The sequence below is a fragment of the Canis lupus genome, chromosome 1 (assembly GCF_003254725.2).
Source record: "Canis lupus dingo isolate Sandy chromosome 1, ASM325472v2, whole genome shotgun sequence".
Classification (NCBI taxonomy): Eukaryota; Metazoa; Chordata; class Mammalia; order Carnivora; family Canidae; genus Canis; species Canis lupus.
In genome coordinates, this window is record NC_064243.1 from 15,008,606 (window position 1) to 15,296,963 (window position 288,358).

Here is a 288,358-nt window from a genome sequence, read left to right on the forward strand (position 1 = left end):
CAGTCAATTAAGCGTCTGCCTTCAGCTCAAGTCATGGTCTCAGGGTCCTGGGATCAAGCCCCATGTCAGGCTTTCTGCTCAGTGGGGAGTCTCCCTCTCCCTCTGGGCTCACTCTATCTCTCACTCTCTCTCAAATAAATAAGTAAAATCTTAAAAAAAAACCCAAAAAACAAAACACGATGCTCAGCCAGTCTCAGCCTCCTTAAAAAGCATAGAGTACTAATCATTCTCTCCTTCTTTGAGATTGCTAATGGTTACTGGTTGTGTCCCCTCAAAAGATAGGTGAAATCCTAACCCCTACTACCTATGAATGGGACCTTATTTCAACATAGGGTCTTTATAGGGGTAATCAAGTTGATTTGAGATCATTAGGTTGGGCCCTAAGCCACTATGACTGGTGTCCTTAGGAGAAAAGAGACAGAAACACACAGGGAGAAGGCTGTGAGGACGGAGGCAGAGATGGGAGCCAAGGAGGAGCACCATGGATTGCTGGCCACCACCAGGAGCAAGACGAGGCAAGGAAGGATTCTCTCCTACAGGCTTCGGAGAAAGCATGGCCCTGCTGAGCCTTTGGTTTTGAACTTCCAGCCTTCGGATCTGTGAAATGAGAAGTTTCTGTTGTCTGAAGCAGTTTATGGTATTTCGTTACTAGAAAATAAACATACTCATATGTATGTATAACTATTATAATCCTGTGGGGTCCTGGTTCTCTGTCTCCCTTCTGGGGATTTCTCTCTATTCTTCTGGCTTCTCTTCCTCCTCCAGGTGCCTAATGCAAAGTGTTGACTGGGATTTCATACTTCAGTTTTAATTATCTGTTTGCATATCTGGCTCTCTCGCTCATTTCTAAGCTTCAGCCCTCACTTCAACACATGTGAAATGAGTTTCAGACTTTAACTTCAGATCACGTCTAACATTTTTACTTTCCCTGGAACATAATCAGCCTGGATGTCCTATCACCCTCTTGAATTCATCACCTCTAAACTTAAACTAATTTTCAATGACCTCCTGCCCAGTCCCAGACCCTTCTCATTCACCCACCCACCTGACTGCCTCATCCGTCCCTAGCCCAGGCCCCCCTGGTCTAGTCACCCATATCTGGAATCCGGTAGAGTCCTGCTTTGAGCCTTCTCCTTAACCTTACCCAGGTGCCAAGTGGAGAGGAGAACTTTAAACAACTCTCATCAATGGAGTCAGCACCCACTAAAGTCTGTGTAACAAACCACACCTAACAACCCTTGCTTATTATACTTTTACCTGTCACCTTCCCATAACTTGCCTCCCCCACTCAGAACCCCTAAATCCTTTTCCTTGGTTTAGCCTAAGATGGTATATAGACCTCCACCATCTGGCTACCTACTGGGGTCTCATTGTGAGATCCTGGGCATACACATGCAATTAAATCTTTTTTTCTTGCTAATCTGTCTTTTATCAGTTTGATTCAAGGGCTTCAGCCAATGAACTTGAGATGGGTAGAGGGAAAAATAGTTTTTTCCCTCCCCCACCAAGCCTCCGAAAGCTGCTTGCTTCTTCCATCTCTCCATCTCACCCCTCTGTCTTGCACACCAGGCTGTCTGCAAGTGAAGGGGAGCCAGAGAGCAGCCGTGATTGCCTGACGGAGGGGCTGGAGCTGCGTGAGCAGGGATGTGAAGAGGCAGGCATCGTGCCCATCAGGAGGCCGGAGCTCTCCCACCCAGGCTTCCTGAGGAGTGAAAGAGAAAACAGTCAACCAGCCTGGGTGGTTTCCTTGAAGTGTAGCGCTCATCAATCTCTCCTGGGGCCAGAGCCAGGTTTGACAAACTGGAGGTTTGGGGTGGCCTGTCTGTTCTTTGGGGACAAGCTTGGGGAGCTGGAGAAATCAAATCAAGACCTTATGCCCTTTGCAGAGTTGCTTCTTCACAGCTCTGATACTATGCACTCAATCCCCGACTTAAAAATCTGATGATGTCACATTGAAAATGTTGCAATCATCTTCCTTGGATAGTGTCGTCAATGGAGGTGACTCATGTTAGTCTGTCACAGGGTCAATCAAAAGCCTCTTTGTCCCTATTTTTAAAGAAAAATGGGCATAATCTCAATGTACCTCCTACTTATTTCTTAGGGGAGTCTAATGGATCACTTTTTAAATGTAAACTGGATGCGTTTGTAGTAAGCACCACCTGTTTACCTATGTTCTTTGCTATGGCAAATAAATGGAACATCGCCACTGCTTTCTTTGTATATTTCAGAATGTTTCAGGTTTAATAGATTACTCACCCAGGGCTGTGTGTAGAGGTGCACTTGGCACAATTGTTTTGCAAATTCAGATGGGTTTGCTTCTGGACACAGGGAAATTTCCCAAGCTTTCTTTTTGCTTTGGATTGGGGAAACTATGTTCCTGAGCCTGGGCATAAAACCCCACTTGCCAAATAAAATCACAAACAGGCAAACAGATAAACACATTTTTTTTAAAGTTAAAAATGAAACAATAGGAAGGCCAGAAGCAATCAAATTTCAGTAATATTTTCAATAAATTAATGGCCTGTGTTCGTGGCAGCAGACACTTGGAAAAGATTGAGCTGACAGATGGGCATACATAAAGCCACAGGAAAACTGGGAAAGATGATAAATATTATCTGCAGGCCATTTCTTATTCCCCTTGTTAATTAGCCATTCTGCTCCTCTTAACAATAGGTAAGCTTATTTTTCTTTTTACTCGGAAATTCTTTCCTTTCATATTGTTTTCATTCAAATTTTCTCATAGTTCCCTCCTGTGGGTTTTTTTTTTTTTCCCTACCCCAAATCTACTTCAGATTTCAATCCTGTTTTCTCTTCCACATTTCCTGCAGTGAAGTTTTTGCAGGGGAGAAAGCAAGGACGTTTCCTTTACCTCCTGTCATCTCCCTAACAATTTTCTTGCTGTTAATGTCTAACAACTTCCAGCCCCAGGGAATACAAATTCCTTTCCTTTCCTATAAATTGTTGTGTGCTGTTCTCACTGCCCATCACTAAAAATACAACGCGGCCTTATAGATCTCTTCTCCTTCTCCTTGGCCCTTTTAGAAGAATTTTACAAATGAATTGGTTCTGCCCTGTATCTTTTAATGGCTTATGTTTTCTGATGTCCAGTGTGGGAGCCCAGCAGGGTCGTTTAGTTGAAAGAACATGGTCTTTGGAAACAGCCAGCCCTTGGTTCATATTCTCGCTGCTCATATTCAGGTTTTGTCTCTTATTAACCAGATGACCTTGGGTAAGTTCTTTAGGGCCTCTGAGCCAGTGTCTTCATTACAGTGATTCCTACCATCTGATTTGTTGATGAGTCTCGAGGAGATGTGATACATATATCACCCAGCACCTCCCTTCCCTTCTCTGATAGCAAGATGCCAGAGGGATATGGCCAGTCAAGCGATATCCTTTCTCTTCTTTTTATTTACAGCTCCCAGGGGGCTGTGGAGAGGACAACGGGATGATACTGGGCTCTCCATTCTGTGCTGCAGCTCAAGAGTGGTGGAAGGTCAAAGAGCTGTAATGAAACTCACTGAGAAATTGCCTAATTTGAATAATTCAGATCTCAGCCAATTGTCATCTCCTTAGAGAAGCCTTCACCAACCAGATGATCAAAAGTAATTCCCCTGGTCATTCTCTAATCATTATCCTGCTTTATCATCATTACGACACTCACCACTATCTAAAATTACTTGCTAATTTGTATGTTTCCTCGTTTATGTTTTGTCTGGTTCCTCCACTGAAATGTAAACTCTCTGACAGCTGGAAAGCTACTTATCTTATTTTCTGTTACAGCCTCATTGCTTAGAGCAGTGTTTGCCATAACTAGGACCCCAATAAATGTTTGTTACCTGAAGATCTCCCTAATGTTGGAAACTACCCCAGGACCCATCAATGAACGAATGCAGCAAAAGATTTCATTTTCACTGGGCTCAACTAATCTCACCTGGTTCGTGTATGTGTCTGCAGGTAGAGTGGGTGTGTGGGGGGGGGCGGTTTCTTTATTAGATTCTATTTCCTAGTTTAGCACAGTGATCTACCCAATAGTTTCACACGTCCTCAAGGAGAAGCTGTAGCAGTTAAAAAGTTTTGTTTAGTTCAAGAAACAATCCTTACTCCACCACTGATCATTACTCTCTTTAAAAACTCTTTCTTAGCTTGTCTTCTAGAACACTCTTCTCTTGCAACTCTTCACCTCCCTCACCAGCACCCCACTTCAATAGTCATAGTTGGTTCTTCATCCTCCAACCTTGAATGTCTTCATATCCATCAACATTCACTCTGTAGGTGATTTTTCTAGCCACATGACATCAAGTACCTTCCTATTTTGACAACCCTCACATGTTTATCTTCAGCCTAGACCTTTGAATTCCATACATACATCTCTAACTGCCCAGTGATATCTCCACTTGGATGTTGAAGTTGATTGCATCAATAGCCATACCCTTTGCCCATGAGACTTTACATTTTGTCTCACTAGAGAGGCAACGTTTATTCCCACAACCCCTGCTGATTCTGGACTTAGCTATGTCACTTGCTTTGCCAATAGGATGACGCAGAATTCATGGTGTGCACATTCTATGCCTACTCCTCAAGGTCTGTGTGTGTTTTCACTTATTGTTTCTTGTGGTTCTGCTGTTGCTATGAGAAGTACAAGACCAGGCTAGACCCTGTGGTCTCAGAGAAGGTAGGGGAGGGAAAAATTTTCCTCTACCTTTCTCTATTCTTTTGGCTGGTCTATTGATGAAATTGACATAAAGCAGATTAAAAGGAGAAAAACAAATTTACTTACTTGTATATGGAAGCCTCAGAAGAAATAGGAAGCCCAAGGACAAGTTAGGAAATTGAAGCTTGTATGTCATCCTGAGCTAAGGAATGAGTTAGGGGTCTAGGGGCTCCAAAGCTGAGGAGGGTGATTCACAGGACGATAAGAAAAGCAGCATTTGGTAGTTAGGTGTTTGCCCTATTGTACAGATCTATCTTACAGATAAAAAGTTATCTCTGGTAACAGCTCTCTTTCTTGGCCAGGGCCCCTACCTAAATTCTTTAAGTAGTTAAAGGAGAAGTAAAATTTTTCTTGGACCTGCTGGATCTTGGTTGCTGTCAGTTCAAAAATAATCCACATGCTAAAGCGGCATATATTGGGGTCATGTAATTTGCTCCCCCTTAAGGAGGATGAGAGACTTTAGAGCAGAGGTTCCCAGCTAAGGGGTCTCAGCTAAGCCAGACTAGAGCAGATCCCAAGTTTACTGATCAGTTGTTTATCCTCTTTTGTGAGTGTCTATTCTCATTTTTTGCCCTTTATAAAATTGTGTGATTTGTCCTCATATCTTTGAGCTGATCAGTTGTTTATCCTCTTTTGTGAGTGTCTATTCTCATTTTTTGCCCTTTATAAAATTGTGTGATTTGTCCTCATATCTTTGAGTTGTAAGAGTTCTTTATATGTTCTAGATACAAATACTTTGTTAGATAGATGTGTTGTGTATATTTTCTCCTATCCTGTGGCTTGCCATTTTGACTTATGAATACAAAAGGTTTTAATGTTGATGAAATCTGGTATATCAATTTTTTTTTTCTGGATTGTGCTTTTCCTGTGCTATGAGCTGTTGGGCTTTGAGGTGGCTTGGGATTTAGCACTATCTAACAGAGGCAGAACCCTAATGGGTATCTCAAAATGAATGTGTCCAAAACTGGAGTCCTGATTCTCACATTCTCACCGTCTCTCAAATTTGCTCCTCAGTTGTCCGATTCTCAGAAAATGTGATCCATTCTTCCAGCTGTCAGGCAAGAAACTGGAAGAATGCATCTTCCATTCTCTTCTCTTTATTCTTCTTTTATTCTTCTCTTTCTGTTGTACTCCACATGCAACTATTAGCAAATCCTATTGGAATCCCCCCACCTTTTTTAGATTTTATTTATTTATTCATGAGAGATACAGAGAGAGGCAGAGACACAGGCAGAGGGAGAAGCAGACTCCATGCAGAGAGCCTGATGCAGGACTCGATCCCGAGACTCCAGGATCACGCTCTGGGCTGAAGGCGGTGCTAAACCGCTGAGCCACCGGGGCTGCCTGAATCCCTTTCAAAATATATCCAGAATCTGACTGACCGTGTCTTACCATTTCTATCACTGTCACCCTGGTCCAAGTGGCCATGATTTGTGCCCTGTTTTTTGCAAGTGGCATCCTTGCTCTGCCCACCTCATTGTAATTTATTCTCAACACAGAAGCCAGAGTGATATTTTAAAAATGTTAAGACTGATCTTGTCTATCAACTGCCCAAAATCTTTACAAGGCTTCCTTGTCATTCAGAGTAAAACTCAAAATTCTTATAATAATTTAAAACACCTAGACTATCTTCCCCCCACATGTCCACTCTCTCTCTCTAATAACATTCACAACCACTCTTCCAGCTGTAATACTATTTTGGGTGTTCCCGTTCTTCTTGCTATTCCTTCAACTCTCTAAGCAAATCCCTGCCTCAGGGTCTTTGCATCTGCTGCCCTCTATAACAGCAGTACTTTCCCCCCACATATTTGTGCCAATAAATTCCTTCATTTCCCTCAGCTCTCTACTCAAATGTCTTTTAGGTTCTGGCATTGTGTACCTTTCTTCTTCTTCTTCTTTTTTTTTCCATAGCACTTCCTACTACCTGATTTATACATTTGTTTGATATTTGTTTTGTTTTTTCATCTCTTTTCCCTCTGTCTTGGCAAACTTTTAGAATATAAGCTGCATAAGGGATGTTATTTAGTTACTGTTGGATCATCAGGGTCTGAAAATTATAGGCAATTTAAGAATTTAGTGATAGAGTACAGCAAACTCTTTAATTTATGAATTTAAAAATTACATTATAGGAGGCATGTGGTTGGCTCAGTCAGTTAAGTGTCCAGCTCAGGTCATGGTCTCAGCACCCACATCAGGCTGTGCACTCAGTGCAGAGTCTGCTTGTCCCTCTCCTTCTGTTCCTCTCCTTGCATGTTCTCTCTCTCTCTCTCTCTCTCTCTCAAATAAATAAATAAATCTTATTTAAAATTTTAAAAATAAAAATCATATTGTGATTTTAGAAAAATAGAAAAATTCTGAATATTCTCTACACTTGGAGAATATATTTACAATGTTGATTTTCTCAAACAGTCTAAATACTCATCAATAGAGGACAACAGGCAAATGTTGGGTTAGGAATCAGCCATTCCAACTGTGTTTTGGAAGGCTTTGAAATAATGACATGAAAAATGCTTCTAAGTAAGTTTTTTTTAATAGAATGAAAAATGGTATATGTTATGGATGCCTGGGTGGCTCAGTGGTTGAGTGTCTGCCTTTGGCTCAGGTTGCGATCCCAGGGTCCTGGGATCCAGCCCCGCATTGGACTCCCTGGGGAGAGCCTGCTTCTCCCTCTGTCTATGTCTCTGCCTCTCCCTCTGTGTCTCTCATAAATAAATAAATAAATAAATAAATAAATAAATAAATAAATAAAATCTTTTAAAAAATCGTATATGTTATAGTAATAATGGAAGAAATAAGGCATAAAAAAAGGAGGGGGAAAAGTACATCATAATTTCAGAAAATGTAGTTCTTAGTAGTGGAATAATAAATTATAAGTTTATTTAAAAGTACTCTAGTCTATTTTCACTTCTGGTGGCAACTCTATCTTTGTTCTTCCGTTTAAAAAAGAATAATATGTTTTCTTCAAACTACAGAAGCCCCCTAATACCTAGATTATTGGTTCTGCTGCCCTCCATTTATTCATTTGCTGTTCACAACCACCTAAGCAGAGGGACCCCCTGGGGGATGAGCAGCATCCCTTGCAGACACAGGTGTTGCAGGCTGGCCTCAGAAGGAAGGCCTTCACCCTCTCAGTTGGGCAGCAGCAACTAAAACAAACACAGACTTCTTTATTCCACCCTAAATCCACCACCCTTCTCAGAGATATAGGAGAAAGTGCTAGGGGTGAATATGGGTTCTGAGCGATCTTTACTCCTGCTTTGTGGACATGATCTGAGATGAAATCCTCCTTCCATTTTCTGAATATGTTCACTGGCCATCCTGGGCTTCAGTGCAATATTCCTTTCCCAATTTCTTTGGCTCCCACCCCCATCCTCTGGGGGCGAACCAGCCCTGGGGAGTATATAAACTTGAAAACATGAGAATAAAAATAGCAATAAAATCTTAATTCATGTACAAAGGTAAATCAAATGTTTAAAACGTTGTCAAGAATCCTGTAATTTCAAAGCAGGTGGGCAGAATGAATATTGCAAAGCTTGTTTACACTATTATAACATGACTTGCCACTTTAGGTGACAAACAGATATACCAACCTGGCTTTGCAGCAACCTCTCAACCATGCTGGTTTTTTATGTGCAATGGAACTCCTACAAGTGAGTTGTTTTTGTTTTGTTTTGTTTTACTATTATGTTATTATTTTAGCATTCACTGTTATTATCATGTAAAATATTTTTACGACCCATAACAATGTCACTTAAGTATTCATAAAATAGCGATGAAAGTACTTGCACTGAAAAATGTGCCCCCAAATCAATAGCTTTTGAAGGGAAGTTATATGTGATAAGATGCCAAGAAGAAGGGCAAACAACCACAATGAAACATGGTGCAGTTAACGTGGGAGATGACATTCTGAAATATTAGATATAACGTTGGGAGCAGGAAAAGCGGGTTTAAAGCAAAAATCTGTTACAACTTGTAAATGTGCTCTGAGAACACATCTGTCTTATTTTATATTTATTCCTTTGAGAAAATCGTTCTTGAATTATGCAGGTTCGAATTACACAAGGTTTTCTGAGATGCATCCTTTGTATGAAATAAGACCTCCCTGCATTTTTATAACCAGAAATAATCCAACTTAAAAAAAAGTCAATGCTGCTTGCTGCTTAAATAAGCAAGTTCTAAGTTGTCTTTTTAATAGGAAAACTACATTTTTAAATTATATAATCTATCAGTTTGAATTGCATAGAAAATCCCCCATGTGCAAAAAGGTGTAAAGGAAATGTTTTTTCGGTGATAAGAATCAGGTAGTTAATATTTCCAAAGCATTTTGGAAATATTATGTTCAGACATATGAAGAGCTAAATTAATTTCCTTGAAATATTTAGGAGAATGCACAGTTATTAATCTAATTCAGCTTCTTGTTAGTGCAAAATTCACTGGAATATTGCAGTGTAATGGTCAGCTGTCGAGATGATTTATGCCTTTTATTATTTTTAAAAGGAGGAATGTTTTTGCATTTTTTTTTATTTCCATGTGATAACCTCAGCAGAATGAAATCCCATTTCTAGTTTCCACTGCACAAGAAAAACAGGTCTGGCTTTTCAAGTTCAGCCCTGTGATTTGTGTGTGTAGTTTCAATTTGTGATGTGTCAGCCAATGAACAGCTGATTTAATAACAGTTAAGAACCTCTACTACGTAGGAACAACTGAAGGGATGTTTCTTTGGATCAATAGGATTGCCTCCTTTTACCATAGAAATAAATCATTGTGCCACGTGGTTGCCAAAATGTGAGGGTTTTTTGGATCAATGACACAAACCTATGTTGTCTTTGGAGAGACTATGAAGTCTTAGTCCATCAATCAATTCAACTTTAATTAAATCTAATTTAATGGACTATTGCCTAGTGAAAAGAACATTTAAAAGGAAATCATAGTTAAAGCACACAAGGCTTTTCTCTTCCCACAATTGGTGAACCCTGTAAAAAGAAGGCGACATCTCACCCGAGCTGGTCTGTGGATGAATTTCCGAGAACGGCTCCTTTTTCCGATGTTCCTCGTCAATCCTTCTCTTTAATTTAGAAAAAAAGAAGCTGTGGGCTGTAGCCAGGGACCCAATTGATCTTTAATTAGACTTTCAATGTTTAAAAATAGAGGTCATCCAGAAACTTCCTCCTTTTCTGCAAGCTCTTTCATGCACCCACATCTTTTTTTTTAATTGTGGTAAACTATATAAATAACATAAAACTTGCCATTTTAAAGTATATTATTCAGTGGAATGAGTTCCATTCCCAAGGTCCTGCAACCACGGCCACTACCTGTTTTCTAAACTTTTTCATCAGAAACTCTGTGCCCATTATTATTTTTTTTAGGAAAATGTTTTTTTTTAAATTTTATTTATTTATTCATAGAGACAGAGAGAGAGAGAGGCAGAGACACAGGCAGAGGGAGAAGCAGGCATCATACAGAGAGCCTGACGTGGGACTCCATCCAGGGTCTCCAGGATCACGCCCTGGGCTGCAGGCGGCATTAAACCGCTGCACCACCGAGGCTGCCCCTCTGTGCACATTAAACAATAAATCCCTGTTCTCTCTTGCCCCAGCCCCTGGTAACCTCAGATCCATTTTCTGTCTCTATGGATTTGCCTATTCTAGGTATTTTTATTTAAGTGAAATCACACAATATTTGTCCTCTTATGACTGGGCATAACGTATTTTAGGTTCACCCAATGTTATAACACGTCTCAGGATTTTTCCTTCCTTTCTAGGCTGAATAGTGTTCCATCAAGTGTCTGTACCACATTTTGTTTATTCATTCATCTGTGGTTGGACGCTTGGATTCTTTGCATCTTTTGACTCTTTGCACAGTTGTATCTTCAGCTTGAGCGTGGCCTCCTAGGAGAAGCATTGCACGACTCTGGACAAAGGCAGAGCCTGCTGCCCCCAAGGACTTGCCGACCTTTCTAAACCTCCATTTTGGTGGGTTTCACACTGCCTTGTAATTGTATTGAAAAGTCCATCTTCCCCGGGGTGTGGAGAGCTCGTCACAGCACCCGTGTGTCCTGCTGTCCTCTGGTTTCGCCACCGAGTCCTATAGGGAGTGGATGTTCATCAGGGTGTGTTCCTCCCACAGGACGCATCCTCCTCACACATGGCAAATACAGACCAGTGGCCCATTCTGCTCCTCTTCCCCGTCATTCCACACCCCGAGCTTTGTTTGTTTGTTTGTTTGTTAGATTGACCGTGACAAACTCCTGGGGTTTTCAGAATTCAGAAGCAGAACTGATAAGGTGAATTTGTAAGAAGGGAAAGAAGAAGGGAAGGCGTTGAAGCTCCCGGGTATGCTGGTGGGAGGCTGAATCTTGACTCGAGGCCCCTGGAGGGCCTAGAGTCAGAACTGGACATGGATGGGACAAAAGGAACATGGCAGAGACAGTCCATTCTGCCACCCAGCAGTCCCACTCTCCCCCAACAGTGTACAATGGTGGGAGGCCATCCCCAGCCAGGGTCTGCGGCACCTGGCTCTCCTGGTTTCCAGGTGGGACCCCAGGACGAATTGTCACCTGTGGGATAGGAGTGGAAGCGAAGTATGTCACTTCCGCACAGACATGGGTGTCTTCTCCTCTCTCTCTCTCTGTCTCTCTCTCTCTCTCTCTGTTATACTGGCTTGAAACAAGAACCCTGCTGTCTAGAGGGCGACGGGCCTGCGCCATAGGGAGCCCGAGTCTCTAACTGGCCTGTGGGGATGGCTGCCCCCCAGACCCCAGGCCAACTGAACGGCAGTGAGAAGAAAGCTGACGTGTCAGGGTTTCCCCGTCACAGGAGCGAGTGTTACCTTAACCACAGAGACACTATGCACACCCACAAGTCCTGGCAAGCTGGGGACAGCAGGCCTTCCAGAAGGTTCAGCCTCCCCCCACACCAGAGGGAGCGCAGGGGGAGTCACACCCAGTGAGCTTCTGACCCCCTCCCGTGGGGCCTCGGGGCCCAGCCCTCAGCTGTCAGCCGCTTCCGAGACTCGAGGCTGCCCGGAGCCCCCAGCCCCATGCATCCAGAAACTTCCTCCTTTTCTGTAAGCTCTTTCATGCACCCACATCTTTTTTTTTTTTAATTGTGGTAAACTATATAAATAACATAAAACAGCTGATTTAATAACAGTTAAGAACCTCTACTTCCATGCAGGCCCGGCGGGGAGGGCCTGGGGCGCCCACTTCCCTGGCGCGGGCAGGCCTGCGAACATGGCGGGGTCCTGTCTCTCTTGAGGAGGCCCCGTTAGATGGCGGGCACGACAGGCCATCTCGCTGTAGCTCCCGGAGGGGAACTGGAGTCCGAGAGAGGTGCCTGGGCTGGCCTGGAAGGAGGAACAGCCACACGGCGAAGCCCATGGGGTCACCGGCCGAGCAACGGAGGAGGAGGGCCTCGAGGAGCAGGAGCCGCCCGGCTGGCCACTGGCAAGTAGGCTCGGGTCTCAGTCCCACAGGGGCAAGGAATGAGTTCTGCCCTCAGCCCGAGTGACCTTAGAAGACCGTCAGACCCCAGAGGAGAACAGCAGCCCGGCCAACACCCTGACCTCAGCTGGGGAGACCCTAAGCAGAGGACCTAGTCAGGCTGTTCCCGGATTCCCTATTTACCAAAACTGTGAGGTGATAAATTTGTGGTGTTTTCAGTTGAGGAGTTTGTGGAAATTTGTGACACACCAATACGAAACCCAAGATTGTGCCCTTTCTCTGTCCTATAGCCAATGACCAATGTGATCCATCTGGGAATCTAAGGCCTGGCTATCTTGGGCCGAGTTAGAATAATTCTAAAGGGATGATTAGCTCCAGAAGTCCCCATAAGATGGGCTGGGGCTCTGACTGGATGGGCTGGTGGAGGGGTTCTGACACCCAATTCCAGTGTGTGAGGGATTCCCCCCAAACCAACAGGTAATGCTCTGATACCAGCTGGGCACCCTACAACTTCACTCAGTTCTGACACTATCTCCTGGGAGATAGCATCAGATTCCACCGGTTAAGGGTTCAGTTCTACAAGCCTGTCCCCACCCCCTCCTTCAGATGCCAATCACAAGTCCAACCTGTTACCTGTGCTTCCAATTGACTAACTAGAGGTTCCCATACACCACCTTGGGTTTGATTAATTCACTAAAGGAGCTCACAGAACTCTGGAAACCCATTTACTCATCCGATCACCAGTTTATTATTAAAGACTATAACTCAGAAACAGCCAGATGGAAGAGATGCAGAGGGCAGGCATGGGGAAAGGGCCTGGAGCCTCTAGCCTCCCTCTGGGCACATGACTCTCATACTTCCGTGTAGTCACCAACATGGGAGCTTTCGGAACCTAACCCTTTGGGTTCTTATAGAAGCTTAATTAAAAGGCATGATTGATTCAATCTTTGACCGTAAGGGATCAATTCAACCTTCAGCCCCTCTTATCTCTCCAGAAATCAGGAGGAGGGACTGGAAGTTTCAACCTTCTGTCCATCTCTGGTTCCCTTGGCAACCAGTTCCCACCCCTTGGTGGTCCAAAGTCACCTCATTAACATAACAGAAGCACCTTTATTGCTTTCTTCACTCTGGAAATTGCAAGGGTTTTAGGAGCTCTGTGCCAGAAACAGGGACAAAGAACAAATATATATTTCTTATCACAATTTGTATCACATCTTGACTGGTCTTTCTGCCCAATCCTGCTTCTCCTGCTTCCCCATAGGGAGCAACACTGAGAGCCCTCCCTTATAAACCACCTGCACACAAATCTCCATGTTGGACTTTGCATCCTGTGAAACCAAGCAATGACACACGGTGGTATGACAGTAGAGATAGGGGCTGGCGTGGTCCAGAGGACTCAGCAGTGTTTGAACAAAGCTTCGAAGAATGTTAGGATATTTCCTCTCTGTTAGGCAGAGAGGAAAGTAAAGAGCATTTGAGACAGATGGAAGAGCTATGAGAAGACCCAGGGGCAACAAGAAGCCTGGGGCTATCATAAATAAATAAAAATTAAAAAAAAAAAAGAGATTCACTTGGGTAAACCAGCCTCTGCTCATAACAATGGAAATGTTTCTGGGAGACTTAAGGCTTAGTAGGAACAATGGAGTCTGATGGCCTCCTTTTTATGTGTAGGAGAATTTGGCAGCATTGAAGGATGGATGGGATAGTGTGGGCTGGAAGGGGTGAGACTACTTTTGTAGTTAGGGAAGATGAAAGGCTTGCTCCAACTGAAGTGTGGGGACACATTGGGGAACATGATCAGAGGGACTGGAGAGCCAGGTCAGCCTGAAGAGGCCTGCTAGCTCATGCTAAGGACATAGGACATTATCCTGTACCTCATACTAATGATTAATGGGATGAAATAATGTTGGGGTCCAGGAACGAATGGTCAAGATTTCCTGAGACATCTTCTGTGCAAAAAAAAAAAAAAAAAAGTGTTTTTATTAAAGCACGAGGACAGGACTCATGGGTGGAAAGAATTGCCCTGGGATTGTGACGAGTAACTGGTTATATACTTTCAAGTTGGGAGGGGGTCAGGAATAGTTTAAGTCTTTAAGAAATTTGGAAACAAGGCTTCCAGGACCTTGAGGGGCTAGCTGCTGGTGAGATATGGTCATCTACCACTAGTAAAACATTAGTGATGAGACCCTTCAGATGTAGATCAGTGGGCCCTATGTTTGGAGGATGATTGCCAACATATATCTTGGGGGATGGATAGAGACAAAAGGAAGTTTCCAAAGGGATTTTTTTATATGTTAAAGTAGACTTAGAGGATCCTGGAGTTCGGACTAATGTCAAGCTAAGATTGCCTTTTACCCCTAGCAAAGCATTAACATTGAGGCAACTGAGCCCCTGGAGGAAGGTCATCACTCTGCTTGTCCCAAGGACTTGTCAGTGAGCTGCAAGTTGTAAAGAAATTTAATTTTTTCTGCATTTCTTTTGCCTTCGTTCTCCACATCAATTAGTATCAATTTATTCACGTTTACCCAAGTATATTGGTTTCTAGGGCTGATGTAACACAGCATCACAGGCTGGATGGTTTGAACAACCAAAATACTTTTTTTCACAGTTCTGGGGCCAAAATTCTAAATTGAGGTGTTGGGAGGGTTGATGTCTTCTGAGGCTTCTCCCTGTGACTTGTAGATGGTGATCTTCTCTCTGTGTCTTCACATGGTCTCTCTGTGTGTTTGAGTCCAACTCTTTTCTCCTTATAAGGACAACAGTCATATTGGATTAGGGCCCATCCCAATAACCTTATTTTTAAAAATATTTTATTTATTTATTCATGAGAGACACACATACACACAGAGGCAGAGACATAGGCAAAGGGAGAAGCCGACTCCCTGCAAAGAGCCCAATGCGAAGAGCCAAAGGCAGATGCGCAACCACAGAATCACCCAGGCATCCCCCAATGACCTTATTTTTACTTAATCACCACCTTAAAGTCCTCATCTACAGTCAACATCTGCATATGAATTTTGGAAAGACACAATTCAGCCCATAATACCAGGAGGGTAGGCTTTTAGATTGTTGCAATCATGAAAATGCAAATCATGTAGGAGTTGGGGGATGGATTTGGTATATATTTCAGAATTATTTCTGTCTTCAACTCACATCTTTCATCAATGGCTGCAAAGGCATGACATGGGCTGAGCAGAGCATCAAGCTCCTAGGGGCACTGTAAGGAGACAGGCATTAGGGGGCAGCATACTGGGCAAGCGATGATGGGAAAAGTTTGGCTCAATCAGCTTTTGTGTAAGCTACTGATCCAGGTGGGTAGTGGAGCGGCAAGTCAAGTGTGTTCTCTACTCACCTTTCCTTCCTATAACTACTCATTATAGCTTCTTCTTCCTATGGTGGACTGTAGAAATGTCCATCTCAGCCCCAAGTCATTAACTGAACATTTGAAACATTAATAGGATCGAACATTAATTGAACATTTACATCTTGGAAAATATAAACTTTGGAAAACATCCATGGTGCGTTATTTTGTAAAGTTCAAATTTTGTAGGTTCACGGAGAACCCGGCCAACAATTCCAACCATTTTATTATAATAATAGATCAAATTTTATGTAAAAGTACAGTAAATGGTCAGGGCTCAGTTTTTGCTCTGTGACCCTGGACACAACGCCATAAAGCAGATTATTGCAGAAGACATGGTCAATCTTAAATGATTTGGAGGTTATATTCTTGTTCCAAAGAAATTATGGACCAAACTAAGAATATATAATACATGTAAAGCCACAATATCTATAAACCTTTGGTATAATCATATGAGTAGTAAAATTATACTAGAGGTCATAAAATACACATAAATGTACTCTATATTGATTATAAAATAGGTACAAATGTGTTCTAGAGCGCTTGTATATGTTTTACTAAAAATATAACTTTACCATATCATCAATTTGACTCATTTCTAATATGCTAACTATACTAAACCTATAATTAGCATTAAATTTGTTTAGCTTATAATTCTGAGGTGACTTTAAGTTGTGCTTTGAATAACCTATCTCTCGATAACACTGTTCAGGGCAGGTGGAACTGTCAGTTTTGTTTTTATTCCAACAGAGCTATCCCTTTGCAGTTAACCAAGGAAGTATTATATCCATGGTGACTCCCCAAAGTTGGATTGTTTTCACTGGAGCAATTTTATATATATAAAGACAGTCTCTATATGAATTTTGATTTTGAGATCAGCTGTTCAATCGAGTCCATTCCTGTTGTCCCTCTTTATTGCCTCTCTGACTTCCAACATCAAGTGTCATCCAAGTGTTATTTTTTCTTTTTGAACGCCCCAAAGCATACCTGCTCCCTATTTCTGAAACCTCCTTTCAATGTGTGTCTCATGGGGGTAGTGGATAAGGCACAGGGAGTCCTTTTCCCGCCTTGGAGCCTGAGGTTGGGAGAGCTCCCTCCCTGCCCTTTGACAACCAGTCTGAGGGATGGGACTCAGCCCTGGGGTCTCCATCCCCCTCTGCTTAACTGCTGGACATGGATGGTCTCACCTGGAAAGAAGTAGATCTCGTTTTCCCTTAGAAGTCCTGCACCTGGCACAGAGTGTCTGCTTACTCTCGTGCCCTTTGTGGAATGAATGGATTCTTCCTTCCATGGTCTACAACCAGAAAGTCAATTTCCTTAGCTATTGAATCTGGAGAGGTTCTAGAAGAGTGAGGTCTAAACAAGGAGCTCACAGATTAGAATTCCAGGGACACTGCCATATGTTCATTAGGTTGTTTCAGAGTTGAATCTTAGGCTCTACCACACTTGCAAAATTCATCAGAACTGGAATTATATAGAACAGGATACATTTATTAATTTACACCATGCCATTAGTGCAGCTGCCTGCAAATGGCATTCCCTTCTTAGGTATTTCCCAGGTAGCTAAATTCAGATCAGAACACCGCTGGGTGAATGTATAATTAGACTCCAAAGGGAGCTGTCAGTCCCTAAGGGATATTTCTAACAAGCTATGGTAAGCTTAACAGAAATACCGTTTTTTCTCTCTGGGGAGAAAGAATATTTCTGCTCAGCAGTTGTCTGAGAGAAGATAGTGCAGCAGCCAAAGCTTGATCTGGGGGCTTACAGTCTTCGTGTTATATGTGTTTAATTTTTTCAACGTTCTGCCCTCCCTGAATTTAGAAAGCTATACTGCTCACAGAAATATCCTCTCATGGTTATTTATTTATTTATTTATTTATTTATTTATTTATTTATTTATTTTAGATCATGGTAATTTTTACCTTAGTATGAATTCAGATCTGTTCATTGTCTTTCTAAGGCATTTTACATTTTGAAGCTCAGCTTAGAATATGGATGCCAAATGTTGCTTCCTGTAGAAGAAAATTCAAGGATCAGGGATCATGGGGTGGGGGTGTGTTTTGGTCAGAGGGCAGTTTGTAAGTGTCAACTCATGTAGGGAGTTGCCATTTTTGCTTTAAAGATCCAGGACTGTGCGGAGTTATGTTAACTGTTGGGTGCGTTTTCTGGAAGAAACTCTGACATTGTGCGTCAGCTATGTTTCTCTCTCTCTCTCTCTCTCTCTCTCTCTTTAAGATTTTAGTTATTTATTCGTGATAGACACACAGGGAGAGGCAGAGACACAGGCAGAGGGAGAAGCAGGATCCCTGCAGGGAGCCCGATGTGGGACTCAATCTGGGGTCTCCAGGATCACACCCCGGGCTAAAGGCAGAAGCTCAACTGCTGAGCCACCCGGGCACCCCAGCTATGTTCTTCTAAACTCAACGAGGACAGTCGCTCATTTTTGCCTCTTGGCTCTTCAAATTCCTAAGTACATTTCCACACTGGGCCTCTTTCCCCTCTCTAGAAAACTCTTTTGCCAAGTACCCATAGGGCTTTCTCACTTCTTTCAAATCTGTGCTCAGCATCTCCTCACCATCCATCTAAAATGGTGGCCCATCACTCTATAACCTTATCCTGCTTTCCTTTATTCATAGTAGTTATTATAGTCCTGCCAGTACAGTATACATTTAGTGATTTATTATCTATCTTTCTTGTGTGTTAGCTTTTCTTGTTGTTTACCTCTGATTCAGCCTGGCACATAGTAAGCTCTCAGCAAACAGGTGTTAAACAGGTGGATGAATTAATGAATGTATTAACCCCAGGCTTGGAGGTTATTTCTCCTGCATTATTTTGTCAGCTTGGTCCATTCTTTTCTTTGTTATTCTCTTCCCCCTTCCTTCTTATTTTTCTTCCTAAAGTAAGCCCTTCCTGGGTCATGGAAATCCTCTAGTGGAAAAGATTCCTTCTAGAATGATTTGGTCCGCTATTGTGGACCAACAGTGTTCTCTGTGAATTCTCGCTGTCCTCTTTTCCAGATGATGGTGATCTTTTCTGCTAGTGTGTTCTCCATATTTTAGGACCTGTCACTCTCCGTTTATTGATTATAGCATCAGTCTTCCCATCTGCCCTGAAGGATGACAATAGTGAACAGACTGAGCTCATAGAGATGACAGTTAGTGGCTTTGTCTCCTGCAGCCCCAATGTCTGGCACACTGAAGGCATTTAGTAAATATCTGTCGAATGAGTGGCTATGAGTGAATGATAGGACACTGGATTAGAAGGCATCTAGAGAAAAAAAAATAGAAGGCATCTAGATAAGGCACTTTAGGGGCAAAATGTGTGGAAAAGCCAAATGCCGAGCAAACTAACTTTTGTAATGTTATAGATAAGATTCATTTTCTTTCCCTAATGCAAGATCCTTTTTCTACTGCCCTTATTTAGACAGAAGGGGAAATGAGAACAAATGTACCAAATCATTGTTTTATATCTGATCATTAATTATCATTTATCCAAAAATACAAGCGTGGTAATTTAGTTTCAGGATTACTGTCATGATAGCTAATCAGGAAATGTATATATAATAATAATGTCACTTTCTCCCCCAAGTTTATTACTTTTAGAATAACTGCTGTACATTTATATGTTAAAAATTTTAGAAGATATCCAGTGGAACATTAACTCTCTCTCACCCTGTGTTGTAGTTTCTGGGTTACAACCCCTAGATAATTCCCAGTTTCCCAGTTTAGCATAGTTTGCATGCTATAAATAGTAGCATACAATACTCATTGTTCTTCATGTTTATATTTCTATTTAACATAGAATTTTGAGATAATTCCATTTTACTGCATGGAGAGCTGCCTCTGTCTTTATTTTTTTTTTAATTTTTATTTATTTATGATAGTCACACACAGAGAGAGAGGCAGAGACACAGGCAGAAGGAGAGGCAGAGACACAGGCAGAGGGAGAAGCAGGCTCCATGCACCGGGAGCCCGACGTGGGATTCGATCCCGGGTCTCCAGGATCGCGCCCTGGGCCAAAGGCAGGCGCTAAACCGCTGCGCCACCCAGGGATCCCTGCCTCTGTCTTTATCCTATTATCTGCATCCATGATAATTTAATCCTTTCTCCACTGATAAGTATTTGTTTCTAATTACTGCAATCACAAATAACATCATGTTGTATATGGGCAAATATAACTTTCGGGTAAAGTTCTACAAGGGGAATGGTTGGGGCAAAGAGTGAATGCGTTTGTAGTTTTTTTTTTTTTTTAAATCTTTATCTATTTATTTTAATCTACGATAGTCACACACACACACAGAGAGAGGCAGAGACACAGGCAGAGGGAGAAGCAGGCTCCATGCACCGGGAGCCCGACGTGGGACTCGATCCCGGGTCTCCAGGATCGCGCCCTGGGCCAAAGGCAGGCGCCAAACCACTGCGCCACCCAGGGATACCCTGTTTGTAGTTTTGACAGATAATGCCAAATTGTCTTTCTTGAAAGTTGTACCATTTCCACTCTTTCCTGTAATCCTGGTCTTTGTTGATTTGGTGATAAGTCTCATTATTGGTATGAGTGTTGCTATTCGTTTATATCTTCAAACAGTGCATTATTAAACTTTTTGATAACCTGCCAGTCTTTTAGGTGAGGAAACACCCTCACTGCCATTTTAATTTTCATTTCCCTCTCTCTGAGGGAGGCTGAACATCTTTCCAAAGGTTTAGGATTCATTGGTATTGGGGTACCTGGGTGGCCCAGTGGGTTCTGGCTCAGGTCATGATCTCAAAGTCCTGGAATTGAGCCCCTTGTTGGGCTCCGAGCTCAGTAGGGAGTCTCTTTGAGGATTCTCTCTCCCTCTGCCCCCTCCCCCCCTTTCTTTCTCTCTAAAATAAACACATCTTTTTTAGGGACACCTGGGTGGCACCATCAGTTAAGCATCTGCCTGTGGCTCAGGTCATGACCTGAGCCACAGGGTCCTGGGATGGGAGCCCTGCATCGGGGTCCCTGCTCTGTGGGGAGTCTGCTTCTGCTTCTGCCTCTGCCCCTGCTTGTTCTCTCTCTCTCTCTCTCTTTCTCAAATAAATAAAAGCCCCTGACATGGTCATTATTATTGCCGATGGTAGTTGACTTGGGTTAAGGCACTGGAAAAAATTGCATCAAATTAAACTTTAAGCACTTAAAGCAAATGTTGCTGTTTCTAAAAGTGAAGATGGATTTAGAAAGATACCTACAATAATATTTAGATTCTTCAAGCAATAACTGACAATTACACTTACTGCCAGGGCCTAAATGTTCAATTCATGCATATTGAAAACTTGAGGAGATCTGAGATGATCTAGTTCTACTCTCCCAGCTTACAAATAGAAAACTAAGGACAAGAAAACTTGGTCCTTTGGCTACAACTAACAGGAAGCCAGCCTGAGGCTGGCTTGAACAATTAAAAGAAAATATATTGGCATACTTGAAAACAAGTCCAGAGTCCATGTAGGTTTAGGGCCTAGCTGATCCACGAGCAGCTTTAGGGAGCCAGGTTATTTCCCACTGAAGGGTGGTTGTCAGTACCGATCTGGGGCTGCTGATTGCTTGTTCTCCTCCAATAGTAGAAAGAGAATGCTACTTCGGTAAAGCCTCTTAGAAGCATGAGGACAAACATTACTGGAAGTTGACAACAAACCTCTTCTTATAGCTCATTGGCCCTTGCCCAAAGTCACAGAATCACTTCTGAGCCAATCGTTGAAGAGGGACATCTCACCTTCAGTCCAGTCAGGACCACACCTGCAGCCGGGGTCAGGTCAGCCTCTAGTGAAGTGGGTGGGCTGATGGAGAGGGGCTGGGCACCCAAACAAAACCAGAAGTCCTGCTATGTGTAATATCGTGTAAAATAGCATTATTAAATGCCTTCATTGTTTTAATTTAGATAGCATTCAAAATAAAATGCTATACTTGAAACCTGTATCAGTCAGGGTTCTCCAGAGAAACAGAACCAATAGTATATATGAACATATGCCACATATACACACATACACAGAATGGTTTTTAAAAATTGGCTCCATTGTCATGGGGCCTGGCAAGTCTGAAATCTGTAGGGCAGACTGGAATGCCAGGTACACTGTTTTAGTTTGAAAAGCTAATGGGCTTTATTAAACAATTCAAGAATTGGGCAGCATCCTCTCTCCCAAGAAGACGGGAGCCTGAGAGAGGTCTTGAGGCAGGATTCCTTCTACAGTTAAACCTCAGTGTTTGTTCTCAAGACCTTCCCCTGATTGGAGGAGCCCACCCACATTACCAAGAACGATCCCCTTTACTCAAAGTCAACTGACTGTACATCTTAATTGCATCTACAAAATACCTTCACAGCAGCATCTAGACTAGTGTTTGCCCAAGCTACCATAGCTACATAAAATTGACGCATAAAATTAACCATCACATAATCTTTATTCTTCAATCTTATTTCCCTTAATGTTTCTAGTTTCAGATCTCCTTGGAGTGGGTGGTGTTGGTGCGAATTCAGAAACACAAACCTATGGAGAGTGTGACCACAATGAAACCACATGAATCATTGTTTTTCCTACTAACCCATAACATCCATAGAGATGTCTCCAGAAAGAGATGGACTTGGCCCAATTCTACGCTGTTCCACTTACACTCTAATTCAGAATTAATCCACGGTGTTCTGCTGTGGGGAGGGAACTGGCGAGAGACTTTCTTTCGTGTCCACAGGAACACCAAGGCAATCCAGGAAGCAGCAAGGTGCCAATGTTTGGCACCTAGGCTCAGCAAATAAAGGTTTAAAAAAAGTTAGGGTTTAACAATGGGCTCTACCTGAGTCAGCCTCTGGCTGCTAAGCCACTGATTCGATGATGATGATCCACTCATCTGACAGCACCTATCAATATATATAGTATGTTTGAGGCATGTGTCTTGATAAATATTCTGGAGCAAGTTATGGGCGTTTAGCTCAAACATCTCTCAGACTATTTTAGATCTACTTGGGGTGTTAGTATATGGTTATTAGATTGTTTTAAAACTTTTTCATAAGCTGACTTTTTTTTCTTTACGAAAAAGGATAATTTTGGTGTGCTGGTCATTTTTGTTTTTACGTGCTGTGATAGCTTTTGTTCATCTCAAAGTTTAGGAAAAGTTTAGGCTGTTTCTATCACAAAAATCACTCCAATCCAGCGGCCAATCCCAAATCATGGGATCAGTAACTCTTAGGAGGCAAAACCAAACAAAACAGTTCTTCATTAATGCCAAGGGGTAGTTGTTGTGGTTTTACAGATTTATTTATTTATTTGAAAGAGAGAGAGAGGGTGCAGGGCGGGTGGGGAGGGGCACACTCCACACTGAGCCTGCAGCAGACTGCAGGGCTGGATCCCAGGACCCTGAGATCATGACCTGAACCAAAATCAAGAGTCAGTTGTCAATCGTCTGAGCCACCCTGGAGCCCCTCTAAGGGGTGGTTTTGAATGAAAAACTCGTGACTGTCAGTGTTTCATCCTGCCTTATAATTAAAACTTTCTTCTAATTCCTTGAAGGCAAATAACACAGGGTGGTGGTGAGAATTGTTTACACGAGGGTGTGGCCAGAACAAAGGAACTTTGAGGAACAGCTATACCTTAGGGTCATTTAGGAATTCTTGCCTGGTGCAGAGCCAACCTGATTAGTTTCCTTTCTTCAGGTATTTTAACAATTAACTATGAAAACAAAAATAAATGAAAGATGACTGTTTTCCCTTTCTGGTCGTGTTTCAGATTTGGAAGCCCCTTGCTTTTCTCCTGTAGGCCCCCTTCGCATCACACGGGATGTCCCTGGGATGGGACTTGGCGTCCTGCTCTGCCAATTTGTTACCACCTTATTTTAAGCCGGGGACAGGGGAGACCTCTCTGTCAAGGTTAGAGAAACTGTTTCCACCTCTTGATGGATCTGTTTCTTTCCTGTAGACAGTCTCCCAATAGTGGGAGAATTTTCTAGGGATTATTGTCCTTAGAGGGCACATTGTTTTTGCACATCTATCCTGGCTCCTTTAAGACAGATCAAATGTTGGAAGTTGGGCAGAGAAGGGAGCAGCGGAGGAGGAGAGGCGCCCTCCTGTGTCTGAAAAGAAGCCTGTGCGGGGAGGAAACGTTCTCTCTGCACGTCTCCTTGCCCACCGCTGCAAACCACCTCTGCTGCTTTCCCACCTTGACCTTGCCTTTCCCAGAGGGAAGAATGATGTGCCTTGGGGAAGAAAAAGAAGAGCTAAGGACTTTTCTCTGTTTTCGCTTGTGGACACTGCCCCCTCTCTCCACTTCACCTTCTGCCCCCCAACTGGCTGAGCCAAACGCCGCCCCCCAACACCTCTCCTCCCCACCTCCGCCTTTGAGCCTTCTTGTCCCTGAAAGGTCTTGCATTTCATTTTGCCTCCCAGTGAAATACATGGTTCGTTAGTCTGCCTTCGCCACCACGCTGTATTTCCCAGACGACGTGGGGCACAGCCTTGCTGCACCTGTAGCCCACCTCGCGTATTCTATACGGTATGTGCTGAAAGTGGGTTCTTAGCGCACTGAGCGGCAAAAAGGGAATTTCTTGGTCATCTGGGAAGGCTTCTGTGTAATTGGCTGATTGCAATTTAGGACTGTTATGTGAGCCAGAAGCAGCAGGCTGATTTTAAATGTTGGTTCTATCGGCCTCTTCAATGGACTTAGATTTTACAAAATGTCCTAGCTCACATGGTTTCATTAGAAACACGAGTTTCATTTTTTAAAACAGCTGAGTGAATTAGACAGGGTGGCTGTTACTGTCCTTAGTGTTTAAATAAGGAAAATGTTCAGAAAGTGCAAGTGACTTGCCTAAGGTTGTCTGGACAGTCAATCGCAGCTTGCACCCTCTTCTTTTTGCCTTTTTTATTCCAGACCTCTGACATTCTCAAGTCACCTTTTTGGGATTCTTGCTAGCTGGGTAAGTAAATGATCTCTACATACTTGCCTGGGGTCTTTAGTGAGTTGGGATAGTTGGGGACCCATCGACTTGGGTCCAGTCCCCAGCTGGCTGGTGGCTTGCTGAGCATATGACATCTAGAAAGTCATTAACCTGTATCTACATCTCAGTTCCTTCATCCTGAAAATAAAGATGACAGTAGATGCCAGCTGCCACGAATGGTGTGAAGATTAATGAGATGATGCAGGGAAGCGCCCTGAGCTTCTGGGATGAAAGGCTTAGCAGAAACACAAAGTCTAATTATAACTTCTTAACAGTTTCAAAGGAGCCTCTGGGAAGGCTAGTTCTTGCTTCTAAATCTGGACAGGATGCTTGTCTGGGATGCATGCTTTTCTCGCTATGGAAGTCCCAGCCATCTCCTGCTTCTGGTGATCTTAACAGCTCTGCTCCAAGGGTAGTGCTTGGTGGACCCCCAGATCTCATTAACAGTAGAAGTTAGGCACCTGCAAAGGCACTGCCCTCATCTTCCAGGCTTGCAGGAAGCAACACGGGCAACCTATCTTGGCAGGCTAGGGGTCTCTTCTTTTTGGGGAATTTGGGCACAGTCCCTAATTTAAGGACTGGAATGTCACATGGATCAACAAGAATATAAGACATCTGCCGGGACCTCCCAGGACAGATTTTTCCTGTCTAGTAAGGGGAAGGTACAGAAAAACACCTGACCTAGCCCTGTCCTCAGCTTCCTGCCTTTGAACACAGTGTGAGATTTGCTCCTTGGAGCTTCTGTTGCTGTCTTATGACCTGCGGATTGCAGCAGTGTTGGCCCTGACACCACTGAGTCACCGAGGCAACACGGAGTTCTTGTTGGTGAGAAAAAGAAATTTTTGCTTAGGCCCCCATTAATATACTTTTCTGCTACTTGGAGACAAATGCTCTGAACTGATCCATAGCTGGCCCACTGTAGTGTGGGTCTGGTGCGGGCATAGTTGTGGGTCTCTGACCTGGAACATTACCCTACAGGTTTTGGAACACTGGGTTTTACACAGAAAAGCTTTGGCTTTGCTCATTTCTACCTCACTTTGACTTCTTTCCCCCTGCTACTGGTCAATCTATCCTGATTATAGGAATGAAATCAGGGCTAGCGCCAACTTCCAAACAATAAAAAAGTGAGTGTCGCCTTTGCTCTCCTTATTTATTTTCTTATTTGAGGGAGAGAGAGAGAGAGAGAGAGAGAAAGAGAAAGAGAGAGAGAGCTGGGAGGGGAGGTGAGTGTGGAGTGGGAAGAGCAGAGGGAGAGGGAGACAGAGAATCTTAAGCAGGCTCTATGCTCAGCACAGAGCTGGACTTGGGGCTCAATCTCACAACCCTGAGATCCTGACCTGAGCCGAAATAAAAAGTTGGATGCTTAATGGGCTGTGCCACCCAGGCACCCCTGCTGTCCGCATTTCTCAGCTTCCTCAGCCAGATATCCAGAGCCCCCAATGTCTCTGATATCCCTCTGCTTCTTACCCCCACCACTGTGTCCGTTGTGGTGCCCCTTCCCTGTGTGCAAATTCCCTTCTCTCATGTCCTACTTCTTCAAAGCCACGATTGGTCTTGGTTTCATGTGTCACCTTCGCAGGTGGCTCTGGCATTTTCACATAGTGGGGAAAATTCCAGGCACAGTTATGAAGGAGCCAGCTAGGGGTTGGCATCTTCTCACTGCCCTTTCCTGTTTTCTTCTGTCCTCTACTCATACACAACTTCAAGGGTCTAGTGTCTTCTTGCTGTTCAACAGGGCACCATTCTTAATTCTAAAGGACTCAGCATCTTATTTCTGAAATGGAGATAGCAATGTCACATCTGATCAGGGATCATGGATTCTATCGTCTCCTCTCTGCATCCTCTCTGGCTTTGTATTCCGTGCCGACCTGGGCACCACCAGAACCCTTTTCCCCCAGCTTTATAGAAATTACATCACCCCAGTGCCCTGATCAATGCTGCAATGGGAAAAGATGTCTTCATGAAGAGAGCTTGTCTCCTTCAGGTATCTTGCATTTTCCGAGAGGATCTGGGGGTGGAGGGGAATGATGGTGAGTTTGAGACCCATTCTGGAACCCAAAGTAGATAGTCAGCTACTTCACCTTGGTGACCAGTCGGGTCCCAAAATGGGTACAGGAACATCCATAGTTTACCTTTCACCTGATTTTCCCGTTTCAGATCTAAGTGTGGATCAGGGCACCAAGAATTTGCTAAGGCCTTTAGCATTTAGTGACTAGCAGTGGAAGGGAAATTAGAAGATGAACTGCTTGTCATAGAACCTCGAAAGTAAATATAGATTTCCTTGCCACCTCTGGGGAAGGGGGCCATTTCCCTGAGACCTGTAGTAAGCCAGCAGATACCTGGAGATGCTTGAGGGAGTGGTAAAGCATCCGAGCTCATTAAAACCTCTCCCAAATGCCACAAACTGGAAAGATTAATGGTGAAAGGGATGCTCTAAAGACCATTTGTTTGCCTGTAAGGGACATGGTTTCAAGTGGTAAAGTTGACTGGAGATTCTCTCAGGCATTAAGTGGTTTGGGGGGAAGACCTTCACTTGGCTTTCTCTGTGTGTGAGACAGAACTCTGTGTGTTGGTGGCATTTTAATACGATGAAACTCAGTCCTCACGAGATTGAAATGTGCTGGTTCTTCAGGTAATTAGGACTCCTTCCCAGCCAGAATGAGAAAATTGGCTTTACCTTAGGCTTGGAAAGAAAGTTGAGTGTATATGGAAGCCAGCAGATATCTTACCTGTGAGCCAACTCATGAATACAAATAACAAATGAATAAACAGAAATTCTGTTGAGGGATGAGGCATGAGTCCACTATCATTGATGAGTTGGCCATATGCACATGGAATCCCATTTTGTTCAGATTAGCTTTTGCTTTTGCCCCTTAAATCTCAGGTTTCTTGTTCTGCCCTTAGTGATTAATGATCTGTTACTTCAAGCACCCTAAGCCTGGCTCTGGTGATTGGCTGATCCTTAGCTTGACTCGGTATAATAATTGATGAAAATGGCATTAATGGACCATGGAATAGTTGGCACTATGTGTGGATGGACTGATTTAGATTGGCTACCAAAGTGATCCAGTTTATTGTTTGGTAATTGGCCATGAAGGGAGCCAACACTAACAGGCAGTAATTCAGTTGTCTTAAATCACTGTTTAGCATGAGATGAGAGGTGCAGTAAGGAGGGATATCCAATATTTGTTCTGTAATTTTCTAAACAAATATTTTGGACAGCCGAGTGCTGTGCTAGGTTCTGAGAAGGTCTTGGAGGAGGAGTAAAGGATGAACAAGACATTGTTTGACAGGGTTTATTTGGTAAAAGAAGGGTCTAGGCCTCATGTCCATTTTTACTCCACTCAGGAAGAGGCCTGAAAAGCATCACAGTTTAAAATACAGGTATGTGCAGAGCCATTGTGTAAAGACTCACCATAAAAATGCCAAGGAGACTGAGGAATGGTAGAAAGTATAGTTAAGGTCACTGTATTCATTTTCAAGTGCTGCCCTGACCAAGTGCCTATTAGTGGGTGGCAGAAAGCGTCCGGAATTTATTCTTTCACAGTTCTGGAGGCTAGAAGTTCATAATCAAGGTATTGGCAGGATTAGTTCCTTTTTGGGGGTTCAAAAGGAGTATCTGTTCTTGCTTCTCTTCTAGCATCTGGTGGTTGCCAGTAATCCTCGGTATTCCTTGTCTTATGGCTGTATGGTCACATGGTTATATTGCCTTTGTGTCTGTCCATTTCTGGGTGCTGTGCTGTTTTATACCTTTAGTCTTGAAAATGTGTACTGCTCGTTTTGAGGAAAAATGAAAGAAGGTGAAATGAAATGGTTAATGAAATCCATTCTTATTCATGGAAGAAAACAACAGGGAACATGCACTGTATTCTTGATCAGCCCTCATATGTCATCATTCTAGTTGTAGCAGGTATACCAGTTGGTTAGTTTCTCTTCTCAAGAGAAATGAACAACTTTGTGTTTTTTCTTTTTAATATTTTATTTATTTATTCGACAGAGAGAAAAAGAGAGAGCACAAGCAGGGAGAAGGGCAGAGGGACAGGGAGAAGCAGACTGCTGAGTAGGGCAGGAAGCCCAATGCGGGGCTGGATCCCAGGGCCCTGGGATCATGACCTAAGCTGAAGGCAGATGCTTAACCAACTGAGTCACCCAGGTTCCCCAACAATTTTTATTGTAGTAGTCAGGATAGGCTAATTTATACTGTACCGATAAGTAACTCTGAAATCTCAGTGGCTTAATACTACAAAAGATGATGTCCCTGTCATGGGACAGCTTTCATTTCTGTCTCTGGCTACAAGCCAGCCACCCAGGGACCTAAGCAGACAGAGGCTCCATCTTGACATAGACTTTAAAAATCACTGTAGCAGGGACAAGGAATGCAGCAAATCCTACATCGGCTGTTAAGGCTCCTGCGCGTGTTTCATTAGCTCACTGCAGTCCCATGGCCAGGTCTAACTATGAAAGGTGGAGAAGTGCAGACCTACTGTGTGTCTGCCGGGAGGAGAAGTAGAGTATATGTGAACCTCCTCTCCCACGTGGAGTTGCAGCTTCCTTTCTTTAGCTCTGCACTTACTACATATTGCCATCACCATTCCTTTCACTCTGGAGAGGGAGAACATACTCCCCCATGGTGCGGAACTTGAAACAAAGAACCGAGTATGCTGTTGAGCCAACTCTTAGGACACAGCCCTGGGTAATAATGCCATTTGTAAGCAACGACTTAAAAGCTGAAGGACAAAGGATTTGTAGTCATCCCTCGAATCGTCTTATGATTACTATTTAATAATTTAGGATCCCAAGTATGCTGGTTAATACAGAAGATACAAAAATAACCTATCTTCTCAAGCTTGCTATTTATCTAGTTTATCCATCTAGGCCTTATTGGAAAACTCGGCCAAGGAAGGTCAAGTAATACAATTAATGTGACCCTCATTTAGATGGTCATGTTTCTCCTGTGCTAACGTTTTTGAGCCTAGTCTCTATTTGGTTAGTGGGAGCCTGTAGGGACTTCTTCTATGCTGTGATTTCCTATTTCTGCGACCTGAAATTTTTTTGTAGGGGTTTCTTTTTTTCTCTTCGAGATAAAATGTGAGAGCCCCATCATTTTCTTTTCCCTCATAAGAAAAGTGTTTAGACAGGAGGGCAACAGACCAATGAAGGTGATGCTAAAGGATAGTCCCTAATCAAGTTCTTTTTTTTTTTTTTAAGATTTTATTTATTTATTCATGAGGGACACAGAGAGAAAGGCAGAGACAAAGGCAGAGGGAGAAGCAGGCTCCCCTCAGGGAGCCCTCTGTAGGACTTGATCCCAGGACCCCAGGATCACAACCTGAGCCAAGGGCAGTCGCTCAACTGCTGAGCCACCCAGGTGCCCCACCAAGTTCTTTTTTTAATTGAGCCTCATGTGTACCTGTGAACTCCAACAGTGAGGAGGACATGGAAATGAAAGGAGAAGAAACAAGCATGCAACTTCCCTTTCAAGAAAAAAAACTGTCTTTTGCCCCCCCGACCCCCAAACAGAGAAATTATACTAGAGCAATTTCCACTTGTGCTGTTGTACGTTTGCAGCAAACAACAGTTTTGAATAATGAACAGCCTCCACAGTAGGAGACTCTGCTACAGAGAGGCTCTCGATAATGGTATACTTAATAATTAGAAATATGAGCAGAACTTGACCTTCCAAGTTGGATGTATTATTATTCACTTTACCTGTTCACTGTCACAGTGGGTGCTGTCACAGAGACTGTGACTCAAAACCCCAATACAGACTTCTCTGCCAAGTCCCATAAATAATCTTTTTGCCCAATGTGCCTGAGGTGTACATGGCATATGCTTAGATCCATGTGGGAGTCTGGATGGGGTAAGTGGCTCTGAGTTTACGGAGAATTTGTACCCAGTTTGTAGGTACGGGACACATGGTAAATACGGCAGTGCGCCAGAGTCCTCCAGAAATAGCCTCCTGCTATTTCTCCTCCTTTGGGAGGAGATTAACCTGGGTTACATAAGGGCCCTGGTAATGAAGTCCTATCCAATGACATCTATTTTTAAAAAATTCTTACATCTGTAGTGAAATCATGCTTTCGGGAAAGAACACAACCCTGGAACTTCGAAAGCTTGATTGCTCAGTACTTCTCAGATGACTCATGTCAGCTGTCCTCACCCGGTTCCGCTGCCCAGGGTGAAGGCCAGCCTTTGGTTCTCCAGGCTCACGGTGTACAGGGATGTCAGTAATCAGCGGCAAAGGATGTGTGCAAAGCTTGTTATGTGTTATAGCTCCCAGAGGAGCCGACGGCATCAGCCTGCAAGGTGAACGTGTCCTACATGGCTTTGTCTCCTTTTCGGATTTGGGGGTCTGTACTTTGCTTATATTTCCACGTGTGAGAAACACTTTGTGTGAAAGCACCTGGCACAGTAGCTCGTCACCGTCAGTACTCAACCCTTGGCGGTTTCCTTCTTCCTCCTTGCTCCTAAACTCTGCAGCTGGGCAGCGGTGATGCCAGGCAGCCTGGAGGATGTTGGTGAGGACCCGTGTCCCTTCCCGGGGAGAATTAATATTCACCTTTGGGCAGTGTCCCTGCCTTAAGAATCTCATCTTGAGGGGCACCTGGGTGGCTTGATTGGTTAAGTGACTACCTTTGGCTCCAGTCCTGGTCCCCGGGTCCTGGGATCAAGCCCCGTGTCAGGCTCCCTGCTCAGAAGGGAGTCTGCTTCTCCCTCTCTCTCTGCCTGCTGCTCCCCCTGCTTGTGCTCTCTTGATCTCTCTTTTTGTCAAATAAATACACAGAATCTTAAAAAAAAAAAAAAAAAAAAAAAAAAGAATCTCTTCTTGCACTGACTATCCTATAGTCCAATGGTGGAAGTCCCAAGAAGTCACCGGCAAATGTAAACATTTGAGGTTGATGAGGCTACTCATTGGGGGTAAACCCAGGCCAGACTGTCCGTGCTACCAGTCAGGATGCGTGACTGTCACTACCTATGGGCCTGGCAGGGAAACACAGAGGACTGCATCAGTTCCTGGGGCGGCCACGGAACATCCAGTGTGAGGGACAGAAGGAAACCATGTGGCCTCTTTATTTTATTATTTTTTAAAAGGTTTTATTTATTCATGAGAGAGGCAGAGACATAGGTAGAGGAAGAAGCAGGCTCCCTGTGGGGACCCCAATGCAGGACTCAATCCCAGGATCCTGGGATCACAACCCGAACCAAAGGCAGACGCTCAACCACTGAGCCACCCAGGTGTCCCCATGTAGCCTCTTTAAAGGTAATTTTTTTTTTTTTCACTTTCCAGGACAGCTCTTCACCGACAGAGTCAAGCCAAGGGGGAATTCTTTGGTATTACACCACTCAGAACGTTGTCCTTTTACTGCGGTGCATGAGGACCAGTGGGCACTTAGTGCTGTTTCCAGCAAGCAATCTGCCTCTTTCCATTCTCTGCAACCTCTCTGCACCGCCCACATCAGTGGGGTCATATGAATGGAAGTGTCTCTTCTCAGCCATCTGGTGATTCATTCTTCCCTACCCCCTGCCTGGAGCTGTGAGAGCTGCTCACACGCTGCCAAGTCAGCTGAAGAGGGCTGCTGCCGCCTGGGGCCTGCCAGACAACGGGCATTCTCAGAGGCCTTCTCCATTCCCTCAGAACATGTGCAATGGCTCGGTTGAAATAAAAAAAAAAAAAATCCCACAAGACAAACACACAAATCAGTTTGTTAATTAATATGTAAACTGGTGTGTATGTGTCATAGATCCAGACAAAATGATGGGAGCACGTGAAGAATGCATGCTTAGTTATTTTTTATGTTAAAATATATCTTTTAAAATGTACTGCATGAGGTTTGCATTGGTTTTTCAGGGAAGTCATAATGAATTACCACAAAAGGGGCTGCTTAAAACAATAGGAGTTAATTCTCTTATCGTTCTGGAGGTTACAAGTATGAAATCTAGGGGTGAGCAGAGTTGGTACCTTCTGGAGGCTCTGAGGGGGAATTTGTGCCATGCTTCTCTCTTAGCTTTTGGTGGTTGCCAGCAATCCTTGATGCTTCTTCTTCTTCTTTTTTTTTTTTTTAAGATTTTATTTATTTATTCGAGAGAGAGAGAGAGAGAGAGAGAGAGGCGGAGACACAGGAGGAGGGAGAAGCAGGCTCCATGCAGGGAGCCCGACGTGGGACTCGACCCCGGGGTCTCCAGGATCGCGCCCCAGACCAAAGGCAGGCGCTAAACCGCTGAGCCACCCAGGGATCCCTCCTTGATGCTTCTTGAAGCATCTCTCCAACCTGTGCCTTGGTTGACACATAGTGCTCCCCTCTCTGCGTCTCCGTTTCTTTGTCTGACTTTCTCTTTCCTAAAGACAGTAGTCATTGGACTAGAGCCCACCCTAATCCAGGATAACCTCATCTTAACTTGATTACATCTGTAAACAAAGACCCTATTTCCAAATAAGGCCAGATTCATAAATAATGAGGGTTAGGGCTTGAACATATCTTTTGATAGACACAATTCAACTCATAACAAGAGTTAGAGACAGTGCAGTTAAAAGAAAAAAAAAGATAGCCTTTTAAAAATAGAGCTATTGGGGTGCCTAGGTAGCTTAGTGATTGAGCGTCTGCCTTTGGCTCAGGGCTTGATTCTGGGGTCCTGGGATTGAGTCCCACATCAGGCTCCTTGCAGGGAGCCTGCTTCTCCCTCTGTTTATGTCTCTGCCTCTCTCTCTGTGTCTCTCACGAATAAATAAATCTTTAAAAAAATAAAAATAATAAAAAGAGAGAGCTATTATAATTGGGTAAATGGAGCTGGAGCAATTGGATATCCATATGTGAAAAAAAAAAAAAGAGCCTCAATTCAAACCTGCTAATCTACAAAGATAAACTCAAAACGGATCATAGGCATTAAAACCTAAAACCATAAAACTCCAAAATAAAACATGAAAATCTTTGTGACCTTGGCTAAGCAAAGATTTCTTAGAGATGACACCTAAGGACAATCTATAAGAAAATAAATCGATGAATTGGGTTTTATTAAAATCAAAAACTCCTGCCCTTCAAAAGACATTGTTAAGAGAATTAAAAGACCAGCCAGACTGGGAGAAAATCTTTGCAAAGCATGTACCCGATAAAGGATGTCTATCTAGAAAATATAAGGAAATCTCAAAACTCAACAACGATGAAACAACTCAATCAAAAATGAGCAAATACATCTGGATACTAAAGAGGATATATGGATAGCAAACAGGGCATAAAAGATGTTCAACATTCTGAGTCACTGGAGTATCAGAAACTAGAAGCATGTGGGATACTGTAATAATCCTGCTGTACTGACTAAAATGATGAAGACTGACTATGCCAAGCGGTGGCGAGCATGGGGAGGAAATGGAACTCACACACTGCTCATGGGAACGTAAAATGGTAAAAAAACTTTGGAGAACAGTTTGGCAGTTAAACATCGCAAAATGTATACCCACTCTATGATTCTAGCCATTCCATTTCTATGTTTTTATCTACGAGAAGAAAATATATACGTCTGTACAAAGACTTATATGCATATATTCATAGCAGCTTAACTTGTAATGACCAAATCTGCAGACTATCTAAATGTCCATCAATCAACATGTGAATTGCTATGGATTGAACTGCATATCCCCCAAATTTATATGCTGAAAGCCCTAATGCGTAATGTGACTATATTCGGAGTAAAGAGATAATTAAGGTTAAAGGAGGTCATAAGGGTAGGGTGCTAATCTGATAGAATTAGTGTCTAGGAGAAGAGACCCCAGAGAGCTCACTTTCTTCCCTCCATGTGAGGGCACAGTGAGAAAACAGCCATTGGCAAACCAGGAGGAGGGTCCTCATCAGAACCTAGCCACGCTGGCACCCTGATTTTGTACTTCCAGCTTCCAGAACTGTGAACAAATTAATTTCTGTTGTTTAAGCCTCCCAGTTTATGGTATTTTGTTATAGCAGCCTGAGCAGACTGATGGATTATGAATGGATGAACAGGTTGTGGTATATCTATAGAGACTGCTGCTCAGCAACAAAAAGCAATGGACTACCGATACACACAGTGATGTGAATGAATCTTAATGTAATGCTGAGTGAAAGAATCCAGATCTCCCAGACACAAAAAAGTACACACTGTAGGGGCATCTGGATGGCTCAGTGGATGAGCATCTGTCTTCAGCTCAGGGCATGATTTTGGGGTCCTGGGATCAAGTCCCATATTGGGCTCCCTGCAGGGAGCCTGCTTCTCTCTGTCTCTGCCTCTTTCTCTGTGTCTCTCATGAATAAATAAATTAACTCTTTAAAAAAAGTACACACTGAATGATTTCATTTATATAAACTTCAGAAAATGCAAACTAATTCACAGAAGGCACAACAGTGGTTGATTAGAGTTGGTGGGGGGTTAGAGGCAGGTGTGGGAAGGATGTATTACAAAGGGATGTGAGGAGGTGACAGATATACTCACTTTCTTGATTGTGGTGATGGCTTCATGGGTATACATGTATCTTAGCAGTTATTAAATTATATACCTTAAATATGTGTTTATTGTATGTTATTATACTTCAATAAAAATATATGCTTGTTATATGTTGGATATTTTGCTAGCTGTTTTCATGGAATATTCACTTACTTCTGAGAGTATTGTGTGGTAGGGATACAAGTGAATTTCAGAGAAGAATAATATATCCATAGAACAAGAATGTAGTCTATAGAGAGGAGAAGAGAGAAAGGGAATGGTGAACGGAACCAAAAAAGATTCCTGGGATGGGGAGAGGTGGCAGGCAGAAAAAGGAGAAAGACAACATGGCTGTTCACATTTTCCAACAGTGAGCACGTTATTTCTTCTTGCAATGTAGCTCTGACACTCTTTCTGTTGAGAGGTGGAGTTTTTGTTTCCTCATTTTCAATATGGGGAGGCTTGTGGCTATTGTGGAGGTTACGTTATGTGACTTCTGGTGATAAAAGATGATTCAGTTTCTGCTTTTTCTTGTGACATTCACTCCTGGAGCTCAGCACCTGTGATGTGGGGAAGCCCAAACAGCCAAGAGGATGTCTTGTTGACAGCTGCCCCAGGTCTGGATAGCCAGCACCAACCCCCAGACATATAGAAAGGATAGATGACTCATCCCCAGCCTTTGGTCACCCCAGGTAAGGTCCTGGCTTCATGGAGCAGAGATGGTATCCTTGATGGATCCTTCCTGAATTCCCACCCACAGAATCTGTGAGCATGATAAAAATCGTTGTCTATTTGCACCACTAAGTTTGGAGGGTCTTTTTATGCAGCAGTAGTCACAAAACAGGTATTGGGGAGGAAGGGGAAGACATGGAAATAAAAAAAAAGAGAAGCTAGGATCTAGCCTTTCTGAAAAATTGGAAAGGATTCATAGATAGTTTTAATGGCTTTTGAGAGTTGATACTCCTGAGAAGTGGTCTAAGGCTTTCTGGGATGGGAAGTAACCCTTGTCATCATAAGTACCAGAAAGGTGGCCACAGTAGCAAATGTACTGGAGTGAAAGCCCCCTGACAATCCTTTCAAAACCCAAAGTGTAGCCAAACACATGGGGTAGGATTTGCAAGTTTCCTGCCTTGGGAATAAAGATTTTAGAAGAATTTTGTTTGGGGTTAATGTCATAGTTAATTTCATATACTATAAATTAGTATTCATAGTTTTTGCCAACATGAATCACAAGAGATAGGTATGTCTCATTAGTAGATCATTTTATTTTTATTTATTATTTTAAAAAAGATTTTATTTGAGAGAGAGAGAGCACAAGCTGAACAGGGAGCCTGATGCGGGACTTGATCCCAGGACCCTGGGATCACGACCTGAGTTGAAAGTTGGACACTTAACCAACTGAGCCACCCAGTTGCCCCCAGTAGATCATTTTAAAAGAGGATTCCTTAATCTAATTTTGTCCATTCCCTATTTCAGAACTTTGACCTTTATATTCAAACAAAAGCCTCTTAAATCCAGGTATTTATTCATAAAAATATTTGAAGTTCTTTAGCTCTATTATGGAGATAATAAATGGATTTGAGACTGAGTCCATCTGCAACAAGAACTACTTGTAAAATGTATCCTACAAGTTAAAAACTACAAGTTAATGTAATCCCACCACTATGAAGACTGTATCACGAATTCTGATGTCAAAGTCTCCATCACTAGTTCTCCATCACTAGTGAATTAGTAACAACCTGTAATCAATGTGCCTGCACTGATTTGGGCTTGTCTGAATTTTGTTTTCAGGATTTACGGATTCTTTCTTGTGTGAACCATCCCATCTTTGTCTTTGCCATCTGCCATGTTGGGATATTCTGCTTTTTTTTTTTTTTTTCCAGAAAACTCATGGATAATTTTTATCTGCTTGTGTTCTTGTTCCAGAATTGTTTCAGTCTTATTGATTTCTACTGATGTTCCTGTTTCTGCCCAACATGTAAATTATAGGCTAGCTCCTTTACCTGTTAACAAAGCAACGGCTGAATAATTTTACAGCTCTCTTGCCTAACCTGATCACATTCTGCATTCCATCTGGTGGCGATAATGTTTTCTTTTCACAGGGACCAGCATTTCTGGTAAACTGTCAGTGGAAAGGGAATTTTAAAACTCATTTGGAGTGAAGAGTGTCTTTCAGCTTAGAGTGTGAGCTGAAATGGATCTCTTATTCTGTGCTTCTCTCCACACTTCCTGTATCACACCATTAAACATCCTCCCAGAGACCAGAAGCTCTCTGGGAGATACTTTAATCGCTTCATGCCCAGTATCATGGGTACCACATTTGCAGGATGTGGGGCATGATAACCTCCTGTGGTTAGGATAACAGCTGTTCCCAGTTCTTAACACATGCAATACAAAGTGAAATAGTTGCAAAATTATCCTCAGGGCTAGTGACAGAAAGGAAAAATGTTATAGGGGTTAATTTACTCACATCCAATGTGTCGTAGAGGCTGGTTGCTCACATCCAATGTGTCGTAGAGGCTGGTTTGGACTCAAGTTGATGCTTTCTTTCTTTCTTTGCTAAGTTTACTTATTTTTATATCTATCACACCTTGCCCTCACAGAGGAGGTGTGCGAACTGCCTTTCATGGGAAGAAAGGATTGGTCTACTGAAGTTTGAAGATAAGAACTTGCTTGGCTGTTAGTGTATCATGTAATAGACCATAAAATACCACAGAGATTCTCAAAGTGTGACCCCTGGGCCAGCGGCATCAGCCCTAGAAACTTGTTAGAAATGCAAACTGCCGCAGTTCAACTGAATTAGAAACTCCAGGTGGGTAAGGCCCAGCAAGCTATTGTTCAACAAGTGTTCCAGGAGATTCTGACACCCACAAAAACTTGAGAATCATTTTGATAAACAAGACCCACAGAAAACTATTTTGTTCACAATCAATTGTGGGGTGAGGACAGATGAATAAAATTTGGTTCCAGCCTTCTGTGAGCCCATCCAGTGTGGTGAACTGTATGTATCCGGTATGTATTTGTATATATTTGCTTTGCCAATAGAACAGAGTTTAAAGTAGCATAGTGGCCTGTCTCCTTAGTGGCTACGTGGAGAACTCTCTCCCAAAATGAAAAATATGGGCAAAATTCACCATTATGTCATTGATATTATCAAACCATCCTTTACTCTCTTCGGAGATTGGGGGATGCAGAGTGTTCATGAAATCTTTTTTTTTTTTTTAGATTTTATTTATTTATTCATGACAGACACAGAGAGAGGCAGAGACACAGGCAGAGGGAGAAGCAGGCTCCATGCAGGGAGCCTGATGTGGGACTTGATCCCGGAACTCCAGGATCACCGCCTGGGCTGAAGGCAGGCGCTAAACCGCTGAGCCACCTGGGGATCCCATGTTCATGAAATCTTAATATTTGGAACCATAACGCTCCTGTGTCCCGTGACTGAAAAAGAGTGCACAGCGTCATACTTCTCTGCTGCTGCCTTGGCCTTATGAATCAGCTCCAGCCCCAGGAACCTGGAGGCTAGGTCAAGATCACAAGGCCATCTCTGTGGTCCGCAATTAAACAAATGTGCAATAGACTTTCCCTTCTATTTAACTTTTATTAAAAGAAGTGCTAGGGTACTGAGATGCAGTACATCATATTTATTACCAAAATTATTAACAAATATACAAAACTTATACATGTAATTTTCTTACATCCATTTATTCTCTATAATACTGATTTTTGTTCAAGTAGGTTATCTACAGTATGTAAACATCCCTTGGATTGACCTCACACAGATTAGGAAAGCCCTCTAACCCATGCTTTTATCAGATACTTCTTTTTATTTGGCTTTCATTTGTAGCATCTAATCTTCACATTTGGCACATGGAAGAGACATGTACAGTGCAAAAGAGGCAGATTCTTCCGGTTTCGTCGTGAACAATCCTGCAGGGGCGCCGTCAAGGAGCCGAGAGAGCGGAGCGCTCTGACCCGAGGGCCTTGGATTCGCTGCAACGCCAACGACTCCTGGTTCAGCCGTGACACTTGAGCACGAAGTCGATGCCTCTTCCTTCTCCCATCCCCCACCCACCCGTCATGCAAGGCCGATCCGCCTTAACCTGGTCTCAAAAGGGTCAAATACGAAATCCCGTCCATCACCGGACAAGCAGGTTAATTTCACCAAGTAACAAAAAAAAAAAAAAAAAAAAAAAAAATTTTTTTTTTCTTCTTCCCAGTGTTCTTTTGTGTGGGTTGGTTTTGTGCGGTCTGATGAGCCAGCAACGCTCTTTAAGTGGAGAATACAGTAAGATTAAAAAAAAAAAAAAAAAAAAAAAGGAGGAAAAAAGAAAAAGGATACGAGAGTCAGACTTTCCTTCAGCTGCCGCCTGTGTAAGGCCGGAGACGCTTCAGCGGCAAAGGGTCAGAGCGACAAAGGCCTCGGCGACTGGCAGGGGAAAGCCAAGCTCTCCAACACTGAGCCTTGGACTCCAAGCCCTTGAATACAGCGTCCCAGGGATGAAGAAGGAAAAAAAAAAAAAAAAAAAGAAAGAAAAGAAAAAGTAATTGTGGAGTTTCTGCCCCCCCCTTCCTGCGCTTCCTTTTGATAACTTAATGTGACCGAGTAAAGCTGATCCAGAGAGAGCCCTCTCCGCCGCTCACCCCTTCTCGCCCTCCAGCTCGGGACTGCCCACGGCGAGCGTCCCCGAGAGCGCCTAGGTTTGGACGCGCGCCCGCCTCCCGGCTTCCGTCACCACAGGGGCGCCGGCCCCTCCGACGCCCCGTAGAGCTCCGCCAGCTTCCGGAAGCGGGGCCCCCAGTCCGTGAGGAAGTCGAAGCTCTGCTCCGAGTCCGACGTGGCCGACTGCAGGGAGCTCAGCGACCCGGCCACCGAGCCGTCCCCCTCGAACATGTACGTCTGCAGGGAGTCGAAGGGCGGGGCCCACAGGTCCATGTCGGCCTCGTAGAGCTTGGCCAGCACGTAGCTGTGGACCGTGCTGTTGACGGCGCACGTCTGAGGCACGTAGCGGGAGAGGCTCTCAATCTCCGGCAGCATGTCCTGCCGCGTCTTGGGGGCGCCCCCGCCCTGCGCCTCCCGGGGGTTCCACATGGCCGCGATGTCGAAGGCCTCGGTGTCCTCCTCGCCGCCGCCCTCGTCGTCGTAGCGGACGATGTTCTCGTGGATGTTCTCTTCGTCGTCGATGATGTACGGCTGCTTCCGGTGCCGCCTCAGGGACAGAATGAGCAGCACCAGCACTGCGGGGGACAGAGAGGACGCGGCCTTGAGCCCCGAGCCCCGGCCGCGTGTGCCCTACCGGAAGTGGCCGTGACCAGCCTCAGGTGCGCGGGCAGGGGAGGGGCCGCCGCAGAGACCGCGTTGGGGTAGTTCCGACCGCGGGGCCCACGCCGTTCTCGCCCGCTCTGCCGGGTCAGCCTGAGGGTTGAGGCAGCTGGAGCCCCGTGTGTTTCCCCGGCTGCCTCGGTCGCAAGACGTCGCGGGCAAGGTCTCTCTGCGTCAGCCTGCCCCTCGGAGGTCGTGCGGGGGGGTGCGGGGGGGTGGGGGGAGCAGCCTCTCCCGGGTGAAATCTCATAATGAAGCCCAGAGCACCACGGCCTGCGCGCAGTGTGCTCTGAGGCGCTCAATGTCCCCTGACCATATTAGGGCAAGATTTCCTCATAACGTGGAAATCTTTTTTTGTTTGTTTGTTTAAAGATTTTATTTATTTATTTGTGAGAGACACAGAGAGAGGCAGAGATACAGGCAGAGGGAGAAGCAGGCTCCCTGCAAGGAGCCCGTGGGACTCGATCCCGGGACCCCTGGGACCTCGGGGTCATGACCTGAACCAAAGGCAGCCGCTTAAGCACTGAGCCACCCGGGTGCCCCTTTAATACGGAAATCTTACTATGTAGGTGGAATCCTGCTTTTTTTACATTGGTATCTCAGCAGGACTCCACTCTGTGCATATATAATCACTTGTTACTACCTATGCATCGAGGCTAAGTGTGAATCAAAGTCTTAGTCTGTTTATACCACCTTCAAAAAATTATCTAAGTGATTGCCGTTTTCCAATAAGCTCAGATTCCTCAGAAAGCCTTCCATTAGAGAGGTGGTTGTGACTCTCTGGACCCAAAGAGGTTTGTGGAAGGGAGGGAGCGAGCAGTGACATTTTATATGATTCATCATGTTATCAAAGAAGCACCACACTGTTAGATGTGCCCTTGCAGGTTTGGATAAAATTTTATCCCAACAAATGTGTGTTTTTTTTTTCCCCCCAGGATGTGTTCACTGGGGTTTAGAGGAGAGATAGAGATAATCCCATTGAACTGTTTATCTCTGTGACTGAAAATGTTTTCCAGGAAGTGTGTTGAGGTTTTAGCTGCAGAACTGCTATTGATTTTTTCCCCCTTCTCTGATGTGCTTTGTTACAGCTGGTGAAGGGTAACAACTTGACAACACAGCAGAATAAAACTGCAGTTTACCAAGGGGGAGAAAAATGGAGTGCAGTGGTAAGCCCAGTAAAATTATGAAGTGACTTAAATAATATGAATGTAGAACGTGCTTTTTGTAAATTGCAGTTAATGAGGTTGACGCCTAATATTTTTCCAAATAGCTTGGATGACAAAAGGCACACACAGGAAACAATTACATACTCTTTGTATATTTTCTGTGTGCCAAAATGTGATTCCTGGACTACAGGATTGTGGGATTTCAGAGAAGTGGACTAATAGGGCCCTAAGGAAGTGGGGGCTTAACCTGGGTGTAGGAGGCTGGGGCGTGATCTGGGTAGATACAGGCTGGATAAATGGGATTCTAAGTGAACGTGCTGTGTTTTTGGGGTTCAGGCAACAGTGACTAAACTCAAATATTTTTTAGGCACTATGCAAAACAACAGAGAAACGGTATTGAATATGACATGATTTTTGGTTCTAGAAACTTGTAATCTAAGGAGTTTATAGACACTGATGATTGATACAAGCCAGGCAGTGATAAGGGCTATCCTAGGGTTATAAGTGTTGCAAAGAGGATAGAGAGGCAGGGCTGGGTGGTTCTTCCTAGGGCACTAGAAGACCTTTACACAGATGGTATTGGAATGGTAGGGTGGTACTTAAGAAAATGCTAGGATGCAAAATTAGAAAAGTCCTTGGTTATCTTCTGGAAAGAATTCTGATGATAGAGAATTGGGCAGTTTATAAGACTGGTCCATCTTACATGTATCTTATAAATATCTTACATGTATCTTATAAGATACAAATACTTTATTTTTTTAGAGAATCTCATGTAAATAACAAGTATTGGATAATGCCCTGAGAATCAGAGTCTGGGAAACGTGGTCCTGTTTAAATGAAAGGCTTCTCTGAGAGAAGAGAATCAATTCTAGGGATGTTTGTTCTTTAGGTATTGCAGCCACAATGCATAGGGCCTATGAGATTTTCTAGGAACTAGATATATACTAGAGACATGAAAAAAACTCTGTAAAGTCAAAATTAGTATGTTTATCTAATTGTCCACAAAATGTAGTATTTTGTTGGGAAATCCACTGCAATTCAATCTGAACTCAGTTTTATGAATTATCTTTTATTTAGGATGTGCATTCTTAGAGATAAGAATGCCTAAAACTATGAAGATTTTGTATAAAGTTGCATATAAAGCTCTGCTCAGTTTAGTTTCTGAAAATTGTCTATTCATTCTGTACAATTCAAAAGATAAGACATAATGGGTTTGGGAGGCACCATATAAATTGCCCCTTGCACACCATTTCTAGCTTGAGAGCAGCTCTGAGCCAGTCTTTTTAAATCAATCTTTCTGTAATGATGGCTTTTTCTACTCTCTGTGGGCAAGGGTGAACTTATAATGTAGACATTTTCCAAAGATAGAAGTAGGGACTGCCAGGCTGGAACTTTCTCCTAGGAGCAAATTTCTTCAAAGGTCTCTTGTATTTTATTCTGTTCTGCGCTCAAGGACTCCCAATGCCATCGTATGGACACTCAGGGAATTGCAGGAAGGAGTTCTTTGTCAATGCAGATAGGGACCAGAAACCGGAACAACTCTGATCCAGGGATCTGAGGACTTAGAAAGGTTACTTATTTATATTGCTTCTCTTTCCATATAGCACTGAACTAAAACAGCAAAATCAAACCACATGTGGTATTTGTGAATGTTTTGTGAGAAGCATATTCCACAGACCTATCTAGAAATTCAGTCAAGTGCTGATATTTTGCACTGAGGACCTTTGTTTCTTGGGTCTGACTCAGTCTCTTGGTGTATAGGTAAACCTGGGATCAAGGGGTTTTGTGGATATCTGCATATTTATTCTAATTTTAATCCCCAGGGCTGTATTTTCCCTCATAGAACACTGGGATTTCTTTCCTGTTGAATAATACTACTATCTACTAAGTTTGCTTTTTTCTAAGCAAATTATATGTGCAGTGAATTAATTCAATTAGAAGAGTTGGGATGTATGTGCAGATATTTATGTGGTTTTGTTGTTTTTTTTTAACCGTCGAGTTCAAAACCAATTGCTAGAATAGCCTTATGTACAAGGGAAGTGGGTTGCTGCCTTGCTGTATGATTTGAGAGGAGGAATAAAGGATCCTCTCCCTCACTAGTGCTCTCCCACTAGCCTGTCATTGCATCTTTTAATGTCATCCCAGTGGCACACAACCCCGGGTGCTCACTGCTCCTTGTTGGATGGCCACAGTGCCTCAGAGGGGTGCTCATGCCCCCAGATAACTTATTCCCCCAGATAGCCATGAGGTTCATTCTGTTAACTTCTTTTAGGTCTTTGCTCAAAGGTCTCCTTATCTGGAAGGCCTTCCCTGACCACCTCGTTTATGATGACATCTACCCTTGTCTCCTGTTTCCTCAGAATACGCTGTCTTCCTTCTCTTCTCTGTAACACCATCCACCTCCAGAATTTGGCGGGGGGGAGCATTTAAGAGAAGAGCCTTACCACTCAGGTACAGGGATGTACAATGTAGGGTCTGCCTGCATTTCACTTCTGGCTCTGCCTCTGACATTTGGTCTTGGGCCTGTCGCTGTCTCTTTGTGATTTAACTACTATTTATCTGAAATGAAAGGGTTAAAAGAGGTGTTTATCATATCCTGCCCAAAATTGTCATGTGGATTCTGTGGTGTCAGAATGAACTTGACTTTGCTGTGAAGTAAGCTTTGTGAAGGCTGGGGCATGTCGATCTTATTAATCCCAGCACCTAGAGCAATACCTTGGCCCATAATAGATGCTTGATAAATATATTTGCTTTGATCTGGCCAAAGAGGCCATGAGTTCCTTGATGGAAAGAACTATAACTATTTTCAGTTTCCTTATCCTTTCCTAGCCTTACTCTGTCACTTTTTCAATAAGCATGGTGTAGAAAATGGGTCTGAACAGCTGTGCAGAATGGTAGCTAAGTAAACACTTGCGGGACCCCACAGAATAGAAAGGAGGCAGTTGCTCACCTAAGAGGACAAAGATGCAGGCCAGGATGGCGATGAGGGCACCCCTGCTCAAACTGACGGGGAGCATATAGGCCTCAGGACTGCAGGACAGGACTTGGCCATCGTCGTCACAGCTGCACACCTGGATGGTCAGCGTGCCTGTGCTACTCAGCACAGGCTGCCCGCTGTCTGCTATCAGGATGGGCAGGTAAAAGACGCTCTGCTCCTGCTGCCCGAAGCCAGACCTCCTGGTGAGAATCCGGGCGGTGTTATCTGGAGAAGACAAGGATTCCAGGGTTGAGAAAGGGGAGAGGAAAAGTGGGAGGGAAAAGAACGTGGAAGAATCAGCAAGTGAATTAATTTCTTGGATTGAGGAAAGCCAGAGGCCAGGCATAAGATGTGGGAAGGACAGAGAGGGAGCATCAGGCATTCCCTGGAGGCGGTTGGCTACAGCCGTCTCTGGTTTGTCTGGATCAGCGTTCAAATTCTGAAACCAGGATTTTTGCTGGCTTCTAGGCAAAACCCTGAGGCCTAGGAGAGAAACCCTTTCTGAGAGTGTATTTTACCCTTTGTGACATAAAGTGCCCAGGGCGAGCTGTTAGACTTCAGATCTAACCGAAATGTTCCTGTGAAAGCTTGATAGGAATGAACAATCACTGGCCACTTGTACTTCCCGATTGTTCCCCCTCAGCAGCTTTCCAAGGCCCTGGGGCTGCTTTGTACCTCCAGGAAAAGAATGCTGAGGAGCCCACTTATTGCTTATTTTTGCCACATTGGTTGGAATTCACTTTTTTTGCTCTTTTCTTTCATGCCTCTGAAACGCAGTCACCAACTCCTCCTGTGCTTTCTAAAGGATCTGCTCATTTAGCAGAAGCTTATTTGAAATCCCCTCATCACGTGATACACTGTTATTTCTCCCTACTTGGTGGTCTTAGGTTACACAGTTCATAAGAACTTGGTGAAAACCCATTACTGATCAGCAATACTAGTTTTTTTTCCCCTTCCAGTTTTAAAGGGGAATAGCAAAAATTATTTGATGGGTTTCCACAAAGGTGGTGTGTGTGTGGGTGCATATTTATATTTGCCTAGTGTAATGTTTTGGGATCTTTTATTTTTTTAAATCTGTGTTTTCAAGTTTCTTTGAGTGGGTTTGAATTATAAGTCATATATTTTTTGTGAAGTTCAGATCATTTTCAGGAGAGGGAAAGTTTGAGAGATGTGATAGAACGTGCGCGCAGTGACTCTCAAAGGTAATACCAACACAGAAGTTCCTCTGGATGTGTTTTACATTTCACAAGGAAGATCTAGAACTTGACAAAAACTTCTGACAGCCTACCCAAAATAAATGTTCTTAATTATTAATATTTCTGGTTCTCCTTCCCTTCTTGGACATATTAAAAGATCATTCTTTTGTACCTTCTTGAATTTTGGCATGTCTATATGATTTGCTTTTGATGATGAAAGATGAACAAAAGTGATTTGTGTCACTTCCAGGCAGAAGCATTGTAACAGCTGGTATGTGTTTCTCTGTGTTCTCTGGCCTTGGTGTGATACTGTATAAGAATACTTAAGAGGGAGAGCCAGGCAGCCTTGAACACTGAGCTACATGGACAGCTGTCCCTGTTGCTCACACCCACAGTTAGTTTTATGTGAGCAAGAAATTAATTTTAGTTGTGTTAAGCCACTGGAATTTTGGAGTCATTTGTTCAGCAGCATAGGCTAGTCTATTCTGATGAATACATGATCCCTTCATGAGCTCTTCCCCTTCTTGCCCTGCCTTTTCACAGTAGCAGTGATTGTTTACTGAGTGCTTATGTGCCAAGTACTTAGTCTTTATACCCAATTTAATTTTCACATTTGGTGAGATAGTGATAATCTGACACTATTACATGGGATGAGCTGAGGCCTAGAGAGAGGTTATAATTTGTTCAAAGTTACTAACTTAAAAAAAAAAGAAACAACAACAAAGTTACTAACTTAGCAGAGCTGAGATTTGAACTCTGGGCTGTCTCCAAATATACATTTCTTCCATTGTACTGTGTAACTGCCTATTTGGGTTTTGTGATATTAACTCTTGAAAATTTTCCAGCCAATGAAATCCCTTCCTGCTTTGATATAGGCCCCTTTCATCTTGTATTTGCTTCTCTGTGGAGGAAGATGGCAACTGGTTGTCAGTCTGAGGATTAAATTAATATTTCTACCTACTGTACAACCCACCTGCTTTTCTGTTTTTCCAGATTTAGTAGGTGAGTGCTGTTAATTCTGTTTCACAGTGTTAATTTTATTTTTCCAGAAACCAAGTCTTTCTCAAACACAAATCTGTTTTATTTTTCAGTTTAATCGAGGCTAGGTTTTAAGACTTCTAGAAAGCTTGACCAGAGCTGAATTTCACAAAAGTATTACATCATCATTTAATCAAGTACTAAACATCATGCTTTTTTTTTTTTTTTTTTAAACATCATGCTTGATCTCAGACTTCTTTACTTTAAGGTTAAAGAAAAAGAAAAAATATCAGAGCTTTGCCTTGCTGAGTTTAGTCTTAGAAGGGGTCTGGCCACTTGCAGAGTAACCACTTGCTGAGTTTTTGTTGAATATGATAAATAGGGGTTTAGTAACGATATGTGTTTCCAAGGAGACATAAAACACGTGTGTGTGTGTGTGTGTGTGTGTGGCTAAACAGGCCCCATCTTCCAGTCCTAGTTTTAATGCTTACTCACTTTCTGATCATGGGCCATTTGCTTTCTTATCTATCAAATGAGACCATGAATATCATAGTAATTAGTATTCTCGAAACCTTAGAGGATTCTTATAAATATCAAAGCAAAGTATGGGAAAATGTGTTTGAAATTGCAAAATGCTATATACATACAGTCCTTTTACTAATACTTTGGGGATTAAAAAAATAAAGGCTCTACTTTTTAGATAGTGCCTTGTTCTGTTCATAAAAGGATGTAATGTTTTGGGCACAGGAGTTGGGGTCCTGACAATAGATCCACCAAATCAGATGTTGGTCAGTTTTTTTTTTTTTTTTTTTAATGAGCCTCAGTAAAAGATACTTATGGGATAAATTGTTGTGAGGAGATTAAGAGTTCATTCTTTCTATTGAAGATGTGCTGACTTTCGTTTTGGAAAACCTTCCAAGAAATGAGTCATTTCTTTTTATAGTCCTCATGTTCCAGTGGCCCATCTTTTTAAAGCACTGGCTCCATGAATTGGTGTCCAAAGTCATATTTAAAAAATTTGCAACATCTTGCTACATATTGTTTCTGCGTTGATTCCGACAAATATTGGGGTGAAGGAATAGAGTGACACTTCATTGAAAATTTGAAGAAACAGTATAATGTATGATCCCCGCCTTGGTTTCCATTGTAAAACCAGTCCTGAGGGGGTTGAAACCACTTTTTGTAGGAAGGATTTCCCCTGTGAAGCAGATAAATGAATATTCGACATTTGATCCAATAAAAATATTGGGATGTGTAATTGTACTTCTGTTATGATTTATATTACCTTTCCATCTAGAATTATCAGAATGATTTTATGATAACTTGTAGAAGGTAAAAAGAAAGACTTGGAGGAATGTTTTCCATTTAAGAGAAAACAGGTTTAATAGTCTCAAGTTTTAATGGCAGGATATCGTGTGGGGTGGACTTAATACTTTAATTCTCAAATAATTGATGTTTGAGACTAAGACCAGGCAGGCCTAATCATGACTTTTTGTTACCCTTTTCTTAGGTCATTACACAGTGACAACTAATATTTTAGAATTGGAATAAAAATGTGGCTAGTAGAGTCCAGAGAAGTGATGACCTCTCTCCCCAAGGTCAGACAGCAGTAGCAGAGGTAGCAACAGAAGGGGTTCACTTGACCCATTTAAATGATTTTTTCTGATCTTTCTTTGAAAATCATCTGGTGAGAGAATGGAAGTCCCTCCTCCTCCCATCTGTGCCCAAGGAAGAGTGTGTTTGGTCTATAGATTTCTTAGCTGATCAGAATGCTTACTGGAAAAGAGGGTCTAGAATTCCATTCCAGTTAAGTTATAGTGGGGAGTGCTTTCTGGAATAGGGAATCCTACCTGTCTCTGTCTTTTAAAAATCATTCTAAAGTAATAAAGGTGTTTCAGTGCCAAAGCTACACTTTGTGATCCTGTTTGTTCTTTGCTGTCTTAGCCTTTGTCTCCCTTTTGTTCTGGGAGCTTTTCACTGTTATCCCCTTTGATGCTTGCTCAGAAATGTTCCTTCAGGTTTTTCTCTTTATCTAATTCAATTTCTGTCTCATTTTTCTGATTCTTCTCATAGTTACAGAACATACAGACATGGCTGTTGTCTGTGGGAATGAAGGAAGGCTTTTGCCTGTGTGCCTGGTGCAGTGTCTCACACAGAGCCAACTCTAAAACATTTTTCGGAATCCGAAGGGGACATTCTTTGTCTTTGATCTGTTGAAACAAAACTTGTAAAGATACTACAAATTAGCATTAATGTCTTTACTGCTACTAAAGAGCCTTTGATACAGTTTGCATGGTACAGTAACCAAAAGTATCCAGCTCAGGTGCAATAGGAAAGCATCGGTAGTCCTATCCACCTGATTACCTTGGTTGTCCCTAACAGTGAAGTTGGGGTTGTTAGCAGCCTCAGGAGCCAAGCTGTAGTGGAAGTGCTGACCGTTGTGTGGGTCATCTTGGTCCACTGCACTCACTGTCTGGATCAGCTGTGGGAGTGAAATGAATTCATGTGCATCAGAGTCAAAAGAAAAATCATCAGGGCCCAGTGAGACCCTAAACCCCGGAATCCCACAGTGTATTGTTTTTCCTAATGAGAAGGACATCCTGAGACTTACCTGGAAAGTATCTGTGCCATCACCCAACTCAGGCTTGAATTTGGTCTTCATTGTTGGGCCTGAGTATACTGATAGGTACGTGGTGAATTTTACCTGAGTATGGTCCAGGGCTAAGCATCAACATAACCAATTCTCACACCAATACCATTGTTAAGCAATCTAAATAGAAGACGGGCTAAAAGAACTATGGGATGCCACAGGGTCCTGCTTGTCTCCCAGTATTTCATTCTCCCACTTCACCTACTTAACCTCATCATTTGGGTTAATGTTTCAGGGTCTATTTGTTATCTTTGAGAAACCCCTATTTAAAAATGACCAATACGTAGAAGAGAAGTAGACACATCAATATCTGTGTCAGGTTAATGGAATACAGATGGAAGGGGATAGGTCACAGGGCTGTTGTTTTTTGTTGCCTGGAAGGAGCATTAGGAATGGTGTACAGCCCAAGACCTACAGTGGGAAATATGGAACAAACTAGAGTCAGAAGCAGAGCTTAGGGGGTGGTGAGGAGAACAAAAGAAAGGATGGCTTTCTTTGGAGGTCTTTGGCCCAAGCTTTGCCTTTTCCACAGTGCTGTTCAAAGTAGTAGTTTGCCATGAGGGTTATGAAGGCCACGATATAAAAGCTGTTGAAGGTGGACCTTGGTGGCTCGTGGGTGAAGTATCCCAACTGTTGATTTTGGCTCAGGTCATAGTGTTAGGGTTGTGAGATAGGAGCCCCGTTTTGGGCTCTGTGCTGAGTATGGAGCCTGCTTAAGATTCTCTCTCCTTTTCTGCCCCACCCCTGTGTGCGCATGTGCTATCTCAAAAAAAAAAAAAAAAAACTGCTAAAGAAAGTAGTGCAATATACACAATTGAAAAATTAGCTGGCCAGCTGGGAAGGATATGAAAAGAGTTGAGAGGGTGCTCACCTTCCTCTATATTTCCTCCTCTACCAACCAATAGCACAGACACCTCCTACCCCTCTTGGGCCTGACCCTGTAGACTTGACATTCCTGCTGTTAAAAGCAGGGTAGAACCCAGAACATCAAGGTTCAGTTGGAGGGCGGGTAGGCTAGCTTAGTTTTTATTTTTTCATTTGTAAATTAGGAGAGGTAATGCTACCCCTCAGTATACTGAACATTAAATAACAGAGAGGGAGGCTCTCAGTCAGGGAGTGTCTGGTGGTGGACACTGTTGTTGCTCAGATCCCCCTTCAGTAAAGGGCTTGATGCCTCAGCCTTTACTTGTCTCTTTGAGGACTGCCTCATTTGCTGAGAGTCACCTAGCCACATTTACCACATCCTTCCAGGGCAACCCACATCCAGTGACTGATGAAATAGTAAAAGGCCCAGGCATCCCATCTCAACTTGCAAAAACTCTAATTTGAGAACTCTCTGAAGTCACCCACGGCTTGTTAATGGGTCTGCGTCATAGCTGGACTGCTCATATTGCTTTGTCCTGCAAAAGTCCTCTTCTACAGGCATTGGGTCCCAAGGGCATTCCTCAATAAACATCTTATACCAGAACTCCACTTCTGGGTATGTCTTCTGGTGAGCCTAACTGGCACCTGGCCTCTGTTGAATCTAAAAGTTGGGAAAATGGAGTTGTATAAAGGAGAGGGGTTGATAGAACACTAAACATGAACTTGCCCCACAGCCTGGTGTCAGTACTGCTTACACATGAGGGCCACCTTACCACCCCACTACCCTATCCCTGCTGGGACAGATCTATACTTTCCATCTTGCCTACAGTGCCAGACACATAAAGACAAAACATATTTCTTGATGAATGTTATAAATAGGTGATAATGTATAAGTCGGCAAACATAGCTGGGGAAGTCATTTCGGAATATCTGACCTGTGAAATCATATACATATTGGTGAGGTGGGGGCTTGAGGCATAGGACTGGTCAGTTATAGGGCTTATAAAGAATGAGCACAGACACTGCCTTGCTGCCTTAGTTTCTGGGGTCTGAATTTTTTTGATGGCAAATTTGGTTGTTGGGAATACAGTGGCCTGCTTTCCTGCTGTCCACTCTCCTGGCAAGTCAGATTTTATTCTCAGTCCCATTTGCCATGCAATATTTTGCTCAACTGGTTTCATTGTGCCTTCAGCCATTGCTAGGATATGTCTTTTTTCTTTATGGGCCTCCTTCATGGCTTCTTGCTAGGAGGAGAGCACATATCCTGACTTGACAGACACACAGCTGACAACAGTATCTGACACATCTAACGCAAGGAGGCCTGATGCGTTATAAACCAGGTGTGCCTACTGAGCAGTGTGCTTTTGAAAATGTTTGAAACATGTCCCAGAGCCAAACTCAAGGGGTAGGGTTTTTAGTATCTTGGGCTAAAGATGATAAATATGACAGACTTGTGGCGCATGACCTGAACTTTAAGTCACAAACTGTGCTTCAAAGGACTGTCATTAGAAGATGTATTTAAAAAAAAAAAAAAAAAAAGAAGATGTATTTAGAGGGGTGTTTGGGTGGCTCAGTCAGTTGAGCGTTCAATTGGCTCTTGGGTTCCTGAGACTGAGTCCTGTGTTGGGTTCTGTGCTCAGTGCAGTCTGCTTGTCCCTTCCCCAACCAACCCCCCCGCCCACTCTGCTTGTGCCTGTCTCTTTCTCTCAAATGAATAAATAAAAAAGAAAGATGTATTTAGAAATACAGAACAGAAATGTAGAACAGGAGACGTGTGTTTGTGCTCCAAAAATAAGAGAGGTGATTAGGGGCACCTGGGTGGCTCAGTTGGTTGAGTGTCTGACTCTTGGTGTCGGCCCCAGTCATGATCTTGGGGTTGTGAGATTGAGCCCTGAGTTGGGCTTCTGGCTCGGCAGGGAGTCAGCTTGAGATGCTCTCTTTCCCTCTCCCTCTCTTCTCACTCATGCCTGTGTGCGTGCTCTCTCTCTCTAAATAATAAATAAAATCTTTTAAAAACGCAGGGTGCCTGGGTGCCTCAGTCTGTTAAATGTCTGTCTTTGGCTCAGATCATGATCCCCGGGTCCTGGCATATAGCCCTGCATTGGGCTCCCTGCTCAGCGGGGAGCCTGTTTCTCCCTCTCCCTGACCAACTGCCCCCTGCCCCCCACCTCATGTTCTCTCTCATCTCTCTCCTTTTCTCAAATAAAATAAAATAAAATAAAAACTTGAAAAAAATAAAATCTCCAAGAGAGGTAAAGTGCTATTGACCTGTCAGAATGCAACTTCTATTCTGAAGATGTTTAGGAAAGTAAGTGCTTCATTTCCTGGAGGAGAGGAAGTTTGATTAATGTGCTGCTTATCACCTTCTTTATCATGCAGATTAATAATTAGCTCTGTCATATATATTTGTTTTAATGAAGTCTTATAAAACACAATTTTATGTTATTCTTTATATAATAAATATGAAATTTTTTTCTAATATAAAAGAGAAATTATTGAAAGAAAGGTCCAAACACCCTCACTCAGAACTCAGCTACCATTGGGGTGCCTGGGTGGTTCTGTTGGTTAAACATCTGCCTTTGATCCCAGGATCCTGGGATTGAGCCTCACATTGCTCAGCAGGGAGTCTGCTCTCCACCACCCCCTGCTTGTGTTCTCTCTCACTCTCTTCACACTCAAATGAAAAAAAAAAAAAAAAAACCCTCAACTACCATAACACAGTGACTATTGCTGTTTTTATATCCTGCCCCCACCAGTCTTTGTTCACAAGTAGGCATAATTTTATATAACTGCAAGTATGTACATGTAGTTTTTATACCTTCTTTCTTATAATAACACAGATCATTTCTTACACAGTAAAGTCAGCATTGTAACTTTTATTAGCTATATAATGTTTTAGGTCTTCCTAGAAATTCAATAGATGTGGAAGTAGAATTGTCCCAGGCTTGCTGAAAAAATTTTTTAGGAGTGTTATAGACCATTGCACTGAGTTTCAAGAATCAGTAGATGAGATGATTTAGATCAGAATCATTATAGGACTTTTTTTTTTTCTTTCTGTGGCTGATGTGAATCACTACTTCTTTTGACCAAGTTAGCATGGTGAAGATGTGTTAATCTTTGCTGAGTACAGGATGCTAGTATAACGTTTGGTTGTATTAACTAGTCTCTTTGCAGCAAGATGTCATGTTCAGAGAAGTGAAAGCAAAATCTACCTGAATTACCAAAGCACGAGTCCTTGCGTTATAGATATACACTGCATAGACTCATAATTTCCAGATTAAACCTATCCTGACCCATTTGCCTTAGCACCAGAATCAATAGGACCACAGAGTATCCTTTGGGGGAAGAAATTAGGACTGTGAGGGGATCTGTTGGGTCATAGGTAGAGAAGAAAGCATCTTACAAAAGCAGGAGCAGAAACAAGACAAGGCTTATACTCTGATGTGTGGAAGAGTAGATACAGGGTAGGCAGCAGCCCAGAGTATGCATGGCCACTCCAGGCAGAGTTCTGAATGTTTCTCAGTTACACCACTTGGAATTTGATCAACCACATTATTCATTTACATTTAAGAGCATACTTGAAAACATGTACAGATATGTCTCTGCATATTATAGAACTGTGGTTGTTTCAAATTAGTAGAATATTTTTCCTTCAGATTCCTTTTCTATTAAAATTGACCTGATACGAGCAACATTAGGAAATGTGTTTTAATTGAGGAAGGAGTGAGTAAGTATTCTGGGTAACAAAGCATTCTGAGAATAGGATAAGCAGTCCTTAAACAAGTTACCTGTTGTCAGAAGTTAAGAAAAGGAGGTGGGAAGATATAAAAAATAAACATTCCCTACTGCAAGTATTTTTAGGTATTAGTGCTGAACTGAGGAAAAGAGAAGAGTTTTCTGATCTTCATGGTCCCTCACTCCCAGGACCCAGAGCACATATTCCTGCAGTTGGTACTGTAGATGTGTAGATAACTTCAGGTTAGCCTGTGAATGAAGCTACCACCAAAGCATTGTTGAGATTATAAAATGTAATGGGGGCTCCCCATGGTTGTCCTAACAAATAAACTGTTGCAACATGCCACACAAAAATCAGGGAGTCTTTCATGAACTGTTAGTTTCTGAAGTCTAAACTTCTTTGATGGCAAATTTGGTTATCTGTAGCAGTCATTTCTGAATGTTGGAGGTTAACCAATGTGTACACCTCCGGACTGCCTTACCTGCCCGGCTTTGGCATTTTCACACACAAAAGCTTCATAGAATCTGGGGAATTCTGGAGCATTGTCATTCACATCTAAGACTTTGATTGTGACGGAAACACTTCCAACCTGGGAAGGATTGTCTAAAGAGAACACAGAGAAAACCAAAGGTGAGGGTTCAGTGGTACAAGAAAGCGGTTCTTTGCTGGAATAGGTATTTACCTTGTCACTTTGGTTTTTTAAAGGAATGGATAAAGAACACAAAAATGGCAAGAGAAACGGGATGCATGTGCTGCCTGGTAAGAGTGCAGTCAAATAACACAAGGCGCATGTGCAGAATGAGGTGTGTGTCAGGGTGTGATGTCAGGAGGATGAGGCGAGTATGACTTGGGAGGGGGCAGGTATCACAAAATGCATCTTCAAAAGAGGTTTTGAATCTCTCACTTGGCTCACACTTCAGGTTCTGAAATTAAAGATAGGTCAGTTCTGTATTCTGGGCTTGAAAACAGCCCATTTCTAGTTGGATGCATACTGTGTGGCATTGCTTGGCTTTATTCCTGTGGAATAATCAGTTCTTTGAATTATATTTCAGAAGGTTTCAAGTTATTCACAGGAATACAGGTAACACTGCACATTTATTTTTGCCTAGGGACTAAGAAGATATTATGGGATCAGACACACACCCAGTCTTTATCTTTGGCTCAGGCAGAAGTTACTCATAGTCACTCATGGGGAAATGTGTCTTTTGGTCTGTCTTTTGTTTGGCATTGCCATACAAGGACAATTTCACAGCCCCTGGAGGGCCCCTCCTGTCCTTTTTTGTTTTGGCCACATCCCAAGAAGATAAAATAGAAATTGTAAGACACAGAAATTATTCCTAGTAAATAATTTTATAAAATCTCAGAATGCCTTATTCTTCTGATTTATTTTTTCTTTATATATCTTTTCTTTCCCAGAAATATCTATGCTCTCCTATGTTTTCCCCTTAAATATTTCTATTGCCTGGTTACCAAAGTGCTGACCTATTTAATTTTTTTCTGTTATGACTGTGGTACTTGTTTATGGAAGGAATAATGAAAATCCTCCAAAAATGTCAAGGTATATATGATCCCCAAACCTACCACCAGAGATATCAATTATATATGTACTATTTCATATATCCAAAAATATGGGACACACACACACACACACACACACACGCATTGCAATTAAGCAAAATTAAAAAGTTGGATTTAAAACTTTAATATTTTAGGGCAGTATCATCCTGTATCATTGAAATACACTTCGAAAACATGTATATTAATATCTGCTTGATAGTCTCATTTTATTGTATGGTTGTAACAATTTACTTAGGCAGATCCCTATTATTAGACATTTAGGTAATTCCCATTTTTCCCCCTATGTAAAAATTGCACTGCAGTAAACATTTTGATACATAGATCTTTGTTGACATCTATGATTATTTCCTTAAGATAGTTATTAGAAGCAGGGTTCTTGAGAAGAAGAGTATGAATAAATATATTGGAGAATCTTAATACAAAAGCTTAATTGCCCAGTTGCCCTCCTGAATGACTGTACATAGTTGTGCCAGTACATTGGGGTCTGCATTTCCCTGAACCCTTACCATCACTGTTATGAAAAACTGAATGTAGTAGTGAGTAATCTAATTTTTGTGCAGTTTATAATAAATATGTTATCTAGTTTTTAGTAGTTTTCCATTCTATTTTTAAGTTTATGTTCATAAATCTTTTTAGTGTAAGATGTCTCAAATTTTTGTATTCATGTTTGTGTGTATGCATGTGTGTGGTGAGGGTGATGTAAGTGCTTTCTTTCATCCAGCAATAATGTCCTATACAGAATGGGTCTCTCCCCCACATTTGACACTTTGGCATGCAGATTATTTAAGCTGAAGGCACTTGAGCCCCTGAGGGTTCAAGAGAAACTTCCGTCATTCCCTTAACCCACACAGAAGAATCTAGATTGTTTTTTTTCCCCTCCCCAAAATAAGAGTTATTAACAGGAAAATTTTATCTGAGTGGACTCATCTGTATGGTAGGGCAAACCTCTGATTTTTTTTTTAAGATTTTATTTATTTATTCATGAGACACAGAGAGAGAGAGAGAGAGAGAGAGAGAGAGAGAGGCAGAGACACAGGCAGAGACAGAAGCAGGCTCCATGCAGGGAGCCCGACGTGGGACTCGATCCCGGGTCTCTAGGATCATGCCCTGGGCTGAAGGTGGCACCAAGCCGCTGAGCCAACTGGGATGCCCCAAACCTCTGATTATCAAACATCTGCTCTTACTGTCCTGTGAAATGCATTTCTGCCCTTGGAAACTCCCAAACTCCTACCCCCTCCTTCATAGTTCAGCCTGACATGTATATCTCATTTTGCCTATCTTTGGAATTTTTATGTCCGTGTGAATTCCCCATATGTATGCATGTTAGATTTGCTTTTCTTTTGTTAATCTGTCTCATGTCAATTTGATTCTTAGTTCAGCTAGAAGGACCCTTGGAGGGGACAGGAGTTCTTGCTCCTTGACAATACTATTTGTGTATTCCCAATCTTATTAAAGATTGAAAACCTCTTATTTCTCAGGAATTGTCCCTTTCTTCATATAGAAGTCTAGCACCTTGATTTAAAGGTGCTATTTTTTGGTGCTGTTTTTGCAGTGTTTTTTTTTTTTTTTTTTAATCTCTAGCACAGAACTAGGTATATAGGAGTTGGTAAGTATTTGAACTAAATACATTCACTCACTTGCATAAACCATAATCTATGTTTCTTCCCATAAAGAATATAATAGCTCTAGAAACTTCCACAGTCTACAATGCTTATATTTTGTCACATGACAGAGACCAATTTATTGTGTTACTTACTCATTTCCATAGCAAGGACAGTGATATTATGCCAAGAAAACTCCTCCCGATCAAGGGGTCTTGCAGTCATCAGGGCACCTGTTGTAATGTCCACATAGAAGAATCTTCCAGGGTCACTGCTTCTGTCTATGGAATATCTGCAGAAACACAGATTAAGTACACTGTCTTATTTGAATAACTGTACCACGGCATATTACATGAGAGAACTGAGTGCATACTACGTGAAACATGGCTCAGCTTGTTCTGAGTTAAGGACACTTGGAAGACCACATTTGCTGTTTTATCATGTCCAGAAACAGTCCCCCAATAAAAACCCTCTAAAAAACACGAACACAAACTATTACTGCTTGAATTTCCTCATTCATAAAATGAAATAAAACGGTGCCAAATCCTTGGGGAAGTTTTAAACCAATTAAAGATGAATTCCAGCTGTTTACAGCTTAATACTGCCCTGAGGCTTTTGGGATATTCTGAATATCAACCCCTACATGTCTTAGTTCAAAACAACTTGTAGGGCAGCCCAGGTGGCTCAGCGGTTTAGCGCCGCCTTCAGCCCAGGGTGTGATCCTGGAGACCCGGGATCGAGTCCCACATCAGGCTCCCTGCTTGGAGCCTGCTTCTCCCTGTGCTTGTGTCTCTGCCTCTCTCTCTCTGTGTTTCTCTCATGAATAAATAAATAAAATCTTAAAAAAACAAAAACACGTATTTCTTTAAATTTTGAAATGTTAGATTGGAAATGGAAAAGGTATATAGTTCGGTGGTTCCGATCCCTGTAATTCATATCACCTATTGAGAAGGAAAGATTTCCATCGGGTTCTTTGTAAATGTGCTAATGACTGACCTGCTGGCAGACAATAATGGTATTTATTAGCTAAAGAGTCCTTTTATCCATGGAATATTTTTAGCAGGATGAACCAGGTTTGACTAGGTTGCTTAATGTAAATAAACTTGGAATTTATGAATTTATGGGGTACAGCTTGCTGGAAAATACCATGTGAGCCATGTAATTAATGGAGTATAAAAAGCAGATGTTCCATAACCAGAATGGCTCCTTTTTTTTGTTCAGGCGGTGTCCTTCACTGCTTGTATCTTTCATGTTCAGTATGGTCCAACATGCATCCTTACACAGGAAAAGAAGGATATTTACCTGATGGTTTTAGATCTCTCCAGGGACAGAATGCTTGCCTCATACTTTGCTGTTGTCTCTATCCTTTGAGTTATTATTTTTTTGGGCACTGGGTAAGAGCCAGAATTCCTGTTGAATCTAATTTGGCAGTCTAACTCTCTGTGTTCTCTCACCTGGTCCCCATTTTGGGAGATTCAGTAAGTGTGGAGGGAGATTCAGGCATCTGTATGTTTAAAATCCTCCATGGTATGTAGCCATGATTGAGAACCATTCTTGAGAATCTGTGTAGTTCTTAGTTGCCATTTGTGGAATACCAGATGTTTTATAGCTTCTTTTTAAAATTGTTATAAAATCTCTAAGAGGTAGATATTATCTCAGTGAGCAGAAAAGAAAACTAAGAGAAGTCACTTTTGTACAGTTAAACAGCTAATAATTTGCAGGGGTAACATATATGTTTATATACGTGCATATAAAACTACTATAACATATTGGGTTCAAAATTCTATTTAATGTTGTCAGGGATTGCAGCCTATATGTTGTTGAAACTAGGAAACTGCCATTTTGATGGGAGTACGAAGTTTCTTTAGTGCATTTTTTAAATTGCAGGTTATGAAATCAATATGGTAGGTTATGACTAGTGTTGAAAGAAAATGAAATGGAACATATGCATGCCAGACTGTCACATGCAGTAAGGGTAAATATTGATGGTACCACTTTTGTTTCAAATATGAACAAGTGAGACGCCTGGGTGGCTCAGCGGTTGAACATCTGCCTTTGGCCCAGGGAGTAATCCCAGGAACCAGGATCGAGTACCATATCGGGCTCCTTGCAGGGAGCCTGCTTCTCCCTTGGCCTGTGTCTCTGCCTCTCTCTTTCTGTGTCTCTCATGAATAAATAAAATCTTAAAAAAACCCCAAATATGAACAAGTTTGTAGGTATATATACATATATAAACACAGACACTTATGTAGTATATTCTTATGTGTGTATAATTTGGTAAAATGTTTTGTTCCAAATATGTTTTTTTTTTTTTCTGTAGGGATTCGAGTTGGCCTTTCAGAGAGGCGTTAAGGGAAAAGGTGACCAGTAAGGCCTGGAGAAGTGGAATCATCTCAGTTACAATTCTCCACGAGTTGGGAAATTTAAGGAAGAACAGTAGTGCCATTCTCTGCTTGTGACCCATTTTAATAAACACTTACTGTAGCCACACATTGCTCTGAATACTTTACATTATATTGGCTCATGTAACAGGGTAGGTTCCGTTATCTTGGTTTTATAGGTAAAGAGACTGAGTCCTGGATTGGTTATGTCATTTCCCAAGATTGGAATCAAGTCTAGGCAGGTTGGTTTCAAGTTCCTACTCCTAACTGCCACTCCATGCTGTTTTATTGCATATGGAACGAATGCAATTGTTGAAGGAAACAAAGCCTTATCTCTTCTTGAAATTGACTAAGCCATGATGACAAACCATTGACTTCTTAGTAAAGAACAAAATTAATTTAAAATTAATTGGAGCATTCTTTCCTAGGCATAATTAGTGATTTAGTTTTAAAGTTCACTGGCTATTTTAAAAGTTGAATTTATCTTTGGAAAAAAATACGGTCTTTTCTTTCAGCCAGCCATTCAGCCCAAGGAGCTATAATCCTGATGGCAGCTCTCCAAGCTGTAGGCATGGTGTGGAGGGGAGAGGCAGCCCCTAGCCTCTATGATGAAGCAGCTTTCTACACTCAGACATACAGTGCCATAGCACGTGTCGCAGATGGTATGGGAGGTGGGACTAACCAACAGAACCCATGACAGTACTGCCTGCTGACACACCGAGAGGAAACACTGCAAGCTTGCCTTAGAGAAGCCTTCCTGATCTCGTTGGAACCCCCTTCCAATTTCCCACATCAGAAGTTACTGAACTGAGGCAGTAGAGGCATTCGCTACTCTGAGTGGGACGCTGGGCCATTTTCAGGAGGCAGGAGAACAAATTAAAGGTGTAGATGCAGATGGAAAATGAGGAAATTGGGACATACTAGTGAATTATGTAGGTGGTTTTCCTTTCTCTAACCATAATACTCCCACCAATTATGGGCAGAATAGGTATAATATTCACATACAGAACTGCCTTCAGTGAACAAAAGCTAGTGTTTGTTGGGCTCCCTGCTTACTTGCTTGGCTGAGGACATACTCTGAATTTGTGAGCAATTTGAAGGTGGGGCGTCATCGGCAGGCTTTCTAAATCCACACACACATACTCTGGGAGGGCAGGCTGTTTCCATACCAGCAGAAGCCTATTTCAGGTGCCAAATGATTCCATTTCCTGCTTGCCAGAAGTGCCTTGGGCATTTATTAAAAATTTAGGAGATCCTAAATTGTTTAGGAGATACTAAACATGGTATTTTTCAGGTAATATGTAACTAAATCTGGAGATTTGGTTTTGGGATTTACTAGTAAATCATGACCAGTTTATATGCCTGAGCATGCCATAAAGTTTCTACAAAGGAGATTATGAAGGTCCTAATAATTTTTTTAAAAAGTTAAATGGCCTATCCATAACATTTTAACCTAAGGTGATATATTGATTTTAGGGCAGTTTAATATGTGTTTTCTTTTTAGGAATATAAATCTCATTTATTTCTAATAAAAATGCAGAAGATGAATTAGATAGCCAAGCAGCATATAACTTGCAAATTATTTTAAAAGAAAATAACTTTTATAGGAAAAATGAGGATAAAATGAGCAATTTGGGGAAAGATAACAGGACAGTAATTTCCAAATGGATTTATTAAATGATAGCCAGAGATTTGCCTTTTATGTGCTTTTCCCTCTGAGAATCCAGGACTCCTAATATATATCTGAGTCTAGGGACCATTCTTTATTCCTGTCAGACAGTACAGAGTCAGGACCCCTCTATCTTGGCAATATGAATTCTCCTTTGCAACCAAAAGGCAGAAGGAGAATTATCCCCAGTTCTGATAGGAGGGATTCTTTCCCCCTCTGTCTGAATGATTATCTTGTTCTCTCCAGGCCTGTGACTGTCACCCTGTTCTGGCCAGTTTCTCTCTCAGGCCTTAGAGTTCTGCCCCAGAGTAAGCCCAGGAGACCCTGCTCTCTACCTCTGGCCTATTCACTTGTGGATTCCTCCTGACTGGGATATATTGGAATAGAAAACTTCTCGATTGTGTGCCTCCCTGATGCAGGCCAACTGATGATTTTCAAAGGCCAGTCATCTGAAGCAGTATTTTCTGTTAGCCAGACAGGATTCTTTAATTTTGTGTGCCTCATTTTGCTCCATGGCAGGAGTGGATGTAGGCTTGTTGGTGTCTTGCTTTTATTTGTATGTCTGTCATGAGTTGATGACTTCAGTCTTGTATACTGCACATACACACTAGGGGTGTGTGTATGTGTGTATGTGTTTTCTGACTGCATTCAGTCTCTTTTGCTTGTCACTTAGCAGTGTAACTCCTAACAACTGTATTCCCAGTGCTTACCATGTGGTAATCCAGATTCAGAATCGGGAAAGAAGATGTAGAAGTATATACTGGATACTTGATTGACTGTTTTAGAAATGGACTCTAAGTTTTTCGAGCTTATGCCTGTTTTGTTTCTCTCCCTCCATAAAATTTTCCCCACAGTATCTTTTCCAACATGAACAGATGAACTAATTGATCAGAAGATATAAATATATTTTTCTTGGCTTCTGAAAATATGAATTTATAGAATCTGTTTCATTTATGTTACGGTTGTTTTGGGGATAATATGGTTTTACTAACTTCTTCCCTCCTATTATACATTTTAAAAGCTTAAGGTTGAAATATCATTTCTATAAAGTTGATGTAATTCATACTAGAAAGATTAGTTGACTTCTAAAAATCAAATATCAGAATTCAAACAAAATCATTTTAGCCATTTTAATGCCTGCAAATGTAAAATGTTTACTAGTTGGTTAGATGAAGCAGATTTTCCCCAGTAAAGTTATTCTCAGGAGAGAAGCATCCTTGTTAAACTGAAGAAGCATGTATTCATTAAATACAAAGTAGCGCTAGGTAAGGGAAGTATCCAATAGAAAAGGCATTTGATAAATTGGGGTGCATTTAAAATGTGTTATCTGTACTAAAGCCCCAGATCCATTTTTGCCATTTGGCTTTCAACAATTAATATGACAGATGGCCCCCAAACAGCCTTGGAATCCTGATCTTTTGTGTCAAGCTTCAGAGGTTTGGCAGTTGCTCTGGAAGGTTGAGGTGTCAACCTATCAGCGGTTTGCACTTTGGCTCCAGAGTTGATAGAAGGAAATAGCCATGGCTGTAAGAGCAGCTCTCCTCCCTGCCTTGTTGGGGAAGCATCTTGATTGGAATCTTTAACTACAAAACACCATTTGGAGAGATTATTATGTAGGCTTGAAATAGAAAGCTCTATCTAGCCATTCTACAAGGCACTGAAGCCATTGACAGCAGGAATAGTTTCTATGTTCTTTTGTAGTATATGGAAATATATATATATATATAGTAGAGAAATCAAAGGTTCATAGGAATTGAAAAAATGTGCAGTGATCACTTTTGTATTCATTAATAAGATTTGAAGGTGGTTCTGTTTTGTTTTAAGTAGACTTCATGCCCAAGTGTGGAGCCCATTGTGGGGCTTGAACTCACAATCCTGAGCTGAGACCAAGAGTTGGACGCTTAACTGACTGAGCCACCCAGGCGCCCCAGGATTTGACAGTTTTTAACTTTTTTGTGCTATGTGTCTGTATGTGCTTTATCGAATTGGGGATGTTTTGATCCTCCCATCCCTTCCCCCTCCTGGGATATTTGGCAATATGTGGGGACATTTTAAGTTGTTACAACTCAGGGAGTGCTACTGGCATTTAGTGGGTTGAGGCCAGAGATGCTGTTAAACATTGTACGATGCACAGGGCAGCCTGTCCCAACAAAGAATCCATCCTAGAATATCAATAGGGCTATGATTAAACGTAAGGTAGGGGTGTGTGTGTGCATGTGTGTGGTGTGTGTGTGTGTGTGTGTGTGTGTGTGTATGTGAGTATGCATGTGTTTTTTGCTGAACCAATTGGCAGTAAGTTGCAGACATGATACATTACTTCTAAATAACATGAAAAAGCCATAATATTTAAACAAGAAGAACTAAAAAGGAGAGTCTTCAGAGATGGAAGAAGCAAAGGGAAAAAGTGCTAGAAAATTAGATACCAGGGGAGGGAAGATTCTGAGGCATAAGAAAGGTGAAATCTATGGAAAAACCTGATTGAGTTGTTGGTCACATCTGGGTCCTTGGCAGAAATGATCTGTATGGTTGTTCCAATCGCTACATCCTCCGGAACCTCCACAAAATAAAAGCCTGGTTCAAAGATGGGGGGCTCATCCACATCTTCCACGCTGATGTGCACTGTTGTTGTGTCCTGAAATGGTCCTAGGTTCAGGAAACGCATCTCTAGGTGAGGATTGGCTCCTTCCACTTTTAAGGTGTAACTTTTCTTGCTTTCAAAGCTCAGGGGCTGAAAATTATTGTGACAGGAAAATTGATTAGCCATGAGCATATATATCAAGGTTCTAAAGGGTCACCAATATTGATGGCTGGAAGGTAGACTCCCAACTTCACTAAAATGGTGGGAAAGAGGCAAAGGGAAAAACAAGGAACTTTTCCTTTGTTCCATAGTTGGTCTTTTTTTTTTTTTTTTTTTAAGATTTTATGTATTTATTCATGAGAGACACAAAGAGAGAGAGGCAGAGTCATAGGCAGAAGGAAAAGCAGGCTCCCCATGGGTAGCCCGAATCGGGGCTCAATCCCAGGACCTGATCATGACCTGAGGACCAAAGGCAGACGCTCAACCACTGAGCCACCCAGGTGCCCCAATAGTTCTTGGTCTTAAGGTCATTTTCAACAAATGGAGTAAAGAAGGTAAGGAATGTGGCTGGATACTTGAGAGAGGATGAAGGCAGCCAGTGTACTGGTCAGGAAATCCCATTACTCTGGGCAAGCTCTGCTTTACCTACCTGTTCTTTAGTCAGCTTAATCCCCGTATCATTAAACTGCTTGTTTACCTGAAAAGATGTCATGAGTACTAAGAGCTTGAGTTCAGTTTCAGAATACCTATACAACTGAGGCCTAGTCTTTTCCATCTTCTTTAAAAATAATTCTTTGGTACAAAGGCAATAGTGATTTTTTTCAAGAAACTACCACAAGCACCTTAGAAGGGTTCTCAGAATAATGTGCTAGATTAGTGTTTGTGTATTAAGTTTACCAGAGACACTCTCCTTTAAAAACCTCTTAAAGACCTAATCCAGTGCCTCATTTTCAGTGAAGAGATTGAGACAGAAGGCTGAGAATGTTGGGTTAAGCAGACGTGGCTACATAGTGTCAGAGTAGAAATGCTCTAGATTTTTAAATTCCTCACTCAGAGGTCATCCACAAACCTTTAATTTTGTCTATAAAATTCGATGTTACACATACAAATTTTTTGGTTGTCCCCGCCCCCCCTTTTAAAAATTCTATTCCTACCTTAAGAGTGTTTTATGTCAAAGTAAATACATTTTAGGGTAGAAAGTGAACTTCAATGGTATCTCTTAAGACAATCCATTTATTATTTTTTTTAAACTGACAAAATTTCTAAGTGTTTTGAGCAATAATTACCTCAAAGCATCAACAGAAGGATCATAGAAAGTTAGTCCTTTAAGATAATTACAGTGGTTAGTGAAGCAGTTATTAAAGCTTAAAAGTCACACGTCCACTTGGCAGCAACTTAAAGTTTTCTAACTAAATATTCACTGGCGATTTTTTTCATAAAATATGCTGAATGTCAGCAAATTTTATGTTAGAGGCATGTGTCCATTTAATTAACCGCTTTGCTTTTGAGAAACAAGTAGAAGTTGCTTGCTTTTACTTCATTTTCAAATTCTAACAGAGTTTTTTGTGCTGTTGCTGTTTGGTTATTTGTTTGCATTAGGTACACCCTGCATTATATTCCTTGTTTCGTGGAGTCAGCCATTCCCATTGGAACTAAGCAGCCATTTTACCGACTTCCGTGTCTCCCTAGTTTTTAGTCAAAAGGCAAGGTTTTAGGGGCGCCTAGCTGGTTTAGTCTGTAGAGCATGTGACTCTTAATCTCAGGATTGTGAGTTTGAGCCCCACATAGGGTGTAGAGATTACTTACAAAAAATAAATTAAAAATTAATTGAAAAAAAAAAAAAGCAAGATCTTATTAATAGGGAAATCTGCCACCCAGATTATGATATGCTCGAAGTAATAGTTTCACTGATTTATACTTACTCTCTAAATCTAGACATTCATTGTTTCCTGGTAAATTATATTATGTTCTCTTTAAATTCTTTCTTAAATATGGGTAATCCAAAGTGGGCACTGTTGTTTATGTTAGGCTTGAGCTAGATAAAGTTTGGTTTCCCCTTAATTTTAAGTCATTTTTCTACTTTGGTGTAATTTTGTATTTGTTTTCTTTTTAAAATTAAGGTATAATTTACATACATTAAAATTCATCTTTTTTAGTATATATTTTGCAGGTTTTGACAGATTACATAGTCGTGTTTCCATCATGATGAGATATAGAACATTTCTATCACTGCCATTACCCTTTGCCTTGTGCCCCTTTGTGGTAAGGGGTAGCCAATCACTGACCTATGCTCTGTCCCTAGTATAAGAATGTCATTAGGGGGATCCCTGGGTGGCGCAGCAGTTTAGCGCCTGCCTTTGGCCCAGGGCGCGGTCCTGGAGACCCGGGATCGAGTCCCACGTCAGGCTCCTGGTGCATGGAGCCTGCTTCTCCCTCTGCCTGTGTCTCTTCCTCTCTCTCTCTCTCTCTCTCTCTCTCTCTCTCTCTGTGCGACTATCATAAAAACAAAACAAAAAACAAAACAAAACAAAAAGCAAAACAAAACAAAAAACATTAAAAAAAGAATGTCATTAGGGGGCAGCCCCGGTGGCCCAGCAGTTTAGCACTGCCTTAGGCCTGAGATGTGATCCTGGAGACCTAGGATTGAGTCCCACGTTGGGCTCCCTGCATGGAGCCTACTTCTCCCTCTGCCTGTGTCTCTGCCTCTCTCTCTTTCTGTGTCGTCATGAATAAATAAATAAAATCTTAAAAAAAAAAGGCATGTAAATGGAACCATTCAGTATATTTTTCGTATCTGGTTTCTTTCACCTGGCATGATGCATTTGAAATTCATCCATATTGTTTTGTGAATGAATAGTTCATTCCTTTTTATTGCCAAGTTCTGTTTATTTTATGGGTGTACCACAATTTATTTATCTGTTCTCTACTAGAGGTACATTTGAGTTGTTTCCAGTTTCTTATGGTTATGAATAAAGCTGCCATGAACATCTGTATACAGATTTTTGTGTGAACGTAGGTTTTTATTTAATTTGGGCAAAAATCTAGGAATGGGATTGCAGGATTGTATGATTAAGTATATTTTTAACTTTATAAGAAATTTCCAAACCAATTTTTAAAGTGGCTCTACCATGTTGCATTCCCACCAGCAATGTATGAAAGTTCTAGTTGCTCAATATCCTTGTCATTATTTGATTTCATCAGTTTTTCTGATTTTAGCCATCCTCGTGGGTATGAAGTGGTATCTCATTGGAGTTTGATTTGCATTTATGTATCTTCTTTAAGAGTTCATGTATTCTGTATTCAAATCCTTTATCAGACATATGTTTACAAATATTTTTTAACCAATCTGTAATGACTTAGTAGTGCTTTTGAAGAGAAACTCTTAATTTTGATGAAACCTTATCACTTTTTTTTTTTTAGGAAGGAAAGAACATTCCTTCTTTTTTTTTTTTTAAGATTTTATTTATTTATTAGAGACAGAGAGAGAGAAAGAGAGAGAGAGGCAGAGGGAGAAGCAGACTCCATGTAGGGAGCCTGACATGGGACTTGATCCCGGGACTCCAGGATCACGCTCTGGGCTGAAGGCGGTGCTAAACTGCTAAGCCACCAGGGCTGCCCTTATTTATCACTTTTTAAAAAAAAGATTTATTCATTTGAGGGAGAGAGAGTGAGAGTTCATGAGCAGGGAGGGAAGGGCAGAGGGAGAAGCAGACTTCCTGCTGAGCAGGAAGCCCAATGCAGGGCTCAATCCCAGGACACTAGGATCATGACCTGAGCCAAAGGCAGATGCCCAACTGACTGGGTCACCCATGTGCATTATTTATCACTTTCTTACTGGGATTTTGGTGTTGTATCTAAGAAATCTTTGCTTTATAAGGATCACAAAGATTTTCTTCCATGTTTCCTTCTAGGAATTGTATAGTTTTAGTTTATTACATTTAGGTAAGTATGTAATCCATTTTGAATGTGTTTTTGTGAGGTGTGAAATGGGTTTTTTTGCATATGGATATCCAGTTTTTCAACACTATTTGTTGAAGAGATAAAGTGAGTTTTTAATTATTAAACGTTTTTAAAAAATAAGTTACCTAGTGATGATTACTTAAGATTATTGTCTCCCTCACTTACATAATTTTATTATTTAAAATTGAAAGAATACATTGTCCTAAATACTCTAAGTGTTAAGTTGTTCAAATTGAAATTCGAGTTTAACTTTTTTCTCGTGAAATGTTTTTTTGTACTTACTTTTAACATCAAGAAATTGTTTCCATAGTCATAATAGTAAAGCCAAGAATAGTAATCTCAAAACCTAAGTTCCAAATTCCAGAAATTTCCCAAAATTAGAGCACATTATAACATATAACGAATATATTCTTGAAAATTGAGTCACAAAAAACTGTGGCACAAAATAGTAACACAGCTTCTTTAAGCAGAATTAATTATTCCTTCCTCTGTTCCCATAGCACTTTGTCATACTTACATTATGGTTCTTTTTATTCCGTTTTACAGATGTTTCATTGTTGGTCCCTTTCACCAAACTTAAGGGTAAAGGCTATGAATTAGATTTTTATTCCCCAGTGCCTACCAAGGATCTAAAACCCAAAAGGCAGCAAAAAAATGTTATATTGAGTAGTGTAAAAAAGTTTTTCAGTGCAGGTATTAATAGTACTTGTTGGGTGATAATATATACAGATTTTATGTTACAATATTCAGTGATTTTAAGGTGTGCATCTTTTCATATTTTGGAATTTTGGAAATCCGTTGCTTCTCCAATTAATTGATGGCATCTTAAAATTGCTTTAGGCCCACCAGGAAATAGGATGCATGCATTTCAGTTGAGTTCTGCACATTGTGGATACTACATGTGTTGAACTTCATTGCCTTTTAAAATGTCTTCAGAAAGATTGTACTATGATTTGACATTGAAACAAAAATTGTTGTGTGGGTAGAATGGCATGGAAACAACAGCAGGAAGTAAATCTGCTATTAGTGAAGCACATATGTCTGTGTCAACAAGAGCTTTTTCAAAAACTATAAACTAAGGAAGAAGAAGGCATTGTATCATTTAAATTGCAAGATTTTTTCTTCTTCTTTTTAAAAGTAGTATATAAAATAGTGATGTGATTTACATTTCACAGGCATCTTAGATTTGCTCTTTGTGGACTACCTAAGAGGGAAATGGACTCAAAACAATTGCTTGTTGTATCCTGGGAGATGAAAGACATGCTGAAGATTGGAGTATGGTGTAACAGCATGCTCATCTAGAATAAAGAGCAATTTGAAAAATATGTGTTTCAAGTTATCTTTCAAGCATTTAAGTTAAGAGACTGAAAATCAATTGATTGATTACTTAAAAGCCAAAAAGACCCAAGGTACTGGGTAGTAATCAGTGTGGTTTATGAAGACCCAATTCTATCAATTCAACTTAATTTTTCTTTTTGAAAAAGTATGTGCTTTTTAGATGAATAATAGGGCTTAGGGAAATAAATCAAAAGCCGAACTTCTGTTTCAATTTTATATGACATTATTAATGACAAAGTAGAAGATGGGTGTGGATCAGGCATCTGAGTGAATGTTGTTCCAAAAGTATAGACTGAGCAGTCAATAGCCTCTAAAGTATTTATTATATTTGACTTGTCTATCTCCCAACGTATTGACCTCTTTTTTAATTCCATTTTCTGTCACTTCCTAAATTCAGAAGAGAAATCCAAATGACCTTGGCAAAACTGATGTCTGTTTTGATTAAACATGGATATAGTTTTAGTAATAACAATGAAAGACAGCAGTGTATCTTAGGAGCTTAATCTTTCTTCACATAAGGGAGCTGGAGAAACAACACTTTGAGGTTCCTTTCAAATACAAAATTGTAATAGTTAATGTTTTTAAAAATAAATGGCTTGTAATAAGGTCTAAGCTATATTCTAATAATTTGACATAAATTAGTATTATTTAGAATTATGTTATTTTAAGATACAAGATAAAATTGAAAATATATTGAGAATCCCAAAAGCTCTTTTTCTGATTGCTTAATTGTTTTAAAGAAAATTTTTATGTTAAACAATAATTATCCTAAGCTTTGAGCAAATATTTACCTTATTCACAGTTATCAGTCATGATACGCAATGTATTATTAACTGCTTACTTGGGGCATATCATGCATAGGGGAATGTTCTCAATCCTATATACCAAATTGGTATTATTATTTCTAATCATCTTTTATATTTCTTTTTTTTATCTTTTATATTTCTAACATGTTATTAACTCTCAAGGAATGAGAATAAAATAAGAAACTGTAATATTTAAATTATATTCAGATGTACTTGATGATTGTGAAGTTAATATCAGCATTTTACACTGCTTTGAGGTCATTGTGTGCTGGTTATGAAGATTTCTTGTTGGTGAAATGCTGAATATATCTGTTCTTTTGCTGCATTTGTATATTGCTTAAGTGAATATAGGACAAATGTATGTGAACTCTTCCCTTCAAAAGCAGTGTTAATTAAGCTCTGTGGAACAGCATATAGTAGTTATTAAGCACATTAACTTGTGCCCCATTCTAAGTTATGACCGTTGCTTTCATCAAGATCATTGCACATTAACTTGTGCCCCATTCTAAGTTATGACCGTTGCTTTCGTCAAGATCGTTGGTGATCTTCATGTTCCTAAAGTCTGTGTCAGTTTTCAGGGTTCTTACATGAGCTTCAGCAGCATTTGTCTTCCCTTCTCCTGGAGATGGTTTTTCATGCCTTCCAGAACACCATACTCCCTGGATTTTCCTCCTGTTTCCCTGCTCTCCCCTTCTTAGTCTCCTTTCTTATCCTTGCTCTTCTCTCTGACCTCTTCATGTTGGGGTGCTGCAGGGCTCATTTCACTATCTTCTCTATCTACGCCCAGGCCCTTGGAATTTTCATGTATTTTCTTGTATTTGTTTTAAGATACAACTGCAGGGCAGCCCTGGTGGCGCAGTGGTTTAGCGCTGCCTGCAGCCTGGGGTGTGATCCTGGAGACCTGGGATCGAGTCCCACGTCGGGCTTCCTGCATGGAGCCTGCTTCTCTCTCTGCCTCTCTCTCTCTCTCTCTCTCTCTCTCTCTGCATAAATAAATAAACAAATCTTTAAAAAAAATAGATACAACTGCATCTTAAAGGCTGCATATCATTTATATGCTTACGACTCCCAAATTTTGTATTTCCAGCTTTCTTCCAGAACTCTTCTCCAAACTCCATACTCCTATAGCCAGCAGCGTGACACATCTCCACTTGGGTAACATGTCCAGAACTTAATCCAGGATTTGCCACCACCTGCCACCTTCTCTACCTGCAGACTCTCCCATCTCAGGTACAGGCAGCTCTGTTCTTGTTGCTCAGTTGACTTCTCTCTTTCTTTCACATCCTTATCCAATCTGTTAGGAAATCCTATTGATTCTACTTTCAAAATGTATCTAGATTCTGATCACTTCTCACTATCTCCATTCCTACTACCCTAGACCAAGCCTCTATCATCTACCTAGATTATTGCAGTAGTCTCCCGGCTGGTCTGCATGTTCCCATCCTTGCTCCCCTCTTAACGGGAATTCCTTTCTCAACACAGCCAACACAGTAATTATTTTATAATGAAAGTCCAGTTATGTCATGTATGTTTTATTTTTTTAATTTTTTAAAAAACATTTATTTATTTTATGGAGAGAGAGAGAGTGAGAGCATGAGCAGGGATTGGGAGGGGTATAGGGAAAGGTAGGGAAGCAGACTCCCTGCTGACCATGGAGCCCAATGTGGACTCCATCTCATGACCCTGAGATCATGACCTGAGCCAAAGTCAAGAGTTGGACGCTTAACAGATGGAACCACCCACGTGCTCCCTATTATTTATGTTTTAAAGCCTTCCAGTTCTCCACTTCACTCAGAGGAAGAAGTACTTACAGCAGCCTGAACTTGTTACTTTTCTTCTTTCATCTCCTGCTGGTCTTCCCCTCCACTCAACCTTCTCAGCCTCCATGTTGCTTTTGAAACACACTTGGCAGAGCCCTGTCTTTGGGCCTTGGCACTGGTTGTCCCTTTGCCTGGAACACTTTCCCTCAATATCTCCATGCACATTCCCCTATCTTCTGGGCTGCATGTACAGTTCTCCCTGAAAGTCACTTGTAGGGTACCTCCCAGGGTTGTGCATTGTCAGCCTGCCCAGCTCTGTGCTGTGACTCTATCCACTACATTTTTGTATGAATGTCACTTCTCTGTAAAGCCAACCCCAAGCACCCAGTTTAAATTCAAAGTCATGTTGACTTTTCTAATATCACTTTTGTTCTGTTTTACTCCTCCTCATCCTAGCATGTAACGCTTTCTAGTATATTACTTTGTTGATTTACTTGCTGTTTTTTTTTTTTTTTTAAGATTTTATTTACTTATGAGAGATATAGAAAGAGGCAGAGACAGGAGAAGCAGGCTGCATGCAAGGAGCCCAATGTGGGACTTGATCCCGGGACTCTGGGATCATGCCCTGAGGTGAAGGCAGACACTCAACCACTGAGCCACCCAGGCTTCCAGTTTACTTGCTATTTTGATTGTCTTCCTCCCCTTACTAGAATGTAAGCTCCATGAAAGCAGATGTTTTTGGTTATTTTATTTACTCTTTAACATTAAATGCCTAGAATATAATACCTGGCACATAGGTAGATGCTCAACAAATATTTGTTGAATGAATAATTTAAAATATCTTGGGTTTTTAGATGTATTTAAAATAGAGGAGAAAGAAGATTAAATCAAGGAATTTTTTAATTTCTTCACATGTATTTACTAGGATGTTAAAACTTCAGTGTTTCAAGGTTTTATCTTCCACCCTAATATATCCATATGTGCTTTGTGCCACAGAAAATATTGTTAGCTTATATTCAGAAAACTTGGTGATTTATGAAGCAAAGGAGTTTCAAGTGATACTACCACTCAGCAGTTATGTTTGATAAAGCTTTTCCAAGTCTAATTAGCATCTATGGATCTTCCAGTGGCAATTAAAAAAATCTCTGCATGTTATTTATTGATTCATAAATAATATTATAGCTTGTTTTATTGTTATTTATGGCATATTATGGTAAAAATGAGTGTTATTCAACTGCAAATATTGATCAAGTCATTAACATCATTAGTGAATTAAGCTACTATAGTTTTTTAAGTGGTTAAATAGTGAGCTAGGAGAAAGGACATATTTATATTTTTATCGTGATCTGGTACCCTCTCTGTAAAATGATGACACAGCCAAAGTTACATGTAAGCAAAAGGAATAAGAGTTGTTTTTTTCTTTTAAGAAATGGAAAGAATGTTTATCAGAGGATTTGAAGCTGTATGTATTAATAGCACAACAGCCCTTCCTAACATCTCATATATATTCACAGCCTCCATTAACATGATTTGGAAAGAGGAGTTGGATTACCTTCTTCACAGTTATGATGCCAACTTGGAAATTGGGATCTGTGTTAATGTCAAAGGCATCTGCACCATCTCCATCCACAATGGTATATTTCATCTCTGCGTTGATTCCTTCATCCAAGTCCTTGGCAAACACTCTACCCACGGTGGAGCTAACTGGCGCCGATTCCAGCACACTCATCTGATAATGTTCTATGAAGAAAGGTCAGAACAGGCATTCTTGTAATCTGTTACTATAAAAAATACCACAATATCAAATCATATCAGGCATGCCGGTCAAGACATCTTTCTTGTTCAAGAATTAAAACTTGAGTTTTACAGAGAAACTGAGACCCCAAAAGGCTGAGCAAACAGTATGAAGTCTTATCCTATACTGGTTATTTGATAAGGATGGGCCAAGATAGTTTGACCTAATCCTAAGACTAGAACAAGATAAAAACAAAAATATTTCTTATTTCCATGAATCTACCCTCAGTGTGGAAGGAGTTACCTCGCTTTCCAATCTTTCAGTCCCTCCTAATGGACTGTTGCCTCAAATGTTAATTCTTTCTGAGGAAGAAAAAAGCATTGTGATTGCAAAGTACACATTTATTCTGTTCAAACTTGAGATACCGACATTTTCCTTCGTGGCCAGGCCAGTGTGTGGAGTTTCTACCCCAGTGGCCACCTGCCCAAATTTAACAGTGATCAGTGATCTATGAAGGAGGGACAGCTGCAGAGAGCAAGCTCCCACCAGCTCCATGTGTTGTCCATCAGTGGTGTGTCCTTACCCTTGGCTCTGCTTACTGGAAACCTCTGTTGTTTCTTGTTATCTTTTTTCAGAACAGAATACCCAAATGTTCTCACAAATGTAAGAATCTCAGAGTTGGTAATGTTCTCCTTTTCAGATTCACAATTAAATTTAGTTCCTTTTTGTCTCCACAGAGTTATGTCTTCGCTAACCTTCTCTGGGGCTCAGCTTTTTGACATTCTTCTTCATTTTGTCAATCAAAATGTGACTGACTAAATAACGAAGAAAATCACACAATCACATTTTCAATATGTTCATGGTCTCTTTTATTCTAATACGTATTTCAAGCTATAGGGGAGCCTGGGGTGTGAGGGCTTGAGTTACACAAAGATTTGGGGAGGTTGACAGCACCCAACCAGCTCACAGCACCTCCCTTGCACAGGAGAAGAAATAATGCCTGTTCTTTGCCAGTATGAGTCAGGAAATTGCTAATGTCTGTATTAAAGCTGGCAGGCACTTGGATTTCATGATATCCTTCCATTCTCTACCGAAGTTAATGGATTAGACTTTGCTATTGCAGAACTTTTGGGAAAAACCAGGAAAGCTATTTGTTCTGTGTTTAAATAAGCATTTACATAAAATTTCTACACATGATGCATTATATTAGAAAGAAATAGCCTGAGATCTTGATATTCCATTATATTTGGTTTAAAGGTAACTGAACTTGTTCAATAAAAAAAATAATAGGAGTGTCATTTTGCCAACATCCCATAATCAGTTATGGTAATATTTATAGAAAGGAAGGAAAATTGAATTTTTGAAATGAGCAGTCAGAAGATAATAAGGCAGAGAGTTTATCCAAGATAAGTTTATGAAATAGGTCATTGAAACTTTGTTTTAGCAAACAGATGGGAAAACATTTAATGGTGAGGTGAAGACAATTTTTTATTTTTATTTTTTAAAGATTTTATGTATTTATTCATGAGAGACACAGAGAGAGTCAGAGACACAGGCAGAGGGAGAAGCAGGCTCCCTGCAGGAAGCCCGATCCGGGACTCCAGGATCACGCCCTGAGCCAAAGGCAGACACTCAACTGCTGAGCCACTCAGGCATCCCTAAAGACGATTTTTTAAAAGTCCAAAATAGTTAACAACTTTAGAGGAAACAGAGATAATATGCAAAGAATGCTTTCGGGCAGATTATTTTTATCATTTAGATTTTGTCTTCTGTGCAGCATAGTCCATGCTTTTGTGCTATGTCAGATTGTCCATTATTTTGAAAAAGTGGCAACTCAAAGTGTTTGCTTTGGATTGAATGTTAAGATGTTGGTTTGTGGGGGCAAGACAAAAACCCTGGGTATCATTGTGTTGTGTTATGCTGTTGTAAAGTTGTCATGTTGGGGGTGATAGGACTTTAAGGCAGTTTGTCTAAATCCATATACTTATGAGCTATATAATAACTTGCTTCTTTTGCCCTTTCTGTCTTCATCTAAGATACTGTCAGTGTCAAATTTAAAAAGCCAAATGAGGTAGTTCAAGGATCTTCAAGAATCTATAGTCTACAGTGTGTGCAATGTGAGCCATTCATGAAGCAATAAAGATAGAACCCACAGAAAGTAAGAAACCAGTCCACATGGCATTTCCAAACTGTGCCATGATACATTGCCATTCTGTACCGTAGAACCTATTAACTTAGTAGTGTACTTGGTTGTACCACTTGTGAAATACTTATCTAGTATCTGCCTTTTTGTTTCATGAAATATCATGGGGTCTTTGTTTATACCAGTTGTAAGGGAATATTTGAACTTCCTTCCTGTCTTTACATAGATAAAAGAGATGACTCACTTGGTCAGGTATACTCAAAATATAGCTGTTAACCTGATGGTCTGGCTTGACTCTGTTTTTAGTTTCTTTTCTTTTCTTCTTTTTTTTTTTGACCTGATATTCCTGGTCAAGTCTTTCACCTGGAATTGTGTTTGCTATTTTCATTGCTCCCAACTGCTCCCTTGAGACATCTGATTCTCAAACTCACATCTCCATTCCTGGGCTCCATTCCACAGTATAGCTATCTCCACCTTCCTTAAGGATATTCTATCATTGTTCTGCTGTCACTTTGTCTTCAAATCTGAATTTGTCTTTCTCCTTCCCTGCCATGAGTTCCATTATGTATCCTCTATTTCTATCAGTACTACAATTCTTCTCCCTGTCACCCAGACTTAAAACATCATAGTCATCTTTGACTCCACCCTCTGCTTTGGTTTCTTCAGCCAAGAAATCAGGAGGCAGAAATCCATGTTTTCTGATTTGTCCCACTGCACTCCTTCTGCTGCTACTTAAGTCCTTATCAGTTCAAATCTTGACCATTCTGAAAGCCTCCCTGATGGATTCCCCAGCATCTAGTTTCCACTCCTGCCAACCCATCTTGTACATGGCTATCAGGTTAGCCTTCCTTTATGTTTCTGTCTTGCTCAAAAACTTTTAAGGGACTTCCTTTAGAAATAAAACACATTTGGGACACCTGAGTGGCTCAGTGGTTGAGTGGCTGCCAACTCAGGGCATGATCCTGGGGTCCTGGGGTCAAGTCCTACATCGGGCTCCCTGCAAGGAGCCTGCTTCTCCCTCTGCCTGTGTCTCTGCCTCTCTCTCTGTGTCTTTCAGGAATAAATAAATAAAATCTTTACACAAACAAACAAAAAAAGAAAACACATTTAAAACACTGAAGAGAGCAGGTCACCATTTTTAGGGGGTCTTTGAACACAAAGTCGCATTTACTACTTTATTTCCAGTCTTTTATATTGTAGGTAACATATTTTTTCCCTTACATTCAGGTTCTATTTGAATGGGCTCTAGGAGAGGAGAGATTTTGTTTTGTACACTGCTCTCTATGCCATACCAAGATGGTGCCTGAAGCAAACATTTTTTTAATGAATAAATGCCTTCCCCCTTCTGGAATGTTTTCCTTTTTTCCTATTTAAATCTTTTATATTCTTTAGTCCCCATTAGTTAGTGTCCTCCTTTGACACTGTCTTCATTCATCATAGCTTATGGTGGATATTTCATTCTGCACTACTAAAGTGGTCTGCACTACTAAAGTGGTACAGCAAATGCTACTTCTTGGCTAACTTTTGAGGAGTTAGATATGTACTCCCCAGCTGGATTTTAAGCTGCACAGGGACTAGGTTTCAAGCATTTTGTATCCCTCATGCCCAGGGCCATTAGAAAGCAGATGGTTGGTACTCTTGTGAATTCACTGGATAAGGTAGTCAGATGTGGGCCACTCTGTATTCACCTACAGCTTGGTCTCTATGTGTGTTCTCAGCAGGCCAGTATTGTCTCCTAGGGGACAAACATGGGTTTGGGGCAGGGGAGATAGGAACAAAAAGCTTAGATGCTACGGTAGTTTGTGGCTCTCTAAAGTTAAGCCCTACCTAATAAAATCTTACTCCTTAGAATTTAGTTTTATGCGGTGGTGTGCCGGGTATGTCAATCAAGAAAAAAAGAAGTCTGAAAGAGCTCCAGAGAGAGGCGATAATGAAAACAAGTGAGAAACACTGGTCCAGTGCTTTGGGATGTTGGGACCCAGAAGAGAAGTGGTTATGTGAGAATTACGTGATAAATATAGGAAGGAGACCCATGGATAGTTGAACTTAGAGAGTAAGTAACTCAGGCTGGTCTTTTTCTTCCACTTTGGTAATAGGTACATCTGTCTGGCCTTAGATCTGTTCGCTGGTTGGGTACTCACTCTGGGGAAAGCGGGGTGGGTTGTCATTGACATCCGAGAGGGTGATGTTGACTGTGGTGGTCCCAGCTAATCCTCCAAGCTGCCCTCCCATGTCCTTAGCTTGGATAATCACTTCATAGTATTCTTTGGCTTCTCTGTCCATGTTCATGAGTGCTGTCCTAATGACACCTGCAGGATAGAAAAGACTTTTTAAAAACAAAACCACAAATCCAGTGTTTAGGATTGGCTTCTAGGTTTCTCCCTTGTGCATTTGTAAATAGCTAGAGTCGAGATGCAAATCATCTGTATTTTACCAAACTCGAGGTCAGAATTCTAGCTTCAAAACAGCGCTGCGCTTAAACAAATTGTGAGTAAACACTATTCCAGCAGGAGGAGCTGGGGGCCCATTTTCTTTGGCAACATTACTGCCAGAGAACAGGAGGTGGCGGCAGTGGTTCTCAAACAGAGTTAGGGACTTGGAGTCCGGGCCGAATTCAAGGGTCTCTGTTGTACCAAAGAAAACTGGGCCTCCAGATCCTGAAAACAAAGCCTATTGGTCTGCAAATCTGTGATATTAGATAATTCTCTTTCAGCTCGCTCGCTCTTCAGACCCTAGAGCCCTTGTGGTGTGCATGACTTTTCTTTAGGCAGCTCACTTCTAGTCTTGCTTTTTTCCTGCCTCCCCGGTACCTGTAAGCAGGATTAGAATTCTGATTTGATTTTCCTTTTGTTATATATTCATTCCGTTTTGTTATATGCTGCTTACTTCTGTGCTTCACTGATTTCCATGAGCTGGGACATGAAAGCTGCTCTGTTGAGTTGTTCATTTTTGACATGCATAAGGGAGGAACTCCCCCAGACAGTAAGTAGCAGAATCAGTAGTGTGATGATATGGTTGCATTCAAGAAGAGGGGTCTAAATCAAAATCTAGTGAAATGTGTTGTTTTGATCCTGCCAAGGATCTTCTGTAATGTTTTATCTCCCGTTTAGCCCAGCTACGTGGAAAGTTGACTTCTCTGCACTCCAGGCAAAGATTAAAGGCTTGTTTATTTCAAGTTTATAGCATGACCCTTGGCTAAATAGACCTTTTGCATGCAAAGAGAAGAGATTGAGAACCACAAACCTGTCTCCAGTTTACTCTTATGGTGTATATAGTGCATTATAGTAACAACATTCTAAAGTGAAATATGCAGCATTTTCCTTTTTAAAATGCCCTAGAGGCACAGAAATAACTACCTTTTCATGTATTTTTGACCTTAACACTAAAGATGCCCCCTGGGAGCTATCAAAATAATGTAAGGTTCCTCTTAGGATATAAAGGACACATTACCCTCTTCCTGTCTGTGTTTTTCTTTCCTGTGGGCATCTCCCCACCCCCCACCCCCCTTGTGTAGAATTGTTAAAGTTACTGTTTTCTAGAAGTCCCTCACTGCAACCTTTTTTCTTGCCTCTTGCTAATTTACACTCCCTTACTTTCCCGCTTTTATGACATAATTTTCTGAATGGCTGGTTCCCTTAGGACTTTTGGGAGAAAAAAATTCTATCAGGTTGCTAATAGAAATGTATTTTTTCTCTTTTAGATGGAGAGGTGACTTTGAGTTTTAACCCCATTTTAGGTCTTCTGAATGGCTGGTTCCCTTAGGACTTTTGGGAAAAAAAAATTCTATCAGGTTGCTAATAGAAATGTATCTTTTCTCTTTTAGATGGAGAGGTGACTTTGAGTGTTAACCCCATTTTAGGTCTTCAATTTTCCTGTATGTAAAATGGGAATAACAGTAACTCCCATGTATTTCACAGGTACATAAGAATAATGGGAGGCTCCAATATGGTAATGTATATCAAAGTATTTTAAAAGGAAAGAAGATTGGCACAAGTGCAGGATAGTAATGATAAAACATAAATTCTGAAGTCAAAGCTCTCAGGTAAAACTGGAAAGAAACAAAACAAAAAGAGAAAACCAAACTTCTGTCAGTTTGTCCTGTTTGCCACATTCCTCCTTGCCCGTCCAGTTCTTTATACTGTCCTCTCTGTGAGAGCTTCCCACTCAGAACCTGCCTTTTGGGGGGCCACATCGCATGCCCTACACTCTTTCCCTCTTCAGCAAAATATTTGTGTCCCGGCATCCCTTTATTCTGACTGTGTTCTCTACTTAGTATAGGGTGGTTCAGTGGGAAGAACATCAGACCAGAAGTCAGGAACATATCTACAAATAGAAGCACTTTGTTAGGTTGCAATTCCCAATTTCCTTATCTGTTAAGTGACCGGTAATGGACTGAATGATTCCCCTAAGGTTCTTCATAGTTTCAAAATCAATGATCCTAGTCCTCTAGGGAGTCTAGGTTAACATGTCAATCCTCTCAGGTCTTCTTGGAGTGATAAAAGACAGTCCCTGGGAATAAATTCAACTGTAGAAGTGATTGAAGGATCGTGAGGATGCACCTTTGTATAGGCAGGCCTTTTGGCCTCTCCAGACTCCATACACTGTCTCTACATAGTGCTGCTCTTACCCACCAGGGCAGTGCTAGTTTGCCGTCTTAATCCTAAAGCTTGTAACAATCTTCTTGAACTAATACAGTCCCTAGAGAGTCCTTGAAAAGGATAGTTGGGTTTGTCATAAGTAGCAGTTATGAATTAGTAGGGAATAAAGCAACCATCTCTGACGGCATACATAAAATACCTGTTTTGGAGTCCACAGAGAAATACGGCTGGCCCTGGAGAATGCTGTACACTACCCGGGCGCTGTTGCCGTAGGTTGGATCATCAGCATCTGTGGCTGTCACCTGGATAACTGAGGTCCCTGAGGAAGAGAGATGGTGGAAACCTGTTCAAGTTGAACTGCTAAAGGCTGGAAGCAATCCTGAATAGGCAATCTTAAAACATTTCCAATTGTTGTTTTTGCTTCCTTGGGAGAACCCTTTTTGAGGTCAGGCTTCCATAGCTCCTAACTTGTGCCTCTGTAGTGAGATAGGAGTTATTTGTGTTTTAAATTCTTAGTTACCAGTAAGAACAACACAGCCTTTGGGTTCTTCATTGCTCTTTTTGATAATACCAGAATGCTTCTCCCTTATGTGTCAGACATTTATCTATCTGTTATCCTCTGTCTTCTAAGAATCAGAGCTGAATAACAATGCTAGGCTTATTATGACTATTATTTTTTAGTATATCTGATTTCAGTGTCTAAGAAGTTTCCTGCCTAAGGACTTGGTTGTCATTTTTGGTGCAGTTTTAAAATTTGTGAGCGGTTCTGCACATTCTTTCTTTATATATAAGAGGGGAGTGTCTTCTGTAGAACTGCTGTGTGTGAGAATCAGTGACTCTCCTCCTTACCCACTGGTGACATTTCTGGCACAGTGGCAACATAAGGTCCATCCAGGAACTTGGGCTCATTGTCATTGATGTCTTGGATTTTGATGATGAACTCTGACTCCGGCTCCATCGGTCTGCCTGTCCGCCTGTCTAGGGCTTGAGCCCTTAAAGTGTACTGTGCCCTTTCCTCTCGATCAAGCCTCTGAATGGCATGGATGTCTCCAGTGGTGTCGTCGATGGTAAACACGACACCTGCACCTTCTCCTGAGAGGATGTATTTGATGGATCCATCTCCCCTGTCCATGTCTGAATGAAGCTGGGGGAAAAAAAACAAACCCTGAAATCTCATTATGGATATGAACAGGTGTTGGAAATAGATTGATTTTCAGTTTGGTCCAAACTCATGACCTTCTTTCAAACAGGAAGAATTGTTTTTCACTCAAATGTTTAAAATGTTGTTCTACAAAGAACTAACATACATTGAACAGGATTGCATCAAAGACCAAATATAGATTGATGAATAAGTAAAGTTATTCCACATCACATTCAGTATCCTGCACTTACTACTATATTTTTAGGTTCCTTTCCCTGTAAATTATAAAAAACGGGAGTTCTGCAATTGAGAAATAGGAGCAGGTCTAATGAGGAGCCTAGCATTTCCATTTTAAAAATATGGACAAACTTTAACATTTTAAAATAAGTATTTGAGAAAAACTAATGAACTACTTAATAAATAGGTTATGGCCACTGTACTGGGTGTTAAATGACCTCCAAGGACTCCTGCAACTCTGATTCTGTGGTCCCTATTCAGTAATTTCCTTCAGTAGGGCTGTGTATGAGTGCCTATGTTTCGGGTGTCAGAATGCATTTAACGGCTGGTTGTTGGTATTTGCATCAGTGTATCTCTCTTTGGTGGGACCAGTTCCTAGGCTTGTAATTGAAATCACTCAAATATATATGTGGATAGTTGAGTTAGGGACATGCTTTTATCTGCCCATCCAACTATATTTTCTTCCAAATTACTTTGTAATGAATGTTGTACTCTCAAAAGGAGTCCAGGGCACTATTTCCATTTAAGGCCTAGAAATGCATTTCTGCATCTCTAATTACAGATAATGTTCTATGGCAAGAATCCTGAAATTTTTTTTCATCAAATAAGTAACAGTTTCTCTCTAAAGTGGGTTTTAGCGCTTCGCATAGTTCAGAGTTTCATTTATAGAACAGGTAACCAGTGTTAGGCTTAGGCTACTGGGACAGATGTATCTGGCCTAAAACGCAATGTCAGTTATAAATTGAGGGCCTTTGACAAAGTATTGAATGTTTATTACTCTCAAATTTCTGATCTTATAAATGTGGAGAACACCATTAATACTTACTTTGAAGGGTTGTTGGGATCATTAGAAATTAATGTATGTAAAGCACCTAGCACAGCGTCTCTCCCATAATAGGAACAGTATAAATGGGGCCGATTATGATGATGATAATAATGATGATGATATGCATAAAGAAAGGGGTATTAACATGCCCATCTCTTCTCTGCTCCCTTCAAGCCTTCAGGAGTGTAGCAGAGATGGTACAAACAACCTGTTGGGTTTTTTATTATGCCTGGTGTAACGGTGAAAGCTGCAGAAGACTGCCTGAAGCATTGCTAGGACAGTGTTACTCTGAGGATTAAATGGCACAGACTCCGAGAGGACACCTGAAAATGTATTCACAACATCCTCAGACAAGGATGGGTTTTGGAGGTTGTGGCTGGCTTTGAGTTGATCTCACATTGACTCATGGCCAAATCACGCAGGTAGCGATTTTGCTGCCTAGAGGAATTCAGCTGTGTCTTATCTAGAGAGGAGAAATAAGAGAATTAAAACTGACCGAAAAAATAGCTGTGGATTTTTTTTTCTACCTAAAGAATTCTATTTAGAATATGAAATTCTCACATTTCCTCATTCTGTATATAGTAGTATTATTTTTTTGTAATCTAAATCTTCTATTTATGCAGTTAAAAAAACCCAGAGGTGCCCAGCTTTTATTGTGTAGAATAGAAAGCCATTTTATTGAGACCTGGTCACAAAGAAAGGAAAATCCATTCCATTTGGAGCTGTGTTTCCAGACAAAGGAATGGAACTGGGAGGAGGAGGAGAAGCAGCTCAGGATTTTTTGAAGAAAGATTTATGTATTTATTTGAGAGAGAGTGTGTGCAGGGGAAGGAGCAGGGGAGGGAAGACAGAGGGAGAGGATCTCAAGCTGACACCTCACTGAACTTGGAGCTGGCAGGACTCGATCTCATGACCCATGAGATCACGACCTGAGCCGAAAACGTGTCAGATGCTCAACTGCCCGAGCTGCCCTGGGGCTCCAGGATTTTTTTTTTAGTTAAAAAAAATTGCTGTGTATTTATCCGTGTAACACATGTAATCCTAAGGCACATGGCATAGAACTTTTACTTAGAATGAAATAGGTTCATTTAGGGCATGGTAAATTATTTAGGGGGAAGAAAAAGAATAGAAGCTGACGTGAAGAAAGTACTCAGGACCTTTTTTTTTTTTTAAGATTTATTTATTTGTTTATGATAGAGAGAGAGAGAGAGAGAGGCAGAGACACAGGAGGAGGGAGAAGCAGGCTCCATGCCGGGAGCCCGACGCAGGACTCGATCCCGGGACTCCAGGATCGCGCCCTGGGCCAAAGGCAGATGCCAAACCACTGAGCCACCCAGGGATCCCCTCAGGACTGTTTTGAGGTATTCTATTTATTATCTAAAAGATTTTGGCCTGTGGTCCTTAAAAAAACGAAATGTACTTGCTGTCATCATAGGCCAGACTTGGAGAGTGCGTAAGTTAGAAGGCTAATAAAATCGCTGCTGCTATAGAGGTTATGGTTCCTCAGGAGCCATCTGGCTGCCGAAGTCAGTAGAGCCTGGGCTGATCAGATCTCTTGTCTTTGTTTTTGTCTGTATTGGGAGAAGAATTTGAGGAACTTTCTGGATAGTAAGTTCCTTGAAGGCAGGAACCTTGTGGCTTTCATGTTCGTGTGGGTTTTCACATGTAGCAAATGCTCAATAAAATTGTATGGAATGAGTGACAGGTATAGGAATAGGGTTAAAGCTTTTTGTCAAATGTTCCCTTTGTTTTAAAAAAGCTAGCAAGCATCTTGCAGATAGCTTTTGTGTGTGTATTTGTGAGTGTGGGTGTAAGAAGGAGAGAAGGGAAGGAGGAGGGGGCGAGAGGACATCCCCAGAGAAGCATGATGGGCTTCTTACGACCAGAAACAAATGGGAACCAGCTATGGACATGACCGGAATCTGCTTTATGCAGAACTGTTTTCTGAGGAATAGAATTGTATCATTTCAGGATCCAGTCAGGGAACAAAACCTAAACCAGTTATTTCAGCAGAGCGAATTTAATATGGAGAATTAAAAAGGCGAAAAAAGGAACACTGAAATTTTGGAGTGTTAGAAACTCCAGGAAATAGCTAGTATCTCTCTGGCTGGGGCAGAAGGCAACAGTTGGGGCTCCTGGAATCTGGGTGTTTGGAGGAGGCTGGGCCTGAGGCCGTTGAGGAGGGAGTCGTGTCACCTGGGGCTGGAGCTTAAGGAGTTGGGAGAGGTTCCCCCAGCACCTACATCTCTCAGACTTCAGATCTAGGCTGCTGAGAAGGGGCTGTCATCTAGTTGTGTTCATCTTTATGAGGGGGTGTGATGAGGCTGGTGCTCTGAGCATAGGGAGGATCCAGAAACTGGAACCCCTGCGGGCTTGGGAAAAGGGACAAAGTCCCTTCTCCCTCTTCCTGCCTCTGATTCTCCCTCTAGTACATTCTGCTATCAGAACCCGGTGGGGAGCTGTTTGGAAAAGAAGACACCATGGACTGCAGAGTCCCAGTGACTGACATCACTACGGGGAGTGCGGGAAGGTGAACATAGGGCTGAGAGACACGAGCTTAGTAACCAGTAAGTTACTCGTTGATGGTAGTGTGCATCTAATATTAGGGTTTGCCAGCCCAGAACACACATTTAGTTACAACAGTTGCAAACAGGACACAATGGTAGGTTTCCCTAAGTCACCAAGCAAATTGGCAGTGTAATAAAAATGTGTTTTATATCTATGTTTAATTCAACTAACGCTGACTATCAGCTCTTCAGAAGAAGGTAAGGAGCTTCTGGAATGGAGTTGGCAGCACATGGTTATGTCCATCTTGGGAAAATGTTGTTTCCCCCAAAATCTAGTAAGACAGGTGGATATCCTACTTACCCTACTAATGCTTTAGTTAATAAGATCTTCAGCCAGAGGAGTAGTGAATGATGGGAAGTCCAGGTAAATTATGAAAAATCTTAATGATTTAGGATTTTAAAAACAAGAGTGATTTTCACTTTTTTTTTTTTTTTTTTTGCCATCTTTCATAATGTGCTATATGATTCCAGAGTGCGGTAGTGCTTAGACTTTGTGGTTAGGAAGCTTCCATGTAGCTGTTCCATGTAGCTGTTAACCTCAGCATGCCTTGGAACCACAGCTTCGTGCCCAAAGCACAAGCTCTCTGCATCCCACTCTTCGCATATGTCAGTATAATCTAGCTTTAACTCGACATGGCTTTGTCCCTGGAAAGCCCAGTGTGGATTTTATAAGGCCATACCAATTACATCTGATAATTGTTGCCATACTCCTTCTGAAATAAGCAAATACATAGGCAGGCTCTCTAAACAGACATTCTCCAGAGCTCAAGGTGAAAAGCTAAATGCCCCTGGGAGAGGGAATGAAAGGTGGATGAATTCTCTTTCAAAACAAAGTAAGGAGGGAAAGTGCCTGGGTCAGTGAATATATGATGTGGAGTAACACCCAACTTCACTGGCTGCACAGTGTTGGCTGAACAAGATGACTGTAGAGATGCAAGAGGTGTTCTCTGTCCTGGGTTGGGGTGATTAGGAAAGGGTGGGCACTAATCACGAGTGTATTCCCAGCATTGGGAAGCAGTCAGGCTTGTTTGGATTCCTGTTGCCCTAATACCATTGACTCTTCCGTGTACTTGGGACTAAGTCTCAGGGCAATGAAAAGGAAAGCCCATGGCTACAGAGTCAGATTTCCTCTTACTTTCTTTGTAACTTTGGGCAATAAGCTTTTTTTTTATTTTTTTATAAATTTTTATTTATTTATGATAGTCACACAGAGAGAGAGAGAGAGGCAGAGACACAGGCAGAGGGAGAAGCAGGCTCCATGCCGGGAGCCCGACGTGGGATTCGATCTCGGGTCTCCAGGATCACACCCTGGGCCAAAGGCAGGCGCCAAACCGCTGCGCCACCCAGGGATCCCAATAAGCTTAACTTCTGTGAGCTGTATCCCATAGGCTAATTATCTACAAGTGGTGAATCACACTTACCTCACATGACTGTTGTGATGATTCTACGATCTGTTCTGTATGACTGTGACTGACACATAGTCCTATAGTAGTAGCCCAGTAAAATGTTAGATACCTTCGCCTTTCTGCAGTGTCGTATATCCAACCCTATGCTGGTACTCAGTGTTGGGGAGGTGTAGGGAAGGCTAAGGATGGCATCTCAACTTCTATCCTTAGGAGAGGGGAAGAGGGCTCTAGATTGTACAAGCCTGCAAAGCAGTTACTGAATTCAAATGTATTTTGTGAAACTTATTTTAGTAGTAGCCATGTATGTCTAGTTGGAAGAAATATTTTACAAATGATGAGTAGCTACAAGTCTTTTGAACTTTGAACAGATAGAAGATGTGTTTCATGATGGAAGTGGCTTTTGAGCTGAGGCCCTGGGAAATTGGAATGTGATTGAACAGAGAGGCAGTGATGGTGTGTCCTGGACAGGGCAGTAGCATGGGTACATGTCTGTGGTAGGGACAAACATGGTATGTGTGTCAGGACCAGTAAGGTTGGGATCAGAATTAGATTTGAGAAATCTGTAGGCGGAGGGCTGGATAAGAGAGGAGGACTCATTTTCTGCAAGCCCTTGAACTATATGCTAAGAGCTCTGATAAGCATTGGAGCTACAATGCTTTCTTAATCAGAGGAGTGACATGATGGAAAGGGTGCTTCAAGGAGATGAAAGTGTTGAGTCCTGGGGGAGGACTGGGAAGATTCTCTACAGGGAGATGAGCAGTGGCTGCTCAGTTAATCTAATCATGAAGAACAGAGGGACCACAGTAATGACAGAGCCTGGAGAGGATAAGGTGAATCTGAGTGAAACTGGCAAGGGGATATTGACAGGTTGTGGTGACTGGTTGTGCGTGAGGGAAGGAGAAAAGGAAAGGAGGAAGTCAAAGAGAAGTCACAGATTTTGAGGCTAAGAGATTTGCAGCCGCATTATGTTATGATAATAACTAAATAGTACTGAGCTGCTGATTTCCCAAACAACAATCCCTATCTACCACTATTACCACTACTATCACTACCACCATCACTACCACTATTACAGAGTAATGATTATTAAAATCTTACTCTGGACCAAGTACTGGGCTAAACACTTTGCATGTATTACCTTATTTAATCCTTACTATGCCATGAGGCATCCACTTATTAAATATCTTTTTTGAGCATCTTCTATGTGACAGGTGCTGGGTTAGGCCTTGGGGATAAAATGGGAGCTCTGTCCATGCCCTCACTGAGCTTATAGTCTAGGCCAAGGCTTCAGACAAGACTCATGTAAATAAATGAATTAGATATTGTAGGTTGTGATTAGAGCTCTGAAAAAAATAATGGTCATGAGAGAGTCTAACAGAGAAGCCTATTTTAGGGAATGGTCAAGGAAGACCTAGATTCAAAGTGAGCCCTGAAGAGTCGGGAGAAGCCAACCATGAGAGAAGCCAGAGGAAGAATATTTTATTATGGGGGAATAATCAGGCAAAGCTTGGTCTGATGTGGGAAATTGTTGTGGGAAATTGCCAGGAGGCTATGTCCCTGAAACACGAGAGAGCAAGGGAAAGAAAGGGTGGGTTGCGATGTGGTGGGAGGCCAGGAGGCAGGCTAGGTCAGCGAGGAAGCCTTGGGAGCTGTGTGAGGAGGAGTCTGGGTGACCCAAGTACAGTGGGAGGACATTGTAGGGTATAAGCAGAGTGACATGGTCTGACTCTCATGTGTGGAGAATGGATTGGAAGAAAGTGTGGGTAGAAGTACAAAAATTGGTCCAGGTGTTTGCCCAGGTGAGAGATAACAGTGGAAGTAGAGGTGGAGAAATGAAGGATTTGGGATGTATTTTGCAAAGGACTAACAATTTGCTGGTGGAGAGAATTTGGGGGAGCGGCCAAGAAAGGGAAGAATGACCACCTTGTCTCTGGTTTTAGAAACTGTGTGGTGGCTATGCTAGTAACATAGGGAAGATGGGGGCAGACTCAGTTTGGGAGGAAAACCAAGAATTCCTTACTGGATATGCTATATTTGGGAGGGCTTTGGGTCATAAGTGTGGAGCGGTCAACCCATATGCAATAGGGTTTCTGAGTCTGGAGCCCAGACAAATGACCTGAGCCAGAGATGGAGGCTTTGGATTCATGGATTTAGAGGTGGCGTTTAAAACTATGAGGATGGCAAATCCATCCAGAGAGAATGAATGTGGGTAGAGAAGAGGCCTGGGGCAAAGTTGACAAACCGGACCACTAACAGATGGGGTCGTGTGGAGGGAGAGGACCAGCAAAAGAGGCTGAGAAGGAAGGAGGGAAAAACAGGATTGTGAAGGTCATGAGGCAGAGAGGAAAGTGAGTCAGGAAGGAGGGACTGGTCAGCAGTGTCTGAGGCTGTGTTGAGAGGTTCCATAAAATGAACCATTAGATTTGGTAGTTGGGAGGCTCTTGGCAGCACTGAAAAAACATGGCTTTAATGCAGTGGGCAAAAGTCAGGTCTGATTCAGAAGTGGGTAGGAGTTGAGGAAGGAGCTTTTGCAGGTAACTCTTGAGAAGTTGTTCTCTTGTTAATCTGGTTTGATGTCTGAGGAAACAGGCTAACGGGGCTTCATGTCCTATCCAGTCATTCTAGAAGCGCTTGGCAAAGCCAGGTTTTGAACCCACATATGTTTGACTCTGAAACCCACATTCTTAGCTGTGCTAAACAAGTGTTTAAGTTATTATTTGAATGAATTATTTATTTTCTAATTAGATCCTTGTTTCCCATTTTCTCTCACTTGGTTGCTTTCACAAAATGGTCTCTGATTAACATCCAAATAAAGTAAACACAGGAGAAAGCCTGGATTAAAAATGAAATGATGATAGATAAATCAAGGGAATTCGAGTGTAAAGTTTATAAATATATTCATTGATTGTCTCCAACTATTCTAAAGCACATGCTAGGATCTTCTGAAATGAAGAATTATATATGTATATATATCATTTTTTCCCATTAAATTTAGGCCCCAGGCAATACCTGTGGAAATGTTTTAAAAAAAAAAACAAAACAAAAGGAAAAACCCTCTACTTCCCCCTTTGCATTTCCCAGTTTCTTTCTTCCCCATCCTGTTATTTTCCAAGCTGCTGCCACTGCCTCTTTTGGGACTCTCTTGGCTGTTGAAAGGTCCCAGGCTTTTCCTCCAAAATCCAATTCCTTGTTTTCTCTCACTTAGAACAGAGATTTGAACAAGGAGAGAAATCTTTCCGTTTCTGACTGGTATCTGACAAAGCCAAAATTAGATTTCAACTAGCTGTCAAGTAACATACCGCTAGTTAAAATTGCTCTCAGGACTCAAATGCAGGCTAGGTGACCTCTTATATTCAGTTCATGTCGTTTTCCCTTTCAATATTCGATATTCTGATAATGTGTCTATGTGGCCATTCTTACCTTGCCGACATACAAAGGGTCAGTTCCAGTGTACTCTTCCAGAACAAAAAACTGGTTCCAAACCCAGCTCCTCTTTATCCGCAAGTGTGACTGTGGCTTGTCTGGCAGGAGCGCTTCTAATTTGCCTGGTGGTGTTGGTGTGCCCGAGAGAACAGTGGTCGTAAGGTCCATCAGTCCCCAGAAGTACAAGGACATGCCAAGTCCCAGCCAGCTCTTTGCATTGCTCATTCTACCAGGAGTCCACATGGGATTGCCAGGTTTTCAGAAAGTAAAGTACAAGATGATAAAGCCACTGAAACTTGAGTGTTTTCCAAGTAAAAAAATACTAATGCGGTTTACCGGACACTTAACGCTTCTCAAATGAGATCTCGATTCAAGTCAATCTGCTTGAAGTTGACTTCCTGTCAAGTTAAGGAGAACACACTGTGATGATGTCAGATTCTCTCCTGTGGGCTTATATAGCAAGTTTTCAAGAAATGTCAGTAAATATCCAGTTCTCTACTCAGCGAATTAAAGAGTCATAACATGTTATTGCTTTAGAAATGTTTGAGTAACAAATAATATTTTAATAAAAAGAAGACAACTTATCTTGCTGTAATCAATCCCAAACCTTTGGATATGGATTTCAGCGGGAATAAAACTGGTGAATAAATTTCTTCTCATTGATAACATAGCTGGAGGGTTTATGCTGTATTATTGATTGGCTTGAATTAATAGTGTGCTCTTTGAAATATTTATGGTCAGACAGCCTCCTAAACTCTTAAAAACAGCCTTCATTTCCAAAATTTATAGCGAATAACTAATATTTTCATTAGCCCAACCGCTTTTCTTGGCTCATTAAAAAAGCCAAAAGCAAATCTAACTATCTTTTTTGCCACCTACAATTATCTTGTGTCTACCCTGTGTTATTGATAATATTAGAAAGCTCGGACTTCATTTATAAGCAGCCACAGATCACTTCGGACTTTAATCATTCTCTGAGCTCCTGGTAGAATTTGAGTTTCACACTCTACTGCTTTGGCTCTGAAGCTCTGAGAGGGGCTGCTAATGTGACCTTTCTAGCATTTGAATGGTCAGTTAATCATTGTATCACTCACAACAGACTTTTAAAGTGCTGTTAGTCACATGCTACTGGGGGCATGTGAAGAGAGGCTAGCCAACACGTTTTTTTTCCTGATCTGAAAGACTCATTTAGACAAAGGGATGTTGACTTCTACCCTGGGACACCTTTTCATCAGTCAAACTTCTTTTGTTGCTATGAAGGCAGATTAGCTGGTGACCTCACTCCTGGGCTGTGACCTCATCCACCTTTTCTTCCTTTACTTTGGCGAGGCATAATGAAACGGCACAGCACTCCCACCACTCTGTCAAAACAACCAAAATGGCTTCTGTGGGCTTAATATTTTCACTGTTAATGTAGAGAACTGCTGTCATCGTCTCAGATCAATGTGTGTTTGGGGATTTCAGACCCATGCAACTAAATAATGCTCCATTTCTACAAGTGGTTTAAAGTGAATGCTTTGATGGCATCTGAATTACCACCTTCTACCTGTCGCCACCAGAACTCGTTTTAGCGTCCTCTCAAATACCCACTATTGAAATGAACAAAAGAATTAAAAAAGAGATCTTATAATCATTTCACACAATATGCCATTTCATTTCTGTGAGAGAAATCCCTTCAGTGAGAACTGATAAAGACGACAAGCTGGGGGAGACTAAAGATTTTCTGTAACTGAATGGGGAGGCTGTACCTCAAGTTCTAGCTCTTAAATGTGGATTGACTGTTAAGTAAAAGGGAGCTAGGTGTGCCTTATTTAGGGTGACGTGTTTGTTAATAAAGAACAATGGTGTGCCAGAGGATCAGGTACCAAGTATTAGTGGTTTTCCTCTTTGGACCAATACCCAGACAAAAACCCAGCTCATGTTTCTCTGATCCCTGTCTAGGAAGAGATGTTCTGGAAGAAGGAGTCTTAACCCAGGGAGATGGATTAATTAAAAAGATTGGTGAGAACAGCTATGCTGTTCTTGGGACTTAGAAGATGGACTGTAAATGGTTGAGGTGCCAGCCACGCAAGGAGAAGTTAGCTGAGTTGTGTGTAAAAATGACAAAGCCGAGCCCACACCATGTTTCGTAGGCACTCTTTGGACCACCATTCTGGAAGGGCCTAATGTATATATATCATTTCACAGATTTCTGCATCTGGGATAAGTACTCTGGAGTATTCGATTCTGGCCTAGCTTAATTTTGTAATAACCACAATTTTTTTTTTTCCTGTAGAAGTGAACTTAATGAAGAACTACTAGTTAGAAAATTCTGTAGAATAGAGAAAAATTCTCTTTTCAGATTGCATTTATCAAAGCTAAAACTCAATATATATACTTTATTTAATATATTTCCTTCCACATCTGTGTTTCACATGCGTGCCTTTTGCCTAAGCATTATTTTTCAACTATGTCATATATTCTCTGGCTACTTTTAGCATCTCACTGTCGGGTTCTGAGTGCTTAGGTGCCCACATGTTTGGGTGTGGGGGTGTGCAGATGTCTCCTTTCCTGCTTGTACTGGCTAAATTTTCTGGACAATTCAAATAAGATTTGAGGCCATTTTGAGGGATTTTAAATACTGTCCCTTATATTCTCTCATCTCTCACAAACTAGACACGCATTCTTGCCAATTAAAACCCCCTGTCTTTACCTCAGTGTGATCTGAAGAGCGCCAGGGGGAAAAAAAAGATGTTCTTTGGAATCTTTGTGATGAATATTTTGTAGGTGGTGCAGCTGCCTGAGCTTTCATCTCTCTCTCCTGCCCACTTTGGCCTCCTACACACAAGTGCAAAGCCCTCACGTTCTTCCCTTTCGCCAAGCACAGACGAGAGTGGCTTTTGGCTGTTTAGGATCTGTGGAGCCCTTGGTGATCCTGTGAAAGCTCAGGTGGTCTGGGTGCCCCTCTCACATTCCCCCCTCACAAACAGCAAATATCAGAGCCCGCAGCACCTGTAAACTCTTACTGTGTTAAATAACCTGATAGCTACAGTTGATGGGGGAAGCACTTTATTCCTGCTTCCTCGGGGCAGAATGCATGAAAAAATCCTCCCTGCCTAACTTTTCAGAAAGTAAACTCTGGGTTATACAAAAGATACATTATTCTTTTCACAATTAGGGCTGTTTATGCAAGTGCGGGGAAGTCAGTTCTATCAGAAATACTAACAGCTTTGATGCGTTATAAAAAATATGGTTCTCGTTTGTGTCTTTCCTACGGGCTAATCGTAGTGATGATGTTTGAAGGTGGGTTCATTTCTGTCGTTCTTGTCAAGGAAGAGACTAATGTATGTGTATTTGTATGTATAGATCTGCTTTGAAAGACCACATATGCCACACAAAGAATACATTAGTGGAAATTGACTTCTGTGTTAAATGAGTCTTTTAAAAGTTTTTCCCCCATCCTGCCTGAAGAAAGCAAACAGCCTGGTAATGAACACAGTAGGAAGAAATTAAAGTTGTAGATAAAGTGTGCTTTTGGTGAATTGTTTATTTCATTACTTAAATTCGTTGTGATATTTAAAATGTAGGGGGAAGGGATGGTTACCACTTTCTCCTTGAAATGAACTGGGCTTTTATGGTCTCCCTCTGATTTCTTTTTCCATTATTCCCATTTTCTTGAGCTTTTCATGGTTAATGGAAGTACTACTCAGTAAAGCTCAAAAGACATTTCTGTAGAAGCAGAAAGTCAGTTGCCTTTGCTGCTGACTCCCTCTCTGGAGGGAAGGTGTTTTAATTTTTTGATTGGCTTTAAGAGGTAAATACAGACAGTGGTGTGGTTTTGGGGAGCTAAACTTCTTAAGCTATCACTTTTACTTTATAGAACCAGGACATTCAGCAACATTAAATTGGAACGCGTCCCAGGGTCACTATGCTATCTTGCCTCTCAATCAAGGGTCTCACTTGAGAAATATGAGCAAACATATTTTATTTAGGAGTCCCAATTCTTCAGTATAGAATATAGAACCCAGAGAGAACAAAAAGCAGGTTGTGGGTATAAATTGGAGTGAAAAATTCATATGATGGTGATGTCTTTGAATATGTACACTTCACAAACAATAAGATTCCCACTGCGGAATCCTATAAAGGAGATATTTTCATTCTGCGTCTCGGTGTGAATGCCTTGGCTGACCCAAGTCCACCCACCACCGTAGATGTGTTTTGGAAAGGGTGTCTACTCTGGTGTTGCAGTCTGAGAAAGATGAGACATTCTCTGACCTGAAGTCTTTTTTTATTTACTACAGATGTGCCTTCCTCTGTTTCCTCCTGTGTGGTCCTTAAGTGAACAGAAGCAATGTACCAGCCTATGCAAAGCTGCCAATCTGTGGAGGAGACTGACCCTCCCCAGAGCCAGAAGAGGTTGTCCAGATACTAGATTTCTTGGATTTGGGTTGTTCTTTCCCTTCCACTCCCCTGCTCCATACCTTACCTGCCTCATGACATGGTCCCCAACCCCAAAGTTAGCATTTCTGAAATGGATACAGTTTAGAGTCAGTGTGTACATTTAATGTGGCCATATTTCCTTCCCCCCCTCCTCAGAGAGGCTATTAATAAATTAATGTGTCTAGAATTGAGGAGTTATGGTATGAACTTTTTTTTTTTTTAATTGAGCAGCAGAAGAAAAACAAAGCATACTAATTTCCACGGGGATTTGTTCAAAAAGATGGTCATCACTCTCACTTATTCTGATTTTCTTATATTTCTATGAACCCCCACTTCTCCTGGTTCCTCAAAAACTGGAAACCCTGAGCCTAAGGCTACAGCTGTTACAATGATCACTCTGCTATTATTATCTCTGAAATCTTCCTTCTCTCACCACTTATTCTTTCTCTCCTTTTCTTTCCCACAACGGAACTAGTTGATGCGCGGGAGTGCTTTTAAGAAGTTCAAATATGGAAGTGTGGGGCTGTGACATAGCTGAGGGGGAGGTGCAGGGTGGCTGAATGGAGTTTAGGAACAGTATCTGATTTAATAGGGGAGAGAGAGAGAGAGAGTGTGTGTGTGTGTGTGTGTCCACATGTGGGTGAAGAGTAAAACAAAAAAAAAAATGGGAGAAAGTATGAATTATATAATTAGGAGCTGGCTTTGAAAAACCTGATCAGGCCCATAATAAAAACTGCCTCGTGCATCCTACATATACGCTGACTCTCTGGCTATAAACTCCCCAGCTCAGGTCCCGAATAGAGGCATTTCCACTTTAGAAATCCTTTCACTAGAGTTCATGCCCAATTCCTCTGTGGTTTCATTCCTATTGTAATTAATTTTTCCATTTGAGGATGCCCTTTCTTTCCTTCCATATCTTCCAAGAATGGCAAATAGATTCTTACGGATCCTTTCACGCATACTTAGTATCTAGTACATGTTTTAATCCTAAAGGAGTCAGGAAGTTTTTGACCTACTTTATGCTTCCTCTGGCTTTCACTTTTAATCAAGCTAATGAAAGTACAGTTCGGTCCATGGGCAATTTCTTTGACTCCAGTTAGACAAGAATGATCAATTTTGATTTTTCAGAGTTATCTCACATGTTCCCTGATTTCTAGTCTTACGTGGCATTTATAATTGCACTAAATTTGCACTTGTTCATTTTTAAAAAGCGTGTGTTTTAAATTAAGTAATTATCTGGCTAAAGTTCTTTGAAGTTGCAAATAATTCCTACTCATTGCTTTTCTTATACCTTTGTCTTTGTACAGAATTTTAGGGAAATAGGAGAAATCTGTAGTCTTTCCTGGACCATAAAGGTTAAACCATAGGAAGAAGAGTTTTTGGCAAAAGTCAGTTTGCTGTCTAAAATTAAGACTTAATGTATTAATTTGATAAATACTTGAGCACCAGATATGCTTAATCAATAGTAGTTTGTGAAACCAAATGAAATAGAGTTCCAGTTTTAGCCCTACCACTTCTTATCTGTGCAATCTTGAGCCAGTGACTTACACTCTTTCAGTCTGTTTGTCATGTGCAAACTAGAGATAATTATAGAGTCTCACAGGGTGATTGTCAGAATTAAGTGGGAAAATATCCATGTAGCTCTTAGCATGGTATTTGGGCAATGGCCTTGTGTTTGAAAAACAGTAGGTGCTTAATCCATGTTAGTTCTCTTTTCCTCTCTCAAGGAGTTTACAGTGTAGTGTGGGAGATACTGCCATTAAAGCTGGTAGTAGAAATAGTAATAGGAGTAGGCATTATGGCATCACTAGTGGCAGTGATGACAGTGTTGTAGCAGCAGGAATAACAAGCAGTGATGGCGGAAGTACTAGCATGGAGTGTTCACTTGATGCCAGCCTTTGTTAAGTCCTGTACCTTTATTATTAAGTCTTTGCAAGAATTCCAGGAAAAGGTATACTTTTCCCCTTTGACACAAAGACAAACCAATAGTGGTGTGTTGGGATGGCTCCTAGGATCCCACCAGCTCTCATCAGAGCTGATTGGCACATCTCTTTGCAGCTCCTTAAATTGAGTGTTGACATTAGGGCTCTTGACAGATGCTATGGGGAGAGTGAACAGGTGAACTTGTATTCTTCCTCAGGAGTAACTATAGCATGTTTCATATGTGACTCACCATGACATGGATCTGATGGTGATGATGCCTGCCAGACCCCTAAAAGCAGTGCGAGGTCAGGTCAGGAGAGGGGGCAATAATTTCTGTCGGGAAGGAAGAGTTTAAGGTAGCATATGAACTAAACCTTGAAAGATGGAAAGGAGGACCTTCCAAGTGAAAGCAAATGCAAGCCCTGTCAGGAGAAAAATACTTGAAATTGAGTGGAGAACGGGGCCCATTCAATAGAGTAGTGAGAGATGGGGCAGGAGAGACAGGCAGAAAACAGTAGCTAGGAGCTGTGAATGTTGCTAGGCCGAAGTATTTTGAATCTAGTTGTTCATAGTGAGCAATGAAAGGTTTTTGAGCATGCAAACGAGCCAGTCCAGTCACTGTTGAGTAACGTTGCTGGACTGTAGCGGAGAGCCAATGGGAGAGTCAGTGGAGAGTCCAGGGGAACCTGGAAGGAGAACTTTGACCAGGACTCCGGGGGTAAAAGAAGGATTGGTGAGGAGTCTGAACCCCTGAGGACACAAGTCTCCATCACTGGGAAACTGAATCGATGTGCAGGCACGTGGGTACGGGGGTTGGGAGGCTAATGAAACAATGACAGGAAGGTTTGTGCTTAGGTTATGGCTGGAATTGGGAGCAGGCATTCATTAGAGGCAAGGTAATAAATTTAGTTTCAGATTTAGGAATAAAAAATTCATCCTTCCATGCCTGATATTTAAAGAGGCAAGAACTTTCCTTCTTTTTTTAGTCCAAAACTTTAAAGCAGCTTTGGACATAAAGAATGTGAGCTGCATCCTCTCCCTGAGAGCGGTTCTGACTGCTTCCAGAGCACACACTGCATCCAGGCCCCCTGCTCCTGACCCAGGGCTGGACCTGCTCCAAGTGGCTTCCTACAGCCAACTTGGTGAAACTGATCTGGACCTTTTGACCTGTCACCTCCCAGATGTTCCCTTTACACAATACCCATTCTCACGTTGGAATCATGCGTATTTTAGCTTTCATTTTTCTAATGTGTAAGGATTGTATACATAGAGGACAACTGGATACTCTGTCCAAGGAAAAGAAAAACTCCTGGTAAAACAAAATAAAAATCAAACAAACAAAAACAAAAGAATACAAAAATCACAGTGATGTTTATTTATTTTTTCTGTTAAAGGAAAAAACTTCTAATATCTGTTTTCAAAAAAAAGCACCCCTCTTTTGGAAAATGATGCAGAATTTGGACTCAGGACATTTTGGCTTAAGACGACTTCTGGCTCTGCCCCTCGATGTGTGATGCTGGGTGTTTGCTTAACCTTGTTGAGGCTCAGATATCTTCTTCAAAGGGCTTAAAGGTTTAACGGTTTAAAGTGTTGTCAAAGATTATCATGACCTAATACTATACATCAAATTCTGTTTTATTTTTTTACTTTCTCTGTATTCCCCTTCTCATCTCTCTTCTCAGAGTACCTCTTGCATTTTCTGTTGGCTCTTAATTATTCGATATTGTAATTATTTACCTCTCTTTTCCCCATATTATAAGCTCCTTGAAGATACAGATAGTGTCTTTTATCCCTATCAACTGGATACTTAGCACAGTATTTGACACATCCCAGGTGTTTAGTAAATAGAGTGCCAATGTGTTTTTAAGCTGTAAAAACGTATTTAACAGTTTGATATTATTATTCTTTCTGCCCTCATTCTTTTAATTTTGTTTAATATTTTCTCATACTTAATATCTGTTCTTACCACTAATGTATTAAGAGGCATGTATAATTAGACAGTATAAAGGCAAAAAATTTCAGAAAAGAATAGATTTTTACACATGATAGTTTTGTTCTTGGACAGCAAATAAAATAAACCCTGATACCCTGATAGGTCACAAGTGCTCTAGACTTTGGCATCATTTGTTGTTAATATGAAGCTAAGGAATCCTTTGTAGAGATGCTAAGAAACCTTATGAGAGAATTGGGGTTTGTAAAATGACAGTGGTCTAGAATTCTGGGACATTTTTTAGTTGTCTAGTTAAAGGGATATGGCCACAAAGTTATCTCTGATGGTTTAGCTTTTTTATCTCTTTAATTCAGGGGGAAAGGGGCTGATATGAGAAGATTTCTATAATTCTTTTCAAGGTCAACAATGCTTTGACAGCCCCCTCCTTCTTGAACCTAGATCCTATCAGTCCAGTCTTCACCATATGACCATATTTACATTTCCTTTTAAAATGTTTTTATTCTATTGAGGGCAGCGCGGGTGGCTCAGCGGTTTAGTGTTGCCTTCAGTCCAGGGCCTGATCCTGGAGACTTGGGATTGAGTCCTACGTCAGGCTCCCTGCATGGAGCCTGCTTTCCCTCTGCCTGTGTCTCTGCCTCTCTCTCTCTCTCTCTGTGTCTCTCATGAGTAAATAAAGAAAATCTTAAAAAAAAAACAAAAACAACAAAACCAAAACCAACAACAACAACAAAATAAAATGTTTTTGTTCTGTTGAGTTTGGCTGTGTATAGAAGTCTCTGATGAAAATTGCTCCACAGTTTTCTAGAACTCGGTATTACCATTGAGAAAGTTCATGTGTTTTAGCAAAATGATAGAGGAGACTGAGAAAAAGATATGGGATCCCAGAGAAAGGAGATCCAACGTAGAGGACCAGCAAGGAGAAGGCGTAGGATAACAGTTATGTACTAGGCCTAGACACAGAAACCAGGCTGGGTGGGGGTGGGAGTGGGGAGGGCCCCAGAAAAAAAATGAAGCTAGTATTAGTGGGTTTGGGAAATTCTTGCAGTATTTGTTAAAATTATTGATAAGCATGAGACAGATCTTTTGAACATTTGAAAAAATAATAGTGACACAGATATAAAGAAGAGGAGAAAAGAATAGGCAGTCGTTAATCCAGAAAAACAAAACTATTCTGGAAAACAAGAATTAGAATCTTGATGTACAACTTTGCTTATGATAGGAAATAACATTCATTCATAATAAGGTATGTGTTGACTATTCTTTTAGTGAAAGTTGAAATAGAACTGTGTTGAGAGGGTGAAGGAGTAGAGAATGGGTGGGGATATTTAGAGATAATTAAATCCTCAACTACTGTACTGGGAAGTCAAGTGCTAATATCTAAAATAGATATTTCATGGGGCGCCTAGGTGGCTCAGTTGGCTAAATGTCTGCCTTCAGCTCAGCTCATGATCCCAGGGGTTTGTGATCGAGCCCCACATGGGGCTCTCCACTCCGTGAGGAGTCTGCCTCTCCCTTTCACTCTTCCTCTGAGCTGTCTCTCAAATAAATAAATAAAATCTTTAAAAAATAGATTTTTGAGGAAATATCTGTGTAAGCGTATTACTTAGAAATATATGAGCAGGTACTTGAAGAAAGAACTTCTGGGGGTGCTTTTGGGTATTGGGTTTTGGGGGGGACAAGGCACTGCTTTTCCATTTATTATAAGCTTTCCAGTACTGTATTGTTTTTTTTTTAATTTATTTTTTATTGGTGTTCAATTTGCCAACATATAGAATAACACCCAGTTCTGGCACCTATATTTCTGATTGTGTTTTCATAGGATCAAGAAAGTGGAAATCCTTTAGTGCAGGATTTTTCAGAACTCTGGTCTTCTGAAGCTTTTTCAAGGTAAAATTGCTAGGCTCTGCCTTCGTCTTATTTCTCCTTTTCTTTATTACTGTATCCTCTTTACTAAGCTCCATCTTAATCTGTATTATATATGTGGCAAGGCAGATGTCTTCAGTAAGTTGGTTAACTGTGGTTGGAAAAGCTGTATCCTGTCCTTCACCATCCACCATCCACTTTCCACTTCATTGGAGAGTCAAATGGGACAAATCAAACTATGCAGGTTAGTAGAATATATTTTAAAAAATACTAAGAGAAGATATAGGTGAATATTGTTTTTATGATACTGGGTTGAAGAAGGCTTCCCAAAGTATCATGATAGGTAATGAAGGATAATGTTAGTAGATTGAACTAAATAATTACTAGACATTGCTATATTTTGAGTATAAAAATCAGCAACATGCATGAGAAAACAGTCTTCTAGAACTCTGTATTACCATTGAGAAAGTTCATGTGTTTTAGCAAAATGATAGAGGATAGATAGAGGTACTACCCTTACCATACTAAAGAGCCTTTATACTCATTATTAAAAATGATGATCAAATGACAGTAAGAGAAATCCATAAAAGAGGAAATAAAATGACCTATAATATATGATAAAATTTTACTTTTGCAATTAGCTGAAGAAAATTAGTTACTTCTATCCTATTAAATTGGAAAACATTATAAAACCTATGTTGAAAAAAAAATAAAAAATAAAAAAAAAACCTATGTTGCTGAGAATGTGGAGAACTAGACATTTTCATATGCTTCAGATAGAAGTGTAGACTGACAAAAGCTTTCTTGAAAGCAGTTTTGCAATATGTGTCATGTCTTGAAAATGAGTATTTAATTGGTCCCAAGGAAATAATTTTTTTTTTTTAAAGTTTTTTTTATTTTTTTTATTTTTTTTATTTATTTATGATAGTCACACAGAGAGAGAGAGAGAGGCAGAGACACAGGCAGAGGGAGAAGCAGGCTCCATGCACCGGGAGCCCGATGTGGGATTCGATCCCGGGTCTCCAGGATCGCGCCCTGGGCCAAAGGCAGGTGCCAAACCGCTGCGCCACCCAGGGATCCCAAGGAAATAATTTTGATAAAGATTTTATTTGAATTTAAATCTATTTGTATTTATTATGCTATTCTTATTATAGCAAAAGAAAGATTAATCCAGATTTCCAGTGATAGATGATTTTAAAAACTATGATATACCTATGTGAAGGAATATCATGCAGCTCTGTTTTTGAGGGAAGATCAACAATTGGTTTGAAAGCTGTTCTAAAAAAAAAGTTTTATCAGAAAATGGGAAATCTACCCCAGAAATACCTCAAAATGAATTAATACTGAGAGTCAAGTTATATTAGAATTAGCTGATCATAGGCTGGTTATTATCCATTATTTATAGACCTCAGTTACCTTTATAGAGTGTAATGGTAGAAGGCATTGTCTTTAAGTTTGAGATTCAATATTCTCTACTCCTCCTTGATACCACCATCTCATGGCTATCCCCACCAGACCACACCCAGCCATGCGCAGATAGCCATGCATATGTAACAAGAATGCTTATTTGATCTGCAATCTCTAGCATTATTTAATTATAACATAGTGATACAATCATGGGGCAGAGATTGGTTTGATATCCTCCTCTTTCTGGGCTATGTTTATTCCTTGATGGTTCTTCAGTAGTGTTCTGTAGCTCAGTAACAGAACCATGTTTCAAGCAAATGTGTGAGGTGGTCTTAATTTGAACTCTGAATGGACTCCCCCTGCTCCCCCAAAATCTAGTCCAGTTAGTTTCTAATAGAATCACTGAATATATACTTAAGCTTGTTGTTCTTCTTAGGGACATTTATCAAGATAACAAGGGGGATATATTAAAAAGAAGATTCCCAAATGGCTCAAGCAAAATACATTGGTCTAAAACTAGCCAAGTGGAGCCCTCATGGGTTCCAGTAGTGACCATTGGGTTCATGAAGAGTGAGAACTGTTTTCAGTATAGGATCTTCTAGTCATTTCGGGGTCATCAGAACCCAATTTAGTGTCAGCATCAAGATCACTGACTAGCTTCAGGCCTGGGTCAAGAGGCACAAATCATAGGAATATGTAGCCTCATACAATGAGGTGTAAGAGGGATCTTGTCTACCAGTCCTCCATTAAAGACCTTGTACTCGATCATTTTGGCACTAATTCCTGTTTTCTGGCTATGCTATGAAACAATCACCTCAAAATGTAGTAGCTTGAAACAGCAATTATTTTACTAATTTTTGTGTTTTCAATGGGTCAGGACTTTGGATGTGTTTTGGCTAGATGATTCTGGCATGGGGTTTCTCAGGCATTTGCAGTCAAATGGTGGCTGGACTGGGACAGCAGGAGTCTGGTGTCACTGGAGTCTGCTGGGCCATCTCTTGTCTCTTCACATAGTCTCATTTAGTATGTTCACATGCGATTTCCATCCACATGGACTAATTTGGGCTTCCTCGTAGTGTGGGGGCTTCCATGAAAGCATTTGGGCTATGTATGTGGTCAGGGCTCCCAGGTGGGTACATTCTCAAAGCATATAATGCATTAGCTTTAATGACCCAACCTTAGAATCCTCTCAAGCTTCACGTCTGCTATATTCTGTTGGTTATGAGCCACTTCCCAGTCCACACACTTAAAAGGGAATTAGGCTCCACCTCTTGAAGGGGAGTGGCAAGGCCCCAGGAGAGCCTATGGGATGGGACATTATTGTGACCATGTGTAGAAAATACACTTACTTGCACTTGGCTCATCAGTCAAGCTATTCAGGGCCACTGAATTCAGTGTGGAAGAACTTTTGCATTTTCAGATGAGCAAAGGCAAGTTTTTGTATTTGGAAAGGGATTTAGGGGGTGGGGGAATAGTCATTCTTTGATTAAAAAAAAAAACATATATAGAGAGCAAGTTCTGTTTGAATGGCCTAATTTCCATATCTGTTGTGGTAGAGATGGGTGTATGTAAAGGTTGGGTGTGTCTATATAAGTGATACATGCACAACTTTTGCATAAGACTGCTCAGGCATAAAAAAATAAGAAAATATGGTTCTGACTATTACTGAGTGACTGGAGAATTGTTATCAATGGATCATTTTCAACTTTAGTACAATGACAAGTAGTAAAGTAAGTTCTGTATCAAGTGTTTAATATTCATAGTTTAAGGATATTAAAGTCATGATCACTAAGTATTGGGATTTTAGCAAAGTAGAACAGATTAAAGAGATGGTAGAAAAGGATGTGACTTGGCTATAGACATGTGGCTCTTTGAAGAAGTATTAAAATATAAGCAGAGCAATAATGAATAAAATAAAATTTAGTAATATCTGGAAATAAGAACTCATTGAAGAAATACAAGACTGGTGGGTCATAGTGGATATCATTTCCTCCTAGTTTGACTTCTAAGTGTTTTCTCTTTGGGTCTCTTGCTCTGCTTATGCTAGCCATGGAACAGGTGGCATTTCCAGCCATCAAAGTAGGAACCCAGAAATTAATGTAAGATTCCTTCTGTCTCTAGCTGCCCCAGTAACTTCTATACCTTCACCACTATAGCTACCTCCTCCGTGATGTCTCCGTTCTAATCTGTTCTATCAGCCAGAGAGATCTTAACCAGTCACTCACCTGCTAAAAGGTCTCTAATGGCTCCTCCTTTCTTAACTGATAAAACTGAACTCCTTGACAAGGTACTCAAGGACCTACATGATCTGCCTACCATTCTAGCCTCATTTCCCTTCTCTCATATTTTTTCGTTCATTAAAATAAACTACAGACCCTGTATTTTAACACCTTCATGCTTTTATTCAAACAGATGCTTTTTCCAGGCCCTTTACTTGGCAACCTCTCTTCCAGGAAGCATCTGTTAATTACGAGACCTGTCTTCTGTGCCCCCATGCCACTCTGTCCATTATGCCCGATCAGCCCACATGGTCTGCTTTCCCCACTAGCCTGTGAGTTCTCTGAGGGCAATGACTGTCACCCTTGTGTCTTCAGGATTAGCACAGTGTCAGCACCAAGCAGGAATTTAATAAAAATTGGAATAGAATGAAATTAAACAAAAAGTGAACAATGATTTAGCAGTATAACATTCTCATTTCAGTGCAAATCATGGCACTGAATATGGCAATGTTAACAGAGTAGGATCCTGAGGATCTGCCAGGTGAGACTGGGTTCCTCACCAGAGCTTTCTCCATGTCTGAGAGCTGCAACCCAAAGGAGGCTGCGAAGTGAGTGTAGAAGCTTGGATCAGGTTCAGAGGAGTCCTCAAGGCTTTAAAGATGAAACCTAACAGTGTCCAAGGAAAAGAAATTAAAAAAAATATTTTTTTTATTTTTAAGTAATCTCTACACCCAACATGGGGATTGAACTCCTAACCCTGAGTCCATCCCAGAGTCGCATGCTCTGCCAACTGAGCCAGCCAGGCACCCCAGGAAAGGAGGCTGGGGAGGAGAAAGGCTTAGGGGAGAAAAAGTCAAGGTGTAGCTCAATAATGGCATCCAAATTTTAAACATTCATTTTCACTGAAGATAGGCATCTCCTCGGAATCAGGAGCAGGGACCATGTCCTTAATCAGTAGAGGAAGAGATTTAAACAAAGATTTCCTGAACAGTGATGCTAATAAACTGGGACAGGTTGCTTATGGAAATTGAGCAATCTGCCCTTTTTTGGTCAGGGAGAGAGGACGGGCAGGAGACTGCAGAGGGGGATGCTTCCACAGACTCAAGTAGGTCTTCCAAAGGTGGAAATGGAATCCAAGGGCCATAAGGCCTTTTGCAAATTCCATAAATCAGTGATATTTTCAAATGCTGACTTTACATCATGGTAAGCATTTGCAGCATTTCACTCATTCTTGCCTAGAAGAAATGCTGAATTTATGAGCATACAATGCAAAGAACTAGCAGTCCTTCTCTCTAGTCAGTTGGTGATGATATTTGCTACTACCTATTTCTACTTTTACTTGCTGTAAAGGATCTGTTAAAGGAAAAAACTTTCTTTTGTTGTTAATGACTTGCGGATTGATCTCAGGTAACACTTGTGGCAAGATAGGATTGTTAGCTCTGCTGTCTGGAAAAATTGTGTGTCTCCATTGCTTTTATGTTGGCACTTTCCCCCCTTTCTGGTATTTAAATACTATATAGCAGTGCCACAAAGATGTTCAGATGTTACTAGTGGAAACTGCATTAGCAGTTAAAACTCCTGTATATTTCTTTTCTGTGTCAGTAAAGGAATTGGGTTTCTTTGGAATGGAAAATGCTCTTATGTATCTTTTGCAAAATTTATTATTTCTTTCTCTTATAATCCCTTTCATTTTTTCCCCTATGCAGTAAAAAATCATTAAAAGAAATGCGTATAAACTCTACAAGGTTTTGTTCTTATACCGTAAGGCTAAGAATAGTTTAACAGGAACCAATCCACATGCTTTAATCCATACGAGGGAAAAAGATTTTGTAAATGTTTCTCTTCAAAGTGCTAAAAGTAAATGAAGGTTAAAAGGGAAGAGTAGAAAGAAACCTTATTAATGGGAAATACATTCTGATAAATCAAACTGATTCCAATCTTAATAGTCAATTTAAATAATGGAATTGGTTAATAGTATCAAATTAGGATTAAAGAAGGGGATAAAAATCTATTTCCACAAGTTGTTGCAAAACAAGGCATTCACTGGCTGATGCCATATGATATCAGTCTGATTCTACTGTACACAATAAAGCATGTCCTACGATAAAATCCTTCTGGGAGATGTGTTTAATCAGATGCTTTTGATATTATTTGAATAAAAGCTACCGTGGACTCAGAAGAATCAAAGAAAAAATCTTTAGCTCCTGCAATCAGTCTTCATCCACTATGGATGCTGGTGCTCTGCACATACCCTGTCCTAATCTACTCTCCTAAGCATGAGCTATCTGGTTGGGATTTCACATTTGTCTTCTCAGAAGCCACAAACAAGTTTGTTTGGCTTAATAACCATGTTCTACACTGATTATTCATTCCTAAGCTTCTCACAAATCAAGTCAAGATAAAGATTTTTATGTTGGCAGGAATTTTAATGGACACGGGTAAGTACAATTAACAGCCATCCAATAATAATTTAAAATTACTGTCTTAGCTAGCGTCTTTTGGCTTCCACAGAACTAAATCAACACTTTCACTTCCCAGCACAGTCTTTCTATGCCATTGACCAATTTTACCAGATTTTGTGAAGCTATGTCATGGAAACAACAGACGACATGTAAAGTTTTATAACTTACTTTTCTCCTTCTTCCAGGGAGTGCACTACTTTTGCATTTTCCTGAGCTTGCCACTTTAGTCATGGAGTTCACGTCAGCTCCCACTGTCTGTCAGAACAACTTAAAGTGGTCCTCCCTCTGCCATTCTGAAATTGGTCTTTAAATGATAATCAGCTCTAAAGGAGGCTGTTGGAGGTGGGGATTTAGTCCAGTAACGTGGAGGGGAGAAGGCTGCTCCTGGCTAAAGCCTTTTTACCTCCTCTGTCAGTGCCTTGGGGTCGGAAGGCGTCCCTGGGGGGAGTAAGGCCCAGCTAGCTACCAAGTTGCTGATGCAACCTAAAGCTACTTGGGAAGGGAAGGAGAACAAAAGGCATCACTTATGTTAGGTGATTAGCGGCAAATGATGTATGGGGGTGGGAGGGAGCCTGGCGTACACAGGGAAGGGGGGCTGGCAGTTGCCCTTGTCTAGAAGGGGGAAGGACAAAGAATGCTGTCCCTGAACATTTGAGGCCCTGGGGGATTTCTTAACAGAATCAAACAGCAGAGGACTATTAGCAGCCTTGTACAGTAAGAGCTAAAGTTCTTTGGACATGTTGGCCTCACAGGCAGCTGAAAATACCTAGTGGCAAATACCTATCAGCTACTTATGTATTTCAGAAACGAGAGATAATGGGAAGGCTAACAAATTGCACGTCTTTTCCACTACCATTGCTCAGTGTTTCCAGTAAGTACATGCAGTGTCTCAGCTGAGCTGCTCTTTCAAATTATTGTTAATTAAATAATACTCCCTAAGAAATCTGTCATTACTGGCAGCCAGGAATGGGTTTGTTTAGTTTGCCTGAGGCTATTAATGCTCTAACAAACGGGCTCTTAATTGCCAGAAGAGGTAATTTTGTTGGGGGTTGTAGCTCACTCTTCCCAACAATTTTATAGTATATTTTATTTTATATCTTAAACTTTTCCTTTTTGTTTCTCTGTCTGGAGTTGTGTAAGGCCAGAGGGATCTTTCTCTAATGATTCATCCATTGAATTAGCCATTCTCCGTAATGGAAAAAATGCATGTTATTGAATCTGTAATTTCCCCCCCCTATTTCCATTATGACTAAAGAGAAGCAACTAATAACGGATTTTAAAATTAACTTAATTTTCCCCTGCTCATTTCATTACTTATCCTTTGAAATAAGTGACTTTTGCTGGGAGAAATGATTTCTGGTATGTCACAGACGCAACTCTGACATTACTTCTTGTCATCTGTTTTCCTAGTAGACAGGGGTGTTGGATGGGCAGGACAATTATCATTAGATATAGTTGAAAGGGGGAAGGATGAGGGCATTCAGCTCCAGAGAGGAACATGTGCCATGGCCTAGAATTTAAAGTGACCTTATCGTTGAACATTTTCTTTCTGTTCATAAGCAGAGAATAAGGACAAATATTAAGAAAAAGTCACCTTTTTTTTTTTCAGTATTATAAAAACCTCCATATGCCATTTCAAAAAGAAGTGCTATTTCAGCCTTTTCTTAAATGACCTCTTTTTCATCATAATATAATCTGTTTTTTTCACCTTTTGACCGGTACTTTGGTTTTCTAATAAAGCTACATACTTGTTTCAGAGGAATTACACTTTAGAATGCAGCTTGGTGGTATTTCATCCAACAGTTTCATTTGGTTGAATTAATGTGCAGAAGAGAGAGAGAGAGAGAGAGAGAGAGAGAATAGAAACGAGAGTCACATAATCCAACCTCCAAGTGTAACTTTCTTCAACTTCATATTTCAGTATCATTAGAGTAACCTTTATCTGTGATAAAAGCATAATTTAGCTGGATAGTACTAAAACACCTGCATCCACATTTTATCAGTGATTTACTGTCCTGTGGTCAAAATCGTTTCCTTTCTTCCTCTTCACCAAGTTCACGTTTTGTTGTCTGGTGTCACTTGATAATCTTTCATTCTCCTCCCCTCCCCCCACTGCAGGTTCTTGTCTCTCTCTTTTTCCCATTAAGATGTGAATGGGCAGGCATCTCAGCCAATATGTCTATATATGGCTGAATACACTTGGAGAAAAGCAGGGTCTCCTTTTGTCTGGACCCCGATGGCTGCGTGTCATTCCGCACCAACGGGCAGGGCCTCCCTCACAGTAGGAACTTTGCAATAATTGCCAGAACAAATTGAGCTCAGGCTTATCAGTTCCTTTCCTTTTTCAGTTGGAAAATGGAGGGAATGGGAGAACAAGGCCAGTTTTGACCAGTGACAATACACTGTAGAAATAGATTGGATACAGCTAGTGCCCAGTCGTGTTGCAGGCAACAGTCATGGGATATGTTGTGAGCAGGGATGATAAGATGTGACCCCCACAATCATCAAGCTAACTGAGTCTTGTTTCCCCTATACGCTCTGGGCATTCTGCTATGTATGATCTGCATATACAGCAGCAGGCAGGGGAATGAGTGAGCTTTATACACAGACAGTTGACAGATGTGAGCAAACATAGATGTGGCTGGTTGGTTGGTCCTGTGTTCTTTTTGCACACTGTGTAGACCATCAGAGGCAATATGCAGATTGTTTTACACTAGAGAGCAATGAGAAAAATAGTCTTCAGTAAGAAAATTGAATATATGGGAAAGAAATTCATTTAAAAGTCGATTATATATTTCTTCCCATATAAATTTTTTTTAAGATTTTAAAATGTTTTATTTATTCATGAGAGACACAGAAGCAGAGACATAGGCAGAGGGAGAAGCAGACTTCCAGCAGGGAGCCCAATGCGGGACTTGATCCTGGGTGTCTGGGGATCATGCCCTGAGCCAAAGGCAGATGCTCAACTGCTGAGCCACCCAGGCATCCCTCTCATACAAAATTTTTATCAGAATCTCTATGAACTATGTATGATAAGTGATATTGTCTCTGTATCTAGGTGCACTGATATCTGATATCATATATGATATTTGCAGTGTATCTAGTTCCTTCTCTGTGTTTAGTATATATTTATGTGTCTGTGTTTGTGACATGTTTTTATTCATTCATCAATTCCCCATATATGGTTGTAGCTGGAAACTATAATGTACATATGTAAATGCAAACATGAAATTGCAGAGGTGATTTCCATTTTACACACACTCATACTCCAAAGCTTGATTCTAAATTTACAAAGTGCCACGGGTTCCCTTCTGGAAATCTTTTCTGCCTTAACGAGAGACTACACTGGGCTTGCGGGTATCTTGTGCATCCACGGATGTGTATGGTGTCGTCACTACAGGTCAGTTGGGAAGCAGGGCTTTTGACAAACTGGGCAGCCAGCCTGGTTTAGCAGAACTGCTAACACAGCCAGGCCACCTGTCTGTGTGACAGCCCAGCCTATATTTTTAAAAATATTGCTATTTAAATAAACATTTGTGTGTGTGTATGTGTGTGTATGAGAGAGAGAGAGAGAGAGCAAGAGAGAGGGAGTGAGAGCCCCCATTCAATGGGGTTAAGCTTTGCTCAGCTGCTTCCAAAACAACTGGAAGTAGACAAGACAAGGGGCTACAGCCAACTGAATGGCTTTCCATCTGCCCTCTGCTTTGCTTGGAAATAACTAGCCAGACCAACGGTTTTTGCTTTGTTCGGCAAAACCGTTTTTTTTTTTTTTTTTTCCTGGTCTGAAGCAGAGGCTGACATGAAACAAACATGGCATTTCCTTTTAAAAATTGGATTCTGAAATTGGCCTTATCCTTCCAGAAGCACAGTGCCATTGCAGTTTCTTCCCAGTTTTGTAAATGTCATAAACAGTTTGCATATAAAGCTCCAGATTTGGAGGCAGTTACCACATTACGTTTTTGTGATTTTTTTTTCAGGGAGGTGTTTGGTTTTTGGTGGTCATGAAGGGATACACTGTGATGCATGGAAGTGGTTTCCCTTGTACAGAGAGATGAAGAAAATGGGGTAACGAATGATAAAGAACATGTTTGCCAGCCTTTTATTAGCAGTTTTAAAGGAGACAAAAATGTGAAGTCATGCAAATGTGACTTCTTGAAGAACTTCATTAGCATCACCCAGAAGCTATAGTTTACAATAAATGGCCACCGGGGGCCCCCACAGGTCATGGCTCATGGCCAGCTCCTTGCAATTGAAGTGATGCTTACTGTAAGGCGAGTCCCCTGGACACGATGTATGAGGTGTGGATGACAGTACATTATCTAAGCCAATTGCGCTGTAGTGATTTGAAATCAGAAGACTTTTAATGGAGCAAGCAGGGGGAAAAGAAGCTACTGGAGGAAAGCAGTCCATTAAGGTCTCCTGGCAGAGACACCGCATACGCTTATCTTTAAAAGGAGAGGTAAGGAAAAGAACATTTTTAGAAGAGAGTCACCAGTATTCTTTACTACTGTGCTCTCCTCCTCCCCAAACACATACCCCCACCCACGTGCACACGCATGTGCATGCACATGCACCCCTACACACAAATGAAGCGATTGCCCTCACCCGTAAAACCTTTAGCATGTCTTGATGTCTTGAATCTTTAGAAGATGTAAGGAAAAAGAGCTGCTTTAGGGTGAAATAAGGATCGGAGAATCCTGCCTACCAAGACGGTCGTTTCCATCCTGCACACATGTGATGAAAAGGTGAGCTATGTAATTTTAACTCTGTTTTACTTTGAACTTCTGATGGAATCATGGCTGTTCTCACAGACACAATTACGGCCTATCAACTTAATAATGAGAGCGATCACTGAGGAGGGCTGTATGCTGTCTACATGATCGGATTCTCCAGAGGAGGCAACTGGATGTGACATGCAACCGGATCGCCTGGGTTCTAATCTCAGCTCCACCGTTTAATTTGGGCAAACACTAAACATCTATGTGTTTCTCTGTCCACGTGTACGAAATGGAGCTGATGGGCGTGGGGGGCACCTGGGTGACTCAGTGGTTGAGCATCTGCCTTTGGCTCAAGTCGTGATCCTGGGGTCCTGGGATCGAGTCCTGTATTGGGCTCCCCGCGGGGAGCCTGCTTCTCCCTCTGCCGGAGTCTCTGCCTCTCTCTGTGTGTTTCTCATGAATAAATAAATAAAATCTAAAAAAGAAATAAAAAGAAATGGAGCTGATGGTAGCTGGTTTGTGTATCTGCTGCCTAAGTCATTGAATGACCTTGGCACAGTGTCTTTAATAAATATTAGCTATTAGTACTACTGGGAGAAACACCACGGCCGTGGGAACAGGCAGATTGGTTTACATTTACCTCTGATATCCCCCCCCCCCAAATTATTTCATCTTTCTGAGACTTAGAGGGTTTTTCCAATCTATAGTGTTACAGGGTTGCTGTAAGGATGAAATCATCTCCTGTTTGCAATATGCAAAGCATAGTGTATGAAAAACATAAATAGCTGCTCAGTAAAGTTTAATTCTTTCCAAAAGTAGAAAAGACAATACTCCTATGGTTGGTACAAACTATAAAGCCTTTTCTCATAGTTGTTTGCATCTTTTTTTCTGAGTTTCTTTGGGGTGGAGGAGGGGCAATTAATCTATCCAACTTGGGATTTCATATCCGTTTTTAGTTAGGAGTGGATATTTCCCTAAAGGCATTGAAGTTGCAAGTCCTATATTTGGTAGATAGCAGAAAATGGACACTTGTAGATGAGTTGTAATGTTCTGCCTGTCAAAAGGACACACTATTCTTGACTTTTTTTTTTGAAAAAACAAAAAAGCAAAAACAAAACAGACCAAAACACCATAAACATGCTTCTTCACTGTGTCTGTGTAGAAACTGTCAGGTTCTCAAGAGGAGAGAAAGGAAAATTATGCCACAAAAGTCTCTCCAAATATAGAAAAAATGAGAAGCATATTTTCCAATGAAATAATTCGCACATAATTCTAACAGTAGAATCTGACAAGGAAATGTTAGCAATGTGTCTCCCAAATGGCAGACTCACCATTATGTATGGCACCTCTTATTCAAGACTGCCCCAGATGTCTTTTAGGGTCCCTGTGTAGCATATGTCTGTCTTGTTTAAGAACTGTCCCTGGCTCAAAGCCTGGGACCCTTCTGTGGACTTGTTCATAACAAAAGGCTAAGTCCCTCTCCCAGGCTGAAGCTGTTTGAGTCAAGGTAGGCTAAATACCTTCTGTTTTCTGGGGATGTGGACCTGGGATGTGCAGGGAGGAATAGGATGCTGTATCCCGCAGAGGCTGTGCAAAGGAAGACTGGCAGGGAAGAGAGAGACTCAAGAAAGGCACAGGGCCTTTCTCTTGGGAGGCTGAGCTGTCTCAGCCTCCTGTCTTTGGATATCGTGAAGTGCTACCGTAATCATGCACTCATTTCCCCCTTTTCCTAAAAACTAACTTGAGGAAACCAGTTTTGGTTCTGTCAGACCAAAACTTTACTAGTAGGAGTTATGTCTGTCTCATGGAAAACTGGCCTCAAGTTGTGGGAAAAATAGCTTTGAGATTTTCATAGAGTTAATCCTCTTCCCCACCCCCTCAATTGTTTTGATCACCTTTATTAATATGAGCACCTTTATTAATATGATGACCTGCAGAAGGTAGAGTCATAACAAGATGGCCTTGGGATAATGGCAGTGATGTCATGAGCTACATATTCTGTAACTTTGCATGATTAGAACATTTCATGGAAGGATTTATGAATACTAATTTTTTAAGAAGCATACCATGATACAGCATTTAAATAAAACAAAATTTCTCTTGTAAATGTTGGGAAATAAGTTTGAATGTTTTAAGATAACAAGGATAGAGGTTTTTTTTTTTTAATATGGGTAGACAGTTACTCAGAGTTGTTTACAGATTGTGAATCTTGTATTTGTATTTATTTCAAAAAGTGATTCATTACTCTTCAAATGGTGAAAAGAACTGCTTGCTGCTCCTAGGGAATATGTCTTTATTCAGCTTTGTATTGTGTAAGTGATGAGTACACCTGCTTTTTAGGGCAGATCCTCATGTATGTGGGTGGGTTACTGAGATTTTTCTGTAGAATTAGAATGAGGATAGTTTTTATTGACTTTGCCCTCAAACATCACCTTCCATCTGTTTTCTGGGTGCTTTGATCTAATATGCTGTTCAAATTTCTCGTTTTATTTCAATGTTAATTTTTAAAATGAGCCATTAAAATTCACCTGATTTGATAACAAAATTCCAGGCCATTAATTTTTTCTGAACATTAAGTATAATTTTATTTCTAAAATATGAAAATTTAAAGATGTTTTGGAAATCAGATGTCAGTTACTCTTGCAAACCTGGTAACTGAACAATCCAGGTTCTTATAGCCATTTATGTTTTATTTTCTTTACTGTGATGGAAAATATTGTGCATTACTAGCAAAAGGTCCACACAGCCAGAAGATGGGGTTGTGCCATTCTTTGTAGGAAAATGGCAGCTGTAACTATCAGATGCAGATTTATGGTTGAGAGAAGTCAGCAGGCTAAAGGATGAGTACGGTTAATAGATTTGGTGTTCTTTGTTTTTTATGCCTTGTTTATTTAGTAGCTGTAGGAGTACACATGTGGAGAGTAATGAGTGCCAGAGCCTGTTGACAATGACCCGATTTTCAACTTCAGTTTTAAAAAACATCAGGTGATGTTCTTGGGCAACCAGGCCAGGCCAGTGAGCATCATGATGACATCTTCTTTAAGATTTACTTAGGAATTGAAGTTGTCTGCTGTGACAAGGCTTATTTTGAAATGATTGATTCCATTTGTAGATATTATAATTTCCTAAAGTTAGTTACAAATCAGAATTAGTGTCCTACAGTGGTAAATGCCATTGAGGATTTTCTAAATAGGTTCAGTGGTTCCATAGACATTTTAGCAATTCACATCCAGCCCAGGATGGAGGTTCCAGCAGCTTTCATTACAACCTCAACTTCAACTTCAGCTCTGTGCTTGGTTCATGAGTGTCTGCTTTCAAGTAGGAGGGCTCTGGCTCTTTTTCACTCTGGTGCCGATATTTCCTCCTGGTCCCAGATGTCGATAAATGGGTGTGATTGCTTTGAGCTCCCATGTGGTGTCAAGGCACCACCCACATTCCCTTTGTGCCAGCAGGGACCTGAATGAGGATAGTTTTGCCAGGCAACAGTCAGCTCCTGTGTGCTTCATGCCCTGGCTGGTGTTGCCAAACTGCTAGGGTCGAACAGCGTGTGAATCAGAGCATCTATGGTAGGAGATATCCCTGGAGATTGCCTGGTCTTTGCTGCTGTATAAGGAGGACAGAGGGAGGGGTGTTGTGTGGAGCTGGTGGGGAGTATCAGGGTTGAGGGCTGCAACTGCGTTAGCACAAGAAGATCCATGAGGAAGGTGACACTTCACCCTGCAGGAAGATGTTAAACTTGTTTTACCTTGTTAAACCAGTAAACTGTTTTTCGTTCTTCCCTCAGAAAAGTCCTTTGCATTTTTTTTTTTTTTTGAAAGTTAGGATAGTTGACCATGCTGGCTAAGCAGAAAACTCTGAGCTTATATAAAGCATATAATGATGTTATCAATAAAATTAAAAAACCGAAATTACCGTAGTGGTACATATTTAATTATGCACGCCTCTCACTGTGCTGTATGGTAATAACGGCGAGCAAATCACATAAACCGTGTAGCTGGTGTTACTTTTAATAGGGAAGGGAACTAATATTTATTGAACTCTTAATATCTGCTGGGCTCCATGCTGGGTGCTTTACATATGTTATCTCATTTAATATGTAGCTAAACAAGGCATTTCCAGGGTCCACCGTGGCTGGAGGAAGCAGAGGCTACACATCCAGGTCCTTTGGAAGACCCAGGATTCTTTTCTTTGTCAGAAGCATATATTTTCCCAGTGGTCCAGGATCCTCTGCCTTCTCCCCAGTTTGAGAATTTGGACTTCCTGGGCCCTACAGTCTTAGCTACAGTTGGATGCAATGAAGACATGGCTGCTTCCTTCTGTATCTTGTCTCCCCTTCAGGTTTCACTAAGGGCTGGGAGTTGTGCTCCAGCCTGCAGACTGGAATTCTGTTTGAATATAAGGAAACACAACCCAAAGCAGCTCCTTCTCTGAGTTTGAGGGAGTGTGAATAGGAAACTGCTGTAGTTCTCAGCTCTGCTCTTCCTCTCCCATGAATAGTCTCATGAAGTGAAAGGAAGAAAGCCAGGTGGTGTGCTTGAAGAGGAGGCCCCTCCACACCCCTCCTATGCCCTTCAAAATATGTTTATTGACAGTACCTGATATTTTACTACCTAAAGTAAAGGGAGTAGAGAATTACTTGAAAGTCTGATAACAATCTTGACTCCATGTCCCAGAAAAATGTACCTATGTTGACACTTCAAGTGAAAACTACTTGGTTTGTTTATTTATTTTTTAAAAGATTTTATTCATTTATTCATGAGAGACAGGGAGAGAGGCAGAGACATAGGCAGAGGGAGAAGCAGGCTCCCTATGGGGAGCCTAATGTGGGACTCGATCCCAGGACCCTGGGATCACGACCTGAGCCAAAGGTAGATGCTCAACTATTGAGCCACTCAGGTGCCCTGAAAACTACTTGGTTAAAATATTCATACAAACCACCAAGGAAAATCTCTGGGAGGGGGACGGGGGGAGCAGTAGGGAGAGTGCATCTTATTTCATTCTTCAGTAGGGTTATTTTATCATCTGAGTACCTGAGATGTGCTTGAGGTGACAGGAGCTGATGAGAGGAGGTGGGTGGTAGTGATAAAAAATTATTTTGAAGTATGAGCCCTTGATGAGGAAGGGAAGCTCTGTTGGGGCAGGTGGTAGGGCTTATAGAGAGGGCCTTGGAGGGCCATCCATCAGGGTGGTCCATGGGCCAGTGGTGTGGTCATTGCCCAGGAGTTTGTTAGAAACAGAGGATGGCCCTTCCCCAGATATACTGAATCAGAGGCTGCATTGTAACAAGATCCCACGTTCAAGTTTGAGAAGCATGGATGTGTATCAAAGATACCAGCATAGGAGTAGGGAGTGGGCATTGAGATTAGAGGAAGCCAGAGAGCAGGACTAGGACTGATGCAGAGAGGTGCCTGTGAAGGTACCTATGAGTGCTTACAAGGGAGAGAAAGAGAGCTCGCACAGGGGAAGAGACAATGGAAAGAGACCTTGAAGTGGTACCCCAAGGGGAAGGTGGGCATATCCAAAGTCTGGAGAAGAAAGTCAGGGACAGACTGTAACAACAGTTGTTTACTATAATCTGTTAGGTGCTGAATGGTACATCATAACTTAGCATCGATTATGTTTTCTAAATACTCACTGGTATCAAAGATTTGTCATGCTAAATTATTTATAGAGTAAGTAACTTTAGGACATCTTCTATCTCTTCCCCTTGATGAATCTTTTGAACTTATCATTACCTTGTTTTCTTTGGCACATTACCTGTGCCACCCAGGGAGATGAGTCTCTCGAAAATCTCAGGGGGTCTTAAGTCATCAGCTCCTATCTCTGACATGCTTTGGATGCCCTTTTCTCTTTTCTAAGAGGAACTGTATCAAATACTTTATCAAATACTTGTTGACACATTACATTAGAAACTGTTGCGTGATTTCTGACTGTTCCTTTGTTTTGTGAAGGCACTTGAAAAGAAGTTAGAATTTTTGGAGCAGAAACAGAATGATACTATGATTTTGGTAAAGTTAGAGTCTACATTCCCTCACTGAGAAAATCCTAGCCACATGGTATGGGTTGAATTGTGTCCCCCTCCAAAAAAATCCTAACCCCTGGAACCTGTGAATATGGCCTTATTTGGAAATGAGATCTTTAACAGATATAATCAAGTTAAGATCCGCCCATTAGGGTGGGCCCTTAATCCAATATGACTGATGTCTTTATAAGAAAAGAGAAGACACAGACACAGAGAGAAGGTGGTCATGAGGATGTGGAGGCTGCTATAAAGCCAACAAACTCTTGGGGCTACCAGAAACTGGAAGAGGCAAAGAAGAGTTTTCCTCTAGTGACATGGAAGACTGTGGCTCTGCCAACACCTTGATTTTGGACTTCTAGCTTCCAGAATTGTGAGATAGTAAATTTCTGTTGTTCTCAGGCATCTAGTTTGTTATGGCAGCCTAGGAAGCTAATATACCACGCTTAAATATTTTTCTATAATTAGTAATTTTGATCTAATTTTAAATAGGGTCATTAGTTTCATATACCACTATTTGAGATGGAATAGTCATTAGAGTCATTAAAGAAACTAAAACATTTTCCCAATTAATACTAAATTCAAATCCCCTGCTCGTTCGTATAGGCACTTGCATAATTTTTATATGATCTGTATATGCTGTGGTTCAAATTTACCTTTTCATAAAATGATGAAACTGCTATTTTTCTTTTAGAATTAAAAACCTCATTTGTGTACCTTAGAGAAAACAATGTAAGTTAACGATGTCCTACACCTCGTTAGCACTTACCTGAGATAGTCTAAATAATTTTGATTAAAAAATATCAAAAAGTGTATTTACTCCTAAACCAATGAACTATTTGAGAAAAATGAAAAACAAGTATTTAAATATTGTCTGATGTTAGCGGCTGGTGGTGTCTAAGATATTACTTATTGAAAGAAGTGGCAAAACATGAGAACAACACAAATGGCTAAGGAAAAAGAAAACTCAACAAAATAGCTAATGCAATACTAGACTATATGGTCAAGGGATGCCAAAGTCTCAAACCTATTTTGAGACCAGAGGCAGTCTGCCCTGCAGATTACCTTCAGGGAAGTCTGGTGTTGCTGCCCACGTCACTCCCATGGGTGGCTGCCAGGTGTGAAGGCCAGGTCTGTGTCAGACTCAGAGAGGGAAGCCAGTTCTGAGACACCATTAGCTGGGTAAGCAGAGCCTTTGTGGTGACAGCTCCTTGTTTACCTTATGACCTCCCTGTATGCAGAAGTTTTCTGTGACTGGCTCCTCCTCTTAAATGAGGTGTGTTCAGGATCCTACTACGTTTTGTCTCTTGTCTGAATGAAAGTTAGCATCAGTCTGTTGTTTTGAACTCAGTGCCGGGAAGAGTAGTTACAAAGGTCCCCAGAGTAGTTACAAAGGTCCCCTAAGATGACTGACTCTGAGATGTGAATATCATTGCAGAATTATATCAAGGTTGCTTGTATTTATTCTTTTCCTAAACAGTTTCTTGACTTTAAAATGCCTTTGGAATTTCCAACTCAAAATTCTAATCCCTTTCAGTGAGCTCAGTCTCCATGCAAAACTTGCTTCCCGCTTGCCAAATTGAAAGCATCTGGATGGAATACTGAATTTAGGTCATTTTTTTTTTTTTTCCCAATTTGTCCTTCTCTAGAAGAAAGGAAATCAAATCCAATAACATCACGCAGAGAGGAGGGTAGAATGGTTCCAACAAGAGCTTTTTCTTTCAATAGTTGGGCTTAAGTGTGTGACACTTCCCTGCTTCCCTGTCTCTATCTCTCCTGCCACCAGATCTCAGTGGCTGATTTGATTTTTAAAGAGTTGCAGCTTTGTACTTTCTATGATCTCTATAGCACCACTGTCTGCTGAGGGGAATGACTGGAGTGTAGCACCATTGTCTGCTGTGGGGAATGACTAGAGTATTCCTGATGTTAATTAGTATGGACTTTCCCATCTTTCCAGTGGAGGCTCTGGGCTGAGTACAAACAAGGCTTCTCAGACTCTCAAGTACATATGATGCATAGGAGTCGTGGAGGGTCTGGTTCAGGTGCAGACACCTGAGACACTACTGAGACAGTAGTCTCAGTAGTGCAGACACTACAGAGACACCCAGTAGCCTGGGGTGGGGCTTGAGCTTTTGCATTGCTGAAAAAGCTTGTAGGTGCTGCAAACAGATGCTAAGTGTTGGACTACAATTAGAGTAACAAGGAGGTTGTCCTCCTTTAGGAATTGTGGCTCTATCTGGCCCTATCTCTCTCAGAACTTAGAAATTTCTGGGCTTGATATGTTAAATGCATTAGGATTTAGCACATGGATGTAATTCCACCATTTCCCCTTTCTCTGCTTTATTTCTTTCCCCCCACTAAGTGCACAAATTAAGTTAAAAAATCAGTGCACACAGAAACTTGCCATTATAGGGGAAACATTTCTAACTGTGTAGGGAGAGGGGAAACAAGGGAAGATGTCTGTCTCCAATGAACTTGCATTCCATCATGAAAGAATTCAGAATATAATTGTATCAGAGGTGATAGAGTTTTATTAGTATTTACTTAGCACTAAGGTAAGTAATAGAATGATAGCAGATTGAGGCATATTTAATTTTTAGCTTTCCAAGTGCTCTAAATAAAAGAGATTATACTAATATGACCGAAGCTATTATATCCACAGCAGCACTTAAGACTGATAGATATAATGTTCCACTTAGGAGCTATCATGGTACAATTAACTGGATGGTATTAAAAAGAAGTTTCTTAAAACACTTAAAGTTGTAAAGCAATTCTGAAATAGATCTGTGCTTCTCAAGTAAATACAAACAAGGACTGGAGTCATTTTAGTGGATAATAAAAGAAATCAACAAGCCCAATTCCAGCTCCCAGTGGATGAGATTTAAAGCAACAAATCTATGCTACTTTATGCAATTAACATAAAATATACTTAAATTTGGAAGATTTGCTCTGCCATCACCTTCCCACACAACAAACACAAATCCCAGGCTAATTTGGCTTCATTAATTCACATACCATTGCAGGGCTGACTTCGGGTCTCAGATGCTTATGCACAGTCTACCTTCAAGTTAAGTTACTGCATATGGGCCCTTTCGCTTCTGTTCGGATCCTGAAGGAATCACAGGTTACAGACATCATGAGCCTCTCAGCCTGATTCTTCAAGCCCGAGGGCGGCTCTATTGATGTATGCAGAATCAAAGAGGTTTGTGGAGAACAATTTTTTGCCTCTCATCTGGCAGAGTTCAGACCCAGATGCTTTGCTCTGAAAGGGAGGGGGCTTTGGTAGGCGTCATGTGGAAAGATAATTTCCAAGATGTCTCTGATGGGCTACTTTCCTGGCCCCCCTCATCCCCAAATATTGTGGGAATGGACCTAATAAATCAGAATTGAGGGCTAAATAAATCATTGACAACCTAAGGTATTTTGGAATTCTTTTTGAAATGGATATTTAGAATATTTCACTATTCTTCTTACCTAAGGAAAAGCCTATTCTGAAATAGAGTAAATAATAGGTAATATGTTGGCTCAATATAATAACAGTAAACTAAGAGCGTGGGGGAGTGTGGATGACAAAGGAAGGAGATTTTAGAGCATGGGAAGGCAGCTAGGTGGAGAGGATCTGATACCAACAACAGGGCTGACAGAGGGAAAGAGAAACAGACACGGAGAGAAGATGCAAAGAGGCAGAGCCGAAAGGCATTCTGTTGTGTTTGTTTAAACACTTGTGTTATGCACTATGTGTGTTTTTTGTACAAGCGTTTGAAGGGAGTCTAGTTTCTTTGCTCACAAAAAGAGTTGACTGAGAACCCAGATTGTTCATTGGAGGATCTGCATTTTAAAATGTTAGAGGAGAGGCAGCAATGTGAGGTTGACCAGGAAACGGCAATAGATTGCCCTGCAGTGGGAGCTCCGCTTCATGTTTTCAGTGTTCATTTAGCTCTAGAAAGAACTCCACTTCCATCCACATTAAGATCTTGCCACATAGGTTATATATTCTGCATTCAGTATTCAGTATTTTTTGTAACAGCCCCAAATAAGAAAAGAAAAACCCAAACACATTGCTTTGCCATCATATTTGATCTTTCCAACTAGTCTGTGAAGTAGATGGTACGGGCATTAATTCTGAGGCCATCTAATGAAAAGGCAGATAAGGAAACAGACTGGAATTTAATTGCCTAGGGAAAGTGACCTCGTGAGGAAGGATATGAGTAGTAATATTCATAGTGGCTGAACGTGGCGTAGCCCTGCCACTATGATATCTTGGGCAAGTAATTTAACCTTTCTGTGCCATAATTTCCTCTTCTGTCAAAATGGGAGGATAATAAGAATACCTGACTTTCAAGATTCTTGTCAAGCTTAAATAGAATAGTACAGCGAACACTTAGACGAGTGTCTGACAAAACTCTTTAAATGCTGGATAAATGCTAGCTATCATTATAATTATTAATGCTAGACTAAGCTATTCAGACCAGGTTTTCTGGATTCACAGCCACTGCTTATTTCAGTAAGCCATGGTTAGGCAACTGCCGAAGCATCAGTGGATAATCAGAGGTCGCCACCTCTTTTTAGATTCTGGGAATGCTTCGCAGACAAGACTGATGTTCTACAGTGGAAGCAAGAACAGAGTTTCAGGGAGAGCAAGGATCTGTTTGGGAGAATCTGTGATTGGAAGATGTTCTGCCAAAAATGGCTTTATTAAGGGGTCTTTTTATTTTTTTTATTTTTTTATTTTTTAAGGGGTCTTTTTAAATTAAAAAAATTTAATAAAAAAATTTAAAAAAGATTTTATTTAGTTAGGCACGCTGGGAGAGGGGCAGAGGGAGAAGGAGACAGAGCAACAGACTCCCCACTGAGCACAGAGTCTGATGTGGGGCTTGATCTCACCACCCTGAGATCATGACCTGAGCTAAAATCAAGAGTGAGATGTTTAACTGACTGAGCCACCCAGGTGCTCCTCAAAGGGCTCTTTTTTTAAAGATAGACTGTTTCCATTGTAAAATGTCTCCTACCCGAAACCTGTGGCTAAAATTGTCTTGCTCTCAAGCCATGTTCTTCTGAACCTGGTTTTTGTTTTTTAAGTGTTATGTAATTACATAATTCTGTTAGACATGAAAAGCTTTTATATTTGAAACATAAAAGCGACTCTATTAAAGTAGATTAGGAGTCTTTTAAGCATTAAAGAGATTTGGTTTGCAGGTCTTACCTACCAAATAGGAAAAGTACATCATCTAGTGGTATTTTTTTTTCTTCATCTAGTGGTATTACCCATGAATAACAAATAAAGACAATACTAGATCTGGGAAAACTTCAGAGAGGTATTCCATAAATCCTATGGAGAACATAGAATACCCAGGCCAACTCATCCTTTACATTTGATGACCTGAAAGAAGGGAAGAAGAAGTTTGAGCCTACTATCATTGAATGCACTAAAATTTATTATTTTACAGCCACTCAGATCCCACACCCACCTTGGAGCAAATGAGAGGAACTACATGAACTATGTATCGCCATACATACATACATACATACATAGAGGATCGAGGTTAGCAACTTAGTGTGGAATGGGGCCAATCCAAGCTGAAAGCTTAATAAATGATAGGGTCGTAGTAGTTCGTTTTTTAGAACTCTGCGGGGTAATTTATAGCAAAGAGGGGTCCAGCATTTAAACTCATGTCAGTCTGTTTAAACATTTTCAGTAATTCATTAAAAACTCTAAGGAATGCTCATCATTGAGATGATATTAACTGCACAAGTTATGTAACAAATGCTAATTTGAGATAAAATTAAGAATAAAATTAAATGGCATCTTTTTGATGCCATTTAGCACAGAAATATGAGTTTTGTTCTTAAAGGTAACATTTTGGGGTTGGTTGATTTGTTTGCTTGTCTAACTCAAGTTCTCATAACCACATTCCCACGTTTGACAACTAATTATATACTTGTAGAATCTCCTAGAAGATGATAATGTGGCCAAAAGAATATTAATAGTATAATGTAACCGTCCATTGATTTTATAATTAAGCATATCGAAGAAACCCAAAACATGGAATAAATTACTCAAAAGCTGTGTCATTATAAGATTATTTAAATATGCATATTCACATTTAAAAAGAAGAGTTGACCTCTTTTCCAAAAAATAATTTCATTAATGCCTCCAGAACCTTTATCTTGCGAACTGTCCTATTAAAACTTTTACCCATCAATCATACTTTTTAATTAACTACAGACTTTATTTAGGTTTCCCCAATTTTTCCACTAATGTCCATTTTCTATTCCAGGATTTAATCCTGGATCCTACATTGCATTTAATTATCATGTCTCTTTAGTCTCCTTCAATCTGTGACAGTTTCCTGAGCTTCCTTTGGTTTTCACGATACTGACACTTTTTGAAGAGTACTGCTTAGGTATTTTGTAGAAGGCCCATCAGTTTGGATTTGCATGATGTTTCTCAGATCATACCTTTTGGTGGAATTCTCATACTTTTCTAATGGAAATAATAGAACTAGGACCTGGAAACAACCTTAGAAGCCATGTTATTTATTTAGTCCATATTCCTGATTTCATTGGCATTGAAAGCAAGTCCTCTGTGGTTTAAATGACTTCCCCCAGTTCAGTTACAGGGCCGGGGTTAGTACTCAGTTCTTTTATCACACACCTGAACCTTTTTCAAGGCACCATGAAAATGATCCCTCTATATTTGCCCAGCCAACGCCTTAACACATAGAGACCCACAAACCCTGATGATGCTGTTTATGCTTCTGGTACAGCGTTCACATAGTATGGAGTTAATACAGTTCTGGTGGGATTGACGTGTCTACCTGGACTGTTTATAAGATGATTTGAGGTGGCTTATAATAAAAGAACAGATAAAATATGAGATTCTACAGGATGGTTATTTGAATATAATGTGATTGGCAAATGGTCCTGGTGTTGTACCCAGGACCATGAATGTTTGTAGTGGCTTTATTCATAATAATTCCTAAATGGAAACAACCTAGATGTCCTTCAGTGGGTGAGTGGTTAAACAAACTGACACATCTATACCATGGCATACCACTCAGCAATAATATATGCAACCATTGATATATGCAGTACTGTGGATGAATCTCCAGAGAATTATGCTGAGTGAAAAAAAGCCAATCCAAAAGGTTATACACTGTATGAGTCAGTTAATACAGCATTCTTGAAATGCCAAAATTATAGACCTGGAGATTGGACTAATGGTTGTCGGGGGTTAAGGAATGGGTAGAGGCAGGAGATTAAGTGGATGTGCTCTAAGTGAGCAACATAAGGAATGGTCTTGATGATGGAAAATGTCTGTACTTTGTATCAATATCAATACCCTGCTTGTGATCTTGTGCTATCATTAAAAGAAGTTACCATGGGGGATGATGGTGGAGATGCTAAGTGGTACACAGGGTCTCTCTGAATTATTTCCTACAACTTTATGTGAGGCTGTATTTATCTCAGAATAAAAAAAATAATTTAAAATTAGACATAGCCAGATATTAAAGAGGGGAAATGTTTCTACCACTTCCTGAAATTTTTTTTTGTTTGAATTTTTAAATCAGTAGATATTCATGTATTATTAGGGCACTATTACCAAAAAGGAGAGGGAAGGAGAATGTAAAATCGGGTGTGCATCTTAACGAAGAAACTGTTAAGACATAAACTTGGCTTTGTGCTGCCTTTTAGTCACAGCCAAGAGGGAAACATGTTAAGTAGAAGAAAAAAATACAAGAAATTCAAGTGCTAGTATGTTTGTAATGCTAATATTATTTTCATATTCTACAGTATAGAAAGGATAATTATTAGAGATGGCATATTTGTACTTGTTTGTATATGGCCATTCCTGGTACTGATAAAACATTTCATGCTTTAATGCTGGCATTCTAGAACTCTCCTTCTAACAACTCATACTTTTCTTTCTCTAGGAAAGGAATTTTAAAGAAAATAACCATAACCAGTTTCTAGGTGGAAAAAATTGAGAATTACCGGGAGGATGGTAAAAACTGAACAAGGACCCAGCCATCGTCCTGTTAGAATTGGTTTGCAGCTATTCTTTTAAACTTGGTTTTTCATGGAAGAGGTTTTTTTTCTTTCTTTTAAGATTTTGAAAATTTATTCATGAGAGACACACAGAGAGAGGCAGAGACATAGGCAGAGGGAGAAGCAGCCTCCCTGTGAGGGGGCCCCATGTGGGACTTGATCCCAGGACCCCAGGATCACGACCTGTGCCAAAGGCAGATGCTCAACCACTGAGCCACCCAGGTGCCCCTTTCAAGAAAGAGTTTTGAAATCATTCTAACTAGTAGTATAACATCTATGATAAATAATTTTTCTCATTTCCATATATATTTTATTTCCATGTATGTATAATTAACATATGGTGTTATATTAGTTTCAAGTGTACAATATAGTGATTCAATAACTCTATACATTACTCAGTGCTCATGTGATAATTTCAAAAATATTAAAAATCCCATGTATGAAGTACATAAACACCAAAGATATAAAATATGTAGAGTTATGAAGACTAGAAATGTATAGGGTATATACGAAGCAAATGATAAGATTCTAACAATGAATATAAAATAAGAGCTGAATGAAAGGAAATGTCACTGGTGTACTGTTGGAAAGAGTTTTTTAAAGTCCATCTGGTATATGGACAGGGGTGGGGAAAGTCATGAGTGTATTTGCCTTTCCAGATACCTAATGCATTTTATATATTTTATAATTTTTTATTGAAGCTTAGTTAACGTACAATACCATATTAGTTTCAGGTATACAACATAGTCTAAATGCATTTTAAAGGTATGATTCAATCATTACCAAGGTCATAAATACAGAAAGATCAATGAAACAACACAAATTTCAGAGATAGCTGACTGCATGTAGAAGGTTAAAATAAAGTACACGTGGTATTTCAGTTTTTATAAAGGGAAAACTTCTCAGTATATGACCCTAAAAGTAATGTGCCATTAAATGTTTAACAACCAACTCTTTGAAAAAAGTATTGTATGTATGTACATGTATTTATTATAGATTTTACTAATATAAAAGATGCATAGCACACAACTTGCAACTTAAAAGTTCACAATTCTTCTTATTGTAAATATAATTTCATGTAGTCAATTGTTTTTCTCATAATGCTTTTCTTGATTTTTTTTTTTAACTTTAAATCTGTAGGCGTATTCAGCTGTGATTTGACATAGGGAGCTGTGTCTCAGTCTGCTCTTTTCCCAGTAGATTTATTGCCATTAAATCTGATATAAGGCTTATTGTTAAACTTCTTCTCACCCTCATATAAATTTTTAATTAAACTAAAAACTCTTCCAGCTTCAACAGTAAATGAAGTCCTGATTTATAGCACCTACTGATTTCCAAGGTAAATACTCCTACCATGACCAATTTCAAGCTACCAACATAAAGTCACTGAACATGGAGTTGGAAAGAGATCGGAGTAGCATATCACTCTATTATTTCCATCCTCCAGATATTGTGAAACATGAAATAAATGAAGTCACTCATGTCAAGGGCTTTTAAAATGGAGCTGAGAGACCTGTAGGAGGTGGGCTTTATGCACGTCCCCATTGAGTGAAATCATGTGAACTGGGCCAAACATCCAAGGACTCTGTAGGAACATCTGCAACTTGTCACAGTAACAGGCTTTTGCTTAGTGATAGTTGTAGCAACCAATTATTTTTAGCCAAGATTAGTTTTCTGCCGCCAACACCAACCAAAGTTCTTTGTAAACAACATGTATAAGCATTCCCTTTTGTTTTAAAAAACCCCCAACTTTTGCTTCCTAGTCTACTTAGTGCTACCTAAATCTATGCTCCCTCAATTATAATTCTGAGACCCTAAATGAATACTTTTGTTTGATTTCAGTTCTGCCTCTTTTCTTGGTTGACAATACGATACTTACTCATAACTGATTTTGAGAGTGTAGATAATAGTAAAACATAGAAAAATAATTAAGAAGTAATGCAGTATTACCTCTGTTTTAAACATAAGTTATTTAATTGTAAGTTAACATTTTAAAATAATGGCTACATTTTATAGCTGGTTCTCAAAATTTCTGAAAATTCACCATTTGGCTTTCACAAGATACTGGAATCTCACTCCCACACATCACTGCCCCTAAGACAGAACCACAAAGTAGAAGATTTGAAAATTCCTTAAATATTTAAACCATAAACAAAGTTAAAACAACAAAATGTAAATAACAGAAGATGGATTCATTGCTTTCTAGAAGGTAATTTAGCCATACATAGCAATAAGATTTACCAATTCTTTGTCCAAGCCATTTTACTGTTCATTCATCCATTAATTCAGCAAATTTATTGAGAACCTATTATGTGCCAGGAACTTCTAAGAATTAATTTTACAAACATAGAAAGATATATAAGATAGGAAATTTGCCACAATGTTTTTATGGTAACAAAACCCTGAAAAAACATAAATATTCATTAACAAAGGATTGGTTAAGTAAATGATGGTTCATTGATATAATAGAACACAATGTAAACATTAAGAATGAAGCTATAGATAAATGTTTATTAAATGGAAATATGTCCATTGTACATTTAAAGAGCAAAATTAGTAGGTTTTAAGAGTACACATAGTATGATTCCATCTTGTAAAAAATAATTATATTTCTATACATGTGTATGTATGAGTAGAGAAAATCTAGAAGGAATTGCACAAGCTATTAGGCAGACCTTTCTATTCTGAATGAATGTTTTTTGTCTTTTTAATCTTTTTTGTTTTACTTATTTCATTGATTCACAATTAACCTACTGTATTATATTACTTTCAGGTGTACAGTATAATGATTCAACAATTCCATACATTATTTAGGGCTCATCATAATAAGTGTACTTTTGATGCTCTTTATCTGTTTCACTCACCCCCACAGACCTCCCCTGTGGCAACCACTAATCTGTTCTCAATATTTAAGAGTCCATTTTTTTTGGTCTCTTTTTTTCTGTTGTTTGATTTGTTTCTTAAATTCTATATATGAGCGAAATCATATGGTATTTGCCTTTCTCTGTCTGACTTACTTCACTTATCATTTTACCCGCCAGATATATCCATGTTATTGCAGATGGCAAGATTTCATTCTTTCTTATGGCTGAGTAATATTCTATTGTGTGCATGTGTATGTATATATAGCTCACATCTTTTGATCCATTCATCTACTGATGGACACTTGGCTATTGTAAAATTGCCAATTTTTGATGGACACTTGGCCATTGTAAAATTGCCAATTTTGGCTATTGGAAATAATGCTGTACTAAACATAGGGGTGCATATATCTTTTTGAATTAGTGTTTTTGTATTCTTTGGGTAAATAGTAGTGGAATTATTGGATCATATGATAACTCTATTTTTAATTTTTTGAGCAACCTCCATACTATTTTCTATGATGTCTGTACCAGTTTGCATTCCACCAACAGTGCACAAGGGTTCCTTTTTCTCCACATCTTCTCCAACAATTGTTATTTCTTGTCTTTTTCAATGAATGGTTTTATACTGAACATGTATTACCTTTAAAATTAAAATAGCATTGAAATTTTTTCTATTAAAAATTTCTGAGATAAATACTTCTATAAATATTTCTATCTCATAGATGAAACATGTTCTAGGAAAACTAGAATTGTAGATTTGGAAATAAAAGTCTTGTTTTTTTTGTTCTGGTTCATAATACCATTTTCTTTAGTTGAGTGTCTATTTCAGTATCCCCATAATAAAATTTTTTTTTTAAAAGAGGGCTTTGGATTTTTGATTTCACTTCTGACTTTGAGATGGTTGTCTATTCTGAGTCTTATTTTCCTTATTGAGAAGCAGAATCAACTGTATTCTAATCCATGCTCTCTACTACTGGTGATTTTGAGCCAATTACTAAGATGTTATGTTGTTTGGTTTCCCAATCTGAAAAAAGATGATGATGATGATGCTAAAATAAATTCCGAAGGTTTGTTGTGGGGATTAAATAAAATAGTTGGCACCTAGTAAGTATTCACCAAATGTAAGTACATCTACACTGGCAGTAATACAACAAAAACACAGCCTGAACTAAGTTTTCTTTGAGAGAATGGCCAATATAATTTATAAATTATAAATAAATTGATATCATAAATTAGTCTCATTTCATATCTAGAAACAAGATAATGGAGGGTTGAATGCAAAATTCTTGATTTTGACTCATTGGAGAAAACACCTCTTCTGTGTTCAATTATCTAACATATTTTCCTGTTTTAAAATCTGAGCTGTCATATTAAACAACACAAATATTTCTACATGATTTTATTTCCAGAAATCTCTATTGGATCATTAGAATTCTTTATTATTCCATTAACTCAAGACAATTTGCACTGCCTTGCTTGATTTTCTCTGTAAATGGAGGTGATACAATTATGCTATTTTAAGTAATTTAAAGACCATGTTCCCTACCACCTATCCATTTGTATGGTATATTATTCGGCATGCCTGGCTATCGGATGCCAACACACTCCCTGGTCTTTTAATAGAGAGCCATTAACCATGTGAGGATCAGAAGCGATGTATATATTAATGATATATTTTAATTTAACACATGACAGCAAGGGAAGGCTGAGTGACAGATCATATTTAGTTACAAATAAGGGAAGAACTCATTGCTTAGGAGTGTTCAAGTCACAGGTGAATAGCAAAAGGTTTTTATTCCATCCCTGACAGAATAAATTTATCTCCTTAAAAGTCACCTTTATGCTTTCTACTTATCATCAGGAAGGCTGCATTCTGTATTTCAATTTTATGTGGACAAGACATTAATTTTAAGTGAAAGACATTGTTCGGTGCTGGAATTAAATGAGGTCGTTATTGGTTTGAGTGGTAAAGGTGGGGGGTTCAGGCTCATGTTTGGCTTTAATGAGAAAAGTGCTATGTGAATATGGTCCTCTTGACTTTTTTGGCACTGAAAGCAAAATATAAATGGGGCAGTGGAATTGAAAGCCATCAGTGGCCTCTCCAAGTACCTGGCATCAGGGTGCACATCTGATACCATCAGAAATGGAATGCGGTGTAAGAATATATTAGTCCTTTCTCAGCGAAGAGATTGGGAGAGCTGCTTAGAATTGATTTTAGATAGAGGAGCTCAAAGAGCGTTGACTTGTGCTGTTGGGAAAGGGACTTCAGAGGTCACCTAGTTTAAACCAAAGTTTAATCCTTTTGGCAACAATGCCTATCCATTTCTTAAACACCTCTAGAAAGGGAGATATTGAGCCACTCCTGATACAGAGATGTCATCACTTGGCAGGACAGAGATGAGAGAGAGCTGGTAACTAGAAGAAGATGAATATTTAAAACAACCTTAACTTGTTCCATATTTGAGAGAAAACAAATGAGATTTTGTTCAAATAAGGCCGAGAAGACCAATTCGTCTCTATTCAGAGAAGGTTCAGGTGATTGTAGAGGAGTACAAGCTGATTAAAATTAAACAGTGCCCAGTTCCCCATGCCTGCTATGGCCCCACTTCCTTGGAAGTTTATATAACTTTCACTTTCTCACTTCTCATTCACTTTGCGATTTAGCAGTATCTGGCTTTACCTTCCCCAATCAATTGAAATGGCTTTTGAAACTCACCCAAGGTGTTCTTGCCCAGTTGGCGGACACTTTTCAAGCTTATATGATTTGACCTCTCTCTCGTATTTGAAAGACAAGGAAGGTTCTCACACCTATTCCAAAATACATGGTCTCCTGTTATTTTCCCTTACATGTCGTGATGGGGGAGGACTGGGCTTTCTGTAATTACCTCTCTAAATCAAGGGAGGTTGGATTATGCTAAGTACATCTTTAGTCTTCTTTTTCCTTTTTTTGTTTTGATATTTAATGAGGATTCAGCCAAGCATTGTGTTCTGTGCTTTACATTATCTGATTTAATGCCCTGTGATCTCAAGAGGAGGAAGTTAGCATCATCTTCAGTTTACAGGTAAGAAAACTGAGGTTCATAGAAGAGGTTAAGTCCTTGCTCAGGGTTATGTAGTTGGTAAACAGTGGAGCCTGGATGTAAACGAGCATGGAGCCCTTGTCAGGTCTAGAGTACCAGAGGACTCCGAGAACGTACTCACACGGGTGGCAATCGGCTGCTCGGGACATATGTTGCGGTGGCATGTATAAGCTGAGGTGGCACAATGTTACTGGGATGAACAGGGAGGCTCATGTACCTGTGAGGGTTGGTAAGGTGCCTTCAGACTGGCTGTGTAGGGAAACAGAACAGGAACTAGAGTCACGACGTGAACTTACATTTAAATATCTCTTCCCAAAAGAGAACTGTTGGTTTAGTTCATCACACTTATAATGACTAATTAAATGTCTGTTCACCCCATAGGTTGTGGACTTTGCTCAACTTTTTTATTGCTGCATCTTCAACCCATAAGACAAAGGCAGTTAATGAATATTTACTGAATATTACAAACCCATTTCCTTTTGAAATTCTCTGACATCTGTGAAACCACTCTCTGTAGATTTTTCCCTCAACTTACTGGCTGCTCCTCACCAGTCTCTTCCGTGTTCCACTTTCTCCTGACCCTCTATTGTTTCCCAGGTGTCTACCCTTAACATACATGTCAATCTACTGTATTTATGTTCTAGGGGTTAGAAACTGCACCCAGTAGCATTAACTAGCCTGTAATTATTGTCTCTAAAATCTCTAGTTTAGTTTGAATTTCTTTCCTGAGCATGTAACTCTATGTCCAACTTTTTCCTAGTATAACTCCACTTTGGAGTCCCATGGGTACCTCAAAATCAATAAATCTTATATGCTCCATATGAACACACTAAGCCTCCTTATTGAAACATTTGTGTGTCTCTGTAGATTTTTTTTTCTGCAGATATTTTTATTCTAAAGGTAACATTTAAAGCTTTCAATAGATAATTTAAAAGGTCCATGGCTCAAGAAAAGCTTAGAGCTACTGTGCATTCTTCCTGAAGATGGAACTCTTCCCTGATCATGATCACAATGGTTGGGGCAGATACTCTGTGCAGACTTGCAAATCCTGGCTATTGTAGTACTTCTTAACCTCAGTCTCATGCCTCTTGTGAGGATAACACAATCCCTTGGTTTACACATATGGCAGCTTGCTTTGCTGTGCTATCATTCATCATATGCTTACCCTTCATTCTGCTTTTAGGACTGGCCTTCCTGTTAGTTTTGGGCTCCTCTGTTAAACTGAAATGAATTGAGGCAAGGACAAACATAGCCCAGGACATGAAAAAGGGAAAAACTTAAAGACAGTGTAGACAGCCATGTCTGGTGATGCAGAAATAGGAAGGAAAATGAGAGAAGGGAGAAAGTAATTAGAAGAATTAGGAGAATCGGTAACTTCTGAGAAAATAACTTGAGAGGAATTGTGGGAAAGGAAGACAGATGACAAGGTGATGGAAAGGATATAGATAATGAAGGGGATGTGAAAAATTCTAAAATGCTAGAAGGGGCAGCAGTGAAATTCCTGACTATGGAGCCCAAGCTGAGAGATGAAGGACTTGAAAAATGTGGAGAAAGGGGTTAGAGTTCTGGTGAAGTTCAGGAGCAGTAACTTAGTAAGAGAGAGAGAGAGGAGAGAGCAGGAGACACTTGAAGAAGGTGAGCCCTATGGTCAAAGTCTTGTGTTTGATGCTTTCCTCAGTGATGCTGAGGTGGTTCAAGTGCATTATTTTCGTGGCTGGGTTAGCAGAACAGAGATTAAATTGGGTAAGAGAGTATGGGGCAGTGTGTATGGTGGTTTTAAAATGTGTGCATATTCTCTGATATTCTTCTCATAAGAGGTGTGATTGAATACACTTCCCTTAAAATATGGGCTGGTCTCAGTGACTGGCTTCTAACGATGCAGTGGAAGTGATGCTGTGTAGCCTGTGAAGCCAGGTCATAAAAGGCAGTGTAACTTCCATCTGGCTCTCTTGAGAGATGCTTGCTTTTGGAACCCATTTACTATGCTCTGAGGACCCAGGTCACATAGAAGGATCTACAGGGAGAGGCACTTATATTGTGAACCAACTCTCAGCCTGGGCTGAGCTCCCAGCTAAATCCAGCTGTACTCTGGCAGTCCTGGAAGGAACCCTCCCAGAAGCCAATCCTCAAGCCTTTGGTTGAACCATCCAGGCTGATGCCATGTGGCACAGAGAGGAGCCTCATCCTGTTGATACCTGTCCAGATTGTGGATTTGTGAGGAAAATGTATGATTATTATGTTTTAAGTCACTAAAGCTGGTGGTTTGTATGCAGCTACAGAAAAGAGGAGTAGGGTTTTAGCAAGGTCATCAACAGAGATGTTTCTGTATATCAGTGTGGTCTATGCAAAGAGCAAAGTTGTTGGACATGGGATGATCTGAGTTCAGATCTTTGATTACCATTTCTGAGCTCCATTTGTCCTATCTTTAAAGTGGAGATGATTTGGACCTCAGGGATTACTGTGCGATTTAGGAACAATTGGTATAAAGTCAGTAGCTGTTACGCGATTGCCATTGACAAATGGCAGCTCTGTTTATTGTTAGGGAAGCCTGGGAGGAGCTTGGGCTGTGGCATCAGTTATATTTGTGTTTATCTTCTGGTTCCATTGCTAACTAAATGTGTGGGCTTTTGGGCAAGTTATGGAAGTTCTCTGAATCATGCATTCTTCTTGTGTAAGAGGAGGATGAAGCCTGCCTTCCAGGGTTGATGGAAATTAGAATCTGTGTACAACAGATTAGCAATTGCATAGTAACTGACTGGCACCTGGTAGGTACTCAACAAGTAGTAATATACTAATTATAAATGTGATAATTAGTATGCTATCCCTGAATTTATGACTACTGGCCAGAGTAGGGCAGACTAGAAAATTCTGACACAAGCACTGAAGCCTTGCATGCAGTTGAAGGAAGGTTCTAGTAGAGACAGTAATGAAATTTCGGGAAGGATGATATTAATAAGTAGTATAAGTTTCAATAGAAGAAACTTTTGAATGATGAGAGTAAGATAAAGACTTCAAAAAAGCATTTAGAACATCCTCTTTCTTCTAGTACTGAGAATAGGAGGAAATAGGCTTAGAAGATTAGAAAAAAATAATGAGTTTCTAAATACTAGAAAAGGCCACAAAACTCCACCACAATGGATCTGAAGTTCTGAGGGGACAAGTAAGATGGAGAGACTGAAAGGAAAGTAATATGGTTGATAAGCAGGATTAGTTTTTAAGAATTTCAGTAAAAAAGGGGGAGATTTAAGTCTCTCCATCATTCAACAGACAACTCATGGCCATAGCTCTGTGTTCTTGTCTCTCGTATTAGCCACACACTTCAGCTTGCATAGGACTTGAGATCCTCCACCTTTGGGCTGAATCTCTCTCAAACTTTCTTAAATGGGAAGTTATTCTTTCCTCAAAAGATTATCAATCAGTAATTTACTAACTCAATATCTGGGAACCTGCATCCCAAAGTCTTCCCATGTCTATTGACTTAAGTCTTTTCAGGAATCTTGCCCTTTGAACATGTCCCATTCCATAGTTAATGGCTATTGAACATCTCTTTTGGCCTGGACATAGTAACAAGGTATACTTAACAGCTCCTGAGAAAGGTATATGTCAGCCTCTGGAAACATTTTTTAAAAATTATTTTACCTATCTAATTAGCATGATGTATTCATCTGTCTTCTATACCTTTGCTATAATATCATTTATTCGTTTGGTATTTACTGAGTATCTACTATGTACTAGCCACTGGTCTAGACCCCCTATATTCCTGGAACTTGTAATCTGTGGTGGAGTGGCAGTGGTGAGAAGATAGACAACAAACAAATAGACCTGTCCTAGTAGAAAGAACATCCATGACATACAATATATCTTAATTAGCTACCTGCACAGAACTCTTATGTGCCTAAGTAAGTGCAGGTGTTGGGTATATTAATGGGAAGGGGAGCCTGGGTCCCTGAGTTGGTTAAGCATCCAGCTCTTGGTTTCAGCTCAGGTCATGATCTCAGGGTCATGAGATTGAGCCTTGTGTCGGGCTCCACACTCAGTGTAGCATTGGCTTGAGATGCTTTCCCTCTGCCCCTCCCCCCACTGGCATACAACCTCTCTTTCTCTCAAATACAATCTCAAAGAGAGAGAGAGAGAGAGAAAGGAAAGCCTAAGTGGCCTGGAATGCTGACTGCCATCCTGCCTGTCCATACTGTACACTCAGATCCATTGGAGTACAAGCCGGTCTTACTTCCCTGACTTAATCTTGGACCATCCACAAGCAACTTCCCAGACCCTACTAGAATTCTTCTCTCTTCTTTCTCCTTTCTATCCCATACATGGTACTGGGTTTCAAGGAGCCAAGGTATGGGTCTGTTCAAGTCTCTGAGACAGCACCGTAATGAAGGTCCCTGAAAGTTTCTCCAGAGAGTAATGATACCCAAAATGCCACCTGCAATGAGATAAGAAGCTTGTTGTGCCAGAATAGAGATCAGTGCTTTGTGTCCCCTATAAAGAAAAATCTCAGCTGAACTATATGGTTTTCTAAGTGATTTACTGGATTTGCATTCTAATGTTGGATTCCTATCTTGTCACAGATTGGGAACAAATAATTTGTAGACAGGTCTGTGGGCCACACTTTGAGTAGCTTGCTCTTAAGCGTAAATTGCAAATTAGGGAACCATGTTCCTGTACCTGGTCTGCACACTGTTGTCAACATTTTTTGTTGTTATTGTTGTCAACATTTTAAGTGGAAAGATTCTGCATAAAATTCTACATTTCCAACACCTCTTAGTCACACCTTTGTTTTGCATTCCTTCGACATCTGAAGCCTCATGGTCCCATATTCCTACACAGCAACATTTGATGGAACTGAGAAGTGACTATCCCTTTTATACTAGGCATGTACATTCAGGGAACCCAAGGGACCCATTTTGCCCACTTTGTTTATTTATGTTGCCTATTGGCCCTTAGAGGCATTTGATTCGACACCCTATAAGAATCGTGGGGGGTCACTGAACAAGCATGATTGTAACTCGGCCCCAGGAGGGAGAAGGACTGGATTGGGTTGTGATTAAGAATGCTCCTCCTTTTCTTTCCTTTATTCTTCCATCCATTCATGGAGTCTTGTATCCTCTTCATCATAAAATCACTCAAACTTTGTGTTGAACCTGCTGAGTGATGAGATTGGGAGAGGAAGAATTGAGGGAAAGTGAATATGTGTAAATTTTTTCATGCACAGCAAAGCCCCAGTGCCAATCTGTCAGGCACTGTTTTTTTTAGGAACCTGGGGAGCTATTAAATCTATAGACCTGAGAGCAAACCAGCGAGGGGTAAGAGGGTGTCTCAGAGGCCCAGCCCTGTGTACCACTGCTAACTGCTCAGAGATGAATTACCATTAACCTTCCCGAGAGAGGAGGTTATATCAAAGTCCTGCTTTAGAAACTGCCTTTTGGTTTTCTAATGGTTCAATGATCTTCTTGTTACAAAGATTCTCATTTCACTGCTCCCTCTAATCCTTACAAATTTTACAAAATGGTTTTTGATCTGACTTCTCTGAAAGCACACACTAGTCTCCAGTTCTAGTCAGATTTCTTGATGCCAGGTTTTCATTGATTTAAAGCCTTGAATATATTTTCTTGTGCCATATGAAATACACTAATTGAAATTGAGAATTATAAGAGAGTATTTGTGATGCATAATACTTGGTTTTGAGTAAGTCTTCAGTTAGCCAGACTTGGGTAAAGTTCTGGAAACCACTGTGATGTTCTAAAACAGAAACCCTGCCTGGCAAATTCCCATGACCACATGACCAGCCCTTTGCTCAGTGCTGAGTTTTGTTTGCATTTTGTTTTGTTTTTATTTATTTACTTAGTATAAAATAGCGTAAAATTTTATGGCTCCTGAGCTGAGAAAGATAGGATGCTGGGGTCATCACTTCTTCAGTCTAAAGCCAGTTGAACTTAAAATTTTAAGCAAGGCAGGTGAGAGAATATGAAAAGAACATAAATGTAGAAGTGAAAAATAAGGCATTTTCACTAAATGTAAAATATTCTTTGATAGAAACAGAATACAGGAATGTCAAAGAGACACAAAATAAAGGTGGAATCAAAGTTGGGTGCAATTAACTACCTAAAAGAAGGTGGCTTTACAGAAGGTACTATGTCCCATTGCTGTCAGCATGACCATTCAGTGTTTCTTTGTCTCACGGACTTCAGTGTAATTTCTTGAACACTGTGTACAAAGTTTATATTTATTGCTTACTTGGTTCACCTAATAAAAATGACAGATTGTACCTGAATGAGCCTCAGCCCTTAATTTGGTTCTTTCTTAAGTTCCATCCTTCCCTGCATCCATAATTTCTGTAATGTGACTGTAGCTCTGCCCATTAAGAGGTTTAGGGCAACCAGGGGTGGCTCAGCGGTTTAGCGCCGCATTCAGCCCAGGGCCTGATCCTGGAGACTTGAGATGGAGTCCCATGTCAGGCTCCCTGCATGGAGCCTGCTTCTCCCTCTGCCCTCCCCCCCCTTCTCTCTCTTTCTGTGCCTCTCATGAATAAATAAATAAATAAAATCTTAAAAAAAAAAAAGAGGTGTAGTTGTCTCCCTCTACTTGGAATTGGGTGACCTTATGTTCTGCTTTGTTCAGTAGAAAGCAGAGAAGTGACAGTGGCCTCACGCAGAAGTTCAAAGGCTAGGCCTTATAAGCTTTCTCTCTCTCCCCAAACTCAACTGTACTATGAGAACAAGCCTGGTCTGTTGGAGGGTGAGAGGCCTTGTGGGGCAGAGCTGAGTAAAGCCTATCTGTGCAGCCAAGCTCCCAGATATGCCGAAGAGTCTAGCCAAGATCAGAAAAGGTTCTTAGCTGGCTTGAAGCTGACTACAGATTACAGATGCATGAGTAAATTTCATTGAACCAGCCGAGGCTGGAGCCACGCAGCTGATGTTAGTCTTAGGAATGACAATAAGTGGGTTTTGTTTTATGTGTTTGTGTTGTTTTCTTATAGGGTATGATTGTGGCAATGGAAGAGTGACCCAGAGGGTATGCATAGTCAGCTTTGGCCATAGTAAAGCTGTATAACAAACAACTCCCAATTCTTAATGGTTTACAATATTTCTTTTTTGTTTTTATTTCCCCTCACAGATTTGAGTTTGGCTCCTTCAGGCTGAGGGTAGGATTCAGGACTGTTCCATGTGTCCCTCATTCTAGGGTCAAGGGCTGGCCTGAATATGGTTTTCTCATGACAGATGGCAGAAACACAAGAGTTGAGCTAAAACATGCGACGAATGTAAAGTCTTTGTTCACATCATGCCCTCTAATATTCTACTGGGTAAAGGAAGTCACATGGCCAAGCCAGAAGTCAGTGGAGCAGTGTGGAGTTTACCTAGGTTGCTAGAGGCCCAGCAAAGTCAGATGTCAAGAGAATGATGTGTAATCATATTCCAGGAAAGAAATGAAGAGCCAGGGAGCATATTTGACCACAGGGAGAACTATTGAGAAGGCAAAATGAGGGAAACTGTTTTCTGAAATACTTGATGAAACTCATTAGTGCAATAAAGAGTTTGTTGCAGAAAAAGCCAAAATAGCTTATGAAAGACTTGTGGCAGTGAATATGCTGGGATGAATATGGAATTACTGTCTTCTTCTTGAAACATCCATTATTTGGAAAAGGCATATGCCAAAAATGTTCTTATATTTTTGTTCAGCTCACCTATCAGCTCCTCTTTATGCTCACTGCATTTGGGGGTTCTGTGATATTTCTTCACTTGGTTTTATAACTTTGTCTACTTCCCTTTTAGTAAGGTTCCCTTGGGTTTACAGTGTTGGAGAAATAGGAAAGAGCAGTATAAAAATGGTGTTTAGTTTGAGCTGTAAAATGAGTTGAAACAACTAAACGAGAGAATAATTTTATTTTATTATAGAAATGTAGTACTCTACCTTGTACATAATAGGCCATGCAGAAAAGTGTCTAAATGCCCTATTATATATGGTATGTCACCTGTATTATATAAAGTATGTCACACTCTTCTCTGAAAGCTTTAGAATCTAGATATTGTTTTTTTGTGTTGATTGTTAACATTGCTTCTTTCTTTGATAGGTCTTCCCTTGAACACTGCCACTTTATTATTTAGGAAGTGTGACAGTCACAAAAAGTCACACCTTTTCTTTGTTAAAAATGAATATATACCAGTACCTCAGTATCTACAAGTGTTTATCAGAAAAATTGATTTGAAATAACATACTGCAAGAAAAACTTGAAGCACAGTACATATTTTTGGTTGGTTTGCCCTGTGGATATGTCTTTTAAAGATGACCTCTCCCTGTATCAAATGTATTGAAGTCCCTCTCTCAGGAGCACGTTTGCTTGGCCCTCTGCAGAATTCTTCTCCACCTCACCTGTCTTTGTTGAAACAGCTCCTCTCTCTTTCCTGTCTCCATCCTCATATCTGAGCACATACGATGCCAGGGAAGAAATGTGTTGTTCCCTTGGGAGCAATCTGTGTTGACAGAGTCCAGGGGAAAGAAAGCAAGAGATACAGGCAAAAGGGCACTCGGGGTGGAGTGGTAGTGCAGAGACCAGCACACTGGGAAGATGAAAGAGGCATAAGCAGGTTTGAATGTTTCAGAAAGCTGAAATGCTCCTGTTGAGATGCCACTGATGTGACTGTCCAGCTTCAGAATATTCATTCTCAGTTCTCCACCGCTCTTCACCCTACTGCTTAGGTCTCCTGGGCTCGGTTGGAGCGTGTGTGCCAAGTGGAAGCAGTTTAGACAGTTCTAACCTGAGGCTCTCTGTGTTTAATGTTTCATCAACCCTGCCCCAAAACCTAGTGTGGGTGAAATGAGTAGAGAATTTGCTGAAGGGAGAAGAGAGTAGTAAAAGTGAGTTCTACACTGAATATTTCTGAGGAGTTCAGGAATGCCAGAGCTAAAAGGAATCTAGAAACTGTACTGTCCAGCATCTCATTTTATAGAGGAGATGGAGGTCTAGAGAAGTAAAGTAGTTTGCCCTAGGTAATGTGAATGCCAGAGCCGGGAGTGACCCCAGGCTCCTGACCCCAGGGCCAGTGCTCCTGGCCCAGAACTTCCTTTCTGCATGGCCACTTTGAACCAGCTAACGATGATTTCTGTGCAAGGAGATATCAGAGAAATATTGCAGATACTGTCTGTGGCATCAGCGGGGTTAACGAATCTTTCCAACATGCATTTTACTGTGCCTATTCAGCTCTTCATTTAACAATATTTAATAATGTCTATTGTAAGTTCCGTATATTATACAGTAAGCACACAGGGCCAATAATATTTTACGCATTCTCATCAAGAGTGAAATTGTAAGGGCCATAAATGGCCTGATGGAAGAGGATGATGAGCATGGCGGCTCACAAATCACGTTTACTCGGCTGAAAGAGCTGAGTGACTGTGGACATGAATTCTTCCTGTCTGACAGGCCCACAGGGAGCCACCTGCCAGCTGGGCCGAACATATAAAGACATCTACCATTCATGTTTTGTTCTGGTCAGAGGATAATGGTAGCAAAGGAATGTTTGCCCTTGCTGCGCATTAATCTTTATTGCTTGCTTTTATGGAGTTATAAGAGTAACTGTTGAACATTTACTAAGTGCAGGATCCTGTGCTGAGTACTTTTCATTAATTAATTTATTCCATTTTATTCACTGATTCATTCTTGCATGCATGCATTCAATCATTGTTTGGATGCCTACTATGTGCTAGGTCCTTTTTATTTTTAATAAAGATTTTATTTATTTATTTAAGAGAGAAAGAGATCACAAGCAGGGGAGAAGTGTAGAGGAAAAACAGGCTCTGCGCTGAGCAGGGAGTCCAATACGGGGCTCAATCCCAGGACCCTGGTATCATGACCCGAGCTAAAGGCAGACACTTAACTAGCTGAGCCCCCCAGGTGCTCCATGCCACTGTTCCATTTTTTTTTTTTTTTTAATTCCTCACAGTGGCCTTAGGATGTAGGTACAGATGTGTATTCCTCAGTTACAGCAAAGGAAACAGTCTTAGGGAGGTGAAGTAAAATGTCTCTCAGTCATGCAGCTATGTGATGTGTAAGTCTGGATTTAGATCCCATAAGCTGAGCTTTTAACCCCTAGGCATGCAGCCTGCCCCCACCATCAGAAAGCCTCTAAACCTAACACAAAACAGGAAAAGCCTAGTTTGTTTAGCCAAGACTAGTCTTGGGTGTGAGTAGAGTAAGTAGTTACCCATTGTGGTACCATTTGTAAGTCTTGGGAAAATCCCATATCCCAGATAGTTTCCACCTAATACTACAGTGCCTGAATCCCACAAATAAAAATGCTTTCTTTTACATTATTGCACTGATGACTTCCAAGAGTAAATACAACATCTCTCCTCAATTTAGACTTTCTACCAAACTTAAAGCTGCATTCCCGGAAGTTTTCTAGATGTCTTATATTCAAAGTGTCTAAAATTAAACTTCATCACTCATTTGTAAATGCAAATCAAAACAATGAGATAGATAGCACTTGAGACCTACCAGAAAGTCTAGAATAAAAAAGACAGGCAATAACAAGCATTGGTGAGGATATGGAGAGATTAGAACTCCCCATACATTGCTGAGGGTGGGGGGGGGGGTGGGGAGGAGGATGGGAAATGGCACAACTGCTTTGGAAATGAACATGTATTTCTTCAAAAGGTTAAACATAGAATTGTCAGATACCCCCAAAATTCTACTCCTAGGCATATTTTCAGAATTTAAAACCTGTGTCCACCCAAAAACCTGTACATGAATGTTCATAATAGCCAAAAGGTGGAAACCTACTCAACTGTTGGTCAGCTGATGATGGGAAAAACAAAATGTTATATATCCATACAATGGAATGTTATTCAGCAATAAGACGGCGTGAAGTGCTGATACATGCTACGACACAGGTGAACCTTGAAAACATTATGTTAAGTGAAAGATGCCACACAAAAGACCACATATTATATGATTCTATCTATGTAAGTGTCCAGAATAGGCCAGTCTATGGATACAGAAGGTAGAGCAGTGGTTGCTTAGGGCTGGTGTAGGAGGTGTGTGTGAATGGGGACATTGACTAGCATGTATGGGATTTCTTGTCCTACCTATCCCTCATCCTACGATAATAACATCCCTGCTGCTTTCCCCAGCGGGACTGTGTATTCTTTGCAAGGGCCAGCTTCCTATTCATGTTTGTCCACCTGCATCCAGCATCATGCCTAGGCCCTATGTGACCCATTTTATGAGGTGAGTTATCCGGGGAGGGCAGTAGCATTTTCCTGCCTTCTAAGGAGAACCCGGATAGGAGGAGACCCCTGAGAACCTGGGAGAAATGGGGGCATTGAAAGAAGGGAAAAGAGCCAGGTTTGGACTAACAGGAGGTATTGAAGGCATCCTACCCACATCTCGGTTTCCCTCGTTATCAGCCTGGGTGTGCTAGGTAGTAGTAGCACCGCGAGAGGCAGTTCGATATATAGGGCAGAATGACAGTTTTCCTCAAGGTCCCAGAGACAGTAAATAATGAGGCCAGGCTGTGAACCCAGCTGGGTGATTTGAATAATTATCTGTCCTCTGTGAGTCTCTCTGTTTCTCTCCGATCTATAGAAAAAAGATAGGAACACTTCCTTCTAAGGATTGTGAAGATACAATGAGACTGTATATAAAATTGTCTGAAATATGGTGAGAGTGCTTTGTTGCTGTTCTTATATTGTTATTTGGACTTTTAGTCCTGTCCTCAGACCCTATCTCAGTAAAGGGGTAAGCACAGGAACTCGGTTGTGTTTTCTTTCCAATCCTCATTGTGGACACCTAAGAGGAAGCATGAGTGGAAGAACTGTGGAATTATACAAACACTGGCATGAATTCAATAACTGTTTATTTTATGGGTCAAAATGTCCTCATATGTCATGATTTTTATGGGTGTTATAGTAATCTTTTTCATCAGTCTTAGCTCAGTAATTAGTGAGCTACAGGAGGACACCCCGTGACACCCAGAGACTTAGGAGGCAGGGTCTGATCCTGGTGCTTGGGCTGCCCAGTGATTGTCCAAGACAGCACCAGGCCAAGTCCCACGGCACAGACAGGTGGCTGAGGGTGGGCTTCTGGTGCCAGGCTGCCACCTGCTAGCTGTGCAGGCCCTGGGTCTGTGATGTAACTTCTATAGGCCTCAGTTTCCCTGTGTGCGAGACTCAGGCCATCATAATAGCTCCCTTACAGGTGTCCAAGGAGATAAAGTGAAGCCAGGATGTGAAACGTTCAAACAGTGTCAGGGACTTAATGAGCCCTCAGTAGATGTGCTTCAGGCCGAGGGATCCTTTGAAGACCCTTTCTCCACATAACTTGTAAGCAAATACAGAGTTTCATACCACATTTTATAGCAGTTTACCTTCAAATCAATCAATAGGGCTTTATCATTGCCTAGTATGCCAGGCACTGTGGTTCCTGTCCCTGTTGGGGACTTCTTCTAAGTCCCCAGATGAAATGGACCAGTTAACTGATGGGAAGATTTATATCATCAAGGCTCCTTTAATTGGTTAATACACATTTTTTTTAACATACAGAATGTAATATGAAAATATATTCAGAAGTGTACAGACTACTTATGAAATATATTGTATATCATAATGCAAAAGGCTGTTACTATTATGTTGGAACCCTGCAAGAGTACACATACATATGAGTGTCTCCAAATAATCAGCCTGCCCAGACTTTTCTCTAGGGAAAATCTAGTCAAATACCGAGGAACTCAATACCTTCTCTTTGTGTTGCATTGATTCTACTCCTGAATTTGTTTCCAGGGTTCCATTTTCTGAGAGTATACAGAAATTACATTTCTCTCCTGTTTTCTGGTTTCTTATTCCTCAATTATGAAAGCCAACACAGGCCAAACCTCTGGCTCTTGGATAACACAAACAACCACAGCAATGGCCGCGAAGAAACCACACTCCCCCCAGATAAACAGCACAAGGCAGAAGAGGTGATTGTTCAAATCACATTACAAGAAGACCACCATTAGTACTAGCTTAGGTTGTTCTTTGGAGCTCCTTAGGCTTCTGGCTCAGTACTGGCCCCAAAGATTCATCCGGTTTGAGGGCCTGCTGCTCATGAGAGCAAGGGGCTACTGAGGACTCCACTGGCCCAGCCTTTCTGCTATGTGAAGTCGCTCTATTTTCCTGTGAGACTGAGGTAAAAGAATAGTGATCATTCGTGGGGAAAGGAGAATCCTCAGGGAGTTTCTAAAGTAGTGGGAATACATCATGCCCAATAGTTATTTTTTAACATATACTTTTCCTCATTGTATTTTTTTTTAACTTATTTATTCATGAGAGACATGGAGAGAGAGAGAGAGAGACAGAGATATAGGTAGAGGGAGAAGCAGGCTCCATGGTGGGAGCCCAAAATGGGACTCAATCTTGGTACTCTGGGATCATGCCCTGGGCTGAAGGCAGGTGCTCAACCGCTGAGCCACTGAGTCGTCCCTTCTCACTGTATTTCATTTGCTTATTTGTTTGAGAGAGAGGGGGAGCATGTGTGTGAGCATGAGTGGGGGGAGGGGCAGAGGGAGCTGGAGAATCTCAAGCAGACTGCATTGAGCTGAGCTTAGAGCCCAATGCAGGGCTCGATCTCTCAACCCTGGGAAGATGGCTGGAGCTGAAACCAAGAGTTGGATGCTCAACTGACTGAGCCACCCAGGAGCCTCCCTCATTGTATTTCTTTTTTTTAAAATTTTTTATTTATTTATGATAGTCATACAGAGAGAGAGAGAGAGAGGCAGAGACACAGGCAGAGGGAGAAGCAGGCTCCATGCACCGGGAGCCCGACGTGGGATTCGATCCCGGGTCTCCAGGATCGCGCCCTGGGCCAAGGCAGGCGCCAAACTGCTGCGCCACCCAGGGATCCCCCCTCATTGTATTTCAAAATAAAAATGCAGCACAGAAATACATAGCAAAAATGAGAATGCAGACCTATATTTAGTCATATATTAGTTCTGTATTTTGTTGAGTGAAACACCAGGGTACCAAATTTGAAATGTTGTTCTGATCTCATGTTTGACAAAACATGTATTATTAGTAAAAGCTACCATTTATTTAGCACCTGTTCTGTTTTGGGCACTGTGCTAAGTGATTTACATATATTGTCTTGTTTTATCTGGACATAAATAATAATATGTATTTTAATAAATAATACACCATTTATCCTCATTTTATAGATGTGAAAACTGAGGCTTAGGTTAAGTAAGTTATTCAAGGTCACATGGCCAAAATGTGAGAGAGCTGGGAAGCTGTTGATTCCAACAGTACTATGCATATTGATCTACTGCTCCTAAAAGACAGAGGCCAAGATATATAAAAATGTTAGTAATTGGGGTGTCTGGGTGGTTCAGTGGGTTAAGCATCTGCCTTTGGCTCAGGTCATGATCTTAGGGTCCTGGCATTGAGTCTGCATCAGGCTCCTTGCTCAGCAGGGGGTCTGCTTCTCCCTCTCTCTCTCTGTCCCTCCCCCTGCTTGTGTGCTTGCTCTCTCTCTGTCTCTCTCAAACAAATAAATAAAATCTTTCTAAAAAATGGTAGTAATTGTTATCCATGGGTGTGGAATTTTTTTTTTCTTTTAGCTTATTCGTATTTTCTAATTTTCTTCAGTGAGCTTATTTGCATCATAAATGAAGGGGGAGAAAGAAATTGAACCATAAACAACTTCCTCTTTGCCAAAACAAAAGGAGATAGGGCAGAAAGGAAAGAAGGGAAGGTAAGAAGAAAGTAAGATAAAAGAGAGGAAGAGAAAGGGGAGGGAAAGGAAGGTGGGAGAGGGAGTGAAGGAAGGAAGGAAAGAGGAGGGATGAGAGGGAAGGATGTCTTCCTAAGGTGGCTGTGAGGGGACGCGTGTCCACAGCTCTGTACCGCCTCATTTTGGGTTGGGCCTGGCATTGAATGCAGTCCAGCAGAGAGGGCAGGAGCAGAGGAAACTGTCCTTCAGAACACAAGAGTTGGGCAGGGGACCCGCAGGCGTTTAGAACACCGTGGAAGGTGGAAGGTTGGGTATTGCAGTATGAAGTGAATTGTAATTGATATTGAGATTCTATCTTCTGAAAAGTGTAGTTGTAGCAGAAGACTACTAGCTCCCCAACACTCGCCCCGTTCAAGTGTCAAGGTGTATCTTGGGCGCCGGCAGTGGAAAGGGACAGTGCGGATTAGCAGCTGGAGTGGCAGTTATGTGGGAGAACACAAACAACGTGAGGGCAGCAATGGGACATGGGAGGGTGACCATACAATTTACTTTCTCAATTAAAAGTGTTCTTATTAATCATTAGCTGGGACAGGGCACATAAATTAGACCTGTCCCTGACAAACTGGGAAGTTTGATCATCTTAGAGAGGCCAGATAAATCAGAAGAATCCAGAAACTACAAAAACCAGATAAAGGACATGAATATGAAAAGCAAAGACAAACGTTTTTGCAAGGCCAGCCTCATTAGTAACCAAAGAGATTAAAATTACAACAACAAGAATGTTTCCTTTCACTTTTCAAAATGGCAAAAATCATTTTAAAAAATAACAGAGCTACTATTTATTGAACTCCTGTATATGCAGGTACTTTCTATACCTTCTTCCTAATTTAATAAAGTTTTTTATTTTAAAATAAGTTTATGTTTATTGAAAAGTTGCAAGACTATTACAGAGAGTTCTTATATACCCTATATACTCTGTTTCCTTTTACATTACTGTGGAACATTTGTCACAACTAATGAACCCATAACATTATTTTTAACTGAAGTCCATACTTTATTTGGGTTTCCTTAATTTTTATCTAATGTTCTTTTCCCATTCATGCTGTCACATTACATTTAGTCGTCATGTCTCCTTAGTGTCTCACACTTCATTGTTTTTGATGACCTTGACAATTTTGAGTACTGATCAGTATTTTGTAGACTGTTCTTCAATTTGGGTTTGTCTAATGTTTTTCCTTATGGTTAGCTATGGGTTTTGTGAAGAAGACCACAGAAGTAAAGTACTATTCTCATCACCTCATATCCAGGATACGTACTATCAACATGGCTCATCACTGTTGATGTCAGCTCTGGTCAGCTGGTAGTATTGTCAGATTTCTCCACTGTAAATAACTCTTTTCCTCCCCTTCCCATACTATACTATTTGGAAGGAAGTTACTATGTAGCCCACACTGAAGGAGTGGGGAGTTATGTTCCACCTCCTTGAGGGTGGTGTATCTACATAATTCTTTCAAATTCTGCACAGAGAGGTGTCTCTTCTTCCTCATTTAATTATTTATATTAGCATGGATTTATGGATGTTTATGTTATACTTTGGGTTGTAATCCAATATTATGTCATTTATTTTGTCAGTCAAATTGTCCTAACTTCCTTTCAGGTTGGCCCCTGTGAGTTCCCAGGCAGGCCCCCAGCATTTGTTTTTTGAGCACTTCCCTACTTTCTGGGACTGTTAAAATGCTCCATGCCCATCTTTTTTTTTTTTTTTCTTAAGATGTTATTTATTTATTCATGAGAGACACACAGAGAGAGGCAGAGACACAGGCAGAGGGAGAAGCAGGCTCCCCAGAGGGAGCCTGATGCAGAACTCGATCCCAGGACCCTGGGATCATGCCCTGAGCCAAAGGCAGACACTCAACCACTGAGCTACCCAGGCATCCCGCTCCATGCCCATCTTATATATTTAATGCCCCAGTCCCAGAATTAGCCATTTTCTCAAGAAGCTCTGGTTCCTTTTCCTAGAGAATGGTTTTAGATACCAAGATCTGGGCCCTAGCTGTGCTTATTGCTACTGGGTGTTGTTACTTCTAGGCACTCTTAGGGTATAGTGCTGTGAACTAGTATGTGTTTATACTACCACACATGTACCTGTATATCGATATTATTTCTCTGTCTGTATCCATCTGTGTCTATATTAAGCTAAACATGGGCTCATACTTCTGGCTGATTCTCATCCAGTACTGCATGGTTCATTCTAGCTTCTCACTTTGCTTAGCTGAAACCTGTCGTTCCAACAGTGAGAGACTTCCACCACCCACCATACATTTCCTCATGCTCAGTTTTGGTGAGAGTGCTAGAAAATTGACACTGTTGGTGCTATTGGTGTGAGTGTTGGTACAGCCTTTGTGGAAGGCACTTAGGTAGACTATGTCAAAAACCTTAAAGGTATCAGCTGGTCAAAGGTTGGAGCATCAGTTTAGTCTCCAAGGCAGGGAAGGTAGGAGCAGAGTCCCCAGGTGAGAGGAGGGTAGCAGCACTGAGAGGCAGAACACAGACTCAAATTAGCAGCCCTCATTACCCCCTGCAGACGATTGAGAGCCAACGTTTCCCATCAACCCTCACCTGCAGACCTGTAGCTGATGGTAATAGGGAAGCAAAACATTTGATGGGTGAGTGCTGCAAATTCAATTCTTCATTAGACATGTTTTCTTGATGTTTTTAAAAGGGATTTGTTCATGGTTTACCTCTGAGAACAGATGACTGATAATCGTTGGGAATCCATTATTATTTGAAATTTAAAAACCAAAGATATACTCCTATTCATGGAGAGTTTACAATCTAAATTGTGAGGTTTTTATTTATTTATTTATTTTAAGAGGGAGAGAGAGGGAAGGGTGGGACAGAGGGAGAGGGAAAGAGAGAATCTTAAGCAGGCTCTATGCCCAATGCAGACCCCGACATGGGGCTCGATCTCACCACCCTGAGATCAGGACCTGAGCATTGGATATAAAGAGTTGGATGCTTAACCAACTGAGCCACCCGGGCACCTTGATATTGTGAGATTTATGCCCGTAAATGATCAACCTGAAAAACAACTCAGGCATTTTTTGTTAAAAACAAACAAACAAACAAAATACCTGGGACAAACAGCCAAATATTCCACTCTGGTTACTGAGCCCTTCCAGGTGCCGTGTGTTGTCACAGCATCTGCACTGGTCACCTCTGAAGCTGCTGCTTCCTCACAGTACACGTGTGGTATGTGACACAAACATAGGAGCTGGAGTAGAGAATTCCATAGACTTTTTTCAAAGTATCAACTACAAAGGGACAGAAGTCTGTTGAAGTAAGAGAGAGAAGAGTACCTAATTCCTAACAAGAAATAATAATTGTAAACTATCATTGTTTATCTGAGAAGGGATTAGTGAGGATTCACGTATCAAAATGAACTCCCCCAAGTTTCTCTCTGCTCTTAATTTGATAGGTATGTTGCTAAGACTTTGAAGGAATTGCTGTGATAGTTCAATTCTTTGGTGCTAGGGAGAATCTGGGGGAGGAGAGGCCATCCAGGTGAGCTGGAGGGAAGAGGAGGAAAGAGTATTTACTACTTCTTCCAGGTGGTTTGGGGAAGATAAGTCAAATTTGGAGAAAACTATAAAAAAATTTAATTAAGTTGTGGCTACATCTGAAGAACAGGATTTCCCTTCAAAGCAGGAATTGTGGGAGATGTTCAAGTTGGCTGGCTGTGTATTCTAACAACAATCATACTAATTGTAATTATTTGTAGGTTATAAACAACTGAAAGGGCGTCTGAAAGCCAAGTTTTAGATAAAGTAGAACAATTGAGAGAGGAAATAGAACTCTGAGGTGTAGAAGGCATTCTGCAAAATCCCCAGGTGTAGTCAAAGTGTCACCATCCAGTCATGGTTTGTGTTTGGAAGGAGAACAATAGGGCAACAAAAGTCAAAAGATATTGAATTGGCATTTAAAAAAATGAAGTGCATTGTTTTCCAAAAAGTTCCCTTGTTTGCCTGTGTGTTGCAAAGAAGTTACCATTCATTCATGATTCTCTGCACGCCTCCATACCTCCCAGAGATTTGGTTAAAACCCCCATCACTCCCTGGATTCCCATATAACACTCTCCACTGATGCCTGCACCAAGGTATATTACTAGGAGTGGTGTTGTGCAGGCTAACTGAAGTTGGGAAGCCCTCTGGCACAGACAAGGCTAATCATTTAAAGAAAAGGGCAAGCGGGGGCAGCCTGGGTGGCTCAGCGGTTTGGTGCCTGCCTTGGGCCCAGGGCGTGATCCTGGAGTCCCAGGATCGAGTCCCACGTCGGGCTCCCTGCATGGAGCCTGCTTCTCCCTCTGCCTGTGTCTCTGCCTCTCTCTGTGTCTATCATAAATAGATAAATTAAAAAAAAAAAAGAAAAGAAAAGGGCAAGGGGCTTGTTGTTGAGCCACGGGCATCTTGAACAGTTATTCTAGCTTAAACCTGTATCAGTCATGTATGACAACAGGTGGGTGGTCCCTTTATGGGTCCATGTTACTGGAAAGAACTAAGGGAACTGTGATGATTTCATCCTGCAGGGAAGGTGAAATGGGCATCTTAGAGAGCCTTGGACTAGTGTCTGAGAGGGTTGGTGATTCTCTGTAGAGTTCATCAGTGTCCTCCCAACCACGGCCCTTTGAACTAAGGCTTGGGTTGTCTGTACAAGGGAAATGAGGCAAGCACAAGGAAAGAACAGCAGAAGTTAGGAGATTTGAGATATAAGATGACAAGCATCAGCCTTGATGGTGCTCATTTTTGGTGATGGGAAATGGAACTCTAGACCCTATAGCAGGGACCTCAATATTGAGGGTAGGAGACTAGTGGCCATTGGTTGTTGAACTATCACTTATATGCAATGCACAAGACATCATCACACAGAACTAGATCAGGGTAGGACAAAGAAGGACCATGATGTGCCATGGTGTCAAGAAGATTGGTTATAGGGCACACATAGATCCTTGGGGCCACACAGACCTTGTTGGTAGTAATGTAAAGGAGAGAGAGCCAGAGTTGCATGGATAAGGCTAGAGCCCAATTGATGCTCTTACTTGATTAGAAATTCCATTTTTATACCACCCTGACACTCTCCATCCTGTAATCAGCTGGTAAAAAGGATGACTTGAGAAACAGATTTCATTCTTTTTATTCTTTGAAAAGGGTAGAAGGGAGAGAGGAAAGCTCCTACAGCTTTAAATGTCTTCAGCACTCGTGGCAATCTTATATCACCTGGGATGTATTTTTTTGTCCTCCCTTCTAGAGTCGAAGTTCATGGAGGGGACTATATTTTTATCTTTATATCCTCCACATGTGCTAAAACAGCAGAAACAAAGCACGTGCTCAGCAAGTGCTTGTGAATGAATGGAAGATATATAACCTAAAGCAGGCACTGTGTTAGGTGCTTTATTCAGGTTGAATTTTAATCTCTAGTGAAATTGTTTTTGTACAGAAGGGGGGGATACCTGGACAGCTTTTCAAAATTTGCCCTTCACAACCACAGAGCTGGAGTTTAGAGACCCATCAGCCTAGGACTGCACACAGTGTGATCGGCGGATCGATCCTGGGATGATGTGGTCGGTCATCGGTTTGTGGTAAGTACAGAGACGGAAAGTATTTAGAACCTTTTATGGTATTTGACATTGCAGAAACATCTAGTCCTGTGATCATTTTTCTAGTACTTCATATTTGTGACAGTATTACAATAGTGGTTTACGAGGGATTGGGAATGAAAGAGACAAAAAGGTCTGTCTTCTTTCCCACCTCAAAGTACACATTTATAGTTTGGTTCTCCACCTTTTCAGAGAGGCATCGTGGCATAAAGACAGGCCCATCATGGCATAAAGAAGGCTACCGAAGTGGGAATCTGGTTCTTCTGTGTTCTAGATGTTACTTAATCTCTGTTTCTTGGTTTCCTCTGCTGTAAAAATGGGTTACGATGAAGACACAGTTTTTTTTGTACCTACCTCCTGAGGTGGTTGTGATGATCGAGTCCACATACATAAAGCCATTAGAACAGGGCCTGCCATGTAGTGAATGTGGCACAATTACTGGCCTCTGTTATTTTTATGGATGAAAAGCAGGCCCAGAGAAGTGGTGAGAGTTGCTTGTGGTTACACAGCTACTCAGAGAAAGACCTGGGTCCCTGGACATCTCAGCAGACTCTGTGTTCTCATGGTTTCTTCTCTTTAGTTCAAATCTTCCCCTACAAACAATGATCATATTCTCTGAATTCTCTCACACTCTTTCCTCACCCTGTGCTGACTCCCTAATTGCTCTGTGCCCTCCCCACACTGTTTACTGTAGAACACATCTGTGTCATGGTGTTGCTTCCCCCCTGACCACAGTGGAATTACTGCTCTGTCCTGTGTTCTGGGGCTTTCATTTCTTTACTAGAGTCATCACAGAGATTACCTGGGCTGGCCGATCTCCTGACGGAGCACCAACTCTGCTGTTTAACAAAACAATGAGGACGTGTCACAAGAACACTGCAGCAAAGATGAGCGGTGACTGCAAATGTTTATGAAAATGATGACTGATTTTCCCGCAAAGAAAATGAATCACACAATATGCTGCTGATGCAGGCCATTAAGTCAGTCCTTGTGGGACAAGCAATATTGACCTGTCATGGAAAGAACAGTGGGCAAGAATGGACAACATGTTTTAATTTCCATCAGACTCTGCCCATATGAGGGAACTGATTTTAGAGAGTCTTACTTATGTTTTGTCAAAAAACAAAACAACCAATTTAAAAAAATCTGCTCCCTGGACCATTTGCTAGGCCTCCTAAAAATTGTAGATTTTGAGAAGATAAAGAACACCGTTCTCCTCATAAAACGCCTCTCCTCCCACAAGGCTTTACAAAACCATTTTCAAACCCTTTCTAAGTTTTATGTCCTTGGACCTCTTGTATGCATACTGTATTTCTTAAAAAATAATTTATTGAGGATTCACAGTATGCTGGGCTCTTTTCTAAGAGTTTTATGTATGTTAACTCATTTGATCTTCACAACCACCCTAGGAAATACCTTATCCCCATTTTAAGTTGGGGCACAGAGTGATTCAGGAACTTGCAGGGTGAATGTGCTCCTGGCAGGTGTCCGCTGGGGTCACCTACTCAACACCGCATGAGGAGCAAGGAAGGGAATGCCACTTAGGTCTCTGCCCCTCAGCCGCCCCTTACGCCCCTTCTCCCTTATTCTCTGACAGCATAGCATTCTACTTTTTGTTCTGTGGGGCAATGGCAGGGTCATCATTAGAAGTTCCTACTACTTCCTGTCCATCTTACTCTGCTTGAGAACAAATCTGAATAACGAAGTCAGGGAAATGTAAATACCGGCCCCACAGTCTGAAGTAAGTGCATCCCCAGGACTTTGGCTTTCTCCTCAGAATGACACTCCTCAGATTTGTCTTGCATTTACAGTAAGATGTTTTTAGGAGGGAGGGAGGGAGAGAGAGAAAGAGAAAGGGACTGTGGAATAATAGGAGATATTTTAGAAGCTCTGGGATTTAACTGTTAACCCTGTCATTGATGAACTTTTCATTGCTTGGGTAGAAATTGGGGTGAGAATATTGAGGAATTTCCCTAAATGGTTTGTGGCCAATGGCCAGATTTTTGTACCTTTTTTTTTTTTTTTTTTTACTGTTAGAAAGCAAAAATACTGAAGGAAGAAGAAGAAATAATATGATTTAAAATTACATAAGCAGCAAGTAGGTTCTTATAACAGTTTGGATTCCAGTATTATTCCAGTGATCTTAAGAAGGCTACCTCAAAGCAAATATCAAACAAACAAACAAACAACAACAACAACAACAACAAAAACACTGAAAGACTAGATTGACTAATTTTAAACTGGTTCTATTTGACATTAAATAATATTAGTATATACAAAAGTCTAGATGGATGAGATGTCACTAATCTCTCTATATTTTATAAGCTTCCATAGTATGACAGATACTGTACTGATTGGGAAAGGCATATTCTCTAGCCTAGAGCAAATTAAATCTAATCCAGACACAAATAATAATCAGTGTAATACTGCCATGCTGCCCAATGCCCAGAGAAAAAAAGATTTTTATGGTTTCAGTTAGCCTTTCATTTAGTAAATGTTGTATAAGGTGACCAGTAAGACTTCAGTGTCTCCAGCACACTGCTTGTAAACGTGAGTTGAAAGACCTGGGCATATAACTCAAGTTTGCATTGGAGATAGTTCTGGAACTTGTCTTGCCCACCCTTTTTTGATGAGTATAGGAAGACTAGGCAAGGGTATACTTGCCAGAAAATAAGAGAAAGATAGATAGGAAAAAATTACAAACTTTTAGACATGATTAAAATCTTTGAATGTGAGATCATTATCTCTGTACATGTTATGTTCTTTAATTAATTTTGGTACTTTAGGAAACAATAAAGCACTGTCAGCTTGAAAAAATTTAATGTAGCATTTAGAAAATGAAACACAGACAACCCATTTTCTAGCTTTGGAAGTGAAATATAGACAATTTATGTTAAGTAAAAGAATTTTACAGAACTCCAGATTTATAGAACCAGATCGCAGAGCCTTGAATTTAAGGATTTTTGTGGGGAGAAAGGTAGGAAGTCTAAACCGCATCACAATCATACAGTGGCTCCTACTGGCTGGGTGTTAGAATGTGGCACAGATCTATCAAATTAGAAAGAAAAAGAAGCTTCCAGAGAGAATCACTGTGGATTTAGTGGATCCTCAAATTTATGGTACATGATATTCAGGGGAGTCAGTGTATAGGTAAGACAGGGCCTTGGCCATGGTGGGTAAAGCAGAGATCGCTGACATAGATTATCGCTGGTGGGATTGTATTGTCCGAGTATTCATAGCACAGTGAATTCTCCACACCAAGGAGTGAGTCCTCAGACACACTTAGAGAAGCTCAAGATGGAAGATTTGGGTTGTGTTACACAACAGCGAGTGCAGGGCTGACAAGAGGAACATTGAGGACGCAGGGGACCTCCCCAAACCAGTCTCCCTGTGCTCCAAATACCTCCGTCCTCTGTTGTTCTGATGCTGACCTGAGCCTGTTGACCACATCTTTCATGGTCCACTCTTCATCTGATGCTTGGTCTGCTCAGTATTTGTCCCTGTACCAACTTCTCCCGCTGGACAAAGTCATTGCATATCCTCTGTGCTTGCTGATTCAGTTTGAACAGCTGCCTGACTTGCCAAACATTGGTTTACACATTTTCCAAAGTTAAAACATGATTGTCAGTTTCATAATTTTGCTTAAGATTGATGCTGTGGGTAACCATTGTGTGTAGTAGCTAATGCTGATTGTGATGTTGGTTAAAAGGAAAGAGCAAGAAGCAATAAAACCAATTGATGATTATATAGTTGTGTTTTTAGTTAGTAAGCCCATCATCTATCCATAAGACTTAAGTTACAAAATTACCCGTTGTATTTTTCCCTCTCATTTCTCCTGCTACTTCAGGAAAGTTAACTTGCCTAGAAAAAAGTAAAGAAGAGTTTTGAATGTTTAAAATTCACAGAAAATGTTTCCTCCTTTGCTAATTGTTATAATGTTTAAAGACCCAGGACAATAAATAAGCAAAAGTAATAAAAAAACACATTGTTCTCTGTGTAATAGAATTCACATTTGAATATAGTCAAAGGCAAAATACTATAATTGTTTGAACATATTTTCCCTACTGTTTCATAGAGTTACATTAATGTTAAATAGATGAATCATGGGCAATTTTATTTATGGGTTATATGCTCTTTCACATTTACTAGTTATATCTATAAAATATGGACTTTATATAAATTTTAGAAACATTTGATATATAAGTTTATAAGTATGTATATTTACTAATATAAATATGCCGTTTAACAAATAATGTATTTTTGTTCTCATTTATGACATATGCTATGAATAATTTCTATTAAATCTCATGTAATCAGAAACTCACAGTGTGATGATCTTTTTTCAGAATCTTGGCTCCCATGCTGGGTAATAATATTTCTCTGAGATGTACAAATAGTTTCAATTTTTTAAAAATGTAATTTGCAGCTATGTAGTTTTCTTCTAATACAGAGCAGGGGTCAACAAAAAATCCTGGCTAACTGTAAAGCAATTAGGAAAATCCTCATTAATTTGAGTATTTAATTTTTGCTTTTACTTGTAGCAACATTATTTTCTCTGGTAAAACACTAATTTCTAATTCAACAAATAACATTAACACAGAGGAAGATGAGATGGAGAGACAAAAAGAGAATTTGAAAAGCCGTAAAGTAGCTTATAAAAAACCAATAGTTTTTCTTTTTGACTGGCAGCTGCCAACTTCTTTCCCTGCAGCTGTATCAGACATGGTCAAAAGAATCTTCTTGAAAGAGAAATGAAATATATGTTTAATTATGTCTTTAAGCTTATGTAGGAAATCACTTTTCTATCCTACAGAACTAAAGAACTACTCATGTTAATTTAACATTGTGCTTCCTGAATTATTTTTATATTACCATGCTGACTAAGGTCATGAATGCATGGGCCTAAACCATGTTAATCCCAAATCAATATGCCTCTTTTGTTATTTTAGATATTAAGCACAGTAAGCGTGGTAGTGTATAGATTTTTGACAAGTGGCTTGGAAAATGAGCTCATTTTATGATATGAACTATTGAAAATGGAATTTGTGACTATTCAGATGAAAACTACTTTTTTCTTTTTTTAAACTCATTGAAACTAAGCAAACCAAACTCAATTTTTCCAGTGCAATTGTCAGTTCTATGTTACCATGTGCCCTTTTGATGGACTACGTGATTAAACAGTGGCAAACATTTCAGGCTGATTGCCAGAGACTCATATTTAGATCCTGGGCTTCCCTTTTGGAATATGCAAATGGAATTTATGCCTCTGGTGATAATAGTGAATTTGCAAAGATAATAAGAGAATAATATGAATTTCATTAAGTAAAATTTATCTTCATGTTCAATAGATTAGATTACACTACTTTTTAATGTTCCGAATTTCTACAATCTTCTTGATGGCCTCTGTTTTTCTGCTCTGCTTCATTTACTAACAAAAAAAATTCTTGAATGTTTTCTTAGGTAGTATTTTGGTAGTCTCACCACTGTTACTGTTGATCAGATAATGCCAAACAATTGCTAGATAGCTATTTAAGTTTGGAAAGAGCAAGTAATACCCCTCACCCTTTGTTTTTTTTTTTTTATAGTCGGCACAGTACTCATGGATTATCCAATGGAATACGTTTTTGAATACTCAGCAAGGGGTGTGATGATGACATGGAGTCAGCATGAGCAAAGCAGTCCCTCACCGGACTGCAGGCTCTGTACAGGGAAGCATCATTTTGTTGTATGCACCATTGTAGTTCCAGCCCCAGGAAAGCACTTCTCACTTGAATACATTCATCAAATCTTTTGAAAGAATGAATAAAACAAATTAGGGCAATGCAAACTAATATCAATTCCTGTTTTGATGTTTATGTTACCAATTAGGGAGACTACTGGAATCCACCCATAAAGTATACCTGGATTTCAGCAAGATATTAATCATTTTGTACATGATATCTTTTAGGGGAAGATGAGTATGTGTTAGGTCACAGCTTAGTTACTTTAGAACCTGACCAGTGGTCACTCCAAAAATACCTGTTGAAAAAAAAAAAAGAAGCCTCTGGAGAGTAGCTGCATGGCATGTTGTGGTGCTTCTACTTAAATCTTCTTCATTAAGATGAATGAAGACATTCATAAATTAGGTGACAGCAGACTTACAGTTCATACAGAACACAAGGGGCTGATGGAGTAGATAGATTATAAAAGGATGAAATATTGAAAGAATAATGCAAATGCTTATTAGCATCTAGATTCAAAAAGAATGGATTATTTTAAGATTTGCGTGGAATCAGAAAAGACCCCGAATAGCCAGGGGAATTTTAAAAAAGAAAACCATATCTGGGGGCATCACAATGCCAGATTTCAGGTTGTGCTACAAAGCTGTGGTCATCAAGACAGTGTGGTACTGGCACAAAAACAGACACATAGATCAATGGAACAGAATAGAGAACCCAGAAGTGGACCCTGAACTTTATGGTCAACTAATATTCAATAAAGGAGGAAAGACTATCCATTGGAAGAAAAACAGTCTCTTCAATAAATGGTGCTGGGACAATTGGACATCCACATGCAGAAGAATGAAACTAGACCACTCTCTTTCACCATACACAAAGATAAACTCAAAATGGATGAAAGATCTAAATGTGAGACAAGATTCCATCAAAATCCTAGAGGACAACACAGGCAACACCCTTTTTGAACTTGGCCACAGTAACTTCTTGCAAGATACATCCACGAAGGCAAAAGAAACAAAAGCAAAAATGAACTATTGGGACTTCATCAAGATAAGAAGGTTTTGCACAGCAAAGGATACAGTCAACAAAACTAAAAGACAACCTACAGAATGGGAGAAGATATTTGCAAATGACGTATCAGATAAAGGGCTAGTTTCCAAGATCTATAAAGAACTTCTTAAACTCAACACCAAAGAAACAAACAAACACCAAAGAATCATGGTTGGATTCAATCATGAAATGGGCAAAAGACATGAAGAGAAATCTCACAGAGGAAGACGTAGACATGGCCAACATGCACATGAGAAAATGCTCTGCATCACTTGCCATCAGGGAAATACAAATCAAAACCACAATGAGATACCACCTCACACCAGTGAGAATGGGGAAAATTAACAAGGCAGGAAACCACAAATGTTGGAGAGGATGTGGAGAAAAGGGAACCCTCTTACACTGTTGGTGGGAATGTGAACTGGTGCAGCCACTCTGGAAAACTGTGTGGAGGTTCCTCAAAGAGTTAAAAATAGACCTGCCCTAAGACCCAGCAATTGCACTGCTGGGGATTTACCCCAAAGATACAGATGCAATGAAACGCTGGGACACCTACACCCCGATGTTTCTAGCAGCAATGTCCACAATAGCCAAACTGTGGAAGGAGCCTTGGTGTCCATCGAAAGATGAATGGATAAAGAAGATGTGGTTTATGTATACAATGGAATATTCCTCAGCTATTAGAAATGACAAATACCCACCATTTGCTTCAATGTGGATGGAACTGGAGGGTATTATGCTGAGTGAAGTAAGTCAGTCGGAGAAGGACAAACATTATATGTTCTCATTCATTTGGGGAATATAAATAATAGTGAAAGGGAATATAAGGGAAGGGAGAAGAAATGTGTGGGAAATATCAGAAAGGGAGACAGAACGTAAAGACTGCTAACTCTGGGAAACGAACTAGGGGTGGTGGAAGGGGAGGAGGGCGGGGGGTGGGAGTGAATGGGTGATGGGCACTGGGGGTTATTCTGTATGTTGGTAAATTGAACACCAATAAAAAATAAATTAAAAAAAAACAAAAAGTATAAAAACTATAGGTTGACAAAAATGGAATTTTCCGGTAATTAAATATATAATATAAATTACACTTGCAATGTAGTTTGATTGCAAGCCCAGTGTGAACCAACAATAACCTGATATGATCACTAAAATGTAAATATGATTTGGGGCTGCATTAATACATACTTAATTAACCTTGGGTCTGTGATTCATGAAACCTCTGATACTGTATGCATCACCTATGTGTATTTATTTTTTTTAGGAGAAAGTTTTCTTACCTTTTATTAAATTCTTTTTTTTTTTTTTAAAGATTTTATTTATTTATTCATGAGGGACACAGAGAGAGGCAGAGACACAGGCAGAGGTAGAAGCAGGCTCCATGCAAGGAGCCTGATGTGGGACTTGATCCCGGGACTCCAGGATCACACCCTGGGCCGAAGGCAGGCTCCAAACCGCTGAGCCGCCCGGGGATCCCCCTTTTATTAAATTCTTAATGAGAACAGTGATTCACATAATATTAGGATCTACCAGTTCAGAAGATCAGTAACAGTCCTATTTGTATACAGATCAGGTCAAAGTATAGTTGCACCATTGTAATCAATTCTTGGAAATACATTTTAAGAGTAACAGTGATAAACTGAAGCATCTCTGGGAGGTAAGCTGCCATTGTGAAAGATCTGAAAAACATGACCTATGAAAGTAGGACTGAAGGAACTGGAGGGCTGGGCTTGGAAAGGAAAGATTGTAGAGATATTGCATGACTCAAAAAAATGGTTGTTTCGATTGGGAAAAGCTATAAATACTGACAGTATCTAGTACTGCTGAGAATTTGAGGAAATGGAGAGTCTCATAATCTGTTAGTGGGTGTGAAATGCTATGGTTGTGTTGCGAGGCAATTTGGCACAATTGATTAAATCAATGTTTATTTATAGGTAATTTAGAGAAATTTTGTGCACAAGTGCATATGTGCAAAAGTACAAATACAAAGAAATTTACAAGAGTATTTAGCAGTTTTATTAATTTCCCCAACTTGGAAATATCCTAAGGGTTTATCATAGTTAGGTTGTATCCTTGATATTACTGTGGGATACTATGCAGCAGTGAAAATGAAAGAGGCAGATCTCTAGGTTTTGATAGACAAAATATCATCAAGATTTATTAAGTGGAAAAAAATAGCATGCTGAGTATAATAGGTATGTATGGAAAAGCCCTAAAAAAAAGATACATTCCCTTATATGTATAAAGAGATATGCAGATATGCATATGGAATAATTTATAACAAGCTGACAATAATGGTCCCCTCTTTGGGATTCAGGGAGGGTCAAGGGGCTCCTTATTTGCATAAATTGTAATTTTTACATAAAAATGTATTGAAGTGGTTTAAAAAATAGGAACAAATAATAAGTGGAAGTTATAAATGAATAAATGTGAATAACTAAAATTTTAGAGGATTTATACATGGAAAAACGGTTAAAGTCCCTTTTCTATGTAGATCCCCAAACAGGGCCAGTTGTATTAGGCTTATTTTAATTCTGTATAAGGAAGCATTTTCTAGGATTAGAAATGTTTTAAAATGGAATTGGTTGTCAATTATTAGCTCCATTCTCATTGGAAGGGTTGAAACAGAGCTTAGTTAATTATTAACTATTCCCAAGATGTTCTAAAAAGAATCATGCTAGTCAATGGGAAAGACTAGTAAAATAAATTTCAATTTTGTGAGTTTATGATTCTGGGGCTAGCTAACGTCTAAGTGCCCTTTTGATTATATATTCCACCATTCTCATTTAGAGTTCCTTGACTTAGTAACCAGTCTTTTGTTTCCCCATATCCTCAGTTTACCTCTATAATTTTATTTCCTTTCATGATTTCTTCCATGCCCAATGTTTCCCAAAGTGTGGGAGGCATACCAGTGGTTCTAGAGGTGACTTTGAGTGCTTACATAAATAAGGCATTAAAGAATATTGAATCACTGAATTATCAAATCAGTGGGGAAAATAGTTTTCGACCTTTTCAGTACTTTTGGCTGGAGTCAGGAAGAAAATTGTTAATGTTTTTCTAGTACTTGATAGTACTTGATACTTCCCTTTTTAAAAGCAAGTGCAAGAAGCTTTTGAGCTTTGAACTTATCAACAAATACATATACATAGGTAAATAATATATATATATATATATTTTGGTAAATAATATTATTTTGTTTTTCTTGAATGTGTTATGGTTACTATTTGTTTCTGGTGGCTGCAGTATGAACTGCTGGTTACCTATTCAATATACATTACTCCCTCTTCTTTACTAAAGGAATCTCTTTGTTATTGATAGTGGCAGTGTGCCAGCTAAAGAACTAAAATCCCTTTTCTTACAGCTAGGTGTGGTCATGTGTCTTGGTTTTTGGCCAGTGGAATAAGCAGAAATGCCATGTATGATATCCAGGAAGGATGCTTAAATAGTGCTTGTTTATCCTCAGATACAATTGCACACTATCTGCCCTAGCCCCATTCTTCCTTCCTGCTTCTCAGATAGATGAGATGGCTAGAGAAGCAGCCGCTGAACTGGAACATTAAGCAATCTTGAGAACAAAGGACTCATACTAAGAAAGGCAAAGCAGAAAAATAGGATACTGGTCCCTAGTTACTATGATGCTGCCATAGCTAAGATTGGATTTCCTATGTCTTGACTACTTTTGAATGAGAGATTTATCTGTTTTAGCTGTTATTATTTTAGGTGGGTATATAAAGGAGCACAATCCAAACTGATACAGCAAATATTATTGGTTTTTCTAATTATGTCAGTGAATCAAAATTTACTTCTACAACAAACTTGTTTCACTGGTATGTATTGGATCCAATCTAATTTTGGAGTTTATTTTTTGAGTAGATTTAACTGTTTATAAGGACTGATACTTCATGACTTTTATTCTTTCTTCAAAGTCTTCCAAAGAACAAAGAAAAATTTGCTGTTTCTCTCTCTCCTTTAAAAGATTTATTATCTATTTTATTGAGCGTGTGCAAGGATGGAGAGAATCTTTAAACAGGCTCCCCACTGTGTGTGGAGCTCAACCTGGGGCTCCATCTCACAACCCATGAGATCATGAACTGAGGCAAAACCAAGAGTCAACTGACTGAGCCACCTAGGGGCACCTGCTAGTTCCCTTTAATGGAAAAAATACATTCAATCTTGTAGTTACTATGTGAGTCCATTAAACCCTTTTGTAAATCTACAATATATTATGAGATCTTAGTGACCTTGTTATTATCACTGTTTTTTAGATCTTAGAACATGGTGCTAATTCATCATATGAGGAATTATTTAATCATTATCAGTTATTAACTGGACCAAACTAGGCCAGTTAGGCCAAACAAGACTGAAATTAAAAAAAAAAAAAGAATGATAGAATACCCTAAATTTGAGGCCCTCAAAAGAATGATATAATAAATAAAATCACCATTCTTCAGCTTTCTTATTATGTTGTCCAAAGCATTGCATCATATTTCTTTCAAAAAATTAAAAAAATGTTTATTAAAACATTGTTTTGTTGAAGTATAAGTGACATATGATATTGTATTAATTTCAGATACATAGTGTAATGATTTTATATATTTATATCTATATCTATATCTATCTATCTATCTATCTATATATAGTAGAAATAATCACAATAGATCTGAAAATACAGATTTTTACATTTTCTTTCCAAAATGATGAAGGGATGAAATAGAGGAAGCTGGTTCAAAATATAAGATGAATCCAAAGATAAATGCAAAAAGGCAGAGAGTAGCATTTTAGTCTTGAGTGATGATGGGGAAATTAATCATATAAGCCAAATTTGAGATTATGAGTTTTCAGATGGAGATGTCCATCTTGAATTTTTTTTCTAACTTGAAAAGCTAGTTTGATGAAAGACAATATATTTCTAAGGATACATTAAAAAATAAGATGTTCTTATTCAGTTTGTCATTAAACCAGGAAGGACTTCAATATACCAATATTTTGTGATGAGACTCACAAAAAAGGTGTATTATGGTACTATCTCAACTTCTGTGATGCTTGAGCACCAAAATTTACTTGTTTGAGACTTTGTGTGTTTAAATTTTTATGAAATTTTAAATAAAGTTTTTATTATCTCAATTCTGTAAATTTTTTGTAAAATGACTTAAAATATAAAATATTAAAAGGCCTATTTGACTCAGATGGTAAATGATGCTATTTTTCCTGGTATGCCAAGGGTTAAGTAGAAACAGCTAACTAGTTAGATGATAAACATTAAGTTCATAAAAATACTAGTTACTAAAAGTACTTGAATATAACAAAAAAAAAAAAGTCACAAAAGAGACTATTACCTGTATGGTTTGGGAAACATCACATCAAAGCCTATATTCTTTATTTGGTCTTTGACTTGTTAAATGATGTTTTTGTCATTTATCAACACTTGTTGATATTTTTCCTCTATTAACATTTTTTTTTTACTCTGAGAATTTACTGTTTAATGAACATGGCATTTCATTTTGAGAAGATGAAAAAGTTCTGGAGATGGATAGTGGTGATGTTTGCCTCAACAATGTGAATATACTTAATGCTGCTGAAGTGTGCATATACAGATGGTTAAAATGGTCAGTTTTTTTGTTATTTATATTTTACTGCAAATTTAAAAAACTAAAAGTTAAAAAATTTAGTTAAATTAAAACACAAATTGCCTTCCACAGAATGCTTTCCTTAATGACTGCTTTTATTCTTACCCATGCCTTTATTTGGGGTGTTCTACATGTTTTGGACAGAATTGCTTTTATATGGATATTGTACTATGAGGGGATATGCTCACAGAAGTAAGCAGATAGAGGATATAGAATCCCAAATCACTCATTTTGACACTTTTATACAATGGATCCCATATCAATTTGAGCACACTATATTATTTATAATTAATACCAATCTATAATTAATATCTAACTAAGCTAGCAAATGACTAAGTACTCTGATTCCCACAGTTCTTTTGGAGCTACTGTTTTGTATAATGTGAGGGTCGTAGGCTTACAATGTGAGGGTCATATATAGGGCTGGGAAGAATTATCTTGCTGAGATCTTCCTTTGTATTTCTCCAGTTTCTGAGTCAAGCTGCATGTAACAAGATTCTGAATTCTTACATTTGAATGTTCGTATCCTAGACCCACTGGGGTTCAAGCTTTGCATCTGTTCCTTACTTGTCTGGTTTCCCACTGGTTTAATTGCATTCCACACTATCCATATTACCATCCACACCTACATGTGATGTTTTATTTTTTGGTTTCTAGAATTTGATGGAGGGACCGTGAAGTCCACAAGAAGGCTCATTTATAAGAATTCAAATAAAGACAGATATTATTGTCTCATGTCAGGAGGCATGAGAACCACAGAGCACAGGGAGAGATAAAACCATGTCTACATGAAAACTAAGTTTCTCTTGATCTGCTGAGGTTTATTATGAACAAGTTTCCTGATAAACTGATTTTCTTAAATATCCTGCATTATACTAAGATGTATGGAGTTTGCATAATGAACTGTGACACAGGAAAAGTGTTTTATATGTTCGCTTTGAAATTTCTTTCTATTTGTATGCTTTATGTTACTGTCACATTTCTAAGTAGACTCTAGTTTTTCCTAGGAAATTGAGATGCTTTTGTACTCTATTCATTGCAGGGATTTTCCTGCAATTTTTAAAAAAAACATTTCCACCAATGGGGTCCTTTCAGAACACCTACAGAGGATATAAAAAATATATTGTAGTGCATTGTATTGATGTCAACAGAACTGTGTGTTTTCACCCTGGTGTGATGTCAGAACAATGCAGTGCATCTTTCACTGTGCCAACTCACTGGAATAAAAGACCCATTCAGAGAGAAACCCTTGGATGGTCACAGTTTTTAGGAGTTTTTATGCATGGCCACACAAGCTTATAACTTTAAATTTTTCTTACAATGCATTATATTCTCTTCCCATTGCAGCTGAGCTTTCATACTGAAAAGTGAATATTTTTATATATAGCAGCTGAAACATGTATTCATTCTTTGGTTAAAAAAAATAAAAAATAAACACTTTTGTGGAATGCTTCTATCCCAAGGCCAGCGTTAGCACATTTTATTCATGCTACTTTCTAAAACCCCTGGTGTTAACCCTGACAGCAGAACGTGGAGTTCATAGATCTCACCGTCCAAATTCCCAACCCCCTTGTATAAAGGATTGACAGCTGTGAGTGTGGATGGTACTATGAATGTTTCAGAGATGAAATTAAAACATTTTGTATTTAGATGTGTAAAGTAAGCACAAAGCATTTCCTTTTAGGTATTTAGGGTTTGGATGGAAAGAAATAGAAAATAAAGCACTCTGCCTTCGTTCTGGAATTCTCCTAACACTTCATTTTGTTGTTCTTGTTAAACTTTTATTCCCCCAATCACAAAATTCAGTTGTGAATAGTGACAAAATTGGAAAGTATAGATAAAAAGAATAGATTAAGCTACCTTGGAATGCCCTTTCCTACCCCACTCAGAAATGTCCATTGTTGTTGATATGTTGGTGTGTGTCCTTCCTCTGGGGTGTATATGTCACAAGAATGGGTCATAGTGAACTTGTGGTATTGTAACCTCATTCTAATCAGCCGATGATGAGCCCTTTTCTATGTTGCCTAAGTAAATATTCTAAAGCATCATTTTTAATGACTACAAAGCATTTCATTATAGAGGAGACATTTGTTTTAAAGCAATAGCTTGATTACGACATGTTATATTTAGTTTTTTGTTTATTGCTATTTAAAATTTTCTTTTGATTGTACAGCTGAGTCACTATGTGCCCTTTTTCGCCAACTGATGGACTCTTGGGCTATCTCTGTTTGTTTGTTTTCCTGTTATAAACAAAATACCTGTAATCATCTTGGACACATATCTTTGTGCATATGTAGAGTATGTTATGTAGTATAGCTTTCTGTAAGAGAAATGTTCCAGCAATAGGATGTGTGGCTTTTAAAATTTTAGCATATATTGCCAAAGTATTATATTAAAAGTTGTACCAGTTTATACCCCCAACAACAATGTCAATTTCCATTTTCCCACATCTTCTTGAGCATTATAAAAAAATGTTGCCAGCCTTATTGGGCAAAAATTCACATATAACTTAATTTTTATGGCCTTAATAATTTAAAAAATCTTTTCAATGTGTGTCAACTGTCTTTCCATTTCAGTGAATTATTTTCTGTTTGAATCATTTGTGTATATTTCTATTAAATTATGTCTTTTCATTGATTTATAGAAACTTTTAACCCTTTTTAAAATATGTCTGGCACATGTGTTCTTTCAATCTTCATCTTTTTATTTATTTATTTGAGAAAGAGAGATCAAGCAGAGGGAAGGAGCAGAGGGAGGAGGTAAGAGAAACTCAAGCAGACTCCACGCTGAGCACAGAACCCAATATGGGGCTTGATCTCATGACCCTGAGATCACGACCTGGGCTGAAACCAAGAGTCAGATGTTTGGCTGTACCACCCAGGTGCCCCATCTTCATTTATCTTTAATTTTACTTGTGGCTGTTTTTTTTTTTTTTTTTTTTTTTTGCTGTACAAATATTTTTAATTGTCCAAATTTTAGCCATTTTATGTGTGGCTTCTAGGTTTTATGCCTTTGCTAGGAAAGGCCTTCTCCTCTCAAGGGCTATAAAAAAGTTCATGTTTATTTTTTATGTTTAGATATTGAACCCATTTGAAATTTGTTTTTTGCTTAATGGTATGAGGAGGAAATCTTTTTGCTTCTTCCTCAAAATATCCAATTGTTTCTAAACCATTCCTTTTCTGTACCATCTCTTGTCACTCATTTCAAGTGCCAGCTTAATATAAATTGTCATATTTATTTGAATCTCTTTCTCTATTCCTTGCTCAAATAATATATGTTTTTCATTATTATAGCCTCATAATGTGTTTTGCATCTGAAAGGAAGAAAAAAACTTTACTTACTTCCTCAAAGGAAATTGTTTTGTATAATTTTTACTCATGGTTTGGGAGAGTCCAGAAAAGCTGTACCAGTTTACACTCTCAGAGGCAGTATATGCAAGTGCTTATTTCACTTCACCTTACTAATACTTGTACATATGTATTGTATATAGTTTACATATATTTTATAAGTTGCCAATTTGGTAGATGAAATATAGTATCTGAAACCTTTATTGTACTATCCTTGATTAGTAGTAAGGCTGAACTCTTTTCCTACGGTTATTCAGTTTTGCAATTATTTTTCAGTATTTTCAGGTTAGTTCAATGTGCTCATGTTTCACTAACAGCTTGCCTTAACTATGGACAGCAGTGGTTGATCCAGGACCAGGACAATTCTGAAACCAAAAGCTCAGGAGACTTGTCCCATTAGGGGACCAGGATAGTAGCCAACCTTTATTCAGCTCTATTCTGAAAACTTTATATCCTGTGGCTTATTAAATCCCCTTAGCATCGCTTGCATCACTAGTGAGGGAGGCATTATGGCATTATGTCAACTCCCACTTTCTAGTGAAAGATGGGGGCTCAGGTTGATACACAACTTGTCAAGGCCATATAACTGATAAGTGGCCGGGCCACCATGTGAACCCAGGCAGTGTGACTTTGGAGTCCAGATGTTCCCACTGAAGGTTCTCCTCAGTTTGCTGCAATTTCCCCAGGACAGCTGTGGGCACTTGCTGAAGGAGTGTGCCCCAGAGGCAGGACAGTAAAGGTAGAAACAGTTGCCTGTCCCTTTAAAAGTCAGGGTCTTAAAGTCTTTGGAAAAGTGGAGGTGGGGAGGCTGGCCTCAGAAGCACTGTTGGAGACTCACTTTTCCATGGTAGGAACTCTGAGGTACACTCGAATTATTTTTGGTGGCAAAAACCATGTATATTGAAACCATTTCTAAGTAACCATTTTAAAATGCTCAAAATGCTGTGGTGGCCTAGCCTCTAAGTTCCTTGTGAAAAGTGGTAACATTCTCTGTCTCTGTGAAAAGGCATCCTCATCTGGAAGGGAAGATTGTAATTACTTATTTATTAAAAAAAAAATGCAGAGGAGGCTGTTACTGCTTTATCTGATTTAATTGCCTTGACTTTTAAGCTTGTAATGTGGTAGATGGCGAGCAGATACTAGAATTAGAAATGTTAGTTCTGGCATTTTCTTACTAATAGTATCTTTATCCACTTTTACTGATTTTGTGAAGTTTAGTTAAAACTAGTTAAATTTTACCTGATGCAATATGACTATTTAAATAAAAAAAATAGGCAGGTGGCAGTTTTCTTTTGGCTTCCACAGTTGGCTAAATTAAGAGGAAGAAAGGGTTCATTTGGGTTCTGGTTACCTCTGTTTTCTTACTAGATTGCTGTCTAAGGTTTAGGGATAATCTGAGGGGAGTGGAGGGAAAGAAAAGAAATATGAAATCAAATATTGGTAAGAAACAAGTCTTATGCATGCAGGTTGTGCTTTGTCCATAGGTCTAAACTAGGGTTGGAAGTATATGTGGCCACCTGTCTGAGCAGTAATATTAGAATCATATATTGATCACTATAGCATTGATGAATGTCCTCCTCTCCTCATTTGCAGGGAGCTGGATTTATAAGGTGACATTTTAGAGGAGAGGTTCGAACCATAGATCATCTTGCCAAAACCCTGGGTCTCCCTTAGTTCTATCTGAGCAAATGGCGTTCTCCAATAGTTACTTGCACCAAACTCCTAGAAACAAGCCCTTTCACTTCTCACACTCAGTAGATTTTCAATACTGTCAGTTTTGTCTTAAAAATACACTTTCATTCCTATTTTTCTCCTTCTTTTCTGGCATCATCTTTAAACTATGATCTCTTACCTGGACTTTTTTTCATCAGCTTCCTTTTTTTTTTTTTTTTTTAATTTTATTTATTTATGATAGTCACACACAGAGAGAGAGAGAGGCAGAGACATAGGCAGAGGGAGAAGCAGGCTCCATGCACCGGGAGCCCGACGTGGGATTCGATCCCGGGTCTCCAGGATCGCGCCCTGGGCCGAAGGCAGGCGCTAAACCGCTGCGCCACCCAGGGATCCCTTCATCAGCTTCCTAACTGGGCTCACTACTTCTATCACCAGCCCCTTCCCCATCAATTTTTCAGTAGCCTAAATTATCTATTAAATTTCTAAAAAAAATTTTTAATTTTGAAATAATTTTATACCTATAGAAAAGGTGCAAAAAAGTGCAGGACGTTCCTCTATATCCTTTACCCAGCTTGGAAAGCCAGGAGATTAACACTGATGCGGTACGATAAACTAAGCTAACAAACCTTATTCAGATGATACCAATTTTCCCACTAATGTGTCTGGTCCAGGGATCCAGTACAGGACCTCACATTACATTTCATTGCCCTGTCTCTTTAGCCTCCTGCAACTTATGATGGGTCCTCTGTCTTTCTTTGTCTTTTGTGACCTCCACATTTTTGAAATGTACTCATCAGTTCTTTGGTAGAATGTTCCCCAATTTAGGTTTGTCTTTTGTTCTCTACCATTAGATTGAAGTTATGCATTTTTGGCAAGAATCGTCACCAAAGTCATGTGTTTGTTCTTCACAGAACATCCGGCGGGGGGCTGAGTGTCTTGTAAGTGTAATAGGTCTTGCCACAAACCTTCAGTGAGTTTCCATCTCTCTGAGGAAATACACATTGTGTATTCTAGCCCCTGTGTACTTTAATTCATGCCTTGTGGAAGGGCGAAAACAAACCAAAAACGAGGAGTTTCATTCTCAGTGTTGAAAATAAGGGATGGGACTGCCTTTCCTTCCCTAATCTTAGAACACTTACTTTAAAAAAACTCATAAGTTCTTCCACTGTCTGTTTGAAATGTATGTAAATCTCTGTAAAAGCTAAAATAGACTCTTACTAGCTTTAGGACCCAGGACTGTGTTTCTCAAGGCCCTGGGAGCCATCTCTTTGAAATGTCATCATTAAGGAAGATAGAGCCCCTTACCTAACTCCCAGAGTCTGTGGGAGGATAGAACTTAACTACAGCAGGCGCCTCATTCCAAGTTTTAAAACTACTTCTTGTCATAAAGAGAAGTTTATTTTTCCTTTGAATAAAGCCAATTAGCTAACACAGATGGTCACCCCACTACTAAGTAAATTTAGGAGCAACTGTGTGACAAATGGTGCTGTCAAGTCCTCTTACTTGACTAGTTGTTTATCCTCAGAATATGTATGTAATGGGTTGTATCTACTTGGCCATGTAGAGGGGTGAGATGGCTTGCAGTCTTTGGAATCACTTAGTGGATTGCTTGTGATGAGTGTCACATTCTGACTTAATGCTTGTTCGATTATAAAACTGTTCTCTTTCTCATCTACATTTGTGGAGAGGTTTCCTGGATTGGGAGAAGATTTTGTTTTTAATTCTATTTCCCCAACACTCTTCTCCATTAACTCAATGTGGCTTTCTTTCATGTCTTGAAAAATCCCAAACTGTTGCTGGCTCTGATTTTTGCCTAAACCCTCCATCTTCCTCTACCTCTCTATAAAACTTGTTCTTTCCATTCTTGACTGAGCTTGTGTATGATGTCCCTAAAGAGGCCCTCCCAACTACCCTGTCTAAGGAAGCCACTGTTTACACCAGACTATCACATCATCCTGCATATATCTTACAGAGTAACTTAACACAATCTGTACTTACAATTTATTGGTTTGTTGACTTTTTTTGTAGTGTGTTTTGTTTTGCTAGAGTACAAGGTCTAGGAGGAAGAGATTCTCCTCCACCCCCAACCAGTCTCTCTTGTTTGCAGCTGAATTCCCTATACCTACCTAGAATAGTGCTAGCACCTGTTAGGTGCCTGATAACTATTAGTCGAATAGAATGAACAAGATGGACATGATCAGCACATTAGGGTGGTTATATAATGAAGATGTACATCTACTTTTATCATATTTATTTTCTACTTGTAGAGAAGTCTTAAACTACTTTTAGCAGTGTTTGTGTTTGATGAGCATATAACATGGTTATAGAGAGGAAGGAACCCATGAACATACCTTCATACTTGAATAAAAATAGGCCCCAATCCTTGTTTTTCAAATAGGAACATGTATAATGTTAAAAAAAAAAAAACACGCAAATATTTTAGGAAAGCTTTCATGTTAATTTTGGCTCCAGCTGGGGCTATTTGAATTGTAGCATTGACTAATTGGCCAGTGTGAACATCAATTAGTCCTGAATAAAGAGCAGGAGAGGACTGCCAAGAGGGAGGAAGTGGGGATTCAGGTCCTTTAGCAAGTCTACTAGGATCTTCACATCCTTATAGGGGAAGCCTTAGAGTTTATGCTGACATTTGAAGGAAGGCTTAAAACAGTGTTTCTCAAATTTGAGCATGCATTGGAGGGCTTTTTAAAGAGTGGTTGCTGGGCCCCACCCTCCAAGTTTCTCATTTAATAGGCCTGGAATGGGGCCCAAGAATTTGCATTTCTAACAATTTTTCAAGTGCTGGTCCTGTTGGCCCAGGCACTGTATTTTGAGAGTCATTGGTTTAAAGTGTTGCTTGACTAGAAGAAGTTGACAGAGTTTGTTTATAACAATTTTTGGGGGAGTTGATAATGTCTTTAAAAAAATTAAACAAAGGTTACATTCTTTTTAATTGCCAAGAAAAAGGATCTCTTTTTCTATGCTCCTCTTTTCAGGCCTCCAGGTCTTTATGTTGGGTCTTATTGAATATGTCCTAGTTACATCCATCTTTTTAATTAATTCTTATGGTTATGCATCAAATTAAATATTATTATTTCCATTATACCCAGGAAGAGTTTATGCTTCAGGATTGTTTGATTGCTGTCCAGTTGTTCAAACCTACTCAGTGATGAAGCTGGAATTTCAACAGGGCTATCTGAACTTGAGGATTAAGCCTCTTTTGATTGTGCTGCTTCTCAGCCAGAAAAATTCAGACTAATTTTAATTTCAGACTACATGGTAACACCTTGAGGTGTTATACAACTAAGGAGGAAGTTACTCATTTGCTTGAGGTAAGCCTGATCTGATACAGAAGGTTGGTTAAGATAAAAAAGGAAAAAAGAAGGTCCCAATGTGAAGTATAGCGTCTAAGTGTATTACTCAAGAAACATGGCAGACTTGCTTACCAAGAGGGTTGGAGTATTTTAAAGTTAACTCTAGCAAAACACTCATTTTCTCTATTAGTCTGAGTAATTTATCTAAGTTGCAAAAACAAATTGACCTTTTTTGATCTAATTGCCTACCTGAGTCAATGAATTTTTTATCAAGAGACACTGAAACCAAAGAGGTTTTCCTTAATATTCTAGGAATGCATGGATCACCTTGAAAATCTCTGAAAAACTAATAACAAGAAGCAAAGGGCTGAGTTCATAATTGTTTCCCTTTCTCTAAGCCAAAATTGATGGCCAGTAGGAAGGCATTGAAATCCAGTGCACACTGACACTATTTATAAGGTCTTGATATTTTAGACTTGTAGTGCACCATTCATCCTAGGATCATAAAAGTGGTTGTTAAAATTTATACCATATTAGTCTGATTAACACTCAGATGGGTAAAAATAAAGGATTGAAGAGAAATATTTATTTCACAAGGGTAGGGACTTTAATATACAGAAAGCTGCATAAATCTGCAGATGTTCTAATTAGATTCAGCTGAACTACTTCAGAATGCAGGATAACATGGATTTACTCTGCCAACAACTAAGAATAACTTTTCTGATGCAAAAAATGTTCAAGTTTCAATATTGAAACATAAAATACCCCAGCCCAAGGGATAGATTCTTTTCACATCAATTTCTTCATTGGCTCAGATTCCTCCAGCACTTAAGTTACTTCTTTATTATAAGTCTTAAACAGAATTCACTAAATGGTACCCTAATGGTACTCTTCCCAGGCCATAGTACCTGGAATCCTATTTTCTGTTAATAGTTAAATGTTAACCTGAGATCACTAGAATACTGTCAAGCAAGTTATGCACATGGTGCTTAATTTACAATCAGGGAGTAGTTTAGGCAGTGAGAAAATCTGGTTCTTAAAGAGGATGACATTAAGGAATCAGGGGATGTATTTCACAGGGTATTTTTGTCAGTCGATTTCCATTTTTTTCTTGAATATATGTCATTTTTTTAATCTCAGGAAGTTATTTCTGTGTGCTGGCAGGGTAAATCTATGTCGTTCTGCATTTAGAAGTAGTTCAGCAAATCTAATCAGAGAATTTGTTGGGGCCCAAGTTATAGCCAGGGTGGGGCATGAACCCTTCTCCTGCATGGGTATCCTCCTGGGTCCCCAAAGGCCTGGGAATCCCTTTGGTATCTACCCTGAAAGAGTTCCTTCAGCATCAGAAGGCTTTATACTTCCAGAGAACCTGGCTGTCAGATCCAGCTGGGCATTTTGATTTAACCGTTTCAGCTCTTGGAAGGCCAAGTAAAGGAGAATGTTCCTTTTTAATGGATGTCAAGGGGGAACAGGAGAGATGCTTGTCTAGAACCTCATGTCCCATCAACTGCCTTTTAGACAAACCAATCTTTGGTCAATATTCTCTCAATTATATTTGATAAGCCAACCTATTCTCCTTAATTAAAATGTTGGCAGGCAGTCTTCATGTGAATTTATGCCAAGGATTTGTTATAATCTCCCTGTTTTGTGATTTCTCATTTTTAATAGTGGAAGAATAATTTCATAAACCCTTCTGAAGAAGAGTTTCTGTAAACAATTTTATCTCCTGCATAATCTTTTTGGATCTCTGCATAGTTGTGTGGAACAAGAAAAATAACATTGTCCAAATATGCCGTGTTTTAATTTATTAATATAAGCAATATAGTTGTGAAAGGCATTTGCAGGAAATCGATTTGAAATAGATGGTACCATGGCATAAGCATTAGTTTGCAACATTAGAAACAATGAACATAGAAAATCAACATTATTTATAGACTTACCAATGACCTACTACTGTAGAATCTGAGTCAGGAATATTATAAAATGTGGAGATCCATGTCTCACATTTACATTTAACCCTTGGCTGTTAAGTACCGAAAGAGCATTAACTTATTTCCCTGTTAATCCTACATACAAACTGATATTAAGAAAAACTTACCAGTGATGTTAAAAAAAAAAAAATCCCAAGTCTGGTCACTGATTAAAAAAAAAAATCAAATATGCCTATGACATAAAGGGAATTTGATACATTTGAGTTCCCAGAGCCTACTCTACATCGCCCTTCTCATTTCTTAGGCATTTCCTTTCTCTCCTCTCTTCTATCAAAGGGTAAGTTGGGAATAAAAAGGATGGAATTGGAATAAGCTTATTAGAATGCTTAGCAGTGCATCATACAGGGAAATATTGGCAGATGAGTTTCAACATGGGTAAAATGAGTACAAGAATGATTAGTGCCTCTTCTCATTCCAAGACAGCTTTCTCTATTAGCATGAATACTGGAGATGCAGCTGCACGGGTGGCAGAGTCTGATATGCCAGAGCTAGGAGATATTCTAGGGAGAGCCAGCTCCTCACCACCCATCAGATGTTCTCAGCCCAAGAAGGCCAGTCCGTCGACTCTGGGGATACATCCGCATGGCAACCACTTCCTCTATCCATGACTCAGGCCCAGGTCATCTGGGCTTCCAAGCTATGATAATAATTGTTCAATCTTTATTTACTCAGTTCATATGGGATGCCATTGGGACATCAAAGACTGATCTTAGGTGATCCCTGGATTCTCAATTCTGAGGTTTATTTTTAAAAAATTGTTTAGGGGATCCCTGGGTGGCTCAGCGGTTTGGCGCCTGCCTTTGGCCCAGGGCGCGATCCTGGAGTTCCGGGATCGAGACCCGCGTTGGGCTCCCGGCATGGAGCCTGCTTCTCCCTCCTCCTGTGTCTCTGCCTCTCTCTCTCTCTCTCTCTTTCTCTCTCTCTATCATAAAATAAAGAAATAAAACTTAAATTTTTTTTTTAAGATTTATTTATTTATTTATGAGAGACACAGAGACATAGACAAAGGAAGAAGGAGGCTCCTCGCAAGGAGCCTGATGGAAGACTCGATCTCCAGACCGGAATCACACCCTGAGCTGAAGGCAGATGTTCAACCGCTGAGCTACCCAGGCATCCCTCAATTCCTAGATTTATTCACCAAACTAGGTTTCTGTTGGGACACTGTGCTAGCTGAAAACACACAATTTTGCCTTTGTCTATATGCTCTACAAAAAATAACTTGCTCGTTACTTGTTATCAGTTGATACTTCTAGACAAGAACATCTGGCCCCCATGAATTGAACCTTAGAAATAAAATTGTGTTGATATTAGAGTGATGTGTGTACTTGAATCTGGTAGAAGCACTTAAGAAATAGGCAACACCCTTGAGGGAAGAGAGAAGAGGGTGTCTTCCTTCTGCTTCTTCTGAATTATAGGCTTTACATCACAGTAGCAAGATCTCCTTCAGATCTAGGTTCTACACTTACTCCATCTTCCTCTGTTCGGTTTTAATTCCATATAATCTCAGTTATGTGGTATATATCGGAGAAGAGAGTCCAGCTTTTGCCTTAAAAATCTTTCACAAGTGAGCTAAAGAGGAGAATGAATTTTTAGATGATTATCTCACTAACTGTATCCACCCCCATGTTAAACAGTATATGCTTTACTCTGTACTGTCTAGACCTGACAGTCTAGACAGAGTTAGTGCTCATTAGCAGGCTGGAGAGGTCCTGGATCTGCTTTGCTGGGCAGTATGATGTCACGGTTACCCCTCTTGCGATAGAATTTGGAAAGAGGTTGAGACTAGAGGTCGGGGAGAGGGACATGCAACAGGAAGCAGCCCTATTGTCCTCTCACTTGGTAACAGTCTCGCAGTACAGCAACACATTCAGCTCCCAGGATAAAAGCAGGTGTTTTGCTTTAATTAAGACCAACAAAGACTTTTCTGTTCTCAATAGGCTTATATTTTTAGACGCTAAGGTAAGGAGGAAGAGAACATTATCCCATTCTGTGCATAAAAATAAAGATTCAGCATGAACTGCATAATTAAGAACTGAAAGGGGGAAAATGCAATTCAATTAAAACTGACAGAATAATACACGGAATCAATGGCTTTATTTGGTGTTTAATGATGATACTGTTTTCATTTCATTATACATGAGTCATAACCAGCTTTGCCTTAGTTTAATTGTATTCCTTACAGGGTAAACCGAAGTATGCAATTTGCAATAGACTCATCAATTAAAAAGAGGCTTATTTAAGATTATCATAAATTGATCCCCAAGACTGAAACCAAATTTTTTTCCATTCCAGTATATCACTTTATTGGAATGGTGAACAATTTTAGGCAGGAATGGAGAGAGCTGTTGGTAGGGAAGAGGAGGAACAGTGCGCAAAGGATAAAGCCTGATTTCTATGAAAAAAAATTAATGATAGTAAGAGTGTTTTCCAGTGGAGAAAATGATATGGCAATATATTTTTGATCCAGTGAGCTGAACAAAACACGATGAGATTTTAGGCTGGAGAGGAAACGCTAGATTGAGCTACCTGTATAAAATGAATCATGGTATTGGCACAAAATCAAGTGTAACCGGGAGATAGCATTTCTATATATGGTCTGATAGCCATAGAGATTTTAAAATTGGGGCATGAGACCCAAGGAAAGCAGAAAAGAGACATATGTGTTATAAGTTAGGCTACTTGAGTACATCATGGAATTAGCGGTAGAATATAGAAAATTTTGCTGTTAGGCACATTAATCACAGAAAACGTCTCAGATGTTCCACTTAGTAGAGTTTCATACCACTGCCAGTGCTCTGTGAATACAGCTGAGGATTCAACATGAATTAGCGGTGAATACCGAATGATTCTAGGGTCAGAATCCGTCATAATGAAATGTGTCTATCTTATATCTTTATTCCATTAGTTGTGTGGATAAAAGTTGTGTGCTTGACTAAATTTCAAGTGTACTGCATAAACAAACAGATTGAGGGACTCTCCTTTATCCATTATGGCTCTGCTCTCAAGAACTGATAATGGATTGCGTCTGGGGAAATAGTAATTTTTCCCCTAGTCAGACAGTCAAGGGAGCTATCCTGTTCTCCTTGGACAAAGAGTGCTAGTTACCCAGGACGTACTTATGTAGGCTGGATCTTGTCATAGTAAGCATAGACTTCTAACTCCCTTCTACTTTCTGATATGAGAATTCTCTTTCTGACTGGGCAGTGCTAGACCAACTCTTATACCAATGATTTCTTTATAATGACCTGGAATGGACAGTGGGAAAGCAAAGGGAAAAGTACTTATGCAAAAGCCTTAAAGCCCACAAAGGAAATAAAACAGGAACACTTGCACTTTCTGGATATGGAGATAATCTTAAATTCATAATAATGGCCCATCTTTAAGGAGCATTTTTTTTTTTTGTATCTTCTAAGAAGATACATGCTTTTCCTCTCCTTGTTTGTTTTGTTTTGGACATTGAAAAAAATATCAACATGGGGATTGGTAGGAGGGTTTTCAGATATTTGCATGGTATCTGAAAGACCCAAGTTTTGGTATACCAAGACTCAAATGTTGATTACATAGCCAGATATAGAGTTAAATATGTACACTATAGATATATTAACTTTATACATGTGCAAATAATCCTAAGGAGACCAGAATTAAGTTGCTATTACTCTTTTCTTTCCAGGTTCTAGGATTATTGTTGGTAAAATAACAGTTTTCACAGGATGATTATTTTTTTTCTTTTTCTTTATCTTTCTTTTTTTTTTTAAAAGATTTTATTTATTTATTCCTGAGAGACACAGACACAGAGAGAGGCAGAGACACAGGCAGAGGGAGAAGCAGGCTCCATGCAGGGAGCCCAACACGGGACTTGATCCTAAGTCTCCAGGATCAGGCCCTGGACTGAAGGTGGCATAAACCACTGAACCACCCGGGCTGCCCTCACAGGATGATTAAAAACAAGAGGTAGCATTTATAAAGCAGGTGAAAGTGTGAAGCTGCAGTGAATAGGACATGTCCTGTGTATGATTTGGATGCCAACTGTGACAAGCAAACATTGACCCGTTCAGACTTTCTTATTCATTCTAGCTGAAGACAGCATTATTCAATTGCTGGACAGCTACACAGGTTTAGAGATGTACTCAGTCGCTACGCAACAATAAATTTTGCTGCCCTTTTCAGGATTCAAGCAAATGACCTTGATCTTGTTGCACTGTGGTTTAGCTCACAGAACAAGTGAGTTATAGATAATGTTTGGCCTTGTGGTATTCATTCATTCTTTTTTTCTTTTATTTCTACATTCAATAAATATGTTTTGAGCATCCCATAGGACTTAGGCATTATATCAAGTGTTAGGTACTTTGTCTAATAAATACGTGATAGCACGTACTGTGTGCCAGGTATTGACTCACTTAATTGTCTAACAACTTTATAAGGTATGTTTCCCTTGTTTTACACAAAAGGAATCTGAGTCACAGAGAGGTTGAGTAACTTGTTTAAGGTCACATAGCTAGTAAGCACAGAGCTGAGATTAGGATCCAGACAGGCTGGGTCCAAAGTCCATGCGCTCATGCTCCTAATACCAAGTCTCTTCTCTCCTGGAACTTTCAGTCCAGAGGGGACACAGACAACAAACAGAGAAAACTATTTGCTTAGATGAGAATATTTCTTGGAATATGGAGAGTTTAGACAGGGATGGGGAAGTATATGGAGAGGAAGTAAGGAGGACAGAAAGATAGGTGGGTCCCAGAAAGTCTCAGGGGTTTGGCCAACCACCAAGAAACTCAAAGATGCTGAGAGCTGTGGTGATCTGTTCGTATGTCCTGGATTGATGTCCATGGAAACTTCAATCCCTTTCTCAACCAGAGGGACCGGCAGTATCTTAGAGCCAGGCAAATGGGGTCATGTATATCATCAGAGAGGCTCTGGTGTCCCAGCATGGCAAATAAGCTAAAACAGTTCCCAAGTTCCCAGGAACACAGTGGAGAGAACAGCCAGGGCTGAAGTAATCATGTACACAGTCATTAGGGATATCTCGAGAGACTTCATGTAGATGAATGGCAAATGCCTTCAACAGTATCTTACTACTATGAAAGCTCTCTCTTCTCCCCAGAAAGTTAGACTGATCCCAGGAAAAGGAGGGGTTGCTGAATGCCAGGGATGAACTCCCAGGTACCCCCACAGAATGGAGATTCAGAACAGAAGTGGAATAATGGAAAAATAAAGCTGATCTCTTACACGTCTGAGTTTGTGGAGTTAGGCTCTGACTTGCTTCACATAGAGGCATCTTCCAGGTTTGGTAAAAATTCACCTGGAGCAGATATTCACACTGTGGGTTGATTACAAACCCTAGAATTAAAGCCAAGTCGCTTGGAGGCACCGAGTGTAAACTGTGGGAGAACTGTCAGAGAGGAGGTCAACTCAGAAATCACTGCAGGTTTTGGAAATAACTGTGGTCTGTCATAAGGTGGAGCTTGAGAAAACACCAGAGAATGTTTTAAACCCTCTGGGCAGATTAAAAGGGGGTCTTTGGAAGAAAGACAATGTCAAGGTACTCAGAGTTTTAAAATTTTAAGAACATTTTTAGTAATTTAAATTACTGGTTTCACGAAGAATACCTAGAAAAGGTGAATTCTGAAAATGATTTTTATGGCTTCTAACTTGGACTGTGATTTTTCTAAAATAGTTATTCTAAAGAATAGTTGGTCTTTTAGCAGTACCCGCTAAAGTCAGAATACTGTTCTTTAGTCTGAGAAATGGCCATCAAGGTAAAAATGAATTCAAGGGGGATCCCTGGGTGGCTCAGCAGTTTAGCGCCTGCCTTTGGCCCAGGGCGTGATCCTGGAGTCCCAGGATCGAGTCCCGCATCAGGCTCCTGCATGGAGCCTGCTTCTCCCTCTGCCTGTATCTCTGCCTCTCTCGCTCTCTGTGTCTCTCATGAATAAATAAATAGAATCTTAAAAAAAAAAAAGTGAATTCAATACCCCCTCAGTGGTGTTTGCTCCTAATTTGCTGATGATGCATGCACTTGTGTATACACACGTATGCAAGCATGTATGCACACATGCACACACACACAGTCATGGATGGAGATACTCCGCCTGGGGAGAGAGTTGGGAATCTGGCTTCACTACAAGGCTGGTGCACAATCTCAGAGGGGGATGGATGGTTTCTTGGTCTATTGGGAAAGTACCTGTTCTTCTTCTGAAAAAGTTTTGCTTTCCTTTTATAAAAAGAAATGAACACTTTTTCATAGACTATTCTCCTAACTAGATCCCACACCTAGTAGTAAAGCCATAAATAGGTTGTTTGGGGGAGTGGGAGTCTCAGGAGAGAACCTAGGAGTGGAAGTTAGGCTTGGAGGGTTCCCATTTGCCTCTTGAAACAGCCATCCATTATCAAGATTAATGAGCATGACAAGGGTTGAACTGGGAACCAGCAGCCAGAGACAGCTCATGCATCCAGTTGTGTGAGAGTCAACAGAGTCAGGCCTATCAGCATATTTAAAAGGAACAACCTTGCTGTTGTATGGATAACTAATGGAAGGGAGGGAAATATTTTAAAATGCCAAGGCCACTGTACCAGTTTAAATTATTTTATAATTTTCTTTAGCAGTATTCACCTGGTTGAGTACCAGAATAGAGAGGAAGACTGCTGGAGGCAGATGAAGATGGAGGAGACTGGTAAGTACTGAGAATGGCATTTTTGGGTTGTCATGGGAGGTGGTAGATTGTTTATAGTGAGGGCACTTGCACAAGTAAACAGAAAGATTGGAGGTTATGATCAGAGAATAGGGTTTTTTTAGTGTCAGAAGTTCTAGATGGTATGGATTTTGGAATTGATGAGGCTGGAATGTGATCAAGGGCTTCAGTGGCTCAGATAGTGTGAAGGAGAAGGTCACTGGAAGTAAGGAGATCAAGGAATTGAAAGCCAGAGTTGGCAGGGGTCATCCACATGAATGTGGAAGGCACCAAGAAAGAAGACAATCAGCAAGGTAGAGATAAAGAAGACAACTCAGACCTAGAAACGGTTCTAACAGTAGCTAATACTCCTTCAGCGTTTATTAGGTGCAGTGCACTGTTCTAAGAGCTTTATATATTATCATTGCCCCATTTTATAGACAAGGAAACTGAGGCTCACAAGCTTTATATATTATCATTGCCCCCATTTTATAGACAAGGAAACTGAGGCTCACAAGAGTTGATGGACTTGCCCAAGTGACATTGCTGGCGAGTCTCATAACTGGTTCTCAGACTTGGGCAGTCTGGCTCTAGCGCCTACATTCTTAACCACCTTGGTCTGTCGGTGAATGGGAAGGTAACATGGCAGGTAACAGGGAGCCACTGGGTATAGTGTGCAACTTAAGCAGGAAAGTTTGCAAAGGGAAAAGGAAGTGGTAGTCTTGGGCAACTCAAATTCTTGGCTTGGCGGAGTGAGAGGCACTAATGACAAACCAGCCTCCATTTAAGAAAGTGGCAGGTTCCAGACAGCAGTTCCTCTGGGGGGAGCAGAGTTTTCCATTAAGGCAAGGAAGTGGAAGGAGCATTCTCTGAAAAGGTAAAGCATATGGGAAGTCTCCCAGGCCCAGTGGGAAGGTGGATAGGTAGGCAGGGGAAGGGGCGTGGTCAGGTGTACAGACCAGGTACAGATGGGGATTTGATGATACTGGCCAAGTGGGCTTGGGTTTCTAGCAGCTGTTGTGGCCTCAGGGGTTCCCTTTATAACTACAAGAGAGGCAGCTATTGGTAATGCAGTGGGTATACTTTGCTCGGGCTGATGTAACAAAGAACCACAAACCTGATGGCTTAAGCAACAGAAATTACTTGTCTGTAGCTCTGGGTGCTGGAAGTTCAAGATCACAGTGTTGGCCACGTTGGTTCATTCTGGGGACTCTGAGGAGGAATCTGCTCCATGCCCCTCTCCTAATTTCTGGTAGTTTGCTGAGAATCTTTGGTGTTTCTTGACATGTAAAAGCATCCCTGAGATCCCTACCTTCATCTTTGCATGCTGTTCTCTGTGCTTGTGTCTATGTCCAAATTTCCCCTTTTTATAAGGATACCAGTCATTTTGGATTGGGGCCCACCCTGTTCATTTTAACTGATTCTATGCAACAGCCCTAGTTCCAAATACAGTCATATTCTGAGGTACCAGGGATTAGGACTTCCACATATGAATTTTGGGGGGACACAATTCAAGCCAGAATAGTGGGTGTCAGGGACATTGCTCACTTCTGGACACTCCAATTCATTCAGTATTCATTCTGAGTACCTGAGCATTCAAGACACTTTACTAGGTATAACAGGGAATATACTGATAGACTGAAACAACATCCCTGGCTTCAGGGACCTGGAGTTGGTGGTGGTAGAAGGAGCCAGTGGAGTATGAAAAACTCAGATAACGAAAACAGGAGTAGAATCTGATAAATGCTATGTGAGATAGGAGCAGATTGTTACTTACATAAATTAAAAGATGATTTGAGAAGGGAGGTGAAGTCTTGCAGCTGATTTGGCTTATTTTTGATTATACAGGTAAGGGATCTCATTTCCGAAAATGTCAAACGACCTCCTGAAGGTCTTCCCTACCGTAATCTTTCAATTACACCATGTATATAAGCACACTTGCAGACCCATTTTCTAGTATGTCAGATGTCTTTGAAATGTATTACTTAAAAAATTATTTTTATATAACTGGTCAGGAAAAAGATTACATGAGCTTGTAAACACAGTGAAAAATAATGTTTGAAAGAAGTCAGAGACATTTATATCCAGAGCAAAGTGACTGAGCTGTTGACTAAATATTGACTGTAAATCTTCAGCCTCCCACTATCCACAGGTGCCAATCTGCCTACAGTTATACACAGTTTATATCATATATATTTGATGCCAAAATGCACAGTAAGTTTCTTGAATCCTTTAAAAATAAAATCACTAACCACCTTGAATCACTATGGTCTTCTGCTCCCTTCATAGCATTCATCTTTCCTAATTGAGGTCAGAATGAGCTAGGAGAAATGAGCTAGGCTCTGCACTTAGACCTGGACTCTTTTTGCACCAACAGATAAACATTGATTATTGCCAATGCAATTGCAATATTGAAAAATACAATGTGGAGCTGGGATCCATGGACTAGAACTTGATAACCATGGGAGCAAAATGTCTGCCCTGAGTTTAAAGGTGGTTAGGATTTGGTAGGTGTTGTGGTGTATGGTGTAGAAAGCGTAAGAAAAAAGAGAAGATGAAGAGGAAATTGATCTTACCCTTTTGGATATATAGTGAAATTTCCCTAAGAAAGTGAAATTATCTTAGGAACGATCTTAGGGCAAGAGGGGGTGAGAAGTGGAAATCTGGAATCATTGATTCAAAATAGAATTTCTGATTTATTTTATGCAAATGGAAGGTAGGATTGGCTTTGTTATTGACAGCATTTAAGACATCAGGTCCCTGGGTTACAGATGGGTCTGATTCTTGGCATTGGAATGCTTAAAGTCCCATAAAGTTGACCCAGACAGTGATCCAGGCACTAGAGATGAATTTGCCATCTCATTTGTGGCAGTGAGGAACCATAACCAGGCAATGCATCATTGAGCCTCTGATTTGGGAAGGATAAATACGGGAAAAAAACCCTTTAGTACTTTTTTAAAAGAGCCTATTTTTAGGGCAGTTTTCAGTTGATAGCACAATTGAGTGCAAGTAGAGAGTTCCCATATCACCCCTGCCCCCACATATGCACAGCTTCCCTCTATTAGCATTCCCCACTGGAGTGGCACATTTGTTATAATTGATGAACCTACGTTGACACACACACATCATTATGATCCAAAGTCCATAGTTTCCTTACTGTTCACTTTTGGTGTTGTGTAGACGAATGAATAATGACATGTGCCCACAATTGTAGTACCATACAGAGTATTTTCACTGCTCTAAAAATCTGTGTGCTCCACTTCTTCATATATCTCTCCCCTCAACTCTTGACAACGACTGATATTTTTACTGTTTCCATAGTTTTAGCCTTTTCCAGAATGTCATTTGGTTGGAGTCATACAGTGTGTAGCCTTTTCAAATTGGCTTCTTTCACTTAGTAAAATGCATTTAAAGTCTCCTTTGTATCTTTTCATGGCTTGATAGCTCACTTCTTTTTATCCCTGAATATTTCATGGTCTGGAAGTACCACAGTTTATCTCTTCACCTATGGAAGGACCACTGTGGTTGCTTCCAAGTTCTGACAATTATGAGTAAAGCTGCTGTAAACATCTCTGTGTAGGTTTTTGTGCAGACCTAAGTTTGCAAATTCTTTGGGTAAATACCAAGGAGTGGAATTGCTAAATTGTATGATAGGAGTATACTTAATTTTGTAAGAAACCACTAGACTGACCTTCAAACTAGCTGTACCATTTTTGCATTCTTGCCAGCAATGAATGAGAGTTCCTAGTGCTTCGTGTCCTTGTCAGCATTTGGTGGTGTCAGTATCATGGATTTGGGCCATTCCAATAGGTATGCGGTGGTGGTATTTCATTGTTTTAATTTGTATTTGCCTGATGACCTATGATACAGAACATCTCATAAACTTATTTGCCATCTGCTTCTCCCTTTGCCTGTGTCTCTGTCTCTGTCTCTCTGCATCTCTCATGAATAAATAAATAAAATATTAAAAAAAAAAAAAAGGGCAGCCCAGGTGGCTCAGCGGTTTAGTGCCGCCTTCATCCCAGGGTGTGATCCTGGAGACCCCGGATTGAGTTCCACGTCAGGCTTCTCTGCATGGAGCCTGCTTCTGCCTCTGCCTGTGTCTCTGCCTCTCTCTCTCTTTCTCTCATGAATAAATAAATAAAATCTTAAAAAAAAAACCTTATTTGCCATCTATATATCTTCTTAGGTGAGGTGTCTGTGTACTACTTTCATGGTTCAAAATCTATGATGAATGTGTACATTTTTAATTATGATAGTCAAGAAGTGGTTTTAGCTCTTTCTATTGATTTTCAAGTAACAGCACTATCCTCATTCGTCTCTTCTCACCTTCCTTTCCTTCCTTCACTTATGAGATACTTCAGTGCATGATACATGGCAGTCTCTAAATTGTGTTTAATACATGTCAGTGATATATAATGATAAAGCAAATGGACATGGTCTTTGCCTTGACCTTTGGAGGGAAATGGATAGTAATGATATAATCTACAAATAAAAAATTGTGAACTGTGATAAGGTGATCAAAGAAAAGGTAAGAGAGCTATGAGAGTATATAAAGAGAACGCTGACCTATAGTGTATGGAAAGGGAAGACTTTCCTGAAGTAATGGTGTCTATGCTGAGTTCTGAAAAGGCAGGGGCATTGACAGGCATATCATGAGATAGAGATAGCTGTACGGTGGGTGAGAAGGTTCCAGAACAACTGCAAGGGACCAAGATTGGAGTAGGCCAGGTGTAACAGAAGAACTAAAAGAAGGCCACTGAGGCTGGGGTACCAGCAGGAGAGAGGCAAGAAAGCTGGAGGAGTAGGCAGGAACCAGATGGCCAAGGGGTAGGACACTTTTTCAGTGAGCAGTGAGATAAGCAAGTCTTAGCACTGGAAAACAGTCTCAGAGCTGCCTTGGGAGATGTTGCAGGAAGCAGACTGGAGCAGGAAAGAGAAGAGGATATTAGCTTGCACCAGAGTGGCAATGGAGATGAAAGAAGAGGACTCATTTAAGAAATATTTAGGAGGTGGAATAGTTTTTTTTTTTTTTTTTTTTTTATTGGTGGAATAGTTTTTTAATCTCCTTTTTCACTTGACGTATTGTGGATTATCTTTCTACATTTCAAAAATGTAGGCTCACCTAATTAGGTTTCCATAGTAGTTCATGTGGATCAATAATGACATATTCAATAATATCCTATTGATAGACTTTTTTTTTCAATTATAAATGACTCTGCAAAGAATACCCTTTATGTATTAATTGTCTGGTTATTCCCTTAATGGATATTTTACATTTGATGCCAAACGAACTCCCAGAAACTTTGTCAGTTTATTTGCTCATAATAAAAGTTTAAGAATTCTGCTTTCCATTTGCCAACCCAGTATATTGTCAATATTTTTTTATTTTAGCTGGCTAAGATAGTAGTTAAAGGAAATTTAATATCTTAACATGCATCCTTTTGATTCCTGATGACACTGACTATATTCTCACATGTTTACTGACTGACCATTTATATTTATTCTTTGGTGGGTTACTTTTAATTTCCTTTGCCCATTTATCTATCAGGATATTCTTCTCCCTGTTGACTTAGCATCACTCTTCTGTAACATTTTTTATATATATGATGCAAAAATGTTTGCTGGTTTTTTGTTTGCCTTTTAATCTCACTGACAGAATTTCCTAGTTCATTTTGTTTTGTTTTTACCATATATATTTTTTCACTTTTAAGTACTTAGGTCTGTCATCAGTCAGCGCTTTTCTTTATGATGATAGCTTTGTTAATATACTCAAAAGGCATTCCTCACTCCAAGGCTGTAAAATTATTTTCCAGTCCTTATTTTCTATTATGAATTTGGTTGGAATTTGGTATGAGGAGTAAGGAAGGGTTACTTGTTTAGCAAGTAGCTAGTCAGTTGTCCCAAGACCTTCTATTGAATAGCCACTCTTTCCCTCCCTGATTTGAAGTGCTATCTTTTTTATTTACAAAACTTTCGGATATATTTGAGCTCAATTCTGAACTCTGTATTCTGTTTCTGATCCCTTATCCTGTGCCAGATTCACACTGTTTTAATTACTGTTATTTTGCAATGCAATTTTTATATCTGGTAGTGCAATTGCTTGCATTATTCTTCTTTGTCAAAATTTCCTAGTTATTTAAAAATATTTATTCTTTTAAAATGGATTTTAGAATTATTTTTCCAAGTTACAAAAATATCCTATTATGGTTTTGGTACGGATTGAACTGCATTTGTAGATTACTTTTGCTCTAGCATTATGGGTCATTATAAATTTTTTTTCAAATACTGATTGAAGTGTTTTAATTTTGGAGCAAGTCAAAAGTTAAGCATATGTTGTGACCCTCCTTCAGAAATACATGAGAAATTGGCAAGCTGTATGGTATATAATTCACTAAATCACTGTATGGTTCTATATGATTTATTCATACAACAATATTTACTGAATTTGGCATATGATAGCTGGTGTTTTAGTGCTGGGGATGCAATAGTGACAGGATCTCCTTTCTCATGTTCTTGAGGAGAGCAACAGAGGAACTTGTCTTCTACCATAGATGTGGGATGGGAGTGGTAAGGTTGGAAAGGCTATGGTAGCTGAAGGCAACTCTTCCCAGAAGCAACTGCTTTGAAATTAAGAAAGGAAACCGAGTTGCATGAAGGGAAAGGTTTTTGTCTTGCTTTTAATATGGAAGACATTGGAACATATTTATCTGCTGCTGAATGATCTCTAAATAGGAAAAAAATAAATAGAGGAGAAAGGAAGTGCCTGCAGGTTCCAATTCCTTGAAGGTAAGAGTACAGGAAATGTACTTCTCACATGGAGTGTTAGCTTTTGATAGAAGGAAAGAAATTATAAGAGGAAATTCAGGGAGGGTGGCCCCAGAAACAAGTAGATTAATGTTTATTTCATTACTGGAATTACAGGTGCTTTTGGATAGACAGTAATTAAATTTATAATACTTTGCCTGTCATTCATCAATTTCAGCCAAAATGGATGTTGTATTCCAGTTTTAAGCTGAGATGTCATAGCTTCATTTGAAACGGAATTGTATTTAGTGTTTAGACCAGTGCTTAGAACAATGTCTGGCACACATCTGACATTTAGTATTTATTGAATAAATATTCAGATTAGTGAATGAACTATAATTGCCGAACAGAATTTTCATACTGTACAGGTGATGTCCCAGCTCCCATGTACACTTCTGTGTCAGTACGTCATGTTTATTTGACTCTTCCATGTGGTTACCAGACAAGGCATTGAGCTTTGGGATGGGTGGCTCAATTGGATTTTCTTAGTTGCCTAGCTGCTTTATAGTTAGTTACTTAATCTTGGAGAAATTACTTAGCTTCTCTGGGTTTTACTTTTTTCATTGTAATATGAGGAAATTGGAATAAATCTCTAGTTTTCAATCCTTTTAAACCATTGGGCATTTTTTTCAAATGGAAACTTCTGGAGCTCAAAATGTAATGCAGATAGTCTCAGGCTGCTCAGCTGAAAATGAGGATGTTAGAGAGTGGACTCTATTTATTCGCAGCAATGTCCTTCATCCTGTTTCCACTCTTCCTGCATCTTGTTAGGGATCCCCAGATGAAGCAAAATCTAGAAACCTAATAAAGTTATCTCTAAGGTCTTTAACATTTGCATAAGTGATGAATGTACATTCTTACGTGATTTTCAATAATCCTAAAAAGTAAGGAATACATAGTATTATTATATCTTTTATGGATTTGGAAACTGAGAGTCAGAGCTTGTCATTTGCCATAATCTTATGACTGGTAAATGGAGGAACTGTGGCCAAAGCCCCAGTCCTCTGTTCCTTGTTCCAGCAGTCTTTTTTGTCACTATCAGATGATTTCCCCCACTGGCTTTATGCTGATTCAGCGGAGTCTCTGGTTAAACTAACTGAGAGGATTTCCACCAGAAACTATTACTGTATGCTTATAATACAGTTCACATCCTCACATATGTCATATAACCACTTAAATATGTTTTCCTAAATGTTGTTCTACACCTGATTTAGCTAAGTTACAAAACCTTTAATCAAATAGCTAAGAAATAATGAGTTGTGAGGAACCATTATAATTTCTCAACAGAAATCTCTAAAATGCAAATTAAATGAATTGACTGAACATTGAAATCTGTTTAATTTTGAAATCAGTTTCATGTTTTAAACTGAAACTGATTTTCATATTGAGGCAGATGAAGCACATAGTTTCATTTAGTGTAAAAACATAGAAATAAAAAATCAATTTTAACCCAAATGCATATACAAGACTTACAAGTTAATCAAGATTAATTATTGGGTTGGAATAGTTGACAGTTTGGGTGGCCACATAAATAAGGACTGTCACCCCAGATTAAATGCCCTAGAGTATTTTGGACTTTCATGTCTGAGCTTTCTCATGCTGACCTCTACTTTGGAGTGTTTTCTCAATCACACAAAGATATTACTCATCCTTCAAAGCCCATTTCAGAAGCTGCTTTCTCTCTGAAGCTCACTCAACATCATGGCTTCTCTTTCTACTTGGACAGAATTACTTTCCTTTCCCTGGGGACTCCCAAACCTTGGCACTGTGTAGGTAGCACTCTTTATACCATCAAATAGCCACTTGTAAAACTTTGTCCTCCTTGCTGGGTTTTAATTTCTGCCAGGGCAGAGAACATTAAGCACTTTAATTTTTTAAAGATGTTATTTATTCATTCATGAGAGACAAAAGAGAGAGAGACAGAGATATAGGTAGAGGGAGAAGCAGACTCCCTGTGGGAAGGCTGATGGGGGACATGATCCCAGGGCCCGAGGATCACCACCTGAGCCAAAAGACGCTCAACCACTGAGCCACCCAGGTGCCCCACATTAAGCATTTTAAAGTTGGTTTTTCCCCCTACTATAAAGGTACTATATATTTAAGGAGAGAAAATTTGGAAAAATTACAGAAAGTTGCAATGAAAAGAATAATTCCATTGATCCATTGCCCTAATATAACCAATGTTTAGGATCTGAAATAATTTTTTCTGATAGTCCCCCACCACGGACAAATAGATATTGACTTTAGTTGGGTAGGTGTTGTTGGTGCTAGAAGGCAGTAGAAGACAATAAGTCTATCTTGTCTGACTCTGGATGTCCAATGTAGCCACCTGGCAAACATATATTTACATCTGTTCTATGACTGTGTACATTATTCTGTGTCTATTTAGAATGCAGAGGGGAATTTGCTCAGAGGATGGACGAGCTTGTCTAGAAAGCACTCTAGAAAGTCTAGAAAGTATTGTGTGAAGGCCCTTGACTCTGGAAATCTCATCAAGAAATTTAGCAGAGTTGCATGAATTCCAACCTTTTTGCCAAATGAGAACTGCTCTTCATTGAACTGAGTAATTGGACAATTGGACATGTATCCCAAAGGGGGACTGCATCTTCCTGTAGGTTCTCACAGTTAATGGTCTGAGGGTGACTGGGACAAGAACCATGACTCAGTGACCATTTTATCATTACACTTAAGAACGAATTGTTAACACTTTGAGCACACATCCTGACAATTGTTTACCTCAGGCTCCTCACTCCTCCATTCCCTGCTTCTTTTGGCAGAACTGATTGCTGAGGTTAAGAAAGCCAGGCTCTGGAACAGTGAGAAAGGTGTATTTGCCATAGGGACCACACTGATGGTCATTGGTCTTCATTTACTCTAATGAACATCAACAGTGTGACGGGGGCCTGTCTAACCTGTGAAAGCTGAGTGCAAGTATAGGTGAAGATAGATCACTACTACTGGAGCTTCTTGCTGAAAAAAATGGAAATAGTCTCAGACTTTCTACCTACAGGATACCATTAGTTGAGACCCTCTTGTTTTTTTTTATAACATTTTAAAATAATATAACATTTATCTGAGTTCCTTGTAGAGATTTTGTAAAATGCAGAAATGTGTGAAGATATAAATCAAAATCAACCATACATTCACCACACATAAATAACTACTGCCAACACTATCATGTATTTATTCAGGTTTTTTTTTTTTTCAGTTAATACATAGGTACACAATTAGGATAGTATTAGATATAAAAATGCTATCCTGTTTTTCATTTAACATAGCTGGCTATGTTTTGATACAAAATACTTTTAAGTTGGGTGAATACTCAAATAACATTTAGAAATTGGCTTAATATTTTGTCATCAGGATGAACTAAATTAACCTGACCCTTCCTCTATTATTCCATAGTCAGGCTGTTTCCAGTTTTCTGTGTTAGATATAACATTTCAAAGAATGTTCTCTATTATAAATTGCATAAATTTCTAATTATTTCCTTAGGGCAAATATGTAACATAGGGATTATTGGAACAAAAGGTAATAAATTGTCTAAGAGTATTTACTGACAAATATCTATCCAAGAAGTTATAGATGTTTGCCCTTCCACGAGTAATTGTTCTAGTACATTCTTAAGCTGAGTGTTATATGTGAAATGTTTGCTCTTTTTGATAAACACAAAAGATTTCTTACATTAAGAAATTATACTATTTACATTTTTTTCATATATTTGTCTACTTTTGTCTTCTATATAAATTGTTAACATCTTTTATGTGGGGTCTTAATGTTCTTAGTCATTGATTTCTTGATTGTCATAAATATGTTATTGGTTGTTAGTTTAGTTTAAGTATATATAAATTATCACATTAAGACAATAGTCTTTTTTTTTGTTTTTTTCTTCGATGTGTATAAGTAGTATATTATGAGGAGTTAAAACCTAGGTTTGGAAATAAGGTGTTAGACAAATTCCTCTACATTTCTAGACCTTCATTTTTACATAGAGTTCTGTGATGCCATCTTCTGGATATGGTGACGAGATGGTGAAAGGAGGTCTAAACTGTAACGTAGGGTCTGACACACACGAGGTGTTTGATCCAATAGCTATTATTTTTACTTCTGTTAGGAAAATGTAGGAATTCTGTGAAACTTTTTTTTTTTAAAAAGACTTATTTATTCATTTTAGAGAAAAAGAGAGAGAACAGGGGGAGGTGAAGAGGAGGAAGGAGGGAGAGAAACCCAAACAGGCCCATGCTAAACATGGATGGGGCTCAGTCTCACAACCCATGAGATCATGACCTGAACCGAAACCAAGAGTCGGACAGGCTCAATTGAGTGCACCACCCAGGTGCCCTTGAAACAATTTTTTTGTATCTCTTGAGCAAATCGTATCAGATTTATCACTTGTCTACTAATAGATTGTTACATTGATGCAGTAAAGTACTTGGCTGCATTGGGATGTTATTTTTATTATGTTCTCAAATTTGATTTGCTTCTAATTATTTTTTCAGAGTAAATATTAATGTGGAGCTTTTAATAGTCCTTCAGCTGCAAATTACTAACTTAATTGATCAGTTGTAGTTAATCCCTAAATGCTAAGAGAATCCTGAAGATTCTATAAGAAAATAAAATCGGTACTTTATTGATCGATGTATTGGTTATTTACTTACTGCTCACAGCTGCAGTTGAAAAATATTGTTAGGCAGTCATCTTGGCCACAACGGCCTACTCATACTTTTGTTTAGGTTTTCTAAGTTATGGGAATAATTACATGAGAAAAGATGGCACACTGTGAGGGGTGCACAGACCCCTACTTTATGTTTTCATGGCAGAAGGCTGGCACTTCCACTTTCAGAAGATTTGTTCCAAGGATTGCAATATTGAAGACTATATGAACTTACTGTCAAAATTAGATTGAATTAGAACTTCTGTTTTCTTTCTCCTGATGAGATACAATGAACAATTTAAGAATGATGATGATAAATGGCTTTAATCTCCTGTTGGACTGAAAACTGAGTGCAGCATTTTCTGAGTGATTTACTATTTAGAAGCATCTCTAAAGTGAACATACCTACTAGCCTGACACAACATACTGACAAAAATCTGGTAAGCGATTTTCACCCATTTTTTATGAAAAATGCAAGAACCGCTGCTCTTGGCTTCTGTCAGTTAAGGGAATAGGAATAAATAAATGTCTTATGTGGTTTCTTTTTCTGCAAAGAGAAGACAAGGTAGGGAAGCCTTGTTCTGAGATGTGGCATTCTCACAAACCACAAGGCTGGGATCTTTATATCACTTGGAAACTTTTGGATGGAGAGGCACCTGGGTGGCTCAGTGGTTGATCAGCTGCCTTCAGCTCAGGGTGTGATCCTGGGGTCCTGGGATCCAGTCCTGCATTGGGCTCCCTGCAGGGAGTCCCTCTGCCTGTGTCTCTGTCTCTCTCTGTATCTTTCATGAATAAATAAATAAAATCTTAAAAAAAAAATAAAAAGAAAGAAAGAAACTTTTGGATGGAGTCCAGCTCTTTCCCATTGGGGAATATCCACTGAGGCTGGGTCCTCCCATGGCCATGCTCAGGAACTCCTTTTATTAAGAACCTGTCTTTCTCCCTGTCTCTTTGCAGTTCCACAGGTATGGGGGAAAGAAAAGACTTCTTTTAATGTACTGAAAATAACATCCACTTAAAAGTGCTGCATCTCAATGTAGTATCTCATTTTTCTGGTAGTCTTGGTGAGATTACAGACACGTAAATATTTCAGATTCCTAAAATTTTCCTACCATAAGCACCAGACTCACTATCAAAGGTATTGCCACTTGTCTTTAAAAGTAGACGCTACAGAGCATAATATTTGATGATTCAGTCTTTCAGATAAGACTCTGGCTGATACCATGTTGTAACAATAGAAGTGAGTGCTTCTCTGGTCTCTCACTATGGGTCAGGTACCGTTTTAAGTCCCCTGCAGCTTCAAGTAATTTACTTCCACGTTTATTTCCATACAACCCTGTGACATAGGTACAGTGTTTGTCTTCATTTCACAGAGAGGAAACTGAAGCACAGAGAGGTTGAGAAACTTGTCTGAGACTGTAAAGTAGCCTATAGAAGAGCTGGGGTTCAGACATTTGCAGCGGGGTTCTGAATCTGTGTCGTTAGCCACCATGTGCTGCTCTTCTCTGCCCCTCTCGTGGTGGGTCCCTTTGAGCTAGTGAAGGCTGTTGGCTCTGCTCTTGTGCATTTTGTGTTGTTACATCTGTATGTGAAGGTGTCTCCTTAAGCTTCCCTGCTGCCATCTACTAGTTGTTTTCATCCTTTCTGCCTTTTAATTTGCTGCTACTCCTTGGATTTGGACTTGGGAAATCAGCATAAAAAAAGCTGATTAGAATTGCATATTGTCACCACTTGCTGCTCTCTTATGCGAAAATTGTATGAGCAACAGTACATGGAATCTGTGGATTTTGTTTTTAATCTCTGCAAGTCTTGGTTCTGGATAAGGAAGGAACCCCAGCATTTTGTAAGTGCCAAGTAATAAAAACAACACTAATAGTTATTTGTTGAGTATCTACTGTCGTGCTGTACTACATACTTAACCTCTGTTTCCTTATGTCAAATCCTTGCCAGCTCCTAAAGTGGGGATCATGCTCCCCATATTCACAGAAGAAGGAAGGAGGTCTCTGAGAGGTTAAGAGACTTAACCAGTTTTTACTCAGCTAATAAGCTAAAACTCAGGTGCAGGACTTGCTGACTCCAAAGCCCTGGCTTCTCATTCTACCCTTTTGCCCTAAGTATTACTCTGTTTTCTTTACAAACATTATTTCGATTGAAATGACCTTGCTTGTTGTTAGCTTAATTACTACAGTGCATTTAGACACATGCTTTGAAGTGTGGACTTAGAGCACAAAGTGGTCTGAGGCTTTATATTAGAAACAGTATAAGAGATTTTTGAAGGGTTGTTTTAAACATCATTCAGTCATGTTTGTGATCCCAATAGATATGAAACATTGGAGTGAAATGTGTCTACACTCTGGAGGTCCAACCAGGCATTGTTGCTATGGGGCATGGGACACGGATGAGGGTGAGGAAATGGGAACGACCAGCAAGAGATGAACCAAGAGACATTTTGGATATGGAATGAACAGAAGTTTTTACCTTATTGGGAAGTGGTGATGAAGGAAGTGTCGGGAATGATTTTTAAATTTCTGATTTATTTGAATTGGTGAAAGAGATTTTATGCCCTGAGATGTGGAATATAACAGATGGAATGACTTTTAAGGGGGAATGGATGGGAGTTTTATTTTAAACATTGAAGTGTGATGAACTTGTAGGATGCCCAGAAAGAAGTGCTCAGCTGAAATCTGACAAAAAGGGCCTATTTTCTGATTATCGTCATAGTTAATGGGGATTCTACAGGTTCCTGATGAGCAGGTTGGTGTTTTTGATGAAGGTGGATTGTCATGTGTATCAAACATTTTTGGATTGCTTCTCCAGCATTCTTTTTCCCTTTGGGCTTTCTTAAAATCACTCAGATCTGCTTCTAGAGAACTCCTCTTTTTTCATTCTCAGCCAAGCTCTTTGAATGGGATTGATATACCCTCTACTCAGTAGGCAGGCCTTTAGCATTTGAGCTCATTACCACATCCCTCTCCTGACTCCTGAGGGTTGGTTTTATCAGTTGAGATGCTTTGAGTTGCAAATAACACGGTATCTGAGTAAAAGTGTCATAAGAACTAGGAGATTATTCTCCCAAGAAGATTTCTGGAAGAAGGCAGCTCCAAGGCTTTTTCCATGATTCAATAAAGTCAATCTCTAGATCAGCCTAAGATTTTCATTGTCACAAGATAGCTGCCACAGTCTCAAATATCACTTCCTTCTGTAACAGCATCCAAAAAAGGGTAGACAGAGTAGATGTCTACTTACATTTCTCTTTAAGAGGAAAATCTTTTCCAGAGGTCTTAAGTAGACTTCTCTAAAGGTTCTATTGAGCAGAATTGCCCAAGCCCTAAAGCAGTCATTGGAAAAAGCAGTGGTACTATTATGATTGACTTAGTCCAACTATGGTTTATCCCTTAAGACTGAGGGAGTGGCTCACTTCCCTGAGCTGACTGCTGCTCTATACTTGAACAAAATCAAGGTTCTGCTATCAAGGAGGAAGGGGATACCAGCTATTGGATAGGCAACATATAGTCTGTTGCACTGGGTCTATGATTTAGTAGACACAAGTAGAACTTTGCAGAGGCATCCTTCCTGCAAGAACTTCCGTGCTCTTCTAAGAGACCTATAAACACTCTTTTTCTATGGATGATGTGATAATGCGGCTCTGATATCTAAAACTGCTGCAGCTACTCCGAAGGGAGTGCACCTGAGGAAAAAGACAATAACACAAGAGTAGGGAATGCAAAATATAGTGGGAGCCTTGAGTTTATGGTAGATTTCTGGATCAAACTGTAGCTGAAGCTGGCTATACTGCAGGGTGTCCAGTTATAAAAGAAAAGCCATTCTCTATTTTTGCTTAAGCCATGTTGGGCTAGGTTTTCTGTTACATGCAGTATGAACAATTTTTATAGTAAAAGCATTGGGAATTTGAGCAATGAGGCCTGTTCTTTCTGCCCTAATGAGGAGGACTGACCTCATTTTCAGTTAAATAGTGTTGAAAAAAAAATAGTGTTGAACATGATTGGTAAAATTCTAATATGCTTTTTATCTTTGTAGCAAGGAACTTTTATTTACTCCAGACAACTAGAGGAATACCTCTCTATTTGAAGAAGGCAATGAGGACAAGATAGCTATATTGCCCTAGAGACATGTAACTTCGAAGTTCTGTGAGAAATATAAATAGGTCCCCTCTAAAATCTTCTATACTTAGTGAATAGAGAAACACTATTTTTCATTTTCCCTGCCCAAATGATTCTTCCAGATAGTACTCAAGTAAGCTGCCCTATTAGAGATTAAATGAGGCATTCATAACACATACCCTTAAATCCATGATCTGCTCTTATTAGGCTTAAAAAGTGGTGCCTTACTTATGAACACAAATGTCAGTGTGTCTTATAACTGCTTATTTCAGCTCTCCACATCTTTATCTTCTTCGAATAGCTGGCAACTTGATAATATTTTATTTTTGTCTTTAAGAGTGATTTAGTTTAAAATAAGCAAATAGGTAAGCAAAAAGGGCTTCCTGCCTGCTTCTTCAAAATGAGCAATGCCTCTGTCCTCAGGGGCTGTCAGATTTATGTCCTTAGATGAACAGTAATTACATTAATAACTTTAAGAGCTAATTAGCATTTTATAGTAAACACATTGTTCGTTGCACTAAGGGGAGGGATGGCTGTATCCTTTCAGTGGAATAATTGCTTTTCGAAATCAGAGCCCATTTATCTTAAATTCAGCGATACGTGCCATGGCCCGGCCAAGAGGACCCTTGTGTGCTGATTCTGTGCTGATTCTTCCCGAGCCCCAGTCTGGTTAATTCTCATGACAAAAACTGCAGAAACTCAAACAGGAAAATGTGAATTAACTTCAGTTTCTAACGTGTGAACCAAGGAAAGCATCCGGTACCTTGTCATCTCTTCTTCACATGCTTCACTTTTTCCAATGTTTTTCTCCTTTCGTTTTGAGAAAATGTGTTTGCCAAAGTGTTTATATACCCCGTTCAGTCTGAGACACCCCCCCCCTCCGGCTCCTGGGCTCCGTACAGTGCAGGAAGGTACTAGGTACTACATTATTGCAGCAAGTCCTGGAAGTACACTTTGACTTTGCAAGCTTACAGCTAACCATGGATAAATTTAAGACTTTTCATCAGGATATTGACGCTCTTCCCCAGAAGCCCCCTTTTGGAAGTTTTCTCTGCCTGTAGCCACTTTCAGTACTTCCCTTAACCCATGGTTGCAGCAACTCCAAATCGACAGTCTTGTCAGAACGAATGATCTAAAATAAACATCCTCTTGTCCGCCTGCATGACTAATCCTGACATGGATGCTTTGCCCATATCAGCCATGAGTCAGTTGTCCTTAGAAGCGCTCTGCTCATTGTGTTGGTCCAGTAGCAGAGGAGGGCACAGAGAAGGTCTGCGAAGGGCTCATGACGTTACAATCCAAATTAAATCATCAAAGGACTCCTCCCCCCTCCACCACCACTTTCTCCCTCCTGGCAGCCTTCTCGGTGGCAATGGTTACCTCATTTACACAAAACCCTTAGAGTTGGTCAACAAATCACGTTAGAACCCCAATAACCATTTGATGTGTACCAAAGACACTAGACAAGAGAGAAAATGTAAATCTCAGGTCTACAGTTTTACAAGTTGAGGCTCTCCTCTGATGTTTTCTTTGCTACTCAGAGCGCTCTAAAACTTTGATATCTTAGGGATTCATAGTGGGAACTATCTAACGGTACTGACAAATATCAACTAATAATAGACATTCTGTCTCTTTGGTCCTCAAGAAGATTTTGTCGGTTTTTCTTCACTCTTATTAAGCTTAACGCTGTGAGCCTAAAGAATAGAAAGAGAAGAGTTGCTAAGTTTGTGTATTCCAGGTCTCAAAACCAGGGAAATCAATGTGAGACTATGAAGAGATTTTTTTCTATTCATGTTTTAAGGTTTGTTATCCTCTATAAAGCCATTAAAATTCGACATTACAGTTTTGCAAAGAGCCTTAACAAAAATTTTGAGGGAGTGTAGTGATGCTTCAAAGCTGCTGAAATTATATGTGCCTAGCACAAATTAAGTAGAAATTGCTTGATTATTAGGCTTATCTGATCAATTAAAATAGCCAATTGGAATAAAAGAAATCCACTTTTGTGCCGTAATTATCTGAACTGATTGTCTGTGTCACACTTTCTGAGTCATTATCATTTTTATACATCATTTCAAGAGATACAGACAGCCTAAAAGCTTGCAAATTAGTTTTTTTATAAAGGAAAAAACCTAATTGTGGATGTTATTCTTAAATTTTCATTTTATATCATATTTAGGCATCTCAGAAAGTCTTTAATACTATGGGAAAACTACTGAGGGGGAGAAAAAAAGGCCACCATCCAAATTTATCACAAGATCTACTTAAATTGCTACATGTTCTCTCTTAGACTATTTGCAGTATATATTCTATTCTTGGTAAGTAGCCCTGAGTGTCTCATATTAATTCTGCCTGGAGTGTGGTTGTTTCCTTAAAATACATCCCAAGTCACACTTAAGCTCAAGTGCCAAATGCCAGGCCTTTAGAAACTAAAACAACTACAACAACAACAACACCGAACTGTTTTTCTCATACCCACCTGATTATTTTGGTCATATTTGATCTAACTCAGAGCTGTTACTAAAGAGTATAAGGACGGTCATCATCCTTGGTGGTTAACTTTGTGTGTTAACTTGACTGGGCCACCAGGTGTCCAAATATTTGGTTAAGTGGGTATGTCTATGAGGATGTTTCTAGATGAGATTAACATTTGAATCAGTAGATGGAGTAAAGCAAGTATCTCTTCCCAATGTGAGTTGGCCTCCAATCCACCCAGGGCCCGAACAGAACCAAAAAGGCTGAGTAAGAAAGAGCTTACTCTTTCGGAGTGTCTCGGAGCTGAGACATTGGTCTTCTCCTGCCTTCAGGAACTCAGACTAGAATTTATACCCTTGGTTTTCCCGGGCCTCCATTTTGCCAAGTGCAGATCTCAGGACTTACACAGCCTCCATAGTCATGTAAGCCAATTTCTTATAATATATACCTGTACTGTTTTGGTTCTTTTCTCTGGAGAACTGTGTCTACTACATCAGCTAACCAAAGTCAACATAATGTTGAAAATGAAGCTATTTCATAAGACTATTGTGTTAAGATTTAATTTTTAATATTCACAGAAGTATATAATCTCATCTTGATAGAATGAACCAATCTAGTAGGTGAGCAATCTACTGTTTAGCATTGTAGTCTTTTCTGATGTAACAGAGCCCTTTTGGCCCTTGGGGATCTGCAAGAAAGGCAGGGATGTCAAATATGCATAGGTTTCTGAGGGGAAGAGTAACACAGATCCAATATATAGTTTCATCCCCCAAGATTTAGACCCAATGGTCTAAAAACAAATAAATGGCAGTACTGGGGAACCCAAGGTAAAGGGCCCAGATAAGGACCTGCTGGCTGTCCCTTGTTCCATTGTAATAGAGTTTATCTGGGTACATGATTGCCCTGTTAGAGATTGCATTTCCCAGATTCCCTTGCAGCTGGATGTGGCCATGAGACTCCGTTCTCTCCCCCATTCTCTCCAGTGAAATGTAAATAGATGTGCAAGTACAACTTCTGCAAGTGATTGTCTAGAAAGATATTACTTGTTCCAAACTTCTTTTTTTTCCCACTTTTCCTGTGAGAGCCATAGACTGGAAAAGGGATGTGGGGGTGAACTCAACTTTGTGTCAATTCTAAGGGTTCCAAGTTGAAAGGAATGCATGTCTGTGAGTGGCCTCAGGGAGCGGTGTTGCCTCATGTTCTGTATAAAAGAGAAATAAACTTCCAGTCTGTGTTTTTGTTGTTGTTATATCAGCTAATCTTTATTCAGCCTTGCTAATACTTAATTAGCTTAATGAAACCTTACTTAGCAGAATCTCTAGGCTTACCTGATACTTCTCTATCAATAACTTAACTCTATGCCTGCATTCACACCTGTTCCTCACCACGGTCACCCTGATTGCTGATCTTTTGGGGGCTGTTGTGCCCTGAAATAGCTCATATGTTACACAGAAAATCTTGTAAGTAAGTGGAAGCTACACCTCCAAAAGGATGTATATATACTAAACTTATTTTACTCATAAAGAAACTGCCTGGAAAGTGGAAGTTGAAAGCTTAAGCTTTTTAGCATATTTATTTTCTCATTCTCCTTCTGTCTGTCTTTGTGTCCGTTTTTCTGACTCCTTCACACATACACTCACTCTGTGTATATTTTAATAATTAGATTAGAACAGCTAATCACAGATTCAGTAAGAGGCAATGTCTTTTTTAAAAGGAAAGGTCAGATTGGAAAACTTCAGTTTTCAAGAGCATCAACACCTAAGAAGCTGTGCTTCTTATAACATATTTATATTAATGCTAGAAATCTCTCTTAGATAATAACAAAAATACTACTAGTAGTTTGATGGAAAGTGACTTTCTGATGGAAAAATAATAGATGCATGAGGATATTTTATAACCAAATATAAACCAAAACCCATACAAATATATATGTAAAAATTCATTGGTTTTCCTAAAAATGCTGCCTATAGAGAATTGAGTACTGTTGCCTTGTATCTTTTATACATTTGATAGGAAAATCAGGATAAGGAACCAACTGATATGTGTAGATCTATGCATTCTTTTGACCTGTGAACAGGATCTGCTGGAATTGACTTGGAGATGAGCTGATTTCACACCTCATAATTGGCCCACAGAAAATCTTGGTGGCTCTACTCTATTGTAGGGATAGAGAGCACATGTTAGTGTGCTCTTATTAAATTAAATTTATTTTTAAAAAATATTTGTAAGCCAGAACTTCATTATATTAAAGAATATATTCTATCAATGGGGTAACGGTTGATATCTGGCCAATAATATGTTAATATGTATTTTATGATCAAGTGAATCATATTTTCAGCAGATACTTTTCTTAAGTCAAGAGGTAACTCTTTCCTGTTCCCCCTGGATGTGGTTTAAGGCTAGACTGCTTCCCCACTGAGAGGTTACAGAGTTACAGACAGTATTTATTGGTTTATGACTGATTTATATATTACTTGATTTATATATATTTATAAATATTTGTTAATAAATTATGCAATATATATCCTACACTATAGGTTTAGTCATTCTTAAGTAACCTAATGTTTTTATTGTCTTTATTAAGGCTTACATTAATATTATTAATATTTATTATTTATTATTATTATTGCTAAAGACACCTAAATGGAGTGGATAAAACTGATAAATAGTAAAATAAGATGGCTTATTATTAATGATAACAATAAGACCAGAGTGGGTAGGCCAGGAAAGGAACACATCTACAAAATGTGTAAGACCCATGTCTTTCACTTGTACTTGCTTCGTGTAGACAGATCACTACTGACCTAAATCTGCCTTCAGTAGATAACTGGCGGCTCAGATCTTCAAGTACAGGAGAATCTAAAAACTCTGAAAGTATTTAGAAATGATTTAAACAAAATTTTTCATGAGTTTAAAAAGGGGGGGGTAGATAATTTTCTGTAAAATGCTAATTGATCTCTTCTTAGTGTTTTGAAAAACAGATGTAAGCAGAATATAAAAATGTTTCTTACCAAAGACGTGTTCAATTTTTTGAAATTGTAATATATATCAGTGGATATTACATCAATACACATCAATATTTTCTGTTTGATGAAAATATACATCAATATTTTCTTTTTGAAAATAGTAATATTTTTGGTCACAGTTTCTGTTCAAACTAAAACCTAAAGTTTTATGGTTTTATTTTTTAGATTGAAAAATTACCTTTTAAAGAGTTGTAGGAATTTCCCCCCATTTGGAACAGACCATCCTTTTATTCTTGGAGGAATATATAATATACAATCATGGAATATTCAACTGTGGTGGATATTATTAGTTATGCGAAAATAAAGCAAATACCAACCCTTAGGCAATTCAATAAAAATGCTTTACACTGAAGTGTTAAGAGTTGTGTTAAATAATGGAGATTTGCTGTATTATTTATGGTTTTATGGAGTAAAGTTGGTGAATACCCCTGCCCCCAACACGCACATTCTAAATTTAAATACAGATGCTCTATGCTTGAAAATTATAATTTGAGCTAGATAGGATTTCAAGTTAAGCCAGGACTCAGAGAGAAAGACACATCTGATTTTCTTGTCACTTCATCTTAGAGAAAAGATTATAGCAGAGAGCGGAAGATAATTCAGAATTTTTGGGAAAACTGTACTGACAGACTTGGACTTTTATTGTCTGGGCCACGGTGCCAAATTAGTCTCCTAGTCTTTGACAACATGGTTTCCCTTGAGAAGAATGAATGTCTGGGGGAAGGTTAATGTCTTCAGACATGGAGTAAGACATGAAATGGGCCTTGGATTTAGAAGGGCAACGTTCTCCATGTCTGATGGGGGCTCAATTGGTCCCAGATACCAAGGCAAGGTGGTAGGTGGTGACTTTTTGGAAATGGGTGATTCTAGTCCAGCAAGTTTAGGGCCCTAGGCTTTAAAAGCAGCCACTTTAGGGATCCCTGGGTGGCGCAGTGGTTTGGCGCCTGCCTTTGGCCCAGGGCGCGATCCTGGAGACCCGGGATCGAGTCCCACATCGGGCTCCCGGTGCATGGAGCCTGCTTCTCCCTCTGCCTGTGTCTCTGCCTCTTTCTCTCTCTCTCTGTGACTATCATAAAAAATAAAAAAATAAAAAAGCAGCCACTTTAGTAGCAGTTGTCAGTTATGTTCTTTGTTATACTTTCTTCCATCATCCCTATGCCTTTATTAAAGGCTTGGTTTCATAAGCACTGCAGGGAATCAGGGTCTGTCCCATGCTTTGGAAAGAGCAGCCAAGAGAATCCAAGAGATCAGTCAACAACTCAGTCATGGTGGCAGTAGTGGCCATTCTGGTCAGCAGAATGGCACTCCTTGTGGTGGGACGGAAGTCCCCATGGAATCTACTAGGGAGCTCTTAAATTAACGGAGCAGCCTGAGAAATGGTAGGAGAATCTGATGGGGGCAAATTTCTGGTATTTGGGTAGAGGAATTTCACACAGTAGTAATTAGATATAAAATAAATATGACCTACTGGGGTCAGGAATATATGGGTTTTATGTACAATAAAAGCCATTCTTATTAGAGGGAATTAATACAAAATAACAGCAAAAATACAAAAAAAAAAAACCCACACCTCAGTCCCCAAATAACCAAACCCCAAAGCAGAAGAGTTAGACAAACTGAGTTGTGGTAGGACAAAAGAAGAAAAGACAAAGTAAAATCCTGCCTTTGAATTACATTGTATCACTGAAGAGGGGTGGATTGATGATGTAGATTTGTTCATGGGATCATCATGGACAGGGCTGAGAATATGTACCTTGATGTATTGGGGGATGTTGCAGTGTAAATCAAGGGTTGGCCAACTTTTTCTGTAAAAGGGCAGATACTAAGGGCATCAGGCTTTGTGGGCCAGCCAATGCACCACAGCAACTCAGCTCTGTAGTTGTGGCACAGAAGTAGCCATAGATGAGCCATCAGCAAATGAGTATAGCTGTGTGCCAATAAAATTCTATTTATGGACACTGAAACTAGAATTTCATGTAACTTTTAATGTCACAGATAGTATTCCTTTGATTTTTTTCCCAACACTTTATAAATGTAAAAATAATTTTAAGCTGCAGGCTGTATAAAAAATAAGCAGTAAAAATCAGTCAGAGAAAGACAAATACCATACCATTTCACTCGTATGTGGAATTTGAAATGAAATAGATGAGCAAAGGGAAAAACAGAGAAAAAGAGAGACCAAGAAACAGACTTGCAACTACAGAGAACACATTGATGGTCCACAGAGGGGAAGTGGGGAAATAGGTGATGGGGATTAAGGAGTGAGCTTGTCATGATGAGCACCAGTTGGAAGTGCTGACTCACTGTATTGTACACCTGCAACTAATATAACACTGTACGTTAACTACATTGAAATTAAAATTTAAACAATAATAAAATAAAAAGCATAAAATTAGTATAATTTTACATATGATTGCTAATGGACAAAACAGTAAATCTTCAGACCTTAGATGAGAAGACTTAGAGTAAAACTTTGATTGTAATAAAATAAAGTATTATATAGACAAATATAAAAAAATAAGCAGTGGGCCATAGTTTGCTAACTTCTGGCCCAAATTAAAGGTGCTTGATGGGGCAGATACTGTCCCTGAGGGAACATCTGGGAAACTTTGGAGGCATTTTTTGTTTTCTAGTTGAAGTCTTTCTAGAGCATTTACATGTTTAAATATATGCTATTTTATCATAAAATATTTTTCTTTTACTTATAAGGCATTATCAAACTAGAGATGAGTGGAACATTTGAATGGATCAGCAGATGCAGAAAATCTTTTAGCATGAGTATTCTATGCAACAAAGCAAAACAAAACCTAGGACATTGAAGTTATAGGGAAAACAGATCCAGAGAGGGGCTCCCGGGTGGCTCAGTTGGTTAAGCGTCTGCCTTGGGCTCAGGTCATGATCCCAGTGTCCTGGGATCACAGCTCTCTGCTCAGTGGGGAATCTGCTTTTCTCTATCTCTCTCAAATGAATAAAATATATTTTTTTAAAATCTAAATTAATTAGAATTAAATAAAATTTAAAAAAAGATTCTGAGAAATTTCTGGGGAGCTAGGAGAGGCAAATGAAAATTAATAGTATAATAGCTATTATTTTAAATTTTAAAACCAGTGAAACATCTTTGTTAATTAATTACATTTACTGTGCACTCTTTGTACACACATATTCACACACACACACAAATATCTAGTGAATGAAAGTATAAGGACTCCTATAGATTCTTTCCTGACTGTGACTTCCAGCCTTATCTTGTCTACAGTGAGAGTTTTTAACTTGCAGTTTTACTCCCACAGGGATTTTTAAGAACATGACCTTCAAGTATGAGGAGAGAATGACTGGGATTGAAATACTGTTCTTAAAGTCAGTACATTTCTGAGTAACCAAGCTGTTTACAGGTAGTATTCCTCTACTGGAATCATCTAGAAGACATGCTGACTTGCAGTAGTGTGTATTTCTGTACTGTAATGAAAGAAGGGAGACCATTTGGAAAATGTAAGGCCAATAATCATGTTTGTCACAAATTTAGCTGTAGGATATAAAAAGTCATTGCTTTCTAGCTCCTAATGAGCTATTTTCTTTTGGTCATTTATTAGCCTTTCCTGAGACTAAGCCCTCTGGGCAGCTGTCAATCATTATTGTGTAATGACACATAGGGCATGGGTATTTTTGGAAAGAAAATACCTCATTTTTCTCTTTAGTTCTGTTGAAAAGAAGTTTTTTCTCCTTATATCCAAGGAAATGTATATTTTATATCCATGCATATAAATGGATTACAAAATATGTGTGACCTCATTTCCTTGAGTCTAGCCTTCTCGATTTAGTAAATGTCATGTTCCAATAATATGGATAGCAATCCCAAAGAAGGTTGTGGTGATTCACTATACAACACCTGTAACAAGACAGACACCATTTCATTATCACCAGTTAATTTTTTTTTCAGTAGGAAACAAAAACCCAAAACAAGCCAACCAGCACTAATGAAGAAATATTGCCCCACTGCTCTGTCTCATTGGTTACAATGGAAAGCACTTTGATTAATGAGAAGCGCACAAATACAGCAGGTTAATTGCAGGTTACTAATCCCCATATTTTTTCAAACTTAGGAAACACGGAACAAGGCAATACAATCTCTTTCTCTCTCTCTCTCTCTCTCGGATCTCTCTTTTTATTATTTTTTTATTTTTAAAAAATATTTATTTATTCATGAGACACAGAGAGAGAGAGAGAGAGAGAGAGAGAGAGAGGCAGAGATACAGACAGAGGGAGAAGCAGGCTCCATGCAGGAAGCCTGACGTGGGATTTGATCCCAGGTCTCCAGGAGGAGGCCCTGGGCTGAAGGCAGGCGCTAAACCGCTGAGCCACTAGGGCTGCCCTGGATCTCTCCTTTTAATGAATATTTCTTGCTCTTAAAATTAATTCATAATTCAGAAGATCATTTTGGAGATCATGACCCTATCAATAAAGACTTGGATTAAAAGGATACTTTTGTCATTTGGTAGATTTTGTTATCCAACAATAATTATTGCTGGAGCTCCCTGCCTCATCTAATATTTTTCTAGCTGGAGAAAAATTCCACTGTTAATTTTGGAAGAATGTCCTGATTATGATTTTCAAGTTAAAAATTGATCTGTCATTGCTCTTTTGTTTGAATCCAAACCTCAAAGTAGATACAAAGTAGATACAAAGTAATACACTATTGGGGAATCCAGTATTGCCAAGAAAAGTCTGGAAAAGTAATAAAAGTAATACTGGAAAAGTAATACTGTGATGGCATAACATCAGTTATTAAAACTATCCTACATTCAGTAGGTACTACTAGACTTACCTGGACTGAAAGTATAGATATACCCATTCTTAAATGATTTGAATTACAAAATCAATTAACATGTGGCATCCCATTTAAAAGAGGATATGTCAGGCAGCAAACATCCCATCCACCTTAGAACATCCTGATAACAACAATGTTGTGCTCAGGATGAGAGACCTTATGTCATTTCATTGCCTTTTTTTTAAAGATTTTATTTATTCATGAGAGACACAGAGAAAAGGCAGAGACACAGGCAGAGGGAGAAGCAGGTTCCTCGCAGGGAGCCTGATGTGAGACTCGATCCCAGGACCCTGGGATCATGCCCTGAGCTGAAGGCAGACTCTCAACTGCTCTGCCACCCAAGTATCCCTCGTTTTACTGCCGTAACACAAAGTGCTTACTAAGGAAATCAAATGAACAAAACAACAGAATGAGCACCCCATAAAGTTTTAACTGTCCTGATGAGAGCAGAAATTCTTAGTTATAAAAATTCACAATTAAGAGACAACTCTTGGAAATGAAAATTTAACCATAGGGTTTAAAATATATTACCTAATACTGCTAGGTTCAGCCCATAACCATTAACATTTGAGCTGGATATATTTTTTAAAGAGAATACTTAACTTGAATATATATCATAGGTAAGCTTACATATCCCTATTAAAAGTATATCTTGTAACTAAACAGAGATTAGAAATCCGTATAGCATATTTCCTTTGCATAGAGCAGAAAGTTAGTTTTGCAAGTCAGACAAAATTGAGTTCACATTTCAGTTCTGCCCCTACAAGTTGTTTGAGTTTGGATAAATCATAAAACTTCTGTGAGCCTGTTTCCACATTTTATTTATTATTTTAACTTATGTATTTATTTATTTAGAGGCAAAAAGAGCATGAGCGGGGGGGCGGGGGGAGGAAAAGAATAAGAGGGAGTCCTCTCCGTGCTCAGAGGAGCTCAGTCTCATGACCCTAATATCATGACCTGGGCTGAAATCAAGAGTTGGACGTTTAACCAACTGAGCCACCCAAGTGCCCCTGTTTCCACATTTTATTTTATTTTAAAGATCTAAAAATAAATAAATAAAATAAAGATCTTATTTATGAGACACACACACACACACACACAGACAGAGACACAGGCAGAGGGAGAAGCAGGCTCCATGCAGGGAGCCCAACGTGGGACTTGATCCCAGATCTCCAGGATCACACCATGGGCTGAAGGCTGCACTAAACCACTGAGCCATTGGGGCTGCCCTGTTTCCACATTTTAAAATACTACTTACCTACCTACCCTGTAGGTTCATTCTTTGAAATGTATGTATCTATCTCATGCACAGTAAACCTATATAGTAAGTTGTACTGCTACTTTTTCCTTTTGCTCTTTTGTTTGAATCCAAATTCCACATTATAATTTTTACAGAACATTTTCAGGTCCCAGGAACTATTTGTGTTTCATGATTTGTTTTCAGTAAAATTATTATTTATTAGAAATTAGGCTTTTATATTACTAAATGTCAGGCCTAGCTTTTCTCTGGGACTGGTAGAATGGGTAAATGTGATTTATAGAACCCCTAGCTAATTTGGAACTTATTTTCTTTTTGAAAAAGGACTAGTTCCTACTTTCTTTTTTTCCAGGATGTCTTTATGTGAATTCTGCATCTTGGTTATAAATTTTGACTCCTTGTTGACATTTGAAAAAAAAAAGTTTGTTTTCTTCCCCACAACAATGTTTTTAGAAGTTTATTAGATGGTATAGTTGTCCTTTAAATGCAATTGCTACTAATTTGTTTTTAAGAGATAAGGTATGTAACACTGACATAATAAAAATTTTTAGGTATTATCTGGTTTTTGGATATACTGTCAAAATAAAACGTAAAGTCATTTCTAGGATTTTTGGCTATGTCCACACATATTTAAATTTTTAATTATTTAAAAAAATACTACATATTTTACATCTGTATTTATGATTTCTAGAATTCTCTGTTTAACTCTAAAATGTATGTAGCTCTATGTATGTTTATCAGTTGTATAGCTGAAATAGCATTTTTTTCCTAATAGCACTTATTGTCTAAAATACCCAGGCATCAACACATAGCAAATATACCAGATTTCTTAGCAAACAAAACTTGCCATTAAATAAAAAATATAAAGTGAGTGTGGTCAATAGAATAATGCCCCCCCCAAAGGCATCCATATCTTTCTCCCTCGAATTTATGAAAATGTTATTTTATATGGCAAAGGGGAAATTAAGGAAGCAGGTGGAGTGAAGGGTGTTAATTAGGGGACCTTAAAAGAGGAGTTTGTCCTGGATTATCCATGTGGGCCCAGTGTAATCACAAGGGTCGTGTTATGGGTTGAGTTGAGCACCCTCACCCAATTCAAATGTTGAAATCCTAACTCCCATTATCTCAGAATGTGACTTTATTTGGAAATAGGACCTCTGCAGAGGTAATCAGGTTAAAATAAGTTTGTTAAAGTGAGGCCTACTCGACTGTGCCCTTATAAGAAGAGGACATTTGGACACAGACGGGTATTGAGGGAAGACCGTGTGAAGACTCTGGGAGAAGGCGCCGTCTACTAGCCAGAGAGGGAGGCCTGGAGCAGATCTCGCCCTCACGGCCCTCAGAAGGAAGAGACTCTGCCAGCACCTTACGTGGACATCCAGACTCCAGGACTGTGAGACAATACATTTCTTTCTTTCTTTTTTTTTTTTTTTTTAAGATTTATTTATTTATTTCTGAGAGAGACAGACTGAGAGAGGCAGAGACATAGGCAGGCTCCTCGCAGGGAGGAGACATTGTGGCAGCCCTAGCAAGCTAAAGCAGGTCCTTTAAATGTGGAAGAGAGAGGCAGGAGAGTCATATAGAGTCCTAGTTGAGCGAGACTTGACCTGCCTCGATGACCTTGAAGATGGCAGTGACCTGAACCAAGAATGTAGGCAGCATCGAGAAGCTAGAAGAGGCAAGGAAAAGCTGCTCCCATACAGCCTCCAGCAAGGAATGAATGTGGCTCTGCTGACTCCTGGACTTTGGGCCAGTGAGACCCATTTTGTTTTGCTTTGTTTTGTTTGTTTTTTAAAAACCTTATTTTTAAGTAATCTCTACACCTCAGGTGGGTCTCAAACTTATAACTCCGAAATCAAGAGTCACATGTTCCACTAACTGAGCCAGCCAGGTGCCCCAAACAATGATTGATTGATTTTAGTAAGCCCTCACCCAGTGTGGGGCTTGAACTCACAACCCCAAGATCAAAAGTTGCGTGGTGAGGGGATCCCTGGGTGGCTCAGCGGTTGGGGATCCCTGGGTGGCTCAGCGGTTTAGTGCCTGTCTTTGGCCCGGGGCGCGATCCCGGAGTGGATCCCGGCATGGAGCCTGCTTCTCCCTCCTCCTGTGTCTCTGCCTCTCTCTCTCTTTCTATGTCTATCATCAATCAATCAATCAATCTTTAAAAAAAAAAAAAAAAAGTTGCATGGTGAGACCCATTTTGGACTTTTGAACTCCAGACCTGTAAGACAATAAATGTGGATAGGTTTAAGCCATTAAATACCGTTGACCTTGAACAACAAGGGTTTGAGCTGTATGGGTCCATTTATATGTGGATTTTGGGGGGTAAACAGTCTGGTGCTGTAAATGCATTTCTCTGCCTTATGATTTTTCTTCATAGCATTTTCCCTTGTCTAGATTGCTTTATTATAAGAATAACAGCATATAATATATGTAACATACAAAATATGTATTAATCAACTGTTTATGTTATTCAGTAAGGCATCTGGTCTGCAAATAGTAGTTAAGTTTTTTTGGGGGGGGGGATCAAAAGTAATTTGTGGAGTTTTGATTGTGCTGGGGTTGGCGCCCCAGCCCCACCACCTCATTGTTCAAGAGTCAACTATAGTAATTTGTTACAGCAACTATAGAAACCCTATACAGTGAGTTTAATTTCTCTTAGGTATGAAATCTCATTTCCTTAGGATTCTGCTTGGCTTCTTTTTGTTCTGGTTTTATCTCTTATGGGTTCAAAGCTTTGGGGCTCATTTTTCCCTGTCTGCTATTTTAGAGAACATGTAAAACATTTTTAAAGGAACTTGTCATGCTTTTCTTCTCCCTTTCTTAAGAATTGCAAACTCTTTTAGGATATTCCCTTGCTCTACATAACAGGAAATGTTTTAAAAAACGTGTACCTTTTCTAAAAAGGCCGGAGAAGCCCTTTATAGTAAGACATACAATAGATCCATTTTTTTTTTATTCTTCTCTTCTTCTCTGAAATTACTTTATAATCCTGGATGTACTTCTTAAGTCACACCACGGATGGCCATAGTATACTAAGAATTAGGAATTGACTTTACCTGTTTGAGTCCTAATATATTCATTTTGTATCCCCACAAGCATCCTCTGTAATTCCACAGTTTTCACAGTAATTTAGCATTATGTAAAGTAACATCTAATAGATAATCTGGAGGTAAAATACAGCTATGGAAGAAGAGATTTTTTTTTACACACTCTGTTTCACTGTTGGAAATGAAATTAGAAAATTATGAAAAATTGTGTGTGTGTGTCTGTGTGTGTGGCAACATTATAAATCTCCAAGTAACATTCAGATTTGTCTAGAATGAGCTGTATAACAAATGCTTTAAAATTATAATTAAGGCATGCCTAAATCAGAGATGCTGGTTACTCACTATAGACTAATATCACATTAAAAATTAAGAAATACAAATCCCATTATTTTTGTCAGTTATACCAGCTGCTGTTCTTTTAAGAAATATCAGATACCTATAATAAAAACCTATTTATTTATGGACATGTCCAGTTCTTCAGTGCTTATCTTAGAGAAATAATGCCACATTCATATTACAAACATTAAATTTTCTGAACAACATAGTGATGTACATTAATAAAGTCTAAGGAAATTTGAAATGGTCGGAAGAAAGCCTTGAGGGGAGGAGAAGCCTTCCTTCTAACTTTAAAACGCATCTCCAGTATTTGCAGTGCTTAACCACTGATACTTAGTACACTAATGATGTTGGTTTAGATTCCTTGCTTCATACCAAATGGCAGAATGTGAGTTTGTTTTTCTCTGGCCCCTGACATTTACACAAGAAATGAATAATATCTAGGATAAGAGAATTCAGGAGGCCAGTTTTAGAACCAAATGAAATTTGAGAATTTAGTATTGCAGATTAGCTGATAAAGATCTCACACCAGCCTATATTTATGAGTGGTCAGCATGAGGATCACGTTAGATAATGTATGTGAAAACCATAAGAGGTTTTAAAATGGGCATTGTTACAAGTAGTTTGTTTTTTAGAATTATAAATGAAATAATAAAACTCCAATATTCAACCAAAAATTTTATATCTAAGGAGTTTTAAATACTTTATAAATATTAACAAAAACCTCAACTCCATTCTGTTTTGTAAGAAGACTGAAGATGTGTAATGTCTAGTGTGTGGCCCCATATTGTATCATGTTGAAATATGACTTTTACTATTTCAGTAGCTCATAAGGTTGTAGAATCTGTGAGTTCCAAGGAAACCTTTACCTCTGAAGAGACTCAATTTCCAGGAATCTGTATACCTACAAGAGTTTTTAGGTTTGGAAAATATAACATCTCAACTATGCAATCACCAGCCTCCTGATACATATTTGAGAACCAAAATATCAGTTTAAAAATGAGGTGGGAGGGGAAGTTCTGAGTTGTTAGAAGAGAGTTCACAAAATTCTTCATTACAACTCATATTTTCACTCACTAGTGAAACTCACTTTTTACTCCTGCGATGGTCACTGGAAATCCATTACTATGCCAAGGCACCTGAAAAAAGTATCTTGGTCTGGTGTCCCAGGAGATTAGAAGTAACCAGAACTCTGAAATATGGAATAGGAATATCCACCCCCCTCACCCAGTGTCTGGGACTGATTAATATAGAGGCAAACAGTCCTGCAGTCTGGAGTAAGACCTGAGGGAATATTTTACAGTCCGCTCAATAATGGTTATTCACCATGACGTCTGACTTTTCTTGGAAAGAATCTTTGAAGGCACTGCTCTAGTCATAGTAAGGGCACTGCTGACTCATTCCACAAAGGTTAGTGATCATCTACTCTGTGCAAAAGGTGAATGAAACACACTCCCTCTTCCTGGGGATTGTGCCTTCGGTCTTCTGGGATGGCAGATGGATGTGAAAAGAAGTTATCTGTAGGTGGTATGTTAATTGCCCTGAAAGTGAAGACAAAATGCTATGGAGGTACATGCATTCCTTAGGTAAGAAAATGGGATTTCTATTCAAATTAAAATAAGAAAAATAGTGTAGATGCTTAGAGATTAAAGATGTATGGTGTAACTCTAGCTTAGTGATTAAGAATGACTTATTTCCCACATATTTCATATTTCATGTTTTTGGCCTTGTTTTGTTTTTGCCTAATAGTTCACTAAGTTTAAGGAATTATAATTTACTTAAACTAATGATAGAGATGGCCATGGGAATTGTAGTAGAGGTGCACTTGTTCTAAATCATCCCCAATGCTACGTCACTTTGGCCCTAACTGTGTGGTCTCAACAGCACTGTGCTGTATGAAGATGAGCTTTACTAGTAGTACTTTCTTTTCGCTGTCTCTGTCTCTCTCTCATTCTTTACCCTTTTTTTTTTTTTTTTTTTCAAACAATATAAAGAATCAGCCAGGGGAGGACTATCTATCTCATTTCATTTAGGTCATGAAGTTAGACACCATTGAAGGCCAATTTTTTTCCTCTGTAAGCTACTACCAGCTTTGATGTAATAAAAAGCTGTTACTACCATCCAGTGGGATGAATTCCCTGACTCTTGTTTTAAGTAAGATAAAATAAAATTTTATAGACCTCCTTCATAAATCCACAATAAGTCATTATTCTCTCTGTGACATGTAGCACAAGTCCAGAAAATAAGCATCACGTTAAGACACATGGATATTAAAGATTTACACTCTTTCAGCCAAAAGAATAAAAATAGTTCAAGTGTATTGAAGCATGGATTTTTACATAATTAAAATAATACTAAATGTGGGGTGCCTGGGTGGCTCATCCAGTTAAGCATCTGACTCTTGGTTTTGGCTCAGATCAGGATCTCATGGGTGGTGGTGAGATTGCGCTCCAGCGCTCAGCATAGAGTCTACTGAGATTTTTTTTCCTCTCCCCCTTGGCTACTCCCCCCCCCCACTTTTGTGCTCTCTCTCTCTATCTCTCAAATAAATAGATAATCTTAAAAAATAATATAATACTAAATGCATTAAAGGAATGCTGTAGTTTTAGTTTCCTGATGTCTCTTACTCTTCTTGGTCTCAGTTCTTTTTTATAATTTTAATTTTACTTTTTAAAAATGATTTTATTTATTTCAAAGAGAGGGAAAGCACAAGTATGAGCAGAGGGAGGAGCTGAGGGAGAAGCTGACTCCCTGTTGAGCAGGGAGCCTGATGCAGAGGCTGGATCCCAAGACTCTTGAGATCATGACCTCAGCTGAAGGCAGATGCTTTAACTGCATCACCAAGGTGCCTTTTTTTTTTTTTTTTTTTTTTTTTTAGGATTTTATTTATTTATTTCAGAGAGAGCATGCATGAGCTGGGGGGTCAGCAGAGGCAGAGGGAGAAACAGACTCTGCTGAGCAGGGAGCCTGACACGGGGCTCCATCCCAGGACCTTGACATCATGACCTCAGCTAAAGGCAGATGCCCAACCAGCTGAGCCACCCAGGTGTCCCCTGGTCTTAGTTATATTATCCTCGAGGAAGACTTCTGCCTCTCCATGAATTAGCTACAAAGGAAAAGATGATATTAGCGCATGCTTGTTACATTATTGTTTGATAGACCCGTAGAGTTCCTTGGTAGGAGAACTTGGAGGACTGTAAAACTTTTTACTGCCCGGTAGAGATTCCCACCCAGGGCTTCTGTGATCAGCTTCCTCAATGTTCCCTGCATCCCTGCTCCATCTTATAGCTACTCTTGCTTTCAACCCAAGTGGCTCTGGGATATTTTAAGTGTGCTCTTTTTTTTTTTTTTTTAATCACCCAAGCTAGATTGTAAACTCCCCAAAGACAGGACCAAATATCTTCTTTCTGTTTTCTCCACAATTCAAGCACAGATCCAAGCATGTTAGGGGAGCAGGATAAACATTTGTTAATTAATCATAAAAGATGCATCTGTTCTCTTTCATTTCTGTCCCTTGGATCATGAAGATGCAAGAATAAGACATAACACTTCTTGGGGGCATTTAAATCTTCAAAGTCTTTTGTTTCAAAGGCTTTACCTTCTGTGAAGGTTAGTGAACTATGATTTTGCTCTAAATGCACTTCTGTCATTGGCTAAAAGCAATGGCATTTTTGAGAAACTCTGAATAAATATTATATATATATGTGTATATATATACACATATAAAATAAAAATATGTATATTTGAGCAAAGACTATTCTATATCCCTTGATTACTTAAAATTCCTGCCTCCCTTGCTCTCAAGGCTCCTTTCGTCCTTTTTTTTTTTTTTTTTTACCTGTGTAATACTTACTGCTAGCATGATGACTTTACTTATTTTGAATGTTTGTCACCTGTCTGTCCCCACTAGAATGTAAGCTGTAAAAGGGCCTGGATTTTTGTTCGTTTGTATCTTTTGCACTTGGCTAGGCCTTCGTGCACAGTAGGCGCTGAATACATCAGGATTGAATAAATCAATGACAGAGGCTGTGCTTCCGAGTGGAAAGGACATTGAGCCAGGAGATGTACCATCTCTTTCCCCTGGCTCTGTCAATAAGTAGCACTTCTGTTTTTAGGTTGCTTTTTTCCCATCTGTATAATATGAGGGGAGGCATGTTAAGTCATGTGTCCTTAATGTCTCTGCCATCATTAAAATCCTCCATAAACAGAAAAGCATTTTTAAACAGTATATTGAACCACACCCTAGCAAAATTATAAAACGTTACTTCCTAATGTTGGTAGATTTTCTTAAATTTTCTAAAATATCCTTCTTTAAGTGATGGTTTTGAGTTACAGTAGGAGAAAAAAAAGTTTCTTAAAATAAGGGGCCACAGGTCACAGTCCTAGGTCTACCTCAGACTTGCTGTGTGACCTTTGGTGATTCATTTAACCTCTCTCGAGACAAATTTCTTCTACTGTGAAATGGAAATTAATAATTAGCAAGGTTGCTATCGAGTGAATGCTACCAAGGGAATGTTTGAAAAACAGATAGCTCTGTGTAACTGTAAATTAATATTATAATTATTATTATTATAGGTCTGAGGATAATCTTAGATGAGTGCATCTCAGACCATCTGTTCTGATAGGCTGACTGGTTTTATCTTTTAATCTGTTATATTCTGAGGGCATCTATAAAGCACAATAAAAGTGACTTGATAGAACAATGAAATGAAAAAAAAAAACAATATACAAGCCCAAATTTAAAATTTATTTTTAGATTTAATAGAAAAAAATATTTCTTTGTCCAATTGCTATAAAAACTTGTGAACACTTACTCCCAATTTCTGTACTTTGCTGGTTATGGAGCAGCACCAGCTGACACCTCGCTGGCCTCTAATGATTCTTCTGGTTTGATTACTGTCATCAACGAGAGACTGATCAGAGAGGTGTGTTTTTTAAAAAATTATTATTTTCTGTTCATAACTCAACGATTGTTAGATTTTCTTTTATATGTAATGTCTCAAGAGGTTAACTGACCTATAGAGATGATAAAATTCATAAGCAAAAATTATATAAATTGAACTAATAAAAAAAAGCATGGGTAGGAACAACAACAAAAAAGCACTGTGCAATCTTCTAGGGAGAGAATTTTCCCTCTCGTTTTAAAATTTCATTCAAGTGTACGGCACTGACAATGCTGGAACCTGTTCAATCTGGTGTGGGGGTGTCCTTGAGTGCATGCATTTACCTCCTTTTCCTTAGCATCTTCTCCAAGCTTCTGTTACTACCTTGCAGCATGCTGCTAGCAGAGGGGAAAGGTAACCATGAAGCAACGGGAAAAAAATAAATGAGTGGAACTTGCTTTTGCAAACTAATTGAAATACTTGTAGTCACCACACAGGACTTGTTAGAGACTTTCTGAGAAAGAAAGAGTCTGTCTGAATGATAAATTAATTGTCCACCTTACTGATACAGTGCCAAGGACACAGACTGAGATTTATCATGCACGCTGGAAAATTCTGAGGCATAAATTATGGTGGCTTCTACATTGCTAACATGAGTGTGGCAAATACGGTGTGATTTCCACAAATTGCAACTGACGCATAAGAGAAAGTTTTGAGCATAGAAAACACATTTGTGGCTTTGATGGCAACTTAAGGACATGATCTTCCACCATTTCTCTCTCTGTACCCAGCCCCTGGTGCAAGCAGAATTGGAAAGGTGTTGGATCCTTTTGCCTGGCTATACTTTGGCACTCAGCTCCTTCTCCCTGAATGTTCCCCCTTAGTTACCAGGTAAATCCTATTCCTTCTTCAAGTGTCATCTCCGCTCTGAGGCCTGACTCAATACTATTGGGCAGAGGATGTAGGGCCCCAGTCTCCACAGGGCTTGGCACAGCCTAGCTGCTCAGTAAACCTGAGTGCTCCACTGTCCACAGCCCTTGCCCAGCTCTCCTCCACTGTACACTTACCACTGGCGATGATGGCTGCTGGTGCTCCGGTCAAGACACCGAGTACTTCCAGGGAATGGAGTCTTTATTTCATTTTGTATTCCCTCCATAAATGTTAGTGAATAAGGGCTTTCATTCGTTCATTCATACCTCCATGCTGGTTTTTGTTTGTTTCTTCTGTTCAATAATCTAATGTCTATCTTCATCAGTTTTGGAGAACAGGCTTCATTGTCAGGACCTGAGCTATGTCCCCCCTTTTACCCATTAAACAATTTGGGGTGTCTTTTCTCAAAGTATTGCCTCTGGGTTATCTACATCAAGATCACCTGGTGAACTTGTTAAGTGCAGGTTTCCAGATTGCACCCCCCCACCTATAAAATATGGAGTCCTTGTTTAGCACTGTTTTTACTTCCAGTTAGTTCCATGTTCCTACCCTTATTCAGTGAAAGTAGAATGAAGAGCAGGGTGCCTGGGTGGCACAGTCAGTTGAGCGCAGGACTCTTGGTTTCAGCTCAGGTTGTGATCTCAAGGTCATGAGATCAAGCCCCGCCTTCGGCTCTGCGCTCAGTGTGGAGTCTGCTTGGGTTCCTCTCCCTCTCCCTCTGCCCTTACCTAAAATAAGTAAATCAATTTGAAAAAAAGCAAAAGTAGAGTGAAGAGAAAAAGTGATCGCATTTTCAACAAGCCTTCCAGTGACTCTGGCACACCCTAAAATTTGAACACTCTTTCTGTGTGGATGTTACTAACAATTATTCTGTAATCTCTTGAAAGAGTTTACCTTGCTCCAGGGATAGCTGCCTTGTCTGTTGTCACTCTGCACAGGGACGGAGCCAGGGCCTGATGTTAGACCCAGGCTATCGACAGGGCAGCCCAGCCCTTACTGTAGAGTCAGGGTTTCTGGAGGAATGGTTGTGATGACAGATGATGCATGATCATCAGGGACCAAGACCCAAGGCCAGAAAGATCAATTTTGGTTTATTTGAAGGGCCCAGGTTTCGTTTTCATACACATTTAATTCTCCTGCTCAGTGTATCCAAATGCTCTTGTCTCTTTAGAAAAAAAAAAAAACAAAAAAAAACAAAAAAAACAAACAAACCCTGGATGGGACAGTTTGATGGTTTTCTTTTTTAATGTATCATGCCTTGGGCTTCTCAAGAACATAGTTTTAGCACTATTTTTACTTTTACTTTACTCAGATAATCCATGCTCCCCACCCTTATTCAGTGAAGCTACAGTGAAAAGAAAAATGAGTTCTTAGAAGATTGGTCATGAAAAGGTTCTCATTTATGCCCATGAGGGAAAGGGAAAAAGATTTCTAAGCTTGGCACATTTTTTTTCTTTTTTCTTTCCTTCTTTTTCTTTTCTTTTTTTTTTCCTGCTCTCCTAGCTTTTTGTCCCTGCAGCAGGACAAATGAATATAAAGGAAAAATCTACGTCAAAAAAATCTTTAGAAGCTCTGAGCATAATAAATGTTAAATCTTCAGGATAAGGAAAATTGTGTCCCTCTGTAATGCTCTGCAAAATGTATTCTAGGGGATGCAAAAAGAGATGGAACAGGAAAGTCACATTAAAGTCATTTACCAAGTTTGAAGCAGGAACAAAAATCAGTCAAAAATACTCATAGTCAAAGATTTAGAGATTTGTCTGATAGAATGTGAAATGGAATGTTTTGATTGTTTACTTCATAAGGCATCTAGAGATGTTTGTGAGAATTGTTTAATATATGCTGTTGGACTTTAAGAAAGAAAAAGGTGCAGGATCAGCTTTGAATAATGGTCCCTAGAACACATAAAGTCACTTAGAAAATGTGAATAAGTTGTTCATGGCCCAGATATTTAGAATAATTAAAAGCAGAGGCTTCTAAATGATAGGGGAATCCAATGCATATACCAAACAATTGGAAATCATTTCCTCAAACACATTTGATGACCAAGAAAATCATGCTTACAAAAGCCAGCTAAGTGATATGGAAATTTAAGAAAACATGAAATGTAATTTAAAAATTCAAATAGAATCAAACACCATTATGCTGTTACTCATTTCAGAGTCAAAGATAAGTGGCTAATGCAGTGAAGGAAAGGGTCGAAAATTTGAAACAGGTCAAGAAATCCACTGATCCATTCATTAAGTCAGAAGCAGGCTCTTAACTCAGCACCTGTCCGGTGCCAGGCGCCATTGAAGACACTAAAATGTAGCAGAGAGAAAAGAGGGAAAAACCTCATTGTTAAGAGGTTATATTGTCATGGGGGCAGACGATAAGCACATAAACAAACACTACAAAATCTTTCAAATATCAAGACATGCTATGAAGAAAATAAACCACCCCAAGAAACATGAAACAAAATGAGATGAGGAGGAACTGGAGATGGGGTGGAGTGTGTTTGCTAGAGACTCAGATAGAGCACCCTGCAGGAGTTGACATTCATGCAGAGGCTTGAATGATGTGAAGGCATGACCCATGCAGTCATTTGGAGAAAAGAAGTTTGGCAAAAGGAAGCACAAGCGCTAAGATCAAGAGAGAGGAAGGAGGAAGTTTTTGAGGGACAGAGAGGCTAGGATGGCTGGAGCATGGAGAATGGAGGGAAGAGATTAGGAAGTGTAGTAAAAAAAAAAAAAAAAAAAAAACCACACAGCGTTGTGATTTCCTTATGTTGCAGTGGCCTTGTGATATTGTCTTGAGCAAGGAGATGATGACTACTGGGTAGGGATCCTAAAAAAAATGATTGTTTTTCTGACTGAAAGGCACAAACTCAGCTGGCATGCAGTACTTTCATCCTTTGTTCCTCTTCCTTCCTCCCTGGAATATAGACACAATGCCTGGAGGTAGAGCAGCCGTTTTGCAACCATATGGGACAAATGGCATATATTAAGGATGGCAGAGCAGGAAGACAGAGAGAAATTTGGTTCCTTACTGATTTTGTTGAGCAGCTATACCAGCCCTGCACTGCCAATCTCTAGACTTTCTGTTAACATGAGAAAAAGATAAACCTCTTAAACTTGGATCAGGGTAAAGTGCTTACATCTCTTGCTCATTTAAGTGCTAGTGTTTAAGCGATTATAACTGGGTTCCTAAGTCATGAAGCTAAAAGTGTAAGTGGTCAGGGGCTACATCATGTGGGGTTTATTGCCCCAGTAAAGAGCTTTACACTTTATTCTAATTGCAACAGAAAATCTTTAGAGGGTTTTAAGCAGAAGAATGATACCATCTAGTTTGTTCTTAGAGAGTATTTTGTCTGCTGGGTATAAATCAGACAGCAGAGAGGCAAGATGGAAGCAGAGGGAACAGTGAGAAGGCTGCTGCAAGAGATTATGTTGTTCTTTCCATTGGTTTTACAAGTATTCTGGTGTAGTTACGCCTTCAAAAATTAGATGTTGTAATAGTATTATTAGCTAGGCTGTTTGACAAGTTCCTAGTGTCTGGGAATATAGGATTAGGGGCTACTCTTTGTAGTGCACACTTCAAGGACTGACTTGTCAGCAGTGCAGGGATACTTGGGTGTCTCCTTTTAGCTTCCAGATGTTGAAATGACGACAGTTAATTAGTGGTTATGTACTCTGTCTCCCTGCCTGATCGAGCTTATCCTCACCATTGTAAATCTCCCTCCACCTTATTTCTCTCTCTCTCTCTCTCTTTTTGTTTCCCTTGCTAAGGATCATTAAAACATTAGCTAGAGCTGTCCACCAAACTAATTGAAGGCCACCAGCCTTAAGGATTGTCCTTAATGAAAAACAAGGGACTTACAAAATTGATCAAATTGGGTTTCTTAACTGCCTGTGAATTGCTATTAGCTTGGGAATTAAAATAAGAACCCAAATAAAAGGATAACATACACTCAACCCACAAACTAATGATTAGAAAGTTCTTTTTCCCTATCTAGGCTGCAGAGGAAAATAAATATTTTCCTAAGAGATAACATAATCTTCATTTTGGTATTCTAGCTGGATAGAAGTAAGATTTTGTTGAAATAATATTTTACTTATTTACGCCGAATTACAAATATTTGATTTCAAGTTTAAGGAAATGTAATCTATATGAGAAAAACATTGAAAAATAAGTAAAAGACATGGGTGGAATAATTCTCTAGAGTGCCCTAAAAATGTCTTCAAAGTAGGAAAGATGGATTGTAGATACTCACTATATGTTGTGGAGATCCAAGAAATAAATGACAATTCTAAAACGTGTTCCTTTTAATTATAAATGAAAGCTATGTTTTCAATGGGTACGAGGAGCCCTAAGTATTGCCTTTGACATCTACATGTAGCATTGCAGGATTTTTAAGCTGGAGAACTTGGGTTCAAGGCTGTCCTTGGGGACCTTGAGAGGTGGGGGTCACTCATCCTGCCTGCCCCGGGGCATCCCAGTATTATTCTTTTCTCTCCTTCAGTCTTACTCAGTGACCTTTATGTGACTTTTAGCTACTTTAATTTATGAGATGTTCTGTCCAATTTTGGGTCCAAATATATTCATAGTCCTGTACATAAAATCCGCTAAAACAGACTTACACATAAATCTTTATTTTATCTTCCTTTCTGGGAGGTTGGCAGTGTGACTTCCATTTTTTCATGTTTTAAGCATCCACACTTGTCTTTGTCTTTGCTGTTTTACAAAATCTGGGCGTCAGATTCTGTTAGGATTTTACCAGGACTTTGTTGGCCCAATTGCCATAGATGAATGACAAGTACTAGTGAGTGACCACCATGAGCTATAGGCTTTCTCTAAATTGACACTTTCAGAAAAAATTGTAATATACGATTTTGCCATTCTTTCTTTTTGTTTGAAAATCTAGCTTCAAGTCACTGTTGACCTATCATGTACAAAGCAGGTTTTTGTGGACCTCTAGAGTCCTTATAGAGCAACAAGGAAGATACTATATCCACCTTTTATAAGTGTATTTATTCCATTCACATTTTTCTGATGTATACCTACATTTTTTTTCCATTTACATTATGTTTTCTTCTTTTTCTGAAAAAAAAAAAAAAGTCATTTTGGTGCATTATTGGAAGGTTGAGAAGAGTAAGATGATTTGAGCTTAAGGTCTTTTATTTCTCATGATAGCTTCATGAATTAAATGGAGTATTATGGCCTGAAAATAGATAAAATTTAGCCAGCATATTAACAGATTTTTAAATATTAGTTCAGTCTCAATCTGAGGACTCTCTAGTGATGGTCTAAATGTGATCTTTCATGGGCAAAGTTCCATCCTCCCTGGTGTGTCTTAGAGAGTCCCAGTATAGCACTCCATTTCACTCTGAAAAGTGTCCTGGTTTGGATGACAAATCATATAGTCCCCCTATTTACAGGCAGCATTTTTATCAACAACTAATGTGAAGTCAGAAGTACTTAAAATGTTTAGGTGACTCCAACCTAGGGTAGGATAGCCTAAAGCATACCAGAATTAAAAACCAAAGATATTGATAAGCTAGACAGATAAAATAGAAGAGATAAAATGTTAATGGGATGTGGTGGAGAGGAAATTATCTTTAGATCCCCAGAAGTAATTGTCTAAGTACAATATGAAGGGAGATGAGCTTAAAAGCTGTTTCATTCAAGAAAGACCTGGGGATTTTAATTAGCCAGAGGCTTGCATGCTGTTTGGCAAGAGTGTGATGTGGCTAATCACACAGCAAGGAAGGTAGTGCTTCTATTGTTGGAATAGTGTCTGGATCCACACTCTGCAATAGAACTGTCTGTTGTGATGGAAATGTTCCATATCTGTGCCATCCAGTATGGCAGTTCCTTGCCACATGTGGCTACAGAGAGCATTGGAGATGTAGCTAGTAAGACTGAGCAATGGAACGTTTAATTTTGTTTAACTTTCATTAATGTGAGTTTAAAATTAAATAGCCACATGTGGCTCGTGACTACAGTACTGGACAGCACAGGTTGAGATCAAGAGAGATCTCAGTGGGGTCTGGGGTTGGCAAACTGAGGAATGGCAGTTGAAGGGTATTTGATAGGTTGTGTGCATGCAAGGGACCATTTAATTCAATGGAACAGAATTTTAATGAACGTTAAACCAAGTGCAAAGCACTGTGGTAGACACTATAGGGTATTCAAAGGCAAGTGAGGCTGTCTGTGCAATTATAGATCTTATAATGTCCTATTGAAACCAACAGGAACACAAGTAAATGAATCATTAGTGCTGGTATTGCAATATAAAGTCCCTTTTATGGGAATCTAGGGTATGGAGAAGTGAATACCAACCTATGGGTTTGAGAAGGTTTTGTGGAAAAGCTGGGCTTTGAAGGATAAGTCACGCTTGGAGCAATAGATATCAGCATTTAGAGGAGAAAAGGCCCAGTGTCAGGAAAGGATAGGAGCAGAGAGATGGATGTGTACTAGGTGTGTATTGGATTGCACCAGGGGAAGGTGGGGGGAGGGAGTTTGTGGTAAAGAAGTCAGTGCTGCTCTAAAAACCTTCAGGCTTTGTTCTCTGGACAATTAAATATTTCTAGGTTGGAAGTTGATGAATCAGGCCCTTCTTTTGTAGGGGCACAGATGATGGAGGTGCCTGGAAGTGAGGGAGAGCTGTTACTAAGGTCATCATGAAGTAGAAACCATGAACAACAGATGTGCTGACCAGATTAGAAGCTAATTGGGAGACCACACTGGCTTTATTATCCATTTGAAGAGTTATTCTAACAAAAGGGATGAGGATTATTCCATGTAACACTAGAGGACTGATGGTTGCAAATACACAAAGGCAGATTTTGAGATCAATCAAGTTTCTTATCATGAAAGCTTCTATGAATAGAACCAGATACCTTGTAAAATGGTTACTAAGCCTCAGCCACCTGAAGATTTTGTGGTGGGATTATAGGGAAGCATCCCAACTGGTTTCCAGATTTTGAAATTTCAAGGACTGGTCAAAATACAGCAATAGAGGGGTTGCAGTTGATAACTCTTAATTTTGCTAAGTGAGAATATTAACTTTCCCCAAACATTATCATCTCATATTCATACGGTTTAAGGGAAGAAAGATCATCACTCCCTGCTCCTCAATGAGGAAGAGTATCATTTAAAAATAAAGAATGGCCCATTCCCAAGGAAAGACAGTGGCCACCCTGATTTGGCCCCCCACTCGTCTCTGCCTATCATGTATGCTTTGCATCTCTGAAAACTTTGGCCTCCCTATAGCCTGGCCGGTGCTAATAAGCAGTGATATTTAAGTTGAAATAATAATTAGCATTTGTTTAACTCCGATAGGCAGCTAATGTGGTCCAGCAGCCAATGTAGTTATTATTTCTTAAATTTAAGTTGGGAAAAAAATCATCACTGTTGAAACAGTATTATGAATAGCCCTCAGGAATTTGACGCAACAGTTACAGAAATGGGATGGTGGTCCAGGTACAGAATGATATAATAATTAGTACAACAAATGTCATTTATAAAGCCTCCAGAAATGGAAGAAAGAGAGACATACCAGCCACAAACAGTTATCATAGAGGGCAAAACTTTCCATTTCTTTATTATCATAAATCATGAAGCCTCATTGATGCATATTTTATCACAGCACTCTTGCCATATGTGATCTGAAGTTTCCGAGCATATCCCTGGGGACCACAGTTACTGATATAGATAATCAAGAATTCCTTTTATGCTCTTCTCAACACTGCCACAGCTTAGATTGAAATTAGCATCTTTTACAATGAAATACCAGTCGCTGTCACAAACAGACATGACAGCTGGAGAGAGAGGCCTGTTTATCCAGTGATTCTTCACTTCTTCAGTTCATTATGGTTTATTAAGATGTGTACTGTAAGCTCCTGAATGGAGAGACATTGAGTTTTTGCACAGTGATTATCATTTGAATAGAGGCATCAAGACACTGTTCTCAGATGGGGGTGGGGGGGTGATAAAGGTCAAAGATCAAAAAATCACCATAATAAGCATCTGCTTGAAAACTAAACTAATCATTTATTCTCTCCAAACATGTCTTTCTAAGATGGTATTTTCTCACCCTCACTGTTTGAAATGTTACTTTCTGATGGAGAACCATTTGAGAGGAACTTGGTAACCCATACTCCACTTCTGGTGCCTAACTATGCATCTGGTACCCAACTATGTCACAGGAATTGTGCTAGATGCTTCTGTGTGTTATGTCATGGCATGTAGTCATGACGTCAACCTCATGACATGGGTAGTAGGAGTAGATTTTTAAAGAAAGAGATGTTAAGGTACTTAGCCCAAAGTCACACAGGTTATACATAGATTTAAGAATTCCAAACCTGCTGCTTTTTAAACTATCCCATACCACCAAAAAAAAAAAAAAAATGTTTTTTAAAAAAAATTGATTTTGCAGTTATTTTTATTGGCTAGAGGTAGTAAAGAGGCATGTGGTCCCATCTTCTGATAGTATTTGCAGTTACCATTTATTGTGTGTTTTCTGTGTTAGGGAAGGTGCACGGTGCTTTATATAGATAATCAAATATAATTCCTTTGAGGTTGGCACTATTACTTCCACTTCTCAAGTGAGTGAACTTGCTCGGAGAGATGAAGTAATGTTATGTAATGTTCAGGAATGTAAGTAACAAGCTCAGAAAGAGTCAGGAACAGTGATCTAAAGCCAACCGGACTCCAAGGTCTGTTGGTTAAACCCCCATCCCATGCTCCAGGAGCTAATTGTCAGATGGCGAGAGTGATACCCACATCCACACCCACAGAAAGTGGGGTAGGTTATGATGTGGAACCAGCAGCAGCTGTACTCAGGTTGTCTGGTTCCAGAGATAATGCACTTAACCATGATATAGTACTGCCATGTTGTGTCTTCCGAGACGTGTTAAGGAGTTTGCAATTCATGTTGTTACAGATAAAGTGGAATCACTGACAATTATTTGTCAGTTCTCCCACTCCCCATTCCCCCAAGTCCCCATCCGCAGTGCCCTCAAATTTGATGAGTTCATCTAAGCATCAAGATCCTTCCCAGTAGTAAAAGAAAAGGGTGGGAGCTGTGTTCCCATGCGGAAGAATCCCATTCCTTCTTCCTGGGCACATAGGAAGAGTACATTTCCCAGTCCCCCTGCTGTTAGCTTGGGGACCAGTGGCAGGGTTCTGGTCGGTGAAAGGCAGTTGGAAGCAATCTACACCATTTTCATGACTAACTATAAAACATCCTGAGAGACCCACCACACCTTCTGCCTCTCCTCCTCTGCTGACTTCAGGCAAAGATTTCTGTTCCTTAGGTGATGGAATCGATAAATTTCTGAGTCATTTCTTGGAGGAAAAGCACTCAGAAGGACTGCGTGATAGGAAGTTGAACTGTGATGTGAGCAAGGCACAGACTACCAGCATGTTAAAGCACTGACATTTGGTGCTTTTATTCTACTTGCTAGCAGGTATTACTCAAAGTATTGCTGATAGTAAATGCTTCACCCTTTCTCTTTCCAACACACGAGTTCAGTCATCTACTTATGGTTCCTTTTGACTGCGGAAGGACTCTTGCTTGGATTCACCCTCTATTTGCATAACTGCCTTGACACATCAACTGGAGACCCTGGGAATCTAGTCCTAGAACCAAGGAGATCATGGAAGAGAATTCAGTCTTTTCAGAAAGTTAAGGGTCCTGCTGGAAGAAACTGAAGGTTTGGAGACCAGCGATAATTTCATGCTAGAAACATAAAGAAAAATGACAAGGGCTAGAACACAAAGCCAGTAGAATAGAGAGAAAGCCCTGGATTCTTTCGGTATTTCTTAAGACTGGGCAGCAGTGGACATTACCAAACACCATGAAATGCAGTGGCCACCTAAGGCACGGTGGCAGGTGGCAGGTGAGGTGGAGCACTGTATCGTGCTGGGATGACCAATGGCATGGGCCCTAGAATCCAGTTTCAGTTTGGGTAACTACTTTGTGGCCAAGTAGATCCCCAGTGGATTCAAACAGTATTCAGGGATTCCTTAGTGCCTGAGTCAATCTAAATGTGACAAATACATGAATAGGTTTCATGGTTGAAGCATCACTGTTATGGCTCAAATGTGTGTATCTGCCTTGAATTCATACATGGAAGCCCTAACCCTCCCAGTGTGGCTATATTTAGAATAAAGAATCATTAAGGTTAAATGAGGTCACAGGATGGAGCCCTGATCCAACAGGATCAATGTTCTTATGAGAAGAGACAGCAGATCTCTCTCTGTCCCCCATCTACACGTGCACAAAGAGGAGGTCATGTGAGCACACCGTAAGAAGGTGGCCGTCTGGGTCCCAGGGGAGAGTCCCCCAAACACCAACTCTCCCGGCAGCTTGATCTAGTACTTCCAGCTTCCAGAACTGTGAGAAAGTAAATTTCGGTTGTTTCAGCCACCCTGTCTGTGCTGTTTTGTCCTGGAACCCCTATAGACTTGATACGCCACCTTTGGTTCTGATCCTCTAGTTATTCATTTCAAATTTCAGCTGTTGTTAGTTTAGGGAGATAGGTGCCAAATTACGTCGTGGCAAGCTACAATGTGAGATTGATCAAAACATCCAATTTTAATATTGTTTACTCTCCGCTTCCTTTTCTTTTATCATATGCACGTGGCAATTTAGGAGTCTATGGAGTACTTTGGCCTAATTTGGGATGTTGCTGCATTTGGTTTTTCAGCTTGGTTTGGAGAGATATGGCTTGAATGAACATGCTCTCATTCTCAGTGCAGAGCCTCTAGATGCTGAATCTATAGATATCCATGGAAAAATAATTGCCATTGTTCTGTGTAGGAGTGAGTTTCTAAGACGTGTGTGCTAACAATAGTGAAAAGGGCATACTTCTTTACACGGTGAAAACAGAATGGAGTCATTATGGAATCTGTAGGAAACATTCATTAAGAACTTAAATTCCTTCTAAATTAGCCTATTTCCTGGATAGCTCATATTCATGCATCTCAACCTGGGAAGACATATTCAGGGAATGACAGTGTTTTAGGTTCAACTCGCAAATGAGTATTTTCAAACTGCTAATAGTTAATGAACTGCTCTAACCTTCCCTGGGAAAGTGCCCATCTCTGGGACCTCATTCTACCCATTTGTTTTGGATTTAGGCTGGATTTGCTAGGAGGCAGATGGTGAAAGCCAAACAGAAGATTCTTCAGCAGGTAGGGCACAGAGAACAGATTTGCCAAAATACTACCTGGGACCTGGAATTCATAAAAAGCAGTCATGTTTAGTTGTTCTGGTAATTCCTGCGTTTCTCACAGCCACTCCTAAAGAGTACATTTCAACTCCTGCCATCTCCAACTTGTAAAGCACAGCCCACATGTGCTTTAAAAATAACTTACTTTCCCCAACACATCACAAAGCCACACCTAGATCCCAAGAAGCAAACAAAATGTAATTATTCATATTTTTAAAAAGCTGAAAAGTTTCCCCCTTTTCCTCACAATTACGCTTTACATCTCCCTCCCAACACCTTTCCTCACTTCCCTTATTCCTTTCTTGGCTCTGGTTATGCTCTTGTGCCCCTCTCCTTCAACCTTTGCAGTTCTTCCTTTCCTGGAATCGCAGTGACAATATGGTGTTCTCATCGTTCTGTGGCTGCATAGGTCAGACAACCACCTGGCAGGAGAACGAACTTAGTCCTAGCATGGAGCTGACACAGAGGAATGCTTCAGGGGTAAAGCCCCAGGCCATTGGCATCAATGAGCTCTCTCCTACTTCCCATGAGAGTGGGGAACTCTGTGTCATAGGAAAGGAGCACATCCCCTCTCTGCTTTCAAGAAGTTATGACTCACTTAAGAAAATACATTCATGAGCCAACCACCATCACTGGTAGAAACACCATCAAACATGGTGCACAAACATCAGTTAGTATAAGAAGAACAACAGAAGCTTGGAGGTGGGCAGAGAAATCTATAGCTAATTGTTTGAGGTCTCATCCAGGAAGAGATGGTTTGAGTCATCTTTTGGGGAAAAGGATCAGAGATAGTTCCAAAGAAATGTGGTTTCCTTAAGAAGTGGGAGTGATATGAGCAAGACTGTGGTAGAAACAGCTCCTAAGAGTGGAAGAGTAAGGAAAGTGACTTAATTGGCAGGGAAAGTCCATACTTCCATTTAAAAACATGTGTTGAGATCTAAAATGACCCAAGTAGACCAAAATAGTATGAAATCAATTGCAGCTAGGAGAAGGGTGGTTGGCAGATGGTGCTAAAAACATGAAATAGCACATGTGAAACTAATTTGCAAAGACAAGGCTCTATTCATTCACCCAGCAGGTAATCTTTATTGCTCTAGTCATTGACCAATGAAACTATATTGGGTTCTTTAAATGAATGGAACACTGGAGGTAGGACAATTGATAATAATTGGTCCAACATACAGTTTGAATTTTAAGAAAACAAAGGAACATGTCCATCTGAACAGGAAGAAGAGTGTTGTCTATGAATTTCTCAAAGTCTCTAAAGAGCTACATAGGGAGTTCCTCCTCCTAAATTATATTGAGAAAACTAGATGATCCTGGAGGGAGGCCATATGAGAAGAGGGTTGAGAACAGATAAGACACAGTGTGTCTGCTCCAAGGGAAATCATTATTTCAAGTGTATTGACAGCATCTCATCTCCTTAATTATAGCTTTGTTGACAGCTATTCACTTTGCATGCATAGAATCCTTTTGAAACAATTCATATTTCAATTTGCTTCGAAACCAGGGAATTGTTAAGAGAGACAGTGTTTTGTCTTTGCATATCTGATAGTGGTAAACAGTCTGGGATGTTAGATCTGGAGTTGTGTTACTGGGGCAGAAACTTCCTAGATTAACCTTCTCAGTATCCCCTCTCTTTCCTTGCCCTCTGACTCATACATTTATACAATCACTGGAGGTCTAAGGTCTCTAACAGAGAACAAGAGCAATAACACAACCAATGGGCCGTTGGGTTACCTGGCATACCCAGCAGAAAGTAAGCCCAGAACTAATCTGGGGAGTATGGCCCACCATCACCCCAGGACAAGTAGGGAGGAGCTGAGCTAAGAGAGGAGGAGGATCAAGAGAAGTTTTCAGGCTTGAGCATCTGGACTTCACTTATTAGACTTGTCTTCTAAAAACTGAATTGCTAGATAGCAGGGCATTCCTGTAGTCAGGTCAAAGGCCCAAAACACTTACTTAGTCAACTGTAAATGATTTTGGACCATTTATAGTTTCACATAATCCTGATGTCTATTCTCTCAACTAGTATAGATAATGATGAATTAAACTCTTCAATTAACTTCTTATCTATCTAGAGTCCCCTTTTGGGGCAACCCTCAAAGAAAAATGTGTGTGTCAAACTTGGCATTTTATTTTAGTATTTTTGTGTTCCTTGGAAAATTCTACTTACACTCATAAATAAAGAATACTTGTCAGAAGCTACGCTTTTCAATTTTTTAAAAAACAATTTTTTTCTGGGCTCCTTCCATAAATTGTTTATTGTTCAATATGGCTGTGACTTTTCAATGCAGTTACTTATTTTTGATGCCTTCAATTTGGTTTAAATATTTCTTTTTCCTAGCACCAAGTGTATGAAAGGTTTCTTTTTATCTCAAATAGGCAAGAGTTCCCTTTGGTATCTTCTATTGGACATTAATAATGGTGGGGTTGGGGGAAGGAGAAGGTAACAGATCTCTTTAACTTAAAGGCTGCATATCATAATGAAACTCCTACTAATGGCACATTTCCTTTCTACCCTGATGATAAATAAAGCCATGCCTTAGTGGTCATTCTTTTTCTCCTCTCCACATTACTTACTCCTGACCTAGTTATTCAGATTCCTTAGCTAGTGACTTCTAACGGTGTCATGACATAAGGGCAATGACCTTAGAACTATGAATGAGGGTAGAGATTGATGCCACATGGCTTTTGACATACATTGACTCAAGAAGCTGGGGAGGTCTGGGGTCAAGGTATTAGCAGCAGCACTTGCCAGGTACGTTCCTCAACATTCATAGGACATTTCTCTCTCAGGTCAATTCCTGATTTATTCTGTCTGAATCCCCTGAATAACCTATGGGATCCTACATTCTGGGCAGCTCATGTGTGATTGGAGATGTGCTTTCATGGTTTCGTACACTATGCTCTACACTGCTTTGAGTTGTAGAGATGTTTCCTGTGACTCATGTTCATTTAGGAGGCATCTTAGTTCTTGATTTAGAATATTTCCCACCATGAAGTACATTGAGAATGCTCTTTTTATAAGTTTCCCCCTGTGGAATAACATAAAAACCTAGGGAAAAAATCTGTGAATAAAACATCAGTGTGCTAACTAATGTCCGTTCCACTTCACAAAGCCTTAAAAACATTCATCAAGCCACAGTTTGACATTGCAGAATGGTACCCCAATGAGTAAATGTCATAGGATGAAGTTCAACAAGGCAGTTATTATAGACATGTGCTGGGTGGGCTGTGAACATACATCACTAGCATCACTAGCAACAGATGACCACCATCATCGACAGAGGAAGAAAACTCTGTGAGCCACAGGGCCTAGCGAAGCCTTCTGCTTTTTTGGCAAGAGTGCTGCCAGGGGAGAGCTGGATTCGATGCCATCTTCAGTCTTAGGATGAGTGCTTGGGCCCCTTCCTACAACTGCCTTTATGCTTTGCAAAAATGGTACACTTCGAATTATGGACTTCATCGCATGCTGAGATGCATATAAGCACCAGGGCCGCAATCAGCTTAAAAAGAGAATGCTGAACTGGGTGTGAAGTCTTGGGCTGATTCTTGTCTGGGATGGTGGGCAGGGAGCAGCAGTCCCTGAGAAGAGGACCTTGCCAGACGGGATTTGCAAAGTTGAGGTTATCCTCAGGAAATCAGAGCTACAGGTAGGCTGAATCTAGTGCTGTCCTGCAGAAGAGTTTAGAGCTTCTCAGCATCTTTTTGGCAGTGAAATGATAAGGCATACGAAGCAGTTTTAAAAATCAGTTTGGTTTAACAAAATAGCCAAAAAGATAATCATGAAACAGAAGATAATCCAACAAGATAATTAGGATCGGAAGAGAACACAATCTCTAATGGTATAACTGTCTAAAAAGCTTGACCATGAAATATCCTGAATTTGTGTAAATCAAAGTTACCAATCCTGTTTTCACACTAGTGCTTCTAGCCTGGAGGCCTGGATTCTAACTCTAATTTACAGAATGGTATCTGAAATGCTATTACCAAGTTTTTCTTCTATAGACATTAAAAAACAACAACAACAACCCAACCCTGTTTTGTTCGTTTACTTAAAGTCAGCTCATAGCAATTTGCACTATTTGAAGGGAGCAATATCACAGATAATAGGAAATAGCAAATAATTTTTTAAATGTTGTATTTGAGTCTGTGGAAAATGTTTTAGGTATTTGCATTTAAATAGCCATATGTCTCAAACTCTAGAAATTGCCAGCATTTCAAACAAAATAGTGTATCCCTGTTGAAAGGATGAAGTGGTATGCTGTATATTTATAAAACAGACTTTGTAACTCTGGACTGACTCAGTTTCACGTAGTAAGGCAGGAATTAGTAGCTGTGTGATCTAAATTATTCAACTTCTCTGTGACTTAGCTTCTTTGGTTATGAAGTGGTGATGATACCAGGTTTTACTTTATGGGCTTCCAATCAGGAATAGATGGGACATGATGGGGGGTACACTTTACACAAAGCTTGGCATGCAGAAGGTGACTCTAGCTCTGCATGATCATACATGGTAAAATTCTCTTTCTTGATTATGGTATTTTATTTACCCCATAAGTCTAGATATTAGGTTATTAGGTTAGAGAAAACCTAGATCTTGCTTTTATTAACAGGATTACACAGAGTAGTTTTACAAGGTCAATAATAAACTATTAAGAAGGAGTTCCTGGGGCGCCTGGGTGGCCTGGTTGGCTAAGTGGCTGACTTCTGGTTTCTGCTCGGGTCATGATCCCAGGGTCCTAAGCTTGAGCCCCGTGTTGGGCTCTGCATTCAGCCTGGAGTCTGCTTGGGATTTTCTCCCTCTCCCTCTGTCTCTCCCCTGCACTCATTCAATCTCTCTCTCAAAACAAAGAAATAAACAAATAACTAAAAGGAAAGAGTTCCTATACACAGAGGGATAGAAAGCACCCTGGAGGAACATTTTTCCATCTGTTTGGGCTCAGACTCCCATAGGCCAGCCATCTGCATATTTCCCTCTGATGACCAAGAGCTCATGACTCCCCAAGGGAGTAGCCCCTTCCAACTTAGGACACTTCATCATTAGGAAACTTGTCATTATGTTGCTTCTCTATAGTTTCCATCAGGAGCCCTGGTTCAGTTGTCCATGGCAATTCAGAATAAACTTATTTCTATTTTACATGAAGATATTCTAGATACTTGAAGATGAGTATTATGCCTTTTCTGTGTCAGGTCTGCCATTTTGCAGACCTTCAGCCATTTCTCTCATCTCACAGCCATGTTTGTGGGACCTCCATAGACCAGTGGATATATTCTAGAGACTCAGGACTCAGAGTGTGATGAGCAGACAAAATGGGAAATCTCAGGTGTACTCTGACCAAGACAAAATAAAGCCAGGGAAGAGCTGTTATCAAGAGGTTTGAGTCTGAGTGCCAGCTTTGCCTTTCCCCAGCTGACAGAGGCCTTGGGCATGCCACTCAACCTTCATGTGGTTTATTTTCCGCATAGGCATTTGTGCATGTGAAAAATTCATCTTCTTAGATCTAATCCATCTTCTCAACCTTTTTGATCCCATTTCTTCATCTAACGTATTATCTTTCCCTTCTGGCTTCATTAAATTTGTGAATCTGATCAGCATACTATTATGTGCACATCCGTGCCACTGATTAAAATGTAAAACATGGCAAGTCCAACACAGGTCTATAACTGAGTGTTCAAAACTTGTACTAGGTTGTCCATGATTTCATTTATTTATTCAAGAAGTATTTATTAAGTGCTGACTATGTGGTAAGCATGATGTTTTGTGCAGGGGATGTGAGGATGAACAAGAGAGTTCCCATCGCTGTCCTCCTGAAACTAGAGTCTAGTGGACAATCTGTTGGCATTTTGGGGCACTGTGGTTTAAAATGTTTTCAGTCTTTGTACCAGTCTTTGTTGGTATAAAGATCTAATTACAGCAATGTCTTGATCACCCAGTTTGGAGCCCAAAGGAAAGAGTTTAATAGCAAAAGATATTAATAATATTTACTTACTAATGTTTACTTAGTAATTTTTTCTAAGTTGGTCTAGTGAATTTTTAGAAGTCATCTATAATGTGGCTAGCATAACTGTGCAAATTATCTATATTATTATTTGGGCAATGGAATGTACCCTTAAATTGAAACTGTGTGCTTTGATAAGCAATGCATGGATGTTGCACTTTGCTCTTGTGGTGCTGGTTCTCTTATTGGGGTAACTGTGCTCACCAGGAGACAAGTGACAATGTCTGGAGAGGAGACATTTTTGGTGTGCACTGTGGGGAGGAAGGAAGCTACTGGCATCTAACAGGTAGAAATGCTGTTAAGTATCTTACAACATACAGGTCAGCTCCTTTCTTACCCATCCAATAAACAATTAAGACTTATCTGGCCCCAAATGTCAGTGTGGAGGTTATAAAGCCCTGCTCTAGGGGCGCCTGGGTGGCTCAGTGGGTTAAGTGTCTAACTCTTAATTTCAGCTCAGGTCATGGTCTCAGGGTCATGAGGTAGAGCCCTGCATCAGGCTCTGTGCTCAGTGGGGAATCTGCTTGAGATCCTCTCCCACTTCTGCCCCCCTACCCCCCTGCCAACACTCTCTGGGGCTCTCTCTCTCTCTTTCTCATAAATAAATACATCTTTAAACAAACAACCCTGCTGTAGGGCAGGTGGTGTAGCTGTATGGTTAGAACTACAAACTTGGGAGCTGGAGAGTCCTGGGTTTGAAATCCGCCTTCAGGGACCACTTAACTTTGTACCTAAGTGTGTGCATATGCAAAATAAAGTTGGTAACAATGGCATCCTCAGCAAGAAGACTAATGAGGTCATGCTTGTGAAGCACTCAGTGTAGTGTCTGGTGCAAGGCAAGGACTAAATAAATGGTGGTTATTATATTGTTTGGTTTGCTTTTTCTCCAAATACTACACATTTTAATTGACACAAGCTAACTGCTGTATATAGAGATGTATCCAAAGACATGGATAGCACTTCTATATCATGAAGAAATCTGTTGTTTTCCTGTGTTTAAAGAAACAACCCTCAGCAATTTGATCTCCAAATGTTCACCAGCCCGTGAATCGGATGATAGCCTCTGTGCTTAGCTGCCTGAAGTACTCCACTGAGAGGCTGAACTGCCAAATGGATTAATTTTTTAATGAATACTTGAGGATTTTATGTCCAAATACCAGTATGCCTCCCATTTTTAGACAGACATAATGTTCCCAGTGTTATGGAGATGAGAGTCTGGGCGAGGGGTAAAGGTAGATAAAACTCTAACACTTCAAAACTATGACCTTAATGAAAATGTACACTCCAATCGCTTGATATCTTTTGCTTTCAATACAGTTTGTAGTGATATTAATGACAGCACAAAAATGTGGCTTAATATTTACTTATAAGATGACCATCCTTGGGAGTTGTTGCCAGTTTGTGCAAATTATGGGCACAGATTTAGATTCTTATTTAATATCCAAAAAAAGCTGACAAGACCTATGGTCTCAAGTGGCTGGTTCTTTCAGTGATGGGATGATGGTGCCTTTGCAAATTCATACTCCAGATGAGGTTTTGGATGCAGAGAATAGAGGGATTTGAAGAAGAGAGAGATTGGAACTTGAATTGTTTCTTGGATTAGAGAATGAAGACTAGGCAACTTTGGGCCTGTTTGTGGGTGGGCACAGAGATGGCTGTAATGTCCAGGTGGTTTCTCCTTGACCGGGAGAGGTGGCAAGTAGGTGATACTGTGCACTCTACATGTCTGTTCAAAACATTTGCATGGAAAAAGACCTTAGATACAGAGATTGAGTGTTTACTTCCATCTGTTGTGATACTTATATCAGAATGTTAATAATCTTTCAAATTAAAAAAACATGTATTTGGTTGCCTTTAGAAATTACTTCTAAATGGAATTCCTTTAGCCAATTTCTAATTAAATTGCTAAATGAAATTACCTCTGTTGGTTTAAAAACAAATGATGGTAAGTTCATTGATTATTCATGATATGTACAAATTAGCCACATAATAGGACTTGGTAAGGGATTCAAAGATGTTGACTTTATAAAATAAAGTGATAAAAAGAGTATGATAGGAAATCTACACTACTCCTTCAGGAAAATATCCTGTATATGATAGCTTTGACTACAGGTTTTTATAAATACATCTAAAACATGGAGGTATGCTCAGGTGCACACTTAAAAATGTCTATTCAAACAATTTATATCAATTACTATTTAATTAATAAACTGCATTGTAATTTGTTGGTGGAAAGTGGAAACCAAAGTTTGGTTCCATGCAAAGATATCTGCTAGAGAACAAGAAAGCTGCGCTGCTCATCTTTTCATGCTATTTTGACCACAACCTCGACTTGAATCCTAGTAAACAACTCTCTCTGGGAACAAGGGGTAATTGAATCTTCATGCTAATTCTATCCTGGTTTTCTCTTGACTACTAGCTCCCAATTATGCCAACATATTACACTATGTACTGTTCTCTAGGAAAACACTAAGACCACGTTGTTCATTCAACTAAGGTCAGACCTAAAAGGAAAAAAAAAAAAAAAAAAAAACCAGGCTGATGATTTACCTATAATGGACATTTTAGTTCCTCATGGGCACCTGGTTTTCATTTGCTGTTAGGTTCACTTAGTTTATTTTAGTTATAAATCAGGTGGAAGAGCAGAGAAGTGTAAGTGTATTGGCCACAAGTAATTTCAGTGCATCCTGCCAGATGTTGAGCACAGTGTTACAGGTGCAGGTTGGGTTTGAATGGTGGGCCATATGTCAGACAAACTTCAGTGACAACCAGAAGTAGCCACTGCCATGGAGTGCAATGATTATTTTATTAATAACCCTTTAATTAGTTGACACAGGAGGGAATGTGCAGCCAGTTCGTAATAATTGGTCTGATGAATACTCTCGGTACTTCAGGGGTAGAATTTGTGTGACTACCTGTTGGGAATAATAACCCTTTGGATAAAGTGTCATATTTATTATGGAGAGTTATTGTGCATCTTTAACAACTTACATATGCATAAGCATATTCAATATTTAGGTAAAACTCAAAAACACGCCAAAACAAATCTTTTCTTACCTTCCTCAGGTCCACACCACATTGAACACTGCTAATGATTATTTATTATTGGTCACAGGCATAGCTCACTAATTTAGGGAAATAATCTAAAGTAACAGAGACCAAGTATTTCACATAAAATGTTATAAATTCATCTAACTTGGTAATTCCATCAATTATATTTTATTTTTCTTCTAAAAAATGAAATCACCCCATGTTTATTGAGAATCTACTATGTGTAAGATTCCAGCTAGGAGCTATAGAATGATAAAGAAATATCTCCTCCATGCAAGATACATCCTTGCTGTCAACATGGTCAAGGCATTAGTTGGAATAAAGGCCAAACTGTTAATTAGATTGTTAAACATTCTTATAAATAACAAAAATATGCCCATTTTGGGCAGTGCCGGGCATGTATTTGACATTTGTACTTTGCATGGTATTTTATATGACTGGCCCTTACTGATTTGGAAGAAGAAATGAGTGGTATTGTTAATAACTTTACTTTGCATATTTTAAAATGATATTCCAGCTTATGGCTTCCTTTACTTTTTTATGGTAGTTATTAGCTGATGTATTCCCATACCAAATGTTCTCTCTTTTATGATTCCTTAAACTTAAAAAAAAAAAAAAAATTACATATACCTCAAGGGGGATTGGACCATTTCTAGTTTTCATTGTACTTGAGTAATGCTTTGGGTTGACTATTTTTAGGGTTCTAAAATTAAGTCAATCCATATGTAATTAGGAACGTTCTTAACTAGACAGTCCTGGTTAGCAGGAGATTGGCAGTTTTTTTCTGAAAAACTATTTAGCAAACCACGAATAGCAATTAAATGAAAAAAGACTAAATTTCTCTTTAAAATGGGTTGTTGCCATAATGTAACGTGGCAATATGATCTTCTATTTTTAATTGCTGTAGACCGTGCATTTCGTAAAGGAGATTTTGTCATCCGAATGCTAGAGAGTTCCATAATTTTGTACCACTTATGCTTCTTGACACTCGGTAAGTATTCTGCTTTTTCAATCCTTTTGATTCAGGATGGGTCAAAGAAACTAAAGGTTGGTAATAAAGGTAGTTCTGAACCTCCTTAACAAACTGAGACCGAATGCATATCTTGGAGAAGTGAAGTATTCCTTTTCATGAGACTTGATGACCTTATGCAATTTACTCTGCTTACTTCATAACATAGGCTTTTATTCACAGGACAATTATACTTGATGTTGACATGTAATGATGTTCTTTTTTCAATTTGGATAATGAGAACTTTGCTTCAAATTCCATGTCAATATGAGGATCCAGGGAGAGTTTAAACCTCATGAATAAATACACGGTTCTTCCTTCCCACCCCCAACACCAAGTACTTAATGCTTTCCACAATCCCTTACTTATTTCTTATTATTTCTTATTTGCAGAAGTCATTTTAGAAGGAATTTATGACAGTGCCACCTTTTAGTAAATAACAAGTCACAGTCTACTGCCTATAATAACTGATGCTCAGCTGTTTAAAATCACCTTTACCACTTAAAATATGTTTTCTTTTGTCTCTAAATTAGCATGAAAATACAGAGGAGGCTATCTCTTCAATTAAATGTGAAAGATTAATCACTAGGCAATTTGTTGCAAAATAGAAAATTATTGCCAAAAATGGAATGTTTACTTCTTTAAGATGCCTGTGAAAAAAGTGTTGGGGGAGCACAAAAATTTGGTGTTATTTGCATATATTTTGATTGAACTGCTACTAAGGTTTGCACCTAGCTAAAATCTACTACCTGACATGGGGGTTACCTGAGACATTAATTCCTCATGCTGTTCTTAGAAGATGCCATATTTTGTCCATAACCAGAGTGGAACCTGGGAAAAATGGCAGCAATGGGTCACAAATACAGTGTTGCCAGTGTTCTGGGGATCTGAATATTGCTTTCTTTCTTTTTTTTTTTTTTTTTTGCAAACTAACCAGGATTTCCAGAGTACCATTGCAGTGAAACAAGTGAAGATAAAAGTGATGTGTTACTTTTCTCTTTCTCCCTTGCTCTTATTTTTGCAGCTCTGCACTACTGATTCCAACACCACCAGATCAGAATGAACAATTAACTGTCTAATTATTCTAGTCACAGCAGCCCACAATGAAATCTTTATTCCGTGTTTACAGCAATCTTTGGCAGAGGCTGTCTTGCTGTTTCTAAACTGAGAAGAACTGCCCTTTGGCTCCTCTGGGCATCAGCTGCCTTGGTTTCAGCCTCGGATGCCAATAATCAGACTTCTTTTTCTTCCAAAGTGGACATTTTTTTTTAGGGTGAAAAGACCTATTCTCATCACCCCCCCATATATTCTGACTGATTTATGTTCTAGCCACTGCAGCTCTTCCTTCCGTATCTCTTTACATTTTTTCCTCTCTCCATAGAACACCACCAGGCAAAACCCCATTTTAAGTCCAAAATTGTAAAAAATGCTTAAGCAAACAGTGCTCACTACTATGAGGGAAGGAATAGTACAACTACTGGTTTATGGGGAGAGGCGAGTCAAGGAAATCCCTCCTGCTTTTCTAAACTGCTCATTTTCTTGCTCAAAAGGCATTCAATAACTTCTCCACCAGGGGAGAACATACCCACTTTTCAGTGGCTCTCTTGATTACTTCCAACTATTTACTTAAATTCACCAACAGCTGCATGTCTTTGAGAAGCTTCAGAACTTGGGGAATATTTACAAATACATAAGGGGCTGAGAGAGTACGTGTGAGTCTCTTCGAAATGGCAAGAGAAAACTATTGCACTGTACAGTCAGGGACAGAGAAATCACTGCCAATGCAAAGACAAAAGAAAGGCAATACCTTAACCCAAGGAAGGAGGAAAAAAAAACACTCGGTTAGCCCTCTTTGGGCTGAAGGACTGGAGTGTCCTTCCTGAATCTGAGAGCAGACGACAGCCACTGCTGGCTGGGTCCACTGCCCTACACTGCTCAGCTGTTTTTTTCCAGAAGAACACTTCCCTGCTCTGCGAGGCTGATGGCATCTTTTTTGCCCATTCCAGTCTCCAAACCCTATGTGCTGGTTCCCCTAACAACCCGTGGATCTCGCCTCTCAGCCCCCAGCACTTCATTCGCGTTGCCTTTCCTGTGAGAACTGGGTCATAAAATTTTACAGGGGAGAAAGGTAGAAAGGGGCGGTTCAGTAGTATAAACACTGATTAAATTCCCGGGCAACTCTCCCCAAATGAAAGATAATTTTTCTACAAGTATGCACAAGAATGTCAAGAATGCTAAGTCATTTTTATGTTTGCACTTTCCTTTTCCATTTTAATTTTACACCGCCACATGGCACACATGCTAAAAATGTATCTCCGTAACCTGCAGTGTAGCAAACTTTTCACAAAACATTGAAAACCCCGTGTTTTATAGACTGTCCTTTCCCAGGATGCTCCAAGCATTTTTTAGATACAGAATTAGATCATCTTACGACAACTGTCCTGTTAGAAAGGCATGGCTACTCGTGCATTGGCAAATAGGGGAAAATCAGAAGCCCTGGAAAGGAAAGGTCACACCAAAGTCAGTGGCGGCAGCCTTAAGTAGACTCTGAGTGCTTGGTTTTCCAATTTATACTACTTCCCACTTGCTCCTCATTTGTCTCTCTTTTTGCCCTGGCAGGAAAGGATGTGGCCAGTGCGGAGGCTTGACCTCATCTCCTGTACTTGGCTTCGCTCTGACACGCTGTTCTCCCACACTCTTGCCCTGTTTTCTCCGTCATCAGCTGGCCAGCTCTCACCAGGGGCCAAGCCAAGAGGAGGCAACCGCAGGTGCCCTTGTAGCCGCCTCCAGTGTTGGCAACCGAAGCCTGCCCCTGCCAGGTCCCATGCCCGGTGGGGCTGCGAGGGTCACCCGAACATAACAATTCATTTACAGATCATATAAATACATGAAAGAGCCGGGTCATTTATGGGGTTCCCAGTTGGCAATGACCCCACTGCACTCCAGCCAAATGAGGCCGAGGAAGGTGAGCTGATGATCCAAGTACACTATCCGTCTCTAGCATTGGTGCAATCACAGTAACACAGTTGCGCCTACTTGTTTTTGTCTTTTTTTTTTTTTTTTAAGTAGATCTAATTCCTTAGCCGTGTCCCTGATGCCGCGACAGCTCTAATTTCCTTTGGTGGGAGGACATCAGAGACTAGAAGGGATCAGGGGACATTTTATTTGGGGAGGGGCAGACTCAGTTTCCAGGCGACCTATTAACAGTCAGAAGACAAAATACTTCCTGGCGGTTGCGCCAATAACAACAGCAGCAGCAATAGTAATAGTAACGACAATGGCAACACTAAAGCGCAGTAAAGCCTGAATCTACCAGGCGAACCGCCCCCCCGCCCCCGGCCCAGGTGTCCTGCTGCCAGCCCTCTCACTCTGGCCGGTCTCAGCGCACAAACTGGCTCTGGCGCTGCCTCCAGGCTGCCCTCCAGGTTCCAACCCCCACCCCCGCCCCCAAGGTGGGTAGCCCTGCTGAGCCTCCTGCTTCAGCCTAAGTCCAGCCCACAGTCTCTCCTGCTGCCAAGGGGCTGGGACTACCTGGGACTCCGAGGTAGCGTTTCTTTCACAAATCTGCAACTTTCCCCCTATCCGCCCCGCTCGCAGCCTCCGCGCCCCAGCTCCCACCCGCGGCGAGCACAGCGAGCAAAGCCCAAACACCCCGCGCGCAATTCGGAGCTTTCCCCGGAGGGTCCGGGCCCGGAGACAGGAAATCCGGGGAGTTGGCGATGTCCGGCAGGTGGCGGGGCCCCGAGTGTCCACCACATTCTCCTCCCACGGCTGAGCTCGAGCGGGGACGCGGCGAGGGGCGCGGGCTGCGACCGGACCCGCAGGCGCCCGGGCCTCCCCGAAGCCTCGGTCCCGGGGCCCCCTGCCCGGCGCGCATCCCCGAGTTGGGGACGCAGGCAGCCGTCGCCCGTCCGCAGCCGGAGGGAGGCGCCGCCGCCCTCGGGGCACACCGGGGTCCTCGGCGCTCTCGGGTCCTCGGTCCCCAAGCCCCCACCCCCAGGCGCACCCCCCACCCCCGGGGGCACCCCCGGTCCCCGGGCGCACCCCCGACCCCCGGCGCAGCTCCCGACCCCCGGCGCAGCTCCCGACCCCGGGCGCACCCCCGACCCCGGGCGCATCTCCCGACCCCGGGCGCACCTCCGACCCCGGGCGCACCCCCGACCCCGGGCGCATCTCCTGGTCCCGGGCGCACCCCCGACCCCGGGCGCAGCTCCCGGCCCCGGGCGCACCCCCGACCCCAGGAGCATCTCCCGGCCCCGGGCGCACCCCCGACCCCGGGCGCACCCCCACCCCCGGGCGCAGCTCCCGGCCCCGGGCGCATCCCCCCCTCCCCAGGCGCAGCGTCCTCCGTCTGCCCCGGCCCCGGGCGCACCCCCGCGGCCCGGCGCACCCCCACCCCGGGCGCAGCTCCCGGGCCCCGGAGAGCAGCTCCCCAGCCCGGGGCAGCCCCTTCACGCCCCGTTCCCCCGAAGTCCGAGCAAGTCCAACTCGCCGCGGCGGCTGCTCCCTGCGGGGACGGCGAGGGACCGCGCGCAGCGCCGGGGGGCGGCTGCCGGAGCGAGCGGACCCCGCACCCCGCGCCCCGCGCCCCGCCCGAGCGCCCCCCTGTACCTGGTTCGGCCGGCGACTCTCCGGGGACGTCGGGTGCAGACTCCTTCGGGGCGGGCGTCCGGCTCACATCGCTGCCAGCCCCGCCGGCGGCCGGCGTCCCGCGGGGTCCCTGCGCCCCCGCCCCCCACCCCCCGACCCCCTCTCTCCACGGAGTCCCGGCTCTTCCGCCTTCGGGTCTTTGGCAAAGTGTCCGCGCGGCCGCCGAGAGTTGGGCGGCAGTGCCCGGCGCGCCCACCCCGCGGCCGCCGCCCCGCCCCCGCGCCCCCTGCGCCCCCCGCGCCCCGCGCGCCCCCGCGGCCTCCCGCCGGGGACCAGAGCCGCCGGGTCGCGGTCACCGTCCCCCGAGCGCGGCGCGCCGTCCGCCGCCCCCGCCGCGCGCCGTCCCCGGCCCGAGTGGCTGCCGCCCGCCTGCGCCGCGGGTCCTCATTCCCCTGCTCATGAATATTCCGACAGAGGCTAATGCCGTGGAAGTAAATTGAATTAGCCAATTGGTGCCAGGAATGTGCGCTCCTTCCTTGAGAGGAGCGGTCTGGAACCCCACCAGACGAAGGCAACCAGGGTCCGGTCGGCACCCAGCGCTTTAGAGCAGTGAGGGGCAAAAGGGGTTAATCCTTTAAATGCAGTTGAGACACCACATTTAAATGTTTAAACTCCTCTATTGGCTGAGAGAGTAGGGAAATGTTGAGGGGGAGCAAGAGGAAGGGAGGTAGGTCGTCCTGGGGTGGGCTGGGGGTGCATCTACACCCCCCACCCCCCAACGCCCCCTGAAGTTGAAGTGACCTATTCTGCATAGATCCTGGATTCTGGAAGAGGCAGTTCCTGAGAACTGGAAGAGACAGGCAAACAGGATGGGGAAGGAGAGGAACAGGAACCTGGGTTTAACCTTGACCTTGAGGATGCCACAGACGGAATTTCCAGGAGGAGAAGTGGGGCGAGATGGCAGACGGAGAGGAAAAGCTCTATCATTTACTTGGAGGAATTTCTCCCAATGCTACCATTTTCCCCCTTTGTCCTCAGCAGCCCCGTAGGGTTTTAAACCTTTGTGCGAAGTAGAGATGGGGCCCGAGTTACCTGAAAGGTCAGCAGTTTCAGAGGAGGGAGCTGGGACTACCCTCGGGTGAAGAGAGCCTTCTTGAATCACACAGTCACCGTGACAAGGCCGGTCCAGAGGGCAGTTTCTGACTCTAGTCCAGGCTTTTCGGTTGTGGGGTCAGACAAGGTCGACAGGAGAGACAAGCCTCTCCTTTGTCCTGCCTCCTACCCTTGAATGCCAAGTTCTTCGCAGGTTATTTATTGACTACAACTTAGGTTTAGCCCGTGAGTAGAGGGGGAACCTCAGCCCAGCTCCGCATCCACATCTCTCTCTTTTTACAGTCCTTCCGGGGGGGAAAACACTTCTAGCATTTCTCCCCTCCACCCCCACCATTGATTTTCTAAATACGGAAAGATATTTTGATTGAATTGATTGGTTACTAAACGTTTTACTTGTACTTGTGGCCAAATGATCTACATGTATTAACAACAACTGATAAAAGTATGTGCGCATCAGTAACTGATACAATTCCCAAATGTGCGCCATAGAAAGAAATATCCTGGTGAAGGCAGTTATGCCATATTTTCATAGGTTTTGGCAAGGCCTAGGATTAGAACTCACAGTTACAACAGTAACTCTTATTACAGCAGCCAGCGTTTATTGAGAACTTGTTATGTGGCAGGCATACATTACCGGAGTCATCTCATTTCATCTTTCCAACTACTCTGCTCAGTAGGCACTATTATTTTCCCATTTTAATGGACGAGGAAGGTGTGGCCCAGACAGGTACCCAGAATATATAATGGGGGACGATGGGGAAGATGAACTTTGATTCAGAGCAGCCGAATCCATATGCTAGAGTCTTTAGGTCCCCAGGAGTTTATACTGCCTTGTATCTAAAAAGAGAACCGTTATCTTCATGTGTTGTTGAAGCGATTTCTCCTTGGTGATTAATTCCCTACCATAACTTAGAGAAAAAACAAAACAGGGTTTTTTTTGTTTTTGTTTTTGTTTTGGTGGCAGGGTGGCAGGTGGGGGGCGGCCATGGTAGTTTAGTGTGTTACCTTGATGGGGCCACAGGGTGCCTGAATATTTGGTCAGTGTTGTTGTGGGTGTTTCTGTGAGGGTGTTTTGGATGAGATGAACATTTAAATTGGTAGATTAAATAAAGCAGATTGCTCTTCCCACTGTGGAAGGGCCCCCATTCAATCAGTGGAAGTCCTGAATAGGATAAAAAATAAAAAAGGCTGGCTCTCTGAATAAGAGAATTCTCCTGCCTGTGATGGACACCAGCTCTGCAGGTTTGGAATTTGCCAGCCTCCATAATTGCATGAGTCAATTCTTTATTATTTATCTGTCACCTACTGGTTCCATTTCTTTGGGGAACTCTGACTAATAGAGTTGGATGCCTTCAGTAAATACTACTATTTGTGAATTTCCCATGAATGTCTGAATATTTCCATTTACCAATACATACTGTGTAGTATACAATAAATATACATTTTTTAACTTAAGCTTTTCTAGACCCATTATTAAGAAGGGAGGAACAATTGTATATATAGCTATTTATATGGATGAGACTTCATCAGATTTAAATAAAAATATTGCCTTTGAAGAATTCAACAATGGGCTATAATAGGTTTGCTTAAAGCAAGGTTTATAGATATATGAGGGGAGAAATTTAAATATTACAATATTAGGAGTAAAAATGATGGGGCTAAATCTCTGAATTCAACAGTTGTTGGGTACCTATGAGATGCAAGGCACATTTCTATTCAAACATTTTCTATTGAAGTTCACAGTCAAATCACTTAAAACAGTTGAAGGTCTGCCATATTTTATTCTCTGAGACTTTGGGTAGTTTAAAATCCTTTGAAAAAAAAAAGTATATACTGTTTTATCCCTGTATTAAATATTTAAGATTTTCCCCATCATGATTCTTCCCTTACAATACTCTGTTGGATCTTGCTTTTATGGAGAGTATCCTCTTAGGATTTAGAGGAAACGTATAGTAGAAAAGTCTTCAGATGTTGGAACGTTTGTTTATATGAAAATGTTAACATGATTTTAGGGCCATAAAATGTTTTCAGGATGAATGCTTTCCAAATGTCCCCCAGAATTTCAGTGGGCAGTGCTGGGGAGGACCACCAGAGTATGAGGTGGAACAGTGGCTTGGAATGTGGGGCAATCTTGGGCAAACCATTCACCTTTCAAGCCAACCAAGTTAGTACTTCTGCAAAGCAGAAATAATAATACTGTATTTACGGGGTGCTTTGCTGTTTACAAATTGCTTCCCCATATGCTGTCTCATTCCATCCTCCTAGTAATTCCATCCTTGTGAATTCAGCGTTGTTACCCATATTTAATTGACAAGGACTATCACGCTCACAGAGATTCAGTATCACTCTGAGCTTCTCCTAGAAACAGAATGGGGACTTGGATCCAGTGACAAAGTCACCTTCTCAGGGAAGCCATCTCTTACATCTTTCTATGTGCAGACTCCCCCCACCCCACACACTTCTCTTTCTCCAATAGAAATACAATCCTCTTCTTTGTACTCCCCTAGGACGTCTAGGATGCACAGAGAAATAATTAGAACACAATGTGTTGTCTCTACCACTAACCAAGAGCAACCTGAGATCAAGAACCTTGTCTTAATCGCTTTCGTATCCCCAAGTTCAGCTTAGCGAGAGGCACTCGGAGAGCCCACCAACACCAGTTCCGCACACTGCAGAAAATGTGTCTCATTGACTTTCCTGGGCTATTAGGATTAGATGAAATAGTTGGCAGGTGCTTTGGAAATTTAAAAATACCATGTAGTAATATTATTATTGTTCAAAAGTAGATTCAGAAATAAATATAGTAACTTTGGCCTTGACCTCTGGCTGATACATTCTATGGGTGAGAAAGCAGTTTGATCATTTTTATGTCAGCTACTGTTATTTAGGACATGGATGGATAACACTTGCTCAAATTATAATCATCTGGTTAATAGTAGTACTAAACTGGCCCATTAAGCAAGAAGGTATTAGTCTGGGAAAGGTGAGTGAATGTGTGTAGGGTGTGTGTGTGTGTGTGTGTGTGTGTAATCTTTCTGCAATTTAAGGGTGTTTTCTGAGAATGAGCAGCTTCAGCTGCCAGGATAGCTGTATTTCTCTAAGGAAGGGATCTGCTTTTTTCCTATGGGATGATCTTTATTAAGAGCTCCCAAGGTCACTGAGCTAACGACGGAGCTAGGGCTCTTGACCCTCTTTCAGTGTTATTTTTGCTACCTCACACTGACCCTGATTGGCAGCCACTGCCCATCCAGTGTGGTTTACGGTTTTACAATTGAGATGAGTGGTAAGCAGCTCAATACTTCGTCATAATGAGTCTCCTGAGTCAGCTAATATCCTTCCAATGCAATTCCATGATCTAGACTATCAGTATTACCCATTCAAGATATTTTTTGGATTTGTAGTGATAATTACTTAGTAGAACTGATGACAGCGACACATTAAAAACACTTTTGTGGCTTCATAGCCTGTCTTCCCTTAAATATTCATTACAGAACTGTTGTTATATTAAAAACACGCAGACATATTCACAAAACCAGCAATTCCTCTTACTCTACAGGCTCCTTCTCTGTAGCATTGATGTACGAGTCGGATGATGTTCCTATACTGGTTTTACTAAGGCCATTTGCAGTTCTGTGTTGCTTTACTTTTGTTTTTGTGTAACGTACAATATATTTATTCTGTCCTTTGAATTTGTAGGTTGATCAGTAACGTTTAGTCTTCTCAGAAGAAATCAGTTCCCTCACGGTTGATGCCTGTCACTTCCTGTCTGTGTCACTGTATTTGTGACTCTGGGAGGAGGAACCTGCACCCTACCACCATCACCTCCAAGGAGAACTAGCCGTAGAAACATTCAGTGCTCATGCCAACATTCTGGACGTTGACGCTGCTGATCCATTCCGTTGAATCTGACAAACTTGAATACAGCATCCTTGCTGTGGGCAAGGTGCTGTGCTAGTTATAGGTGTTTCAAAGAGAAAGAGAACCAGTGACTGCATTCAGGGAGTTTATAATCTGGCAGAAGGGCCTTGATAGTTAGCAAAGTAGAAGATCTAAGGCAGAAATGAGTAGTTTCTATCAAAGGATAAAAAATGAAGTACCATGGGAGGCCCAATTAGAGAGAGATTTTTTTTTCCCCCAGTGGAGACAGAAGAATGGGACGGAAGGATGCTCAGTGGCAGGAGTGTTGGCTGGTCGGGTTCTGAAGACCAGACATTCCTTGAATCTGATGGTCAGTGGTCAGAGGGAGAGGCCGGGAAAGCACAAGCTGATTCCGAGGGGTTAACCCAAGTACACATGACATTAAAAGGAGCTAGAACTGGAAGGGTAGATGGAGCCCAGAGGTCCTTGGATGCCATGTGGACTAATGTGTATGTGATAGCCTAGGCCAGGAGGAAGGTGTTGCTCTGGAGCCAGGGAGTGCCATAGTGCACCTGTGCTTATGTTTGAGTGTGGAGCATTTGGAGGTGGGAGACTGATGGGATGGGGACCAGCTGGGAGACCTGCAGCAGCTGAGGCGAGATGTGAAAATGGCCTGAGCCAGGGATGTTGCAGCAGGACCTGAGAGGGGGAGAGAGGCAGAAAAGCAGTATGGCAGGTGTGTCTGCAATACATGCAAATACGGTCTTTTTTTTTTTTTTTCTGCTTGTCCTGGATGTTTTTTGTCTCAACAGCCTTCCTTTTCTCTCTCTCTCTCTCTCTCTCTCTCACACACACACACACACACACACACGTGCACATGTGACAGGCACACACCATGCACGTACATACACAAATATGCATATACATGTGTACACGTTCATGTACGCACATGCACACGTTTGTACATATGCGGTACACACACAGTGAGCTCCTCAAGAGCATAGTTCTCATTTTTCTCTCTGTGTCTCAGTACCTAGCACAGTGCCAGGCATTTTGTTGGCACTAGATAATTGTTTACTGGATGGAATAAAAAACAATTGATGTGGGGTGTCAGAGAAAATGAGGAATTGCAAAATATTGATTCTGGCTTGTCCTGGAGTTTGGTAGGCAAACTATGAAAATTCTCTATGCCCCTTATTAATTGGCATTGGAAAAAAGAGCATGTCTGGGGCTGACGATGACTTCTGATTTTAGAAATGCCTGAGAAGATGAAAAAAATCTGGTAGAGCCTCTGCTGGGTACAGCTGGAAAACCTCATGGCTAGGACACATCTCCTCTGAGGTCTGAGAAAAACTCATGGGAACTTCAGGGCATTTTATCAAGGTTTCCTCTTAACCATTTAGAAGGTGTGCTGGCCATGGTCTCTCAGAGGTGTTTGTGTTCTGATCCTCAGAACCCATAACTGGGTTAGGTTATGTGGCAAAGTGGAACTCGGGGTGCTAACGAACTGACGTTCCATTAGGGGGATTATCCTGGATCATCCAAGGGGGGCTCAATGTAATCACAAGGGTCCTTAAAAATGGAAAGAGGTAGGCAAAAAAGGCAGAGGCAGAGTAACACGACATGAGGACTCTGCTGGCGGTTGCTGGCTTTGAAGATGGTGGAAGGGGCCATAAGCACAAGAATGAGAGTAGCCTCTAGAAGATGGAAAAGGCAAGGAAACACCCTCCCTGGGAGCCTCCTGAGGGGAGCATGGCTCACTATGTCAATTGACCTTATCCCAGTGGGACACACACCATACCTCTGATCTACGGAACCGTGAGATCATTAATTGATGCTGTTTTGAGCCACTAACGATGCAGTAATTTGTTACAACAGCAATAGAAAACTAATCCAGAAGGATAACCAGCATGCTCTCTATTTCGGATTTATTATCACATATTGGTGTCCGTCATGCCCCAGACTCCATGAGCTATGTCTTATGTGATGTCCTAGATTCAACTATAGAAATATGTTTTGTTATGAAATTCCAATTCTTGGTCTGAATATAATCTACATGACAGCATTAGTGGTGTGAAGTCAGAGCGTATGTTCTTTGATTATGTCATACTGTGTGCAGTGAGGAGGCCGATGGTTTTAAATTAAGCTTCCCATGCAGTCTCTCAGACAGTGCTCCTAGATGTGACACTAGCATCTCAAGAGTTGTGAAACACAGCACGAATGCTCAAAAATCACAATGTGTGTTTATAACCTTGTTCACCTCACCCAGTTTGTGCTTTGCTGAAACAAAACAATCATGCTTAAATGTTCATTTTTATAATTCATCTTCAAGTGGCATATCCTTTGAAAGAATGCATTTAAATAATTTCTTCTTTACTTTTGCTATTGTTATTGGTATTATGGATGTCATGTGAGATGATTAATAATTTAAAAAAATGAGAGTAATATAATATTAAGTTACATTTCATATAAAAAATGTAAGTTGCCAGTAACTGGAGTAGGAATTTCTCCACTTTTAGTGTTTTAGCAATGTGTGGGTTTGGCTTATTATTTTCGTTTTGATGCTTTATCAAAGAATAGAGTTAATGGCAGGAAAAAATGCTTGAAATATATTCACTGTTAAATTCGCATGTACACTCAGCATGACACATATGCATAATAATCACTTCTTATTCATAACAAATCCTTTAAAAGCTGGGCAAGGTGCGTGTTATTTAAAAACACACTAATTCCTAAAATTAGCATGGACTATAAATTAATTTTTGAGCCTCTGGTAAGTAAGTCCTCACATACAGATAGATTGCTGTGAATTTTGATGTTTAACCAAATGTTAAGAGAACATAAAGCAACCTAAAAATAAAGTATAAAATAGGATGACTAATTTTATGTGGAGAGGTTTTGCAGATGATGGAAACTCAATTTGCAAGTCCCTGTGTAAGTAAAAACTATTTGTTATTCTTGACATTATTCTGAAATCTGTATGCAACAAATAATTGCAAGAAACAGCTCTAAATATGCTTATTGATAACTTATTAAAGGAGAAGTTGTAGATGACTTAAATGAGTAAATTAGTGCTATATTATACTGGAAAAGTAATAGCCACTAATTACATATTTTTCTCTCTTTAAAAAGCATTCAGAAAGCAAAAGCAGGGGAGCGAGATGGCTAAGAGGGCATCTCGGGAGTCTCACCTCCTGTGTGTCTTGGCTCTGCTACTACCCAGTGATTTTGAGAAAATTATTTAGTCCTGTTGTGTGCCTGCATTTCCTCATCTGTAAAGTGGGTGTAAATACTACTACCTACCTCGCAGGGTTCTCAGGAGGATTAAATCAGAGAATCCATGACAATTGTTCAGCACCAATGGCCACATAGTAAGCATACATTAAAGATTACCTACTATTAAAAAAAACTCACTATTACTAATAAGAATTGTGAATCTCCGTGTGTTTTTATGTTTTTTAATGTCCTCTTTGTCAAGAAAGGAGATTGAAATATTTCCCTTTATATTGTTTGTATCATTGTTAACATAAGAACATTACATAAATTTTTGAATACAAGGGAACTTAGAGATAGTCAAATCTACCCCTCCTCTCTTTTTTTTTTTTTTTTAAAGTCTTATTTATTTATTCATGAGAGACACAGAGAGAGAGGCAGAGACATAGGCAGAGAGAGAAGCAGGACTGATGTGGGACTTGATCCCAGGACCCCGGGATCACGACCTGAGCTGAAGGCAGATGCTCAATCACTGAGCCTCCCAGGCACCCCAAATCTAGCCCTCTAATTTTACTATTGACAAAAACTGAGGTATAGTCCAGGGGACTTGTCCAAAGTCACAGCATTTTTCCTCTCTGTGCGCACATAGGGTGTTTCTCCTTTTTGTGTGGGTTCATGAAACAAATCAACTTTATAGAACCAATTAGTCTCATTCTCACTTTTGCCAGGGGTGGCGGAACTTTGTCAGTGTGGGGCACAAAGAGGGATAGACACAAAAGCATGGGAACTGAAATGTTTTTCACACAAGGGCAGCGTTCATGGAACCATCCCACTGAGAATATTTGGGAAGGGCCCCCTTTTTTCTTATAGGAAAAGTGGGGTCGTGAACTTGTCCCTGTTTCTACACATCGAATACACCCCAGGCAAGTTCTTCATTCCTTTTGCTTGCATTTTCTCATCTATAAAACTGACATCCTGATCAAACTAACTCCCCGGGTGGTCAGGAGCTGAGAACAGAGTCAGCTGGGAGAGAGAAACCAGCCAAGAGTTGCTGATATGACTTCAGTTGGGAAAGTGGTCTAAGAGGCCAACCAGGGCAGTTAGAGCCAGGGGTGGGTCTGATTCTTAAAGCCTCTTGGGGTCAGTAATCAGCACAAGTACCCTGTTTAGTGATGGAGGATTTGGGTTATGACTTGTGAGCCTGATGAGAGTCCACTGCAGTGTGACCTAGCAAGGGGCAGAGACAGCAAAACGTGGAAGGGCCTGTTGCATGTAGAAGGCACCAGAACAAGAGACTGAGAAGGGGGGAAAGGAAGCGAATGATGTCTGTTTTGCCTTTCACACAGCTCCTAGGTAGTTAGGACTGAAATAAGCAGAGAAGTGAAGAACGTCTTGGAAGTCTGTGAAAGAGGGAGGGAGCCCCACCAACGTGCCATCGAAGGCACATTGGCTGCGAGGAATCTTTTTATGGGAGACGGAAGCAACTGTGCACCAAGAGACTCTTACCTGGCGGGGCACCCCGACCAGCAGTTCAGGTAGTCTACCTAAGGGAAATCTCTTTCATAAACTGGATTCTTCCCAGTAAGAAGTCTGATGTTCAGCTTCAGGCCTGGAGAGCAAATGGATTTGTTTTGGAGATCATTTAGGAGAACGAAGGACAGGACCCTTAGAAGGAGTTTGTTGTGATTTTACTTAGCACGTTGAGGATGAAAAATGCTCACCATTCCTTCCAGAAATAGAATAGTGGGATTGAGGCAATCAGGGCTTCTTCTGGGATGGTGATATTTTTGGAAAAGAAGAAGACCTATTTGGGGATATGCAACTGTTGTACCCCAGGGAAGATGGAGTTAAACCAGATTTTAGATTTTTTTTCTTTTCTTTTCTTTTCTTTTTTTTTTTTTTTTTTTTACCTCCCGGACAGAGTGGCAGAGCTGCTGGAGGCTGATGACAGCAACAGCACTCCCCCATGTATCGCTTGTTTGCTGTGGGCCTGCATTTGCATATATTATGTCCCTTAAACAGCATCCCCGCAGTTGAAGGGGTCTATTATTATCAACCCCACAGATGACCACGGTGAGGCTTTGAGAGGTTAAGGGATTTTACCGGAGCCCAAAAGCAAACAGATTACAGGTGCAGGTGAAGAAATCATTCCAGGAAATATGCCGTTAGTGGAAGCCTTCCAGGTGTGGAGACAAGGGCCCAGCCACCGTGTCTTCATGCAGGTGGCAGAGCATCTTCGTGAGGAAGAAGGGCCTGGGGTGCCGCTGCCTCAGAGGGCAGCTGTGACCCGAGAGGCCCCAGCCGGTCCTACCTGCCCTGATTGATGCAAGGGTGCCACCTACAGGTGGAAGGTGAGATCGCGCGAGGGGCCCCAGAACCCCGGGGGAAACGCAGGGTGGAGGAAAAGGGAGCAGGGGTGCTGAAAGGCTGCCCCTACCTTAGAGGTAGGCCCCATGAGCTGTGGCAACCGCGTGATGAGGAGGGCTCCTGCCCCACCAAGGACATGAGGAAGGGCAGGGCCACGGTGGAGGAAAGGAAAGGAGGGGCCTGTGGCTGTCAGGAGCTGGGGAGACCCAAGACAGTAGACTTGCTTGATATGCACCGGATGGGACCCGAATCCCGAAGGAAACAGGAATAACATATGCCCTGGAGTAAGGAGGAGAAGACGGAGGAAGCCTTGGGGACCTAAGGGAAGTCATCTGCACCTTTGTACAACGTGTAAAGCAGGTAACTCATGGTTGACGGCTCCTGGAGGCAGCCTATGTGGGCAGCCCCCTGGCAAAGTGTGGAATAAGCACAGGGTTCAACAGTGGGAATCCTGCATAGTGAGAGATTTAGGTGTGTGGTTTTATAACACTTGTTGATAGGATTAAGTTTATGGTTAGGGATGGGTTGGTTAGGTGCAGGGTCAGGATTAAGTCAGGGACTGTTCTAACGGTGTATGAAGGGAAGTCTGGGGCAGTTCACAGGATCATGAGCTTCAGCCAAGGAAGAAGAAGGTGGGGTTTGTAAATATAGTGAATAAGGAACTGTATCTCAGGGGGAAAACATGATGGAATTGAAAATAAAGAGTGACCAAGGGAGGTGACAGTTGAGTCAGTATGGAACTATAAATTGACGGATCTCTCTCTCTGCACATGCACACACACACTCACACCCAACCCCATTAATAGTAGTTAGTGTTGATGGAGTATCTGTAGCGCTTCAGGAACTGTTTTGAGAGCGTGGCAAGTACTAATTCACGTCTTCCTCCTAATAACACTTCAGGAATGGCTTTAATATCCTTCGTAAGAATCAGGGCACCAGGGGCACCTGGGTGGCTCAGTTGGTTAAGCATCTGCCTTTGGCTCAGATCATGATCCCAGGGTCCTGGGATCCAGCCCTGAGTCAGGCTCTGCACTCATCAGGGAGCCTGCTTCCCCCTCTCTCTCTGCTGCTCCCCCTGCTTGTTCTCTTCTCTTTTTCTCAAATAATGAAATAAAATCTCTCTCTCTAAAAAAAAAAAAAAAAAAAAAAATCAAGGCACCAAAGCCAGAGAGGTAAAGTCACATGCCCAAGTCTACACAGGAATCAGAGGTATACAGGAATTTGACTCCAGAGCCTGTGCCCTTTACCGCTACCCCGTAATGCTTTTCACTATATACCTATGCACTATTTACAGGCCAGAATGTATGGCCAAAATCATGAAGGAGACCTCAGAATTGACAGATGCGGGTGCCTGGGTGGCTCAGTTGGTTAAACATCTGCTTTCGGATCAGGTCCTGGGATGGAGCCCTGCATCGGGCTCCCAGCTCAGCGGGGAGTCTGCTTCTCCCTCTCCCCGTCCCCTGCTCCTGCTCTCTCTCTCTCTCTCCTTCAACTAAATAAAATCCTAAAAAAGAAATTTGACAGGTGTATGTATGACAAAAACCAAAGCAGTGACTGCTAAGTCAGCAGGGGTCCTTCTGGTCCTCTCTTACTTTGGGCTGTCTTTGCTGGGGGATTATATTAGTTATCAATAGCGACACAACGAATTATCTCAAACTTGGTGCCTTAAAACAACACATATTTGTTATTTTAATTTCTGTGCGTCAAGGGGCCAGAAACAGTGAAGCTGGTGGCTCTGGTTCAGAGTCTCTCCAGAGGTGAGGGTGGAGCTAAGGCTCAGCAGTGGGGTGGGGGTGGGGGTTGTAAGCAAGTGTACTCCCAGTGGCTGCCGGCAGGTTTTGCTAGGTCACCACATGGGCCTCTCCACAGGCTTCCTGACGTGGCAGCAGGTTTCTCTTTCCCTACGACCACGTCATAACGTGGCAGCTGCCTTCCACCAGCATGAGTGCCCCAGATGGAAGTGGCGATCTTTTAATAAACTAGCCTCCCTCACTTTTGCTGTGTTCTTTTAGTTAGAAGCAAGCTGCTGAATTGAGGCCACACTCAAGAGAGAGCAGCATTACACATGGTGGGAGTCTTTGGGGAGCATCATGCTGCCACCATCATCATGCCCGTAGTAACCACTCCTCTTTCTGGGTCTCCAACCCCGCCCTCCTCTTCTTCTCTTCCTACATTGATGGTGGCCTTTAGGCTCCTTTAATGACTTTCCTTTTTCTTCTCACCTCTTTGCTCTGTTCTTCTATGTCTCCCCCATCCCCCGCCATACTTTATGTGCTTCCCACTCAATATTCTACATATCCATGACTTCAGACATATACTGATTACTAATTTTTTTATCTCCAGCTCTGAGTTCAGTCTTGAGCCCCCATCTGATTTGAAAGAGGACATGGACCAGCTCCATTTTGACTTCAGTCTGTACTTGTAACTGATGAAGTTCTTTCTAGCATATCTCTTTATTCAGGCAAAGACTTGGGGGGAGCATCCCCCTGATGGAACTGAAACTGTCTTCAAGCCATAAGGGCTGCCCTGAGGCAGCAAGACCCTGTGTGATTGACCCCAAGACAATGTTTGACCCGACCCTCCTGCCACCTGCATGTACCCACCGACCTTTGTCCCATGTTTTCTTATATAAACCTGGAAGTACTTTTAGCATTTTGGAGGTTGTCTTTGAGATGCTGGTCTGCTGTCTTCCTCATGTTGGTGTCACTGAAATAAATAGCTTTCTTGTTTTACCGCCTCCCATCTCTCTGCCTTGGGATCCTGCTGTGGCTAGTGGCCGAACCTTGTGTGTTTGGGACCCCCGGAGCCAGGTGTGCTTATACCTCTGCTCCTCAGCTAGAGATTTACTGCCTGTTGGACACCCTAGTCTGTCCCACGCATGGCCAGTCTGGAGAAAGAAACCAAGCTCATCTCTCACATTTTCTCACCCATTTCTCTTCTCTGCCTCTGAGAATGGTACAACTATTCACCAAGTGGTACTGTCAGAGCCCCAAGAGACACTGCTCAAATGCTTTCCTCTCAGTCATCCTCAAGGCTCAGCCAATCATTATGGGCTGTCCATTCTAAATCCTAATTGTTCCTTGAAGTTACATCCTCTTTTCTACCCTTACCACTCCCTATCCCAATTAAGATCCCCATCATCTCTTCCCCGGGTTATCAAAATAGTCTTTTTTTTTTTTAAGGTTTTATTTATTTATTCATGAGAGACACAGAGAGAGAGAGGCAGAGACACAGGCAGAGGGAGAAGCAGGCTCCATGCAGGGAGCCTGACGTGGGACTCGATCCCAGGTCTCTAGGATCACACCCTGGGCTGAAGGTGGCGCTAAACCGCTGAGCCACCTGGGCTGCCCCCAAAATAGTCTTTTTAAAGGACTCCCTAGGGATCCCTGGGTGGCGCAGCGGTTTGGCGCCTGCCTTTGGCCCAGGGCGCGATCCTGGAGACCCGGGATCGAATCCCACATCGGGCTCCCGGTGCATGGAGCCTGCTTCTCCCTCTGCCTATGTCTCTGCCTCTCTCTCTTTCTCTCTCTGTGACTATCATAAATAAATAAAAATTAAAAAAAAAATAAATAAAGGACTCCCTACCTACAGTTCATCCCTTCTCAAACCAGTTTTCTCCAAAAGGCAAATCTGATCAAGTTCTTCTTTTTATATAAAACTGTATTCTGGTTCTCCAGCACCTACAGAATGAAATTTGGAAGAGATACTGGTGTAGTGGAAGAAGTCTGGGCAATGGAATCAGACACAGGTGAATTCATTTCTGACTCTATCATTTAATGACTGATTGAGGTTAGGTACATTAAAAAAAAATCTCAAAATCTCAAAGCCTCAGTTTCTTCATCCATAAAATGGACATGATGTCTTAACTGCAAAATTGTTAGGATTAAATGAGATAACATGGACTGCCAGGTTTTCCACAAACGGAGGTTGTTGTTGATAGGCTGGTTGCATAGTTGGCTTTAACTATGTTAAGGCAATTAGCATATGTAGTTCTCTAAATACATTTTTCTTTAATCTTTGACTTGAATATGATTTTTTCCTTCTGCGTGCAACGCTCTCTCCTTTCCACTTTCCCACTAGCTCTATGGCTTGCCAATTGGCAAACAGGCTCCTCCTTTAACACTTCCCGTTTCTCTTCTCTTGGAATCTCTTTGATCACTTCCTACCAATGGAGACCTCTTGGACCTACCCTCATGGTGGTATGTGCTTCATTAGATGCAGTTGTTTCTTTGCACACTTAGCTCCACAGGTAGATGTTGAACTTGTGAGTGTGGAGAGAAGTGTCTGTATATCCCAAATGTCTGGCACAGAATTGTAGTGTAAGCCCTGGCGCTGGCTTTTCTTTTTATAACGCAAGTGCCTGACTTAGGCTTTGATTGTGAAGGCATCCACTTCAAAGAGGGCTATCTTGAATAAACTTACTGTCAGTCACTTGACCAGAGAAAGAGCCAGGTCAGCTGCACACGCCAACCTGTCCACCTCCACCCCCCAACCTGTCCACCTCCACCCCCCCTACCCCCCCACCATTTTTGTTTTACAGATCTTGGTTGATTTTGATTAACTGACCATTGGGCCACTGTTTGTTTGTTTGTTTTTGCTTTTTTTTTTCCTTTTGGCACTTTAAATTCCCACTCTTATGTCTTAAATTCAACAATAAAGAGTGAGCCTGAGAAACCCTAGGTCCCACCCTCAACCCTAGTAAAAGCAGGACCCCAGCCTTTGTGCTCTCTCTCTACTCGAAACCTGACTGTGTGGCCCCAGGTGTGCTGTGTAATTTCCAGGTCCTGTAAGTAATAAACCTTTATTTTCTCAAAGTTTCCTAGTGGTTATTGTTGAAGAGCATCCAGCAGTTATAATATGAACCGCAAGGGCTGGTCCAACCATAACACTGGTAATTGAGAGGCTGAGACCAGCACGAAACAAGTATGTTCTAGACAGAGATATTAAGTAAATATTGTTTGAAAAACATTTCCTAACATCTGAATGAAAATTGCTTTTCCCTCATAATTTTAAGGGAATATCAAATTAATTTGCAGAATCTGGAAAATTTAGTTAGTTCCACCATAGTAGAGGACTAATTTCACTTTAGAATATGTTGAATTAAAAAATGTAAGCCAAAATTCCATCTAAAACCATTGCAGAGGGCTGGGACATGTAATGAAGCAAGAGAGAGGCTGCTTTCAAGACAAAGAGATGAGACTAAAGGTGTTCAGAAGGACACTTATTTGTATAGGAAAACAGTGAAGAAATCAGAGCATGAATAACAGGAATCAAAGAACAAATAACAGAAGACTTTATATACAGGATGAGTTGATAGAAAAGAAGTCAAGCAATGGCAAATCCATCTGATTTGCAAGAACAGAATGGGTGCTCAACTATAGAGCACCAGTAGATTAAATGGTGCTGAAAGAGATAATGTGAATAATAAAGTACTTTTAAGAACTGTTTCCAGAGTGGGAAGAGCTATATCCTGAGATTAGAGGATGTGGAAAAATGACAGAGTTAAGACCAAAGAAGTAAAGTGTTTAATGGCAAAGAAACCTCCAACCTCTGAGAGCCAGAGGGAATAGATTCTCCATGAGAGGAGGGCCAGCTGGGCCTTGTCCTGACTCAGCTTATGAAGCACCTGCTCCTCGGGATTCTCCTGGTCTCCCACTGGTTTCACTGGCCACACCCAGCTCACCTCATAACGTGACGCCCGGATACTGCAGACTTAGAAGACTGGCATTATCAACAAGAGAGAATAACCTAAGAGTGTCTGATTGTGTAAGGTGTGTGTGTGTGTGTGTGTGTGTGTGTTTTGAAGAAAGCCAATTAGTTTTCTGCCAACGAAACAGTTCTACAAAGAATGTAATTGGCAGTATCTTTTGAAATATCATTTATGGCCCTATGTTAGCAATGTGATCAAGCTTGTAGGGATAACAAACATTTCCAACTTAGGTGGCTTCTTTCTGCATTTTTTAATAAAGATTTTATTTATTTATTCATGAGAGACACACAGAGAGAGGCAGAGACAGGCAGAGGGAGAAGCAGGCTCCCTGCGGGGACCCTGATGCGAGACTCCATCCCAGGACCCCGGGATCATGACCTGAGCCAAACGCAGACGCTCAAACACTGAGCCACCCAGGCACCCACTCTCTCTGCATTTTTGAAGGCCAAGTGGCCAAACATTCACAACACTTCATGGCATATGGAAGAGAAGTGAGATGACCAGTACAGAGAAGGAGAAGGCAGGTATTGCAACTTGATTTCATTGATATTTTGAATGCTGATTAAAGAATTTATGGGAGAATTCTGCCTACGAGAAGCTTGCCAAAGCCAAAGACTGTTAAACAGGTTTCTGAACACTTCCCCAGATCTTGTTTGTGCGACGGAAGACCGATGACTGATGTTGATCTTAGGGAAAAAACAACGGAAGGTGCCAAAGGAGGGAATTTTATTAGGTTTAGACCGAGAACAACATTTGGATCAGCAAACACAGTTTTTCTCTAAGATCATTCAAATTATAGGTACCAGCCAAGTTACTGTAATGTATGAAGAGTCTATACAAACGTGAAAGACATTCATCTTTATTCTCAATGGTGGAGAGGAAAAAAACCTGTAGCAATATGAGGCTGTCATGGCTCTTGCTATATTGTGGATTTCAGATTTTTTTTTTCCTAGGGCAATAACTGTTATTTAAGGCTGGTAGATTTTAAAGATAGAAAAGAAACAGTAGAGTAGCGTAAATCCCATATTATAACATATGCAGAGAGTGTCCCACTGGTAGTAAGAGAAAAAAGAGTCAGTATTTGAGGTGTAAGAATTATGCCAGAAAAACGGACTGTGTGATCTCAAACATAGGGAAAAATTCTAAAAATGTAAGAAAATGGAAAATCTTGAAGATAATCCAATGTGAGCAGGGATGGTAAGAGTTTGGGCATGGCATTTAGAGTGATTAAAAGAGGCAAAATTAAATAGAAATGAAAATAAAGATGTAGAAATGTAAAAAATCAGGCATTCACAAGCCATTATTAGAGAACACATAATTTTGTTTGTTGAAAATTTTATGTTGAGCCTTATGGAAAATCGGGGCAAATTTAATGAAATGTTTTGCTATAGGCTGTGAGTAGTGGTGAGTTGTTACTGGATTTTGTATGATTCTCCGTGAGGAGAGCGGGACATGAAAACTGGGGGGCAAGCCTTTTGTTTTACCTGCATGATGGAAGGAATATCAGCAGGAGAACAGATGTTTGAAAAGCTGGAAGAGTTGGAGGGCAGGAGGGATATGACCAGGGAGATGATGGAACAGTGAGATCAAGGCTGAATTTCTTAAAGGGAAGCCAGCAAAGTTTTCCAAAGAAGTGTCAAAGAAGGCTTGTGCTTATAAGGTAGGAATAGAGGGATTTAGAGGGAGAACATTCAAATTATCCTTCAAAAGCTTTTGAAAATCGAAAGAGTAGGGCAAAATTAGGGATGTCACGTGTGATGCTTCTGAGTAAAGCCCATGTAATGTTCGCAAGGAGATCCCATTCATCCAGGAGCAGTGGTGGGGAAAATGATGAAACAACTCATCTCCCCCAATATCATGCAGCAAAATATTTTTGGACTCAAGCAGACAAGATTATCAGGGAAAGAGGAAGCACACAAAAGTGATGGAAGAAGGTTCATTTTCAAGGGAATGACCATGGAAACAAGATGTGAGTTGTTAATATCTCTTTAGCCTGGTGTAGCTTAAATGTGGGAAACTATGAGAGATTTATTAGACTCCAGAAGTACTAGTAAGATGGGTGGAAACAAATAGAAAAATAAAGATAAAACAAGTGATAGTTTAAATAAAATGGAATACCAACATATGGATTTTATAAGACATTGATATGGCATATTTCTAGAAATATAGTTTGGGGAAAATATAAATTTATAAATTAAATATATTGTCTTGATACTGTATTCAGTGGTAGGAAATTAAGGGACTCATTTTTTTTTAGTATTTTATTTTTTTAAAAGATTATTTATTTAAAAAAAGATTATTTATTTATTTATGAGAGAAAATGAGCAGAGGGGAAGGGCAGAAGGAGAGGGAGAACCAGACTCCCTGCTGAGCAGGGAGCCTGACCACACAGAGCTGGATCCCAGGACCTTGGAATCATGACCTGAGCTATTTCATGATCTTGAAATCATGACCTTGGAATCATCAACTGACTGAGCCACCCAGGAACTGCTAAGGGAGTCATTTTAATAAGTAAAAACATGAAGAATTCTCTAATATTTGGAATTAATAGGATCCTAGGCATCCTGTATGGTCTTCACATGACAACATTTCTAGGATTAGATATGTTTAAAAGTAGGATTTTTCTAACCACAGTTTTAATTAGGCTTCTCTGAAGACCCAGGTATGCTCTAGGATGGCTGGAGACGCAGTAAGCCATTCTGGAGACTCCAAGAAGCCTGTCAAAGTTAGACATAAATGGAAAAAAATGAGTGACCATTTCTATAACTCAAACTGTATCTGTGTCAACCCAAAAGAACAACAACCAAATCCTGTCAACAAGTTATTTCATTTATATGACACCCAGACCACGGTTGACTAATTTTTCCCCATTAGAATTGGCCAATTCTTTATCATATAGAGAATATTTTTATCTTCACTTGGACATGTGCTTTAATGGTGGGATTATGCAAAAAAAAAAAAAAAAAAAGCAAAAACAAACAAAAACCAAAAACCTCAATCCCATTACAGAGTTTGTTCTGTAATGAGTATAGGGCATAGCAATTCCAATAAAGAAAAAGCACTGGACTGCAGTCTGGACAGACTGTCTCTTATAGGAATAAGTAGTTGAAAAATAGAGCATCACAGGAAGATACTGTCTTCGGGAGGATGGGCCTCAGGTAATGTGAACACAAGTCGACTGGTACCTTCGTGACTTCTGGTAATCGCAGGGGACAACTAGACAGCCTGTTCCAACAGGATGAGCAGGCTTATGCACCTGCCGGCTGTTATCACTAAGCCAGCTCTTCTGTCTTGAGCCCACAGAGCTCCACGTCAGCAGGATGGGGATGAAAGCTAGCTGGAAGAGTCCTGGGCTGCTTACCCTGTGGCAGTGGCAGTTGTTGGCTGTGCTGTGTTGCTCTGGTCCCAGAGCTGTTCAGCAGTGTGGAGCCCTTTTATTTTTATTTTATTTTATTTTTTTTAGAAAGAGAAGGTGGGGTTGTGGCAGAGGGAGAGAGAGAATCTGAAGCAGGCTCTATGCCCAGCTCGGAGCCTGACACAGGGCTTGATCTTATGACCCTGAGATCATGACCTGAATAGAAATCAAGGGTCGGATGCTTAACTGACCCAGCCACCCCAGGCGATGTGGGGCCTCCTTTAATACACCAGCTGGTGGGCTGCCTGTCAGGCTATGACAGGAGATGCACACTCAGCATATGAGGCCATTGTGTGTGGTCATCCTGGAGAATGTGGAATCCAGAGACAGCATTTTCTTTACCGTTGGTGTGAACTACAGGGCAGGAGCCATGGGGCCCTTGGGGAAGCGTCTCCAGTCTCCTCCAAGCCAGGCCCTGCCATGAAATTCTCTGTTATCATAGGCACCTATTTCGATTAGACTTTGTCACTTGAATTGTACTTCTGGGCATTGTTGAAAAAGGTTAAATCCTGCTTATTTTGTTTGTTTTTTCTTTTTCTTTTTTTTTTTTTTTTAAGAGAGAAATAGAGACAAAGAGAAAAACCGGAAGAAAAATAGTCTTTTCAATAACCTGAAGTTCAGTATTAAAATACAAGGATGGTAGCAATAACTACAGAGCTCTGCAGAAATCAAAATTTAATATACTCCCTCCAAAAAAGTAATCATTCAAAATCCTTTTGTGCATCTTTTCATGATACGGGATTTGGGATGTTCAGACAAAAGAGTCACTGATCTTTAAGAATAAGGGATTACTGTGATAGGGACAGGAGAAACAACAAATAATGAATATGATTAACATATTAGTTAATATTTTTTACTATATGCATACTGTTGAAATACTGCCAACGGTACATCTATCTTGCCGGTGAAGCAGATGAATGTGATATTACAACACTCGTCACTGCCCGGCAATGATTGCCCTACATTGTTTGTGCTCTCTCTCAGAGCACTAGGCAAGGATTTTTCATTAAATGCATCATTTACAGCTCACTGCAGTGGTTCCACAAAGTCAATACATATCTTTAACAGAAAGCGAAGAACGAAGCATGTGGAAGAAAAAGAGAGACAGGGTATGGGTCCAGCAACTGTCAGAAGCCCTGGGTGTGCACTCCATCCAGCCCAGGCTCGCTGTCAGTGGCTTTGTAATCAAGGAGCCTATGTGTCCCCAGATCTGTCTCCTCTGATCTGGTTGCCCTCGACGATGGGGTTCTGGACCTGGGAGCCAAACGGGAAATAGCAGGCAAGTGCAATTTGGGGGGAAGTTAATAGACCAGCTAGGATATTCTCATCATATCTTAATCCCAAAGGTAACAGGAAAGATTTTGCTGAAATGGAATAAGACGACCATGAATGACTTTTCTCTTTCCCATCAACTATTGAAACCTACCAACAGGGGAAGCATAGTGAAGTTCCCTTCTCAATGATAATTTGGGCATCATTCCATAAAAATTTGTAAGGGTTTAGGCTGATTTTTTATGAGAAAAATTGCCTTAATTGGTTATAGATCTCCGAAATGATGCCACGTACGCATTAGTAACTCAGGTGGTAATTCACTTATTTCACAAATAATTTCTAAATCCATACTATGCGCCAGATACCATGTGAAGTAAGAAGGATAAAAATAAGTCAATAAGGAGAAATAGTCACTTTCCTCAAGAAACATTGCGTTCAGCTCACAAGCTATCATAAAGCTAAAGACATAGGAGGAAGGCATTTGTGAAGACTCCTGGACAATGGGACACCTGGGTGGCTCAGTGGTTGAGCATCTGCCTTTGGCTCAGGTCGTGATCCTGGCATCTGGGGATCGAGTCCCACATCAGGTTCCCTGCAGGGAGCCGGCTTCTCCCTCTGCCTGTGTCTCTGCCTCTCTCTCTGTGTCTCTCATGAATAAATAAATAAAATTTTAACAACAGCAGCAAAAAGAATCCCGGACAAATAACTGTATTCAGGTAATGTAATTCTGTTTTCAAGGACATAGTTATATCAGTAATACAGGAAAGTTAACTCATCAAAAAATTCATGTCCTAATAGAAGAAAAAAACCCTTTGTGATTATTATTACTGTATTATTACTACTTTGCTTTATATTGACTATCTATAAAAATAAAACCAACAGTTCTCTTCTATGAAGAATTTAAATTTCTTGACTGATTTAGATTCACTGTGTGATTAATATAGCAGGCTAAGTAAGTTAGCCATGTGTTTAAGGAGAAGAGAAATGAGTGTGATCCTCATGGAAATTTGCCTAGAGACCTTCAGTATATTCTTCCTCCTTCAGTGTTTTTCTAATTTCTTTCCTTCGGTTTGCTTCAGAATGTGTGCTTGGGAAGGGATTCTGAATGTGCCTGGAAGGAAGAAAGATACTTCCTAGGATACTTGATTTTTTAGGGCAATTTTCCCTCCCTTTTCAATGGCTTTTGGTGGTTTAGAACATAGTGCAGGATGAACAAACCCATGGAGCGTTTATGGAGAAAGGGAGGACAGTGGGCAGAGCATTATCTAAAACAAAAATCCGAAAACAAATAAAAATAAAAAAATAAAACAAAAATCCGGGGACGCCTGGGTGGCTCAGCGGTTCTGCGCCTGCCTTCGGCCCAGGATGTGATCCTGGAGTCCTGGGATCGAGTCCCACGTCGGGCTCCCTGCGTGGAGCCTGCTTCTCCCTCTGCCTGTGTCTCTGCCTCTCTCTCTCTCTCTCTGTGTGTCTCTCATGAATAAATAAATAACATCTTAAAAAAAAAATCCTTCACTGGCGCAGACTTAACTTTTCTGACCTGCATTTGAGCTCTGGCAGCCAAGGTATCAACGGATCGCTAGGAGAAACGGGCTATAACAGGTGCCTTCAATGCTTTTCTATTCAGCCCTGGTTTCTGAGAATTTACTAGAAAGTCAAGGGAGCATTCTGGCCGAGCAGGTTATCTGACCTGAAATAAAAAAAAAAAAGGAGTTGGGTTTCACAGGGGAAGTCTGGCTGCTGGCTGCTTTGTCTTTTAGTTTGCTTCTTTGTTCTGTCTTATGCTCAGTGTCTCGTCCCAATTATGGTTAAAACAACCCGCTTTGAGCTGGCACACAGGCCGGCTTGGCATAACCCAACACCATTTAAATCTCTGCACTTGCTGAAGCAGATCCAAATGTTTTTTGTAAACGAATTTCCCATTTGGATATAGATTTTGAGAGTCCTCTTTTTGCTTCTCTTTTCTATAATGTTTTGCTTACACATCTATTATTTTACCTATTACCTGGAATCTTTGGTGGAAGATGGAAATGAAGGTGATTGAGAGTGAAAGGCAAGAGGAAGTGGAATTTGCAAAAGTCATGGAAAGTGTAGTAGGGATGATGGCATTTGTAGAGCTACTTAGGGTAATTGTGTAATGTCTTCTGAAATTCAAATATGGCTTTTAGATGTTGTTATTTGGCCTAAATCATTCAATGCAGAATTTCATGTCTGTGTTTCTTAAATGGGAAGTGCTCCAATCCACAGAAACATGGAATCTTGCTCTCTGCTCTGCTGTCACTAAATTATGTATTTCTCATTTGGAAAACTTTCTAAGTTGACTATAAATAAATTAACTCTGGTTTTGAATAAATGAATACTTTTTTTGTTGGTATTCTCAAGACACCTGTGTGGTTTCAGGGTTTCAGTGACTTTTTCTCAGGTAAAAACTTTACACCTAAAACATTTTATTCACCTAAATTAGTTTGATCTTTTCAAGTGAGGAATTTTAGTTGAATAGCACTAGGGAGTTTTCCAGCATTATTCAAACTTAAGACGTAAAAATGGTATACAAATAATAAGAAGAATTAGAATAAGAACAGTGGCAGTTTATAATAGGAACTTCATAAATATCGTAAATATCTGTTGAATGAATTAATAAATGATAATGGCATTTTTCAAATATTAATTATGTGACAGACCCTGTGTTAAATATCTTTTAAAGGCAACTTAATTGAGATATAATTCACTTATTTACATTCACTCATGGAATCATAGAGTATATGGTCTTTGTGATTGGTGACTTTCACTCTGCAAGAGATTTTCAAGGCTCATCTAAGTTGTAGCTTGTATCTTTATTTGTGCTAAATATCTTACACAGAACTAATTACCACAACAGCCTTTGGAGGTTGTATCTCCATTTAATATATGAACAGAATAAGCCTCACAATGGGTGAGTTACCCAAGGTCACCCAGCTAATAAGTGAGTGCTCTTCACCCTTCTTCTGTGGGTGATAAGTTTCTTTAGTCTGTGGCAGTTTGAGACTTTGATGCCCTTCCAAAGACTGATGCAGAAGAGTGTCTTGGATATTCCCTATTTTCATTGGTGCTGTCTCTGGAGAGAACAGGGACATAAACGGGGTCCCTTGATGCCACCTGAGCCTTCGTGCAAAATGTGAAGCATGTTCCAGATGCTCTTTGGAGCACAGGTGCTGTGAGGAGAACCATAATAAATAGGTACTAAAACAGTGGTGGATTCTTCTTGGGATTAAGGTCAGAATTTTCCTTAGGGTGCTGCAAGTCTCTACTGAGACTCCTGGTTTGCTGTCAAGGTGATGTGGAGGGCAGTCTGAAGTGGAAGGAGATGGTTCCCAGTGGTAAAATCTGGAGTCTCATATATGCAATCAGTTGTTATAGCTCCCACCCCCACCCCACCAAAGTGAAGCACATTAGCTTTTACAAATCACTCTCAAGTTTTCTTTTGTGCCTTCCCCTACTTTGAGGCATTCTGCCTGATTTAAACTTTATTTTTATTTTTAAAAATTATTTTTAAAGATATTCTTTGAGAGAGAGACAGAGAGAGCAGAAGCAGGGCAAGGGACAGAGGGAGAAGCAGACTCCCCACTGAGTGGGGAGCTTGATGTGGGTCTTGATCCCAGGACCTTGGAATCATGAACTGAGCCGAAGTCACATGCTTAAGCAACTGAGATACCCAGGCACCCCCTAAACTTTGTTTTTTAAAAAGATTTTATTTATTTATTTGAGAAAGAGAGAGAGAGAGAGAGAGCATGAGCAGGGGGGAGGAGCAGAGGGAGAGGGATAAGCAGACTCTGTGCTGTGTGCAGAGCCTGATGCAGGGCTAGACCTCAAGACCCTGAGACCATGACCTGAGCTGAAATCAAGAGTCAGATGCTTAACTGACTGAGCCCCCCAGGTGCCCTGGACTTAAACTTTATTTTACTTGTGTCTGAACTACTGTAGGTTGAAAAAGGGCTGGAGAGGACAGCAATGCCGGGACTCTCATTTGCCCTACTCTGTGAAGGACCTGTAATACCTGGGTGATGTTACATGCTTGAGTGAACTAAAGAGCTAGGGAGTCAAGGCGTAGAGCAGTCCTGACATATCATCATGGGCTTCGGAGGGAGAGGGCCAGTCTTCTAGCTCTGAAATCTCTGCCACGTGCAGGTGGTACACATAGGGGGAATGTCTCCTCTGCATTCATACCACCTTCCAGGAAAACCCACGCCCACTAGACTTGGGCTGTGGTCCACTCTCTAGGGTCACATTCTGGTGAATTGCTATAGAGCGCCAGATTTCCATGTGATGCATTTATCTGCCAGACAATTCTCAAAAGGAAGAAATACACGTGGCCTTCCCCACACCAGCCAGTCAGTTCTCAATGGTAAAGGATTGATTATGCACTTTGTTAATTCCCAAAGGCCCACTGGGCACCTTCCAGTGCCAAGCACGACTCCAGACACGTGGGACACATCAATGAGGTAAAGATTCCTGTTCTTGTGAAACCAACATTCCAGTGCTTTATGAATGCCATGGCCCTTGCTTTTTTAACTTCCTTTTAAAATATTTTGGTATGTATTTTTTAGGCATTTCACTGGTAATTAGCATCTTCCCATCAGATGGAAATTTGGGCAGGTTAAAAAAATGGAATTCATTTTGCTATTTCGGTTCTTTTAGAAAAGAAATTATATGGAGTTGTGGTTTCACCTAATAGACAAAATGCCGTTTTTACATTATGCTCATATTTCAATTATCTATGCTAACCCTTATGCCTATTTCCATGGATAACTTCGAGCAGGATTCACTTTTGGAGCTCATTCTGAATGGGTTTCATTTTTGTTTTGCTTCAATATCACTGTCAAAGAAAGAATTGGGAGATTTCCTCAATACATAAATAGAGAGGGAATGTATTTTGTAGTCCTTTTCTTCAGAAGGATGATCTAGATAAATTCGTACACATTTTATTTCTACCCATCACAGCACAGCACAACACAAGCCACTTCAATTACCTCAGCAACAAGCTAGCAATGCAACTCTATCATTTCAATTTTTCATCTTTTCCCTTTGACTTGATGTGTGTTCTACACAGTATATCAGCAAAATCTCATCAACCCCAGCCTCCTTTAGGCAAATAAATCTCAGTCACAAATTAATCTCACACAAAAGGGGTGAGGGGAGGAGGATCACAACAAGGAAAAAGCTAATGGCCATAGTCGGTCACCAGTGTATTTCCTCAAATAAATACTCTCAAGCCATACTAGGGAGGTTTCAGATTTTTTAGCCAGTGTCAAGCTGTTATCATATCTGGCTGTTGCTTTTATTTCTTTGGCTATCTTGTTTCTGTAGGAGCACTGTGACCTTTGGGTCATTGCTGCTTCAACCAATGAAGTCGTTAGTGTTTCTGTGACATTGATGAGAATTGCCCACACAGCTTAAATGATTATTATTTTTCTTGCTGAACTTGGTTTATCCTTGCTCACTTCCTTTTAATGTAAGAATTAGATGCATTTCTGTCATCAAGTTGGAAATGTCCCCTCAAACACCTAGAAGGACCCAGAATCCACTCCCATGGCAGCGTTAGCATCCTTTCACTGTTTCTGGAGCAGGAAACGGGCCGATGTAAAAAGTCTCCAGGCCCAGAGCCTGCATCATCGTATCTAAAGAAACAAAAAGTCATGTTTTGCAATCATGGCAAACTGCTCAATGTCAGAGGAAACAGAAGAAAAGAGTGGGATCTGGATTATTTGTTTCTTTTGTGTGTGTGTCCGAAGCAGAGGCTGGCGTTTTGAGACAATGCCACAAATGAGGACATTAAAATACAGCCTTGATTGTACCAAGCGTGTTTTTTTAAACATAAATGATCTCTCTGGAGAATTTTGCCAAATGAATGTGGTATAAATGTCACTATAACCGAGGGCATGTGGTTATCTTCTCAATAAATCTAAAGCCAGAGTCACCAAAATGTAACTCTTACTTTACAACGCATTTATCTTTTTAAAAGCTCTAAAGTGGGTTGTGTCACAGTGTATTTAGATGTTTGTCACTCAAAACACAAAATAAACCCTGAACACATTCTTTAAACTATTGGAGGAATCTGGAAGCTGATTAAAATTATATGATATTTGAGGGGCCAAACGTGGTCTTGTTAAAAATCTTTGAAGTCCCTAATTAAAAATGAAAATGTCAAAATATAAACACATGGTGTTTTCTTTCTTTTTTTTGGTTCAGAATATGAAGCCATCACACAAATTTCTCTGCCTTATGTATTGTATTCAGGGTTAGCACCTGCAATGAAATTTTCTGCCATTTATTTTTTCAGATCTCCCATTAATTTGTGAAAAATAATTCTGAGGTGGTCAAAGGAGATGGGTGCTGTTGTTGACATAGTTGCAGAATGATTTTGTTCATTTTCTCATGCCTGTGTCTCCTCTGTCTCTCTGTCTCTCTCAGTATGAAACCCAAGCAGGCAGGGACAACTAGTTCTTTGTGTCCTCTTCATTGTGGCTTTTTGGGTCCATTCTTTAAACAAGATGATACTAAAGATTTTTAGACATTTAAAGGAACAAGATAGTGATAGGAATTCGATGGAGCCAAACAATGAGTGAGGAGAGCAACATTGGGAAACGTAGATGATTCCAGGAAAAAAGTGCAACAGAGCTTCTACATCTTTAGCCTTGAGGTGCTGATCTGCTGTCTTCGATCCTCAAATCATCATGACCCAGGGTTCACAGGATTTTTTAATTTATATTTTTTGTCTTATCTTTTTTATTGGTTATTTTGCTTCCCAAACTGGAATTTGATGTCTGAAATAACAAAGATACAAGTTTTTTGTTGTTGTTGTTTTTTTTTTTTTTTTGCAAAGCCAGTATTTTACATTCTTAGTGCTACTGTAGGATCATGAACCATGTACCACATGAAGGGTTTACTTACCCAGTGAAATGTGGGAAGGGTCTTTCTCTTGGTTTTCTCCAGGTTTCCCTCCTGTGGGTTTATAATATAACACAAAAGGATACAGAAAAGTTATCTATGTGTCCATGTCAGTACTGTATTGTTCACTTAGATTATTTCACACTTTTAATTGATACACACATGTACACACAAATGCAGTCTATATATAGTCTCTATAGTCTATGTACATTTTTTAAAGGTTTTATTTATTTATTCATGAGAAACATAGAGAGAAACCTGAGCCAAAGGCAGACGCTCAACCACTGAGCCACCTAGATGCCCCTAGTCTGTATATTCTTATATATATAGACTATATATACAACAATCTGGGGCAGCCCAGGTGGCTCAGCAGTTTAGCGCCACCTTCAGCCCAGGGCGTGATCCTGAAGATCTGGGATCGAGTCCCACATTGGGCTCCCTGCATGGAGCCTGCTTCTCCCTCTGCCTGTGTCTATTCCTCTCTCTCTCTCTCTGTCTCATAAATAAATAAATAAAACCTTTTAAAATATCTGTAATTAATAACTTTAATAAATATTTTTGATATTTGAGTTTCTTTAGGATACATTTCTGTAACTAACTGGAAGAACAAATAAAGGATATAAATATGTTTTACTCATACATTCTGCCCAAACCCCCTTCAGAAAATCTGTAGATACTTAACTCTTTAAACACGAATGTACAGAAATGTCTCTGTACTATTTTTTGTTCTGAAAAATCACCAACATTTCAATAGAAAGAAGAAAGCAAAGAAGTGGGAGGGAATCATGTGTTTTTTGTTGTACAAAATTCGTAAAAGCCAGAGGCCAAAGGAACTTGTTTTTTTCTCTTCTGTGAAGTTTTCAAGAATTCCTGTGTGAAATAATTTTTCTTTTAAAAATTCCATTTTGATTCATTTTTTATATTCCTTTCTCGTCCTTCCTTTTTCTTTGGGGGCATTCTTTAGGGCTTTTCCTGTCAGAAATAGCTGTTGTCAACAGTTTTCCACTCTTGGTTAAAACTTTCAGTCAGAAGCAGTTCTAAGGCACCTGCTCACATGTTTCTCCCTCTCTGCATAGTTGGAAGGAAGCACTTGTGGACCTTTGCTCTTGAATAGGGAGTATCCTCCAACAGTTTAGACATCTCCTGAGTACTAGATGTATTCAGGTTTAAAGTACGAAAAATCTTTAACCACTTCTGTTTTTCCCTTCATGATAAAACCATATTTCACTTGGCACAAAACCTTGTATTTCCTTGGCCATCTGATGTCTTCTCCACTGCTAACACCCTAGCCTAAGCCCCATATTCTCTCGTCTGGACCACTGTAGAGACTTGATAATAATTCTTCTTGCTTCGTTCTTGTCTGTGGTCCATCCTCTACACTGAAGCCTGGGTGGTCTGGGGAGAGCCCAAATGAGATCATGCCTCTTCCCTGCTCTGCGTCCTCCACTGAATTTTTCTGGCAGTTGAATAAAATCCGATCTCCTTTCCATGACTTTGGCAGCCCCGCCAGATCTGGCGCTGTCCAGCACTCATCTCCTCTCCTGTCCCCCAGTCCACTTTCCTCCTACCCGGTGATCTTCTGTCTTGCTCCTCTGCCAAGCCTGTTCCTGGCTTAGAATCTTCACTTGCAGGTCCTGCTCCCTGAACAGCTTCTTCCCTACAGCCTCATGTGGCTGATTCCTTCTTACTGTCCAGTTCTTAGCTCAAGTGTCACCTCTCTAAAAGGCCTTCTCAGACTTCCTCATCTAAATAGCACCTTCCACTCATCACTTTCTATGCCATGGACACATTTTTTTTCTTCAGAATATTTATTAGGAACTGAAATGATGTGACTTGTTTTTTAGTTATGTGCCCTCTTTCATATTCCCCAGAGGAGCATGAGCTCCATGATGCAGACATCTTGTCTACCATATTCACCAGTACCTGGAATAGTAGCTGCAACAGAAGGAATGCTTTATTGAATGAAGTATCAGTGAAAGCTCCCTTTCCTGTATCCAGTTTCCATATTCTCTTGATTTTTTCCTCCTAAATATTTCTTGCATCTAATTTTCATTATCCTTCTCCATTTTAGTCTGAACTTTATGTCTTCTGTCCTAGGCTTCTGGATGCACCTTCTAACTGGCCCGCTGTATTCCTTTGCCTATTCTTCCAATTCATCATGTAAACTGAAGACAGTGATTTGGATGTGAGTTTCATGTTTTAAAACCTTCAGTGTATCTCCATAACCTGGAGGCACCTGGGTGAGCCATCTCGATACCTTCCTTTATTGTGACTGCTCAGCGCACATATATCATTACTGTTAATAAGTCCACTTTCCCCTGACCGTAGTGGTTAGCATATGCTGGACTCAGAATCCTTCCCTTGAGCTCATAAATGAATATTCAGAGAAAAGTGGCCTTTCTTTCTGCTGGGTTATGAAGCTGGAGAAGCTGAGGCTCTTGAAGGCCAAGATCCCTGGTCTCATAGTGGTAGCCCATCTGCAATGAGACAGAAAAAAAAAAAAAAAAAAAAACAACAACGAACACATGGAAGAAATTAGAAGTAATTGCAAGAGTGAGAAGAGGGAAAATGCTGATAATATCATTTGAGTGCCTGGACCCAGCTGTGTCTGAATTTATTTATCAATTGGGGGAGCCAATAAATTCCTATTTTTGAATAGACTGCTTTGGCTTGGGTTTCTGTCATTTTCTGTCAAGATTTTTGATTACTATGATTTGGCTTTCAAACCTTCCACAATTTCATCAAATCTTACTTCTGACCTCCACCTTTTTCTTCTACTTTCCACTGTTCTCAGCACCTCTTCCCAGCTGTGGTTGTGCTTTCTCACTCTTGACTGATTTCCTGTCATTATCATGTGTGGGATGGCTTCTCCTTTTTTCTGCGTAAGTCCTTTCTGTTCTTTAAAACTCAGATGAAGTTTTCCTTCCTAGGGGACAACTGGCTGGCTCAGTCATTAGAGCATGTGACTCTTGATGTCGAGGTTGTAAGTTCAAGCTCCATGTTGGGTGTAAAGATGACTTAAATTCTTCTCCATAAAGTCTTAAAGAAGACTCAGCTCATACTGATCTTTCCCTCTTCAAAACCCCTGTAGTATTTCTTGTTTGTGATATTTGTTTAAAAGTAACCATATACCTACTTATGCTGTTATTGTTGCTATTAACCTTTTATATTATAGATTAGGATCTCAAAAATGCCACTGCCAAAAATGTCAGGTGTTTGATGTAAATATGTGAATTGGGCTGGTATAATATGAGGAGTGGTGGCATGGGGAATGGAGAGGTATATATCCTGCCTAAGTGCCTAAATGAATAATTTTTAAAACTGTGTTAACCAAATGAGACAGGCAGGTTGGATCTAGTCCCAGCTTTTAATAAGAAATTATGTTTTAGAGAAGAGAAATCAGGGTGAGATAGTTGTCTTTACTCTCCTCTAGAAGACCATCAATGTCACATTCCTTAGGACACCATTTTGAAAAAGAGATTAAGACATTTTTTTCTTAAGAGGACCAAATCATTCTCAGATTCACAATTTGTTTTTCCTGTCCACATCACATTTTGGAAGTGGAAGGGGGCCTTACAGATCATGCATTCCAATCTTTTTCCCAATGCAGAAATACTGTGTACAACCCCATGACAGATGGCTTCTACTTGAGCATTTCCAGGATTTAGAAGCTCGATCTTTTGTTGAGAAAGCCCATTTCTTTGAAGAGCAGCTCTAATTAGAAAATCCTTTCTCATAGCTTGACAAAATAGACCCCTTTAAACTTGTATTTATTGTTTTTAGTTCTCTTTAACAAATATACAACATCTGCTTGTTGCAAACATGCAAAGGTATTCAAGAAGACAAATGAAAGGGTAATAAAAAAGTTATACCAAGCCAAACTTTCTTTATGACTTGAATTATCACGACTTCTTAAGAGCTTGAGTTGGATGTAGGAAAGATGGACCCAGTCGCAACTAACTTCTAATTAAGCAGTGCCCAGGTTCAGGAGGCACTTTGAATACCTAAAGTTGGATGATGCTCATACTCTGCAAGCTATTTGTCACTGTTCTGATTTGTGTACCCAATACCACTCTTGCCTCAGGTTTTCAATGAAGAGGGGCACTTCTGCAGCCCTACAAGGGGGTAGTATTGGAGTTAGCTTTTCAAATTTCTCTCAGCCTTTTTATTCACCCTTTTCTGTAAACACTTAGCATGGGGGCGCAGGAGGAGCTGCCCTGTGTCCTTAGGTATCTCCTATTGTGTCTTTCTGGATATTTCTGCTTTTATTAAGATACAAATAGATTGAGATATCATAAAAGCCCATTTTCTTTGATTGCCAATAGCTCTAGATAATCTCTATATTTATCAAGGCCTGTCTATGCTTTGGAAGTAATTTAATAATTAGTATAGAAAATGTTATATGGTAGGTTGTGATATGAGATGAGATGATATAATACTAGTTTTAGATTTTATTTCACCAAAAGCTTCCATCTTATGCATTGTTCTTTGTGTATTTTGCAATGCAGATGTAAAAATTCTGGGCTGCCCAATAAAGTTTCTCTAGATATCTGGGCAGAGACTTGAAGTACTTGTGACATATCCATGGACAGATTGGGGCACTTATTCCCTTAGTCACTTCTGATGAAAAGGCTACAACTAGTTTTACATGGATAATGCTATAAAATAGTTGTTACCAGTTTTTCTGCTGACAAAAATGTTGGACTGAATAGTGGGAGTAGAAGTTACTCTTCTCCTAGTTCACCCTATTAATAGTTCATCCAATTAATAATGACCATGCTTAGCTGCTTAGCTTAGATGGAGCCTCTTCTGGTCTTCTGCACAAAAACAGGCTGTGCTCTTCCATTCACTCAAAATTTGGTTCTGATGTTGAAACTGATTGATGCCACACATGCACCAAGAGGTTATGTAAAGGTTTATTATGCACTGAGGCTTTCTGAAGAGAGCAGGGCAAGTGTCCAGGCAGAGCTGAAAATGCGATGAGAGAGCTAGGAGAGGAGATTGGTTTGGCTTTTATTGTGGTTGTGGGTTGGGGCTGGGATGAAGGTTTGCTCACATGGGCTGGAGTTTACACATTTGAACTTCTTGCTGGCACTAAAGCAGGGTGCACTCAGGCTTTCTTAGCAGCTTGCTCGGATGTAGAGCAGAAAGAGAAGAAGGACTGGTGGAATGTGAAAGCCGTCAGCAGTCAAATATAAAAGCTGGAGCCAAAGACTTTAATATAGTGTTAAGTTGTGCTTTTAGGTAAAATCAAACCATTCTGGGCATGTGCACTGCACCCAGGATGAAGAGCTCAGAGACCTCTCACTAATTGCTTCCCTTTTACTTCTTGCTACCCTTCTCGTCCCTGTAAGATCCTTCCTGTACCTCACTCTCAGCAGAAATGTAATAGTTATCTTAAACTTTTGGCTCAGACACTTGCTTCTCTTGCTAAGTTGGGATTCCTGCTTATATACATTCATGTTCAAGCAAATATGTTTGTACTATGTATATGTGTGTATAGATTACAGAGAATTCAATTTCCTTTTCTTCCTCTTTGGGTTAGGAGTGTGTATTGACTTTGCAGAACCACGGCAGCAAGTTGTAAATGATAGATGAGCAGAACATCTCCCATGCTTGAGGAAGTGGGACTGCAGGAAGAGCTGTGGGAGCGCAGGTGCACTTGGCCACTTTTTCTACATTTACATTATTGGTGTGTCAATCTACTAAGTCTTCCCTACTAAGGCTGAGTTCCTCAGTGACACAGTTTGGAAATTGGCCATTGGAGTAATGGAGTCACTGTAGGGATCCTCATGTGATTGAAAAGAGCTTCATTCTCAGTAAGTATGTTCTGTACAGGTAGAGCTCAGAATCAAATGCTTTCTGCATTTGCAAGTTTGGGAAACTAAAGGAGGCATTAGAAGAGAATTTGACTTGTGGAGAGATGATCTGATCCTAGATTTTCAAATTTTTTTTGACACAAATAGTGTTGTTTTCTGTTATTGTTTATGCTTGCTTAATTTCAGGTTTCTTATCTTTCTCATGAAAAAATGCTCTGGATAAATGTTGGGCAGAGAAGCTGCTTCTTACTCATTCCTTATAGTCCAAAAGGTATTAAAAATAGAAAAATTTTATAGAGACAGATTTTACCAAGTGATTAAAGGCATTTGAAATTAAAGCTTAGTGCAATCTTACTAATGATTTTAAAATATTGAAATTAGAATCTGTCAGGTGCCAGGTGCCTAAGGAACAGAACAAATCACACTGCTAGGCAAAGTCTCAGGTAAAATGCCCTCCATTTCAACTAATTCACACATGTTAGATATATCTGCTGGGCTTAGGGATGGATTGTGGATTGAGAGTGCCAGCTTCAGAAGAACCTAAGACATTCCGCTTTGATTCAAGATTCAAGGCAAGCCCTTGGATGACTATTGTTATTTTCACAAAGATTATATGCCAACATTATTATTCTTGCCAGTGTAAACACAAAATATGAGAGGCTGTTAGAGTCTCTACTACACCATACTTTTCACCATGCTATTTTAAAATCATTCATGTGTTTTTTTTTTTTCTTAGCATTGGTATGATGCTTTATCCTAGGAAAACTCTTTGAAATTTTCATCATTAATAATCTTTCAAGCAATCCAGTGAGATAAGTTAGGACTCCTGGCACTGTCTCACACCTGAGTATACAAAAGCAGAAAGAGAGCATTGGACTTGAACCAAATTATAATATTTTAATACAAGAATGAGAACTAATAGCCTGGAGTTTCCAATCTGTTGTTTAGCCAGCTGGCTTATGCTCCTGTAAGTCATGTTATTTGTATGAACTCGAGAGAATTGTTAGGTTCTTGAAAGGTACGTCTTAAATAGGAAGCAAATCAGAGGAATCATTTGAGCTCCATGCTTTTTCAAGAGAAATATTCTGCAGTTGCCTGCCTACTATAGATTTACTTCCTTTCTTCACTCCTGTTTTATACTTTTCCAGATATAATGCAGAGAAAAACTTTTATGAGAAGTTAGCCAGAGTTTTCATGGTGTTTCAGAGAATAAAACTTCTGACATATCTGTGGATGGTGTTTGTTTTGACAGCTTCAAGTCAAAATTTGGGAGCTAGAGAACCAAGAAAGAATTTCTTCAAACTAGGAGTTGGTCAGAGAGAAGACCACTAGCAACAATGATAAGAAATATCCAGAGGAAGACTTTTGTGGTGCAGACCTTGGCATGATTAGAACATCAGGCAAATTTGGATCATACAAATAACTTATAGAGCTTTTTCATAGATATGAACTGGAAGTTTTATTAGGAAATCAAGTGTCCACGATAGAACATTTTTAGCTGCTTGGCAAAAAGCCTCGGTCAAACAAAAAGGATTCAGATGTTTTTGGTGACAGCTGACGTGGAATAACTTTTTATAGTACATGTTCTATCATGTGGCACAATTTGTGAATTTTCTCAAAAAAAGTGACAGTCAACGGAGGCCTGTGTTTGTGGGTTTTATCTGTAAAAATAAAAGATCTAGGTTCCGTGAAAAATAAAATTCACAACTTATCAACATTCAAAATAGAAAAAAGTTTCAGTTCTGCTTTAGGGAAGATGAATGAAGTGGAGAATTGTTCCTGATGAGCTTCTAAGCTTAGGAAACATAATATAGAAAATAAAAAAGTGTAGTTTTTGTTATTATTATTTTTGCCAGGGTTAGAAAGTAGTCATAAAGAGATATCCAGGAAGCAGTAGGCAGTCCAACGGCTTCTGGTGAGTGGAATTCTTTATTCCCTTTCAAGATTCTTTGTTGTGGGAGAGAACTGTTTTTTACATGTCTAACCTCCCTCTTGCCTTGAACGATCTATCTTTCCTTTGGATATCTACCCACCCTTCGAGTCTCAGTCACATCTTACTGACTAGATCACATAGTCTGATTGCTCCATAGGTTGGGGAGCCCCAAGATCACTCTTAAGCTTTATGCTTGACTAGAAAGACTTAATGGAGAACAGAAAAAACTTATACTCATGGTTACAGTTTATTACAGTGAAAAGATGCAGATTAAAATAAGCAAAGAGAAAAAGGCACAAGGGGCCAAGTTCAGAAGAAACCATACACAAGCTTGCAGGTGTCCTCTTCCAGGAGAATCCCATGGATGTGCTTAATTCTCTCAGCAATCATGTGTGATGACACATGCAATGTGGCTAACAGAGGAAGGGCTGAGCCTTGGTGTTCCAGAGTTTTTATTGGGGTTTAGTCACTTAAGCAGCTGACCCCAACCACTCAGCTTCCGGCATCCCAGAGCAAAAATGGGCATCACCATAAATCACATTGTTAACATAAGCTATCTGATCAAACTGGTACTGGGTGACCCAAGGCTTGAGGCATACAGACACTCTTACCAGGCAGAGTATTCCAAGGGCTTGAAGCTTGTCTTCTAGGAGCCAGCCAAGGACCAGTCCTGAAGTAGGCAGGTACTTGGGCATGTGCAGGGTTTGAGCAACCCAAGCCTACTGAGTTATCTCTTTCCCACAAAGCCTACACTCCTGGCCCTTGGCTTAGGCTCTCTTCCTAAAATGAATCACACTTTTATGAGCATCTACATTTAGTATAGTGTTTACATAACTCAGCAATCATGTCAGCATGAATATACCTAACACCTCAAGGATCTAGTGAGGGGTAGGGATGAACTTAAAGGAACAACCAATCCATCCTGTGAAGGCATTATATGTAATTTTCATATATTTGTGCTAATTTGATTACTTGCTATCCCCCTTGATCTATTGTTATTTGTACCTTGTGATAAACGTATGCAGTACCACTTAGCATAGTGATTAACTGATGGTTAGCTAAATCCAGTTCTTCTGGCTGGTCACTTTTCATCAGTACTATATCCTGAAGAGGCCTTATCTCTAACTTCTGAAACATTTGGTCATTAATATGAGTATTATTATATAACTTATTGATACAAAGTGCTTGAATCTTACTGGCAATGCCAGTGTTACATTATATTGAATATAGTCATGATACAATTCAGTTTTATTACAAAACAAGTCAGTTAGAAGTATATTGGTATTTGTAATGTCTTCCCAATAGAACTGGTTCTTGTCCATATAGCAGATATTATTGTGGACAGGAATCCTTAAAATTGGCCATGGTTTGACTATTTCTGAGTTCTAAGTCAGTTAGGGACAGAGCTAGTTACCTCACCTTCATTTAAAAAGTTTTGTATCAAGAGAGGTGTCCATTGTGTGCTCTTTTATAGCCAAGCCCACTTCCTTCTGTGGAGAGGACACAAGTGTTACTTGGAATAGTTCTGATTCCTGCTAGCCATACTACAGGTTATATTTTATTCTGATCTATCCTTGAAGTGAAAGCAGTCAGGTGCATCTGTGTAAATTAAATTGCCACAGAGAAATTTCCTAGGTTTGGAGATCCATAACATCCCATCAGTGCACTTCTTAAGCCTCTGTAGCAGAGTGGAAGGCCATTGCCACATAGTTACTTTAGCCCTAATCTGTATTAAAATAGTCAAGAGGGGCACCTGGCTGGCTCAGTTGGTTGGGCATCCGACTCCTGGTTTTGATTCAAGTCCTGATCTTGAGGTCATGAGACTGAGGCCCAGATTGGGCCCCGTGTTCATTGGGGAGTCTGCTTGAGGATGTTCTCCTCTCCTTCTTCCCTTCTCCCCTCAAATAATAAATAAAATCTTAAAGAAATAGTCAAGAAGTGCTGGTGGGTTGGGATACAAGGAATACTTTTCTCAATGCCAGGTCCTAGCATTATCTAGCATTATTTGTTGAGTTGGTCTAACTAACTTCACTAAATCCTTGTCATCTTTTCAGGCTGGCTCCCAATCCTTACCTTCCTCCTGGAAGAGAATACCCTCCAATCTGCTTATTCTAGTAGATTCATCTTTTTCATTTGAATATTGTTCCTCACTAAAAGTGAATTCATCTTGTTCTGTGACGTCTAGACTGGCACCCATCTCCTCTAAAACACTTCTGTCTTGTGGGCCAGTGTTGTTTAACCTACTACGCTTTTTGTTGCCATTGTGTACTGATGGCCTGAGTGCTGGTAGGATGCATGTTTTGTGCCCCAAAATTTGAGTCTCTCAAATGCTGGGTTAAATGAGTGGTAGTCATGCCTAGATATGAGGTAGTTTGAATATGCTGTATGGCTTCCCATAGCTTTCCTCATCTCAGAATTGGGCTGCTCCGCAGGGGATTTTGGACCCAAAGCATGAAGCCTACTGCTTAATTCTCATCAGAAACCCATTGGTTCTTCTATTTTGGTTAATAGTTTTTCACCCACAAAAATGAGAACAATATGTACTTTTACATAGTACATGGTGGCATGTCAGGCATGCAGCTGCTCTGTTTCCTCCATTATGACCAGGGGCCTTTCTAAGCATGTGCAAGGTTTATAGTTGCACAGTGATCAGTCTGCCAGAAGCTGTAGACTACATAGTGACTGGAAATTTCTTCCCAAGTGATATCAATTGTAGTATATGTTACCTGAAAAATGGGAGTCAAAAGATATTGGCACATTACTGGAGTTCCAACCTCATCGATAATTTGTCCAGTTAATCATCATTTTGTATGAGCAGAATGTTTCCCAGAGTGATGCCATTCAGGTTTCTAGGCTGCCATTAGACCTTGTCAGATTCCAAAAGCAGGGGTGGTCTTGGCAACCATATGGCTTCATTGTTTTGGGCATCTGGTATAATTGTGCTATGAGACAATATCATTCTCCTGCTCTGAATCTTTATCAGGCCACCAATGTAAAATTGGATCTCCCTTGTTTCATATCCACTTATTCATTCCTTTACCCTCAGTTACTATTTTTTCCCCTCTACATTTGTCATCAATTTTGACCTAAAGTTTCCCATCTTTAGAAGGCACATTCATTTCAGGCACTGTACTGGTGCAGACAGTCCTCAGGAATATCAGTCTAGCAAGTGCCTCCGGCTTAGCAGATCTTCATTTATATAGGATAGGGTTATGCAGGTACAGAATTAGTGGGGTAGCTCTACCTTTAGGCAGTATAGCTCTATTCACTGTCTACCCCAATTTCGCCAAATAAGGTAAAGGCACTGTAAGTTATTTGTGTGGGAGCACGCTATCTTTCACATTGTTTGTGCTCAATAAAAACTTCCTGATTGATTGATTGATTATGAGAGAGATTTAGACAACTAGTAGAAAATGGCTTTATTATTTTTTCAACCCATCTAAGATGTTCTTCACCTCTTGATCACATCTTAGGCAGATTATATAATGTTCTGATCTCATTTCTATAATGAGGAAATTATAGAATTTCCCTTTTCTGTAATTGTGACTTTTTGTATGGTAGGCTGTTTTGTGGGCAACTACATGGACAGGGTAATTCATTGGATAATTTGGAAGTCCTTCCAAAGACCACCACATTGCACACTTCCAGTATACTGGCTTCACACTCTCTGGTTGACTAATCTGCAAACCCTGTTGCTTTATGCCCCTTGGAATGTGTTCTGTAACCTCGAACTGTGAGGTCTCCTCACCCCCACCCTCATGGATGAGATATCTACAGTGGGGGCCCCGCCCTGCTACCTTCTAAGTACTTACTTGACCCAAGGTAAACAAGATCATCCTTGCTGTACTCCATAGTAGCAGTTCAGACTGACCCACTGTTGCCCTCTCTTTCTGTTATGTTGTTAGGGGTCCCTTCAAAATTTGCCAGACAAGGAGACCCATGAGTCTCTATGCTCATATATGCCCAAACTCCAGAGTATCCATGTCAAGTTTGCTCAAGAACCCTGTTGCTGCTTTCTGCTCTGATGACAGGGCTGGGAGGCCCTCTGTACTTCTCCAAGTGTGCAGTTTGAGAGTGACAAGTCAGTGTCCCTCTTTCACACCCAGTCTCCTGGAGTGTTTCTTTTGATCCCTGCTCCTTTGTCTTAGAGAGGTAGGTGCACCATCCTTCCTCCTCTCAAGGCCACCGCACTCTCCCTTTAAGCCATAGACTTGCTGTTTCTGTTGCTGAGCAAATTACCAAAGGGAATTCTTAAGCAGGTTGGAACTGGCAGCACCACAGTTACAACATCCCAACACTTAGTCCTACAGGAGAATTGTGCTTTTACAGGACAGTTCCCATGAAAGAGGTATCATAACATCTCTTACAGCAAATTTGTTTATCTGTAGGCAGGGAAAGGTTGCTGAGGAACAAAATTCTGTGTTTAACTTGGTTCTCAGATACTAACATTTATAACAATTTAGCACATTTGTGCATTATTATATTTGAAAGAAATCATTTCTTACGTCTTTGGAGATTTCAGGTAGGAGGCCTATTTACTAAGACCTTGTCACAGCTTCCGTTGCTGAGATCATTTGGTATGCCTGTTATGGAATAATCTGTAAACCAAACCCTGAAGATAAGTGGATTTTAGTCATTTTCATTTTTGTAATTACAATTTTATTATTTCAAGGAGGGAAGTGCTGGATTTAGAGGTTTCAATCATGTCATCTTCCCTAATTTAACTTAGCAACTTTCTTTCTATAACTATGTTAATCAGAGCTCTATGTCTGAATCTAGGGATTTCTCCCATTGAAGCTGGATTATGTGAAATTTTATCTTTCTTTTCAATACCTGCACAAATTTTGGGTTGACATACCAATCTTATTCTGTTTCTTACAAGTTTAAGTTTAATGGGAAATCGGCAACAGTATAAAGAATTAGCATTTGAATTCCTGAACTTGGTTCATACATGCCCTAGGAAGTAGGGACTCAGAAAATTCTCCAAGTAACTAAGGTGAAAAGCATTTGGGTCTAAATGAAATATTCTGTACTTCATTGATGGGCAAAAATAATAACTGCAATTCTTCCATTTGCTTTCAAGATTTCTTATGAAAAATAGCTCATCTTTTTCATGGTCAGAGTGTCCTAGAAATAGTTGTAGTGTTTGTGACAGATTGCTGGGTGCTTAGATATTATTTTAATATAAGAAAATAATCTCCTGTGAAGCCATTAGACTACAGGCTTTTGGAGAACAGACATTGTGTCTTGTTTTCTATTATATTTCCATTTCCTAACACACAGTGCCATGTTTGTAGTACATACTTAATAAATATTTGCTGGATGGTATCAGATCCCCATATTTTTAAAAAGTGCTAAGCTATATTCTGAGTGCTCTGTATGTATTAACTCATCTACATGTCACAAAAACACTTTTAAGTAGGTGCTACTATTATCTCCATTTTATTATGGCTAGGGAAACTAAGGCAAAGAGAATTATGCAACTTCACCAAGGAAGCAACAGAGCTGGAGCTCAAATCCAGGTTCTGGGTGTAGAGCTTGCACACTTAACCACTGTACTAATCTAGCACTCTTCTGACATTGGAAATATAGAGATGTATCTTCCTAGTGTGCCTGGGTGAAGGGGGTTAAAAGGTACAAACTTCACTTATAAAATAAACAAGTCAGGGGAATATAATGTACATCATGGTGACCATAGCTAATAATACTGTATTGTGGGGCACCTGGGTGGCTCAGTGGTGGAGCATCTGCCTTCAGCTCAGGATGTGATCCTGGGGTCCTGGGATCGAGTCCCACATCAGGCTTCCCACAGGGAGCCTTCTTCTCCCTCTGCCTGTGTCTCTCATGAACAAATAAATAAAATCTTAAAAAAATATATTACCATATTGCATATTTGAAAGTTGCTAAGAGAGTAGATCTAAAAAGTTCTCATCATAAGAAAAAAAATTTTGGTAACTGTATGACTTTGGATGTTAACTAGAAAAAAAAAAAAAAAGAGATCTTTGGTAGATTTTTGACAGTTTTCCAAGGCAGGGTCTCTTGTCAACAGATACTTAATCAACAGATATTTTCCTACCAAGTAAAGCTTTATACTGTCACAAGAGGCTTTATAATTCATTCTTAATTATTGGTTAGATGTATGTGTTTTCCTCAGAATTGTCACATTTAGAATGAAGCCACATTTGGGTTCACATGCCATATAGTTATTGCCCTCTGCATTGTTTTAGAGGGATGTCTGGCTTGCCAATGGTCCTGTTGACTATAGAATCACACCAGGGAGTCCTTGGGAAGGACTAGCTGCCAGAGGCCTAAGCAAAAACCCATAGCTATGGGCCAGTAATGCAATTAATACCTCGTTAAAAGAAAACCCCATTAGGATGGACAGATGACTGGCTGTTGCAGAGCAGAGCAAAGATCTTGTTGGAGGGCAGAGCAAAGGACAGAGAAGGTAGAGAAGATTCAGTCTTTATGGAAATAACTAAAATAGGGAGTAGAGGAGGGAAAATTGAAAAAAAGAAAGAAAGAAAGAAAGAAATGGTAAGTCCAGGAGGCTGAGGAATAAGACAGCCTGTGTCTGTGTGGGGATCCAGGAGGAAGGTTTACATATGAATTGTAGTGACAGGCTAAAGTAGGGCTAGGAATCATCCACATTGCTACTTTTCTGATTTTGTGATTCCCAGAGTGGATGTGTTGGTGTAGAAGTCATCAGCTCCAAAGGATCCAATTTTTTGATGGAGTCTTTTGGCACATCAGGTCTGAGGCCTCCCTTGTCTGTAATTCCAGAGATGTAGTCTCAAAATAATGCCACATGACATTCTTATCTCTTTCAACTTCCACGAAAGGACCAACTGCTATCATCTGTCTAATCAGAACCACAAGCATTCACCCATTTATTCACCATTCAACAAATATTTATTGAGAGCCCTGGTTAAATATATAAGTAGCTGAAGCCAGGGCATATTGGGAAGTTATAGCTCTACTATGAATAAGACAGCTACTTCATTTTTTAGAGAAGTTGTTATGATCTGTAGAACTATTTAGGAAATAACTTTTGGGTTCACATAAATCTAGCTCTTAAATCTGTGCAAAAACCACCCTTGCAGAATTCCTGGATCTGTTTTCTGCTGCTCTAGGCCAAAGCCATTTTGTCCTTTACTTCTCTGCTCATAATTCAATTGGCATACTTATATCTGGAGTCCATCCTCAAGTCCAGGGCGATGTGGCTGGGGAACTTTCTGCAGGCAATACTCTTTATCCAAGACTGCAGGTGCTCAGAAATGAAGGAGGGAAGCCAATGTGAAGTGAGGACTGAGGTCATCACCTGAAAACGGATGGTACATGAAGCTGAAGGAGAGAAGGAGCACAGAGAGAAAGCAGGGCCCTTAGAAGGTGTGGGGCTTAAGGAGGAAAGATGAGCAGCTGGGGGAGGAGGGAGGAATGCAGGCAACTGGGCTGCAGTCTGTTGAGTGTGAGGGACCCGAGGAGGAGGGTGGCTACCACCAGTCCTCACGGGGAGCAGGGAGGCCTGGCCTTGCACTTCCCTTTCTTCCCCTGTCGGTCCTGCCCCAGCCCAGCCCCCCTCCACGTCCCCTCCCCTCCCCTGCTCCTGTCCCTGCCCCTGCTTCTCAGCCCATTTCTTCTGACTGGGCAGTTTCTCTAGGTTCAACTACTGGGAACCTTGAGACTTGAGGCAGGAAATACATTAGCAGTGAATGAAGTTCATTTTCATCTGGTAAGCCCTGGTTTAGTCTTTCTAGTTGTTTATCGCTGGTGACAGTTTTGACGGCTACACCTGTTGTAGAACACATTGTAATATACTCACCATCACCCTCGTAATTCCAAGTGAACTTCCAGTGTATATGTGTGCGTGCTTGCGTGCGTGTTGGTCCAGACTTCCATCCAGTATAAAACCTCATCTCTTCTGCATGGTTCTGGAAGGCCAGGACAGGCTGTATTTGTACTGAATACTTTAGATAATCTTTTCTAACCTTCGTGGCAGGTTATGGGAATCTGAGGTGGAAAGTGTGATCTATTTGAGTCTTCCTCTCTCCTTGCACTAAGACGCTGCCTGCTGTTGGAATCAGCTAACCCCGTTGTGTGCATGTGGGGTGTATGTGTGTGTATGTTGAAAGAACTTTTATTTCTGATGTTGTACTTCTTCTATTTTTACTGTCTATGCTATTTGCACTGCTGACCATATCAGTTTGTTTGTTTGTTTGTTTTGCAAGTGTTTCAATTCCTTAAAAAGCAGACAACCCTCTCCACAATCCCTGTCATCATCCTAGCCCCATACCTATTATATGTAGCAGCCCCTTGGTAGCCCAGTGCCTCACCTCCCACCTGCATATCATCCCGATTAACCACAGGTGAAAGTTTTAGACATCGTGATGCCATTGCATGTCAGTAATCAAAACCATTGCTTTCATAATTTCACTTTCATTTCACAGACTAAGAGTCTGCTTAAACATTGCTCTCTTATAAGCTGTTAGCTACTTGGGGATAAGGACGTTTTTTCCTGAGGAGGTGGTTGTCTGTTTCCCCTTCAGGTAGTTCCAGTGTTGAGCATGAAGGAATCAATAAATAAATATTTGTCGGATGATGAATAAAAATAAATAAATAAATAAATAAATAAATAAATAAATAAATAAATAAATATCCTGGTAACTTTGAAACTAACTCTTGTAATAAAATGAAACAAAGGCTAGCATGAACATTGGGGTGCAGGTGCCCCTTAAGATTAAGATCTGTATCTTTGGGGTAAATACCCATTAGTGCATTGCTGGGTCATGGGGTAGCTGTAGTTTTAACTTCTTGAGGAAACTCCATACTGTTTTCCAGAGTGGCTGCCCCAGTTTGCATTCCCACCACCAGTGTAAGAGGGTTCCCCCCCTTTCTCTGCATCGTTGCCAACATTTGCTGTTTCCTGAATTGCTAATTTTAGCCATTCTGACAGGTATCTCATTGTGATTTTGATTTGTATTTCACTGATGCCTAGTGATGTGGAGCATTTTTTCCTGTCTGTTGGCCACTTGTATGTCTTCTTTGGGGAAATGTCTGTTCATGTCTTCTGTCCATTTCTTGACTGGATTATTTGTTTTTGGGGTGTTTTTTGAGTTCAGTTCTTTATAGATCTTGGATACTAGCCCTTTATCTGATAAGACATTTGCAAATATCTTCTCCTGTTCTGTAGGCTTTCTTGGTTTTGTTGACTGTTTCCTTTGCTGTGCAAAAGGTTTTTATCTTGATGAAGTCCCAATAGTTCATTTCTGCTTTTGTTTTCCTTGCCTTTGGAGACGTGTCTAGCAGGAAGTTGCTGCGGCTGAGGTCAAGGAGGTTGCTGCCTGTGTTCTCCTCCAGGATTTTGATGGACTCCTGTCTCTACTGAGGTCTTTCATCCATTTTGAGTTTATCTTTGTGTATGGTGTAAGAAAAGGGTCTAGTTTCATTCTTCTATATGTGTCTCTCCAATTTTCCCAACACCATTTTTTGAAGAGACTTTTTTCCTTTGACTATTCTTTCCTGCTTTGTTGAAGATTAGTTGACCATAGAGTTGAGGGTCCATTTCTGGGTTCTCTGTTCTGTTCCATTGATGTGTGTGTCTGTTTTTGTGCCAGTGCCACACTGTCTTGATGATCAAGCTTTGTAATAGAGCTTGAAGTCCGGCATTGTGATGCCATCAGGTTTTCTTTTTCAACATTTCCCTGGATATTTGAGGTGTTTTCTGGTTCCATACAAATTTTAGGAGTATGTGTTCCAGCTCTGTAAAAAATGTTGGATGGTATTTTGGTAGGGATTGCATTGAATGTGTAGATTGCTCTAGGTAGTGTAGACATATTAACAATATTTATTCTTCTAACCCATGAGCATGGAATGTTTTTCCATTTCTTCCCCATTTTTTTTTTTAATGAGTGTTCTTTAGTTTTTAGAGTACAGATCCTTTACCTCTTTGTTTAGGTTCATTCCTAGGTATCTTATGGTTTTGGGTGCAATTATAAATGGGATTGATTCCTTAACTTCTCGTTCTTCTGTCTCCTTGTTAGTGTATAGAGACGTAACTGATTTCTGTGCAATGATTTTATATCCTGCCATGTTGCTGAATTCCTGTATGAGTTCTAGCAATTTTGGGGAGGAGTCTGGGGTTTTGAATGTAAAGTATCATGTCATCTAAGAGGAGTGAGAGTTTGACTTCTTCTTTGCCAATTTGAATGCCTTTTGTTTCTTTGTGTTGACTGCTGAGGCTAGGACTTCT

At 40.3% G+C, this 288,358-nt stretch overlaps 1 protein-coding gene and 3 long non-coding RNA genes across 10 annotated transcripts; 2 read left to right on the forward strand and 2 right to left on the reverse strand.

The window, feature by feature from the left end:
- Positions 1-14,639: 14,639 nt before the first annotated feature.
- Positions 14,640-21,107, reverse strand: LOC118350988 (uncharacterized). The gene is made up of 4 exons (XR_004805712.2): positions 20,954-21,107; positions 17,436-17,525; positions 16,701-16,807; positions 14,640-14,898 (listed from the first exon to the last, which is right to left on the reverse strand). It is a non-coding gene; the product is annotated as an uncharacterized LOC118350988 (long non-coding RNA).
- A 6,625-nt stretch (positions 21,108-27,732) lies between these two features.
- On the reverse strand, positions 27,733-242,642 carry CDH20 (cadherin 20). Of its 4 annotated transcripts, none has more exons than XM_049112344.1 (12): positions 103,876-104,005; positions 89,531-89,931; positions 80,783-81,077; positions 80,133-80,252; positions 77,477-77,644; positions 73,010-73,197; positions 63,490-63,743; positions 57,121-57,257; positions 54,268-54,389; positions 48,901-49,018; positions 44,336-44,587; positions 27,733-28,221 (listed from the first exon to the last, which is right to left on the reverse strand). In XM_049112344.1, the coding sequence occupies exons 2-12, from the start codon at positions 89,774-89,776 to the stop codon at positions 28,151-28,153; spliced, it is 1,971 nt and encodes a 656-aa protein (XP_048968301.1). In that variant the 5' UTR covers positions 89,777-89,931; positions 103,876-104,005; the 3' UTR covers positions 27,733-28,150. The 4 variants fall into 4 exon arrangements, with proteins under 4 accessions (XP_048968301.1, XP_025277907.1, XP_025277908.1 ...); XM_025422122.3 differs by lacking the exons at positions 27,733-28,221; positions 103,876-104,005 and adding exons at positions 38,478-40,134; positions 242,507-242,642; XM_025422123.3 differs by lacking the exon at positions 27,733-28,221 and adding an exon at positions 38,478-40,134 and having other exon boundaries at positions 103,876-104,003.
- LOC112644047 (uncharacterized) lies at positions 39,639-111,319 on the forward strand. Of its 4 annotated transcripts, XR_007411934.1 has the most exons (8): positions 39,639-40,218; positions 41,308-41,385; positions 59,286-59,498; positions 70,785-70,927; positions 72,972-73,209; positions 99,646-99,713; positions 99,819-99,933; positions 109,755-111,319. It is a non-coding gene; the product is annotated as an uncharacterized LOC112644047 (long non-coding RNA). The 4 variants fall into 4 exon arrangements; XR_003126092.3 differs by lacking the exons at positions 99,646-99,713; positions 99,819-99,933; positions 109,755-111,319 and adding an exon at positions 93,814-94,139; XR_004805724.2 differs by lacking the exons at positions 99,646-99,713; positions 99,819-99,933; positions 109,755-111,319 and having other exon boundaries at positions 59,286-59,588; positions 72,972-76,149.
- LOC118350994 (uncharacterized) lies at positions 142,585-158,540 on the forward strand. Its single transcript, XR_004805731.2, has 3 exons — positions 142,585-142,831; positions 150,708-150,849; positions 156,453-158,540. It is a non-coding gene; the product is annotated as an uncharacterized LOC118350994 (long non-coding RNA).
- Positions 242,643-288,358: the final 45,716 nt, after the last annotated feature.

Bases quoted from the DNA above. Each gene is read 5' to 3' on its own strand.
- CDH20 (XM_025422122.3), bottom strand. From the start codon at position 89,776: ATGTGGACTCCTGGTAGAATGAGCAATGCAAAGAGCTGGCTGGGACTT. The intron at 57,258-63,489 runs GTTTTTCCATAG...GTGTTTCTGCAG, and splicing joins GTGACCAACAACTCAATCAG to ATATTCCATAGACAGAAGCA. The intron at 40,135-44,335 runs GTGAGCAACTGC...TGTCCCCCGCAG, and splicing joins CTGCATCTTTGTCCTCTTAG to TGCTGGTGCTGCTCATTCTG.